This window comes from Homo sapiens, chromosome 17 (genome assembly GCF_000001405.40).
Source record: "Homo sapiens chromosome 17, GRCh38.p14 Primary Assembly".
In the NCBI taxonomy this organism is placed as follows: Eukaryota; Metazoa; Chordata; class Mammalia; order Primates; family Hominidae; genus Homo; species Homo sapiens.
In genome coordinates, this window is record NC_000017.11 from 34,732,948 (window position 1) to 34,976,740 (window position 243,793).

General features: G+C 45.7%; 2 protein-coding genes and 2 long non-coding RNA genes across 12 annotated transcripts, besides 14 other annotated features; 1 reads left to right on the forward strand and 3 right to left on the reverse strand.

Moving 5' to 3' along the window:
- Window positions 1-24,662: 24,662 nt before the first annotated feature.
- Window positions 24,663-26,364, reverse strand: LOC124903987 (uncharacterized). Its single transcript, XR_007065723.1, has 2 exons — window positions 26,325-26,364; window positions 24,663-25,046 (listed from the first exon to the last, which is right to left on the reverse strand). It is a non-coding gene; the product is annotated as an uncharacterized LOC124903987 (long non-coding RNA).
- Window positions 26,365-26,456: 92 nt separating this feature from the next.
- Window positions 26,457-190,450, reverse strand: LOC105371742 (uncharacterized). Of its 7 annotated transcripts, none has more exons than XR_934691.4 (5): window positions 190,349-190,450; window positions 183,323-183,387; window positions 94,709-94,894; window positions 29,198-29,410; window positions 26,457-27,892 (listed from the first exon to the last, which is right to left on the reverse strand). It is a non-coding gene; the product is annotated as an uncharacterized LOC105371742 (long non-coding RNA). The 7 variants fall into 7 exon arrangements; XR_001752844.3 differs by having other exon boundaries at window positions 26,457-29,000; XR_001752845.3 differs by having other exon boundaries at window positions 28,777-29,410.
- Window positions 64,850-65,050: a silencer, noted in NCBI's record as "peak2814 fragment used in MPRA reporter construct". NCBI's record gives its function as "represses an SCP1 promoter by STARR-seq MPRAs in K562 erythroleukemia cells {active_cell/tissue: K562}" and the evidence as "EXISTENCE:reporter gene assay evidence [ECO:0000049][PMID:32103011]".
- Window positions 65,560-66,259: an enhancer, noted in NCBI's record as "OCT4-NANOG hESC enhancer chr17:33125526-33126225 (GRCh37/hg19 assembly coordinates)". NCBI's record gives its function as "activates a minimal SCP1, AML or CMV promoter by ChIP-STARR-seq in naive and primed H9 embryonic stem cells {active_cell/tissue: H9 hESC(naive and primed)}" and the evidence as "EXISTENCE:reporter gene assay evidence [ECO:0000049][PMID:30033119]".
- Window positions 85,984-86,188: a silencer, noted in NCBI's record as "fragment chr17:33145950-33146154 (GRCh37/hg19 assembly coordinates)". NCBI's record gives its function as "represses an EF-1alpha promoter that drives an FKBP-Casp9 reporter gene in an ReSE screen in phorbol 12-myristate 13-acetate-treated (for megakaryocytic differentiation) K562 erythroleukemia cells {active_cell/tissue: K562(+PMA)}" and the evidence as "EXISTENCE:reporter gene assay evidence [ECO:0000049][PMID:32094911]".
- Window positions 87,465-88,074: an enhancer, noted in NCBI's record as "NANOG-H3K27ac hESC enhancer chr17:33147431-33148040 (GRCh37/hg19 assembly coordinates)". NCBI's record gives its function as "activates a minimal SCP1, AML or CMV promoter by ChIP-STARR-seq in naive H9 embryonic stem cells {active_cell/tissue: H9 hESC(naive)}" and the evidence as "EXISTENCE:reporter gene assay evidence [ECO:0000049][PMID:30033119]".
- Window positions 93,066-93,600: an enhancer, noted in NCBI's record as "H3K4me1 hESC enhancer chr17:33153032-33153566 (GRCh37/hg19 assembly coordinates)". NCBI's record gives its function as "activates a minimal SCP1, AML or CMV promoter by ChIP-STARR-seq in naive H9 embryonic stem cells {active_cell/tissue: H9 hESC(naive)}" and the evidence as "EXISTENCE:reporter gene assay evidence [ECO:0000049][PMID:30033119]".
- Window positions 93,601-94,135: an enhancer, noted in NCBI's record as "H3K4me1 hESC enhancer chr17:33153567-33154101 (GRCh37/hg19 assembly coordinates)". NCBI's record gives its function as "activates a minimal SCP1, AML or CMV promoter by ChIP-STARR-seq in naive H9 embryonic stem cells {active_cell/tissue: H9 hESC(naive)}" and the evidence as "EXISTENCE:reporter gene assay evidence [ECO:0000049][PMID:30033119]".
- Window positions 104,883-105,177: a silencer, noted in NCBI's record as "tiled region #1211; K562 Repressive non-DNase unmatched - State 22:ReprW". NCBI's record gives its function as "represses a minimal TATA promoter and a strong SV40 promoter by Sharpr-MPRA in K562 cells {active_cell/tissue: K562}" and the evidence as "EXISTENCE:reporter gene assay evidence [ECO:0000049][PMID:27701403]".
- Window positions 180,643-180,702: an enhancer, noted in NCBI's record as "active region_12046". NCBI's record gives its function as "activates an Ori minimal core promoter by ATAC-STARR-seq in GM12878 lymphoblastoid cells {active_cell/tissue: GM12878}" and the evidence as "EXISTENCE:reporter gene assay evidence [ECO:0000049][PMID:35858748]".
- Window positions 190,451-194,913: 4,463 nt separating the features above from the next.
- CCT6B (chaperonin containing TCP1 subunit 6B) lies at window positions 194,914-228,513 on the reverse strand. Of its 3 annotated transcripts, NM_006584.4 has the most exons (14): window positions 228,310-228,513; window positions 226,640-226,703; window positions 225,613-225,747; window positions 221,479-221,652; window positions 219,003-219,106; window positions 209,849-209,959; window positions 209,537-209,696; window positions 207,592-207,674; window positions 206,670-206,766; window positions 206,236-206,383; window positions 199,420-199,553; window positions 198,002-198,104; window positions 196,015-196,087; window positions 194,914-195,170 (listed from the first exon to the last, which is right to left on the reverse strand). In NM_006584.4, the coding sequence occupies exons 1-14, from the start codon at window positions 228,444-228,446 to the stop codon at window positions 195,101-195,103; spliced, it is 1,593 nt and encodes a 530-aa protein (NP_006575.2). In that variant the 5' UTR covers window positions 228,447-228,513; the 3' UTR covers window positions 194,914-195,100. The 3 variants fall into 3 exon arrangements, with proteins under 3 accessions (NP_006575.2, NP_001180459.1, NP_001180458.1); NM_001193530.2 differs by lacking the exon at window positions 225,613-225,747; NM_001193529.3 differs by lacking the exon at window positions 209,849-209,959.
- Window positions 228,043-228,337: a silencer, noted in NCBI's record as "tiled region #18; HepG2 Repressive non-DNase unmatched - State 1:Tss, and K562 Repressive non-DNase unmatched - State 1:Tss". NCBI's record gives its function as "represses a minimal TATA promoter and a strong SV40 promoter by Sharpr-MPRA in HepG2 and K562 cells {active_cell/tissue: HepG2 | K562}" and the evidence as "EXISTENCE:reporter gene assay evidence [ECO:0000049][PMID:27701403]".
- Window positions 228,043-228,426: a biological region, named in NCBI's record as "Sharpr-MPRA regulatory region 18".
- Window positions 228,057-228,106: an enhancer, noted in NCBI's record as "active region_12047". NCBI's record gives its function as "activates an Ori minimal core promoter by ATAC-STARR-seq in GM12878 lymphoblastoid cells {active_cell/tissue: GM12878}" and the evidence as "EXISTENCE:reporter gene assay evidence [ECO:0000049][PMID:35858748]".
- Window positions 228,207-228,426: an enhancer, noted in NCBI's record as "active region_12048". NCBI's record gives its function as "activates an Ori minimal core promoter by ATAC-STARR-seq in GM12878 lymphoblastoid cells {active_cell/tissue: GM12878}" and the evidence as "EXISTENCE:reporter gene assay evidence [ECO:0000049][PMID:35858748]".
- Window positions 228,477-228,556: an enhancer, noted in NCBI's record as "active region_12049". NCBI's record gives its function as "activates an Ori minimal core promoter by ATAC-STARR-seq in GM12878 lymphoblastoid cells {active_cell/tissue: GM12878}" and the evidence as "EXISTENCE:reporter gene assay evidence [ECO:0000049][PMID:35858748]".
- ZNF830 (zinc finger protein 830) lies at window positions 228,593-230,830 on the forward strand. Its single transcript, NM_052857.4, has one exon. It carries the CDS (start codon window positions 228,620-228,622, stop codon window positions 229,736-229,738), a length of 1,119 nt encoding a protein of 372 aa, NP_443089.3. The 5' UTR covers window positions 228,593-228,619; the 3' UTR covers window positions 229,739-230,830.
- Window positions 228,637-228,886: an enhancer, noted in NCBI's record as "active region_12050". NCBI's record gives its function as "activates an Ori minimal core promoter by ATAC-STARR-seq in GM12878 lymphoblastoid cells {active_cell/tissue: GM12878}" and the evidence as "EXISTENCE:reporter gene assay evidence [ECO:0000049][PMID:35858748]".

Below are 243,793 nucleotides of genomic sequence, written 5' to 3' on the forward strand. Positions count from 1 at the left end.
AAGAAGCTCGAACTTGTACAAGCCTCTGTGGGGCCAGCAATGCGAAAGAACAGCAGATGGATCCCCTTCGTGCCACCCTCACTTTAGGTGACGCTGGAAGAATCTGAGCTGCCAAAATCAGAGTTCAGGTCCCCTTTTCTCCCCCAACCTACCAGAGAGGACTCAAACTTGAGATGTGCAGAGTAAGGTGCAGGCAGAAACTGTAGCCAAGGCCTCAGGGACGGGGATGAGCACTCACTCTGCTTCTCCTTGGTGCTGGCCCTGGTCTCCTGGGCACAAATCTACTTGGACAGAAATAATCAGCCAAATTAATTTAGCTTTAAATAGCAGCACTGAGAATGTTTCCACAAAATTTTCTCCGAGGAGAGCTAAGCAGAATTAATGATGGCACAATATCAGAGAGAAATGTTATTTATTAAGGCCTAATCATTCCAGGGAGGGGGGAAGTCATCACACAAAATAAAGTGGAAATCAGCCAGCTCAGTCCAGCCCTGCTCAGCCCAGCAGCCAAGGAGGGGCCCTGGGAGGCTGTGACCAGGGGAGCCTCGTAGTCTGGTTTCCTGCAAAGCCAACAGCGCCTGCTGGGGTCTCCTTGGTACTTGAGGGCTGGGCTTCCCTGTTCCAACCACATTCCTCGCGGCTGTGTCCACACCAGCTCATTTGTTCCATGCTGATCCCCTCTAAAGGGAAACAGCCTCAACTGCACAAGACACCCTCAAGGAATAAAGTTCCCTAAGAGAAGAAATTGTCCCACCCCTCCGCACTTCCTGCTGCCCCCTCCTTAAAAGTTCCTTTGTTCATTTGTTCTTTCAACTAATATTTAGTGGCCAGGTACGGTGGCTCACGCCTGTAATCCCAGCACTTTGGGAGGCCAAGGCAGGTGGATCATTTGAGGTCAGGATTTTGAGACCAGCCTGGCCAACATGGTGAGACACCATCTTTACTAAAAATACAAAAATTAGCCAGGTATGGTGGCTTGCACCTGTAGTCCCAGCTACTTGAGAGACTGAGGCAGGAGAATCACTTGAGCCGGGTGGCGGAGGTTGCAGTGAGCCGAGATAGTGCCACTGCACTCCAGCCTGGGCATCAGAGTGAGAATCCATCTCAAAAAATAAAAATAGTGAGTGCCTACACCTAAGAGCCAAGCCCTGTTGTGGGTGCTGGGGATGCAACAATGGAGGACAGGCAAACAAGTAAATGAACAAGATGATGTCTGTATCAACAGTGTGATGAACACAATAAAGGGACGAGAGCAATGGGAGAGGGTGGGGATTTAGATGGCCTGATCAGGGAAGGCCACGGGGAGGAGACAATATGTGAGCCGAGATGTCAAGAAGGAGAAGGAGTTGGTTCTGTGAAGGTCTGAGTAGGGGCAGAACACCCAGGGAGAGGGCACAGCAATGGCAAAGGCCTGGAAGAGGAAAGAAGGCCAGAGGAGCTTCGGCCCAGTGGGCCAGGGAGATCATGGCAGAGGCTGGATTTGTTCTCTTCAGAGCAGTAATTATATTACAAAGAGGGCAGGGACTAGCCAAAGTTGGAGAACACTCAAAAGCAAGATGAAATCCAGGGGAGAAAGGGTGAGGGGCCACTTACTGGGCAACCCCTGTTCACCTTGAGGTCTTCTCCCATGATGCTATGGCCACCAACGTGGCCACAGATGTGACACTGTGTGTGTTACTGTGAGGACTGTTTGGTCCCTACCTAAAGGGGTTGCTGTCTACTAGAAAGGGCAAGACATTGGTTCCATTCACGAGACATTTATTAAGCAACTACTATGTTTCAGTTGCCATTTTCCTTAAGACATTGACACAGTAAAATAGGTCTGAAGGGAACTGGCTCCCATCTGCTGGGGGCGCACTGTATAGGGGCAGGCAGGGGCTCTGGGTCTGTCGTCCAAAATGCAGGTTCTGCAGTCATAGAGTCCTGGGTTTAAATTCTTACTAATTAACTATATTTCATGCTGGACCCCTCTTAACTTCAATAGAGATGGCACCAGGTTCAAGAGGCCAAAGAAAAGACCCAGAGCCAGCAAACAAGGCACAGTTGTGTTTTTGTTGTTGTTGTTGTTTTTGTTTCTTGTTTTTTGTTGCTGTTGTTGTTGTTTTTTGAGATGGAGTCTTGCTCTGTCGCCCAGGCTGGAGTGCAGTGGCGCAATCTCAGCTCACTGCAAGTTCCGCCTCCCAGGTTCATGCCATTCTCCTGCCTCAGCCTCCTGAGTAGCTGGGACTACAGGCGCCTGCCACCATGCCCGGCTAATTTTTTGTATTTTTAGTACAGATGGTGTTTCACCGTGTTAGCCAGGATGGTCTCTATCTCCTGACCTCGTGATCTGCCCACCTCGGCCTCCCAAAGTGCTGGGATTATAGGGGTGAGCCACCGTGCCCGGCCAATACACGGTTTTATTAGCAGGAAACTTACATACAGAGCAGCCCAGTGGTGGCAGGCTGGGCAGGAGAACTATAGCCACTTACAAGGAGCAGGCAGTTTATACAGCATTTTCATTTAGCATTCTCCTCCTGGCAATCTCTATCAGGCAACCTATATTTAACCCAAAACAAAGCACCTTGATCCCCCATACAAACCACATTTCAAAGGACAGGCTGGAGGTTCAGATGTTCCTCATAGATAAGAAATGAAACTCTAAGTTGGCCATTCCTGGGTTCCTTAGCTCGGAACACAGTCAGATGCATCTGCCATACAGGTCATTCTCGGGGTATGCTTAAGTTACTGCTGTCAGGTGCATCTGCCATATACCATACAACTGTAGGTAAGATGTAGAACTCCTCTGAGCTTCAGTTTCTTATGCTGTGAAATAGGTACTACTACCTACCTTGCAGAATTATTTGGAGTATTAAGTGGATGAGGATGGTCCTGTGGTACCTCATAAACTCTCCAGGATCACAGAGGTTGCCCTCAGTCAGAATCACAAGCCATCAATGGCTTGGGTCTGGAGTATGTGAGGAAGAGTAGACCAGACCTTGGATATGTTATATCAGTGGGTACAGGACTCAGTACCCATCCTGCTACAGGAAACAGGACTCAGTTTCTTCTCTATAAAGTAAGAATGGCAAGCCTTCCTTCAGATGGGTGCTTAGGATCACATGAGATGCTACTTGGGAAACACCTGGTCCAGGTAACTCAATTACTGCCACCCTCCCACTCTGTATTAGTCTGCTTAGGCTGTCATAATAAAATACCACAGACCAGGTGTCTTAAACAACAGAAATTTACCTTTTACAGTTATGGAGGCTGGAAGTCCAAAATCAGCATGCCGACATGGTAGGGTTGTGGTGAGGACTCTCTTCCTGGCTTGCAGAGGCCGCCTTCTCACTGTGTGCTTACAAGGCTGTGCACACTCATGGAGAAGGTGAGGAGGGAGAGGAGGAGGAGGGCGAGGAGGGAGAAGGAGATGAGGGAGAGGGAAAGGAGGAACAGGGAGAGGGACAGGAGGGAGAAGGAGAGGGAAAGGAGGGAGAGGGAAAGGAGGGAGAGGGAGAGGAGGGAGAGGAGGAAAAGCAGGAGAGGAAGAAGAGAGTCAGGGAGGAGAGGGAGAGGAGGAGAGGGAGAAGGGGAGGAGGGAGAGAGGGAGGTGGGAAGGGGGAGGGAGATGAGGGAGAGGGAGAAGAGGGAGAGGGCGTTCTCTGGTGTCTCTTCTTATAAGGATACTAATCCTATCAGATTAGGGTGCCGCCCTTATGACATCAGGTAACCTTAATTACCTCCTAAGGCCCTGTCTCCAAATACAGTCACACTGGTGGTCGGGGCTTCAACATATGAATTTCAGGGGGCACAACTCAGCCATATTGCGTCTTCCTCATGCTGCTCAGAGGCTGCCAACAACAGCTGCTCATGGCAACGGCAAGGGCTTTCCCTGGGCTGAGCGTCCCTGGGTCTGGAGGCCTTCAGTCAGCAGCTCGAGATGCTCCCCTCGGGCTTCTGAACCCCAGCTCCAGGTCCCTGTTAGACCTTATTGTTCTACCTGAGACCATTCCCTAGGAAGAAACTGAAGTCAGAAGCAAAATTAGAGATGAGAAACCTGATTCGCTTGTATTTCTTTACATCAGTTGCTCTAAACAGTGGATTCATCTCTTCCTTATTCATCTTGTTGTTCTAGATAGACTTGAAAATCCTTTCTAGTGTTAGATTTTTTTTTAACTTCAGAGAATTCTGGATGAAGACTTCCTGCTAGGCAGTTGTGGAAGTAAGTCTCCAGTCAGAATTCTTGGCCAGACATGAAGGTCTCTTAGCACTTTAAAAGGCTTCTGTTTTAGTCCATTTTCTGTTGCTTATAACAGAATACCTAAAACTGGGAAAATTTATTTAAAAAAAATTTTGTTTCTTACAGTTCCCAAAGGGGGATGTCCAAGGTTGAGGGAGTATACGTAGTGGGAGCCTTCTTGCTGGTAGGGACTGTGCAGAATCCTGAGGCAGCACAGGGCGTCACATGGCTAGGAGGCTGAACATGCTACCTCAAGTCCCTTTTCTTCTTCTTATAAAGCCACCAATCCTACTCCCATGATAACCCATTAGTCCATTAACTCATTAATCCATTAATCCATGAATGGATTAAGCCATTCATAAGGGCATAACCCTCATGACCCAATCACTTCTTTTTTTTTTTTAACATACACATGCACGAGTTTATTATTTGGAATAAAGGAAAGACATTATTTCCTTTCTTTTCAGGGTAAATTGGAAGCAATGTAACAGGAACAATTACAAATGCATACATTTATATGTATGTATATACTAAACACTTTTATTTTATTTTAAGTTCCAGGACACATGTGCAGAATGTGCAGGTTTGTTTCACAGGTAAACATGTGCCACGGTGGTTTGCTGCACCTGTCAACCCATCACCTAGGTATTAAGCCCGTATGCATTAGCTATTTATCCTGATGCTCTCCCTCCCCTTGCCCCCCAGGCAGGCCCCAGTGTGTGCGGTTCCCCTCCCTGTGTTCATGTGTTCTCGTTGTTCAGCTCCCACTTATAAGTGAGAACATGCAGTATTTGGTTTTCTGTTCCTGGTTAGTTTGCTGAGACTAATGGCTTCCAGCTCCATCCATGTCCCCACAAAGGACATGATCTTGTTCCTTTTTATGGCTGCATAGTATTCCATGGTGTATATGTACCTCATTTTCTTTATTCAGTCTATCATTGATGGGCATTTGGGTTGATTTCATGTCTTTGCTGACCCAATCACTCTTAAAGGCCCATCTCTCAGTACTGCCACATTGGGGATTAAATTTAAATATGAGTTTTGGAAGGGACAAATATTCAACCCATAGCAGCTTCCTTCTCTTAGATTCCAAAAGATTAAATTCAGTCATTTATAGTTGAAACAACATGGTAGACATGTATACAGCTCACATTTCAGAGGCAAAATCTCAGGCTGGCATTGGAATTCATTTCAGCCCCTGACCACTCTCACTGACTCCCAGGGCCATGAGGATTTCTCGCTAGGCCTCAGGAATGATCTTTGACATCCTGGCCTATCCTTCAACTACTCTGATGCATGGGAGGTGGACCTGCATGCCCTTTCTCCAGGTAAGAAGTTCTCTGTCAAAGCATGCTCTACTCCCTCCCTGCTACAGAGGATAAGTCTCCTGGATTACTCCTCATTAATCCTAAAAACATGTAGCCACATGGAGGCCTGTTGAGTGTGAAATGCTCCGTTTCTGTTGGGACCTTTCTGGAGCCTAAAACTAAACATAAATGAAGAAATCCTCCTATTTAGTCAGACTGGCTTATTAATTTTCCCTCTGAGTAAGCCATGGGGATTTCTGTGTCCTGAAACCTTCCCTCTGCTCTGTTCATGCCTAGGTCTCTTCTCTCTGCTGAAAAGGCCTCACTGCTACTCCACCAGACGGACATTTGGGATCATGTTTCTCTTACCGAATCAATCATCAATGCCTACATATTCTCCTTCCTAAGTATAGAATTATGCATTCCCTACCTTCCTGCAGTGAACATCTGTGGCTCTTGCCAGCCTAGCATCCATTCCTCCTTCTTCTGATAAGGCACCCTCATGTCGTTTGGAGAATGGCCCTCCCCAGCTCTCTGTCCATGTGGATTGATGGGGTGCTCTAGGTTGACCCCATAGCCCAGCTGCATGGGTAAGCATACGACCTAGACTCAGCCAATCAAGGTGGTCTACATCCCTGACCATAGTAATTGATTTGGGGATGGGCATTTGACCTAATCTAAGCCAATTAGAGTCAGATCCTGGACTTGTGTAGGATCTGTTGGGATTTGTGCAGGGCGCCTTAGCTGTTAAAGGTTAGGTGGACATGTTGATGGCCAACTTACCACCGTAAGGGCAATGATTATTTGAGAAGCAAGGCTGAGAGATGGGAAGAAGTGGTCTTGGAGTGTCAGTTAGCTTTTGTGGGTAATAACTGACCACGATACATCAGCTGCATACCACAATAAGCTTTTATTCTCATGGATGCGCAGGTCGGCTGCAGTTCAGTTGAACTAGGTCAGGCTCAGCCAGGCAGTCTGCTTCAGGCTGGGCTGGTTATGGTGGCTCTGCTCCACATGGTATTACCTACCTTGGGCCAGCAGGCTAGCTAGTTCTCATAAAAATGGCAGAGGGACAAGACAGCAAGCAGAAACACCTAAAGTCTCTCAAGGCCAGGACTCAGATCTGCCATTTCTGCTCCGTCCCATGGGCCAAAGCAAGTCACATGGCCCAGCCCAGCGTCAAAGGGAACTGAAATCCACTCTACTCCCTAGTGGAAGGAACTGAAATGTGCCATTACCAAAGGCATTCGTACAAAGAAGACTTAAGGCTTGGGGCCAGGAATGCAATCTACAACAGGTGGTCTCATTTGAGCCCTAGGTCTAGCTGAACCAGAGTCAGCTTCACCACTTGAGTCCAGTTGATCTCCTTCCCCAATCTTGCCCTGCTCATACCTTGACAGACTCTGTGTTTTGTTTAACCACAGAGGCAATTCTCTTCTAAAAGAAGAGCCCTAATTCGTATTGATTCCCCTATGTGATGAGCAATGTGCTAGGAGCTGTCATCCATTCTCACACTTGAATCTTCCAGTGGCTCTGTGAGGTGGCCGTGAACATCCCCATTTCACAAACAGGAAATAGGATCAGAGGGCTTGTGTAACTTGTCGGAAGTCTTATGGTGAGGAAGAGCTGAGTGGCCGGGGTTGCAAGTCCAGGTGGTCTACCTGAGAATGAAGCTCATGCTTTTTCCACTTTGTAATTGTGACTTTTTACCCTGAAAGTGGGTGGCACAGATCCTATGCCCCGTCCTACTCTCAGCCAGCCAAACTAATAATAATAACAGCTAATGTTTCCTGAGCCCCTGCTGTGTGCAAGATAATGTGCTAAGCATTTCAAATGCATTCACTTGGGCCATCTTTACAAAAGCCCTGAATGTAGGTATTAGTATCATTCCCATTTGACAGATAAGGAAACTGAGCCTCAGAAAGGTTAGAAACCACCCGGCTAGTATGTGGTGGGGCCAGGGCTCCAACCTCTCCTATGTGGCAGCAAAGCCTGGCTTCATGGCCTCTGTTCAGGCCAAAGGGAGGTTCCCTTAAAACCCCTTAAAATGCTGAGGGAGTGAAGGGGCAGAAAGGTCAAAGGCCTCTAATCTAAACCACCCTGCCTCTTCTCAGGAAACCAATCCTCCCACAGCTTTCCCAGCCCCCATGGGTTCTTGGGTCACTCCTCAATGCCTGGTCACCAGCCTCTGTGCCAATGAGCCAACCCTCCCTTTGGCTGCAGACGTGATAAATGGCTCCAATTATCCCCTCTGAGCTCTGATTTAATGTAATGTTTTATTAATGACAACTATCAGAGGAAAGCAAAGAGCCCACTGCATACCAGCCGCCTGCCTCCATGCAGAAGCATGCTCTCTGGGTACAGAAATGAAAGGGTGGGAGGGGAAAAGCACCACCCCCAACCCCAATCCCAAGGCAGGGAAACAGCTCACCACCCCTCCCCACGCAGGCCTCGGGCTGAATGAATGCCACTTTTTTGCCTGGCATATTCCACCCATTACTAATGCTTTGCCGCTTCCTTGACTGACAAATTAGGGGTTTGAACAAAATGTGGTGAGGGAGGGGGGAGATGGCAGCTGCCCACCCTGCAATTAAGAAGGGGGTGAGAGAAAAGGGGGGCCACCCTACAAACATTCCTTCATCTCTCCCAGCTTTGGCTGAGTGTTTCAGGAGTGGGTGTGAGTGACTCTGTGAACCACTGTGAGCTCTCCTCTCAGAACCTGCCTTCTAGGTCCTCCCACTGGTCCAAGGCTGACACTTGTCCCCCAGCCCTCAGATCTGTCACCTCAAAGCATCTGAGACAGACTGGACAGGTTTCATTTGTCCCATTGGACAGATGGGAAACTTGGGTCGAGAGAGAGGCAGTGTCTTCTCCCAGGTCACAGTGGGAACAAAGCCAGGACTGACAGTCAAGCCCCTGACTCAGGCTGGGATCCTCCTCCTACACAAAGCTACATTAAATGGCAGGGCACAGCTTTAGTGGAGAAGGGGCTGGATGTCTTCTCCCCTCTACCAAAGCAGAGTCTGAGTTATTAGGCACCGGCGAATTCTGCAAGGGCGTCTCTATGTGTGTGTATACGCTAAGACCCACCTGATACTGTGAAAGCTTCCTCGGTATTAAGGTGGTAGAAAGCAGCCTGACGTTATTCATTTAGCAACAGTTACTGAGTGCCCACCACAGGCACCTGCTTGGGAAATAATGAAGGACTTATTATTATTATTCCCAGACCTCACTTCAAAAACATTTTCAAAAGTTAATGAACCATCTCAATACCCTCAAAAAGTGCTGTAAAGGACACAGGCACAGAGGCCATGGGAGGCCCAGAAGGGGATACCTAAGCTATCCTTGGTGGGATGAGGTCAAGGAAAACTTCCCGGGGGGAGATGTCCAAGATGAGGCTGAAAAGAATAGGAATTAGCCAAGTGAAGGGGATGGAAGGTGATTTGGGCAAAGGGATAGGGGAGAGAACTTTCAAGGGGAAGAATGGATGGGGCTCAAATTTCTCGGAGAAGGAGGCATTGGCTAGAGAGCCCAAAAATGCAACAGAGTTTAGAGGGAGCCAGGTCCTACAGGGCCAGGGTAGGGAAGCTGTGCTCCCTTACCCTGCCCCGAGGAGCAATTACAGCTTCAAGCAGGGAAGCGAGGTCTGCACTTTAGCAAAAGCATCCCAGCCGCCTGTGGAGAAGGGACGGAGCCCAGCAGGACTGTGCTGGGTAATCAGCAAAAGGCTGTTACAGAGGTCCAGAGTAGGGAGCGGGAGGTCCAGGCTGTGGCTTGGGTTTGGGAAGGCGGCAAGGGAGATTCAAGATATGCTGAGGAACTTGTAGCCAACTGACCGAGGCAGGCAGGGTGGGGAAGAAAGCATCAAAATGCTGCTGCATGGTGGCTCACACCTGTAATCCCAGCACTTTGGGAGGCTGAGGCGGGCGGATCGTGAGGTCAGGAGTTTGAGACCAACATGGTGAAACCCCGTCTCTACTAAAAATACAAAAATTAGCCGGGTGTGGTGGTGGGTGCCTGTAATCCCAGCTACTCAGGAGGCTGAGGCAGGAGAATCGCTGAACCTGGGAGGCGGAGGTTGCAGTGAGCCAATATCGTGCCACTGCCCTCCAGCCTGGGCAACAGAGCGAGACTCCATCTCAAAAAAAAAAAAAAAATGCTGCTGCCTGGTTTCCCACGTGGGCAATTTGCTGGAGCAGCTAGAGAAGAGGTCTGTGAGGGGTTTAAGGAGACTTTAAATGCATAAAGTCAGATAAAGCTAGGCTTCCCGGGGCACTCAAGCTGAGTCAACTGAGATGGTGATAATGGGAATTGATGATCAAATGCCTCCTGGCAGTAAAACCTAGCACCTGCAGGACATGGCTCTGGAGGAGACCTCCTCCAGGTGAGGAGCCAGGCTGGACCTGTGATGTCACCTCCCTCTACAACTCTATTCCTTCCATCCCTGGGTTCTCCACCATGCTGGCCTGCTGGGCACTGCTGCTCTTTTAACTCTTTTTTTCTTTCCTTTTTCTTATTTGTTAACATAGTATAAAATTGACTCTTTTTTTGGTATATGGTTCTATAAGCTTTAACATGTATAGATTCATATTCTCCACTGCTACGGAATAGTTCTATCATCCCAGAAAACTCTCTCAAGCTGCCACTTTGTCGTGAAACCCTCCACCCCTCCTAACCCACAGCAATCACTAATCTGTTCTGCATTACTATTGTTTTGCCTTTTCCAGGATGCTATATAAGTGGAATCATGCAGTATGTGACCTTGGGATATCGGCCTTCTTCCACTCAGCACAATGCCTTTGAGACTCGTCTAAAATGTTGTGTGTATAAATCATTCCTTTTTGTTGCTGAGTATTTCATTACATGGATATACCACATTCACTCACCCACTGAAAGGCAAAGGTGTTGTTTCCAGGTTTTGGTGATTATGAATAGAGCTGCTATGAATATTCACCTACAGGTTTTTTGTGTGAACATGAGATTTTATTTCTCTGCAATAAATACCTACGAATATGATTGCTGTGTTGTACGATGTGCATGTTTAATAAGAAACTGCCAAACTGTTTTCTAGAGTAGCTGTACCAGTTGCATTCCCACCAGCAAAGTATGAGTTTCAGTTTCTACACATCTTCACCAGCAGCTATTATTGTCAACTTTTTTGTTTCAGCCATTCCAATAGGTGTGTAATGGTATTTATTAATATTTGTAGTTTTATTATTATTTATTTATTTTGAGATAGGGTCTCACTCTGTCACCCAGGCTGGAGTGCAGTAGTATGATCATAGCTCACTGCAGCCTTGAATGCCTGGGCTCAAGCAATCTTCCTGCCTCAGTCTCCAAGGTAGCTGGGACTACAGGTGGGTGTCACCATGCCCAGCTGTATTGTGGTCTTAATTTGTATTTCCCTAGTACCTAATAATGTTGAACATCTTTTCATGGCATCCATATATTCTCTTTGGTGAAGTGCTTGTTCAAGTCTTTTGCCCATTTTTAATTGAGTTATTTTCTCATTACTGAGATTTAAGAGTTCTTTATATATTCTGGATACAAGTCCTTTTGTCAGATGTCTGATTTGCAAATATTTTCTGCCAGTCTACAACTTGTCTTCCTATTCTCTTAGAAGTGTCTTTCACAGCCGGGTGTAGCAGCTCACGCCTGTAATCCCTCCCTTGGGAGGCCGAGGTAGGCAGATCACTTGAGGCCAGGAGTTCAAGACCAGCCTGACCAACATGACAAAACCTGGTCTCTACTAGAAATACAAAAATTATCTGGGTGTGGTGGCACACACCTGTAATCCCAGGTGCTTGGGTGGCTGAAGCACGAGAATCGCTTGAATCTGGGAGGCAGAGTTTGCAGTGAGCTGTGAATGCACCACTGCACTCCAGCCTTCTAGCCTGGGTGACAGAGCGAGACATTGTCTCAAAAGCAAAAAAAAAAAAAAAAAAAGAAATGTGTTTCATTTAGCAAGAGTTTTTCATTGTGATGAAGTCCAGTTTATCAAATTTTTGTTTTATGGGTAATGTTTTTGATGTCATATGTAAGAATTCATCTAGCTCCAAATCACTAAGGTTTTCTTCTATTATTTCTTCTAAAAGTTTTATGTTTTAAATTTAAGTCAATGATCCATTTCAAGTGAATTTCTACATAAGGTATAACGCTTAGGGTAAGGTTCGCTTTTGTGTATATGAATGCCCATCCACTTCAATATCATTTATTGAAAAGAAAAACTGTCCTTTCTCCATTGAATTGCCTTTGCAACTTTGTTAAAAGTTAAATGATCTTTTTTATAGTTGGCTGTTTCTGATCTTTCTATTACGTTCCATTGAGCTATCATTTTTCTCTCTGTATATGTGTCTTTATTTTTGCCAATATGACACTGCCTTAATTATTGTAGTTTTTTTTAAATTTTATTATTATACTTTAAGTTTTAGGGTACATGTGCACAACGTGCAGGTTTCTTACATATGTATACATGTGCCATGTTGGTGTGCTGCACCCATTAACTCGTCATTTAGCATTAGGTATATCTCCTAATGCTATCCCTCTCCCCTCCCCCGACCCCACAACAGTCCCCGGTGTGTGATGTTCCCTTCCCGTGTCCATGTGTTCTCATTGTTCAATTCCCACCTATGAGTGAGAACATGAGGTGTTTGGTTTTTTGTCCTTGCGATAGTTTGCTGAGAAATGATGATTTCCAATTTCATCCATGTCCCTACAAAGGACATGAACTCATCATTTTTTATGGCTGCATAGTATTCCATGGTGTATATGTGCCACATTTTCTTAATCTCGTCTATCATTGTTAGGACATTTGGGTTGGTTCCAAGTCTTTGCTATTGTGAATAGTGCCGCAATAAACATACATGTGCATGTGTCTTTATAGCAGCATGATTTATAATCCTTTGGGTATATACCCAGTAATGGGATGGCTGGGTCAAATGGTATTTCTAGTTCTAGATCCCTGATAATTATGGTAGCTTTATAGTAAGTCTTAAAGTTGGGTATGGTGAGTTCTCCAGCCTTATTCTTCTTTTGCAAAATTGGTTTGTCTATTCTAGTTCCTTTGCTTTTTCATAAAGTTTAGAATTAGCTTGTCTATATCTACAAAAAAATCCTGCTGGATTTTTATTGAAATTGCCTTAAATCTATAGATCTACAGAGAAAATAGGCATTTTTATTGTGTTAAATCTGCTAATGAATGCACATTATATGCCTCTCCATTTATTTAAGTCTTCTTTTATTTCTTTCACCAGCATTTTGTAGTTGCAGGATATAGAACTGCTACATGTTTTGTTAAATTTATATCTAAGTATTTCATATTTCTGGAGCTATTGCAAATGATACTGTTTCTAAATGTTGGTGTCCAATTATTCATTACTAGTATATAGAAATATGATGGATGTTTTTGTGTTGATTTTGTATCCTGCAACCTTGGTAAACTACATCTTGGTTGTAGTTTTTCTATTTGTAGATTTTTTGAAATTTTCTGTGTAGGCAAACATTTGGTCTGTGAATGGAAACAGTTGGATTTCTTACGTTCAGTCTGTATGCCTTTATTTATTTATTTCCTGATTGTACTAGCTGGAACTGCCAGTGGTGAGTGAAAATCCTTGACTTCTCCCAATCTTAGGAGGAAAAAAAACTCTGTGTTTCACATTAAGTATGATGTTAGTTGTAGGTTTTTTATAGATATCCTTTATCAGGTCAAGGTAGTTCCCTTCCATTTCCAGTTTTCTGAGAGTTATTATTACCAATCAATGTTGCATTTTGTTAGATGTGTTTTCTGCATTCGTTGATATGATTGTGTGGTTTTTCTACTGTAGATTGTTAATATAGTGGCTTACATTGATTAATTTTCAAATATTCAACCAGCTTGGCATTCTTGTGATAAACCCCACTTAGTCATGGTGAGTTGCTCTTTTTATATGTTTCTGGTATCAATTTGCTGATACTTTGTTAGGAAATATTGTGTCTATGTTCATAAGGGAAATTGATCTATAGTTTTCTTTGTCATGTGTTTTCTTTGTCTAGTTTTGCTGGCCTCATAAAATGATCTTGGAAGACTTTTCTCCTCTTCTATTTTCTGGAAGAGATTGTGTAGAATTGCGTTATTCTTCTTTAAATATTTGGAAGAATTTGCCAGAGAAACTAAGAGGCTTTTAAAAAAGAATTGTATCTACAAATTCAAATTATTTAACAATCATAGGACCATTTAGGTTATCTACTTTATCATGAATGAGTTTTGGTTGTTTGTGGTTGTCTTAGTTTGGCCTGGTATAATAATACCAAAGACCGTGTAGCTTAAACAACAAACATGTATTTCTCACAGTTTTGAAGGCTGGAAAGTCCAAGATCAGGGTGCCCGCAGACCTGGAGTCTGGTGAGGACACCCTTGGTTTTCAAATGGCCATCTTCTCCTTGTATCCTCACATGGCAGAGAGAACTCACCTCTCCTGTGTTTCTTCTTAATAAGATCACTAATCCCAATCATGAGGGCTTCACTCTGATGACCTAATTACCTCCTAAAGGCCCCATCTAATACCATTACAGTGGGGGTTAGGATTTCAACATGCAAATTTGGGGAAGACACAAACATTCAGTGCATAACAGTGGTTTTTGAGGAATTGGTCCATTTTATCTGTTGTCAAATTTATGTTCCTGGAGTTGTTTGTATTATTCCCTTATTATCATTTTAATGTTTGTAATGATATCCCCTCTTTCATTGCCGATATTGGTAATTTGTCTTCTCTCTCCCCTGCTTCTCTTTTCTTTATCAGTCTTGCTAGAGTTTGACCAATTTTCTTGACATTGCAAAAAATCAGCTTTTGATTTCATTGATTTTCTTTATTTTCTGTTTCCAATATCATTGATTTCTGTGCTCCATTTTTCTTCTCGCTTTGGACTTATTTTACTCTTCCTTTTCTAGTTTCTTAAGAAGGAATCTAACACTATTGAAACCTTTCTTCTGTTCTAATGCAAGTATTTAATGCTATAATTTTCCTCTAACTACTCCTTTAGCTGAATTTCACAAATTTTTATATGTTGCTTTCATTTTCATTTAGTTCCAAAATATTTTCTAATTTCCCTTGAGGCTTCCTCTTTTTCTCATGGGTGAGTTAAAAGTATGTTGTTGAATTCAATGCACCTGGGAGCTGCCAGGCATGGTGCCTCATGCACCCAGCACTTCAGGAGGCCAAGGCAGGAGGATCGCTCGAGCCCAGGAGTTCAAGACCAGCCTGGGCAACATAGTGAGACTTCGTTTCTACAAATAATACAAAAATCAGCTGGGCATAGTGGTGCGCACCTCTGGTCCCAGCTAATCAAGAGGGGGCTAAGGTGGGAGCATCGCTTGACCCCAGGTGGTCAAAGCTGCAGTGAGCCATGATCATAACGCTGCACTCCAGCCTAGGCAACAGAGCAAGACCCTGTCTCAAAAAAAAAAAAGTACCTGGGAGATTTTTCTGTTATCTTTCAATTATTAATATTTGGTTTAATTTCATTAAGGTCAGAGAACATACTTCATATGATTTTAATTTAAATTTATTAAGATTTGTTTTATGACCCATTATATCACCTATCTTAGTGAATGTTCCATGTGCACTTGGAAAGAATGTGTATTCTACTTTTATTGGGTTGAATGTTCTGCAAATGTCTGTTAGATCCAGTTGAGTTGATGGTGCTGTTCAATTCTATTTATTTTCTGTCTGCTAGGTCTATCAGCAACTGAGAAAAGAGTGTTGACGTTTCCAATTATAATTATGGATTTGTTTATTTCTCCTTTCAGGTCTGTCGGTTTTTGATTCAAGTATTTTAGAGCTCTGTTGTTAAGTGCATCTACATTTAGATTTTTATGTATTCTTTGTGAATTTACTGTTCCGTCATTATGTAACAACACATTTTATCCCTGGTGACTTTCCTTGCTCTGAAGTCTACTTTGTCTGATATTAACATAGCCACTCAGTTTTCTTTTGGTTAGTGTTTGCATGGTATATATCCTTCTATATTTTGACTTTTAACCTACCTATATCACTATATTTAATGTGAATGTCTCACAGGCAGCTTCTTTCTTTAATCCATTCTGATGACGTCTACATTGAAATTCGTATTAGACCATTTACATTTAATGTAATTATTGATATGTTTGGATTTAGATCTCCCATTTTATCAGTTCCTTATTTATTTTCTCTATTCACTTTTGTTTGTTTCTCTGTTTCCTCCTTTCCTGGCTTGTTTTAGGTTAGATGAACATGTTTGTATTTATTTTATCTATTGTATTCTTTACTATATCTCTCTGTATAGTTGGTTTTAAGTGGTTGCTCCAGGGATTATGATATACATAACTTTTTACAGTCTACTTAGAATTATTATGTTACCACTTCCAAGTGTAATATGGAATCTTGCCACTATAGAAGTTCCTTTAATCCTCACTCATTTATGTTATTCTTGTCTCATATATTATATCTATATATGTATTGATAACCTAATCAGGCAACTCTTTAGCATATTTAAAGAACCCAAGAGGAGAATAATCTATCATACTTGCCCAGATATTGGCCATTTCTGTTGCTCTTTCTTTATTCATGCTACTTTAAGTTACCCTCTGGTATAATTTCTCTTTTGCCTGAAGAACTTTCTTTAGCCATTCTTTTAGAGCAGATCTGATGATAATAAATTCTCTTGAGTTTTCTTCATCTGAGAATGTCTTTCTTTAATCTTCATTCCTGAAGGATATTTTCACAGAATATAGAATTCTGAGTTGACAGTTCTTTTCTTTCAGCACTCAAAAAATGTTGTGCTACTTCCTTCTGACCTTTGTGGTATTCAATAAGAAATTGTCTGTAACTCAAATCACTGTTCCCCAATAAGTAACGTCCCATTTTTCTCCAGCTGCTTCAATACTTGTCTTTGCCTTTAGTTTTCATCAGTTTGATATTTATATTTCTAAATGAATATTTTGGGGGTTAATCTTCTCATGGCTCAGTGAGTCTTGGATCTGTATGTTTATTTATCTGCCAGATTTAGGGAGTTTTCAGCTATTGTTTCTTCAAATACCTTTTCTGCACTGCACTCTTTCTCCTCTTTTTCTGGGATCCTATTGGCACAAGTATTTGGCCTTTTAGTATTGTCCCATAGGTCTTGAGGCTCTGTTTATTTATATTAAAACAATTTTTTCTCTGTTGTTCAGATTGATTCATTTCTGTTGACCCATCTTCAACTTCACTGACTCATCTGTCATTTCACGTCTGCTATTGAGACCATCTAGAGAGGTGTTTTTATTTTATTTGTCACATTTTTCAGTTCTAAAATTTTCATTTGGTTCTTCTTTATATTTTCTATTTATTTGTTGAGACTTTCTATCTTTTCATTTATTTCAAGACTCTTTGCCCTGATTCTTGAGGCATTTTTATAACAATTGTCTTAAAATCTTTGCCTAATAACTCCACCATCTGTGTTTTCTTGGTGTTAGCAACTGTTGATTGTCTTTTCTCGTGAGTGTTGACATTTTCCTGGTTCTTCATAGTCCAAGTCATTTTGGTTGTTATCCTGGACATTTTGAATACTATATTATGACTCAGAGTCTTATTTAAATTCTATAGGGAATGTTGATGTTTATGTTTTAATACAACCAACCCAGCTGGGTTCAGGTAAGTTTCAACCAGCCTCCTGTGGGTTGTGGTTCTAACAGCCATTCAGTTTTCAAAGCCTCTGCAGTGCTATTTAGATTCGTCCTGTGTGTGCACCACCCACTGGCAAGTCTGGGACCTGTGAGTTAGTCTGTTCTTTTCTTTAGTTCATTTCTCAAAGTCTTCAATACACTGCTTAGGACTGGACCTATTAGTGTTCATAAATAACTTTATAAGGTATCTTTCCCTAGCTCCTCCCTTTCCAAATTACCCTAGTACTTCCTAGTTTTCTGTGACTCTCCTTTTCAGTCCTTTAACCAGAGAGCTGAGATTTTAGTTACCCTAATCTGCCACTTATTTACCATGACTATGTCTGCATCTGGGGCCAGTTGGAACCACAGGTCCTCTCATCATAAGGGAAAGTTTTCCTCCCACAGAGATTTACATGATTGCAGGTCCCTACTACTACTGCTATTGCTGCTTCCATCCTACTGTCACAGGATTACCTGGGCTAGGTATAAGCAAAGGGAGAAAACAGGAGAAAAGACAATGGAGGGATTTTCCCCCACTTTCTATGAGTATCAGGAGTCCCCTTTCCCATTCCTCAGGCTTCTCCTGGTCTGCACCCTGTGCCCATTTCTGGATTTCAGGCTATCTTAAGTCAAGCCTAGGGCATACCAGAGAAAAAAATAAAACAGGAAACTCACCACAAGTCCAGAAGTACTTCAAATTCTGATCTTCTTTAATCTGCCTGCTATTATTTAATTTTCAGAGTCCTCAAGTAGCAGCATCAGGCATTCTATCCAGATTTTTTTCACTACATTCTGTGGGAGAGGGAGGGTAAAATGTGCTTGCTCGATCTTATCTGGAACTAGAACCTGCCCCTTAACTGTTTAGCCCTTTGGCCCAAATGAGGGCACAAACCCTTCCTATGTCTTGTCAGGTGGGACAAAACAGTCCTTTTCAGAGGAAAGTATGCATTCTAACATTTGATAATCCAGTAAGTTAGACAGCATTTGGATGTTAAGCTGGGATGAATCAAGGGACATAATGAGGATGGAAAGCAGGTAATAGAGAAAGGCCCTGGCAGAGGATCAGTTATAAATCCCTACTGCCATATACCATGTGCCATGCCCTGTTGTGAGCACTTTACATATATAATGTTGTTTTTCCCTCACAACATCTCTGAGGGAGGTAATATTGCCCTTATAAGGAGACTTAGGCTCAGAATGGTTAACCAACTTCAAGGTCACACAGTAAGTGAATAACAGTAAGTGAAAGCCAGGATCTCCCCCAGGCAATCTGGGGCCAAAGTCAGGAGCATAACTACTCCCTAAAAGAGCCCTCAGTTCTAATCTAGCTCAGTATGCAGCCCCATGGGCTGGGCTCACAGAAGAGTCCAGAGCTAGTTATAAAAAGCCTTGTTACCCAAAGACAAGAGGGTACTCCAGGTCAAGCCTATAGGGCTTCATCTACCAAGTTTTCAGCTGCTTTGAAGTAGGAAACAGCAAAGGTATAGGCCTGAAAATGATGCCCCAGGCTATAGGGTACCTCTTATCAACTGTTCCCTCATCAATAACAAATGAAAGTAAGCATCACTGAGCACTCATGGCCTTGCCCTTCAGGTCGGGGTTGTGGAGCAAATTTTAGGCTTGCTCATGGATGTAGGCCACCAGGAGCTCAGGTAGTGACCTCAGGATCAGAGGCAGGGACCCTATCTTAGTCCATCTGCACTGCTATAACAAAATACCATAAACAAGGTAGCTTATAAAAAACATAAATTTATTTCTCACAGTTCCAGTGGCTGGCACCAAGATCAAGGCGCCAGCAGATTCAGTGTCTGGGGACAGCCTGTTTCCCGGTTCACAGACAGTGTCTTCTCACTGCATCCTCTCAAAGTGGAGGGGAGAAGGCAGCTCTCTGGGGCCTCTCTTATAAGGACACTGTCTTAGTCTCCTTTAGTGTGGCTACAACAGAATGCCACAGAATTTATAAAGAAACATTCATTTCTCACAGTTCTGGAGGCTGGGAAGTTCAAGAGCATGGTGCCAGCATCTGGCAAGGTCCTTTGTGCTTCATCATCACAAGGTAGAAGGCAGAAAGGTAACTGAGTACGAGAGACAGAGAGAGAAAGGAGGCCAATCTCCCATGATAACAGCATTAATCCATTCATGAGGATGGAGCCCTCATTGCCTAATCACCTCTTAATGGTCCTGCCTATCAACACTGTTGCACTGGGAATTAAGTTTCTAACACATGAACTTTGGAGGACACATTTAAACCATAGCAGCTCCTAGTCCCATTAGTCCCATTCACAAGAGCAGAGCCCATATGAATTAATCACCTCCACAAAAGGCCACACCTTCAAATACCATCACCTTGGGGTTTAGGTCAATACATAAATTTGGGGGGTACAAACATTCAGACCACAGCAGAATCTAAGCTCCAAAGCCCTCCCACCCCAAGCCTGCCAGGCCTCCAGGGTCCTCAGCTATCTACCACCACCCTCTTCCTCCCTCTGAATTATCTCAGCCTCACTCTCCCTCTCTCTGGTCCAGCCTCTGCCCTCCTGCTAGATCTTTTCATTTATCTTTTGCATCTCCTCCCTTATTCCTCAATGCCTTTTCCTCATCTTTTCTCTCTTCTTCCTTCTTTCCCAACACTTCCTGTTCCTTCACTCTCCTCCTCTCACCCTACTCCTTCCCTCTCCTTCATGTCAGTTTCATTTAATCCTTCCTTCAACAGTCACCAAGTGCCATGTGCCCAGGGCTGGGATAAGTATGAACAATTTCAAAAGATGAGCATACTGCCTTGCCCCGGAGGAGCTCACAGTCCTAATAACAGATAAGTAAGAATGTCATTTGACAAGTTCTTAAAACATCTAGGCCCCTGGGCTGATTTGAAGAAGCTCCTGCCTCCTTCCCTCTTCGCTACCCTGAGTCTAAGCACACTTATTTCTTAGAGACAGCTTCTCAGCCTCTTCCAGGGACAAGAGCACCATTAACTCTTGTGAAACCTTTGTGCAAGCTAGAAAAATATATCCCTTTCTTTGGGAAAACAGGGCCGTATACCAGGATGCATGCTTTGCAGTGAAGTATAGGTTAGATTTCAGCTCCTGTTTCCCCTCTTGGCTAGAAGGCTTTGTGCAGTGTACAACATGCCCAACAGTTTATGCCAGCCCTGCTCTGGGGTCCATGCCTTAGCCAGTGAATGGCTCTGCTTCTCTGGACCTCCTTGGGCCTTTGAGCAGAGCTAGAAAAGTCTTTGCAAACTGAGTGGGGTACTTCTAACCAGATGAGGGAAGCTAACACAGTGTTCAACAGGAGCTGCCTGACTTCTCTGTCATCTTGGCTAGCTGCAGTTCTCCTCTTGCTTCTTTGGCTGAACCCCTCCTTCTCTGCTTCTCCTTCATCATCCAAGGCTGAGGAAGAGAATGCATCTCTTGCCTGTCATCTCTCTGAGCAGTTGGAATCGACAGGTCCTCAGGCAGAGGGACTGGCCCCTCCTGACAGCAAACTAGTTCTAGATAAATGAGTATTGGTTTTGCTCTGTTAGCTTTTCATTTGTAGCTATCCTTTGATTTTTCTTCCCCCTTGCAAAATTGGTTAAGCAATGATATTATGTGTCTGGTTCTGTGGTTGCATTGATTGGTCAGCTCCTGGAGTCTGGGTATTTGCTGGGTTTTCTGTTGTATTTAGGTTTCCACTCCACCTCCACCTCAACTACCTCCTCTATTTTTGTGGAAAAGGTAGGGAGGAAGGGAACTAACACATATGGAGCAGCTATTAATGCCAGGCACTATGTGGGTGACTTATGCCAATTGCTTCATTCTATCTTCCAAAAACGAAACAAGCCAATGTGGTGGGCATTATTTGTCCTATTTTGCAGATGAAGAAAATGGTGAGAGATTCGGAAACCCGTTCAAGGTTGCATGGCCAGAAAACAGCAGAGCCAGGTGTGGGTCCCCTGCTTCCCCACCAGACTCATGTTTTACGACTGGCCAGTTTACCAAGTGGCCCTCAGTAAGTGGTTCTGTCTAGACTCCAGGCTGCCACTCTGTGAAGTGGAGAGGCACTCAGACCAGCAATGTAATGGGGGGTTATTCCCCCAGATGAGGAAACCCTGAGATCATTAGAGAAAGGTCAAAAGCAAAAGGGCATGGTGACAGTGAAGGGGGAAAGGGGACATGGTGAGTAGAGGAGCTGGCAGAGGTGGAGAGGGCCCAGTGGGGAGGGACAAAGGAGCACGTTGGCATGCAAATGTGCTTGCTGAGTGGGCATGTTCCCAGCATCAGTCAGTCATGGTCTTCACAGCAGCAAATGGGTGGTCCAATTTGTTTTCTCTCCAGTCCTACCCCTTTCCTCTTGGTGGAGTCATCCAGTTGCTGGACATTACAGGAGCCCACCTTTAGGTCGACTTCAAGAACTCACAGCTAGAACAGTCTCTGTGGACTGGAGGAGCCCTTTGTGATTACATGGGGCTTAGAACTCAGCATGCCTACCACCCTTTGTTGGGATGGTTCTCTGTGGATTGGTCAAGCCTTTAGCTACATCTGATTGCTAGCAGGAGTAGAAGAGAGAGACGGGGAGGGGGGCCTCTGCGGGAAGCAGCAACAAGTTGAAATGGGAAGGTCACCGAAGTTTAAGCCCCTCCCATTCACACACCTCTTAGCTGTGTGACCTTGGATAAGTCACCACTTTTCTGAGCCTTAAAAATAACAAAAAGCTGCTATTTGAGTGCTTACCATCTTCCTGGCACTAATCTAAGCACTTTCCCCATATTACTCATTTAATCCTCAAGACAGCCCTAGGAAGAGTATTATCCTTATTTGACATCCATCAAATTGAGGTTTGTTGTAATGATCAAAGAGGTAAAAACAAGAAAGTAGTTTGTAAAGTGTGTGTGTGTGTGTGCATGTGTGTGAGATATTATTGCAGAAATCAGCACCGTCATAGCCCATCAGGGAGGAGCAGCTTTCTGGCCCCTGGCATCCCCTCAAAAAGATTCTGACAACCTCAGGAGTCACCAAGGAGGCTTCCTGGCCCTGGCCCTGACCCTGGCCTGACCACCTTCACTCTACCCACCATCCATTCACTCAAGCCACAAATATTTGAAGGCAGATCAGGGACCAGGCATTGTTCTGGGTTCTGGGACCAAAGAACAGACAGCATTTCTGCATCTGTGGAGCTTACATTTGAGGTAGAGAATCACACTACAATTTAATAAATGCACGGTCTGTAGCAAAATCTCATGCAGAGAAGTGCTCAGAGAAAAATAAAGCAGAGTTGGGGGTTTGACAGGGATGGTGAGGGAGGCCCTCTTGAGAAGATGACACGTACCCAGAGACCCGAATGAAGGGATGCAGGACCAGCAGGACAAGGCTCAGAGGTGGGTCCCAGCCCAGCTAGGCAGAGCAACCACAGGACACATGGCTGAGAAGAATGAGTGAGTGGAAAACTAAGTCAGAGCGTCAGCAGGGCCGCTGCCCACGCCTTTTGGGCTACATGAGGATGTAGGGTTTATTTTAAGCATAAGTATTTGCCTTGGAAGATTCTGGGTGACATTATCTTTTTTTTTTTTTTTTTTTAACAGAGTCTTGCTCTGTTGCCCAAGCTGGAGTGCAGTGGCACAATTTCCGCTCACTGCAACCTCCGCCTCCCAGGTTCAAGTGATTCTCCTGCCTCAGCCTCCCAAGTAGCTGGGATTACAGGCACCCGCCACCATGCCTGGCTAATTTTTGTATCTTTAGTGGAGACACGGTTTTGTCATGTTGGCCAGGCTGGTCTTGAATGCCTGACCTTATGATCTACCTGCCTCAGCCTCCCAAAGTGCTGGGATAACAGGCATAAGCCACCGCACCCAGCCTTATTATCTGATGATAGGGATGCAAAGGTGACCATATGCCCGACAGGTGATCTTTCTAAGACACTCATTTCAGCATCTCCACTCCTCACCCCTGGCCCTTCTCTAAAACCCCTTCGAGGTTCCTTATTGTGCTAATGTCTGGTATGGCCCTGCCCCCATGTCCTCTCGGTCACCCCTTCCCAAGCACCAGCCACGCCTCCAGGCTCACTGACCCCCGACCCGCTCTCTCCTCTAAGCCAGCTCGTTCTGCCTGGATACCCCTGCCCATCTAAGCCAGACACCCCCACACCCACATCCCTATCCTTGCAGCCTTTTTCTTTGGGAACTCTTTCCGGGCCACCTGGCCCATAGCAGTGGAGGGCCCTGCACTTTGCTCTCAGAGCCCCACACCGACAGCCATCAGACTGCATAGCACATGGAATAGCAATTATCTGCTCTCCCGTGAGTCTCCACCAGACCCTGCAAGCTCCTACGGCCTAGGCTGGAAATTACCCATCAGTGTGTCCCACCCCCCAGTGCTGAGCCTGACAGGCCATAGGAGGCGCTTAGCAAACACTGACTGCATTAATTACTATTAATTAATAATAGAGGATGGACCCAACCACAGCTGCCCACTCTGTCCTACTCCTACTCCATGAGGCCTCCTGGCTTTCAGGGTGGGAGTGGAGACCTGAGGAGATAATCCCCTTTGCCTGCCCCAGGGAGAGGCACAGCAGGCAGGGCCAGGCCAACCCTGAGGGGCCAGGAGCCAACTGCCAGGCTGACATGCAGAGGCAGCCAGCCGGCAGGGCTCATAAACGGCCCAGTTACATTTATAGCTGTGTTCTTATTAAGCACCAGGAGAGGAGAGATGAATCATACCCCCTCCTCCCACCCACAGCCTGGGGAGGTGGAGGCCACCAGCCGGCCTGGCCTTAAATCTCAGGAAACTTTAAAGTCACAAATGCTCAGGGCCAGCCCTGCATCACCAGGGACAGCAGAGAGGAATGCAGGCTGCTCCGGCATTCATGTCCCATGGGGTCCAGGCCAAGGGCAAGGCGTGGAGGAAGGCGGGGGCTCCCTGAGAGGTCCTGGGAACAGGATCCTCAATTCAGACGTGCACTCAACATTGTGTGACTTTGAGACAGTCAAATGACCCCTCTGGAACTTTGGGCAGCATGCTTTACCTTAATTAACAGAATCCAGGTGTTTCTGGGGGCACGCCCCTCAATCCTCCCATGTTACAGAAAGGCAAAGCAGAACCTGGAGGCGACCCTGGCCACCAGAACCCCAATAACTGTGCCCTGAAAGGTCAGTGGTGCAGCAGGCTGGCAGACTGTACATGGCCTTGAAAGGGAGGTCAGGGATGGCATTTATGGCCACGTCATCAGGGTGTTCTCACCCAACCCTGACTCAGGAGCCATGATGCCTGTCACCCTCCTATAGCAGGGTGTGCTGGGTGCTTGAAAAATGTCTGCCCCCACCACCATGCTCACTTCCCTGAATAGCAGAAAGGTGAGGAATGCTGTACCCATTTTACAGAGGGAGTAACTAGAATTCGAACTGTTGCCAAGACTAAAACGTGGATGGGGCCGCCTTCACACCTGGGGCCTCTTTAACTTTCTCTCTCTTTTTTCTTGTATGTGTAATTGATTTCAGTGAGATTTATTAGGATTTTTAAACCCTTTTTATTGTGAAATATAACACAAATACCAAAAATTGAATAACCCATAAATGTAGAGCTTAATAAGTTATACAAAGTGAACACCCAGGAAACCACCTCCCAGGTCCCAGGAAACAGGACTTTGCCAGTGTGCCAGAGCCACCCATGCAGCCTGTCCCGAGGCCAGTTCCTCCCTCCCTGCTCAGGGAACCACATCCCAGCCTTCATGGGAGGCTCCTACGGTAAGCCCAGGCTCCTGGAATTCAGGAGAATTGAGAGCACTGAATAGGAAGGCGAGAGTCACGGCTTCCAGGTCCACCTCCTCTCGGGGCCTCAGTTTCCTCTTCTGCAAAGTGAAGAATTGGACCTCTCCAGCCCAGTCTAGAATCCTAAACCAGCAAGAAGACAATTTGTCTGGGATGATGGGTACTGATCAGAGGGTGCCTGGATACCTGTTCATAGAATAACCAGCAAGAAGACAATTCGGCTGGGGTGATGGGTGGGGATCAGAGGGTGCCTGGATACCCCTTCATAGAATAACCGGCAAGAAGACAATTCGGCTGGGGTGATGGGTGGGGATCAGAGGGTGCCTGGACACCCCTTCATAGAATGCGCTTCCTTCCTCCTCATCCCTGGGAGGAGGTGGTGTTCTCTCACCACACCCAGAGGCTGTGACTAGGAGGAGCCTCTTTCTGCCTGCCACGGAGATGGAGTTTTGGGGTTTTCTGCTTGGAGATCTGTGGGGAGCCTGGGAGCTACTCAGTTCTTTGGGCTTATCCCCCACCCCCACCAGGGAGCCTAGTGTCTAGTTTTGAGTAATTCCCCAGAAGCCAAGCCGAGTTCATCCTTCCTGCTTCCCATCAAGACCTCTGATGTGACTTTGGGACCCCTGCCCGCCTGCACCTCTCCTGGGAGGGCTGAGCCAGCTGCACAGGGCTCTGCAGCCTGGGTGCTGGGAACTATATGCCTGTGGGGAGGAAGAGGAGAAAGAAGAAGGAGGAAGGGAGAGGGAGGGCAGGTTGGACCAGCATTCCCTGAGCCCCTACTGTGTGCCAAGCACCGCAGAGGCACTTGGCATTCATGATCTGGTTTCATCAGCCTCCTCATGTGGAAGAAATACTAATATCTTCGTCTTCCAAAGGAGGACACTGAGGCTGAGTTTAAGCATCTTGCCCAAAGTGGCACCTCTAGGAAAAGGCAGAGGCAGGCTTAGAAACAAGCCCCTCTGACTCCAGAGCTTTTCATTTTCACTCCACACCCAGCCCTGGCACAGAATCAAGAGAGGAAGTCAAGTGAGTCCTGAGGCCTCACTCCCTCCTTCCGTGGCTGTGAGCGCCATGGTGCTGATGAATGAAGGGGCTGGATAAATTAGCACAGGAAGTCAGTGATGATGAAGGTGAAATGAATTGGAAGGAAGAATGAGAGTTGGGGTGGGGTGAGGCAGGCGAGAGTTCAGAGAACAGAGCAGTTTCCAGCTGGGAGGACTAGGGAAATAGTGGAACCAAACTCCAAGACAGAGAAAAGCAGGTTAGGCCAGGCATGGTGGCTCACGCCACCTAGCACTTTGAGAGGCCAAGGTGGGAGGATTGCTTGAGCCCAGAGTGCAATATGGTGAGACCTCGTCTCTACAAATAATACAAAAATTAGCCAGGTGTGGTAATGCACACCTGTGGTCCCAGTTACTTGGGAGGCTGAGATGAGAGGATCACTTCTGCCTGGGAGATCAAGGTTGCAGTGGGCCATGTTTGTGCCACTGTATTCCAGCCTGGGTGACAGACCAACACCCTGTATCATAAAAAGAAAAGAAAAGAGAAGGTTTTGGGTGGCGGGTGTGCAGCAGGGGGTGCCAGGACTTGATTTGAAGACTTTCAACATCTTATTCACTTCTTTATCCCTTGCTAAGAACCTGCCTGAGAGGCCCTATTCACGTCGGATGGGCAGATGGGTAGGTGGAAGGTTGGTTGGAAGAGGGAGAGGTCAAGAAGTCAACATATTTATGGCCAAGGGACTCTAGGTTTTTCCTTGCATTCCAGGTGGAGAGAGAAACATACATTTGGAGTAAGTACCCTACAAGTAAGTCACATCACCCAGAGATGCTTAACTGGGGTCTTGTGGATCTCCATTCCTGGATCTCCTCCCCCAGTCCTCCTCCTTCTCCCACGCGTGCCCTCCCACCCTCAACCCCTATTTCCCGCCCCCCCCTTCCTCATTGCCCTCCAGAAACCAGAGGGGAACATGATTCTCAGAGACCAGGAACCATGGGTGTGAGCTCCAAACTCCTTTGCTCATACCAGCAACTTCAGCCTGGTGAACCTGGGGCTCAGAGAGTGCTGGCATCCTGGTTGAAGACCCCCAGCAAGACCTGCTGCCAAAGTGAGACCAGACTACCTGACCACTTAGCTTGTAGGGCTCGAGGCTGTGCTGGAGGAAAGGAGACCGCAGGGGCTTGCATTTTCTGTCTCTGGAAAACACTGAAACAAGCCAGCCTCCCAGCCACACTGAGCTCCTGCTGCCCAGCCTCAGTGAAGGCCATGGCTTCTCAGCAGCAAACTATGATTGCTCGTGTTGCCTTTCCTGCTGAATGATTTTAGTTTAATAATTTTGCATGATCTCGGCACAGCATGAAGAAAGAGTAGAGCCGAAGACACAGGGCTTATAGTGAGGGAAAAGGGGTAGAACCGGAATCTAAAGAGCTCCCTTCAATCTGACCTTGGCCAGTGACTGGAATTTCCAACCAACTGTTGCTGGTTACCACAAATGACAGCAGCCTCTCCCTCTGTGCATGGCTCTCAGTGGGTCCCCAAAAGGAAAAGGGCTCAGGGGTGGCTCACAGCCTCACGTGGTCATGGGTAGGTCCCACGTTGATCATCGTACCAGGCAGGCATTGCACTAGAATTATCTCACTGAATCTCCACCACCTCCCCACACCTACCGCCCCCCAACACCTACCGCCCCCCCCACCCAACACACACATACCCAGGAAACAGTCATTGTCATCCCCATGTGCAATGAGGAAATGCATGGCACAGACTTGCCTGAGACCCCCACCCAGTAAGGGCTCATAGAGCCAAGGTCAAGCTCAGATTGACAGACCTCAAACAGGATTGCCTTACACAGTTACACTTGGGTGTAAGTGAAGGCCTTACACCCAAACTGGGAGTGGAGAACTTTTTCCAAACTGGAAGGAGGCTCTAGGAGAGGAGCAGAGTCCAAGGGAGAAATTCAAGGTCTTTCCCTGGAAGAGGAAGAGTCAGAAAAGTAGGGCAGTTAGAAGATTTGGGAAAAAAGCTGAATCACAATTTAGAGCTGCCAGGACTCTCACAGGGCTTGAAATCATCCCCTTCACTTTGCAGATGAATTTCACCATAACCCCAGAGAAGTCAAGCACCTTGGCCAAGGTCACACAGCAGCAGATCTCTAACCACAGCCAAATGCTCCCAAATCCCATGACCTTACATGGGATTGGGCCTCCCCCACCCACAAAGCCAGCCCAGCTCTAGCTCCCACAAGGTTAGGTCAGGTTGGGCCAGAGGATGGATGGCAGGTGCCCAGGCCAGGTCCAGGCAGGGAGGGTGGTTTCTCCTGCTGTCTCACCCCGGCTCATTACTATTCCTGGCATCATCCCCCTCACACCCCTTCCCGTGGAAACCCAGTGATGCCAAGAGCTGGAATTTGGACGTTTTCCAAGCATTTGGGCTGTTAATTAAAACTAATAAATCTGCCACTTGGAGTTGAGTTGAAGAGGAGAAAGGGAGAGGTAGGGGAGGGAGACAGGGACTGGGGTGTAGGATCCCCACACACACCCCTACAAGGGTCTCTTCCTTTCAATCCTGCCTCCTGAACTATTTTCTCTGTTGGCCACTTATTCATTCCACACTTGATTCTCCCAGCTGTCAGACCCTAACCTCTGCCTGAGTAAGCTCTGGTTTCTTCTAAAGAGACACAAAAGACGTGCTTCCAAGTCAGGGGCGGGCCTGTCATTCCCTGCCACTCCATGGGACTGGGCAAAAAGCACGAGACCCAGGTGGGGCAGACCTGGGTTCAAATCCCAGAGTTGCCCTTTCTAGCCACGTGACCTCTGGGGAGCCACTTCACCTCTCCAGGTGTCCCCTTCCTCACCTTGAAAATGCAGACTGTTAATTCCTACTTGCAAAGATGTAGGTTCTTGCAAAGATGACATGAGAAAGTATGCAAAATAGCCTGTTGCTGACCATTCAGTGATCTCGCTCTGTGATCTGTTCTGATCTCCACTTCCTTTTTCTCATCTCCCCTGACTCTCAGAGGTTCCCATAAACGATTGCATGTTGTGAAATGATATGAATAGCAGTAATGTCACCTTATATCTGTAAAGCAAATTTCAAACTCTCCCATAGTTTAGAACTCTCTCTCTAAGCTATGGGGTGCCATGTCTACATCCATATAGCCCACGCACAAAGCCATGCACTATCCAGGCAATGACAGTGGTGTATTCATCTTTATTTTTTCAGTGCCCACCACAGTGCTAGACGCATAGGGATGGATGAAAGAAGTGCTTTCATACCTGGAGGGGACATCTGTTCCACTTGTCTGCCCAGTGCTCTGTCTCCTTCATCTAGTAACAAACAGCTCCCTTCTGCTTAGAGAACTGCTTCTCCTCTCTCGTACAGTGTGTTCCTTTTCTCTCCTGCTACACAGGTGGCCATGTGACCATGTTGGTCTAATCAGAGCCTTCTCTAGGATTTTTCTTCCTGAGACTGGTGAGGAGGCTTCTTTCCTGTTCAGACATGAGGACAGCGGGTAGGTGGAGCTGCCTGTGAGCATGCCTCCAGCCTTTCTCATGGCAAAGATGAAGTCATGCACAAAGAGACAGAGATGAGAGACAAAAAGCAGGTGCCTAGCTCCGCTGGCTTCAGCCCTCCTATGATCAAGTGATATGAGCCTATGAATTTCCTATTTCTTCATTAAACATAATTGAGCAGGGACTCTGCCATTCACAGCCTTTGACTCACACAATATCTATCATCTCATTTCATCTTCTCAATGACATCTCAAGCTGGGCCAGCAGAGATTGTTATTGCCATTTTACAGATGAGAAAGTCAAGTCTCAAGAAACTGAATTTATTTGCCAAGGCTGCAGAGCTGCTAATGATGGGATTAGAACTGATAACAAGTACTAATGTTTATTGAGAGTGGCAGGTGCTATGTTTAGGGGATACGCATTCTCCCACACCATCCTCTCAATAAGATGATGAAAGCACCAATATCAATATCTGCCTTTATACAGATGGGGCAACTGAGGTTGGAGCAGTTAAGTAAATTACCCAATGTCACAGCGAGTTATGGAGTCAGCCTAGGTCTATCTGCCCAGAATTGAGGCCACCAGCCACCCACCTTCACTGCCCCCACAGCTGCCTTTCTGGGAGAGGAGTATCTCTGGGCGGTGGAAGACTAAGAGCACAGAAATAATCAAATAACTGCTGCATGCACAGCTTTGTCCATGGGCTCAAGGATGCAGAAATGACCAGGCCAGGGACCCTACCCCAAAGGAACTCCCAGTCTAGAAGAGGGAACAAGGCATGTCCATAAATAGCCATGCTGTGAGGCTCAAGTACTTTGGGAACCCAGAGAACAGAGAGATGGCTCCAACTGGGGGAGAGGCAGGAGCAAGTGGCACTTAAACATGACCTTTCATATGGGCAGGATTTGGACCTGTGGACACGGTGTGGCCATGGCAGGGTGAACATCACAAGCAGAGGAAAATGCATAAGCAAACACCTCAGGTGTTTTGGTAGGAAATCCAATGATTTTGTTAGCAGGAGAAAATGATCCCATTTTTCTGAAGGGTAGTGTGCATGAATGGGAAAAGACAAACAAAAGACCAGAGAAATCAATTAAAGACAACAAGTTGAGTGCCTTGGATGCCAAGATTAAAAGTTTGGGCTTTATTTGGCAAGCAATGGGGAGCCATTAAAGGTTTTTGAGCAGGACAATGTCATAGTCAGACTGGAACAATAGTCTGGCAGCCACACATAAGACAGATTAGGAAAGGGCAAGGGCAGTTAGGAGGAGGCTATCAGGAAAGGCAGTAAAGGCAGAAGTAGGCCAGAACAAGGCATGGGGGAGGGAACAGAAAGATGAATCCAATGACACCACAGAGGCAGACCCATCAGAGAACAGTGTGGTGTGGTGGAAAGAGCTTATACTTGGGAATCAGGATGGACTTGAACCTGGACTGCCTGCCTCTAAGAGCTGATGTGCAGGGCACAGGGGACCATGAACAGGACAGCACATTGTGAACCGCAAGTGCACTCGCTGATTCATTGATGCTGCCCCAGGAGCTAGAAGTCAGCTGACACCTGGTAAGTGGTCAGTGAATGCCGAGGGCATGATGGGAGGATGGATGGACAAGTGACTGAGTGAGGAGATGAGTCAGAGAAGGCTCTGTGAATGAAGGAACAAATGAATGAATGAGTAAAAGCAGCAGGGAAGAGAGGGAGGGAAGAGAGAGAGGCACAGCAGCTTCCAGAGTGCTCCTGGAGAAGGACTTGGCTTCAGAAACCTTTCTTCCATCTCCTCCAAACCCAGTCCCAAAGCTGACACAGCCTGGGCTGAGCCACAGTTTCCACAGCTGCAGGGCCTTAGCGCAAGGAGGGATGGAGGAGGAGGGACGGAAGGCTTAAACACGATGAGCTGCTTGCATGGCTCTGGGGTCCCTCCTCCTTCTAAGAAACAGAATTACTTACTTAGAAGGAAATCTTACTTAAAACCTAGTCAGCACTGCTGTGATTTAAGCCCCACTATACCAGGTTCCCCTCCAGCCCTGCTGGTTTTGGGCAAGGATGGAGGCCACTCCCAGGGCTGTGACCTCAATCAAGCCAGGGACCCCTTGGAGCCAGCGCTTCCTCAGTGTGGTCCAGGCCCAGGGGAACAGTGGGTAGGTGAAGCTGCCTCTGAGCATGCCTCCATGGTGTCAGAGCCTGTGTGGGGCCTGGGAGCTCAGGTTGGCTGCCCCCAGGAAGCCTTCCTATTGGGACCACTCCTTCCATTTCAGACAAATCACTCACCTGCCAGTCAGTAATCAGCCCATAAATATTATTGGTACTGACATTGTATACACATTCTCTCACTCGGTCTTCACAAAAGCACCATGAGGTCTCTTCCCATTTCACAGATAAAGAAACCTAGACTCATGAACTAACATTCCCAACTTCACACAGTGGGTGGAGAATCTCATCCAACATGAGGCACAAACTGCTGATTGGTCACCTCCCAATGCCCTTCCCACATTTGTTCAACATAGGACTTGGAGGGGAGAACAAATGCAAATTAACATAACAATAAATCCCCCGCCATGAATGGAAAATGCCGTCCAGGCAGCAGGGCAAGCAGAGAGGTCCCCAAAACAATCATCACGATGACAGTTAACATCATTGAGGCTTTCTCTTTGCCAGGCCCTCCTGTGCACTTGAAGCAAATCAACTCATCTAACTCCTTGGTAACAACACTCAGTATGTCCCCTTTTAATGGTAGGTCTCCAGGAAGGTAAGTGACTGGCCCAGGGTCACATGGCCAGGATAGGGCAGAGCCTGGACTCAAATCCAAGCAGTTCCACTCCAGAGCTAGTGGCCTAAAAATCCCCAATCCCAAAATTACTCTGGGAGGACATCGTATCACTGCCCCTAAATTTTCTGGTTTGTTGAATGGCGATAGTGACAGTGCTTGCCACACGGTGTCTTTAGGGAAAGCTCATCAGGAATATGGCTGTGGGGTACCCCCATAAACTGCCATGTACTGTAGAGTGGATCTTACCGCTGTCCCTGGGGCTTAGGTGGCACTTTGGGAGGCATTTTTATTTTTAATTCAAAAGACAGGAGAGGAGTTGATGCAGGTGGATGGGAAGCCAAGTTGGGTGTATGAGACAAGAGAGGCAGAGACTCGGGAGGCAGCCGGACAGGAGGTGCTGTCAGAACTCAGTAGCCTGTGCTGATAAAGTGGTGAGTGGAGGCAAACAGAAGTTGCTTCAGAGCAGACTAAGCCTGGATTTCAGGAAACCTGCTGTGTTACCTTGCACAAGTCACTACCCCTCTCTGGTCCCGGTTTTCTCCTTTGGAAGTAAAGTGAGGCAAAGAGGTAGGGACAGCGAAGAGTGGTGTGAAGATTCTCTCTAAGGTCATGTTCCATGTCACTGCACTATTTCACTTTACCTGAGAGCTAGCCCTCAGCACAGTGGAATACAGGAAACAGATTTGGGGTGGGGGTATGATACAACAGCCAGCCCTCCACACGTTTTGCTTCTGGAGACCCAGAATCCAAGAAAAGGAAAATGCTCTGTTTCCACCCCACTCAGCTTGTACTCACCCCACCAACTCCCCAAGGTACCAAGAGGATGAGCATAGGAGAGATACCAGTTAAAGTCATGGATGTACTCACCCTCAGTTTCCTCACCTGAAAATGAAAATGACTATGGGGAGGGGGTGGTTTGGTTCTCTTCCAGCTCCACCAGCCTAGGGTTCTAGCATTCAAATGAAGCTGTTTTCCACTAGGTTATCTCTTTCTTTGGGGATAGATGTTGGGAGAGGGTGGGAGCAGTGCTAACTCAATTCTTCCTTGGGTAGAGCATCCTCTAGAGGGGGACAAGACTGGAGATGGGTGTGCTGTGGCTGCAGAGTACAGGATAAAGGAAGGGCTTTAATGTCTTCATGCAAATTGTGCATCAACTTGAGATAGAAATGCCACCTTCTCCAGGAAGCCCTCATGATTGTTCCCAGTACTGACTGTCTGAATGCATGTTCTCCCCTTCCTCCCATCTCAGCCCTCTCCTGTCTGGGTTCCCCCCTCACAAGTGTGTGTGCACGTGCACACACACATATACACACAGGCACCTCCACCCTGCAAGCCCATGTCCTCCACTGACTGACCACACGTTCCCACCAGGCCGGCCTCTGACCCTGGTCCAAGGCCTGCGGGAGAATCTGCAGAGTCAGGGCTCTGTCCTCTTTTCCAATTTCCTTCTGCTTTGATTTTGCAGGTTCTTTGATTGCCCATGGACTTTCAGGCTCAGGCAAAGGGCAGCTCTTTGCAAGGAAAAAAAATAATGGAAGAAAACCCTGGGAAATAAATGCAGACTCTGCTTCCTTCTCCAGCCCAACATTCTGACCAGGCTCAAAGAAAGATCCTGTGACCACGGGGTCCCTCAGAGGCCGCTTCTGATGTGCAAGGCTGCCAGTGTGTTAAAACAATGAAGATTTTGCCAAAATCAGCTTACAAAAAATTGTGCTATATATTACATCTTGAATATTAACAATTTAATGCTTTAACAAAAAAATTACAATGTAATATAATTGCTATGTTAACAAGATAATTACAGGTTTATTTTTAATTAATTCATAATATGCTACAGATGGTGTGGTCTGTTAATAGGACCAAGTTTAACATTATAGGATGAACTGTTTCTTTTACCCAACTGGGCAGCACTGAGACAGGAGAAATTACCTCATTTGAAGATAATGTCAAGAGTTGAACCTGAGACTGTGGCACCCAGACTGAAAGCTTCTCCTGTCCCTTCCGGCTCCCCAACTCCCTTCCCCCGTGACAAATCTCTGCTCCTGAACATGCCCACTCTCCCAGAGATACCTGAAACCACAGAGCCGGAAGGAAATTTCAGATGAACGGTTCAGACTCCTCCACTGTCCAGATGGGGAGATTAAGGCCCCATTCAGCAGTCTGGTGTCATAAGAGCTTATTTCCAAACACACCTCTTACACTTATTACGTACGTGGCCCTAAGAAAGTCAGGTCACCCCTCTGAGCCTCAGTTTGCTCAGTTATGAAATAGGCACAATAAAGCTTGCCTCTGGAGCTGGAGTGAAGTATTAAACAATACATACTGGTGACATGTATTTATGTCACCCTCATCTGACTCCTGTCCCATCAGGTGAGGGTGATGTGGATGGGACTGGCAGCAGGAAAGGCTCAAACGCAGGCCAGGACTCTGTGTCCCCTCGTCTCACCTGCCCCTCCTCCACTGAGCAGTAAGCAGGGTTGGAGCACAGAGCAGCCCCTAATTCCAAATCCAGGGGAGAAGCTGTGTCTCGTGGCACACATCATGCCCCCTGGATGACCTACGCCTTCACCCTCCACCATGAAATAAGGGGAGAGCTTGAGGTCAGAGAGGAACTGGCCATCTGAGAAGTGGAAGGCTGGAGCCCCCAACCCCCAGCACCATCGTATGCAACTCAAGCCATCTGCATCTGGCCTGTCTACGCGGGAGAGAAAGAGAGTCAGTCGAACTGAGTCCAGCCCTGGGGATTAAGTGACATAGGAGGTAGGTTGAGGCCTGGGCAGAAGGTAACCCCAGCAGGCCTGACTCTGGACCCCTGGCACCCAGAGACCTGCTCCCAAACAATCCCTCCCATTTCTCTTCCATCTTAAAACCAAAGAGACTGAGCCCCAGGATTCCAATAGTTGAAGAGGATCCCAGGCTTTTCAGCCCTTAATTGAGAGGTGAGGGAGGGAGGTGGGGAGCGAGACCATGGCTGGGTTAGGAACACAGGAGAACGTAGGCAGAGCAGCAACAGTCCAAGCCAGACCCCCTTCCTCACCACCTGCCCACTGAAACAACTTCTAGCAAGGTCACCAAGAACCAACACTTAGTAAAAGTCAGTTGTCTCTGCTCTCTCCTTCCCTTGTTTAGTCTCTTGGGAATGTCCAGCATGGTTGCCACTCCCACCCTCTTGAAACGATTGCTTCTCTTGCTTCCTTGGTAACATGTTCATCTAGTTTTCTTCCTCCTTCAGGGCCACTTCTCCAACTCCTTTCCAGGACTTCTCCTTTGCCTAAATTTTGGAGTGTCCCAGCTCCCTTATCCTCTGAATGAACCCTGTCTCTCCAGGGGACCTCACTCATTCATATTGCTTTCTATATCATCTGTGTGCTGATCACCTCTACATTTATATCTCCAGCTCTGGCCATGCCTTTGGCCTGCAGACTCATTTATCCAACTGCCCATTCAATATCGGAGGCATCTGAAACTCATTAAGTCCAAAAAGAGCCTTTGATTTCACCTACAAAGCCACTCCTCCCACTCCCTACAAGCCTTCCGCATCTCAGGAAGTAGCACCTCCATCCACCAGTGGCCCACATATCCAGAGTGATCCTTGCTTCCTTTTTACACACTGTACAGTGAGCCCTATTGGCTCCACCTCCTAAACATATCCCGAGTCTGAGCATTTATCAGCAACCCCATGCTGTGGTCCTACACTACCCTCTCACCTGCACCACCACACCTGTTCCCTGCTGGCCTTCCACTGCCAGCTGCTTATACAGCTGCTTTATACAGCAGCCAGAGCACCATGCCCCTGCTTACACTCTCCAACGGCTTCTCATCACAACCAGAATAAAACCAAATACCGTAATGTGCTGTCACAGCTCAGTTTCCCTGGAAAGATTGGAAAATGGTATGTAGGAAGTTAATTGGGATGTGCTCTCAGGATTACACCTGTGGGAAAGGAAGAAAGCAGAATTGGTAGGGGAAATGTTGAGCTACAATGCAGAAGCAACAGAGACCTCAGCCAATCCCACAGAAGCTCTAGAGCAGGGATGACCTTTCAGAGTTGTCCCAGAATAGGAAGTCAAGCCTTACACTCCTGCATCAACCTATCATAGATATGGGCTGCCTTCACCCAGGAATAGCGTGTGACCTCAATTGGACCAGGCAGCCCTCTTCAGCTGACAGCAATTCCTAGAGAGAACTCAGATGAGTGCTTTCAGCTGCTCGAGGAGGAGGGCAACCCACCACAGCATCTACTAGACAAGACAAACAAGACTTGGCATGATCTGACTCTCTCATCAATGCATCTCCCACCACCACCTGTTTTGTTTTGTTTTGTTTTTTGTTTTTTTAAGATGGAGTCTTGCTCTTGTTGCCCCGGCTGGAGTGCGATGGCATGATTCGGCTCACTGCAACCTCTGCCTCCCGGGTTCAAGCAATTATTTTTACTCAGCCTCCTGTGTAGCTGGGATTACAGGCTCCCGCCACCATGCCCAGCTAATTTTTGTATTTTTAGTAGAGACGGGTTTTCCCCATGTTAGCCAGGCTGGTCTCAGACTCCTGACCTCAGGTGATCCACCGGCCTTGGCCTCCCAAAGTGCCGGGATTATAGCCGTGAGCCACCAAGCCCGGCCCTCCCCCACGTTCACTGTGCTCCAGCCACAGTGACCTTCATTTGGCCTCCAAAACAAGCTCAAGAACTCTGCTCTTATTGCTTCTTCTGTGTCTCATCCTTCTTATGTGTAAAATGGAGAAAATCATACATCTGCTTCATAGCGTAGTTAAGAGGATTAAATGAGTCAATACATGTAAAGAGCAGTGCTTGGCATGGAAGGTGTTATATAATCAGAAGCAAATGATAGTGATGGTGATGATGATAATGATGGTGATGACAGTGATGATGATAACAATGGTTAAGATGATGATGGTGATGGTAATGATGGTGATGATGATAATGATGATGGTGAGGATGATGTTGATAATAATGATGGTAATGATGATGGTGATGGTGATGATGATGATGATGTTGTTGATGGTGATGGTGATGGAGAATGAAACTCCCTTCTCTTAAATCACTGTATGGCTACCGCTTCTCAACATTCAAGCATTTTCTCAAATGCCACCTCCTCAGAGAATCCCTCCCTGACCCAAGCCAGGCAGCACACTCCTAATCACTGTTCACCTTCCAACCCCGGTTTATCTTCTTCATGACACTTAACAGCACCTGATACTATCTTATTTGTTTGTTTACATCAGTGGTTCTCAACCAAGGGTGGCTTTTGCTCCCCAGGGAACACTTGGCAATATCTGGAGACACTTTTGGTTGTCACAACTGGGCAGGGGGAGTGCTACTACATCTAGTGAGTAGAGGCCAGGATATTGCTAAGCTTCCAAAGGGAAGCCCTACAACAAAGGTATCTGGCCCAAAATGTCAACAGTGTTGATAGTAAGAAATCTTGGTTTACTTTTTATTTTTTTTTCTCCTCCATGAGAAGGTCTGTCTTGTTCACCCTCATATCCACAATATTGACACCTTGTAGATCCTTACTCCATATATGCTGACTGTCAGTGCTTACAATAACGTTTCACATGGGGTAAGTGGTCTAAAACTGTTTGCTGAGGGAATATGTGCCAAGCCCTATGACTTAATAGCTGCGTGAGCTTGGTGAGTCACTTAACTTTCCTGAGCTTCTATTTGCAATTTGCTTATTTGTAAAATAGCATAAATATTCATTAATGAAACCGACAGTTACCAAGATCTCACTGAGTTCCTGTCCTGTCCACTCTTTAGAACCATTTTGGGGATTGCAGGAGGTCCATGGATTCATCCTGAGACTTGCTCAAATGTCACCTCCCCTGTGAAGCGCTCCCTGATCCTTGCCTTCCTCAGCTACCCACCATCACTAAGGCAAATAAGTCTCTCCTTTTCCAGGCTCCAAAAGCCCCTTGTTCACACCTATGTGGTAGTGAACCGTGCTATTGGCTTGAAATGCTTGATAAGTTCTCAGCCCTATCAGACTCTGTCCCTTTTATAACAAATAGTTTGTAATGGTTCCTTTACAATCCTGAAATGAAATTCATATACAGTATAACCTACCTAGACACATCACTGGAAAATAAATCAACATAATGCCCTAACTGTAAGATAAAAAAGTAAAATAAAGATAATTTATAATAAAATATGTATCTCAATATGTAAATGCTCAGGTTTGATGGCACTAGAAGACATAATGAAGTCGTCAGAGGTTTGTGTCTACACATTAGCTCACCCTGAGGGCCAGAGCCTCAAACACTCGGGAGGTTGTGTCTGGGACTCCACTGCCACAAAGAGCTTTGCCATTGGAAATGTGATTTTCCAGAAATGATGAATAACTCTTGGTAATGTTTCCAACGGAACAATCTTCCTTCAATTTACATGGTAGTTGTACTCCCAGAAAAATCAGTGTATATTAAATTCATGACACAAATACTTTATGTTTATATGTATAACATAGGTTCCAGGCTCAAATAATTATAAACAGGTTTTTTGTCTACTTGAATGTCGACCAAGATATTTGCAAGTCGCGTGGGATGTGGAGTGATGCTTCACTGAGCAGGATCATCCCTGCTTCGACGAGCGTTTAACATCCTTGGCCACTCCCACTAAATGCCAGTAGCATCCCCTATAGTGATTGTGAACATCGAAAATGTCCCCCTGCTTATTTACAAAACTGTCCCTCCACGATGGCACTGCCCTCATGGAGAATTTCTCTTCTAGTTTGTGTCTTTCACCTGCCTATGAGCTACCAGAGGACAGATGAACTTGTACATGACAGGTACTCAAGAAATTCTGATCGGCTGTAACACATGTGATCATACCCCATGCATATCCCCTCAGCCAGCCCTGGAGGTTGCCTGCAGAAAGACCTGCCAACGGTGACAGATGGGTGTCCTCCAGCCCCGGGAGTGTGCCAATCCATGTACTGATCAGGCCAAAAGCGCCAGGGAGCTAACAGCCCACAGACAACCCTCTGCCAAGGAGGGCTGGGGTTGGGGGATAAATTCCCCAACTTCCTCGCCCCTCCATGGGACCAAAATAAGGCACACTGGGAAGTATTCCAGAGAATCTGCCATGAGCCTGAGAGCCCCAGCTGCCCACAGACCCACAGAGATAACCCTCGTGAACACCCCATACCTGGCTCTCCTTCCTTCCTGTCTCATTTCCCCACTCCCTCAGAGCATTTCCTGGGATCACCTCCCAGATATACTCCTTGCACTCAGATTCTTGTGTCAGTGTGTTTCAGGCACTATTGTTACACAACAAACCACCCCAGAATCGCTTGAAACAGCAAGGATTTCTGATTTCCCCTGATTCGGCTGTTGGCTGGGCGGTTCCTCTGAGGTTTCACTGGGTCCCGCAGAGCCGGAGGGTCCCCTGAGCTGGAAGATCAAAGCTGGCCTCACCCACTGTTCGGCAGGTGGTGCAGGCTGTTGGCCGGGGAAGGCTCTGTCCTCCTCCTCCTCGAGGCTTCTCACCCTGCAGTAGCTGGACTTGCATGGCAGCCTCACAACAGTGCCCCAAGATGGCAAACGAGAAAGCAGCAAGCCTCTTGAGCCCACGCTCCAGATCACAAACAACATCCCTTTCTGTTACATTCCATAGGTCAAGGCAAGACACAAGATCAGCCCGGGTTCATGGTAGGTAGAGAAACAGATCTTGTCTCGGGATTGGAGTTGCAGCAAAGGCATGTGCATGCAGGGTGGGAGGAATTTATGATCATTAAAAAATCTGCCACTTGGGGTCTGCTGTGGGTAGGGGTAACCCCAAATTAAGACATCAGCCAAATCAAGCAATGACACGGGCAGACTAATGTCTGGCGGCATGACAGAGGGGAAGATGTGGATGTGTGAATGCACTTTGGAAACAGAGGCACAGCCCAAGTTGCTGGTGCTGACCAGGATGTGCAGCTCCTGGAAACACAGGCTGGGAGGAAGGCAAGACCATCTTAGCATCTCTAGTTCCACTGCTGAACTTGTGTTTTTCCACAAGACTGCATAATTCACCAAGGCACAATTACTTACGGAAGAACATAAACAGTGTGTGCCATGGGCCCGTGGGGGTTTGTAATTCAGACATGTCTCCAGGGATAATTAAAATCTCTCCTCGGAACAGGAAGTCTTGAAATAGTGCTACAGTGGTGTGCCCTGCTCCTGCTGAACCCAGGGTGGTGGCCAGGGACTCCTCAGGACAGGATGAGGAGCTGAGGGTGGGGAAGGAGAAGGTGGTCAGGACCTGCAATCCTGGGAGAACTCAGTGGACGCCCAACTGCAGCAGCAGGAGGGAGTTCAATGTCGGGGAGAACTTCTCTTATCACCAGGGCTCATTTTTAGACCATGGTAAGGGCTGTCCCCTTTGCCCGTGGATGGTAAGGACAGATGGAGGGAGGCCTGGTTTAGACAGAGCCATGGTACAGGTTAGATGGGCCCATCTAGTTGTGTTCTGTGTCTGAGTGAGGCTGATAATCAGGGATGGGATTCTTTCACGGATAAGGGAGAGGAAGGGAAGAGGAAGGGAACATTGAGTCTTAAAGACCTACTCCATGTCAGGCTCTATGCTAAGCACTTTACACCCCTTCTCATTCAACCTGTACCCATTTTCCAGTTCTGAAAGTGCTAAGCCCAAGAACATAAAGCCACTACGTGGCAGAGCAGGGACCCAGGCCTCTTGACTCCAAAGTCCACAGGAGTGTCTAGAGGAAGCCAGCAAATAAGGTGAAGTGTTGCACAGCAGACAGAAGAGAGGACACTCTCTAGAAGGGGACAAATGGCTCTGCCTTAAAGTCCTTGAAAGCCAGTAAGAAAAAGAGAGTTGAGCCTTATGGTGTGTATCTCCAAAGGCCAGGACCATGCCAGGAAATGGATGTGATCAGAAGACAGATTTCGGTTTGGTACAAGAAACAGCTTTTTAACAGGCAGAATCATCCCACTCTGGAATGAATGAGCCATATGGAGAGGTGGTGAGCTCCCCATCCCTAGACACATGTAAGCACAGGCTCAATGCCCTCCAGCAGTACTTCTGTAGAAAGGTTAGATCTGGTACCTCTGCAGTCTCTTGGACCCTAAGTTTCCAGGGATCTCTGGGAGGGGCTGAGTGCCTTGGGCGGGGTACCCTGATGGGCATAGGCAAAGTTGAGCCAGGAGAGAGTTCGTGACTAATGGAAGAGCTCTGGACCCTGCCTTCTCCCTTCCCTGCCCTCCCAGAGCCTCCAGGCTTCTCATTTGCTGCTCTCCTGGCAAAGCTACTGGCTGGTGGAGGGGAGGGATCAGGAGGTGCCCCCACCCCGCCTGCATGCTGAATGGCAACAAGTTAACCTGCTGACCCTTAATCAAAGTCTCCAAGCGCAGCAGCTGGATGGATGCACCATTTCTCCAGCTCCAATTACTCAGCAGGAAGTTCATCTGGTGGCAAGAAGCAGAAGGAGCTGAAGACGAAGAGAGCGAAGATGGAACGGTCCTGGGGGAGATCACAGCCATGGCCTCAGCCCAGGGCTGGGTCAGCTTCCAGCCCGGCCCAGGCCCACAGAGCTCCAGCCACCTGGAGAGGCCTGTGCTGAGGGGAGGGAGGGGAGAGGCTGGGGACCTTGGGACAGTCCAGGCTCTTCTGGTGTCAGGGAACTGGATCATAGAATCCTGAAAGATGCTGCTCCCCACACAGAGCCTTCCCATTTCAAAGGCTGCCAGCAGCACACAGGGGACATCTGAAGACTGTGGGGAGGCCTCTGTCAACCCTAGGTACCCCTTCTATCCCCCGTTCCACCCAACCTCAACACCCTGTGTTCCCTCTGGGACCAACCAGCCCTAAGAAGCCCAGAAAAGGCAGCATGGATAGAACAATTTCCCTGCAATCAACCCCCAGGCTCTGTCCCACCTCCAGAATTGAACTGGGATTGTTGCCATATATGGAGATATCCAGAACAGGGTCCTGCCAGCCCCCCTTCCTCTGTCCCCAGACATTCCTCCCCATTCAGGGGTACATGGACATGGAAAGGGGGTTCCAGGCCCTAAACCTACATGTTGAGAGGTATGAGAGGCTCCCCTCCGAGAAGCAGACACAGTCCCTGGGAGAGTGCAGTCTGATGGGGGAGACACAGACCCTATCCCGGCAGATCTGCCAGTATGATTTCTGAGTTCAAGAACTCCAGTCTGAGAGAGGAAGACAACACACAAAGATGGACTTGCAAATGCCCACCAGTGAGAAGGTCCCCTGACCTTCTGTCACACTCATGCATAAGCCACAGGCTGCAGAAGGAAGCGCTGGGGTCACCCCCGGGGGCTCCACTGAGGAGGGGTTCAGTTCTGAGGTGGCTTCACTTCCTCCAAACTCAGCCTCAGAAGGCGCTTCCTGGAGCACAGGGGCGCAGGTCTGTACCACTGTGGGAGCCAAGGAAGAGCAGCTTATTAATTTAATCCTTAAGCAAATTTACAAAATTGTCAGTGGATTTGCAGGAAGCCGAGGGAAGTGGCTTCCACGGAAGCTGGCAGCTGCTGTCCTGCCAGGGGGATTTGCCTTGCTGCGTGGGAGCGGGCAGGGATGGGGAGGCTTCATGCCTCAGAACCCCTTCCCCAGCACCTCCTGGCAGGGACCCTGCTTCTCCACATATCTCCTCTGTCAGTCTCTTCCCTAAAAACAGAACCTGAAAATTGGTCTGGGAGGACCTCAGCCACAACGGCCACTGATAGAAATAATTATAGATGCGGAGTAAGCACTTCCAGCGTGCCAATGCTGAACATATATGAATTCATCATCAGGAATGACACAGGTACTGTTATTGTCACTGTTTACAGATGGGAAAACTGAGGCACAGAAAGGCTAGGTTGCCCAAGGTCACACAGCTCATAAATGGCAGGGGCAGGATCCAAGCCAGGGCAACCATTCTCAACCTCTGTGCCCTTCTACACCCTTAGTCTCTTGCCTCTCTCTTTTGCTTTTGGCTTCTGTCAAAAGGAGACCCATCTTCCCACACCCATGGGGATGCTAAGCCAACTATTTCTCATGCTGTTCCTAAGGGCAGCCCCAAGTGTCATCCTGATCATTCCCCAGCCTCCAAATGCCCGAGCCACTCCATTCCTGGTAAATACCTCCATCTTCTACCTGCCCTGCCCTCTTTCAGCCACTTCTTCCGCCCCACGCCCCACGAGAATCGGTGCTTCCCTTCAAAATTGGAACCTCCCGAGAGCACGGACTTGGGTCCCAAGCCTTGGCACAGTCCATCTGGGTCCCTGAGTAAGGCATGGCTTCTTGAAGGGGTCCCAGGCCTTCAAGTCCTGCAGCAATTCTCCTGCCTCCTTGATAAGGCCTGTGCCCAACAGCCTTCGGGTTTGAGGAGAAGGCTGCTACGAGCCAGCGTGGCCCAGGCCCAGCTGACTGAATCTCCAATCTCCACAGAGACTGAGGCTGGTTAACCTGTTGGGAGAGTTCAATGATCACGTGCCGATAAGGAATTAGAAAAGCCCTGACCAGCTGGTGACCCTATCCAGCCACCGTCCCTGGTCCGGCTCCAGCACCCCTGTCCAGCAGATCTCTCATTAGCATCTTAATGTGAGGAACATATGCAATGAGGCATCTGAGAGAATCCCCAGCATTTAAATTCATTAACAGTCCCTGGAAGTCTTCAGTGCGGAGGTGGAATTATCGCTAAACTGCTTTTAACTTACCAGCTGTGCACTGAACGGCAGAGGAGCCTGGCTTTAGGGTTTGGGAGGGGAGTTGGAGGGGAGTTAGTTGGAGGGGCACTACTGTCTGGGGCCCAAAGCCCAAGCCCAGGGATGCTGAGGCTCCTGGCTGGAGGGCTGTTTTCCAGATTATGTTCAACACCCTAATGATGAGTGAAAAATTCAATCAATCAGCTGGCTTGTCCACTTAGAAACAAACAGCCGCCTCAACTGATATTGATGTGGCTGTGCGTTTCAGGTCAAGTTTCGTGACCCTGCCTCTCTCTGCTCAGTGTATGATGGATGATAGAGGAAATGTCTTTCCTCTCCCGGGAGTGGCCTTCCTCTGACTGGCCAGACCCTCCCTATGCTTCATAGCCCCATCAGGCGGCATTTCCTGACACTGTCCTCCTTTTCCCACCTGGTTTCTGTCCAGCATTTTCACCTCCCATCCCAGCACACAGCCCACAGTGCCATGACCTTACTAAGATCTGTCTCTTCCATGTGCCCAAGAATCCCGGAGAGCAGCATTGGGCCTGTGTGTATCCCAGAGTCCAGTCAGCCCCTGGCACAAAAGATACGCTCAACAGAGATTCACTGAATTAATTAATTGATTGATTAAATGCTCCTCTCTGCCTGCAGTGTCAATCACAGTGCCTGGCTCATTGTAGATTCTTAATAAATATTTGCTGAATAAATGTTGAATGACAGACAGATAAGTGGTAGATGCAAGGATGGTCTGGGGATAAGGAGGTTAAGATTTATGAATTCAATGCTTTATTCAACAAATATTGAATAACTAATCAGAATGATGGTTAATATTTATATTCGGCTTACTATCTGCAAAGCACATGTTAACCCATTTAATACTTATAACAACTCTGTAAGAGGATTCTAACACTGTCCTCATTTTACAGATGGGAAAACTGAGGCATCTAAGCAACTTACCCAAGGCTCTACAGTTAATGCTTCATGGAGCAGGGATTTGAATCTAGAGTCTAGCTCAAGGGCAGTGCCCTCCAATGGAAGTAAAGTGTGAGTGAGCCACATGTGTAATTCTAAATTTTCTAGCAACCCCATTCTAAAAAGTAAAAATAAATAAGAATAATTTCAATAAGATATTTTGTTTAACCAATATATTCAAAATATTTTCATTTCAACATATAATCAACATTTTTAAAAGTATTAATGAGATTTTTCACTTTCTTGTTTCCACACTAAGCTTTCAAAGTCTAGTGTATGTCAGGTGTGGTGGTGGCTCGTGCCTGTAATCCCAGCGCTTTGAGAGGCTGAGTCAGGAGGATCACTTGAGCCTAGGAGTTCGAGATCAGCCTAGGCAACATGGAGAAACCTGGTCTCTACAAAAAATACAAAAATTAGGCCAGCATGGTGCCAGGCACCTGTGGTCCCAGCTACTTCGGAGGCTGGTGTGGGAGGATTGCTTGAGCCCAGGAGGTCAAGGCTGCCGTGAGCTGTGATTGGGCCACTGCACTTCAGTCTGGGCAACAGAGCAAGACCCTGTCTCAGATTTTTAAAATCCAGTGAATATTTCACACTCACAGCATATCTGCTCAATGCCTGCATGTGGCACATGGCTGCTGGACTGAAGGATGCTGAGATGAAGCTGAATTCCTAACCACTGTTCCCTGCTACTTCCCACCTACCTGTGTCTGGATCTGTGCTAGACACTGAGGACACAAACAGGATCCAGCCACGGTCCCTTCAAGGAAGCTACAGTTTGTTGGGGTAGACACACGTGGCATAGCAACACATTATAGTAAATGCTGGTGACCTAAGATGTGATGAGATTATGATAAGAACGTAGTGTTGTATCACTGTACAGAAGGAGAATCTTGAGGGTAGGGGTCTTCAGGAAGCCAGAGAAAGCTTCCAGAAATCAGAGGCCTGCCTGAGGTTTGAATAGAAGTAAGCCAGGTAAGAGGTAGGGAATAGCACGTGCTAAGGTCCAGCAGTGGGGAGGTGGACAGCAAATCCCTGAGAATGCAGGCAGCTCATTTGGAAGGGCTGGAGTCAGGAGTCAGGAGGGGCAGGGTCTTGAAAGCCCAGGCTGCAGAGTGGAACGAACACATAAGCCTGCATTAAAAGGGTCTGGACTTGACCTAGAGGAACATAGGGAGACATAGGGAAGAAGGATTTTAAAGGAGAAAGTGATAGACTCAGATGTGCATCTGAGAAGCAAGGCTAGAGGGGCTAATACTGGTGGGATTGGTGGCCTTAGCAGGGACAGAGGAGGGGAGGAAATCAAGTCAACAAGACTTAGTAGCCATGCATGCTGGAGACTGAGCAGAAGATCTGACCCCTGGGTTTCTGGTGGGGCTAATGGCTGGACAGTGGGGCCACTGGCTGGACAGTGGGGCCATTTTTTGAGGAGAAGGAACTCAGAGGGATGGCAATAGGTTGAGGGAAGAGGAGGCTAAGTTTAGATTCCTGTGTAATGAGTTTTGTGGAAGCAGGGAAATGAGAGGCCTGGATGGATGCGCCTTAGGATAGCATGGAAGGCTGGCAGGGCTGGAGGTACAGATCAGCACTTCAGTGGATGAATGGTCACGTGGATGGGTGGCAGAACTCCTGGACCCTGCCATTTTTAGAAGACACACAGGATGTGGGCACAGTTCTCCTGTTGTTACATGTGGTTAGGTGGAAGGAAGGAAGTGCCCTAGGGACTTAGGGCCAAGGAGATCATATTAATAAGGGATCACAAATTGTCTATGTTCACTCAATTAATCTGTGTTAACAGAATTAGGGAGTAGACAATTGAGGCCCAGAGAGGTTAAGTGATTTGTCCTAAAGCACACAGCCAGGTAGTGGTCAAGCTGAGGCAAGAATCGAAGTCCTCTGACTCTAACTCCAGTGTCCATTCATCCATCCATCCATCCATCCATCCATCCATCCATCCATCCATTCAGCAGCTGCTTATTGAGCACTTACTACCTGCAATGCACTAGGTGCTGGGGATGCATAGTCAAGTAATGATGTTCTGTGTCCAGGATTAAAGGAAAAGGTAGGGCCTGGCAGTAGGGAGGGGTAAGTGTGTGAACAAGACCTGATGGCAGGAGCTACTGCACAAGGCACTGAGGAGGGGGCTTGAGTGAGCCGTGAATCCAGTCTGTGGGGCAGGCAGCAGTGAGCTTACTGTCCTGCACTGGCCTCATGGACCTAGATGCCTCATCTTTCCACACCATGCACAACTCCATCTGGCCTCTTATCCCAGCACACAGCCCACAGTGCTGTCACCTTGCTAAGATCTGTCTCCTCCATGTGCCCAAGAATCCCACAAGGCAGCATTGGGCCTGTGTGTATCCCAGAGACCAGCACAGACTCTCTGTATCTGTGATGGGAGATAACTCTGGGAAGATGGGTCTAGACCAGATAATAGATGGTCTTGAATGTTCAAGTAAGGAGTTTGGTCTTGACTTGGTAGGGACTAGGGAGCCGCCGAAAGTTCTTGAGCAGGGTAGTGAGGTGCCCAGATTTGCCTTTCTGCAATCTCCTGAATCAGGCTCCATTGCCTTTTCTCTGATCTCCCAAACTGTTCTCAGCTCAGTGCCTGTACCTAAGCCAGCAGAGGACCCAGGAGGGCATGAAGAAGCCCCATTGAAGTAACCAGGCCCTCTCATGCCCTGTTCTGCACAGCACCTCTCTCTGTGGCTTGCCCTGCTGTAGGATGAATGCGGGCAGAAACAAGGTCCAGCACTTGGAAGCAGGGGAGCTGGATTTGAGAACTCACACTGTGGCTTCACCTCCGTGTCCTCATCTGTGCAGCAAGGAGGCTAGACTGGAACTGCCCCTCCCCATCCCAGATGGGCCTTGGAGTCACCTCACAGCTTGTCAGTCACACAGATGCCTGAGCCCAGGCCTGGGGAACTGCTCCTTCCAGAAAAAGAGACTGGTCGGGCTTGGGAAGCAGGACCTTGTGTGACCTCAGAGGACACCAGGATCAGAAGAGGAGGGTGGGAGGCTGTCCAACCCAAACCTTAAAATCCATGGGCTTTCTCACCCTCCCACCTTGTCATTGGAATCCCTGTTTCATGCATAAGCAAGTTCAGGGGTGCACCGGTCCACATCCAGGGCAAGCCATCACCCTGGCAAGCCCATTTTCAAAGGACCATGTTGCCTTCCAGGTTTTCCAGACACAGAGAAATAAAACACAAGATGTCTGGCTAAATTAGAATTTCAGATAAACAGCTAATAATTTTTTTAGTAGAAGAATGTGTCATTTTACATGTTGGGTCCAACAATTAGATGTAAGGATCTCCTAAGCCTCTGGGCTTGGGGCCAAAAGAGAGGCCGTCCCCTGGAATTCTCGCTTACTGCCTGGGTGAGGTGAGCAGGGAGAGGCTGTTTCAGATTGAAACATGTGTAGATGGTTTTTGAACAAGGGTCTGGGTGTCAGCTTCAAGCAGCCTGCAGCACTGGCTTCTAGTAAGCCAGTCACTGACTCAGTCACCTCAAATCCCTTTATCACCCCAACTGCCAGCCCAGGCTCCAACAGCCCACAAGCCACAGAGCAGGGCTATTCAGAGAGGAAGGGCCTGGATGGGAAGACAAGCTCATTAGGACAAGGCTTTCGTGTTACCAACTGGAGGACCTGCCTCAGCTAGACCCAGGCCCAGAGCCCTGGACACAGGAGGAGGAGCCCCTCAGGGACCCCTGCAGCAGCTGGTTCCCACCCCCAGAATGATAGGCCATAGAGCAAGGCCCAGACCCAGTCCAGGTCAGGACTGAGAAGGAGTTCAAGATCAGTCATCAGCCGTAGGCGACTGAGTCATTCCCTCTCATCCCACATGCCATCCCTAAATACAGACATGCACACACGCATACATTCCCAGCACTGTGCAGCACATCCGGCCCCCTGCTCTCCCAAGCTAACAGGTGCCTCACTGCTTGGAGATTGAAAGCTGGTAAGCAGTGAGGCTGCCAGCCCCTCCCACATCCCCCACAGCCATCACCTTCGAGCCACACGGCTGCTGCCACAGCCACCAGCTAATTAGCTGCGGGGTAACGAGGGGCCCACGCTCCTGAAGGCAGGCACTGCGTTCTGGGACATTAGCTTCCTATTAGGAGCCACTTTCCACTGCAAACACAAACAGCCCCGGAGGAGGACTGGCAGGGTAGAGGCTGGCCTGGGGTGGGGAAGAAGCAGCATGCTTCAGGAAGCCTTTTATTAACTCTCTAATCCATTCCAGATGCTGCAGGGTGCCTGGCCTGGGAGCCCTGGAAAGGGGTAAAGGACGTAGGGAAAAGATATGAGATTCAAGAGAAAATCTTAGATTAGATAAATGTGAGTGCAAGAGAAACATCTGGGTTGTCCAGTTGGGGAAAATGAGGCCTAACGTCCAGATGTGGTGGGGATGGGACAGCTTCTGCTGATTTAGCTTCAGCTCAGACTGGGAGCCCTGATGATCCCTTATCTGGTTAATGGGTTTATCCTGGGAGGCGGGTGGGGCTGGCAGGAGCCGGGCAGGGCAGAAGGTACCCCCCTAGCTGGAATGGCTGTCTCATCTCAGGCAGAGACCAGAGAGGCTGGAAGGCAGGCTCCCCTAAAGTTGAACAATATTTCCTTCTCACTCGAGAGACTGAAGGCTACAAGAGGGAGTGCCTAGCAGCTGCTGACAACCCAGCCCCCAGGGCATGCCCAGATGTGGATGCACCACTGGAGGTGAATGTCTTCATAAGCACAGACACAGCAGCACGCATGGCTCTGCACACTCATGTCATGCACAGACACATGCCTACCACTCAGGAGACCATCAGCCTGACTCTCGCACACACACGCACACACACACTAACAGCAGTAGGGGTGGGGGGACCTGAAGCAGCAGCACTGCCCCCGGCAGCCCCCAGAACCACCACCTGGTCTCTGCCCCTGACCAAGCCAGGATGAGGCCCAGCCAGGAATTTTTCCAGCCTGGGGTTATTACCACTCCCTTTTATAACAAACATTTTGTAATGAAATTTATACAGTATATAACCTACCTCCATACATTATGTACCTGCATACATAATTTTGCCCAGTTATAATATCAAGGAGAAATAAACAGGGGTGAAAAGTTATGATAAAACACTATGTATTTCTGTATGTGAATGCTTGAGCACCACCACCCAAGAAGACACAGGAAAGAGTGAGAAGCTTGCACCTAAATGTTGGGGCACCTGAACACCCACAGATGATGATCGATCAGGTGGTTCTTTTAGGGACTGAGGCACCATGAGCAGGATTGCCATCCATGTAGTGGTTTTCCAACTGGTAAGCAATTCTTAGTAAAATGCTTATCAAAACCAAGTCCAGTCTTCCCTCAATTTACTGGTGGTTGCATTCCTGGAAAATTTTATATATATTAAATCATGCCAAAAAATAGTGAAACCTCCAGGCGCGGTGGCTCATGCCTGTAATCCCAGCATTTTGGGAGGCCGAGGCAGGCGGATCATGAGGTCAGGAGATTGAGACCATCCTGGCTAACATAGTGAAACCCTGTATCTACTAAAAATACAAAAAAATTAGCTGGGCGTGGTGGCGGGCGCCTGTATTCCCAGCTACTCGGGAGGCTGAGGAAGGAGAATGGCATGAACCCAGGAGGCGGAGGTTGCAGTGAGCCAAGATTGTGCCACTGCACTCCAGCCTGGGCGACAGAGCAAGACTCCGTCTCAAAAACAAAAAAAAACAAAAAAAAAAACAAAAAACAACAACAACAAAAAATAGTGAAACCTAAATAGCACAGCCTCAGCTTAGCATCTATACAGCCTGAGGTTCTCACCTCGGACAAACATTCACTGGTGTTTCACATATGTGACACCTGGCTGGACAGGTAACATTTTTTGTCCCGCCCACTAAAAGCCAGGGACACCCCCAAATCATGATGATGGCCCAAAATGCCCTCTGGGGATGGTACGACCCTCACTGAGATCAGATCTAAAGCCTCAGACCCTCTCTGAGTCTCATGTCCAGGGTCCTCATACCTCCCTCAGCAGGCAGAGACCAAGGACACGGGGGATAAAGGATGGAAACTGGTTTGCAAGCAGAAGAGCCCATTACCCAGGTGCGATGAGGTCATTACTGCTGAGAACGATGCTGGAGGCTATGGCTCAAGAATTGAGGGGGTGTAAAGGTCCAAGCACCCAAGCCAGGTACTTGGCACACGTTATCTGTGAGGCGGGCCTTGACATACTCTTTGCCAGGTAGGGAATGCAGGGGAATGAGGATCTGGCAGGTTAAGTAACTTGAGTCCAAGTTTATCTGGATCCAATCCCCTTCATCTTTCTAAGACCGCACTTGCCCTCAGGAAAGGTTCCAGCGAGGAGAGGGTATTTGCAACAAGATAAAGGACAAAGACCTTTCCAGTAGGTAGAGATGGAAGGAGAACAGCATCCCAGCTGAGGAAATAGTGTGAACAAAGGCATGGAAATTGTGTTCAAGTAGCATGACCTCTAGCTTTTCTGGGAGCATAGACTCCGTGTAGCTGTGATGGGAGATAACCCTGGGAAGATGGGTGTAGACCAGATAATAGATGGATGACCTTGAATGTTCATGTAAGGAGTTTGGTCTTGACTTGGTAGGGACTAGGAAGCCACTGGAAGTCCTTGAGGAGGGTAGTGAGGTGTCCAGATCTGCCTTTCTGCAGTTTCCTGAATCAGGCTCCACTGCCTTTTCTCTAATCTCCCAATCAGCTCACCACCTGCACCTAAGCCAGGCCTCTTTCTGGGGCTGGTGCTGTCGAGGAATTTCTCCCAGCCTCCCCAAGTAGTTTTCAAGCCATAATTAATTGCACAGTAACGAGGATCTAATTGCCTTCCCCCTGCCAGCACCCCAGAGATGACGGGCTGTACCTGGAAGAAGGTGTGTTCAGAAAAAAACAAGTTAATTAACACTGTGAACAAAGAGGCTGTTAATTGCATTGCTTCTAGGACTTGGGAAGACATTTTTCAGGAATGGGAGTCAACTGCCTTGGGCTCATTAGGGAAAACCACGGTTCTCTGTTGAAGAGGTCTGTCTCCCCTCCTCCCCCACAAATGAACTGCAATAACAGCCAAACTGACTGCAGAATGAAGGCCTCCACTTTTTTCTGGGAGAGCCAAGGACCCAGGAATCTTCTTGTCCTCATGTTATGGGTGGATAAAGTGAGACCAAAAAGGACACAAAGATCTGGTGGTTTGGCAGCTTGGACTCCCTTCCACGTTGCCCACGTCTACTGTCAATCTGACAAGGAAAGTGGAAAGGACAGGGCTGGACTAGGGCGGATTCTTCCCCAAAGTTCTGGCCACTTATGGAGGAGGAAGTGTTCAAAGAAGTGGGGAAGGACCCCGGCCCTCGGCCCCAAAAGAGAGTCAGAAAATCCTCCTGGGGGACCACCATCCTGGCCTGGGCTACAACCTTCTATTCTGGGGTCTGCATACCTCACTGGGAAGCCTGGCAGGCAACAGAAGGGTTTGGGCATCTGTGCTTGGGCAGCTGTCTCAGCCTGGCCGTTCTGGGAACATGTGGCTCTGAGACCACTCTCTTCACAGCCAACCTACAGCAAGTCCCTGAGCAGGAGCTGGGCTCCAATTGCTCCATCTAGACTCTAAAGAACCAGACAGAAAATATTTCACACTTGGCAGGCCTTACAATTTCTATACCAACTACTTACCTCTGCCGCTGTAGAGGGAATATTGCATCGGCCATATAGCAACAAATGGGCTGTGTTCCAATAAAACTTTATGGACAAAATAGGTGGTGGGCTGGACTTGCCCACAGGCTGGAGTTTTCCAATTCCTGGTTGAATGAAAACTCCCTGGAGGCAGCAACAGGACAATGCCTCCTATGAATCCTCCCATCCCTAGCACAGGGAAGCACTGGTGAAAAGTTTGCTCCATGAGAAAAGCAGACAGTAAAAGAAGGTCTGACAGCGAGCACGTGGGGAAGAGGGCGAGCACTTGAGTCTCTTGGATTGAAAGCCCTGAGCACCATGCCTCCTGTGTTCCTTTGGTTCCATCCACGGACTTAGCATCAATCCTGGCATTGGTGGCAAATCTTCCTCCTCCTTGACATTAGAACAGCATGGGAGGGCACTGCCCATATTGTTGGCTACTCCCCAAAGAGGCCTGTGAGGCCCAGCCCCAGAAGTCCCCACCCCACCACATTCACCTCCTGCAACACCTTCCATGGTTGACTGTCCAGAGGAAGGCTACCACCCTTTTGAAACCTGCTGGCCTAGAAGCTTCTGGGCCTGGAGCCCTGGCTTGATCTCCCCATGGGCAGGCTGCCTCTGGGAGGCTCTTCCACTGGTTTCTCTCCCCAGGCAGATGATCCCATGGCAAGGGAGGGTGGGCGAGAGGTCCTGGAAGGGCAGGCACTCTGGGGAAATCCACAGAGAGCGATGGATGAAGGGAAAGCCCAAGCAGCTGGACCCAGGAGAGCCTGGCTGCAGGCCTGCAGCCAAGGCAGGAGGGAGGGACAGGCACCGCTGGCAGGGGCTTGGCTCTGAGGAAGGGATCAGGGCTCTGCAGGAGCTGGAGAAAGTGTCCAGGGATCCCAATTCTAAAAGCGCGTATTTGCAGGAAAGGCTCCAGGACAAGGTGGAAGCATGAATGGAACACTGATCAAAGACTGGAATCAGAGCCAGAGGTGGGAGAGAATCCAACAGGCTGCCTTCATGCTAGGGATGGGCCCTGCTAGTCTCAGACTACTCCAACTGCCCCAGAGCCAAGAGGTTCTGCCAACAGGCCAGTGAGTATAGAGGGAAGGGAGGTCAAGAGAAGAGTGAGCAGATAGACAGAATCCAGAAGACATCAGGGTAGGGCTACTCCCAAGGAAGATAAGGCCTTTCCTGGACACCTTGGAGAACCCTGCCCCATTTATCCTCCTCAGAGGAGAGGAAACAGCAATAACTTGTGTTGTGAACATTCCATTTGAGAAGCATCACACCAGACTGGGAGAACACAAAGTTCTTGGAAAATGTTACTAATATTGAGTATTCTGGAGGGCCAGGCACTGCCATCATGTTTTACATGCATTATCTCATTTACACCTCTGGAATAACCTTATAAAGTGAGTGTTTTATTCCCATTTTACAGATGAGAAAACTGAGGTTCCAGGATATATTAAATCATCTTCTCGCATCCAACAAAGCCAACAAATAGCAAGGTTGGACTCAAACCCAGTTCTGTTCAACTCCCACATATTTCCTGCATGCCCAGGAATGAGATTCCAATCACTTAACAACCAGCATGGATGTCAACCAAGCAAAATGGATGCCACATGTAAACAATATGTACAGCTGAACTGAGAGGCCCCAGGCAACTCCCACATGGGATCGCCAGACGCTGCCTCCCCACAACCCCAAACCCCAAACATACAGCGCAACCCATCTAAAATACAAACAGCAAACCATCCTGACGTTGTCTCCACTGATGAGGAAAGGGACTCAAAACTCAATGAGTCTGAAACCCCAGTGTCCCCCAATCAAACAAGCTCACTATCGAGGGATCCCATCCCAGATCAGATCAGCAGAGACCTTTTAAGAGCATCTCGCCCAACTCCCTTACTTTACAGACAAGAAAACCTACGTCGAGAGGGGGGAAGTGACTGGCCCAAGGTCACACAGCAAACTGGTGGCTGATCCTAGTCCCAAGAAACAGAAACACTCATTCCCACCGCTCAGTTCCATCCGTGTGCACGCTGCTGGTAGTGCTACAACTTGAGTCTCTCCTTGCAAAAAGCAATCTGGCAATGTGGAATATGAGCTACAAAACTGTTTATACCCTTTGACCTGTTAATTCTCCTTTTGGGAATAAACCCTTGGGAATAATCCAAAGAAAAAGAAAAAAAAAAAGTAATTTGACAAAGATGTGCGTGGCAGCACTGTTTGCAAAATTGGAAATTTGGCCACCACCCAAATGCCCAACAATAGCAGTAAGCAAACAGTGGTTATATTAATGTGCTGTAGTTATTAAAAATGACAGCTCTGTAGACTAAGTGAGTACACTAGAAACATTCATGTAAGATACCGTTAAGTGGGAAAAGCAGAAAATGTCTTCACACGTTGGTTATAACGAAGCAAAACAAGTAAGTGTGTTAACAAAGGCTGGAAGAGATGAGGAGAGATGAAAATGGCTTATTGTTCAATTGGACAATTTTTTTTCCACTGAACGTTATTTAGTGTCAAAAATCATTAAAGATTTTAAAGTTATCCAACAGTGATGGAGAATTAGCAATCGGAGAACAATATTGCATTCAAATCCACCCAGCAGAGTCCTAAATCCCACCCATCTCCCTCCCATACTCCACAACTTCCCTGGAGACCTGCAGAGAGATCAGCATCTGTCTCCCTCGAACCATCTTTTCAGAAAGATGTCAACAAAATGCTTTGGTCATAAGTGGTGTTAGGAAGTTATTCTAGATGTCTAGCCATCTCCTTGAGACTTTAGCAGGAGTAAAAATAGGTTCCACTGAAGCATCTTGGCCATGGAGATGCAACCAAAGAAATGGAACCAAAAGTAAGAGAAAAGTGGAGAAATGAAGAGAAGGTGAGACAGAGAAACTGGGGAGGAGATGGTGAATATCAAGCTTCATCGAAGTGCAATTGAGAGAAATTAGATGCATAGTTGGTTCCAGGCCCAGGAGGAATTATGAAAATCCTTCTGAGCAGAGGGAGCCTACATATACATATAGCTACATATAAGCAGAGATATGTAGCCTACAAAGCCGAGCAGAGGTGCTGTATTTGCAGGAGAATTGGAAGACAGGCGACAGGCGCTGGTTAAGCTGAGTAAAGAACAAGGGGAATGCATTGGAGAAATCCTGAGAGAGGGACAGACCATCTCCTTGTAGCCCCCTCAATTCCTTCCTTCCAATGGAATCATACCAAAATTCATGGCTGTGAACCTGGTGCAACCCTATCATCCAAGGTCTTTTAGTCATTCCACCACTACCACCACATCAAACTCATGACAGCCAATGTCCTTAAGCAGAGGAGGGAACAGTTCTTTATTGAGCAATGCTGTGAGCCACTCACTCAGTCATACCTTGTGATGTCCATACTGTGATCCCCACTTTACAGATGGAAAAACTGAGGCTCAAGAAGATAATCAAGGTCACACTGGTAAATGACAGAGCCTGGATTCAAACTTGCCACTGCGTTTCTCACCGTACCACATTCTACGAAAAGAAATAACCCTACCAAGGGTAGGCAGGATTCCGGGAAAATCGTGATATGGCCCACTTCTTTAGGCCTTTGTGCCAGTCGAATCAAGGCTAACTATGGCCAGAATAACCATCAAGAGTTTCACCATTGGTAACAGCAGAAATTAGACAAGTTATAGGGGAAAGAAGCTTCTGGAGGGAGGGGGAGCTCTTAAAGTGGCCATCTGAACTCACCTCTGGTTATAGTTAAACTTAGGTCATCGTCATTCTTGGAAAAAGAGGAAGGCACCCACCATTGTGAATGTGGTTGTTGTACCCTGTTAGGCTGGGCCAGCTTTGGGGCTGACTGTTTAGAAAGAAGGGTGTGTGTACCTGCAACACAAGGCCCAACATCATAGACAAGCCAATGAAGGGACCACCATGCTTGCTGGCCATTGCACTAGGAGACCTGCACCACATGACCAGGTCACAGCTGACTGAACCAGGTGCAGGCTCCTTGGAGGTGGGCAAGCTGGGAAAGTCCTAACAGGGCTGGGCTAAGCTAGTCAGATTCTTTCTTTGCAGAATTTTAACTGGAAAATACACCAAGGAGGTAAAGAAGTGCAAGCCAAGGCCATGAGGCTGCCAGGGGCCACAAGGGACCAGGAGTGACTAGAAGTTAAAGGTAAATAGAAACGACAAGAACATTGAGAAGAAGAGAAAGCTGCTGATAGCAGGAGAAACAGACAGACCCAGAAAGGAGCCACCACCATGCAGGGCACAGCTGAGCCATATTCATGATGTCTCACTCAGCAGAGAGACACACAGCAAGGCTCAGTGCTGCTGGGGGAACAAGGAAACACCAAAGCCAATAGTCACCTTGGATCCTGACTTTTTTTCCTGGATCCCATGACCGATGCCTGAATCCTGTACTTCCCATGGGATTCCCACTTATCCTGCTGTTGGAGCCTTACAGTAAGGTCCATTTGTTGAGGAACTTGAGTGAACGTCTCTGTTTTTACAGTCTAAAGGTCTGAACACAGAACCGAGAATTGGGTTACATGCCCTTCCAAACATTCCCACAGCACTGCATACCTCCCCATCATAGGCCAGTATGACAATGCCTGCTTATCTGGTTGTCTCTCTCTCTAGACTCTAAGCTCCACGAGATGCTAGAGTCACCAACCACCATTTTATTCCCAGAATCTAACAGTATCTGGCGCGAAGGAAGGAAGGAAGGGAGGAAGGGAGGGAGGGAGGGAGGGGAGGGGAGGGGAGGAAAAAGTGACACATGAGTTTGTGTTGCTAACAGCCAGTCCCGCACATGGTCACATGGACCAAGAGCTGAAGTTGATCTTCATTCTCTTCAAACTAATCACTCCCTGAGCCAGAGCTAGCTATCCAAGCTGAGTTTCTCACTGGTCACCACTAGTATATTAGGGGAAATGGTTCTTCATCAGCTGGGATGTCCAGCACATTGCAGGATATTTAGCATCCCTGGTCCCCTCCTAATACCAGGAGTTCCCCCCAATCCCGGCCACTGTGAAAACTCAAAGCACCCCACGCATTTCTATTTCTGAATGCCCTTCTGGGCACTTCGTCTCTAGTTCCTTTGATCATGTCTTGCTCTCTTGGAAAATATTGCAATGGTGCTATGTTTTTTATAGAATAATTGTAATAATAATGGCTGACCAAGCAAGTGGCTCACACCTATAATCCCAGTACTTTATGAGGCTGAGGCAGGAGGATCACTTGAGCACATGAGTTGGAGACCAGCCTGGGCAATGTAGTGAGATGATGTCTCTCCAAAAACGTTTTTTTTTTAATTAGCCAGGCATGGTGGCACATTCCTGGCTAATTCCAACTATTCAGGAGTCTGAGGCCTGAGGATAGCTTGAGCCCAGGAGTTCAAGGTTACAGTGAACTACGATCACACCACTGCACACCAACCTGGTGAACAGAGTGAGACCCCCTCCCTCTAATAATAATAATAATGACTAACATCCATAGAGCACCTTCTCTATGCCAGGCACTATTCTAAACACTTTATATGCATTAATTCACTTGAACCTCATAGAAACCTTTATTATAAAGTGGATACTGCTGTTATCCCCATTTTACAGATGAGGAAACCAAGGCTCAGAAAAGTCAAGCAACATGCCCCAGAGCATAGTCCATAAGTGGCAGAGCTGGGATTCAAACCTATATGGTTCCAACTCTGGAGCCTATTATACTCTTCACACCCCCGAGGCTGCAGCTCCAAGCTGACATTGCCCACTTCCCCAGCCTTACCGTCTCTGCCTCTTTCCTCCTCGGTTATCCCACATGTGCATGCAGGCACATGTGCACACACATGGTACATCAGACCACTAGCTGTTCCCAAAATATCCTAGCTTCACTCATGCTGGCCCCTCCTCCTGAAATGTCCTTCCCTTGCCCACTTGCAGTTAGGTCTTTCCTGTCATCAGAAAGTCCTACTCAAGTAGTTCTTTCTCCATGAGACTTCCAAGCTTCCCCCAGGCACGATCAACTATTCCATTCCCAGAATCTCCCCCGGCCCTATGTCATGTCTCCATTAAGCATGCAATGCAGTCTTCCTGGGAACCCAGCTGCCTTGTGGATGTTTTGTCAATGGCTGAGCCAACTTGGAGCACCTAGAGTCTGCTCTCAGCATCTTCTGGTGGCCCAGCCCTCTTCTCCCCCAACCCTGCCCCCTGCCACCAGCTATCTTGGAGATCACTTCACAGTTCCAGCTCTCTAGGCCCTATGCCTTCTCCCAATTTGCCATTTCTAGCATAGCTTTGACCACCAACTCCCTCAGTCCCCAACCCTGTCACCCAAGATCCCAGAGCCACCACGAGGGGGATGTCAGTTAGCTGCAAGTCATCCTACCAGCCAAGTTCGTAAGGAGCAGACAGGACCTGAGGTTCCCTTACCCTTCCTCTGCCCTCCCCATGGGCTGCAGGTCCTGTCCCCAGCACAGATGGCCTCCACACCAGGCTAACGGCCCTTCCCCCTACTCGAGGTCCACTCCCAGCCATTAATAATAGCAGTACCATCGAGTGTTTCGTTACTTAGCAATTTGCAATCATTAATTAGTGGAAATTGCAGATTGGGGCCATGAAAGGAGGATGGTGAGATTAAGCTCGTTTTGAAATCAAGTTAATTGAGTGATGGAGAGGGATGGCTCTCTGCTCCGGAGCAAGAGCCCCTTCTGTACCTGCTGAGCCAGCCTCTGGCCTTGGACCAGGGCTCAGTTTCCCCATGAGTGAAACAGGAAGGTGATGAATGGAGATGCCTTGGGCTGGGTGAAACAGGAGCATCTAGAAAGATAGACATTGGCCAGGCACAGTGCTCATGCCTGGAATCCCAGCACTCTGGGAGGACAAGGCAGGCAGATTGCTCGAGCTCAGGAGTTCAAGACCAGCCTGGGCAACATGGTGAAACCCCATCTCTACCAAAAATACAAAAAAAATAGCCAGGCCTGGTGGTGCCCACCTGTAGTCCCAGCTACTCAAGAGGCTGAGGTGGGAGGATCGCTTGAGCCTGGGTTGGCAGAGGTTGCAGTGAGCTGAGACTGTGTCACTGCACTCCAGCCTGGGATACAGAGTGAAACTCTGTCTCAAAAAAAAAAAAAAAGGAAAAAGAACAAAAAAAGAAAGAAAGATAGATAGATAGACATTGGGATAGACATAAAAGACTAAAATGGACACCACAGCCACTTTCTTTTTCTTTTTTTTTTTTTTTTAAATGGAATCTCTCTCTGCCACCAGGCTGGAGTGCAGTAGTGCGATCTTGGCTCACTGTAACCTCCAATTCCCTGGTTCAAGCAATTCTTCTGCCTCAGCCTCCCGAGTAGCTGGGATTACAGGCACGCACCACCACACCCAGCTAATTTTTGTATTTTTAGTAGAGGCGGGGTTTCACCATGTTGGCCAGGATGGTCTTTATCTCCTGACCTCATGATCCACCCGCCTTGGCCTCCCAAAGTGCTGGGATTACAGGCGTGAGCCACCGCATCCGGCCACCACAGCCACTTTCTAAACTGATACTTGTTCCAACTTGCCTACAGGCCCCTTGAACTCCTATGGTTCTCCCACCTCCTCTGTGCCTTCCTAGCCCCAAGAACTTTTCCCCAGCCAACCTCTTTGAATTATTCCAAATTCCTTTTGCATAATTATGCATTATTAACCTCTGGGAATTGATTTTACAGACAGTGTTTAAGGGGAAAGGGTTAAACATTCTCCCCTACCCCACCCTACTCCGGAGGAAGATGCTGAGTAGACATCTCTTCTCCCAAAGCTGAAAGAAAGATGCTTCTGCCTGCACCCATATTTCTTCCCAAGGAGACACAATTATCTCCCCCACTTCCCTTCCCAGCGAGCAACAAGACAACACTGGCCCTGATATACGGGCGGCCGGCGGGCTCCCTGTGCTGGATGAGGACACATCTGAGAGCTGCCGTCCCTAAGTCATCTCCCCTCCCCCTCGCCTCTGGGGAGGAATCTCAATGAGGAAGGCAAAGCCAAGGAGGCTGGGAAATCCTGGACAGGTGCCCAGCTTCTCCATCCATCCAAACCTAGGACCCAGGGCTTGACAGTCCCTCCCCCAAAAAGTAGGATTAGGACCCAGAAGGACCTAATAGCTCCTGCCTGTTCCTACATGCTTGTTCCCTGATTCCCAGCTGTTCCTACCTCATTCCTGACCTTCCATTCCAGCCATAGTGAGCAGCTCAGCATCCCATCCATCCTCCATGCCTTTGCCCAGTCTGTGTTCTCTGCCTGGAATGCTGCTTAGTATCTTGGACATCTGTTCCTTCAACATGCACTAAGTAGCTATGTTAGCACTACTAATAAAACGCTGAATAAGACGAGATTAATAAGCCTCTGCCTGATGCAACAAGAGAAGACAGTCTCACCAAAAAGTAACTAAAATATAGTGTAGTGGCTGCTATGGTAGAGGGAGGGCTGCAAACGGCACCTGCAGCACAGGTTGGGTCCTGAAGTATACGTATAGAAGATTAGCAGGTGCATAAGAAGGCTGGAGGAAGGGTGTTTCAAGCAAAGGGAATAGCATGTGCAATGGCTCATAGTCATAAAGAACACACACGCATGGGGAGCTTGGAGGAGAGTGTAGACTGGGGGAATAATGCTGAGATGTGGAACCTCAGGGTCTGAGTGCCAAGGAGTATGCAGCAGGGCCACTGACAGCTGTGAGCAAATGCTTGCAGCTGAGCAAAGGATGGATAGGGGCAGGGAGTGGGGGTATGAGAGAGACAGAGTGATAAGCAAGTGTTAAGAGGCCACTGGAAACAAGGCAGGGTCTGTGAGCATAAAGAGAAGGGGTAGATTTGAGAGACATCCAAGAAGAATAGTCAACACATCCACTGAAATTCTACCCGGTCTTCAAGGCCCAATTCAAACACTCCCTCCTCCATGCAGCTTCCCCGATTTCCTCCACACCCGCAACAATTATGATCTCTTCCCTCTGTGATCCCAGACTGCTGAGCTCTCTATCAAACTGATCATCATGTTCTGCCTAATGTTACAGGAGTCTGCACAGGTCCCTATCCTCCCCAAATACTCCCTGAAGCAGGGATCATGTCTTATCTTCCCAGAGCCTAGCCTCTTGCCCTGCACAGAGTAGGCATTGATTTTGTTTGTTGAGTCTAATTTATTTGAAATATAGGGAGGCTGTAATCAGGATCGCTGCTAACCATGAGAGGTGTCCACACATGGAAAGGCTGGCCTGTGAGGGGGAAATTCCCAGCACTGGGAATGCAAGAGAGAGGACTGTTGCTCCCTCATTAGAGACCTTGCGGAGGGGAGTCTTGAACTGAGTGTGAGGTCAGGAGGCATGCTTACATCTGCTCCAACTCTCTGGATCTCTAGGTCCCCTCTAAGCCTACATATGTTATAGGGACTAGTCTTCCTTTCCACAGAGAGGGAGACTCCCTTACCTTGGGCTGCATAACAAGTCCCCCTAGGGATGGGGATGGGTACCTGGCCCAGGATTCTCCCCACAGTGGATTAAGACTGTGTCCAGGGATTTGGAGTCCCTTCTCTGAGGGCAGCATGGTGTCTGGCCACTACCCTTCCTCTGCTCGATCCCCAAGTGATGTGGCCTCAGCACACATTGTTGTGCATAGTAGCATGGGAGCTTTGCTGATCCTTAGATTGTAATCCTTCTTCCCTCAAGCTGGAAGAAGGGGAATAAAATCTGGAGAGAAACAGAGAGGCCAAGGTCTAGTGAACAGGGTGGATGACTTCAAGAGCTCAGATGCAATGACCTCTTCATGCATTGCCCAAACATTTATTGAGCACCTAATTCACACCATTCCCTGGAATTGTTTTTCCATCTCCACCCACTCATTGCAGCTGCACTGCCTCTATAGTGACACTGGAAACAAAAAAATAAGGATGGAGGAGAAACAAAACATACTGAGGCCCACTTACATTAAGCATTCTCTTGGGCGCTTTGTGAATTGGCATCTCTCAAACTTTAGAGTGCATAAGAGTCACTGGGATTTTGTTAAAACCAGATCCTGATTTGGTGGGTCTTAGTTGGGGCCTGACATTCTGCATTTCTCACAAGCTCTCAGATGACATTGAGGCTGCCTATCTGCAGACCATGTTTTGAGGAACAAGGTTGAATCCTTACCGAAAACAAAAAGAGAAAGAAAACCTGCAGAAGGATGTTGAGAGATTATTTTACAGGTTAGGAAGCTGAGGCTTAACAAGGTAAAGAATCAAAGAATGGAGTCCTCAGTCCAGAGACCCTGGTAGGGAGACAGAGCACATATTACACAGTCTGCTGGAGCAGGGGTATGCCCCATCTTCAGAGAGCCAAGTCCAAAGAGGGGGATATAACTTTATTCTGGGAATACACCCAACTGGATGACAGATATAAAGCCCTGCCCAGTGGGAACTGCCCAGTCTTGTAGGGGAGACATTGCTTTTGTCTCAGGGGACCCCTTGTCCTTCAGTAAAGGCACAGCCCCTACCCTTTGAGAGGTTGTTCTCAAAGTTGGCTCAGAGACCCAGAGAGAGGAGGAGAAAACAATACAACATCAGGGAGGCCTGTATTTCCAACATGGAGCCCCACTGCCTAGACCGGGGAGGAGATGTAAGGAACAGAGTGGGCTCATGGGGAGCCCCTTCTCAAGCCACTCAAAAACCTACCCCAGATGCACTGAGCTCCTGGCCCCAACATGGAGCTGGAAGGTGGCCCCCACGCAGGGGTGGGCCAGGCTATTTAACACTGTAAACACCACACTTTACTGCAGCCATTAGGTCCATAACAGCGGCCCATCTATCCTCACACTGGCCCTGCGACACCAAGCACTGATGGTGCAATTAGGTAGCAGAGAGCAGGCTGTAAATTGCTGGTACAGCCATCCCTCCACTGGGCACAGTGCGGATCCCCTGCCTGAACCTCCTGCAACCCAGGCTTCAGCGGCAAGTGGTAGTCTCCAGCCTCAGGACCCGCACAGGGACTACCCTCTGAGGCTGGGCCCCTGAGCACCAGAAAGCCTTTTGCCTGCTGGGGCCAGAAGGAACCATCAAATTCTTTGAATGGCTCCGCCCCACTGGCATTTTAGTGCCAGAAATTTCTGGGGTGCCACTTGTGCTTCCTTAGAGGTCCCTTGTACAATCTCTAACAACCATCGCACTGTGTCCTGGAAAGGATGGGACTGCTTGCCCATTAGACCATGTGCTTGCACAGGGCTGGGAACTTTTGAAAACATTTTTGTGTCCACTGGGCCTCACACATCATAGAAACTATAAGTTAGAGAATGTACATTTTACTTCATAATAATGTATGTTCCCTGACACCTTGGGCAAGTTTCACCCTCTCTATAGACCCCAGTTACCCCTCTAAAGTATAAGGACAATAGACCACAGAGGTTGCAAATCAGGGGCCCATTGACCCCACAGATGCACTTTGTATGGCTCACAAGAGGAGGGTTTGGGGTGTTGTTGTTGTTGTTTGAGACAGAGTCTTGCTCAAACTGGAGTGCAGTGGTATGATCATGGCTCACTGCCACTTCAATCTCCCCAGCTCAAGTGATCCTCCCAACTCAGCCTCCCAAGTTTCTGGGACTACAGCCATGCACCACAACACTCAGATAGTTTTTGTATTTTCTGTAGAGATGGGGTTTCACCATGTTCCCCAGGCTAGTCTTGAACCCCTGAGTTCAAGCAATCTTCCTACCTTGGCCTCCCAAAATGCTGGGATTACAGTCTGTGAGCCATAAGGAGGGTTTTTTTTTAATTATTCGATTGTTTTAAGATACACATACATCAGGAAATTTTACCTAAAAATCCAAATGTTCAGTGTCTCTTTAAAAATCAGAAGCCGTGACAGCACTGGGCCCACATCTCTCCATGGCAACAGTCATGTGTTGCTGCATAACTGTTGCCCCTCCAGTGTGCCCCAGACCTCACCTTTCCCTGTTGTGTATCCCTCAGTTTTCTTACGCCTGACCCACTTCACTCATTTCTGCTACCTTCCTGTGGGCCTTTAGGTTCCTATCTCATAACCTGGTCAGGAGGCTCCCTGTGTCCTACAATTCTGGATTCTTCAAATGAATGAGTGAAAAGATGAAGAAGATGGTTGACTAGAGAGTTTTGAGCCTTACCTTCTTTATGAGAAAATCACAAGGTTCTTCAGTTTTCTGACTTCCTAGGGCAGGGAATATCTTTCCTGCCCCTTGCTCCCTCAGAAGATGATGAAGAGAGTTTATAAAATATTCAGAATAATGACAATTGTCAGGGACACTGAAGTATCACGTTGCACAAAGGCCAAGGGGAGAGTGGTGTTTGTGGGGTTGAGGGAGAGGGACCCATTACCCACTTAATTCGAAGCCACAGCCAGGCTGAGATTCCCTCGCACAGTTCCCAAGGTCTGGCTGGTGGCTTAGTGGGCTCTCCTGATCAGCACCTAGGACAGCTCCACCCATCGCCCAGGATCCTCACTGCTCTATCCGGGCCCAGCCGCTTCTGTCCCACCTACCTCCCCAGCCTCCTCGCCTTTCCTTGTGCACCACGTGGGCTTTGTGTCCATTCCTCACTCTTGCCAAGCCCTTCCCCATCTCAGGCGCTTCTGATACCACCCCCTGGAAGTTTTATCCCACTTTTCACAGGGTTCCTGCTCGTTCTGAATATCTCAGCCTCAGCCTCACTTCCTCAGGGAGGGCTGCATCAAAACTGCAGTTCAAATTAAATCTCCATAGATGCTATCTCATTCCTTCATAGCACAGATTGTGGCTGTCATGATATATAGATATTTGTGTGATTACTAATGTCTCCTTCTGCATTAGAATAGGAACTCCAGGGGCAGGGTTCAGACCAGTTCCATTTACCATTTTATATCCGGGACCTAACATCAGACCTGGTTACACAGTTGTTGGATGAATAAATTAGTGAGCCCCTTCTGAATGCAGGAACTATGCTAAAATATAGTCCCTTTCATGGAATAACTTAGAGTTTCATTGGCTAGTTAAATTCCAGTTTAGCTGGAGTTAAAAATAATCTAATCCCACCCCCCCACCCCAATAAAGGAAGTCTTTATTCGACTTTATTCTGAAGCATCAAATCATTCTATGATTAGGTGATGGACCCAGGGATAGAATCCAGCTCCTCAGTTTTCCAGTCAAGCCCAGTCTCACTGTGGCTTCTTCCCCCTGTGGTTCTGTTAGTTTATCTGCCTGTTAATGGCCACACACATACCCCCTTCCATTATCCCATCAGCCCTGCTTGGGCATTGCTATTGATGGCATTTAACCCCCTGGGGTTTCTGTTTGCTCTGGCTCTACCCCATTGCTGCTTTCCCAGAGAGTCTGTCTGGGCCTCCTCAGCAGCTCTGAGTGTGGACAAGAAGGAAGATTTAATGTTACTGCTTTGGTCTTTTGTTTCTGCAAAGCAAACCCTTCCCCTGCTGGGAAACTCATCATCACCAAGCATCAAGCTCAAGCTGAGTTCCACTTAGCTGTTTGCAAATGGCAGTGGGGTGGGTGGAGGGTGAGCAGAAGGCTTGTAGTCCAAGGAGGGGGAACACAGTGTTTGTGAGAAAACACAATGGTAGGAGGACTGTTGGGGAGGAAGATGAGGTTTGTGATGAAGACTGGCTGACTGTGAGAAAAGAATACACCAGGGCACAGGTCTGCCTTGCCCACAATCAATCCCTGAATTGACCATCTTCTGATCACAAGCATGGACATTGGTCAGTACAGGCTTTGGCACAATTCCCATGGTACATCCTAGGCAGCTCTCAGCCTTCTATGAGTGGACTGATTATCTCACCAGCTGAGAGTCCCTGGGAATTCTTCTAATCTCTATGGGCTTCACTTTACTCATCCTGCAAATGGGAATGCTTGCAAAGTTGCTGTCAGTATATAACAAGATCATTCATACACACACTCAGGGAGGGCTTCACACATCATAGGATGCACAACAAACATGCTCTCCTCCCTGTAACAAGTATTTAGCCTCGCTTGCTCTCTACTTTGACCACAACTTGCCCAACAGCAGGGCTCACCCATTGTGGCTGGCCCAGGACTAGTGGAGAGGGATGGGGTAGGTGGCGGCCATGCTAGCACTCTGTGTCTTCATCTATCCCTGCACCTCCTCCAGCCCCATGCCTTCCTTCCTTGTTCATTCCAGTCATCAGTGTTCTCTGAACTGCAGGCAGAGTAATGTATTCCGTGGTCAGAACGTCTTCTGCTCCCTGCTGCTGCCATCTCTGTCTTGGTCTCCCTCCTCTCCACCCCATGAGCATGAAGACAAAATACCCATAGATGAGATGAAAAGGATAGAGGTAAAAAAGGACAGAGCAGAAGAAGGGGACCAAGTCCCCCCACCGTCTCAGCTTCCCTAATTGAATGACTCTCCTACCTGACTCTCCTGTCGGCTCCCATGTTCCTTCATTCTCCCTGATGGCCCTGAAATCATCTCCCCCATCTCATCAAATCTCTCCCCCTTCCTCCTGCTTGTTCTCTAAGCCGCAGATTACTTTTTCATAAAATTCAATTTCTAGCCATTCTCATTACTTACTCACTTAATGTGGCGGGGAGGGGGAGCAGAGGAAGACGAGGGAGGGAGATGGTGTCTGTGCAGCACTTATCCAGCCTAGTTACCAAGGCCCCTCGCTGAGGTGTATTAGAGTCTGATAAGACCAGATAATGGACTTCTGTCCCCACACAGGGAGCTGGCATTGGCGTATTCGGGTATTGCGGCATCATGTCGGAGGGTGGCAACACTTACAATTGTCATCCGTGACTCCTCTCTTGCTGGGAAGAGTCCACTGGGAAAGCTATTTGTTCAACAAATATTTTCAGAGAGAATTTTATTCACCTGTCACCCTACTAGGCACTGGGAGCACAGTCATAATAAAGAGGGGTCTCTCTCCCAGGCCCAGTGGTCAGGGAAGAATTCGGGAGGAAGAGGCATAGAAGAAGATCTGAATAGGAATTATATAAGCTCAAAGAAGAAAACAAGTATCTTAGTTTGGGTTCCCCTTTAAAAAGGAGCCTGAAACAAGGGCTTCGGGGCAGATAATTTACTTGGGAGATAATCCCAAGAAACCAGAGGGAGGGAGTCAAATGGGGAGTGAGACAGGGAAAAAGAGAAATCAGTAAAGATAGATTAAGTGAGTTACTTCTGTAGAAAACTCCAGACCCTCTGCATAACCACATTGAATATGCCACAGAATTATCCCTTAAGGAAGGAGGATAGGACATTATCCTCTGACTCCTGTCCCCATTGTTTGAGGGTTAGCCCCAGTGGTATTCATTTCCCTGCACTTTCATTATGCTTGTACAGGCTGAGCAGCCTTCTCAGACTTCTGAGAAAGCCCTGAGTCTGAAAAGCAGAGAGATACCACTTTGCATGCTTGGGATAAGATGCTGGCAGCATGCCCAGAATTGTCTACCACAGTTGCACTGAAATCAGATCAATGAAGGGAATGTGGTGTGGGGCACACAAAGTGTCTGCTACAGTCCACCCCTTGTAGAGCTCAGATCTGCCTGTGACCCAAAATAAGTTCACCTTGTTGCTGAATTTTCAAGAAAAGGCAGGCCTTAATCTCTATTTTCTAAAACGTTCTTCAGACAGGAAGGTTAATGTGTCAGGGTACAGTTCCAACAGCTACAGCAGGTCCTGAGAGATATCCATCCCCCATGCCCTTTACCACTTACTCTATATTTCCTTTACCCTCAGCCTACCTGATTCTGCCAGCCTGGGTCACTTGCTCAGTGAGGTACCCAGACCAACATCCATGAGACAGGTAAGGGGGGTGAGCCCCTGGTTGCCTCAGTCCCATTAGGCTGTTTTTGCTGCAATTACCTATTCACTATTATCATCAGGTATGGAAACATTAAGAGATGCGCCAGTGAACCCCCTGAGTTCCAGACAGAGTCTTCCCCATCCTGGTTAGGTAGCAGCAACCCCAGCTCTTTGTGAAAATCGTGGTCAATTACTCCGACCTTCTTTTTGCTAGTCCACTGACATGAAGGATTCAAAGTGACCAGGGATCACTCAGGGTCAGTCACAGTAGAACTCTACTGTGTCTCCCTGTAGAACCGGAACCTGGCCTCCACCAGAGCCTAGAGTTGGGGAGACAGAAAGCACATCTTCTTCTTGAAGGTTATTGGAAGTGATGATAGATGGACCCAACTTGCTTCCAACCCTTGTTTCCCAGATGTATATTCTAGCTCTCGGGGGACACAGCACCATGCATGAACCATTGGTTCAATGCATACCACATCCTGGAGGTCAGTACCACAACCCTGCAAGGTATTTTCCACAAACTGGTGTCTTCTCCAAGCCTTTAATAGGCTATTCCAGTATTCTATCAGGCCACCTGCTTCTAAGTGGTCTGGTGTATAATAGGACCAGTGAATTACATGTCTCATGACTATGTTGACCTCCTGCACCATGAAATAAATCTCTTGGTCTGAGATTATGTTTTTGTGGGATCCGATGCAGATAAATCAGTCACGTTTTGAGATCTCAGATAGTCATACTAGCAGAGGCACTGCAAACAGGAACAACAAATCAAATCGGATGAGGGTAAAGGCCAAAAAAGCGAATTGAGTAGAGATATGATGGAGACAACCACCCTGCATCTTTTACATCTTTCAGGGTGGCTCTAATCTCTGCAATTTCACCTGGATAGCTTTTGACTTTCTATTTTGGCTGGAGAGGGGAGCAGTTTCAAGAGATTCCATTTAGCTCTTCTTACCATAAAAACTCTTACTCCACAGGTGAGAGCACCAATGTGAGGGTCTGCCAACATCTAAATATATCCATCTCAATAATGCATACAAGGGTTAGGGAAGAATAGTCCAGGGACTATTAGAGGTACTGGAAAGTGAATGTAGGGTAGAACTCTACCACATTGCCTTCACAAACTCCCAATTTCACTGGGGAACTTTGATGGCATCACAGGCCAGGTCCCCTAGCATCAGTGATAGTCAGACCTTGTATTCAACAGTGCTCAAAAGGTCTGGGTGATCCCCTGTCTTTGGCAAATGGCCAAGGGTCCCTTTGTTGAATAAGAAAGGGAATATTTATTGTATACACTTTGGTAACATTTCAGGTTCTTCCTCAAGAGGACCTGGTTTTCCATCAGTGGATGGGCTCTGGGTCTGAGAACTAGCTCAGATCTGGACAGAGGACGAGGAATCATGATTTTCTATTGCAGTGGCTGATATCAGCCATTAGATAATCAGTTTGTTTTGTTTTAATTTTCTTGTGGTTATGCAAGTCATGGAATACCCTCGTTGGCCACCTATTATCTAGACCCTGGGAACACCATGGTGTGTTTTTCAGGACCAGAGCTCCTTGTATGTTAAGGCACACTGGTGGCCACTCTGGCCTTGCTTCCTACTACAGTAATTATGTCCACTTTGCCTCTGATTGTTAATGCCAACACCAGACCTCTACTAGTCCAGGTTCTTCTCTTCTCCATTGACACAGAGAACTCAACCCCATGGCTTCATCTCCTGTCTGCTCCAGCCTACAGAGGACAGCCACCACCAAGCCACTCATTGAGGCTGGAGCCTCCCTCACTAGTGCATTGCTTATCATTCTAATGGTGAGAGTGTCCTATTGCCCTTCTCTGGGTACATAGATTTACATGATAGGTTTTCTGGTTTTGTGTAATAAAATCCATTCTAATACACTCACTTCTCTAACAGTTCTGACATTTCCAAGGAGCTGTCCAAGCAGCATAAGAAGGCTCCAGGATTCCCTGCCAAAACATTAAATCCTGTCTTGGAAGAGTGTCCCCATGTCAATAAATGTCTTATTTCCAGTCTATATTCCACCCCACCCAAGTCCAACTTCTCGAATTCCATTCTTATACATATTTCCCAGTTTCAGCTGCCATGCAGTAGCCAGGTCCTCCTGCAACTCTTTCAGTGAATAAGCTATTTCCTCCCTTAACAGGGATTATACTCCCTCTCTTGAGCTATGCTAAGACCTGACCTGAGTTCTTTTTTGTTTTGTTTTGTTTTGTTTTGTTTTTTTGAGATGAAGTTTTGCTCTTGTCACCCAGGCTGGAGTGCAATGGCACGATCTTGGCTCACTGCAACCTCCGCCTCCTGGGTTCAAGCAATTCTCCTGCCTCAGCCTCCTGAGTAGCTGGGATTACAGGCGCCCACCACAATGCCCGGCTAATTTTTTTTTGTATTTTTAGTAGAGACAGGGTTTCACCATATTGGCCAGGCTGGTCTCGAACTCCTGACCTCAGATGATCTACCCACCTTGGCCTCCCAAAGTGCTGGGATTACAGGCATGAGCCACTGCATGTGGCCTGACCCAAGTTATTAATCTAGATATAGGTAGGGGCAGATCTTGAAGCTGGACAAGTATCATCTTGCAAGGCATCTACCACAAGAGAGGTTTCTGCATAAGAGAGGCAAGGAGAGGCTGATCTACTCTAACAAGGGGGAAGAGGCTGCTATTGTCAGCCAGGAGGGTTCAGGGGAAGCTGGAAGTTCAATGTTCTCAGATGTATCCACCCAAATATCCCCAGCTCATATCTCACAGTCCCACTCCTTCTCTAACAGGGATCTGACTTGAGCCTAAAAGACCTGTTAAAGCTGCATGTTAAACCCTCTTTGCAGCTTTGCCTTCCTTATCATTCACTCCTGGCCTTGGTTTTTAGCATTGCTGGTCCTGTACCACACCCAGTCCACCAAGTGAAAATCTCAAGAATTTAGATGCTCAGTAAATTAAAAGTTTCCACACACCACACTGGATGCCTGCAAAGGAGTCCTTATTGCCATCTGACTGGTTAATGATCCAGTTCCAGAATCCCATACTGAAGAGGAGCTTTTTAGGGTGACTTCTAGTATCAGCTGTCATAGTTGATCTCTCCCTAAAAGCAGAACCTGAAACAAGGTCAGAGATGCAGGTAGTTGACTTGGGAGATGATGCTAGGAAACTGGAGTAAGGGAGTAAGGACAGCAAGACAAGGAAGGAGAAAGACCAATAAAATGTATATGGTTGGTCTGGTTACACTGTGGGCTACTGGAGCTCAGTCCTGCTGCAGATCCTCTGAAGAACTACGTAGAACACACCTTAAAATTGTTTCTCCAGGAACAGAGGACAGAAACACTTGCTCACTAACTACTATCCCCCATTAGTTCCCCTGAGGATGTAAACTATCCTGCTCAGCAACTTTCCACCACTTTGGAGAAAGCCCTCCATCAGAAAAACAGAAAGACAATGTAGCCTGTGTTTCAGACGGGAATGCCTGGAAGTGTCCGCAATAGCTGTGCTGAAATCAGATGGGCTGAAAGGGTATGCCATGAAGCAAAAAAAAAAAAAAAAACAAAAGTGCTGCAAATAATGTTTCTGACAGCAGCAATAGCACATGCAAAAAAAAAAAAAAAAAGTGAGAGAGAAGATGGTTACAGCATAGGGGCTGGGGGTTAGGGACTTGAGGCAAAAGAGGATCATAAAGAATCTAGTAGGCCATATTAAGAGTTTGAATTTCACTCTGAAAGAATTTGAGAGCCATTGAAGTGTTTTAATCTGGAGAGTGAAATGACAATGAACTTTTTGTAGAGCTTTATTATACAAACCACTAATTGTCACCCAGTATCAACACTCCCTGTCTTCATCAGTGCCTCTCATCTTTCAATGGGCACAGGACTCCAGCCCAAGTCTCTCTTACATCTAGGAGTGGCCACAATGTTCAGTTTGGGCCAGTGGGATGTGAATGAAAGTAGTGGGTGCTATCCAAGAAGTATCCTTAATGGGAGTGTCCTCCTTCCTGCTGTGTGGACTGGGGATATAATAGCTAGAGCTGGAGCAGCCATCTTGGTCCATGAGGTGACAAGATAAAAAAGTCAGGGCATTAAAATAAAAAGGGGTTGCAGTGCCTGACAACACCATGGAGCAAATCCACCATGCCAGCCCTGAACTTCTCACCTGCAGACTTTTCATGTAATTTTGGGTCTCTGTTACTCATAGTTTAACCTAATTCTAACTGACACAGGGCTCTAGAGTGAATACCAACACATCAGTTAGAAAGTTATTACAGGTAAAGAATCTAGGCAAAGGGTAATTGTAGCTTGGACTGGGATGGTGGCAGTGAAAATTGAGCAAAGTGGGTGGATTGGAGGGATATTTTGGAGGTTAAATCTATGGCTTGGTGCTTGTGAGAGAGTATGAGGGGGTTAGAGATAAGGAGCCCTAGGGTTTCCCCGGTTCCAGACATGAGCAAAGGGATAGTGGTGGGACCTAGATTGGGTTTTTTGGTTAGGTGAACATATACTTGTTCCTTGTTTCCAAGTAGGGACTGAGATACCTGGTATGAGCCCCACAAAGGCCCCTGCTCCCATGCAGGAGACCCTGAACTAGCTTCCAAACACACTTCTAGATTTACCTCTTTGGTGAATCTTCTTGGATTATTCCTGCATCCCCACCCCAAAACCACTTGATTTATTCTATGCTCTTGATATGCCCAACATCTATTTTTCTTGTTTCATGTAGAACTCAGCAAATTTCACTGAGAACCAACCCTATGCTCTGTGTGTGACAGAGATGGCTTGATGGGAGCAGAGTTAACTCAGGAGCTGTGTTAGACACCAAGAATAAAAATGAAAATGAGCAATAAGCAACCACAGGTAGCTCACAGCAAAGAAGTTTGATTAGTAAACAAATATTGTCAGCACCATGGGATCCATCCAATGATAGTGTGCTCTGGGTGCTTCATTTTTCCAAGGAAAGTGGTTGTCCTTGGAACAACCTGCAGGGTTACAGAAGTCATCACAGATGACGGCGCATCTGGACCAGGCTTTGAAGCTAAGATGAGGGCAGACATTCCTGGGCAAAGGTACTCACCTATACAAGGACATTTAAGGAGGAATCCGTGTCATAATTTAAGAGAATTGTTAGCTGTTGGGTACTGTTGGAGTGAGAGTTTTCACAGTTTTTTGGCTTTTTTTGTTTGTTTGTTTTTATGGCAAAAGAATGGATTGGAAACTCAAGATGTGGGCAGGGTCCATGTCAGAGGGAACATTGTGAGCCACACTAAGTGGCTTGTACCATAGGCATGGGCAACAGAGGGGATGGGGATGAGGAATTTCAGTCAGGAGAGTGATAAGATATATAACAAAACAGAAATTCTGATTGCAATCATTGCTAACATTTACTGAGTGCTTTCTTATGTGCCGATACTGGTGCTAAGCAATTTACCAGATAACCTCATTTACTCTCCACCCAGTAAGATAAGTACTATTAGTATCCCCAGGTTCACAGTTGAGGAAACTTAGATCCAGGCAGATTATGTAACTAGCTCAAGGTCATACAGCTAATATGTGGTGAAGCCAGGATTCTAATCAGAGAGGTCCGCCCCAGAGCCCATGCCCTTAGCCATGATGCTAATGCTAAAATTCCCTCTCATTGCTTATGTAATGAGATGTGTAATGAGATACATTACTTTGCGACTATGCTTTAGAACATTCCATATGAGGAGGTAAGGAAGAGGGGGTTGCAGAGCGTTTTGTACAAAAGGAGTTTTCAATAAATACATCGGACCAAGGGAGAAATCGCATAATAAAGAAATATGGGATTTTAGATGGCTAAAATTAAAACACTTTAAAGAAAACATGCTCAACTCCCCATATTCCCAGGGAAGAAACTGAGGCTCAGAGAAAGGGTCACACAGAGAGTTGATGGCAGGGTCAACCTCTGGGGCCTGACTCTGATATTTTTCTTACACTATCAGGGCAATTTAGCAGTCTTCATAGTCTATTCCTACATAGCACTATCTTTCCGAGGTCCTGGCAAATTGTACTCGCTCTCTGGAAGGACAAGAACAACTTTGTTCTTTTTCTTTTTAAACAGCAGAGGTCCCAGAAACAAAGCCAGGATTGGCCCCGAGAAACTTGATGTGCACACTGCAAAGTCTGAGACAACAGAGAGTTAGTCGAAGGAAAAGCAAAAACTCTCCCCAAAGCCATCATTATGGGGAGGATTTTGACCACAAAAGAAGAAAAGAGTAACAGTTCAAATAAAGAACTCCAGTCCAAGTCCCCAAATCCCAAAGTGAGATCCAGTGAGTCTGCCCTGAACAGAAACTGCTTACCCTCCCTGGTCAAGGTAAAAGCCAAGGAGATAGGCACCCAGGCTTCCCATAGGGAAAACTGAGTTGGAACTCTGCACCCACCCAAGCCATGTCTCCATCACACACACACACACACACACACACATGCACGTCATCTTCCCTCATCACCCCACAGGGTGCCCAGGACTTTTCTAGTGTCTGCAAATGGAAACATATTAAAGGTGCAAGACATTTAGAATAATGCAAATGCCTAGAAAGGGCACACAATGTGGGCTTCTTTCTCCTCCCTTGACATATTGTGACTAAGTTGGTTAAATGTCTGCTCTGTGCTCTGTCTGAAAGGGTAGCCAGTGGTGTGGTGTAGAGGAAAGAGCACTGGATTGGGATCCATAAGGTTCTGATCCTCTTAGCATTTGCTGTGCTTCCTATTTCCACTTTCTGAGCCTCAGTTTGCTGATCTGAAAAAAACAAATAAACAAACCAAAAACAGTCTTTCCAGTTCTAGGAGCTGATTAAAATGGAGCAGCCTCTTCACTGCCCCCTCCCAACAAACACCTATTGCCCCCTGCCTTTGCTCCTACTGTTCCTCCTACTGGAAATGCCCTCCCACCTCCCCTCCACCAATTCAAATCAAAGCCCAGTTTTCTCCAAGAACCTTTCCCTAATTATCCCCACAACTATGTGTTTCTTACTTTGAAGCTCCTCAGCAAGTCTGTGCTATTTCTCACACACGTTGCCTTACGATCCTTCATGCATGAATGGATTATCCTTCTAATTGGACAGCAGTATGGTTTGGATCTGTGTCCCCACACAAATCTCATGTTCAGTTCCCAATGTTGGAGGGGGGGCTGGTGGGAAGAGATTGGATCATGGGGGCAGTTTCTTATGACTTGTTTAGCACCATCCTTCTTGGTCCTGTTGTCGCAGTAGTGCGTTCTCATGAGATCTGGTTGTTTAGAAGTGTATAGTAATTTTGGCCAGGCACAGTGGCTCATGCCTATAATCCCAGCACTTTGGGAGGCCAAGGAGGGCGGATTATCTGAGGTCAGGAGTTCAAGATCAGCCTGGCCTACATGGTAAAACCCTGTCTCTGCTAAAAATACAAAAATTAGCCGAGCGTGGTGGCGCGCACCTGTAATCCCAGCTACTAGGGAGGCTGAGGCAGGAGAATAGCTTGAACCCAGGAGGTGGAGGTTGCAGTGAGCCGAGATCATGTCATTACACTCCAGCTTGAGCAACGAGAGCAAAACTTCATTTCAAAAAATTTAAAAAAAAATGTATAGCTTTTTTTTTTTTTTTTTTTGAGACAGAGTCTCACTCTGTTGTCCAGACTGGAATGCCGTGGCACAATCTCTGCTCACTGCAAGCTCTGCCTCCCAGGTTCATGCCATTCTCCTGCCTCAGCCTCCCAAGTAGCTGGGACTACAGGCATGCGCCACCACGCCCGGCTAATTTTTTTTTTGTATTTTTAATAGAGATGGGGTTTCACCATGTTAGCCAGGATGGTCTCGATCTCCTGACCTTGTGATCTGCCCGCCTCGGCCTCCCAAAGTGCTGGGATTACAGGCGTGAGCCACCGCGCCCAGCCATGTATAGCACTTTTTAACAACCTGCTCCAGCCATGTTGGATGCCTTGCTTCCTCTTTGCCTTCTGCCATGATTGGAAGCTTCCTAAGGCCTTTCCAGAAGCAGAAGCCACAACGCTTCCTGTAGGGCCTGCAGAACCATGAGCCAATTAAACCTCTTTTCTTTATAAATTACCCAGTCTCAGGTATTTATTTATAACAGTGTGAGAACACACTAAAACAGACAGCGAGCTTCTCCAGGGCTATAACCCCATACCAGTGCCTTTTCCATTGTAGAACCTGTGCCCTGGGGTGTACCTGTACTTAGTAAGTGTCTGGATCATGCCACCCTCCCCCTCAACCCCCTCTGTTGGGTGAGGTTCAGGCTCCACGCTGTCTGCAGGATAGTGTCATTCATTTTCTCAGCAAATATTCACTGAACACTTACTATGTGCTAGATGGTGGTAGGTACGGGAGATGCAACAATGAATCAGTCACAGCCCCTGACTTCAAAGACCTCTCAGGCTGACATTCAAGGTCATTTACATTTGGTCCAGTCTCACCTCTCAGTATTCTCCTTCTCAAACCTCCTCTAGCTCAGGATGGTTCTTCTATCCCTCCTTGATTTTACTCATGCTAAATCCTTTGCTGGGAACCCCTCTCCACTCTTCACCATCCTCATAAATCCTAAAGTATGAAGAAGAGAAAGAAAAGAAAAGAGAGAGAGAAGAGGAAGTGGAAGAGGAGAAAGGATTATCAGAAAATATAAATCCAGCCCAACCTTCAAGGGTATAGAGAAACCCTGAAGTTTCCTATACCAAACTCTATCCTGTTGGTTAGTATCTAGATGCCTACTGTCTAGTGAGAAGGTCAGTGTTGGGGTCGCCTAAAGGTGAAGTCCAGGCAACTTCCCATTCATCCTGGAGATGACCCCCTGCCCTTACCATGCACACTCATCCTTCCTCCTGGTTCACCCTTCAGCCACTCAGGCTGCTAACTTACTCCTTGTGCCTTTCTGGAGGCAGTAAGCCAGAATGCCCAGGTGAATGGCTGGCTGAGCCAGTAAGTAACAGACAAACCTACCATACCTGGTATTTTTCCCTAATTGGATTAAGAACAAAATATAACTTCCCTTTGTTTCCTCCTAATGCACGCTACAGATCAGTGCTCCTAATAATTAGACCCCAGCACTTCCTATGCAGGAACACAGGGAGGCCAGTGGGCTGCATCTGGAGACACATCCCCTCTCTTTGGCCCAGCACTCAGCCCCTGTTCCTAACCACTGCCCAGCCCTGTATCTACGGCATGTTCTCATGAGAAGGTAAGAATGAAGGCTCAAACTGCAGGGGACAGAAGAGAGGCATCAGGCCTTTCTTTGTGGAGCATTCACTTCCCTTGACCTGCACTCACGTCCCTGAGCTCTTGGAAGGGAAGACATCGTGCTGGGGCATATAGACTCGAGTAGCTCTTGGCCATAGGGGTAGAGGATACCACCCACACTCCCTACAGATTAATCCTCCTCTCTCCCCTGATTCCCAGCCAAACTTCATCCATAGCCACCAATACACTCTGATGAGGGAGGTTGGATCTAAATCCTTCTCCGTTTGATTAGGAGTTCCTGATGGAAAAGAACGATGGCTCTGCAAATAACTGCAAGCCCCCGTAGGACCCAGGCCAAGACTCCTCATGTCTTCAGATTGGGGCTTCTGTGAGTGGAGGCCTTTATCCCTTTTTCGGGCTGGAGCACCCACACAACAGGGCACTTCCTCCCCCATCAGATTGGGAGTTCTGTCGGGAAAAGGTCTATTCTCCCTCACCGGCTGGAGGCTTCCCCAGAACAAGGCCTACTAGATTTGGTTAAACAGGTATTTGCTTAACTCCTACTGTGTGCTGATGTGCTGGATACTTCCCTGAACAAAGACTGAGACCTGGTCCTGGCCACAAGGAGGTGACAATGCAGAGGAGGAGACATGGCACCCTGCATAAGACCAGCAGCTGAGGTCGGGGCTCAGCTCTTCCCATCCTGACAGCCATCCGAAGGAAATAACTAAGAGATGGATGCATCCAGAACAGGGAAGCAGGGTCTGGCCCCTTTCTGCACTGGCTGGGCAAATCCTGTGACCTTAGTTTTTTAAACCATAAAATAGAAATGGCAGAGCCTGCTTCATAAGAGTCTTGTGAGGCTCCTGCAAAACAACAGGTAAAGCCAGGGGGTTGGGTGCTGACACAAGCTTGAGGGGCTGGGGAGGAGCCCTGGCTTGCAGCATGTGTCCATTTCCTTGATTTCAACACTCCCCTCAAGACTTGTTTCAAGATACAAATATGATGTCCCTGAAATGGGAGCAGGGAAGAGATGTGCCAAATTGGCTTTCAGGAGCTGGTGTGAGCCGGCCCCAGCACATCGCTCCTTAGAACATACTATATGCTCAGGAAATGGTGAGCTCCTATTAGTACCTGATCAGGCCATACCTAGCCCCCTATTTTTTCAAATGTCTGAGCATCTCCCTTAAATGGGATATGAACAAGCTGCAGCATTTTGGAGAAGGATGACCTAAGGATGGAACAGTAGACTGGCTATTCCCCAAACCGTGTCCCATTTCCTCTTGGGCACACCACCAGACTCTATTTGCAGCCTCTCTTGCAGGTAGGGCAGCCATGTGACTGAGCGCTGGCCAAAGGAATGTGGGCAAGTATGACGTGCGTCCCTTCCAGACACAACCCATAAAAACCTCCCAGGCAGCCTTCAGGTTCTCTCTTCCCCATGCACTGTCTAAATGGAGAGGAAAGAGCTCCAAGATGGAAGGAAACAGGGATGTGGGATTACTGCACAGAAGGTTGCCCACTGAATACCTGCACTGGACAAATACGTGAGTGACACATCAACTACTGGTAATTAAACCACTGAGATTTGCAGACAGGGTCTTTCTTACAGCAGTTGGCTTATCCCAACTAATACAGGTTAGCTCACAACCTCACCACATGACAAACAGCTGAGGAACTGTTGCCCTGTAGAGGAGGAGGTTCAGCAGAGAACATTGTACACTGTCCTTAAATACTTTATCCATCATCTTAGAGCAGAGTTGACCCAAGTGACATGAGACAGCAGCTCTAGGACCAGTGGCAGGAAATTCCCAGGGATGCAGATTACAGCTCCACACACAGGAAGGTAATGTTAACAGAGGCACAACAGGTGACCTTAAGAGACAGCAAGCTTCTACTCCTGGCTGTGCAAACAGGTGAGAATGTTGCAGAAGCCACATGAGCATCAGCTAGCAGCTTGACATCAGTGACATAACGCAAAAACATTCTCAAGACCTTAGATTCTGTGATCTTATGATCTGTCATCCCCAACTAGGATGCTGCCTCCTCCATCAGTCTAAGATCTCCCTAGGCCTGGGCTCGACACTCTCAGGAGACCAAAAACCCTCAGGACAAGAATGCTAACTCTTTTTCTTTTCTTTTCTTTTCCTTTCCTTCTTTTTTTTTTTTTTTTTTTTCTTTTCTTGAGACAGGATCTGGCTCTGTCTCCCAGGCTGGAGTGTGGTGGCACCATCTTGGCTCATTGCAACTTCTGCTTCCCGGGCTCAAGCCATCCTGCCACCTCAGCCTCCCAAGAAGCTGGGACTACAGGCACACATTATGATGTCCAGCTTATTTTTTTGTATCTTTTGTAGAGACAGGACTAACTTTTTTTCAGAATCTGCCCTAGCTGCCCCTGGCCTCAGCACCCGTTAAGAGCCCCATGTTCAAATGTGGGGGCCAGGCTTAGTGTTTAGGGAAGACATGGCTACTGGGGAAAGCTGGATTTGAGTCCCCAGATCCTACATTCCTGAGCAAGAATACACGGAGAAGTCTAAGTAGCAGAGAGGCAGAGGGAGGGGATTGATCTGAAAAATAATTTGTGGTGGAGGAGAGGAGGGCTGGCTGTTCCCATGTCCGGCAAAAGCAGTGATCTTCAGTTCTCTCAGCATTATCCAAGGATGAAGGCTCAGCAAGAGAGGCCTTGGCTCATCTCTCTGGAGGCCTTCTGACATGACAGTCTGGTCTGTGTTCTATCAACATAGGCACCTGTGCACATGCACGAACACACACGAACGCACACACACAAACCTTTTCACCTCTGTCCTGGCCTCCAGAGAGAGGCCTGCTATCTCCTCAAATATTTCCCAAAGCTAAGCTCCCAAAAGCACCCCGAGGTTTCCAGAAAATCTGGGGGCTGGGCCTGGGGAAGTGGCAGGGAAAATCCACAGAGAAGAAGGCTTCAGGGCATTTTCCTGTAAGAGTCATTAAGACATATTAAATTCTGACGCTTCCTCCCCCTGCCTATGCCAGCTTCACCTCCACGCAGGCCTCCCCATCGCCACGTACAGAACATTAGGGCTAAATTGAATTAGAATAATTAACTTTTGGTCACACTTTTAATTTGGTGCAGGAAATAAGAGAGCTAATGGAGATTAAGCAAGGCTCTGACTCCAGAGACCAGCCTGGAAGCTGCACGGGGAGGCCCTGGCTCTGGAGTGGGGGAAAATAAACAGCCAGAGAAAAGAGGCTGAGGCAGATGTGTGCTGTGTGAACTGGCAGGTATGTGCATGTTTGTTGATGCCTGTATTTGTGCTTGTGTGTGTGTGCCCTTATATATGAAAACATGCTCTGTAGCATGTAGGTAAACATGTGCATGTACACACGTGTCTGAAGGTTTGTACACATGAATGTCTCTTTGTACATGTGTGAGTAGGAGTGTGCGTGGGTGTACACACATTGCTTTAAACCCTGGGCAAGTAAAACTCCTTGATTTTTATAGAATCCTAGCAGCTCTGACTTAGAAGCCACCTTCATAAATATCTTCAAACCCAGTGTCTCCCCACCTGCAGCTAGAATCTCTTCTACAACATTTTCCCCAGGAGAGCACACAACATCTGCCCACACTCCTACACTGATGGGGCATTCACTACCATGGAAGACACCCTGTGGAGCTCTGATTGTTAGAAGCACTTCCTTCCTGCAACATTCACCCAGAGCCCTAGATCCAACTCCAGGATCACACAGAAGAAGCCCAATCTCTCCCCATGGCATCCCCTGAAGATGATGACTGTTCCCTTCTTCATAGTCTCTTCTCTGGGTTAGAACTCCCCCAATTGTCTTCTAGGACTTCACATGACATGTGACATTGGCACACAGCACCTAACACCCAATCACATGCCAAGCATGAAGAGTCCAGCTGGGATGGCACTCATGCCAGTGGGTGCTTAAGGATCATCTGCTCAGGCCATAGTCAACTCAAACTTCACATGCATCAGAACATCCGGTGTGATTTTTGAAAATGTAGATTCCAGCCAGGCGCGGTAGCTCACGCCTGTAATCCCAGCACTTTGGGAGGCCGAGGCGGGCGGATCACAAGGTCAAGAGATAGAGATTATCCTGGCTAACATGGTGAAACCTCATCTCTACTAAAAATACAAAAAAATTAGCCAGGTGTGGTGACAGGCACCTGTAGTCCCAGCTACTCAGGAGGCTGAGGCAGGAGAATGGCATGAACCCAGGAGGCGGAAGTTGCAGTGAGCCGAGATCACACCACTGCACTCCAGTCTGGGCGACAGAGCAAGACTCCGTCTCAAAAAAAAAAGTAGATACCCAGGCGCTTCTCCAGGAGCTCTGATTCCAAAGGTCTGTAAAGGGCACTGGTCCTCGACATTTTAAACAAGCAGCCAGATGGTTCTGATGCAGGAGCCTATGAACCATTATTTGCCATGGTCCCATGGTCTCATTTTACAGATAAGGAGACTGAGGCCCACAGAGAGGAAGAGATGTTCAGAGTAAGTTAGAACCTAAGCCAGAGCTGCATCCTGTCTTCTACTCCCTGGTGCTTGTTCCTAACACCAACCCCAGGATGGATAAACAGAGACTTCATCCCTGCAAGCCCACATTCCCCTGGGGGAGCCCATCCCCACCACCACCACAGAGACAGGCCCAGATCTAAAAGAGAAGCATCCTTCCGCAAACCCTACATTTCCATCTGGTCCCACAATTATCTCTGGCCAGGGTGTCAGGAAGAAAGAGACAGGGATCCGCAGCCCTGTGTCTGCTAAATAAAGTGTCCTGCACCCTGGAGGAGCTGAGATTCATGGAGGTCACTGCTACGTTGGAGGGAAATTCCCATCAGTATATCAGAAGCAGATTGGGGTCAGGACCCCAATGAGGATGCCAAGGTGTGGGGAAGGAGCCAGGTGAGAGAAGGCCAGTCTGGAGTTTCCAGTGCAAGAAGCCTAGACCTGCAGGGTCCGGTGTCAGCCAAGGCCTCATCCCCGCTGAATCCGTTACCTCCCAGAGGGCCTGGCCACATGCATTGGCCACACTGACCTGCTGCCATCCACCCAGGGGCCCTGATGACCTCTAGTCATAAATGGGGACTGAAGAGGAGAGGTGAGGCCTCAGATCACATAGCTTTTCAGTCCAGGCTCCCAGCTCCCAGTCTGTGTCCTTTACAGTGCACCACCCTCATGCCTTGTGCAAGAAGCCAGCACCAATGGGAATTGTCACAGGAGGCTAGACGATGAAGACAGACAAATAACAAGCCTAATGTCAGACCAGATCTGCTCCCAACAAAGTCAGGATAAAATCAAAGTCCCAGAGACCAGGACAGGAAAAACTGTGTTTCACCACCAGTGACCTTCCTCATTACCTGCAATCATTGTCTCCCTGTCCTGGTCCCCAAGGCTCCTCTCACTTTCTAGGATTAAGCGAGAGTAGGCAGGCATCTGCAAAATTCAGAGCCCTGTGGGTACTGAACACAGGAGAATAGAACAGAAGAAAAGGGAATTTTGCTTCTTTTGAGCTTGCTTCCTGATTTCATTCGACCTGAGGTCTGATTTCTCTTAAGCCAATGCATTCCATTTCCAAGGCTGTTTTGAAGGTGAGATTCCCCAGAGGGAAAGTGAGGCATCCCTGACTGCTTCTGGAGTCACTCGCTGTCATGATCACTCACCACCAACACCATTTTCTCCCCAGCCTTGGCCCCCCAGCCCTCTGCTTAAAATGTGTCTAGCGCTAGAGAGCTGGGAGCAGTGGGGCTCTGATGAAACAGTGAGCGAAGAGTGAAACGAGGGAGGGGACAGCAGGCTCCAGCCCCCTCCCCACCCCACTGCAACAGCAGGGGTAGAGGGCCGGGCTGGGTAGGTCTGTCTATCTCTCCAGCTGCTGGGAAGGGTGCAAGTGACGAGGGCAACGAGGGATCCCTGCCCCACCTATGGGAACCGGTTGGTGGCTTGGCGGGAGTGGGTCCAGGTGGGAAATGGGTGCTGGTGTTTCTGACCAAGTTCCACCCTCACTGAGTTCTTGGGAACAAACGGCTCATTTCTCAGGGTCTCACGTCCCTAGTTTTCTCCCCGGCCCTCTCTCTGGTGAATGTAGGGGAGGAAGATGAGAAGTGGACAAGAGACATCAAGGAATTGTAACTATCTTAAGGTCAGAAGGACAGGGTGCAGGCGCTGCCTGCAGCTCACTACGCACATGGCCCTGGACGGGTCCACTTGTCCTTGGAGCCAGTATTCCCTGTAGGTGTAGTGGTGGCTTATTGCTGACCCTTGCATGGCCTGATGCCTCACATTCTATTCCCCATCCACTGGCATCTTTCATTCCTTCCCTGCTTCCTGTCTTTGCCCCATGATGAACGTTGAAGTAAAATCCTGAGTGCTAGAAAAGGCATGTGCTCGGGACACTGACTTCTCCAGTGATCAGGGGAGGCCCCTGAGAAAGCAACTTGGTATCTGAAACCTGAAAGGTGAGTGGGCTTGCTCCAGAAAGAGGATTGCAGAGGAGTGTTCCAGGCGGAAGAAATAGCTTATTCAAAGCCTTGAGGCAGGAAATGGCTTGACTCATTTTCTCAAGCACTAAAGAGAGCCCCCAGGGTGGGGACTCTGCAGATGGGGCCAAAGGGTCAGGCCTCTGCCTGCTGGTGCAGGTCCTTGAATGTGGTAGTAAGGGTTTTGAATTTTATCCTGAGAGTGGCTGGAAGTGACTGAAGGGTTTCAAACAGGGAGAAACTGGAGAAGATTTGCATCTTTAATAGCCCACTCTAGCTGCAGCCTGAAGAACGCAGACACAGCAGACCTGTTAGGAGGCCGTGAGAGGGCTGGCTCGGTGGCTCGTGCCTATAATCCCAGCACTTTGGAAAGCCAAGGTGGGAGGATTGCTTGAAGCCAGGAGTTTCAGACCAGCCTGAACAACATGGCAAGACCCTGTCTCTACAAAAAAAAAAATTAAAACAATTTGCTGGGCATGGTGGTGCGTGCCTGTAGTCTCAGTAACCCAGGAGGCTGAGGTGAGATTCTCTCACCTTGAGACCAGCGGGGTGGAGGCTGCCATGAGCCATGTTCACGCCATTGCCCTCCAGCCTGGACAAGAGAGCAAGACCCTGTCTCAGAAAACAAAAGAAAAACAAAAACACAGAAAAGGAAGCCATGAGAACAGTCCTGGAGAGAGACAATGCCAGCTCAGACCCTGGTGGTGGTGGTGGAGGGAACAAAGAGGAATGGAGGGAACCAAGATGCTATATCCTTAGGAGGAACCAACAGGCCCTGGAATTTCCTAGATGCGGGAATAAGGAGAGGGTACCTGGGGAGACATCAGGCCCAGAAGCGCACATGGGGGTTGCACAAGCAGGCAGCGTCTGTTTGGACACCAAAGCTCCCACTTTCTGCATAAGCTCAGTCAAGCTCCTTAATTAACTACTGTGAGTCTCGGGGGCCTTGTCTATAAAAAGGGGAAAATGCCTTCTAAGCTGGTGTGATGATTTAAATTAAATTGTATTGGTATGAACAGTGCTCAGCACCTAATATGTATTTAACAAAATTGCTTTCCTTGCCCTCCCTCCTATGTCTAGCTCAGAAGCTTGCCTTGCAAGTTCAGCCCTTTCTTCCCTCTGGGGCGTACAGTGTGGCAGTGAAGGTCACCCATCCCCATGACCCCCTTACCTCCTACTAAATACAACTCTATGCCAGAGCAGGTACTGAGCTTTTTCATCTTGCCACCTCATGGAACCTCACTAATGTTGAAAAATGCATCTCCCTGCTCCGGTTCTTGCCCCCTTCACACTAGGCTCCACCCAGCCATCAGAGCCATGGTGTTAAGATGTAAGGTCATGGCACTGCTCTGCTCCAAACCCCCACAGCGGTCTCACTCAGGGTAAAAGCCAGAGTCAGAGCAATGGTCCACAGGGCCTTGCCTGCTGTGCTTCTTGTCTCTCTGTCCCTGTCACCTCCCACTCTCCCCTGCATCCTTTCTCCCCTAGCCACACCAGCCTCTCTGCTGTCCCTCACTCCTGCAGGCCTGCTCCTGCCTCAGGGACTTTGCACATGTACAGATACTCATATGGCTTCCTCCCCGCCTTCAGTTCTTTACTCAGACGTCATCTGCTAGGTAAGGCCTTCCCCAGCTGTCATCTTCAAATTGCACTGCAGATACCCCAACCCCTTTCTGTACTTTACTTCTTTCTCAACAACACTCATCCTCATTAATAATGCTGTATATCTTATTTATTTAGTTTTTTGTCTCTGCCCTCTAAAATGAAAAGTCCTTGAGAGCAGAGATTTTTATCCATTTGGTTCACTGTCATATTCCTCAATACTTAGTGCGGTTGCCTGACACATATTGAACATTTGAAAAATGAATAAGAGGGAGAGAGAAAGGGAGGGACGGAGAGAGGAAGTGTCTTCTTCTTAAAGTCCCTAGTTGCTATCAGAAGCACTGGGCATCTCATTTCATATAAGAGCAGGTGTCAGCCGGGCACAGTAGCTCACACCTGTAATCCCAGCGTTTTGGGAGGCCAAGACAGGAAGATTACTTGAGCCCAGGATTTCAAGACCAGCCTGGGAAACATGGTAAAACCCTATTTCTACAAAAAATACAAAAATTAGCCAGGTGTGGTGGCAGGCACCTGTAGTCCCAGCTACTGGGGGGCTGAGGTGGGAGAATCACTTGAGCCCAGGAGGTGGAAGTTGCAGTGAGCCAAGATTGCACCACTGCACTCCAGCCTGGGCAGCAGAGCAAGACTCTTGCAAAAAAAAAAAAGAGTAGGTATCCATTTGTGGTCAGGGTTTTAGGTGAACAAGAAGCACACAGTTAATTCTGAGCATTCAATGCTCAAAACTAACTGCAGTGAGCATTCTGACTCACAGAGTGGAGGAGGCAAGTTTCCAACCAGGGGCAAGATTTATACCGGGCTGGCATAAATCACAAATTTGCTGTACTTCCCGAGTGACCTCCACCGCCACCCCAGCATGAGAAGATATACTAGACACAGAATCCAGAGCATCTTAGCATGTCCCTGGCTCCTGGGGCCACTCAATGAAGGTGCTCAGTGCCATTAAGATGCACAGAGCAACGTCAACCTTGCTAGTGAGGCCAGTCCGGGTGCAAACACCATCCTGCCTTTGGCTGGCTCAGCGGGCTCTGGATTTTACTGTATCTCACTGACCTTCCACTTTCCTGCCTTTAAAATGTAGGTGATAATAGTCACTGTGCATTCTACCCCACAGTGTTTTGGCAAAGCTCAAGTGTGTATGAAAACATAAACTTCTACACAATTATTTTTCTAGTCCCCTTTAATCTCTAAATTTTGCTAAAGGAAAACACATCTTCTCTGGATCCCTTTGCTTGCTTTCTTGCTTTGTGTCTTTGCGTTTCTCTCTGTCTACTTTTTTTTTTTTTTTTTTTAGATGGAGTCTGGCTCTGTTACCCAGGCTGGAGTGCAGTGGTGCAATCTCGGCTCACTGCAACCTCTGCCTTCTGGGCTCAAGTGATTCTCCTGCCTCAGCCTCCCAAGTAGCTAGGATTACAGGCATCCACCACCACACCCAGCTAATTTTTGCATTTTAGTAGAGACGGGGTTTCACCATGTTGGCCAGGCTGGTCTCGAACTCCTGACCTCAGGTGATCCGCCCACCTCAGCCTCCCAAAGTGCTGGGATTACAGGTGTGATCCACTGCGCCTGGCTGCATCTCTTTTTAAGTCAATTGTTATGTCTGTCTAACTGAGCCTCCCTTTGTGTCTGTGTGTGTGTCCACAATTCTCCCTCCTCTGTCTCTGAGTGTCTCTGTTCCTGCTTTCCTCTCTCTCTGCCTCACTCTGTATATCTCTGTGTGTCCCTTTCTGCCTCGGATTTGCTGTTTGTCTTCTTTGTCTTCTCCCTCTTCTCAGTTTCTCTTTTGACTTCATCTCTCTGCCTCACTGTCTGTCTCTGTGTGATTATGTTTCTTCTGTCTGAGTCCTACCATCTCTCTCCCTCTCTGTCTCTGTCTCTCACTTTCTCTTTCTGTCTCTATCTGAATCTATGTGTGTATCTCTGTGTGCACTCTCTCTCTCTCGCCCTCTCGCTCTCTCACTCTCTCGCTCTCTCCCTACCTCACTCGCCTAATTGCTTCTTGTCTCTGCAGATCGCTGTGAGGATTTATGTAACACACAGACAGGGGTGGCAGTAGCCAATTTGAAAGGCTGCTGGCGGACATAAGAACTTAATGCTACACCAGTCTTCAGGAAAATGAGCTGCGATCCCCCCAAAGCCTCCTATGCTCAGCGCAGCCCAGACCATCTTCCTCCTGCTCCTGAAAAAGAGAGAGGCAACTCTTTAGACAGACCCCTCTTGTGCCCCTGCTGTGTTCAGAGAGCTTTGCATCACAGCATTTGAAAGGTCTGACCCTCCTAGGGAGTCAGATTCACAACAAAGCTCCACTTCTGACAGAGATAAAACTGGGCCTGTAGTCAAGATACCTGGGATCTCACCCCCACTTGATTGGAGGCCTCGGGTAGATCAGGACCCCATTCTGGGCCTCTGTTTCCCCATCTAGAAAATGGCTCCAGCACTCTAGGATTCTAAGAAACCTGGGACATCCTGCTGTAGGGGAATGAAGGGACCCTATATCACACCTGGCAAAACCGGTCAGTGCTTCAACAGACAGAGGCATTGGGGCTGATAGAATAACACAGACACAGAGAGAAGGTGCTGAGAGAATGACTCAGCAGCCAGAGGGGTGGAGAGTGGACTCCATGAGCAGAGACAACAAGGAAAGCCCTCTCCCTTCCCTGTGTCTGGGGCCTGCTTCCTGTTCCTACGCACATGGCATGTGCCAGTGCCACCCAGCTAACCAGGTTTGGTGTGGGTCATGAGTGCCTCTGGTCGTTTCTCAGACAGCAGCAGCCAGAGACAAAGTAGGAAGGGTGGGGAGTGCACGGGCACCTGAAGGAAGGCAGTGGGGAGAAATAAACATTGATTGAGCATCTGCTCTGTGGCTTGCTCTGAGCAAAGTGCCAGAACTGAGCCCTGCTCAGAGCAGTTAAATAACCTGGCTGAGATTGAAGCCCACGCCTGCTAGGCCCCCAAAAACTGTGCTTTTTCTGCAGCCATGAGGACTTTTAAAGAGAGAGAGAAACCTCCAAAAAGGAGAGAAGAGGCACCTTGCAAGCACACTTTGCCTACTGTACATGTCCCCAGCCATCATCCTCCATGAAGAAAGGCTGGGTAGGTGGAATTGCTTGGTCTGCAAAAGAGAATCTGGGAAGTATTTTCAGGGAAGCACTCAATTTCTGTTTGCAGGTGCTTGAAGGGTTTACATCAGGGAGGCAAAAAAAAAAGTGTCACCTAGTTCCACAAAATAGAGGCAATGGACTCAGACCAGCAAGAGAAACTTGGAGCAGTTTCAAGGAAGGATTACCTGCGTGTCAAAGAACTGGTACAGGCTTGAGTTCACCCTTGAAAGTTACCTAAGTAAAAGAGATCTTTTACTCTTGGTACTTTTTCAAAAGATCAAAATCCTCTGGAAAGGTGCTAACTTGTGTGGACACAGAGGATTGAGCCAAATGACATGTTGGAGGCTCCTACAATCTTGGGCATCTACTCTCAGTGTGTAGGCACCACACATATTCGCAGGCACACACACACTCAAAAGCTTGAACATCCATGTTTTTCCTGGATGAGGCTCTGCAGCCCACCTGCAGCTCGGCTTGCCAGTCCCCACCCTCAAATCCCTCTGCATGGACTGCCAGGGAGGGGCCCTCTGTAGGCTGATGGGCAGGGTGTCCCCACAGACAGGCAGGAAGCCAGAGCAGACATCACTATCTCCTCATCGCTCCAGGCAGCCACCTCCAAGCCCTCCTGCCTTTCAGGAAGCCAAATCAGGAAATTAACTGGGAGCCAAGACGCCTCCAGACACCTGCCTGGAAATTCAAACCAGGAGCAGGTGGGGGCTGGCTTGGGAGGAGGACAGAGTGGATAAGGGGGCTCCTTGTAGTGGGGCAGTGGGCCCATACAGGGAGTATGTGCCAACCCTTTTTAAGGGAGCCGGTGTCACAGATAACCAACATGAGCTGCCTGGGATGGGACCGTGAAGGACACAACCAGCTTATTCTGGGGAGTATACTCCACCCAATAGCAGGAGGACCCTGCGCCGGGAAGCCCTGGCAGCAACTTGGTGATTGGTTCTGCTGCTGCTCTACGTGAAATCCCCCAGGGGATGCAGACAGAGGGGACAGAATCAGGAGCTGAAAAGAGGCTGCACTATACCTCTATACCAAGGCAAGCACAGGCTTTAGAGCCAGACAAAAGTGGTTCAAACCCACCTTTTGTCACTTACAAGTCCCGTAACTTTATATCTCAGTTACCGTCAATTAAATGGACATAATCATAGCAACCTGCATTTGTCAAGGTAGGCCAACTGTTCCAACAAAAAATCCTAAAAATCTCAGTAGTTTAACATTATAACACCATATTTCTTCTTCTTACAGTCTAATATGGAGTTGGCAGCAGGGCTAACTCCACCTCTAGACCCAGGTTTCTCAGTCTCAGTACTGTTGACATCTGCTGGATAATTATTGTGGGGGCTGTCCTGTGCATGGTAGGATGCTTAGTGGCATCCCTGGCCTCTACCCACTAGACACCAGTAGCACTCCCCCAAGTTGTGACAACCGAAAATGTCTCTAGATGTTGCCAAATGTTGCCCCATAGGCAAAATCGCCCCCGGCTGAGAATCATTGCTCTAGATCCTTTGAGGGATCCTCTGCAGCTAGTCAGCAGAGGAAGGAGGAAAGGGTGCACAAGCCTCACACAGGAGGTCTCTGAGGGGCCAGCCTGCATGCCACAGCGTGCATTGCATCTGCCCATTTTTCACTGGCCAGATCTAGGTCACATGGCCCGAGCTGCAGGGAGGCTGGCAAGTGTAGTCCACTGTGTGTCTGGAAGAAAAAGGAACCTGGGTCTGGAGAGCACATAGTCACGTCTCTGCCCCACCACCTCTCAGGGTTGTCAGGATGATTTGACCAGCTGAGGAGTCTTGGTAAATAAAATGCATGCATGCCATAGCTCTCAGCACATCTAATGACTGATATTCTTTGAATGTTTGTCATGGCTCCATACTCTGATAGCACTTGGGATGCATTATCTCGCTGGATCTCCATTTGTTGGTGAGGAAATTAAGGTGCGGGGGTGGGAAGGATCACAGAGTTGGGTGCAGGGTCACAGAGCTGCCGGCTCCAGGATGCTGGCTCCAGCACCTGCATCTTGACCTCTGTGCTATACTCTGCTGATTGTTGCTCTCCTGGCCCAAATCCCACGTTTATGCTGTCACATGCAGCATGGTCACTCCGCAAATCATAGACTTACAAAACATTTATCTGCATAGAGGAGGAAACTCTGAGGGCCAGGAAGAAGTGATTGCCCAGGGTCGCTCCACTAGAAAGTGTCAGAGCCAGAACTAGAACCCAGATCTAGTGGTTGAAGACAAAGTACTCTCTCTGAGAAAGAGGCCACTTCTGTCCTCCAGCCAGGAGGTAGGGATACTGGCAGAAATCTCTGTTCTGTGCTCTCCCATCCCTGTGTAACTGGGTCTTCAGACACAAGTGAGAGATGGCTCCAGAAGGCAGGGAGCTAATTTTCCCAGACGACCACACTGGGGAGGAGTATGAAATACAAGTGGATAGCCCTGTCCCCCTTGGGTGCTTGGGGAGGGGACGGGAGCCTTGGAAGGGAATCAGGTGGCTCAGCTTGGAGCTCTGGCTTCGCCACTCATTTACTGGGTGGCCCTGAGCAATTCTTTTCCTCTCTGAGCTCCAGATTTCTCTTCTGGCATGGCATCTCAGGTGTAACAAGCACTTCTCAATCATATTCCTGTCTGTGGTCCCATTTAACCCCCTACCCCACAGGCTGTGTGGAAGGTGGGAATGTGGCCTCCATTCTGTACAGCACCCTGACCACACAGCCAGGAAGAGGCAGAGTTAGGGCTCAAACCCCGTCTTGTCTAGTACCAGACTCAGGGCTTCCCTTCAGGGGTCCCCCATTCCAGCGTTCTAGAATTCTGCCATTCTGTGGCCCAAGTCACCCCCAGCCAAGATCACCAACACTTGGCCCTCACCCCATGGAAAGTCTTTGAGGAAAGAGGCCCCCTCTGTTCCTGGGAAAGGTTTCACAAACTTGGGGCACTGGAGGCAAAAGACATTGACCTTGCTGTCATGAGGGAGTCCTCCTCTACTCTTTCTCCTTCACCTCCATGACCCATCGGACCCCAAGCTGCGTGGCCCAGTTTGGAAGGAGACAAAGGTGTGGTTAAAGGCATCCTCTAGCGAGGTGGCAGGCTGAAGGCCTGGCCCAGAGGAGGGTGAGAGGTGGCCACACACCCCTGCCTCTGCTCAGCAATGAGAACGATGTCATCCAACCTAGCGCTCCTGTCACAGGCCTCAACCTCCCTGGACCACTCCCACCTCCCATGATCCCCTGCTCAATGAACATCATGGCTTAGATGGCTCTGCATCCTCTCCCTCCCTCAGTCCCCACTGCCACACCCTTAGGTCAGTCCCTTGTTCTGTTAGGGCCTCCCCACTAGCCCCTAGACTTCACTTTACTCCCTCCAACACTTCCTCCACAATGCTGCCACAATGATCTGACAAACCTGGCCATGTCACTCTCCTGCTTGAAACCCTCCATGGCTCCCTGATCCTCTCAGAACAAAACCCAGACTTCTCGGTCAGGCCCACAAGACCCTGTTACCTCACCAACCCTCCAACTTCACTTCAGCCATGCTCTTCCTTGCCCTCAGTGCTGCAAGAACACCAGACTACTCATGGTTTCCCCCAAGCATGTCATTGTTTCAAGCCTCCTGTGACTTTGCCCAAGCTGTTTCCCCTACCTAAACTGTGTTCCTTAAAAGGTTCATAGCAAACTCCTATTCATCCTTCAAAACCCTGCTCAGATAGCACCTTTTCTCTGAAACCTTTCCTTACCACTTCCTTCCTCCAACAGCACTAAGTATAATACTTAACATTTATTTATACTTTACTAATTATAGTAAAACTTAACATTTAAGTATTACTTACTATAATACATTTGTTAACAACTATAATAATACTATACGCCAGGCATTGTCCTGGACCCTGCATATGTCTCCTTAATTAAATTATCCAAATCTATGAGGCAGAGTGACAGTTTTAAAACCATCCCTTCCGCGTAAACCTGGGCAGGCTTGTGACAGCCTAGACCAATAGGAGTGCAGTGGAAGGGATGCAATGTAGCATCTAAGGCTGGGCTATAAAAAGTCACATGGCTTCCACCATGGTCTCTCGAAATGCTCACCCTCCAGACATTTCCTCCCAGGATGTGCCTCCCAGAACCAGTGCACCACACTGGGAAAAGCCCAAGCCACACAGAGAGGCCACTCGTGGGTGCTCTCGTTGGCAGTCCCAGCTGAGTCCAGCCTTGGAGTCACATGTGAGTGAGAAGTCTCCAGATGATTCCAGCCACTCACATCCCCCTTAAATATTTGAGTCCTCCAGCTGAGGCCCCCCACATCGTGGAGCAGGGACAAACCACCTGCTGCCCTTCCTAAATTCCTGACCACAGGATCTGTCCAGGCATAGTAAAGTGGTCGTTTCTTTACATCTCTGAGTGTGAGGTATTTGTTACCCACCGATAATAGTCACAAAGAGCTTACAGTTCATCCCATTTCACAGATGCGAAAACTGAGGCAAGGAGAGGTTCAATAACGTGCACACTGTCCTAAAGCTAGGGGGAGGCTGAGCCAAGATTTAAACATAGGCAATCAAGTTCCAGAGCCAGCCCTCTCCTGTGCTTCTCTCATGATGAATATCACATGGTGGGTTGCCTGTGTAAGTATTCATCTCCACCATCAGACCCAGCTTCTTGAGGGCAGAGACTGCGGTCTCTCTCTATTCCCAGCACTAGCTCAGTTCCTGGCATGGAGCTGAGGCTGAGGCCAGGTTTGCTGAACTGACCTGAGCATCAAAGGGAAGCCTCTGCAGTGGGGTTGGGTGAGTGGGGTCAGGGCCACCAGAGCGGAGTTGAGCCTGTTTATGTCATGATCTCCCGACAGAGCTCCTCCAATGCTGCCCTGCTGACCCCCAGGCCCTTGCCCCACCCAAGCCTCTGACTCATCATCTGTGTAAATTGATGATTTTCTGCCCAGCCAGCTCCTTGTGCCCCGGGGGCCCAGCTGACAGCTTCATGAAAAACAGTTGCAGTCAGTACCTCTCAGTCCAGCAGAGCCTGTAGGCATGTGTCATAGCTGACCCCAAGCCCCCTGGCCACGACCCAACCCCTGCCACCCACAACACAGAGCACAGCCCAGCTTAGAGTCAAGCATTTGAATCTCCACTGGTTTTGACCATGGGTGCCCCCCTTCCTGGGTCTGGGGATCAAAGGGCAACCTCTTAAGTCTGATGCCCCCAAGTGGATGAATCCACCCTCAATGGATTCACTGCAGAGAAGAGTGAGATTAGGACCAGGAGTCAGTGGAGACAGGTGTATGCAGACCCTGGATCTCTGCTAGGGAAGTCACCCACCCCCTGACCTCTTCTGGGTCTGCCTTCCAGCTCCAAGAGGAAAATCTCCAAATGATTCTTCTGGAGTTGAACTTTCAGGGGCTGTGCAGGTCTCCCGGGGGCTGCTTTATAGAGAAAGAGACTTATCCTTCAGCCCCACTGTCCCCTGAACCCTGAAAACCCCCTAAACTCTCCCCTCGGTGACCTCACACAGGTCACTCAACTCTCCCAAGCCTCACCCTTCTCATAGGTTGGTGTAAGGCTGGACCTTTGTAAACACCATCAGCTGAGAGGTAAGACAGGCATGCAGCCAAGGCCAGCTCAGCTGAGGCAAAGAGGAAATAAGAAGGATAATAAAACAGCTGACATTTGTTGACATTTCTCTATATCCTAGACACTCTTCTAGGTTCTTTACCGGCATGAATTTATGTATTCATCCCAACAACCCTAATCAGTAAACACATTCATTTCCATTTTACAGATGAGGCAACTGAGCCACAGAAAGTCAAGTCACTTGGCCAAGTTCTCTCAGCTAGCAAGTGAAAGAGGCAGGAGCCAAATTCAGGCAGACCAGATCCGCAGTCCTGTCCACTTAACACTCACACCAACGTGAAGTACCCAGCACAGCATGTGGCATGCACTCTAGCAGGCCAAGGACCCTCAGCCCCTTCCCAGAGACGGGGAGAGTGGCTAGGACACATGGACCCCAGGGGCCATAGAGGGCCTCGCCCCCCTTCCTCCAGACCCTCCGTACCTGGGGGTGGGTAGCTGAGACCCACCCTGGCCCTGGCATTGGTGCAGGTGAAGAGGCCATCTCAGCATATCATCCTTTTGTCCTTTCACTTGTATGGGAAAGGGATCCAAGAGTTATTTACTGCAGAGATTTCATCGAGATGTTCTCACCCTTACTGTACATCCTTTAAAGGTGAAATAAAAATATCTAAAGGGGAAAAAAAGCATTTTATTCAGCATCGTAAAAGCCATTGGCAGACGTTCCCCTGGAAGGGGGAAAAACAGCATAAAATTCTGCAGTGACATTGTTCTGGATGAATCTTCATAGCCAGCCTGAGCAGGTGGAGGGGTGATGGGAGCTGGGGCTGTTAATAGGGGCTCCTCATGGCTTCAGGTGCCACTGGGTGGGTTCCTTGCTGCATCCCCAGAGCCTGCCACTGGGTCAGCACAGAGTGGGAGCTTAATAAATACTTGTTACATTCAAGAGTGAATAAAAGAATGGGCTCTAGAGTGAACCCCTTCCCAGTGGAAGGGGAGGGAGGCAGTGGGCCAGAGCATCGTGGCACTCGGGGCTGGACCACTGTCCCTGAGACCCACTCGTGGCACATCACTGATAGGTCACACTCTCTCTCACATTCATGTCTTTGCACTTGTGTTCCTCTGCCTGAAGGTGTTTTAACCCAGGCTGCTTGCCTCCACTTCCCTGTCCAATATCGACTCCACATCCAGCACTCCCAACCAGGACCACTAAAGGGCCTCCTCCTCCTCCAGCTCACACCCATCCTCCCCTCCCCTGTGCTCCTCCAGGCTCTCTGTGCAGCGTAGGGTACATGCCTGTCTCTGTCTCCAAGAGAAAGTGTGCTCCTCAGGATGGAGACCCTGCTCAGTAAGTGTTTCTCAGATGAATGAATGAATGATACTTGCATAAGCCTTGACGCTTTACAAAGCGTTTTCCCACAGACGGCTCTAGGAACTCTCAAAGCACCCACACGACGTGGTAGCCAGCTTTGACATCATAAGCCTCATTTTACAGGTAAGAAAGCAGCGATTCAGATAAGGCAAGAGCATTGCCTAAAAGTGTATGGGTAGTGTGGTCTGAATGTTCGTGTTCCCCCCAAAATTCATGTTGGAATTCTAACCCCCAAGGTGATGGCATTAGATGGTAAGGTCTTAGGCAGGGTGTGATGGCTCACGCCTGTAATCCCAGCACTTTAGGAGGCTGAGGTGGGCAGATCACAAGGTCAGGAGTTCAAGACCAGCCTGGCCAGCATGGTGAAACCCTGTCTCTGCTAAAAATAAAAAATAAGTTAGCCGGGCATGGTGGCACACATCTGTAATCCCAGCTACTCGGGAAGCTGAGGCAGGAGAATTGCCTGCAACCAGGAGGTGGAGATTGCAGTGAGCCGAGACTGCGCCACTGCACTCCAGCCTTGGCGACAAAGCAAGACTCCGTCTCAAAACAAAATAAAATAAAGAAGGTAAGGCCTTTTAGGAGGTGATCAGGTCATAGGGCCATAGCCCTCATGAATGGGATTAGTGTCCTTATAAAATAGGCCCTAGAGAGCTTGTCTGCCCCCTCCACTATGTGAGGACACAGAAAGCGCCATCTATGAACTGAGAAATGGGCCCTCAGCAGACATCAAATCTGCCCGTGCCTTGATCTTGGACTTCTCAGCCTCCAGGACTATAAGAAATAAACTTAAATTGTTTGTAAGTCTATGTATTTTCTTACAGCAGCTCGAGTGGCCTAAGAAAACAGGCATCCTTGAATCTAGGTCTAATTTAAATCCTTAGCTTTTCTTACTATGCCAAGTTGAAATTCACAAGCTGTAATTTTTGCTCCCTACCTCCCCACACACAAATACATTCACATGCATATGCAGATACATGTGCTCCGGATACACACATACATATATATGCACCCACATGGATGCATGTACATATCACATGCAGGTATGCATGCACACGTACCTGCATGCACATGAGCAGAAATGATAGGCATGAAGAGAAAAATAGGAGTTGAGAAGAGAGGGAAGGAGTTCCAAAGGCCTCCCTCAATGCCTACCATCCACTATCAGGCTTTGCCTTTGATTTTCTGCTTTTAATTTTCACATCATCAGTTACTACATCAAAGCAATTTTACTGCAGGTGCCCTGGACCCAGACTGTTTCTAGAAGCCCTGATTCCAAATTCCCCTTCCCACTGGGCCCTCGTCATCAATGGCATTTCACTTCTCATTAAATTCCATGTGGGGAGCATGGGGAAGCAGAGGAGACAGTAGTGAAATCACCTCTCACTTCTAACTCTTGTTCACTTGTGTTCAAATGCCGCTTAAGGATTTATGTTCCAATTTCTAGTTAAACACGGCAGATAAAACCTCCTACCCTGCCTGGACTACTGGGGTCTTGTGGAGACGCATGAGAGAATGGATGTGAATGGACTGTGTAAACTCAAAAGTGCTGTGCGCACATGAGGAAGGCATTCTCTAACTCTCTGCCTCCCAATCCCTCACTAAGTAACTGAAAGGGATTTCATTAAGAAGTAAAAGACAGAGAGAACAGAAAATGAGGCAACCCACAACAAAATGTTCAAGGCTGGGAAGCAGATGGATGAATAATAACTGATTTGGGAGCCCCAAGAAGGCTGAAACCTAAGTTAGCAGTGGGGGAAGCCCACGAACTAGCTAGTTCCTAGGGCAGGAGCCCAGAAAGTCTCACGTACTGGTGACTTCAGCTGCTTCTGAAAGAGGGGCTACAAATTCAGGCTGAAAACAGAAGCATTGCTGGGCACAATGGTGCACACCTGTAGTCCCAGCTACTCAGGAGGCTGATGGGGGTGGATCGTTTGAGCCCAGGAGTTTGAGGCCAGCTTAGGCAACATAGTGAGACCTCCATCTCTAAAAAAATTAAAAATAAAAACAGAAGCATTGATTGAAATTCTACATAAGAAGCAGTTAGATCCTCTAGAAACCACCCCACTCCCCCAGCACAAGAGAGAAGAGAAGTGAATCTGTAGGACTTTAAAATCCAGAACACAAATAAGATCTGGCTGAGGGTAAGATGCTGAATATCCTCCAGTTTCTACCATCCAATCTGGAGCTGGGGGGATTCCTCTCTGATGAAACAGTACAGCCTAGGGACAGATGGAGAGGGGCTGTCCCCTAATGACATCCTCCAGCCTGATCACCTTCCACCCCTATCCACCACACACCAGGCACATGCACAATGAGCTTCCAGGCAGCTGGAGCATCCAGCAGGAAAGATGGAGACCAAAAACAACCAAAACAAAACAAATGGGGCAAAGGGGGCTCAGAAGAAACAAAAGCAATGCAGGAAGCCGCGGAACATTTCAAAACCTTAAAGTTACCCTTGGAGAAATAAGAGAAGATACTGCATCTATGAAAAAAAGACAGGAAAAAAGGATGGATCCTATTTTTTTAAAATCAGGAGACAATGAAAAAGAACTTATAGAATTAAAAAGAGAAAATACTCCAATGGAAGGTTAATGAATAATGTTGAGGAGATCTCCTACAAATTACAACAAAAAGAATGAAAAAAAAACAGGAGAAAATTGATTAGAAATTCAGAAAATCTGTCCAGGTGATCCAACATCTAACAGAAGATCCAGAAAGAGAATGGAATCAGAGATAAGGCAATTATCACCGAAGTAACTTGAGAAAATGTCTTAGTACTGGAGGATGTGAGTTTCCAGATTAGTGGGCCTCCTGACACAAAGCCACTTAATTAGGAAATTTCAGAACACTGAGGATGAAGAAAAGACATTAAAGAAACCAGAAAGGAAAGAAAAAAATCTGGCTCAATACCAAGGATCAGGAAGCTGAATGGCATTAAACTTCTCATAAGCAGTCTCAGAAATGTTATCTCCCATGCTCCACCAGAATAAAAGCAAAAGCCAAGAAAAAAATGAAGGTGTGGGATCCAGGAAACATGGTGTCCAAACAGGAGAGAAGCTAAGGGGTTTCGCAGGGGGTGCTGAAGAAACCCCAGGATTGCAGCTACGCAGGTCAGTGCACGAGAGAGTGGAAGGATGGAGGGCTCCATGAGGGATGTTTTCAAGAAAAAAAAAAAAATGAAAGACCACATGATGCAGTTAAAAACAGGGGGAGTGGATGTGCACATCTGATACAGCGTTTGCAGCCTCCAGGCTCAGAAGAAGAGCTCTGACATGTCTTCTAAGAGACATAAGATGCAAAATTTCCTCACCTACCACCCCCTAACCAAAAGCAGTTTGTAGCTTATTGTAAATCTCAGCTGGTTGCTATGGAAATGATTATACGTATACACAGAACAAATACCTTAGGTGCTCGCTTCTTTCCAAAACTGGGCAGGGGAAGTTACTGAAGTAGTGCTTACTTGGGTAAGACGTGGGAGACATTAAATTAAGGTTTAGAGAAGATGTTTACTTATTTTTTCAGGATCCTCCACATCAGAGTAAGGTTACCTGGTAGAGCTGGGAGAAGGCTGTGCAAGAAGTTTAGGTGCAAAGCTTCACTTCTGGTGAAAAGAGAGAGGCCTGGAATTTAGAATGTTAAAAGAATTTCAACCATGAAATTGCAAAAAGTCCTAGACTCTGAGAGCAGGTGGGAAATGAGAAATTATGGAGTACAAGCCTTTCACTATACAGAAAGAGCTGACCAAGGTCACACAACAGGTTAGCAAGACGAGAACCTCTGCCAAGTGCTTCCAGAAACTTCTCTGTGGAGGTTTATCTCTGAGGTCTTGGGATAATCAGGAGAGTCTGATAGGAGAAAGGATTTGTTAACCCTTCCCCTAACCTGAGGTCTTGACTCCCCTGCTCTCTTAATTCTCCAACCTCCCAAGCCCACCCCCAACCACCCGGTCCCAGCCTGCAAGGTAATTATAATGAAGTTAAACCAAATTACACACGCAGGGTTTATTTTGTGTTTTTTTCTGCTGCTGCTGTTGCCAATTATGGTGCAATTAGACTGCCTTCATTAGCAAATGAGATTAGAATTAACATTGTTAATTACTCGTTCTGTTAAAAGGGGAAGCGGGGGTGGTGGGGAGGGCACTGGGTGGGTGGTGGGGGGAGACAGTCCACATGGCAGGGGGAGGTTTGGAGCCCCCAAGGGCTCCTAGGCCCATGGAAACTGAGGGAGGAAACTGATTTATAAAATGTCAAGGGACAGGTGGGTGAGATGAGATGGAATCTGCCAGGTCAGGAGCAGAGGGCTTTCCTCCTTATTATTATTATTCTTACTATTCTTACTATTATTTGTTGAGGACTTGGTCTGTGCAGCACTTTACATGCATTATTCACTTAAACCTTGCAACATTATCAGAAGTAGGTATTAGCATCCCCACTTGACAGAAGAGAAAAGTGACACTCAGGAAAGTTAAGTGACTTTCCCAAAGTCACACAGTGATAGCAAGTGGCAAAATCTAACATTTCATTCTTGAGCACCAGGACCTTTGGTTCTCATGGGAAAGGGCAGCCCACATATACATTGTATTTTATAGGGTGATAGTTTTATTTTTTTATTCTTTTATTTTTATTTTATTTTTGTTTTTTTGAGACAGAGTCTTGCTCTGTCACCCAGGCTAGAGTGCAGTGGCTCGATCTCGGCTCACTGCAAGCTCTGCCTCCCGGGTTCATGCCATTCTCCTGCCTCAGCCTCCCGAGTAGCTGGGACTGCAGGTGCCCGCCACCATGCCCGGCTAATTTTTTTGTATTTTTAGTAGAGACAGGGTTTCACTGTGTTAGCCAGGATGGTCTTGATCTCCTGACCTCGTGATCCACCCGCCTCAGCCTCCCAAAGTGCTGGGATTACAGGCGTGAGCCACTGCGCCCAGCCAGGTGATAGTTTTAAATCAGCTCATTTGATACTCAAATTTGCCCCATGAGGAAAACAAATTATTAGCCTCATTTTTCAGGTGAGGAAGCTGAGAGTTTAATCAGGGTTGGCAAACCATGACCTACAGCCTGAATCCAGTCTGCCCTCTATTTTTGTAAATAAAATTTTGTTAGAACACAGCTATGCCACTTATTTATGTGTTATAAATAAATATTTATGTTATTTGTGTGTTATATCTTGCTCTCAAACTAAAACGACAGAATTAAGTAGTTGCATTAGTGGCCGTATGGCTCATCAAACCTATCTGGCCCTTTGCGGAAGAAGTTTGTCAATCCCTGGTTTAAATCATTGATACAAAGTCATACAGTGCATGCAAAGAGGCCCTGACACTTGAACCTAGTCCTTTTGGCCCCAAAACCGGACTCTTCTTGCCTAGAAGGAAAGGGAACAGTTCCAGCTAAGCTCAGTTTCCAGTAAGCTCAAAAATGTCTTTATTACCCCCAAGGAAAGAATCACGGCAGACAGACGAATCTGAATTATTTTATCCTGACTTTGAAATTTGATCAGGTTGACTGTTTCCACAAGCAAACAACAGAAAGCCCAATTATGAATGGTTTTTAAAATAAGGCATTTATTATTTCACATAACAGGTCCAGCAGTAAGGCAATTCTGAATGTGGTTAATTCAGCTAGGTCCTCTTTATTCTCCTTTCCTTGGCATCTTATCTGCCCACCTCCCCACCGGCCCCGTAATCCTAATGCGGCTGCCACAACTCCAGACATCACATTCCCACCCAGCAACATCCAAAGGTGGCAGGGTGGGGCAACTACTTCTGGCAAGTCAGTTTTTTAGATCTCAGAAAGCTTTTCCTAGCAGGCACCACTTCCCCACAGCAAGCAAAATAGAATTATTACATTTGTTTTAGATAAATCAGGATTCATTCCTGGGGTAGAAAGAGTCCCAGACTCCCCTGAAAAATATGGCTGCTAGTATCTGAGTTCTGATACCAAGAAAGAATTGGGGGGTGGGTTGTTGGGAAGGCAATGGACAGAAATTTTAGGGTTGTTCCAGTTGTTCACATGTAGAGTCTGAGGTCTAGGGAGCAGAAATAACCCACATTCCCTTTTTTTTTTTTTTTTTTTGAGATGGAGTGTCACTCAGTCACCCAGGCTGGAGTGTAGTGGCGTAATCTCAGCTCACTGCAACCTCCACCTCCTGGGTTCAAGCGATTCTCCTGCCTCAGCCTCCCAAGTAGCTGGGACTACAGGTGCATGTCACCACGCCCAGCTAATTTTTGTATTTTTGGTAGAGACAGGTTTTCACCATGTTGGCCAGTCTGGTCTTGAACTCCTGGTCTCCAGTGATCTGCCCGCCTTGGCCTAACAAAGTGCTGGGATTACAGGCATGAGCCACCGCACCTGGCCCCCATTCCCCTTTTTTCAATGCCCTGTGCTTCTTCTGACTGTAGGGGCAGGGGAGAGGGAAGGGAAGATTCAAAGGGAAGGGTTAATCTCCCCAGCACCATGGCCTCTAATCTACCCATAATATAGGCACAAATTTCTCCCAAAGACCATTTGGCCTTTGGTCCTCTTTCCCGTAACTCACCTCCCAGACCAGAAAGGCAAAGGTTTCCTGGGCATTTTCCTTTGCAGCTTTGCCTCCTTAGTGCTTGTTATTTCACCCCAGTGTTCAGTGAACTCACAGCCATAAGCTGTGCACCAAGGCCCCAGGTGGTGGGCTAGACTGCCCAGGCTCCCCTTTCTGAGAGGTTCTGAGATCCCCTGCCCACCTGTGCCAAAGGCCAGCACCAAAGTGGCAGTGGCAATGGCCTGAACCCAGCCAGATGGGGCACGTTCCACGATATGAGGTCCCTCTCCCCTCCATCCTTGCCCAAACTAGCTGTTCATATCCTTTGCTTCCAGATTCCCACCAGACTCTCTCTCTCAATCTCTTTCTCTCTCTTTTCCTCTCTCTCTCTCTCTCTTTCTCTCACATATGCACACATGCACACTCACACTCTCACACTCACTTCATTTTAGACACTGGGTACCTGGGTTCATGCACCTTTACCAGGACTTCCTTCCTGCCACCTGGGCAGGATTTGTGAGGCAGAGAGGTCACTCAGGCATTTAAAGAAGATTCAAGGAGAAGGGTGTCAGGCAAGGTGGGTCCCATCTGGGTGCCACCTGTCATGCAAGGCTCAGGGGCAAATCCCACATGGCCGCATGGCCTGCCTTAATGAAGAAGAGTTATGGGAGGTGGGCTGTACATGGGGTCAGCAAGGGAAGGCCTGGGTCTCTTTCCTCTCATCCCCATGACAGTGTGCTGTGGCCTGGCCATGTGTTGATAGCCAGCATAGGTTTGCATTTCAGACAAGGTTGCTGACAAGCTCAGTCTTGAAGAGATCTCCATGGTGCAAGAGAGAGGAGGCATGTGCCTCCTACCTTGGGTCAGTTGGGCAAGTTATTCTTCAGTGGGAGCCCTGCGTTAACTACACACACCACACACAGGTGCGTGCTCACGTACACACACACACACACACACACAGTTCCTGCTGGCCCTTTGACTTGACTGGCTCCCCGGATGGCAGGGAACATTAACATTTCTGCCTCCAGCAAGTCCTCTAGTCTGGAGGTTTGGCCCAGAGGATCCTCATTTACTTTCCCTGTGCTGTCCCATCTCCATTGCTGCTGGGTTTTCTCAGAATGCCTCTGGGTGGTTTTGAAAGTATTAAGCTTCTCCAGCTGCTTCTCAGGGGGGTAGGGAGCTCTTCTCTTCCTTCCTCCTTGTTCTGTCTGAGTTGTTAGGACTCAAAAAAAAAAAAAGCCTTCAGATGATTAATGAGGCTCCTAAGATCCAAGCCCTCTCTTCTCCTGCCAACCCTAGCCATGGGTCACTTGTTCACTCTCCCAACAAAGACTACTCCTGTGAGATCCCAGGGAATTTACCCCAAATCTGGGTACCTTGCGGATGGTGACCCCAAAGGGAAAATCCGACTCACCCCTAAGGGGAAATGGCCAGCCCCATGGATTGAATGTAAACATGACAGATCCCAAAGAAAAGAAAAAGAAGAGGTTTAAATGACCTCATGCAAAGGCATAAGAATGACACAAAGGACTTCGGGGACTTGGGGGGAAGAGTGGGAGGGGACAAAGGATAAAAGACAACAAATATGGTGCAGTGTACACTGCTCAGGTGATGGGTGTGCCAGGTTCTCACAAATCTCCACTAAAGAACTTACTCATGTAACCAAATACCACCTGTACCCCAATAACTTATGGAAAAATAAAATTAAAAAAAAAAAGAAAAAATAAATGACCTCTCCCAGGTGCCTCCTTAGTGCCGTGGACAGCTTGCAGTCTCGTAAATGAGCTCCCTCTCTTCCTAGTTCATATCTGGAGAGGCCAGTTCCCCTGGTGAAAGGGTTTATATCCTTAAGTCTCCAGGGTTGGGGTTGGACTATGATGCAGGAATAGGATTGTTGGAAAGTAATTCTAGGTCCCCTTCTTCCCACAGGGTGGCTGCACTTAAGCTTAGCTTCCTAAAGTGCTCATCGTTCTCCCAGCCCATCTCTGACCTGCAGCTTCCCATGGGCCCCAAGGACCCCGAGATGCTGGGCAACCAACAGCTGGCAGTCAAATCCAGACTGCTTAGATTCAGTCTGTCCCCTGTAAAAACCGAGACAAGCCTGAGGTGGAGAGTCAGTATCTTCCTACAGGCATGCAAACTCACTCCAGTATCCAACACATAGCCTGGGCCGGAAGTCCTAGGATGATGGGACGGGGAGGGACCAAGCCTTCCCTTTTACTCATCCCTAGCTTTGTAAAAGTCCTCTTTCCCAAATGGAGCCTCACCCCAAATGCCTTCTGGTATTTGGAATTCCCAAGCCCTGGTGCAGGACAGGTAGCCACCCTGAAGATGTTCTACCAGGCCCAGCAGAGAGATTGAGGGAAATGAGGAAAAGTAGGAGACAGATCTTGCTTGAGCACCCAAAACATGCCAGGGCTTTTACATATGGGAGGCATGGGGTCTGAGTGGGCAGGGGTCTGACAGTTTGAGGATCTGTTTCCTCAATTACACAATGGAAAGAGTAATAAAAGTGTTGGAAGGCTGAGATGATGGAGTTTGGGAGTTATAACCACAGCTAAGGGGTATTGGAAAGGTCCCATTCAGAGAGGAATCAGCCCTCTGTATACCTGGAGAGAAGTAAGGGAGCCCGAAATGGTGCATTGGAGCCAAATCCCAGAGGGTTTTGAATACCAGATCAGGGACTCCTTATCTGATAGAAAATAGGGAGCCATTGAAGGTTTCTGAGCAAGGGAGTGACCTGTTAGAGCCATGACCCTAGCAGAGAAACAAAAGATGGGAAAGTTGGAAACATCCAAAAATAAAAATAAAAGCCAAGACTAAATGAAGTTTGTTATTTGCCATCTTACTGGAGAAACAATGCCAGTTCCAGGCAAATGAATTTAAATGACTAAAGACATTCCAAGGCGTGAGCGGAGTCAGAGCTGGGGCCGGATGATGTGGTGTCTCCCGACCACTGGCAAATCCATCTCCCATAGGTTGCCCGAATAAAATGTCAGCTCCGGGCCAGATCCCATCCACCTGACATTCCTGTTAATAACAAAGCCTAATTAGCATGGCTTTTAAGCATCCATTACATTAATTTAATGCGAAAATCTAATGGAGCTTTATTGGAATTTTTCTCGGCAAAATTAACCTTGCGGGTTTCTTACACATGTTTTCATTAGGGGCTGTGAGCAGTGGAGATACTCAGAGAATTAGAATGAGCCCTTGTGGTTTTCGCTGTAATCCAGTTCCTCTGTCTCTAAGCCCCCCAGTCTGTAGGTCTTTGTTTAGCAAAGCTCCTGTGCCCACACCACACGGTTCTCATAAAGACCATTGCCGTAATGAGAGATTCAAGCTCGAGGCTTGAGCGGGTGCCTGTCTGATTCAAACACACCCCATCTCAGCCCAAAAGATGCAATTCTGGGACCCTGAAGAATTTCAGGACGCCAGGACACGGTTCTCATAAAGACCATTGCCGTAATGAGAGATTCAAGCTCGAGGCTTGAGCGGGTGCCTGTCTGATTCAAACACACCCCATCTCAGCCCAAAAGATGCAATTCTGGGACCCTGAAGAATTTCAGGACGCCAGGACAGGATCCCTAGACATTCACCATCAGGGGGTTTGACCCAAACCTGTAATTCACTCCCCTTCTGGCTATCTTCCAGATGGGAGTGGCCACATCATTCATTCAGAACTACAAGCAATAGGAAGAAGCCTCTAAGGAGGGCATCCTTCCTTCAATTAAAAAAAAAACTAAACTAACTGGAAGAATGATCTCTGCCCATTCATCCTTTCTTCTTCTCCATGTGTGGAACATGGATGTAAGACATGGAGCAGTAGCAGCCATCTTATGCCACGAGGATAAAAGCCCCAGGTTAAGGGTGGCAGAAAGGAAACCCAGGAAGACTCTGAGCCCCAGATGCACCCTTGAGCTGCTAAGGTACCAATACTCATCAGTATATGCCTGGCTGCCTGTTGCGTGAAACAAATTTTACTTGCTTAAGCCTCTGTTAGTGAGTTTACTGTTACTTTTGCAGCCAAAAACAATCCTAATTGATCTACCTGGATTCTGGTCCTAGATTCTCTATGACTTTTGACAAGTCCCTGATGCTCTGTTTATCAGTTTCTTCACCTTCTAATTAGAAGGATGGAATAGAGCATGTTTTTAAAAATCTTTTTTTAGGCAATAAACCCTAACAACCCCACCCCCAATGAATTTGTGTCCCATGAGAAGTTAATAAAACTTAATCCAGGGTTGAGGTGGTGGCAGGTGGTGGGAGTTCTGGAGTTCTGGAGTTCTTCCTACTGGATTCGGCCCAACCCCACACCAGAGAAGCCATAAAGACATCTCTGAGAACCCCACTGCTCCAAAGGGCACAGTTTATGAAACCACCATCCTGAAGACCTCTAAGGCCCTTTTGATATCATGAGGTTCTGCCTCCTGTGGCTGGAATCTAGGAGCCAATGTGCTAGAAAGAGTTCTACAGTTCTCAACCTTTAATATGCTCTCGAATCTCCCAGGGGTCCTGATAAAATGCAGATCCTGATTGGAGTCTGGGTTGGAGCCTGATTTTCAGTAAGCTCCCAGGTGATGCCTACACTCCTGGTCCATGGATCACACTTTGAGTACCAACTATAATGTTGTCTCTGTCATCATTGTCATCACCTCCGGCCAGGCCACTGCTCTTGCCCCATAGCACATCCCCAAACAAGTGAACAGCCTGCAGCAGGGAGGGGAGCATGGTTTCAGAGATGGATAGATGGATTTAAAAGCTGACTCCATCACTTCACTGTGTGATTTGGACAAGTTTCTCAGCCTCTCTGAGCTTCAGTTTCTTTAGAAATGGTGAATACGGGCCAGTCGTGGTGGCTCATGCCTGTAATCCCAGCACTTTGGGAGGCCGAGGCGGGTGGGTCACGAGGTCAGGAGATTGAAACCATCCTGGCTAACACGGTGAAACCCCATCTCTACTAAATATACAAAAAAATTAGCCGGGCATAGTGGCGGGCACCTGTAGTCCCAGCTACTCGGGAGGCTGAGGCAGGAGAACGGCGTGAACCCAGGGGGCGGAGCTTGCAGTGAGCAGAGATCGCGCCACTGCACTCCAGCCCAGCGACAGAGTGAGACTCTGTCTCAAAAAAAAAAAAAATGGTGAATATGAGGGTCACACTGCACAGTTCCAGGCATATCATGGATCCTACAAACCTGAGTCTCACTCTAAAGCCAGGCAGGGGCTGCAGTTGAGGCCCAGCATGACCTTCCTGGAGAACTCAGTCATCCTTTTGGAACAAGGCAACTTGGCAAGACAAAGCCAGGGCTGACATTGGTCGGCAGCGGGGCATAGAAAGCAGGTAGTAGGAGAGGAAGTGGAACAGGGAGGTAGAAATTGGGGTGAGTATGTCAACATTTTGACAATTCAAAGAAAGTGCAAATTATAATCAAATGGCATTTCTCTCTAATGAGACTGTGATCAGATAAAGACACCTCTCCGTGAGGACGTCTCTCATCTCTGCAGCTTGAGAAGTGGGCCTGGCCCCTGGCTTCCTGCTGCCCTCCCAAATACCAGTCCTCAAGATGGGAAGAAAGTCATCACAGAACTTTAGCAACCATCCAATCCAGTCCTCTTCCTCCCATTTTGCAGGTGGAGAAACTGAGTCCCAGAGATGTTAAGCAACTTGCTCAAGATCACATAGCAAGTTGGTGGCCCTCCGGGCAGCACCCCAGGTCTCCTGTCCATGACTCTATATCAAATGGCAATAGAGAGTAGAAGGAGCACTAAAAAATCTAAGAAGGAGCCGGGCTGAAGGAGGAAGGAAGAGCATGACAAGATGCTGTCACTGGGCCAACTTACACAAAGCTCTTTTGTTAGGCTAAGCAGCCAAGACAGGAAATAAGGGTGTTGGGGCTCTTGCTCCCCAATTAGCGTCAGTGTTTTGCTTTTACCCAGTCCCCTGCAGGTGGCAAGTCTGGCTTCCCTTGGGGCCCCTGCTCCTCGCCAGCTCCTTGAGGGTTTTGGCAAGGCTAACAACTGCAGGGCTTGGGGATGGGGGTGGGACCCCACCTGCCACCTCTGCCTGCCTGCATGGTGTAGGGAAAAACACCTAGGCTTTGACATCACCTAAGCCCAGCTTCCAAAGCCCTCTCTGCCACATACTGGCTTGTGTGACTCTGGTCTTCAGGCTCCCTGGCCATAAAGTGGAAACAGAAATGGTACCACACCAGGAACATTCACCCCTCCTCCAAGGTACTATGTGCCTGACACAACAGGCCCTCAACATATGTGGCTTCCTGCCTGCTTCCCTGCCATCTGATGTTACAGACGCAGACCCTGCCCTCGGAGCGTTTCTAGTCTAATGGGGAGAGAAATTTAGTCTTTGAATAATTCAGAAGCCACTTACTCTTGGGGACCTGGGCTGATATCTTCCTAGCTCTAGCTGATTTCTTTTCTTTTTCTTAAACTGAGATTCAGCTTTACTTAAGCCAAGATCAAAATGTGTTTGCCTTTCTCAGCTCACAATGGAGGACAATTGAGGGGAGAGGAATGGCCAAAATTGAAGACTTAGAAATTACTAAGTGAAACTGGCCAGGAGTGGGCTCACTCCTGCCACCCCATGGGGCAGTGTAGGCAGTGGAAGAGCCTAGAAGAGGAGTGGAGGAGGCCACCCTGCAGGATATCAGAGCCTCCCTGGGCCTCACTGACCAAGGGCTATACAGCTGATCATCGGCCCAGGCCAGAGAGAAGGAGGGTCCTCCCACCCTGCTGTGAGCACAAGGGCCATCCCTAGCAAGGTGGGAGAAGAAGCTGAGGGTCCAATCAGTAGCTCCATGCCTCCTCGTCCCTTCCTGGGGTGGCCTGTTTCTGTGTCCTGCAGAGTGAGGCTGGGGGCTGGGAGCTCACCCTCCTCTTCACATGCACTACTCCGATTGCAGCCAAACTTCAAGGGTCTCTCAGGCCTCCAGGCCCACGGAGGCTGGGTCATTCTGCACTAGCTTTCTGAGCACTTCCTGCTCTGTCATTCCTCCCCTGAGCACAATAGGCTTAGAGGGTTGGGTCCACGTTTTCTCTTCTCTTATGTATGCCCCCTCCCCTAACCTTCCTCTCTTCCGTATACACACACTCCACCAGGTAAGTGTGGGGTCTGGCCATTCCACACTGACAGCTTCCCTTCCTCTCCACTCTCCCTCCTGACACCCTGGCACCCACCCTGCCTTTTGCCGGGAGACGGGAGTGTCTAAGTCACAGTGGCCCAAGACCCATCTAGAACAACCACAGTTGGGCATCTCCTGGGCATACCCAACAGGGAGAACAAAAGAGCCCTGCAGGGGAGTCAGAAGACCTGGTTCTCGCCCCAGTATTACTGCCACCAACTTGCTGTGTGACCTTGACCCCTTGCTGGCCCTCTCTGAGCCTTATCTGTAAAATGTAAGGATTACATGAGATGGTCCTAAGGTCCTTCTTTGCTCCAACATCCTGAGTCCCTCACCACCAAGGGAAGCTGAAAAGGAGAGAAGAGAGCTGGCCCAGACTGACCCCCGGGCATTGGCCACGCAGTGTGTGGGGTAATGTTGGGGAGGTGAGCAGAGCTGATATAGGCCTCTGCCTCTGCTCCAAGCCATCCAGGAAAGACATGGTCATGGGGGTAAGAAAGCAAAGCCTCACCCTGGTTTAATTGCACAGTTAATTGGAAATATAGGCCAAGGTTAACTTAAAGGAAAGAATGGTGCTTATTTGGGTGGTTATGCAAATTTATTGCTGCAAAGACTTCCAGGGAAACTGATTATCTGACTATGTGAAGAAACAAGATTAAGAATGAAAAGGGGGAAGACTCTATGTTCTGCAATTCTCAGGACCACCCCCTTAGAAACTGGATCCTCCATCCCTCTCCTAGCCCCACAGAGCAGAACAAGTTCTTCCCACAGCACAGAGATGGCAAACAGAGGCCTGAAGAGCATGGGCACACAGCCGGTTAGTGGCACAGCCATTTGAGACCTGCCCTGTCCCAGTGACCTAGGAAGCCCTGCCCTCCTTCTCCAAGGAGACAACTTTATCTCACCGTCCTGCTACGGGAGGTGAGGAGGACTTCTGTCTGCTCTTCCTTGGAAGGAGGGGTGTGGTGTCCAGCCTCCAAGACAGCCTGGCTGATCCTCATCTCCTGATATTCATGCCCTTGTGTGGTTCTCTCCCACAATGTGTAACCAAGGGGTTATCGCAAAATGACAGTGGGTGACATCCAAGGCCAGATCATTGCACTTCCACCTTGTTCTCTCTTACTGGCTCGGGAAAGCCAGCCGCCATGTTGTGAGGACACTCAAGCAGCTGTAGAGAGGTCCAAGTGGTGAAGGACTGAGGTCTTCTGACCATAGCACCACCTTGCCAGGCATTGAGTGAGCCATCTTGCAATGGAATGAATATCTTAGGGCAGATTCTCCAGCCTAAATCAAGCCCTCAGACAACTGCAGCCCTGGGCCAGCATCTTGACTGTAACTTCAGAAGAAACCCCAAGCTAGGCTGTTCCCAAATTTCTAACCCAAAGAAACTATGAGAGACAATAAGTATTTGTTGTTTTTTAAGCCACTTAGTTCTGGGGTAATCTGTTATGCATCAATAGGCAACTGATGCAAGGTGGTGTTTTAAAATGTGCATTTCATTATTTTTCAGGTGTGGTGAGGCTAACAGATTAGGAGTGGCTACCATTGAAAAGATGGTTTGTTACCGTTCCCAAGGGGAGGGGGTATGCCAAGCCATGCAGGGGCCACATGGGAAGCCAGGGCTGTTCGGCAGGCAGAGGGAGCAAGATGAAAACATGGGCAAATGCCTTTATTGTGGTCTTTACAGGAAGGGTGGGTGAGGCAGGGTAAGCAGGCTCAGGATTGGCTGGTTTGCATTATTTCAGCGAGTTCTGAGATGTAGGGGCCATCTCTAGTTGGGGTGATTAGGGCAGAGGAATATCAGCATAAGAGCATGATAAAGAAGGTGGTTGGGGTAGGGACTCTCTATGAGTTGGTTTGCATAGGAAATGCACCCTCTAGGAATTGGCTGGCAATGGGAGAGGCAGTCTCTCCAAGGTCAGCCAGGCCCCAGACCACAAAGCATCAGAAACACAGAAAATAAAAAGGGAGAATAGGCCAGAGCAGTAGGGACCCTCCTTCCCACAGCTTGGCTTCCTCTTCTTGGGAGTCCATGACTTCAAGAAGCTCAAGGGACTGGGATGGGGAGGTTGGGGGCAGGAGAAGTGGGGTGGGAGGCTGGGTTCTTATGGCCGGCTCCAGAGAGACAGCAGCAGCCCTGGACATGGGGTGATCTCCATTCCACTAGCTCCTCCTCAGCCACCTTCTAGGTCCTGTGGCCTGAAGATCAAGTCCATACATCCTAGTATAGCACACGAGGCTCACCCATAGCCTGTCTGGGGCCTGCCTCTGTGGTCTCATCCCTCTCCCACCAAGGATTCCAGCCCCAGCCCTCAACCCTGCCCCAGCCCATGACCCCTCCTGTCTTCTTCAATGGGCCTCTCATATTCCCTGAACAAGACAAGCCCTCCTGGCTCTCCCCAGCTCTACATATGTTATTCCCTCAGCCTGGCATGTGCTCCTCCCCTGTCACTTGGCAAATTCCTGATTGAAACCTCAGCTTGCAGGCAGTCCCTCCAGGAAGTCCCTATGGCCCCAGGTAGGCTAGGTCCCTCCACCTCAGCACCCACAGCACTTGGCGATGTATGGCTTCACCTCCTGCGTCTCTCCCTGTGGAATCCGAGTTCCTGACAGGAGGGACCGTGTCTTACTCATCCTTGGGTCTTCATCAACCTTGGGCCTTTATCATCCTTGGGCCTTTCTCACATGGCACTGGACCTGATATTCAGTCTGGCATTCCCAGTAAAGAACTTTGTTAAATGAATGAATGAATACATAAGCAAATGGGGCCTTGAGCAATTCACTCCTGCTCTCTGGGGCTCAGTGATTCACCTCTAAAATCAGAATCATCATCAACATCATCATGATCACCATCCCTTCCCTGCTCACCTCACAGCCTGTCATAGCAATGCAGTGAGACAAAGAAGGTACGTGAGCTATGTAAACTGTGAAGTGTGGTGCACCCATGAGGGGGGCTTTCCTTAACTCTCCTGGGACCTAGCATCACTGCACTCTGCATGGCTGCTCTCTCCCCTAGCCCAGGTTTCAGGGAACTTCCTAGGACCTTCTGGGAAGAAGGCAGAAAATTGCCTCCTCCGGTTCTCCCTCCCTCCCTGTTCTTGGAGCAAGTCTGCTTCTGCCCCTTCCCAGCTTCCTCAACAGCAAGTGGAGATCCCTGCAGCCACAGTCTCCCCTCTCCTTTCATTCTTCCCCTCTCTCTTTTCAACAAGCAAACTTGAGAAATGGTAACCATTTTCCCCATTATTCAAATGCATGGAAATTACCTACTTGGCATTCCTCTTTGACATGGAGCCTTTAATTAGCCACTGGCTCCCCAGTCCCCGGGTGTTTCTCTGGCTCTGCAGCTCCCTGGCTTCCTCACTCCCCTCCCTCCATTAGCATCCTAATCAGAGATGCCCAGGTTCCAGGGAAGACAGAGAAGCGACGGTAGTTTCCAGAAATAGCTCATCCATGGCTGGAGATGGAGAGCTGGGTTTGGGTCTCTGTTCCTGTCACCAACTCCTCAGTGACCTTAGACTTGTGTGGGGTCACCTACAAGTTGGGGTCAGAGCTGGACTCAGATCAGGGCTTTGGCCCCATTCCAGATCTCTACCCTCAATTCCACGAAGAATCATTGCCTCCACTTCAAAGACACCTCTCCCGGACCCCATCATCTTGGCTCCTGCCCTTCCTCTGCCCCCACCCTCTTCTGAGAGTTTAACTCCATTGCTCCCTTGGCCATGGCTTTGCAGTTCCCAAACCCTAGTGCCTCCAGGGATGTGGGAGTGGAACCCAATGGGCAGGGTCAGCTCTCAGCCTGGAAGGCCTCAGGCGGTGCCTTGTGGATGCCCAGTTCAAATCAACCAGGCTTGACTAGTCAGTGCCTGGTCCCAGCAGGTCATCCCTGTGGGGTGGATGAGAAGTGGCCAGTGCCCGCTGTCATGAGCCTACAGGAGTATGAGCAGCTATCCTGGCTCTCAACGAACTGGCAAACTGATTGAGAGGTCTAGACTGTCACATAAAATGCCACCAAGCATCAGAGAGGAGGCCCAGATGCTGGCCAAGCCACGCTACCTCTTGGGTGTGTTTGCTAAGATCACACTAGCTGCTACACAGATAAACCCTGAAATCCCAGGGCCTTCATTCAGTGCAAGCATGTGCCTTGACCACATAGAGTCCAAAATTGCACTGGGATGGGAGGAAGAGAGGGTGCCATTTACAGACCCAGGCTGCAAGAGGCTCTGCCATCTTCAACATGCAGCTTCCCAGATGGCCCAGGGCACAACGTTCAGCAGGCAGACAGCAGAAGAGAGGATGGAGAAGATACAGCCATGCCCTAACTCTTGGCCAGAGTAATAATACAACATCCTATCAGCTCACGTTCTATTGGTGAGAACCAGACTGGGAAAAGTCCAGTCCCTTTGGGGCAGCCGCTTCCCAACAGTAACTCTATACCACGGAAGGGGAGCACAGTCATTTGTCTCTGCCACCATAAGCCTCAGTTTTATTGTCTGTAAAACGAGGGCAGGGTGGACTGGACTGAATATCAGGACTGGAAGGAACCACAGAGTTCATGCAGTCCAACCTGCCATCCTCCCCCCTATTCTACTTGGGAACAAACCAAGGTCTGAAAAGTTAAATGTCTCACCCCGTGATCACAATGGCACACCCAAAATTCTAGATCTTTTGACTCTCAGCCAGCGATAAAAATAAGAGCTACCACTCATGGAGCACCGGCCTCACACAGGCCCTTTATGTATACTGTCTCCAACTGTCTCAACAATGGTGTGGAGTAGGTATCACTGTCCCTATTTTACAAATGAGGAAACTAAGGTTCAGAGAGAGCAACTTGCTTAAGGGCGCTGGACCAGCAGGAAGGTAGCAAGGCCAGGAGCTGACCCTGTCCCACACCGCCTCCCCCTTCACTACACCATTTTCTTCTCAAACAGCTAATTCTGAACTCCCCTTTGTGAAGGAACTGAGACCCCAGCCCTTCCCATGTTCTGTCCCCTTGGAGCTGAAATCTCCCTGCTGCCCAGTCACCCCTCCCGACTGCACAGGTCCAGCCAGCAGAGGTCCAGAGAGGCTGAGCCCCAGCAAGGAAGGGGCCACACGTGAGATGAAAATGAAATCTTAAGCTCCCAACCAATTGAATGAAGCCCTCTTGGCCAAGAAGATTCCAGAAAAACCTCAAAACCTAAGTTTTCCAGTAATGACAAGACAGGTCAATCCTGCTTCTTTATACCCTGTCCCTTGCTAACCACTAGTAGACTTTTCTTTTCTAAAAATTAAACAGAAACCAGCCCTGGAAACAAAGAACGGAAGACTCAGTCCTTCACTGACTTCAACCAACTGCCTGGCACCACTCCCTTTCCCTCTCACCAGCATTCCTTCCCTATAAGTGACTACCAACCCCAAGCTGGGTCTGGCAGTTCACAGAAGCTATGCCCAGGGTGCCTCTGTGTCCTCCTTGTGCCTTTTGACATATATAGCTTAATTTTACTACATTTTAATGTTGTCTCCACCCCACAGTAAACAAATAGAGGATGTATGTAACATATATGTTTGCTTTCCACACGAGTGTGACTTCCCCTCATGAATATTCGTATCTTCCTCCTATAACCTATTAAATATGTATGTCTAGCTAATCTACCAAGCAGAAAACTCCTGTAACATCTTCCCTCCCTCTAAGTGCCTGCTTTCCGTCCCTATGGGAGGCTATGCTTCCCAGCCTGCAGGTTGCAATCCTTTACAAGAAATAAAGTTCTCCTTTCCAAATTTATAGATTTTGTGATTGTAAGTTGGCATATATAAATCAGAATTGGGCTTAGCTGTCACATTCCAGATGAGAGCCCAGGGTTGTCAGGGTGCCTTCGGTGTCAGGGACTCAGCTCCACCCATTTTGTTGCTCCATAGCCTCTTCCCTAACCTCACCTCGTGGCCCACTCTGGCTGGTGCAGTGCTAATCATTACATCTGCATTGCAGCCAGCAGGGAGGAAAAAGCAGAAGAGAAGGTCCTCTCCTCCCTTTAATGACACTTCCTGGAAGTTGCAGAGACCATTTCTGGTTTCATTCCATTCTCCGGAATCTGGTCATATGGCCACACCTAGTTGTGAGGAAAGCTGGAAAAGGTAGTCTTTATTCAGAATGAAAATACCCCTTTTCAGCCGAGGGGGCCTATACAGGTACCTTAACCTGCCTGAGCCTTGATTTCCTCACCAGTAAGACTGAGTCATCATAACTGCCTCATGGGGTTGGGGTAAATATTGGATTCAATGATATCACACACATCAAAGTTCTGGCACATAGTGGGTGCTCAGTTAATCTTAGTTTCTCTTCCCTGCCCCTATGCCCTACCTAGAGTGAAGCCCAGTGAACTGGTAAGTGCAGGCCATGGCCATATCCTCAGGCAGTCAGTTATCTAGGGCCCATATATTCACAAGCAGGTAGCACAAAAGCACACAAAGGAACATGAAAATGACTTCCAACTACCCCTCCCACACCAACCCAGGGTTTATACACTTCTAGGAAAGCTCCTCTCCTTATTTTGCGCTTCAAGGCCATCATCCCATCTTACTCCTTGCTCACCTAGAAACATGGTAGGGTGGGTGTGGTTAGGGGCCACCATGCCTGTATCCTCAGCCCCATACACCACCCCTCCATCACAGTATAATGGTGCCATCCACCCCCTGGAGTTGATCAGAATTCCATCCCTCCACTTCCCAACACTGTCCCAGACCCTACATCCTATGGGTTAAGGAAGAATTGGGGTGAGAAGGAGGGAGGCCCTGTCAAGGTGTATTGGTGGGAGAGCTTTTGGCCTATCATGATGAAGACTGAGGGTGCTCTGAAGGCCCTTTAAAATGTTAAGACATTTCTGCCCCTCTCTGGAGAGAGCATCCAGGAGACAAGCTCTGGTCCTGCTTGTGTCACTACTGCAGAGAGGCCAAGGCCTCAACGCCTCATCTGCAACACAGGACCCTCCCTGTCCCTCCAACCTGACCATTCAGTGATGCAAGTGAGGACACCAGCGGCCACATCCCCTGCCTTTAAGCACCCAGCCTCCCTGTCACGAAGCCCCCCACTCTGTGTGCTGTGGGCAGGGTTGGAGGCTCACCCGTGGTAGAGCCTCCTGGCTGGGCTGCCCTGCTTCCTCTCCGGGCTTCCTGCTTTGTGGTAGCCCCCTCACTACACGCTGTCCCCAAGACTACCCTCCCAGCCTCGTTTTGATCTCGGGAGGACAAATAAACCTTAAATTGAATCCCCTTTTTGTGAAGTTACCCAGAATTGGTTTTCATTGCTGAAAGACAAATACCCCAACCAATACATAAGTCATTCCCGCCCCCTGGACACAGACATCCCCTTTCTTTAATGTGGGCTCTTGCCCTGCTGCCCATCCTTGGCTTTTTCCTTGCCCCTGCCCCCGTTTTTCATTATCAGCTAATTCCCTCTGGTCCCTCTTTTAAGGAAGAAAAAGGAGGGGGTAAATTCGGGATGAACAAAACTATTCAGATGTATAACCTTCAAGGTAGCTCCCATCCCTGCACCCCCACAACAACAACAACAACAACAAACTCATAGCCAACCAAACTGCATTGCTTTGAATTAGATTGTGTTTGTTGAGTGGCCCTTCCTGGAGCTGAGTGCCAGGCACTGTGCTAGGCACATGGGATGCCAATGAATAAAGACGAGCCTTCCCTGGAGCAGCTCACAGTCTAGCCTTCCCAAACTCATCAAAATCAAAGCCACTCGGCAGTAATAGCGTCCCCATGTTTTATGAGATTTTGCATTATGTGAATCTGACACTATGATATAAAGATATTAATAAAGTCTCACTTTATATTCAAAATTTGAAATAATATGTATCCCAAACATTTGCTTTTAAGCATGAAGAATGTTGAAGCTGGCAGGCCAGTGAATTGTAAACTTACTGTCTGCATGCTTACCGCACAGCAATGCCACTTTAACTGATAAACAGAAACACCTACCAACCTTTGTCAGGATTTGTTCTAAATTATGCAAGTTTCTAAATTACACAAGACCTTCTGGAGCATGTGTCTCAGACATGATGCAACGGGTCTGGTGTTCGGAGTTCTGGCTCTGGAATCAGAGTGCTGGGATTTCACTCCTGACTCCATCCACCGTGATCTTGGGCAAGGCATGGAGCCTTTCTGTGCCTCAGTTTCCACATATCTATGATCAAGATAATGGTGCTGATCTCTAGGGGGCTTTTGAAGATTAAATGAGTTCTTCCATGCAATCTGCTCAGAACAGCACCTGCAGCACTGCAGCAAGCGGGGGCTTGCAGCATCTCGCTGAGCTGTGGGTCGGCAGGAAGGGGACATCTGCTCATGCACTGTGGGGAACCTAAACCGCCATCCAGAGCTGGAGCACGTACAGCATTGCTTTGCATGTCCCTGGACCCTGAGGCCTAGTCAGTCGCACAGCTGCTGGAGACCCTCTTCACAAAGGCAGGCCTCCTCCTACTCCAGCGACGGCATTGCCCTTCCACGTGCGAGGGCATCAACCAGACACTTGACCCTGACGGTCTCTGTGCTCTCATTTCAGAGAATGTTCATAGACGCTCCAGACTCTTAAAGCTGACCCAGCCACATCTTCATCCAGAGTAGAAAACAGAGTTGGTGCCTCGGTGTCGCCAAACAAAGCCCCTGCTCACCACCCCAGTGTTCCAGAAGCCTATCTCTCCAAAATGCTCCATCACAATTCACTTTTTTAAGAGCCAATCTAATATGATAGATACCACCCTGGAGCTTACCCTGGGAAAGCACAAAGGGAAGCCCACTTAACGCAGCTTGGGGGTCTGGGGAGGATTTCCCAGAGGGAGAAGGAGTCACTGCACTTCACTTCCCAAAGAGCACCAAGGAGCCAGGTGATAGGGGGAGAGGTGGGGAGGGCAGCTGACCCAGCATGGGGAATAGGGGGAGGGGCGGGGAGGGCAGCTGACCCAACATGGGGAATAGGGGGAGGGGCGGGGAGGGCAGCTGACCCAGCATGGGGAATAGCTTGCACAAAGGTGTGGAAAAGAGAGAACTTGGCACATTCCAGGAATTGCCAGTAGCTCCATATAGAGTGGAAAGAGTGTGAACCAAGATCTAACTGACTCACTGCCAAATAACATGGTTTCTGGGGCACATGAGTGAGGCCCAGAGATACCCTCTAGGAGGTATTCATCATCTTCTTTGCACTGTGGCTGTCTTTGGTGAGCACACAGGATCCTTCTCAGAATTATGCCTTTAAAAGCATAAAATAAAATATATAGGATCAAAGTATCATCAAAATACTTTTTAAATGCAATCTGTAGTAACATATGTGCCTTTTTATCAATGTATTATATGACAAGATCTTGTGGTAGGAAGTAATTGATGAGCAAAAATTATTTTTCAAAGTATTAAAACATCTGTAATATAGTATGAAAACATCTATGATTCCTATTAGTGACAAATCCAAGGTGTGGCTAATTCTGCCATGGTTTGTTACCTGCTTTCATAATGAAAGGAAATGCTCAATTTCAGTTAAAGTTTAGTGAAAAGGAAGATGCAACTTTTTCCCATCCAAGGTCATGGACCCTCTGACTTTTCCCACACTCTCCTGCTTTACACAAAGACCCAGCTTTGTGCCTACAGCCCAGTGGTTAAGAGCATCCAAGCCAGACCTGTTTGCTCAGTTACTGCTGCAGTACTTGGGGCAAGACACTCAGCCTTCCAGTGCCTCTGTTTCTTCATAACTGTGAAGACCAAATGAGTTAATACACACAAAGCAGTTAGAATAATGCCTGCCACATAGTAGGTGCTCACTAAAGAAGGACAAGCTGTTTTCTTTCTTATTCTCAGCCCCAAATACAATGGAGAGAGAAGCCCACAGATGTGGGGCATTATTTACTAACCAGAGTCGTGCTAATAAGCTCACAAAGCACAATTAGCAGTCATTTCAATTCTGAGGTTTGCTTGACTATAAAAGCTTCACATTTCTTCCTCCCTGATTTCTCTGCTAATTACAACTGCCGCCGTCCATCGCAGCTGCCACACAACATGGGTGCTGACTGCCTCTAACGTAGTTGTTAAGGCGGCATAATGGGGCACAATGACTAATTGGCCATCATGCCCAGGATGAATGCGTCAGACAACAGCGGCTGGCCAGTTCCTGGCCTTGGGACCCCGAGCTGCACAGCCCCAGCACTCTCCCAGTGCACCCCTCCTCCACCTTCCCAAGCTGCCTGATGGGACCAGCCAATGAAAGGGTGCAGGGACAGGTGTGCAGAACTGGGAGGCTCTGGGGGCCCTCCCTGAGGCCAGCCCTGCCCCTAACTTGCTGTGTGACCATGAGTTAGCCACTGAGTGTCTCTGGGCTGCACTTTAATCATCTATAAAATGGAGGTAGGAGGAAGTAGGTCTAGATGCTTCCTACGGTCCTTCCAGCTCCCACTTACTCTACTTTGATTATTCCATGGGAGGTTCCCCTTCAAGTGCCTGCACAGCCACTCCCCAGCCACTAGGGCATCTCCACCTGCCTGAGGGTAAGAAAGGGCAGGTGGAGTTCAGCAGAAACAGCCATGCTCACCAAATATTCCATCTGGAACCCCACACTTCCCAGCCACCTTGCAGTTAGCTGAGGTCACGTGACAGCTCTGACCAATGGGCTGTGGGCAGAAGCAACAAGCACCATTTCCGGGCTGAAGCATGGAGAAGCAGAGAAGCATGTGATCTCCCCGCAGTCTCTTCCGGTCTTGCGACCCAGAAGGCCTTGTGGTGACATGGTGGAACTGAGCTGAGCTGGAAGCAGCCCAGGTTGCCAAATTGTCACTTGGAAGACACCCCTGGCAACCTTTGTAGAGGTACGAAAAGAACCTTATGCCATTAACATTTTCAGGCTATTGTCACCATGGCATAACCTGACCTATCTTGTCTAAATAGCTATTTTCCCAAAAGGACTCAAATAATGGGTGTTTTATATAAAGGATTTAGGAGGCAACTGCTTCATAGTGCAACTAAGTAAAGAGATCCATTAGAGCAAAAGAATGTGAACTTTCTAACAATGAGGCAGGATCAACAATGAAATGAGCAGTCATCCCAAGGCCCCCTCACTGTACTCCCCATAACTCTTCAAGTGAGAAGCTTAAAACCAAGTTTAATGAACCAGATATATATAAGAAGTCCGAAGGGCTGGTGACCAAGGTAGAGAATGAGATACGGGGTGTTCTCTGGCACCCAGGGGGGAATTTTCGCCTGGTGGTGAAAATGGGTCCAGTGAAAGAAGATTCATGGGGTAAATTTCAGGATTGAGAAGGAAATGTTTGGGGGTGGGTTTTACTCTAGGATTCCATCTATCAAGAGGATGTTAATGAAGAATTGAGCTCAATTTGGTTTTTCTCTTTCCCAGCAGCAAAATTTCACCCAAGGGGATCTCCCATTCCTCTTTCCTGGAAGAGACTCCAGGGTAAGCAAAAAATAGATCCCATCTCACCTCTACAGGGTGTGAGAATCCTACAGAACTCTTGGTGCATTTTGTAAAACCACAAACTTCTTGAGTTTGGAAAGAATTCTGGAGTCTTTCAGTCCTAAGTCACAGACCCCAGCATTGATTATGGAGTCTACAGCAGCACAGAATTCCAGAGTCACAGAAATCAAAGCTCCAGGACAGTCCTGGAAAGAAACAGGAGAGCGTGGCCACCCATCTGCCCAGCCACCAAGGCCTAACCCACCAGCGGGGCTATATTGGCTTCTTCTTGGGGACGCCCAGTACAGCAGGCCCCCTGGTCCTCCCTCCCCAGGCCTGTGTCTCACGTCCCCACAGTGGGATTGCAAGCAAGCTGTCCCCATGCAGCAGATAAATAAATAAATAAATAAAGAGCATGACTTTGTGTTTGAAGGACGAATGCCAAGTTTCCTCTCTGGGGCCCTCTCGCAAACCTCCATATATCACCTTCACATGACCAGGCTGGCAGGCCTGCCACCCCCAGCTCTGCTTGGCTGTGATAAACATAGAAGACAATGCATTGCCTACACCCTCAGGCCCTGAAATGAGGGAAGGGGTGGAAAAATCCATCGAAGCCATTCTAGATTTATGTTTGAAACATTCCAGATTTATGTTTTCCTTTGTCAGGGGAGAAAACAAGCAGATATTCCTAAAGGTGTACCTTATAAGCCAGCGCACGTGTGAAGGGGCATCGTGCTGTTTTTGGCAACCACGCTGAGTTCAGTTTTTGCACCAGGACCTGGACGTGCACACTGACAGGCCCTCATCCCATCACCTTTGGCTTCGCTGCATCCTTCCTTGCTTTGAATCACTTCCTCGACTCCTTCTCCAGGAATACTTCCCAGATTAGACTCATCTATTTCCCAGCCCTTCACCTCAAGCTCTGGGACTCTTCTCAGCCCCCAATGAGTATAGGTCATTCCATAATTGTTTGTTTCTTTTCATTCCATGAGTTCCTAGAGAATGTTGGCTGCCTTTCCCGCCCTCAGACCAGGAACTCCCCCAGGGAAGGGACATGCCTCCCATCAATCCAGGTACTCCTACGGACAGAATGACTGCCCTTCCACACTATCCTTTTGGTAGGTTAATTCACCCTGTATTAAAAAGAATGTGACTATACCGTCTAAACGGGTATTCCAAACAAGGAGAGACACTTGTGGAGCTTGAAAGTGCATGCAAAATGCTTGTCTATACTTACTGTTTTTTGGAAAGAGGACTATCGCTTTCAAGTGATTCCTAAATAGATCTGTTGAGAGCCAAAGTGAGACCTTAGGAAGCACCCAGCACTGAAAAGACTGTGGTGCTGCCCTACTAGCACCCACATAGGTAATTCAAGACAAAACGGCACTGAGCTGTGCAATGCCAAGCGCCCATGATGCCTAAGTTCATCAGAGCTAAACAGCTCATAATTTTGCTAATATTCTTAGTGCATGCTAAGTCCCCTTAGCATATAGGTGACTCCTGCCCTGGATTTGCCATGTAGAAAAGGTGAAAAAGCACAGTTTCTGGGGGAGGTTGAGAGCAAAGCTGGTGACTCCCAGGATGGAGATGGAGAACAGAACACGTCCCTCCCAGCCTCGGAGGTAGGCAAACAGGCAGGATATTAGTCTATATCTGCCACTGGAAACCTCTGTTTCCCCAATCGGGGGAGGAGCTAAGGAGGTGGAGTCATTTCTATGTTTTCCAAACTGGGATCAGACACAGAATGAAACTATAATATCAGCTGGGCTTTGCTGGGCTTGGAAACCACTGAGTTCTTACCTCCCCAAATATCCACGCCTACCCCTTCCCTGCCCTCCCTCTCTGAACCCAGGAAAGCATCTGAAATGCTCCAGTGAAGAAAGGACTTGAAGACCCTCATGAAATCCTCCACTGTCTTCAAAAAGCCATCAGCCCTGAATCTGGTCATCCTCATACACCCCAAACCCACTCTGCCATGGCCAAACCAAACACTCTACGCACAGCCCTGGAAGCCAAATCACCCAAGCCAAAGGATCAAGGTGAAGGCTGAGACCCTGCTTCTCAACTCTCTCAGGACTCAGAGACCATCAGGAGATGCACAGTGGATGTTGGATAATGTCTGGGGCTCCAGATTAGGAATTGGGAAAACCAGTTCCAGTTTCTGGCTCAGCCACTGCTGTGCTACTAGAAATTCTATCAACTGAAAATTACAATAGCACTTGACCCCCACACCCTGCCAACAACCCCAACCCCAGGAGAGCCTCAGAACTGAGGCCAGCCTCTGAACAGCAGCACCAATGGAGGGTTCAGAAAAGGATGAATGGCAAAGTGAGAAAGGGGAGCTGAAGAGAATAAAAACACAACCTAAGCCTGGAAGTGGGGCTGGGGCGGGGCGGGCAACAGGGCAATTGCCAACAGGTAGGAGGTGGAGAGGAGGTCGTCCTGCATACATGGGGGATGGGGAAGGTAATCTCTATCCTGTACCCCCAGCACCCTGAGAATTAAAACCACAATCCTGACCCATGCACACAACAGAACACTGCGGGGCCATAAACTACAATGTTGGGAGGATATTTATTGACGTGGAAAAATGCTTACATATATTTCAAGTGAAAAGGCAGGTTGCAAAATAATATGTACAGTATGATGCCATTCTTGTAAGGGGAAAAATATCTTTATACAAGTCTGGAAATATATACACCCAAAATTCCAACAGTGCTTATCTCCAGGTGGTAGATTGTGCATTTTTATCATCTTTACACTTACCTATATTTTCTAATTCTTTTATAATAATAGGCATTATCTGTGTAATTGGTTAAGGCTTTCTTAAAATAAGTAAATACATCAATAATTTTTGCAGGGTAGTATGGGCAGGAAAAGAACAGCCAGCCACCTGGATCCAGGGGGTGGGGAAAATGGGAGGTGGGAGGAAGGACTCACCTAGGAGGGGGGTGGGGGAGGACGGAGGGTGGGAGGATTCACCCAGGATGGGGGTTAGGGGAGGGTAGAGGGTGAGAGGACTCAGCCAGGAGGGGTTGGAGAGGATGGAGGGTGGGAGGACTCACCTAGGAGGAGGGTGGGGAGGATGGAGGATGGGAGGACTCACCCAGGAGGGGTTGGAGAGGATGGAGAGTGGGAGGATTCACCTAGGAAGGGGGTGCGGAGGATGGAGGGTGGAAGGACTCAGGATGGGGGTGCGGAGGATGGAGGGTGGAAGGACTCACTTAGGATGGGGGTGGGGAGGATGGAGGGTGGGAGGACTTACCCAAGATGGGGTGGGGGGAGGATGGAGGATGGGAGGACTCTCTTAGGATGGGAGTAGAGGAGGATGGAGAGTGGAAGGGCTCACCCAGGAGAAGGTGGGGGGAGGATGGAAGGTGGAAGGACTCACTTAGGATGGGTGGAGGGGAGGATGGAAGGTGAAAGGACTCACTTAAGATGGAGGTAGGGAAGGATGGAGGATAGGAGGACTCACTTAGGAGGGGGGTGGGGAGGAACGAGGGTGGAAGGACTCACCCAGGAGAAGGTGGATGGAGGGTGGAAGGACTCACTTAGGATGGAGGTGGGAGAGGATGCAGGGTGGGAGGACTCACCCAGGATGGAGGTAAAGTAGGAAGGAAGAAGATGCCTCCCTAATAGGACAAAGGCCTCGTTACAAAGACTAGATTGTGAGGCCCTGCCTCTTCCAACTTCTTTCCCTTCCCAAATCTCCACAGAGCCCAGAGGTCCTCCCACTCCTCAGAGGAGAGAAGTCTAGTCTGGAAGCCCACAGCTGCCCCATATAGGGCAGAGGCAAGGGATGCAGCAGCAGGAAATCCCAAGGAGAGATGCGGGCTTGTCAGGCTAAGCCTGGCGCATGTGAGACGAAGGCAGGCATCTGAGACAGTAGTGAGCTTGGGGAGGCTCCTGAGGAGGGATATCCCATAACGACCCCTCCAGGGCAGGCAGGTGGCCCAGGGTGACAGGAGAGGCAGCTTGGAGGGCCCTGAGAAGCAAATGACCCAGCAGTTAATCCAGGCCCCATTGGTTGGCAACTTTAGGGCTGGCTGGGCCGGGAGCTCTGTGGAGCTCTTGGCCTGGTGGGAAGAGGCAGGCAGGGAAGGTGAATAGCACTTCCCAGCCTTCTCCGATGGCAAGATAGGAAAGGCTGAGCAGACCCCGGTGGTCACTGCCTGTGTCACTTGGGTGTTTGTTATTCTCTTTGTTCCTGTCTATTTCCCCTCTGTCATTAGCAGTTGAAACCCTTAAAATGGCCAGGAGCCTTCTTGACTGGATAATAATCAGAGCTCCTAAAACATCCATGGACTGCCTTTATAGGTGGTGAGCTTCCTGTCCCCGGAGATATTCACACAGAAACTGGGCCACTATCCTGGTCAGCTCTCAAGGGTTATTGAGTCAGAAAGAGAGTCACACCTCTGAGGTCCATCCCATTCCTGAGATCCTCTGAGTCCATGAGAGTGCGTTTTAGGGGCAATGGCTGGGAAGAAGGCACCTGGCCTAAAAATTGAAATTGGTGAAGGCAGGCATTCCCCATCCTGTCCCCAGTCCTCATAGACCAGCATTTGAAGGACAAATGCATCTGCCTGCAGGACTGGCCCAGCAAGGACTCTGGTTCTGGAAGAGGTGCCTTTGCCCTGTATGACCACCTGCTTGGGCAGAAGTGGGGGTTTCTGGTCAGCCTTGCTAGATATCTGTACCAAGCAGGTTACATGCCTGGTATAAAGAGAAGCAGAAGCATTTCAGCTCCAGGTCATCTGGGGCAGTTTACAAGGTCACAGGGTTCCTTACACACTGAAATACTGGACCCATCATATTCATCTTTTAGCGAACACATCAATGTGAGAACACAAACCTTCCACAAGCATCCAGCAGCATGCGGAATCAGGGCAAACATCAGTATCATCGTCGTTCATAGAGGGGAATCAACAAACATAAAAAGAAAAAAGCTATGAAAACTTGCATTGGTCGTGCAAAACCTACAATTAGTAGTCAAACTGGATATTTCCCATTTCCCCCAAATGCAGCCTGGTAACCACTGTATTTGTTGTTAAATGGAGAGGATTTCTAGAAAAGCATACTTGGGCTTGCTCTAAGGGAGAGTTTCCCAGTAATGAGGGCTGCTGGACAGTGGGACCTGTTGCTCAGGGACGCTGTGCACTCCCTGTACCTGGAATGCTCGAGTGGAGACCAGCTGTGATGGAGGGCCGGCTGGGTCTCCTCCACTCCCCTCTCAGATCCACTCTGTCTTCACCCTGTTCCTGCCCAAGGAAGCTGACCAGCCTGGACCCCATCACAGGCCCTGACTCCTTCTGACTTCTGTCGGTCTGACCAGTGGGGAGCCATGGAAGGGGACCGAAGAGAAGAGAGGTGAACATTTCCCAGGCTGCTTCTCTGCAGGGCTTCCTTCCATAGAAGGTCACAGCTCCTCTCTGACCAGACTGCATCACACAGTCCCTGTGACATCTGGCTTGTGGTCATCACTCTCTGCTCTCACCAATCGCTGCCTAAGGAGGGTCACAGCCAGGTAATACTTGTTACTAACCCCAAGGGACTACACTAATCTGTGTGCTTTCTCTATACCCTGCCCACACCTTAATAAATTGTCACTGTACTGAAAACCCCCATGGAATTATCCTAATGTGAGTGTGCCATCTGTTTCCTGCCAAGATCCTGACTAATACACAGGATCCCTAATCAGACAAAAAAAGTAAACGATACAGTCTCTCTTCATTGTGCAGTTAAGTCAGTAGTTCCAGGAAATGTGAGTAAGATTCACTTGGTTGTCCGCTTCATTTCATTACGGTACTAAACTTGATGTTATCAGTTGTGGCTTGTGGCTCACAACTTCCCAAACCATTGCTCCCTATGCCCACTTGTTCTACAGATGGAGAAACTGAGTCCTAGAACCTTACCCAAGATCACAAGCAAACACAGAAGGCCAGGAACTCCAGGACCCCTCCCCAGGTGCCTTCTCCGAGCAGAGCAAGCCAAGGGGGCTCCGCCACCCTTCCCTGTCCCCCTCCCACAACTGAGACTGCCGCCTCTTCTCTCCCCAGTCCCCTTCCCTCCCCAGTCCCTGGTGGGGGAGGCCCTTGGGGAAAATGATGAGTTTTTTATAGCATTTCGTGGTAAGCACTTAATAACTCTCCAGGCTATAGATCTGTGCCTCGCATGGGCTGGGGATAATTCACAGTAAAATATGACTTTCCATTTATCACACTGACGTGTAATAAATACTTCTCAGTGAAGCTTGGGCTCAAAAGGGGGGTAGGGTGAGCAACCATCAGATGAGGCTCTGTGACTGAGTGTTGGGGTTCAGGCTCACGGCAGGCACACTCAGGGCCTGAGCAAACCTGAGCCTGAAGCTAGCAGAACCCTGGGTCAAGGGGCACTTCCAATGTAATGTGCCAAGGCTGCCCCTCAGTTCTCCACCAGCTTTGCCACCATTTCTGAGAAATCAAGTCCCCCGCTCCTGCAGCCAAACTCCTTGAGGACAGTGGGGCCTGTGTCCAAAAAGTCCAGGCAAATTTCCTCTTCCTCCCGTTCCCATCTGGCTCCCTCTGACTGGTCTCAAGGAGCTTCCTATTCCCCCAACCTTTCCAGCCCCACGGACACTGTGCTAATCATCGGACATTTGGGTTGTTTTCAAACTTTCTGCATATCCAATAACCACAACAGCTCCTATTCATTCAGCATTTGCCATGAATCAGAAACATTTGCTCAGTTAATTCTCAAAACCACCCAAGGCATTATCGCCATCCCCAGCTCTCAAGAGGGGGCACTGACACTCAGTGGGTTGAGTGACTTGCCTACAATCATATTGTGGTGATATGATGGGGTCAGACTCAAACCAACTACAAGACAGCCAGATTTGGATTAAGACTGATGCCACTGTCTTAATGACTATGTGTCTTAGGTCAGGCTCTCCCAGATACAGATCCTGAGACAGGATTTGAGTACAAGAAGTTTATTTATGAGGTGACTCCAGGAAGCACCAGAGGGAGAGGAGGGCTATGAGACAGGGAAGAGAAGGAAGTCAATAACCAGGTCAGTGACCAGGTTTCTATGGAGGACAACTGAGGAACTCAGGGACAGGAGAGAGCAGACTTCAGGGTTATCCACACAACAAGAAAGGAAGCTGGGGTACACAACCTCCAGCTCCTGTCAGTCAGGAGCAGAGGGCATGAGATGGCTGAGCAGGTTCCAGTAGCCAGAAAGGCCTTAGGGCAAAGAGTCTCAGGTTGCAAGCTGGCAGTTGGCAACCATATGGTCCTCATGCATGGAGATAGGGAGTGCCAAGGGGACATGGGCAAGGCACTGGTAGCATCTGCCTCTCTGCTCGGACCTCACCAGACTGCTGTTGTCACCTGCCTGGAATATGCTGTGGTCTCCTAGATGAGACCTGTCTTGGTCTTGCCCCATGTGGTACATCCTCCAGCTCCAAATAGGAAACACATTCCACTTTAGCCCACACAGCAAAGAATAGACTGGGAAAGTGCCCCCTCCACCAGGAAAGACACCTTACTGAAGCCTGCAGGTGCATCCCTGACCACACAAAGGCAGAGACCACCAGGCCTAGATTCTCTCTGAATCCTCACCCTGGGCCCAAGGAGTGTCTCATGCACAGTAAGTACTCAGTGACTCTTGCTGCATTTGAAATAAAACTCCCCAGGTACACTTTGTACTGAGGGGAGTGCTTCTTCCCAAGGAGCACCCTGCTCTATGGCCCCACCTTGCAGGGACAAGGGTGCTGAGTGTTAGGTGCTGGCCCAATCCCTTCAGCGTCTGAGCCTGCCCCTGTGAGCTCCCAGGGAGTGGAGAACCCTCACAACGCAGAGGACCTGAGTGGTGGGCAGTCTTATCTAGAAGAACTGGTGGAGGACAGGGACAATGGCAGGAGTGGCAAGAGCACTGTGCTGGGGGTTGGGAGGCCAGGGTGCTTGTCCCAGCCAAGCCACTTGCCCACAGTGTGAAGACTCAAGGGGTCTGTTTGCAATGAGCACTTAGGGATGAGGAGCATGTCCCACATGAAGAGCACTGCACATGGGATGGAGGGAAGAGTTTTGACCCCACAGTCCAATTCTGCAGTTAACTTAGAAGACGTGGCCACTTGGTCATGGTCCCCTCTACTTACACCTTCTTCATTAGGAATAATTACACTGTAATAATTCTAAGAAAATCCATATAGTATAATAACACTCAAGGCATCCTATATGACATGAAGGTCCCCTCCTCCAAGAAGCCTTCCCCGATATCCCCTCTCTACCACTTCTAATGAAGAATGGACCATGCCCTCCTCAGTAGCTTGCTCTGTCCACTGTATGCTGCCACCCCAGCCCCCAGTGTGTGGTTGCCTCCCCTAGTTAACTGTGAGATCCCTGGAGACTGAGTCTTAATCTTGTCTTATCATGTGCACATGCAGGCATATGCATGCATACACACACACTACCCAGAGCTGAGCCCGGAGCGTGACTCAGAATCAGGCTCACTACATGCTGGTCAAATGCATGTCTAAGTGATTGAATTAATGAATTGATTAATAAGTGGTGTCATAATCCTGACTCGAGAAATCCTTTGGACCAGCACCTACACAAGGTTGCTGAACAAAAGCAGATAAACTCAGCTAAGTAAAGTCCTCAGCCCAGCGACTGACCCACTTGTTTCTCTCTTCCCCCTTAGTGGCCTGATGAGCACAGCTACTTCCTACCATCTTGATCCAAAGACCCTGTACAGAGCTGATGCTCCCCTAAGCCCACGAAAGAAGAGACTTTGCAGGGTTGGGATGAATCCCTAGAAGAAGAGGCACATCCTCCTTCCCCCAAAACTCTTGAGACAAAGGAAATCTCCACTCACCCTCCTGTAGTTACCTACACCAGGGGTCCCCAAGCCCCAGGCCACAGACCAGTACCAGTCTGTTGCCTGTTAGGAACCAGGTCGCACACCAGGAGGTGAGCTGCTGGCAAGAGAGCAAAGAGTTTTTATCAACAGCCGCTCCACATGGCTCGAATTACTGCCTGAGCTCCGCCTCTTGTCAGATGAGCGGTGGCATTAGATTCTCATAGGAGTGTGGACCCTGTTGTGAACTGTGCATGTGAGGGATCTAGGTTGCAGTCTCCTTATGAGAATCTAATGCCTGATGATCTGTCACTGTCTCCCATCACCCCCAGAGGGGACCATCTAGTTGCAGGAAAACAAGTGCAGGACTCCCACTGATTCTACACTATGGTGAGTTGTGTAATTATTTCATTATCTATTACAATGTAATAATAATAGAAATAAAGTGCACAATAAATGTAATGGGCTCGAATCATCCTAAAACCATCCCCACCCCCACCCCAGTCCATGGAAAAATTATCTTCCTCAAAACCAGTCTCTGGTGCCAAAGAGGTTAGGGACTGCTTCTCTATACTCTCCCTCCCTGCCCGGCACCCAGGTCAGGAAATGGACCAGGTGAACCCCATCAGCAACATTATTCAACTCCATGATTGAGAAATTCTCTCAGGTCCTGAGTGAGCTCCACAACTCGCCATTCTTAGAGGGCAGGGTGTATGTGAACCCATTTCTCAGAAGGTGAAGCTGAAGCTCCAAGAGGGACAATAGCTCTCCAAAAGCCACTCAGCAGGTGGATGGGAGAGTGGGAACCTGGGTTCCCTAACACAGCCAGATAAGATGGGAGCATCTACGCCCAAATGTGAACAGGGATTTGCCTCCTGCAGCCAGAGGTGCTGCCCAACCCCTGCCTCCCACTCCAGATTTGAAGCAAAGAGCAATAAACAGTTTGTGGCATTTCTTGCCTGTCGGAGTGTATTTCTAGCTTACAGAGGATACATGGGTTTCTGAATAATTAAGTACGATGCTTGGCATCTAGGGCCCAAGACTCCAAAAACACAAAGAACTTGAGGCAGAAAATTCCCATCAGCAACCAAGTCAGAGAGAGTCCGTGACATTTGCTCCTCCCATCTGAGGACCAGGCAGACCTGGGCTCCACTTGGGAGCAAGAACCAGTCTGGAAGGGCCTTCCAAGATGATCTGGGCCCAGCACCTCATTTCTAAACAAGAGAACAGAGGGCCAGAGAGGAGATTCACCAAGGGTCACTGAGTCTCAAGGGTGAGTCTGAAGCCCTGGAACAATGGCGAAGGTTCCAGACATTGACCCAAATACCAAGGTGGATCCACTCTACTTCTTTCCAGCAGCGTTGCCATGGGCAAGTCACTTTATTCCCCTGAATCTCAGCTTTTCCCTTCTGTCAAATGGGAACAATAAAACCTTACACATGTTAATAACCCCATCTATTCTACAGATGCGGGGGGGAAAAGGATGATGAATGTGAAAGTTATTGGTGAATTTTAGGTAGATTTCCAAGGTGAGAAGCTAGGTCCTCTTCCTCTGGGGCCCACTATCATGCTCTCTTTTCTCTCTCCTCTGCCTTCCCCTCCTCTTCTTCCTTCTCATCTTCCTCTCACCCCTGCTGCCTCCAAGAAAGGACTGAAGGACACGTTCAAGAAGCAGCAGAAAAACAAGGTTAAATTAGAATTAAACAAAGTGCCAACTTTAGAGGAGCAACAGAACTCCACAGAGAGGCGCAGCTGGTAACACAGCCTACTGGGGAAAAACACAGGATTAAAGGTCAACAGACTTAAAGTTGGTCGCATCTCAGGACAGCGAATAAACATCATCACTAGCATTGACTCACTGCTAACTATGTCCCAGCACCATGCTGAGCTCCTTACATACTTTGTCACATTCAGTACTTACAACAATCCTATGAAATAAGGTAAAGTCTTCATTTTATAGAATGAGAAAACTGAGGCTGAGAGAGGTTAAGTAACTTAGCAAAGTCACACAGCTAGTAAGTGGTGGAGCCAGGATTCAAACCAAGAGGTCTGCCTCCAAGCCTGCACGCTGAAGCCCTCTACCTGCCTGTCTCCTTAGAGCATTACAGGAGGTCTCTCTGGACCTCAGGGTCTCCATGCAGCTCAGAGACAGCAGAGGGGCCTGTGTGAGTATCCAAAGGTATAATTTACTAGAGATGGTTAAAAAAAACAAAACAAAAAAAAAGAAAGAACCAAAAAATTCCTCCCATCTCTGCCCCTGTTGAGATACAGAAAAGGGCAAGGAAAGAAGAGGAAGAAATAAGTTGAGTAACTTTTGTTTTAGCCTTTCAGCTGCATAAATCATCCCGGGGCCAGAGAACTGAAATAATTCAGAGGGAAGATGAGCACGCATTTATCACGCCCTGCACATACTAAGTGTCCCCTATTGAAGTCCAGTCTCACCACCGGAGCTAGGATACACACTGTCCCACCACCTTCACCTTTGCTCTGGGAATAAGGCCTCCAGTCCAGAGGGCTTCTTTTTCTTCCCCAGACCCAAAACTCGCTGATAGACCCCCCAGAAAAATGGTAGTTAGATAGGAATTTCAGGGGCTAAGGCAGGACTCCCCTCGACTAGGGACTCAAGTCACAAAGGCCACCAGACCAGCTTCCCACAGCCTCTATTCCCACCCTCCATCCTCCCTCTGCGATCACTCCACTCTGGAGGTGGGGCTGCCTGGAAAGACCTCAGGAAGACAGAGAATCCAGCTCTCACTCAGAGGAGCCAGGTGGGAATGGCCTTAGCAATGTCCTCCTCCAACAACCCCATTTTACACAGAGACACTGAGCCCCAAAGCATGCAAAGCCTATCAGAGGTCCCAGGGCTCATTGGGAGCAAAGCCCAGAGGCTCCTGATCGAGTGCTCTCCTCTTTCACTAACCATCCCCCAGCCTCCAGTCATGGCTATGTCATTGTCCACCAGACCCTGCACTGTGTATGTGAGGCTGAGGTGCTACAGGGCCCACCAGATCCCTGCGGCTCCTCCACCCTGGGGCTGAACTGGGAAGGTGGAGAGAGGCAGCCTGGTGCAAAGGAACCCATCCAGAGTTTCCACGCCAGGCAGGCCTGGCTTCAAATCCCAGCTTGGCCATTGTATTCATTGTCCATTGCTGTGTAATCATTATTCCCAAAATTTAGCAGCTTAAAACAATACATCTATTATCTCACAGTGTCTGAGGGTCAAGAATTTGGGTGCAACTTAGCTGAGTCCTCTGCAAGCCATGGTTTCTCACAAGGCTGCAATCAAGGGGTTGGCCCAAGGTCTGCAATCTTATTTAATGGTTTGTGTAGGGAAGAATCTACTTCCAAGCTCATTCACATAGCTGTTGGCAGGATTCCGTTTCTTGCAGGCCGTCGCAATGAGGGCCTCCGTTCCTGACCGCATGGGCCTCCCCCTCATGGCAGCTTGCTTCATCAAAGCATGCAAGCCAAGAGGGCAATAAAGAGCCTGCTAGCAACACTGATGTCACAATCTTCTGTAACCTAATCAGAAAAGGGACATCCTACCACCTTTGCGACACTGTTGGTTAGAATCAAGTCACTAGGTCCAGCCCACACTCAGAGACAGGGAATTACTCAAGGGCATAGATACCAAGGGGCAGGAATTCTGGGGTTATTGGGGGACTATCTTATAAGTTTGCCACCCACAGCCATTTCCAGCTTTGTATCCCTGGCCACCTTCCTTAACCTCACTGAGTGTCCGTTTTTCCCTCTGTAACCATGGGGATGAAGACACTGTGTTCAGCATCAGGCATGTAAAAGGTGCTCAAGAAATGGTGGTTATTATGCTTCCAAGTGGTATCAGCAGCCTAGGAGGCTAGGATAGATGTGCTGGGCTTTCGAGCAGCCAGACACACACAGGGAGACAGAAGAACCTACACACTGTGCAGGGACGGAGGATGAGGTTCATGGGCCTCCCCAGTCTAGGGGGAGAAAGATTTGCTTAAGAAGCAGAGAATCATTTGCTTAGCGGGATTCCAGAGGCAGTGTCATAGGTAGCATTTGGGGAATAGAATAAGTGGGGAACTTGAAGATGCTGGCCCAGGAACCCTGAAAGTGAGCCACACAGAGCTCCCCTATACATCACAACTGCAGGAAAAGGCCTGGGACTGCCCCCCTCAGGAACAGGGATTTGAAGTCTCAAGGAGCTGGTCTCCTTCCACAGGGATCAGCTGCTGCGGAGCTGAGTCCAGCACACGCTAGCTGGCTGATCGTGCAGGACATTCCTAGGTCAGATGTTTGCAAGCCAGGTTTGCACCAAGCACTAGATGCTCACACCACCAGCCAGTGCTTGGTGAAAGATGGTACCTATGGAGAGCAAGAACTTTCCTGGAAAGCTCTGCTTCACCCTGTTAAAACAATGATCTGATTAAAACCATAGCCAGATGCTGTAGGCCATGATCCATGGAGAAGGAAAAGAACAGAATCCTTGAGTATCCAAGCTAGTATGACCTTAGAGGACTGCAGATGGGATGTCGAGGATCTGCGAGCCTCCTGAAATTATGTACAAAATTACATGTGTGTGGCTGCACATTTTCCAGAGGGAGAAAACCTGTCCACCACATACAAACAGATTAGGAACAAAAATCCAATTTGGCCCTCCCATTTTACAGAGGAAGAGACTGAGGCCCAGGGAGTACCAAGGACTCTCCCAGGCCATACAGTTGCCTTTCAAGGGAGCTAGAGAGAGAACCCGGGCCTCCAGACTGCAGGCCAGCCCATTCCACCTTTCTTGGGCAGACTTGAAGTCTACCCTTCACTAATAAAGCATTCTCCTAATAAAGCAGCCATGTCTCTGAACAATGTTTAATTATTTTGCAAGAGAATGACTGTAATGGGCCACATGAAACTTAAAGGATTTTTAATAAAATCTCACATGCTCTGAGGGCTCCAGCTCCCTCCATGTGCCCCCCTTTGTTATTTCTCCTGATCCCATGAAGATATAGCATTTGTCACTGTTTCATTAGGAGCCACGGTGCCCCATGTTATTTATGAGTTTGCTATTTATTGAAAATTGTATTTTTGAGGGGGATAAAGGGGGAGCTGAAGTTTATCACAAAGAAGCCTTGGCAAGAAAATTAGTGACATTTCAAAGTATCCAAATCTCTGCTCCTGTAAAGACTGAATGAGTTCACAGCCACCAGATTTCAAAGCATTACTGGAAGTCCTGTTCCAGGTGGGGGGCTGACTAGGGGCTCTTTGATGCCTTGATTGTCCTTAGGAAAAGATGATGGTTTTATAATCTCCTCCTAGATCTGGCCTGCATCCCTTTTTCTTTAAAAAAAAACAAAGTCTGTTTTTATTCAAAGTCATATATGCACAAGGTTAAAAACAGTTTCCTGTTAAAATACTTCTTACTCCCTGTTCTGTCCCCCCTAGACAGCCACATCTAACTTTTTTAAATGTCTTTTCTTATATTTACCTCCATTTTTCTAAATAATATGCTTCTACTGATATTTCTTGATTCATCAATTTTAGACACAATCTATTGACTTACTGCTAGAATAGACAAGGATTTATCTCACTCACACCACCTCCATCCCTCCTGCCATATCTCTATTTTTAGTTCTTCTATTGGTTACTTTTGTGATCTTCCATCCTCTACAGATGCACTTTTTAAAGAGAATTTGTACATTGTACAAAAAGAATATTTCTACCCCCATCCTTCCCTTCACCTCACCTCTCCCACTTCTACCTCCTAATGCTGTCTGTCATCTACACTTCTACTTTTACACTGTAAAAACTGATAATATCTACATCTACTCTGTAACCACAATAGTTCTTTCAGATTGATTCCAAGAGTTGAAAATCACTGAAAAGTATTTCTATTATTGTGCCTAGGTAAAGACTGTTCACTACAGAGCCAAGTAGTGTACTATAATCACAGTTTCATTTCAGATACAAATGTGTATGTGTGTGTTTATACGTTTTGAGTTGTCTTTCTTTATTCTTTAGTCCTAATTGTCTTTGTCACATTTCCAATTTTTTAAAAGTCTTTATAAAGCCCATTCTACCGAGTTCCCCTTTTATTTAGGGACCACCACCACCCCTGCCTGCTGGAGCACTCAGTTCTCTTGCTTCAATCTGGACTGGTTGTTCTTTATGCTTGTGCACAGCTCTTCTGATTTCTATGTATAGCTTTTTGCATTCCCAGTCTTCCCCTATTTTGTTTACTCCCTTACTTATTAAAAGACATCCTCAAGTTGCTTCCTTAAAAAGGATTTATGGGAGACAGTCTATGGGTTCTTGCAATTTGAATAATGGGTTGGTGGGATGTAGAAAGCTTAGGTTGAAAATCATTTCTTTCAGAATGTGAAAGTGTCTGATGTTGTTGATGACAGTCTGGTGCAGGTCTGATTCTTGTTCCTCTGAAAGTGACCTGGCTTCCTTCTTGGAAATCTTTAGAATATTCTCTTCTCCTGTGGCTCTTTTGACTCACAATGATGTGTGAATTGGTGTGGGCTCTTTTCATTTATTGTGTTGGATGCTTAAGGGGCCCTTTATTTCTTATTTTAAGCTGGAACTTACAGGTAGTTTTGTAGCTATTGTAACAAATTTTGTAACATATTATAAACTACACAAATACATATCAAGATATAAACATTTCCAGGACCCCAATGAGTCCCTTTATGTCTCCTCCTAGTTGATAACTTTCCAAGAGTAGCCATTGTTCTGACCTCTATGACCATAGATTAGTTTTTCCTTTTTTGAGTTTCATCTAAATGGACTTTTACAGTATGTATTCTTTTTTTGTTTGACTTCTTTTGCCTAACATTTCTCTGACATTCACCCATATTGTTCCATGTAGAGGTTTTTAGTTCTTTTTCATTACTGCATAATATTTTGTTGTGTGTACAATTTCTTTAAACAAAGTTGATGGACATTTGGAATTGTCCCAAGTTTTTTAAAAACTATGTTTAGGGGGTAAAATTGCAGGCCTCTTGCATACATATGTTATGTTGTGGTGAAGTTTGAGCTTTTTGTGTACCCATCACCCAAATAGTGAACATTGTACCCAATATGTAATTTTTCAACCCTCATCTCCCTCCCATCCTTTCACCTTCTATATTTTATCCAATGTCTGTTATGCCACCCTGTATGTCCACGTGTACCCATTGTTTAGTTCCCCCTTGTAAGTGAGAGCATGCAGTATTTGACTTTCTGTTTCTGAATTATTTCACTTAGTGAAATTGTCCCCAGTTTTGAGCTATTATAAACAGTGCTTCTACAACATTCTTGTACATGTCTTTTGGTGGAAATAAGTATTCATTTCACTTGAGTGTATATCTATAGATAGAATGGTTGGATCACAGGGTAAGCATATATTTAGCTTTTGTAGATCCTGCCAAACAGCTTTTCAAAGTGATTGTACAAACCTAAACTACCACCAACAATGTTTGAGAGTTTCAGTTGCTCCACATTCTTGCCAGTATTTTCAGACCTTTATTTTTGCAATTCTAGTAGGGATGTAATGGTATTTAATTGTGGTTTTAATTAGCATTTCCATGATGACTAATAATATTGAGCACTTTTTAATATGTTTATTGACCACTCTGTATTTCTTTTATTGACTTTCGTTGTAAAGTGCCTATTCAAATCCTTTGTTTATCTTAAAAGTAAAAATTTCTTCCTTTATGAATGAATTTATGTGGTTTCCTTATAGACTGTAGATACAATTCCTTTTTTGGATATATGTGAATAATATGTGTGTGTGTGTGTGTGTGTGTGTGTGTGTGTGTGTATACACATATACCTAAAAAAGGAATTTGATATATATCCTATATATATCAAATTCATAATACATATCAAGATATAAGCATTTCCAGGACCCCAGTGAGTCCCTTCATATCTCCTCCCAGTTGATAACTTTAAAAAAGTAGCCACTTGGGAAATTACCTCATATATATATATGTATATAAAATCAAATATTTTTCCATTTTTGGCTTGCCTTTTCACTATCTTAATATGGTCTCTTACTGAAGAGGAGTTCTTGATTTTAACAGGGTTGGCCGGGTGCGGTGGCTCATGCCTATAATCCCAGCACTTTGGGAGGCTGAGGCGGGTGGATCACTTGAGATCAGGAGTTCAAGACCAGCCTGGCCAACATGGTGAAACCCTGTCCTTACTAAAAATACACAAATTAGCAGGGCATAGTGGCACACGTCTGTAATCTCAGCTACTCAGGAGGCAAAAGAATCGCTTGAACCTGGGAGGCAGAGGTTGCAGTGAGCCAAGATCATGCCACTGCACTCCAGCCTGGGTGACAGGGCAACTCTGTCTCAAAACAAAACAAAACAAAACAAAAATTAATAGGGTCTTATTTAATGATATTTTCTTTTATAATTAATGGGTTTTCTAATTCTGTTTAAGAAGCCTTTGCCCATCTCAAAGACATGAAGCAATTCTTCTGGGGGGTGGGGCAGGTTTCCTTTGGAAACTTTATTGCTTTACTTTTTGCATTTATGTCTATGATCCATCCTGAATTAATTTTTGTGTATAGTATGATATCAGAACTAAGATTCATTTCTTTTTCACATGGATCTCCAATTGGCCCAGTCTTGACAGACCCTTTCAGTGTGTAGATTCAGGTTATTCCACGTAGGCAATTATTTGTATTGTTTTTTAATAATCTTTACCCCTTTGTTTTCTCTGTTTTGGAGTTCCTATTATTCTGATGTTAGAATTCTTGGAATATTCCTCTGGGTCTCTTTTCAACACACACACACATACACACACACACACATATTCTCTCTGTCTCTTTCTCTCTACCCTCTCCACACACACACACACACACACACACATATGCCCTGTGTGAAAACAGGACCCTGAAACTCCCTCTCTGTACTAGATACTACTATGGGGAAATAAAGGAATTGGTGCAGTGTTATTCCCTCATATCCATGACTCCCTCCTGCCATACCCACACTTACCACTGTAGCTGATAAATGAGATGGGGGGAAAATGGCTGGGGGAGAGGGAAGGTGAATGATAAGAAGGACAGGCCCAAGAGCTGTGTCCTGGACCAGAATTGTGGGATAGAGTTAAAACCAATAAAACTAGCATCTTTGCACCAAAGCCTCCCACCTCAACCCCCAGCTCAGCCCTGTGTCTTCTCAATGCCTCCTGGGAGCAAAATAATGTAAAATATCCTTCCAAGTAGCTAATCTGCACTACAAAGAGAAGTTGAGGGGAAAGACTTAGGCTACAGGGAAGGATTCAAATTGAAAATGCTCAGGGGGGCCCAATAATAAAGACAATAATTCAGCTCCTTACTGAGCAAACCCAGAACAAAGAGGAGAAATTGCCGAGCTCCTACCTGAGTGGGATGGAGGGACAGGGAGCAGTGAAACGGACAGGTTGGCAGACAGGACTTGAACCACAAATGCCCCTTTGAGTTTCTCTGGAGAAACTTAGAGGTCTGTAGTTTTAATAAACCCTGTTATGGGGCCAAAACCAAACTTTGCCCTGGCTGCTTAAGGCTCCCAAGTGGAGCTGTAAATATTCCTGCCACAGGGTAAGCTTGACCAGAGTCCTGGATTCAGTGGGAGTCTTCCTGCACCTCCAAGATTTGCCCGTCCAAAGAAAGGAGTGGGCACTAACGTTGGAATCAACAGTTACACGTCAGGAAGTATGCTAGCTACTCTGTTCCTTATTGCATACAATCTCCAATGGCCCAGTGATAATGGTAATAATAAAATAGTGAGCACTTACTGAGAGCTCATTATATACTAGAGGCTGTGCTTTATCTCATTGTCCCTCACAACAAAACTGAGAGGTAGAACCTATTAATAACCCCCACTTTTCCTTGGCAACAGCTTTGTGAAGATACAATTCACATACTGCAGAATTCGCCCAGTGAAGTGCACAATTTGATGGTTTTTATTCTATTCACAGAGTTGTGTGACTTATCGCCACAATTTTAGAACATTTACATCACGCCAAGAAAGAAACTCCTCTCCCCTTTAGTTATCATTTCACCCCAATCCTCTCATCCACCCAGCTCTAGACAACCACAAATCTACTTTCTATCTCAGTAGATTTTCCTATTCTGCACATTTCACGTAAGTGGAATTATACAATATGTGGTCTTTTGCAACTGGCTTCTTTCACTCAGCATTAAGTTTTCAGGGTTCAACCATGTTATAGTATATATTAGTACTTCATGCTTTTTATGGCCAAATAATATTCCATTGTATGGATATACCACATTTTGCTTACCCATTTCATAGCTGATGGACATTTGGGTTGTTTCTATCTTTTGACTATTGTGAATAAATGCTGCTGTGAATGTTTGTGTACACATTTTTGTGTAGATGTATGTTTTCATTATTTTGTGGGTATATTCGTAGGAGCAGAATTGCTGGGTCATATGGAAACTCTGCGTTTAACTTTTGAGGAACTTCCAGACAAAATGGCTCACCACTTTATATTCTCCTATAGTGCATGAGGGTTCCAATTGCTCCACATTCTCCTCAACACTTGTTATTATCTATCTTTTTTATATAGTCATCCCACCAGATATAAAGTGATAAAGTGGTATCTCATTGTGGTTTTGATTTGCATTTCCGTAAGGGGAATGATATTAAGCATCTTTTCATTTGCTTATTGGCCATCTGTGTGCCTTATTTGAAGAAGTGTCTATTAAGATTCTCTGCTCTTTTCTTTCTTCTTTTGAGACAAGGTCTCACTCTGTTGCCCAGGCTGGAGTGCAATAGCACAATATCGGCTCACTTCAACCTCCACCTACCAGGTTCAAGAGATTCTTCTGCCTCAGCCTGCCAAGTGGCTGAGATTACAGGCACGTGCCACTGTGCCTGGCTAATTTTTGTATTTTTAGTAGAGACAGGGTTTCACCATGTTGGCCAAGCTGGTCTTGAACTCCTGACCTCAGGTTATCTGCCTGCCTCGGCCTCCTAAAATGCTGGGATTACAGGTGTCAGCCACTATGCCCAGCCATTTGCCCATTTTTAAATTGAGTTATTTGTCCCTTTATTATTGAGTTGCAAGAGTTCTTTATATATTCTAAATACAAGTTCTTTATCAGATATATGATTTAAAATATTTTCTCCCATTCAGTGGGTTATTTTTTCACTTCCTTGCTAGTATCTTATGAAGCACAAAAGTTTTAATTTTGATGAAGTCCAATGTATCTATTTTTTCTTTTGTTATTTGTAATAACCCCATTTTATATATGAAAAAAGTGAGGCAGAGCAATTTAGCAACTTGCCTGAGAACATATAATAATAATGGACAGAGCCAAGATTCAAACCCAGGTCTGCAGACCCCAAAGCTTCCTTTGAGGGCATGGAGAAGTCCCCATGAGCAAGGACTGTGTTTCCTGTGATCACGACTGAACTTCTCCTTACTAGGAGCCCCAAGCCCTGGGGAAATGTCCACCACTGCCTGTGTGCATGGGGGTCAGGAATGGCCCCCATCAGGCCACAGCAATCAAATGGTGCTACCCTGTCCCAGAGGCAGTACTTTAACCACCGCTCAGAAAGGGCCACAAAGCACAACAAAGAAACTTTCCCTGGAAAGTTCTGTATAGTGTGGCCTAGGGTAGGTGAGCAGGTAAAAGAAATCTCTCCATCTGTGGCCCATCAACTCACCAGAGGCCAAAGGCTCACACAATAAATAATGTTGAGGTATTCTTACAAAGTCCTTCATGCTCCAGTTTAATATTTCCCATACATCACCTCATTTTTCTCAATAAATATTCATTCCTCAATAAATGTGTATCAGGTGCCCATTCAATGCAAAGCAGTAAGCTGAGAAACTGTGGAAGATAAAGTGTTTTTATCATAAGATTACCCTAGGAGAGCAGAGAAACTAATGTCTCTAGCCAAGAGATGAGGAAATGTAGGCACCAGAACATTTCATGACCTGACCAATGTGACAAAACCAGACAGTGGTGATCTAATAGAGCCTAGATCTCTGGCCTATAGATCCAGGCTCTGTCTACACCATGCTGAATGTCCAGTCAATGTAGTCAAAGGGGACCTGGAGCAGAGGACCATCTCAAGGTCATCCTTGCCTCTGTTTTCCCATCTCAGAATGGGACTCATCCATTAGAGAAATATCACTCAAGACCACAAAAGTGGAAGCAAGTGGGTCTCACAGCAGACATTCCTTCTGCCTGTTCTGCTGAGACAAAACGGTAGCTCCCCAGCTTCAGAAAGAAGCCACTGCCAGATGCTGACTCAGCAATCCAGCTTCCTGCCTTGGAAGATCAGGGCCAAAGCAATCTTTTGATTGTTATTATTTTATGACTAATTTTCCAGGCAAATCTTTTATTTGTGCAAAAGCCCATCCAGCCTTGAGCACATTCTTCTTGTCTTTGAATTTTATCTCTCTTTTTAATTAAAAAAAAAACACTCACATAAGGAGACACAAATTAGGTCACCATCAAAGACTGCTCTTCCCAAAGAGCATTTCCACAGATATTAACCCTGGCACTGCCACTTACTCAGGGGATGGCTGTTCACATCGCTTCACCTCTCTAGGCTCAGTGTTTTTGCTCTGTCCACCCCTCACATTCTAAGGTCCTGATTTATTGGCCTGAATCACAAAGACAAAACTCTATATACCTAGGATAGCATGACAGCCAAGTTGCCCAATGACCTTCAATGCAAACCAAAGGCACGCTTCCCCTGTTCTTGAGGATGACAGGCCCATTTGTTGAGCACCTGTAATGTGTCAGAAACCTCATCTTTAATCTTCGATCACCATTCGATCGGCCAAAAGAATTCTTTTTAAATATAAGTCAAAGCATATCATTTATCTGCTCAAAACCCTCCAAGGCTTCCTTTTCACTTGGAGTCAAAACCAAAATCCTAACAATGCCCCACAGAGCCCTACATGACCTGCCATCTTGCCAGCCCTCTCTTCTCCTGCTGACCCCTACTCACTGCACTGCAGCCATGCTGGGATCCTCACCGGACCATGGCACGCCAAGCATGTGCTCACCTGTGGGGCTCTGCTCTGGCTGTTCCCTCTACCTGGGATTCTCTTCCCCCAGACCAGTGGTTCTCAACCAGGGGACAGTGTTGCCCCCAAGGGACATTTGATGTTTTTGGTTGTCGCAACTGGAGAGAGGGTGCTACTGGCACCTAGTGGGTAGAGACCACGGATGCTGCTAAACATCCTAAAATGCACAGGACAGTCCACATCACAAAGAATTATCCAATCAAGAATGTCACTAGTACTAAGGTGGATAAACCTTGACCTAGATGGTCTCCTGGCTCACTTCTTTCAGGTGTCTACTCTGTCCACTTTGTGGAAAATAAAAAGCTGCCTAACTCAGCAGTCCCTGTCTCCTACTGCCTTATTTTTCTCCATAGAACTTAACACCCTCTGACTCCAGTCATTTCTCTTTTCCAGCTACCGTGTAAGCAGGGGCTTTGTTTTGTTTGCTGCCATATTCTCTAGCACCTGAAAGAGATTCTGAACAAATAAATCAATTCTCTCCATTTCATAAGTGGAAACTGAGTCCCCACTTGAGCTAAGCGCCTTGCTCAAGGTCACTGTGGTGGATACTGTGGTATGCTGCCAAGGTCTCCCCCTAAGGGCTGAGGCTCTCACTTTCCCAGCTGCCAGGTCTGCTGACAACTGAGGGCTCACAGCTGAGTCCCTCTTCAGGCATTGCCTTCAGTCAAAAGCTGCCTCACCCAAGCATATGCCCCTTCCCTGGAAAGCCCACCTCCAATGACTGTTCTACAAGAGTTACAAAGGTACAGCCTCCTTTTCCTCAGTCTGGGATAATGTTCAAGTGCTATTCTAGCCCCAGAACTCCCCCAGGGGGTTGGCTGAGGCCTCTGCTGCAACAGCAGCAGAGTGATTCAACTTCTCCCTCCACCCCATCCTGCTTCCCTCACTCCCTTACAGGTATTTTTCCTGAGTGCACACCCCTGTAAACCTTCTGCACACAAATTTAGTTCTCCAGAATCTGTTTGCAGGAGAAACTGACCTATGGCAGTCACAGAGCTTGAACACAGCGGAACTGGGATTCTAATTCAAATGGGATTGACTCGGACACCATTACTCTTTCTGTTCTTCCACAATGCCTCTGCCTTGCCTTTGATCAGTCATGGTGGGTTAGGGTCTGGGGATCCCCAGGTGAATATGACACAGGCCTTGTCTTTAGGATATCCTATTCCTCTGGAAGAAGCAGTTCCTCAGGAACAGGGTGCCAAGGGCAGAGCAGATGCTGGAGGAACCCATGGGCAGCCCCACTGGCATAGGCTATCTTGGGATCTAGACCACAGCAATGCCCCTGCCAAAGGTCAACAAGACAGGTCCTCTGCTCCAGGCTCAGAGCCTACAACCTCCAGAGAGGATCTCAGCCAGCAGGGCTTACAGCAGGCACTGCTACATGAGTCCCCTGCGGTAAACATGGACCAAAAGCCACCTAGGTGTCTGTTTTTTTGGAAAAGGATGTAGAATTCCCAGTCCCTGGCTGGGTCCCTGCAGGCTCAGCTTAATTCTCAGCTCCTTGAAGGCCTAATATCCTCTTAAATGTCCTTCTTCCAGCTTCTCCTGAGGTTTGGCGCTGCTCTGATGACCACCTTTATCTTTTCTGCAGTTTCTCTCCATTCTCTCCTGTGGCTCCGCCTGTTCCTGGGAGTCTCAAGAAACTCTCCAAACATACTCGCCCTGTCTCCTATGATTCCACTGCCCAGTGCCACTTCCCAGGCCTCTATCACGCCTCTCAGATGCTCAACAAGTATCAGAAAGGAGAAAGGGAGACAGGAAGGAAAGGAGGAAACAGAAAGGGAGGAAAAGGGAAGAGCAGTTGTTGAGGGAAATGTGAAGAAAGATCAAATGATAGGGATGCCCTATATTTATCTGTTTTAATGTCTCAGGCCTCCAAAGCATCATTTAGTGTTTCTCCAAACACTGTCATCCTCCAAGGCAGGTCCCTTGCCTTCAGTTCACAGCTGGAAACACTGGGCCTCAAGAAAAAGGGAGAAAGCTTTCCTGAGTACATTCCGAAGCAGCAGCAAGTGATTCAGATCTTGGGCATCCTAATTGCCTGGCAATGCTGAGACCCTGGGTGTGAAGTACTAATGGGCAGATTCCACCCACGTAATGATCAGAGAGTGGTGAACAGATGCTTGCAGGCAGATCAGAGCCACATCAGCAGGAGCGGGAGTCACTCCAGGCATTCTTCACATCCCCTGCTGGCTTCAGGTAAGGGCCGCTGGGCCTCAGGAGAGGCACAGTTTCTGGGGGAAACCACAGCCCTGGTGCCTTCAGGGAACAGAGAGTACATGCACTCTCTGCTATCCAGCGCTGGCTTCAGAGGCTAAAAGGCTGAGGCCTAGCTCCAGCTCGTCCTCCTATTTGCTATGTAGCCTTGGCCAAGTCTCTTTCCTATTCTGGCCTCCGTCTTCCTGCCTGTAAAATGTGAAGGGTGGATGCAGTGGTTTCTGAGGGACCTCCAGAAGGGAGACCTCCAGGATCCAGGGCCCACCAGGTGAGAGACACACGTGGACCAGCCCCACATTGAGGCTCACTCAGTCCCCTCATGGGGTTGAACACCAACCTCGAAAAACCAGAGGCAGCTGGAGCCCCTCAAGGTACCTGGCCTAGTCCCCCTCGATTTCCTCCAGGTCTGTGCATCTAGACTCCTGGTTCTGGGGCTGGGCCCTGAACCTCTCTTAGCTGTAGAAGAGGAGGAAGAGAAAGACTAACACTTGCTAAGCACCTCTTCTGGGCTGGGCACAGAACCATTGGCTTTTACACACATTTCTTGCTGGGATCCCCCCAGTGAGTGGTCTTATCCCCACCTGAAAAATCTAAGGTTCAGGGAAGTTAAGTAACTTGCTCAACATCACCCAGCTCTTGGTTGCCAAGGTCAGAATTCCAGCCTGGAGCAGTGCATGTTTACCTTTGCATTGTCAGAGAAGTCATTTGCCATCAGATCCCATCCCTTTCCTCTCCAAACCAAAGATCCCCTGTGCATTTTGGAAGAGGAAGACAGCATGTTGCCCTGAGAATCCAGGTTTCAGGGCTCATGTGAGAGGAGGTCAGACATAATGGAAGAAACCCAGGCTCTGGGGGCAGCAGCCTTGAGGTTGGGTCCTGACTCTGCTACCTGCTAACTAGGTAAACTTGAGCAAGTTATAACCTCAATTTTCTTATCTGTAATGAAAGGATATTAATATCTGCTGCATGGAGTTGTTGCAGTAATTGAGCCTGACAATGGATATAAAAATATCTGGCATAGAATATGTGTTGGATAAATACAACCCTCCTTCCATTTCTGCACAGCCCAGCTTCTCTTAGGCTCAAGTTCTGATTCTCTCTCATATTTTAAGCCCTGAGGGATGGGCTTGGATACATTTACTCTAGCAAAATGTCTCTATCATAAAGGCAAGCTCAAGAAAGTGGTTTTCTTCCTCTGCCCCCGGCCACAGAACCCCATCAAGGAGGCACAGTGCAGGCAGTGGCCTCGGAAGCAGAGCTGGCCATAGCAGGCGCTGCCTTCCTCCCCCAAGCCTCAGAGCTTGCCATCTCTATGCCTTCCCCTTCAAGCTGAAAGCTGGCACACAGGCACCACAAGCCAGATGTTTGAGTTTTGTTAAGAGCAGCTTAAATAAAGCTTTTAGAACAATAATTCTCAGCCATCAAAGGGACATTTCTCTTCTGGCTTCATCTCTGACACACAGGAGATTTTTAAAAGAAGAAACAGGGGAGGAAAACAACGCCTCTACAAAGCAGGAACATTTTTAAAAGCACAGCGATTTTGCCATCATGCTCTAGCCTTTCTGATATCTCCAATGAAAGAGGAAAGGAATTTCGTGGAAGAGCCAATTTTTCCCAGCTCTTGGCACACATCTGGAGCCCCAGAAGTGTCTGGGGGAAGCTGAACAGGTGGTGGCCATCTGACAAGCCCCCTAAGGCAGAGTTTAAAGAGACATACACTTGGATGACATTGCCAAGTTGGGAAGTTTGCCTCTCTCTCCCTTCTGACACCTCTTCTTCTCCCAATCAAGACTTTGCCAAGAGTGTGCTTTAGGAAGGGACAAAGCCCACCCCTCCAACTCCATGCAAGAGGGCACCTGGGAGAGGGACCTGAGGCTGGATGCCCCTTGTAGCCTAGAGTTCTCCTTCCCAAGGAAGGTGATAGTAAAGGGAACACAGAAGGTAACACCACCCAGAAGGTTGGCATACACATGGTTGCAAACGCTTCCAAGAGCCAGGTACAACACATCATTGTCATGGTATAAGTATCTACTGCTAGGAGTTGAAGACCAGATTCCTAGAGACTCTGCTAAGCCTGACGTAGCTTTAAAACAAACCCTGCCTGGTAAGAGCCATTGGAGGAATCACCTGCTCAAAAATGAAACAAGGCTTTCAATAATGATCAAATGGCTACCATCAGATCTGTCCTCCCTCAGATAACAACTATAAACTCTGGAAAAGATATTTTAAAGCTACTTAAAGGCACTGGTGAAACAAAAAGCAGGCAAAAATGGAAGGGAATTGACACTTGGAAGAATAGCAATGGGTGGACTTAATGTTTTTAAAGCTTTTCTCCTGAGGGCAGATCATAATCAGTGTCACATACTGTAGCTAAGTTTATAGGAAATCCACAGTCTTAGTTGCTTGAAGAATCAGAGAAAATGTGGGTGAACAAATCCAGTGGAAAGTGATTTGAGAAATCCTATAAGGGAGAGAGTCACAGAGATTAAACCCCAATTTCTATGTATAAACTGCCCAAATCTCTGGCTGATCCTTCAGCATACATACATAGGGAAGGCTCCAACCCAGCTAAGATTAAAAGAAATAAACTGAGGTTTTGGCTACTGTGCACCAGAGGTGAGACAGAGTTTGAATTCTGAGTTCAGCCAATTTTTTTTAAATCAACACTCTTCAGAGGAATACAATAGAACCCAGAGTCTCTCCAATATATCATTCACAATGTTCATGATACTATCCAAAATTACTAGACATATGAAGAAACAGGAAAATGTGACCATACTCAAGAGAAAAGGCAATCAATTGAGACCATGGTGACTTGACATTGTGGCTTCAATGGAACAGAAGTGGGCCTGGAATAAGAAATTGCTTTGCAGGGGAAGCTCTAACTATGAGGTCAGATAGGCCTGGGTTTGTGTCCCACCTCTAACACTCACAGCTATGTGACCTTGACAATTAGTTCCTTTACTTATCTGAGCCTCAGTTTTCTCATCTGCTAAAAGAAATCTGCCAAAAGAAAATAACACTGCCTTCCTTTCATGGTTATTATAGAATCAAATGAAATAATGAATATGAAGGTACCTGGAATGACATTTGGCATATAAGATAAGATCAATGACTATTTATTGGCTCAAAATAATGATTTTCAAATCAACAGTATATCCCTATCTTCTCTACCACAACAGTCTTTAAGTCCTCTGACATTCCATCTCCTTCACTTATTTCTTTTTTGTTTGTTTGTTTGTTTGTTTGTTTGAGACAGAGTCTCACTCTGTCACCCAGGCTGGAGTGCAGTGGTGCAATCTCGGCTCACTGCAATCTCTGCTTCCCAGATTCAAGCAATTCTCCTGTCTCAGTCTCCCAAGTAGCTGGGATTACAGGCGTGGGCCACCGCACCTGGCTCATTTTTGTATTTTTAGTAGAGATGGGGTTTCACCATGTTGGCCAGGCTGGTCTCAAACTCCTGACCTCAGGTGATGCACCCACCTCAGCCTCCCAAAGTGGTGGGATTACAGGCATGAGCCACCACACCCGGCCCATCTCCTTCATTTCTTAAAATGGAAATGTTTTGAATCAAATGTCCTGAGTTCTAGAGAAATCTCAATACAACCTAAGGGACAGCCCCTCCCATCTGTACTTGGTCATAATAATGCATGCATTCAAACACATCTTCAGGAGGACCCTAGAAGAGATTAAGAGAAGAGAAAGTAGCAAGGCCCCTACCTAGAAATCATTTTTGTTAAATGGTTGTCTGAACAAAGTCCTCCCTCCTCCAAACCCTAGAACCTGGAAGCCTCACCTGCAACTGGAAGCATGTTGATCAGGAACTGAGGGACCACGATAGTCATAGGATCAGATGTTACTCAGGGTAGAGGGAAACTGAGAGTTGACTTTGTCTAATCTCTTCCTTTCAGACATGGGGAAGCTAAAGCCCAGAAAGGAGCTGTCGTTGTGGCAGATGCCCGTGGAAAATTAGTAGAAGAATCCATCACCTTCATACAGCACCTTAGAGGATACCAAGCACATATCCATTTATAATTTTATTTCATACTACACTAATACTACAGCTTTATTAGCTATGAGGAAGGGCTGATGGAAGGGAATGCTCTTCCCATTTTTGAGATGAAGAAATTGAGATTCTAAAATGCGATAGCGATATGACTTGCTTCATGTCACCCTGACAAGCAATGGCTACTTGGAACTCATTCTAGGTCTCTCAATCCTTGATCCTCAGACATAGCCATTTCTATCAAACCATGTACCTGAGAATGCTCTTCTTGGAGTCCATCCCAAGCAGAGGAAATTGGACAGAAAGTAGGACAATCCCAGGAGGATCCACCTTGGGAGGGGGCAGGGACCAGCCTCTACTGGTTAGTTATGGGGGGCAAAGCCAGTCAGATTTGAACCCCACTTGTTCTAGGCCCATAAAGCTCTGGGGCTTTGATCTTGGGGACAGCCTTTGGGACATCTCTCTAGGCTTCTGGGGCTGGATTGCTGTAGGGGATCTCACCACCCTTAGACTGAAAGGACCCCCTGGGAGACTGCAAAAGTCTCAGAAGAAGCCTTTTGGACAACTGGGTCTCTCTCTCTCTCTCTCTCACACACACACACACACAAACACACATACACACACTCCTGAAGAAGGCTATGTTTGCTCTGGAAGGCCAGCCAAGCCCCTTGACGCTGGCCTAGTGCCCCCTTCCCTCTGCCCTCACCCTCTTCTCCTCAGTACCCAGCCCAGGCCTGGTCTACAGTCAGATTAGGGTTTGTGAGTAGCCCCTCCCTCTAATGCCTAAGGACAGTCCTTGCTTCCTCATTGGACCACGCTTGCCCCATCTGTCCAGGGCACAGACAACTTCCCCCAAGGCTCATAGTCTGGGGCTGAGGCCCAGGCCCCCTACACTCTCTCCAGCCCCACTCCCACCTCTGCCTCCCCGCACTGTGCCCCCGGCCCTCAGACCTGTCCTCCATCCCTTCCTCATCCCCACGTGCCACTATTCTGGGGTGCTCATAAATCGCCAAGTTTGACTCATTTTTCTTCATAAATCCAGAGCTTCTGGCCTCCTGTTTGATTTGTGTTCCTGAATTATCCATGAAATTTTCAATAGCTTAGCGAGCAATGGTTTCAATCTTCAGGAGCAGAGGTCCCCCTCAGCCCCTGAGAGATGCTGAGCTGGTGATGGTGGCGTCACCAAAGGGGGTAAAATCAGAAAAGAAACGGACTTAGCAGGGCACACAGTCTGCTCCTGGAACAACGACGCGTCCCCTCACATTTCTTTGAGCCCAGGATCATGAATCCCCAAAGCATGAAGTCTGGAAGGAAACTTCAGACTCACCTGATGTTTTAGAGGTTTCCTTTTTTATTGTGGTATAACATGCATACTGTAAAATTTACCATTTCCACCATTTCTAAGTGTACATTTGAGCAGCATTAAGTGCATTCACATTGTTGGGCAACCATCACCACCCTCCATCTCTAGCGCTTCCCTTGATTTTCCAGACTGAAAAGCCAATTGCAGAAAGACAAAAGCCACGCCTCAGGCTGCACAGCATGACCTAGCAGAGGCCAGCTTAGAATCTGTCCAGCCAAGGGTTGCCGAGAAGCCAGCCCCGGTGGGGACAGGGCTAAGTGTGTACTCCCAGAGAGAAAGGGCTTGTCCCTACAGTCTTCTCACCTGCCCCTTGCCTGGGGGCCCCACCTGACAGGGGACCCCCACCCCCAGCACCTACTCACCCCCTTCCTCCTCTAGGAACTTGAGAAATGGCCCCCAGCTGCAATGGAGCCAGCCTGCGGTGGGGATTGAGGCCCCCAGCTGCAATGGAGCCAGGCTGTGGCAGGGGCTGAGGCCCCCAGCAGGTTTATGGAAGCCATCCATCCCCAGCTGAGAGCTTAAACACATCTACATAATCAGCTCCTCTCTACCCGCTGCTCCCACCATTTCTCATGAAACCTCACTGAGGCACTAAGTCTTTTCCTTTTTTCTTTTTTGTTTTTTAATAGAAAACATCAATCGACAGAGAGCAGTCCGGAAACCTCCTGCCTCCACTGCCAACCCTTCCCCTCCCCTGACCAAGTGGCTGGGTAGGGGTGGGGCTCTGTGTAGACACAGGACTCTGGTGTGACACAGGCTAGATGCAACCCTGGGGTAGGAGGGGGACAGTGATAAAATGCATCTCCCCGGCACACACAGACACATGCTGTGCACAACAGGTGCACGTGAGTGTGAGCATTTAATTGCCGTGGGAAACCATTTCCTGACAATAAATGCCACCCCATCTCTGTCCCTCTCGGCTCTTGCCAGATGACTTTTGCTGAAATATTTGTCCCCATAATGAGCCCTCAGCCTCTATGTGAATAATTCATACCTGGGTAGAACTGGGTCTCATTGGGAGGTTTGGGATGAAGTGGAGGAACTGGGGAAAGCAGCTCCTGACAGAGATGGGGGCTTAGGCCAGTCCATCAGAAGTGGGAGGGAAGATCATTCCCTGAGAAGGTGACATTTAAGCTGACAGCTGAAAGTTTTAAAAGATCCAGTCATGGGAAACAGGGAGGGGAGAGCATTTCCAGGCAGAGGGACCACAGGTCTCCAGCCCTTGCCCGCCGACACCTTGTCCAGGTGTCTTCCAGGTAGGGAGTGTCCCTCTGCCCTGCTCACCACTACCTCCTATCCAGGAACACAGCCACCCTGTGTGATGGGACCAGGCAGACATTTTAGAGAGGAGGAAAGTGCAGCTTAGAGACATTGAGGGACTTGCTCAAGGCCCTGTGGACCAGGACAAGCCAGCCTTCCTACCTCTAGATCCTGTTCTATGTACTTCCCTGGAGGCCCCAAACAAACTGAATGGGACCGCTGAGGCCAGCACAGGTCCCAGCTCCTCCCCAGGGCCCCTTCATTCCACTGTGCAGCACAGAGAGATGCTGTCCTGCCGAGCAGCCTCCCAAGAAAGGTCCGGGCTCCAGAATCAGACCACCTGGCTGCGCATCCCACTCCCTGCAGCAAGCTCCCTTCACCTCTCAAGCCTCACTTTCCTCATCTGTAAAATGAGGTCAGTAATGTTCCCTACGTGATAAGGTTGCTCCATAGTGTCAGTGCTTACATAGTAAGCACTCGAAGAAAAAAAAAAAAAAACGTAAATCGGATTAGTACTACTCAGGTTCAGGCACCAGATAAGACTAAGTGTTTTCATTTGCCTTAAAAATGAAACACACGCAGTCCAACCCTCACATCCACAGTTTTTATGGAAACCAACACTTTCTCTATCCCATTCCCCCTATTTCCCACCCCCTACGAATGGCCAAAACTATTGATCATTGCCCCCATGGGAAGAAAACATCAGGTGGCTGTGATGGTCCATTAAGACACATGCAGAGTGGCTTTGCACACTGGAAGGGGCTGCACAAATGGTCTTTGCTGATTACCATGCTCTTGGAGTACCAACCTCATTATCTGATGCTCCTGGGCCCTGACACTCCCTCTACTTCTATTTTTTGTTTGTGAGCAAGCAGCCATACAGTTGCACCCTAAGTCATGAACAGACTTTTTGTGTTGTAATCCAATAAAACTTACCACAAAGCTAATCAGCCACACATGGGTGCTGTGCATTATGATTATTCTGCTTCTTGGAGATAAGCTCCCAATAGTAAGTAACGGCTCAGATAAAACGTAGGTTTGTGGCTTTTTCTTTGTTGGTTCTTTGGAATCTTTAAATGGTGCTGGTGTTAGATTTAAGCCATATCACAGACACATATGCTGAAATTCACTTTCAGGAAATTCCAGAGGCTCTGGATCCATCAGCCAGGGTTCCCTGATGACCCTGACAAATCCAGCCACACGCAGGATGAGGTTCCCTGGGCCCTGGAGTATGTCTCTTTCATTCCTCCCATCAGATGTCTGAAACACAAGCCTGTCCATCAGCCTCAGGGAGCTGTGCTAGTAAGATCATGGATGTTGTCTTACATTCAAATCCTGGCTCTGCCACTCACTAGCCACATGACCTGGTATAAGCACTTTTCTCTTCAAAACCTAGTTTCCAGCCAGGTGTGGTGGCTCACACCTGTAATTCCAGTGCTTTGGGAGGCCAAGGTAGGAGGATCACTTGAGCCCAGGAGTTCAAAACCAACTTGGGCAGCATAGAGAGATCATATCTCTGCATTTTTTTTTAAATTAGCCAAGCATGGTGGCACATGCCTGTAGTCCCAGCTATTTGAGAGGCTGAAGTGAGAGTATCCCTTTTGCCCAGGAGTTCAAGCCTACAGTGAGCTGTGATGGCACCACTGCACTCCAGCCTGGGAGACAGAGGAAGAACTTGTCTCTAAAAACTAAAAACACCTTGTTTCCCCCTCTATACATTATACATGGCGTCAATGTAAGGATAAAGGAAATCACATATGTTTTAACAGGGTGGCATATTGTACACTGTTTCAGTTCAAATACCAGCCCAGCTACTGGAAGGCTGTGTGGCCTTCGACAAGTCATTTGACTTCCCTCAGCTTCAGTCCTCATCTGTAAAATCAGAATAGGAATAGTACCCATCCCACAAGTGTTTGTGGGTATTCATAGTGATATTACATTTAAAGTGCATAGAAGAATACCTGACACATAGAGAGCCCAGAACAAATTATTGGAGTGGTTGTCAAGCATTGTTACTTGTCCTGTGCTTGGCACGTCTTAGGCACTCTTCTCAAACATGTCGGTTCCCCATGTTTGCTCCCCGCTGGAAGAGACAGCACAGGAGTCCTGGGCAATGGCAGCCTAGGCACCCACAGCCACCGCTGTGTAGCCAGGTAGGCAGCACTGATCCTGGGCTTAATTTGGAGTAAGGATGGGGATGGAGGGGGGTACAATCTGGACAGGGAAAGGGCAGGGAGGAGATCAGACTAGTGGGAGCCCAGAGCTTAGGCAAGGCAGGCTCCGGATCTCAGGGCTGTGACTTAACAGAGCTGATATACCCAAAAATGTGGGTCTTCACCCTTGGCAATTCTGAGAAGAGATGCCCAGCAGCCCTGACTTTGAAATGTGCTCCACTCAATTGTGAATGAATAATTTACAGTCTTTGATCTTATATTGCTGAGAAGGAGAGGGAGAAGACCATGAGGGCATCGGGTACAAGAAGATGAGAAAGTAAAAGAGGAAATAACTTAACCCTCTCTGGCCTATCTGAACTTTCAAGTCTCCCTGAGAGACGACTGGCAGAGTCTGGCACTGGAAAGCCTGCTGATTCCTTCCTGTCGGGGCCCGTGCACCCCGGGTAGCAAGAGCCACGTGAACACATTTGGGTTAGTGTGTCAATAAGATTAGCAGGAAAGAAAAAGGAGAAGTTGTCAGCATGTGAGACATAAAGGTGTAAAGCTTTTATCAGTATTGCCAAATGGCTTCAGTCTCCCCGACCTAGATCCCATCGCTCCTGCTGACAAACCACTCTTTTTCTTCATTCAGAAAACACTGATACAGCCCTTTTTCCACCAGCCTGTGGGTGTGAATGACATGAACAACACCCAAATATTGCAAGTTCCAAGCACCTATCTGCCAACTCAGGGGATCTCAATCCTTTGCAAACCCCTCTCCCACTCCTGGGAGCCCCAAGAGGCCTCTCACCACGGATTGGGCTGGGTTTCCACTCTCTAGTTTGCTCTGCATGTGGCTTTGTTCTCCCAAGACATCTGCAAATTGGCTATGACAAAAAACATTCACTAAATGAGCTTGTTAAAAGTCATAGTATTATTTTAACCAAATAGTTTTGAGCACCGACTTTGTAGCCGGCACTGGGCTAAGAGCTCAGCCTGCTCCTCCAAGGGAAAAAAAGTCACCCATGCCCTGTCCAGGGGCTGCAAGGAGGGTGCCCACCAGGGTGCTGCTTGGGCACCAAAGGCTTAGAGAGTTGATGAAATAATGTTTTGTCCACACACACAGCTTTTGCTCTCTGGAGACGCTTGGCACACCAAAGTCACTTGGTTTAGAGGGGTTCACACACCCATTCCCAGAATGACTGCCCCTCTGTTTCTCAGGCAGTCTGCAGCAGCCAGACCTCAAGGCTAGACCTTTTCAGCCCCCATGATGAATTCTCTCTCAGGGACCCCACTGTCCCCCAGCACCCTGGTCTCCACTGCCCCTCCCTCTTGTCCAGCAGACACAACTCTAAATATGTGTCACCCTATTTTGTGTCACCCTATTTGTAGACAGAATTCAGTGCTTGTCCCCCACAAAATCTTTTTCTTCCACGAATCCATGAATGCAAACAGGTCCTTGGGCTAAGAGGGGTCATTACCATACATGCCAGCTTCATCAGAATCTCCGCTCTGGCCTGGCCGACCCAGAGCCTGCTGCCTCCCTCAGCACCAGGAGCTCTGTCCTGATTGACAGGCCCTAGTGGGAAAAAGCCACTGGGGCTCAAGGCTAGGATGAAAGCCCACTTCAACGACATTGCCTCTCCTCCCAGAGCTGGGCCTGGTCTTTTCTGAGCCTTGCAGGAACTCTGTGTAGATGTGCCTGGGATGCAGGTGTCCCTGGCATGGCCACCTTAATCTGGTCCTTCCAGCTGGAACTCAAGGTGAGCAGGAAAATGTGTTGAGAGGGGATTGAAAGGTTGGAGGGGTGGTGGTAACCCATGGGCCAGCCCTATACTCCCCAGGCTGGATGACCTAGAGGTTCCAACTTTGACCTGGATCTGGGTTCCAACCAACGGTTTCTGTGGCCTCCTGCCTCCTTGTTGAGGCCAAGTCCCACTTGAGGCTCCCATTCTGATACCTGTGACCAAATCCTTGGGCCTGAGACCTTGCTTTAATAGCAACTGAATAGTAATTTAAAATTCAATAATAGCCTGTAATCCCAGCACATTGGGAGGCTGAGGAGGGTGGATCACTTGAGGTCAGGAGTTCGAGACCAGCCTGGCCAACATGGAGAAACCCCGTCTCTACCAAAAATACAAAAATTAGCTGGGTGCAGTGGTGCACGCTTGTAATCCCAGCTACTCGGGAGGCTGAGGTGGAAGATCGTTTGAACTCAGGAGGTGGAGGTTGGAGTGTGCCAAGATCGCGCCACTGCACTCCAGCCTAAATGACAGAGACTCCATTTCAAAAATAAATAAATAAATAAATGTCAATAATAATAGCTAGCATTATTAAGCACTCTGAGTATTCCTGAGCCAGATACTGTTATCTATAATTCATTTAATCTTCACACAACATTGTGAAGTATTATTATTAACCCCATTTTGCACATCTAAAAACTGAGGCATGTGCCTCAAGGGCTGATGGTCTTACCTAGTAACCCATCCACCTGCTAACAGACCTCTCCTCCCCTGATACCTCTCTCTCTGCATGACATTATCTAGGTCAGCTCAAGTCAAAGCTGAAGACAAGACTGCCAGACCTATGCTAGATGCCTCATGGATATCTTATTCCGTCCTTAAAACAGCTGTGGATGATGAGCATTACTCCCCCAGTTTGCAGATTCCAATACTGAGGCTCAGAGGCTTAAAGGACATGCCCAGGTTTGCACAGCTGGTAAGTGGCAAAGCTATAATAGTAAGCCCCTCCTCATGCTTCCTGCCACCCAGCATCTCTTCTACACAGACATCCAACATCCATAGCTGCAAGCAGGCACCCCAGGCTTACCTCTGCTCCCTCTCCCAGCTCTGATCCTGGAGTCTCTGTTCTAGGTGAGACAAGAGGCAAGGGGAGGGGGAGAAAGGCCCAGGTAAATGTTGCAGGGATGAAGATTTGGGGGAATTCTCTGGACAGGTGCACCCTTCTCCCTTCCACCCCTTTCTTCCCTAGGAAATCTTGGTGAAGAGAAATACTTGGAGATGGAGGCCTCTTGTAAAACTAATTAAAGGTCCTCCAAGCTCCACAAACAGGTTCTTCACTCCCCTGAATGCCAGGCTCCCAGGTTCAGGCTGGCAGGTGCCCCTCTCTCACCTGGGATGAGTGTCTCTTAACATCCTGCCCACCCTCATCTCCAGAGCCACAACCCCAACCAGAGGTGAGATATAGGTGATACCTGTTAGCCCTCACCCCCTGACCCAGCACAGGAGGGGAAGAGAGCACCAGTGGGTCTTGCCTTCCTCCTCTATCCCCACCATCCATTTTGTTTTGTTAAATAAACCTCCTTCTGCCAAACAGAAGTACCACTTCCCAAGCTCCCCAATCCTGTTGCCAGTCTTGTAAAACCTGGCCTCCCAATGCCTCTTACAGGAAGCCTTCCCTGAACAGCCCCACCCAGCTCTGCATCCCCCATACTGGAATGTGTCCCTTTGCTCTAGCTAGAGCCTTCCTAGCTAGAGTGTTCCTGTAAGAGTGGGGAAGCTATCTAGACTCTGCCTCCAGGCCTTTGTAAATGCTGTTTCGTCTGCAAAAAAAATCACTCCACCTCCCCTTCCCAAAAATCTTATGCTTCAATACTGAGTGCATATGTCACCTCCTCTGTGAAGCCATTTACAATCACCCCTCAGGGCCCATTATTCCCTCATCAGTGCCCACGACGATGTACCCCCTTTTATCATTCCCTGGGATATACTCATGGCCCCAGAGACTGAGCTCCTGGACAACAGAGCAGAGTCTTACTCAGCTTGGCATGCACAGGGTCAGTGCATAGTAGGTGCTCAAGAAAAGCTGAGTGGAGAAGCCCTTTCTCTGGAGTGGGAGCTCTCAGGCAGGGTGGCTGGGAATTTTTTGCAGATCGAGCACTGAAGTGGGGCCAAGGGCAGAAACTACCTGGAGCTGGACACCGCACGGGTCCTCAGAGCATGCCACAATCGGAGATGATGAGTAAAGCCAACATTTAACTGGCACTTACAAGGGTGCTGGGTGCTGTGCTAATTGTGTGTACTCTTCATAATAAGTGTCTCGTGGATACTATTAGCCCCCTTTTCAGATGGAGAAATGGAAGGTCAGAGGGATTAATTAAGCTGACCATGGTGACACAGGTATTAAGTGATGTGGCTGGAACTCAGATCCGCTCCGACTCTAGAAGGCAGGCAGAGAACACGCCCTGTACTGTCTACCTGTGCCTCTGGGATCCACACTACCCTCCATTGAGCAGTACCCCCTCTTGTTTGGGTTTGAGTTCATGGCCAAAAAGACCGGAGGCTGAGCTGAGTTAGAGAGGGCCGCTCCTGCCCCCTCCCCTGCCAGGATTCAAACTACCAGTGGACACCATCAAAGGTAAAATACCCTGGTCAATTAAAAAGTCAATTCTCCACTAAGGAGATAAGCCTCACCGTTAGTCAGATGGAAGTCCTTACCTGGGGCACCCACCACCTGCAAATGCTAATCAGAGAAAAGCCCATCTCAGAAGTGACTGAAACCCCCACTCAGCCCCTCAGGCTCAGGACCCCCCACCCTCCCCTTGCTCCAGCCACCCAGGCCCCCAGGTCCCTTCTGGAAACCTTGAACCTGCCTCCCCTGTTTCACCAAACCCCCATGCATGGTAGCCCTGCCCCTCAGCAACCTGGAGGAAGAGAAGCCATCTTCCCTCATCCAGCGCTAGAGTAAAGTGGGTACTCTGGGCCTGGATTACTGGAGGTACCAGGCTTGGGGCAAGCAGTGAGGTACTCAGGACCATGCATATGCTGAGAAGAAAGTAAGGGGCTGAGCGCAGTGGCTCACATCGGTAATCCCAGCACTTCGGGAGGCCAAGGTGGGAGGATCACTTTAGGCCGGGAGTTCAAGGCTGCTGTAAGCTATAATCACACATGCCAGCCTGGGTGACAGAGCAAGATCCTGTCTCTAAAGAATAAAAATAAGTAAAGAAAGAACTTAAGTGTCACTTTTTAAATAAGGGGAGGGTATGATCATGAGCAGTTTGCTTCATCTTCTGAGCCTCTGTGCGTTCATCTGTAAAATCGGTGGGACTCCTGGTGGACATGTCTCTGAGGCTGCTGTGGGAAATTCAAGCAGCTCACTTAGACGAAAGCATTGTAAGGAGCCCAGGATTGGGCAGAGGTAGGAGAATGTGGCAGTTATTGATAATGAGGTCAGGTGCAGTGGCTCATGCCTGTAATCCCAGTACTTTGGAAGGGCGAGGCAGGATCATCACTTAAGCCCAAGAGTTCCAGACCAGCCTGAACAACATAGCAAGACCCCATCTCTACAAAATAAAAAATTAGCCGGGTGTGGTGGCAGGCACCTATGGTCACAGCTACTCAGGGGGCTGAGGCAGGGGGAATCCCTCAAGCCTAGGATGTTGAGGCTGTAATGAGCCATGATTGCACCACTGCACTTCGGCTGGAGTGACGAACAGAACAAGACCCTGTCTCTAAAAAAATAAAAAACAAGTAAGTAAATAAATTTTCTTAAAAATTACAAAGGATATAGTGACAATGGTACACACTCTTACAGAGCCCTCGCATGGAGCAAGCACTGTTCTAAATGCTTTGTGTGTATTAACTCCTTTCACCCTCAGAAAAACCCTCTGAAGAGGGAATTATTATTACCCATTTCACAGAGAAAACAAGGTACAGGGAGCTTCGGTCAATTGCCTGGGGACACATAGAGGGTGTGTGCTGAGCCAGGCTTGTAAAGCCAAGCACTGTGGCTCCAGGCTGTGCGCTTACTGTGGGGCTTGCTGCCTTTCTAAAGCTGTAGCTTGAGAAAGTCCACTTCTCCGGACAAGGTGGCCAGAGGCAGCTGCCCCTAGATGGACACCTACTGTGTGCCAAGCACTTTCCTCACCTTTTCATTCAACACAGCAGCCTCAGGGGCCAGGCCTTCTCATCACCAGGAGACTGAGGGCCAGAAAGCCTAAGGCCTCCTTGCTGAAGCGATTTGAGTCAAGTCTTGATTCCCTTTTCCTATTACTTCCACTCCACCCCAGCCTTGTCTTCCTAAGCCCAAAGCCCTCACCACCCTCATGCATTTCTGGGCAACGGTGACCAGACATCCTTTGGGTGGGTGGTGAGGTGACCCCAGGGTGAGTCTGCACAAGGTCACACCCTGCCTGCACTGCACTTCCTGACACAGTGCCTCCCTCTCTTCCCGCCCAGGCAGCCATCTGCTTAGCTCCCCACCTCCCCACCCCACTCCCACCTCCACACTCCTGCCCAGAGCACCCCCAGGGCCCTGCTGAGGGGAGGCTTGTGTGACCACAGCCTGGCACTGGAGAGCTTCAGACATGGGTGAGGACCCTTCCCCTGCAGCAGCCTGAGTGGGGTCTCAGCACTCCTGGATGCCCACCGACATGCCCCGCACCCCAGCTGTACCCCGGGCCACCTTCAGGCCATGACATCTCCCTCCCCATGGGGCCAGGAGAGGAGAGGAGGGGCCCAGCCCTTCTCCCCCTTCCTTCTGGCTCCCCCACCTCACCCTCAGTGCAACTGGCCACCACCGGGCTCTGCAGAGGGTGCGTGGGGTAAGGCTGCCCCCAACAGGCAGCCTGAGGAGGAGGCTGCTGTGCTCGGAAAACATGAAATCCTTTTGCCAGAATGAGAGGGAGGAGGACCAAGGCTGGAAATATCAGAATCTCTTTGCTGGGAATCTCTGGGATCCTGAGCCCCACCCCCAAATGCTGAGGCTGGGAGAAATCCATTATTTAAAAGGCTGTCAGGAGCAGATTCAGAGCATGGGGTCAGGAAGGAGGGTGGAGGGGCTCATGGTCCAGCATTTGGATTTGTCAGGGGGTAGCAGAGATAACTCCTGAGTCAGAGCCCTCCCCTAGTGCAGGGTCAGAGGGCATGTGCCAGCCTCCACCACCTGCACCCCCTTCACTGTCCCTCCTGCTGACTCTGGGCCTTAAGAAATCCCCTCCCACCTCCATCCTCCACTTTCCCACAACCCCCCATTACCTAGAAGTACTTCCTGGGATCCAACCAGAATCCCTCCTGCCGCAACTGAAGATCAGGTCCCAATGCTCCAGTCCTGGTCAGTCCAGAGTAGAGGGATATGACTGAGTGGACACAGTGTCATGCCCTTAGGGCAGCCTGGAGGGGAGAAACTGGAAAGGAGCCAGTGGGGCGGGAGGAGCTTCAGGCCAAGGGCAGCAACGTGAAGAGCATGAGCATCTCCTTAACACAAATGTCTCTGCTTCCTTCAGCCCAAAGCCCCTTTTCCAGAAAGACCTTATGCCTACTGCTCTTTTTCTTAATTAGAAAGTGTCTGTAGCAAGGAGTGTGTGCCCACACCAACCAGGAAAACTGCTAACCAGCATTTAAAAGCTAGTTTGAGTGGGGACTGGAGTCCGCTCACTCCTTGCAAGCCAAGCCAGCCCAGGGGCTTGGCGAGGCAGTTTCTTCTCGGCTTTGCCCTGGGTTTGAATCCCAGCTCTACCACTTCCTCCCTGAGCCATCTCAGGGTCTCAGGGTTTCCTCATCTATAAAGGAAGGGAAATAATTCTTGCCTCATTTGGTGTTTGTAAAGATTGAAAGGGGACATCACTTCTGAAGGCTTTAACACAAAGCCAGGTACATACATATTCAAAAGCAAGTCCTTCTAGGGATGGACTTGACTGAGTTCCAAACTCATCTCAGCCAACTCATGCAGTGATTCTTGGATCGTGTATAAAGCTCCCGACACACAGTAGGTCTGTGCAGAGTAAGAATGATCAGTAACCAGATACCACCAATGAATTGTTAGCCAGCTGAGGGATTTCGTGCTGGGCCCTCCAATATTCAGGTTCCCCCATCCAACAGTCAAACTCTTCATAACTTAGAGCTCTGGATTCCAGGTCAAAGCTCCTGATCCTTCATTAGAAGAAGCAGCGAGAAGATGTCCCCACAGATTGATGATGGGGGTCACTGGTGCACACAGTGTAGTGTAAACAAGTCAGCTCTCTGCATCTCAGACGCCTCACCAGAGTGTTGGGCTCACTGCAGACTCCAGCTCTGGGACCCCTTGCATCAACCACGCTAAATCTGTCTGCTTGAGTCCAGGAACCACTAAACAGACGGGAAGCATGGACTTCTTCCTGGCTCTGTGGGGGACTCCAAGAGTTGGCCTGCCCTTGACTTGGAGCCCCCATATCTACAGGAGTCAGGCTATGCATGGGGGCCTGGACTCCTTTTTAGGAAGAACCACGGGGCTCAGTTCAACAGGGTCATTCACATTTAGGACAGAGAAGACAAGGGGCTGGCTAGGGTCAAAGAGTGAGTCACTAGGGACAAACTTGAAACCAGATTTCAAGCCTGCTGAGTCCTAGGCTGGGGTACTGTCCCTGCATGCAGCTTTGTCCTGAGGCCAGGAATGGTTTCACCAAGCCAGGGAACCCTTGACAGAACAGTACTTAGTGCTGAAGCATACAAGTAGACCTGAGTTCAAATCCCCAATCTCCCACTTCCAGGCTAAGGCGCCTCAGACAAACTGATTTATTCTCTGAGCCTGTTTGTTTTATCTGTAAAAGAGGGTATGATAGCTTACCTCCCAGGGTGGCTAGGAGGATTCAGAGAGCTATTGGAGATGAGTTATGTAAAACGATGTAGCAAGTTCCCGGCACGTGACAAGCATGCACTATGGAGAAACAGTCATCATGGCCACCCCTCTGTGAGCTATCTTCTTATACACACACACACACACACACAAACACACACACATGCACACACACACCCACTCACACACACAACACATACTGAAAATATTACTAAAAGGGAAGAAAATTAAAATCTCAAGACAACAATCTGGGACTTTGTTCCATCCCTGCATACTTCTGGTCTCTATGGCACTGGATGAGGGGAGAAGGGAAGGGGGAAGAGAAGAAGAACAGAACCCTTAAGGGCACAGGAATTCACCCAGAAGTGAACAAGAAAAGGGACTGGGTTTCCCACTGCAGTCCTGCTTCACCTCTTCCAACTGGCCCCTGCTGGTCACCTAGCAACAAGCATCTCTCCCGAATCCTTCATAAATCACCAAGAGTACCAGCTGCTCTCGCCTAGAGATCCACACCTCACACATCCCCCGGGGTCGTCTCCCAGGGCCAGAACCATGGACAGCACTGGTGAGAGCCTCAATCACAAGGTACTCAGGTGTTCAGATGACTGGGCATTCTGTGTGGAGAGGAGGGCCAGCGGGCTTGGGCTGGGCAGGACCAGGGCAAAGGAGTGGGGCCACAACTCTGCCCTGAGAAGCAAAAAGGGATAAAGGCCACTCTGAACCATCCAGACAGGGTTCAGAGTTGTCTGAGATCACTTTTCAGAAGGCACAGCTGTAAGAACCCAGAGTTCTTTAATCCCAGGGACTAATGGCTTGGGGAAAGCCAGGGTCAAGCAGAGAAAAGAATTGGAGAGGAATCAGTGGCTGATCCTGAACTGTGTGCTGAACATTTCATACATGTCATTTCAATCTTAAAACCCTGTAAGGTTTTCAGGACTGTGAGCCCCATTTTACCAACACAGCAGTTGAAACCCATGGAAGAGACGTCCTTTGCCCATGGTCAGAGAGAAATTGCAGCAGCCAGCCCTGGGATTGGACTTCAGATCTGACCCCAGCACACTGTAATTTCAGGGTTGGTGCCAGAAGTCCATAAGACAGAGCCTGCTCAAAGACAGGACTTAGCAGAGAGCCTGGCACCCAGAGGGCCATTGCCACATGAAAAACACCTCATGGACCAGCGCACACAGCAGTCGGCTCAGCTCCTTTCCATCCTCCTCCCAAGACTTCAGGATCTTGCCTCTGCTTCTCAGTAGCCCTGGGCTCTGGGCTGCCTGGTGAGTCATTGGGCCCCTCCAAGGGTGCCCCCAGGACCCAGGGTCTCTGACAGGCCATGAGACACACTCGGTCTACCCCATGAGGCCTCCATGCTGCTCTGGAAGCCCTGAGCTCCCTCTGAGTGCCATGGGCTCTTTATGACTGATCCAGTGCTCTTCCAAGTGGTGGGGCTCTGCACACAGCTGGCAGCGCAGCTGACAGCTCCACAGAAAGGCAGCGATGGGAACGGAAGTATTCCTTAAATTCCTGCCCCTTACCGAGGTGGCTAGCACAGCAGGATGGGTGCAGGACATGGGGTGGCCTACCAGCATGGAGGCTTCCTGCCCAAGACAGCTGGGACCTGGGTTGCAGGGTCTGCCCAAGCTCCCCCAATTTGCAGCCCTCATAGCTCTTCCTGCTTCATCTGTCCACTGCTTCACAGTCCCTGTGGTCTGGCTTGCAGCCCCCTAAACATGCCTGCCTCTTTCCCACCTTCATGTCATCCCTTGTCTTAGCTCTTATCCCCTTCCCCATCAACCTGGAATGCCTGCTCCACCTTTCTTCCTCTAATTCAGCAGCGCTCAGTGCTGGCTGCACAGCAGAATTACCAGCAGAGATTCCAATTTGATAGGTCTGGGTGGCCCCAGGCATCAGGTTTTTTGGAAGCCCCCAGGTGGATTCTACCAAACAAACTTGAGAACCTCTGGTGGAAGAGCTGCTTCTTATGATACCTCAGCTCAGAGGTCACCTCTTCTAGGAAGCTTTCACTAGCCATCATCTCATCACTTAGAAAACCAGCCTCAGCTATATGCCCTTCTTCTGGGCTCCCAGGGCCCCTAGTACCTCCAAACATCAAAGTCCTTATCACACCTTGTTACAAGTGTGTCTTGCAAAGACTGTGAGCAACTCCAGAGCCAGGACTGTGTTTGTTCATTTCTGTATCCCTAGCACCCAGCACAGGACCTGCTACGAAATAGCAAATTGATGAATGAATGAATGAAGGAACCAAGGTGCTAGTGTTCCGCCCACTGATGTCTCTTCTCCTTCCTCAAATAAGTCTCCAAGATTGCTAAGATGTCCAAAGTCCCTCATCACAGTCCGGCTTCCCAGCCTTTGCCTATGCAGGATCAGAGGCCTGGGGTGCCCCCAACATCAACCTGGGACCTCTCAGATTGCTCTAATTGCTCCAGCAAGCCCCCAAGATTAACCACACAGACCCCAACAATTCTCCTTGATTCAGAATCCCCTGGTCACTTTCCCTCCACACTTTCCCCTACACCTGGTCTTGGAGGATCAGACAGGACTGACCTCACAGGTTAGACTTAGGAGCAAACCTGGGTAAGAGCCTTGAGTTCCTGCACCAATTTCCTGTGTGATCACAGGCCAGTCACTTAACCTCTCTGTGCCTCAGAGTTTCCATGCACAAAACAGGGGAAATAATAGTACCCTCCTCACAGAGTTGTTGTAAGGGTCAAATGAGTTGATAGATCTAAAGCCCTAAAGTAGTGCCGGGTACAGAGTAAGAGCTATTACCGAAGTGTCTACTCCCTGCTCTTATCTACCAACTGGGAGAAGGTCAACCACTGGGCTTGAGCCTTTCCAGCCTGACACATTATTTTACTCCATCCTCTGGCCCAAGTCCCCACCCATGGGCAAGGCCCCCAGAAAGGGACAGTGACAGGCTCTGGGTCTGAGTCTGGTGATGTTTCTGTGAACACGGCCGTATGCCCAGGCCACCACCCAGCCATGACCAGGGCTGAAGGATAGTCCCAAAGGACAGATCTCAGAAGTCAGACCCTCCCCACCAGGACTGGGAGAGGAGCCTTTTTCAGCCCCTCAGTTGTTTTTCCCGCTCACTTTCAGCCCCTCTTTCCACTCAATGAAGCCCAGTTTGATTCCCTCCACTCTCTCCCCCCTCCCCTTAAACAGACAGGAGCATCAAAGCACAAAAAACACTGAAATTGCCAAATGCAGTTTCTCTCCAGAGACGACAAATTTGCTGCAATTTGTATTTCCAAACAGGAGCTGCAGCTCCTGAGCTGCTCCCAGGCAGGCTCCCCACCCCTCACCGACCATCTCCTCCTGAGCATGGCACTCCTCCTCCCCTCCTCTTCCCTCTACCGCTGCAGAAGAGGGGGCACTCACCCCATCTTCGCCTAGGGTCTGGGGTGCTACAGTGGGGAGGAATTAAAGCAAGGGTGGGAGAGAGAAAACAGAAACAGCCACATCTGTCTGCCAACATCAGGCAGAGCACCCATAAGGAGTCCTTGAACCAGCTTCCAAGCCTAGCTCTGCCTGTAATTAACAATAAAAAGAACAGAGCCCGCCTCACTTTGCAAGCTATGCCCATCTCATCATTTAGAACACCTCACTCCTTGCACCACCCTAAGATTTAGGTGGTCTTCCCCCCATTTTACCTGAGGGGGGATGTGGGACTGGATCAAAGTCATGCAGTTACTAGGATATGAGGTTGACCTCTAGCCTCCCTGACCCCCAAGCTCAGATTCTCCCCAATCCCACCCCATGACCTTGGGCACCTCTTCAGATCTCAGTTTTCTCATGTGCATGTGCAAATTGAAGAGATTGGACCAGTGTTCACTAATTTTTTTTTAATCTATGCCCCTTAAACAGGGTATGATGTTAATTTTATCTGTCAACTTGACTGAGCCACAGGGTCCCCATATACTTGATCAAATGTTATTCTGGGTGCTTTTGTGAGGGCATTTTTGGATGAGATTAACATTTAAACCAGTGGAATGGGTAAAGCGACTGCCCTCCCCTGTGTGAGTGGGCCTCATGCAATCTGTTGAAGGCCTGAATTGAACAGAAAGGCTGACCCTCACTGAAGTAAGGAGAGAGAATCCCTCCTGTCTGACTGCCTTTGAATCGGGACATGGGCTATTTTCTGCCTTCGGAATTCAGGGAAATATTGGCTCTTCCTGGGTCTCAAGCCTGCAGGTCTTTAGACAGGAACTACACCATTGGCTCTCCTGGTTCTCAGACCTTCAGACTTGTACTAGAATTCCACCTTTTGGCTCTCCCAGATCCTCAGTTTTCAAATTCACTCTGAAGATCATGGGACTTGCCTCCATAATTGTGTAGGCCAATTCCTTATAATAAATGTATACAAACACACACACACACGCACATCTGATTGGCTGTACTCCTCTGGAGAACCCTGACCAATACACAGGGACAACATCCAAATCTCATACCCCTTCTATGATCTGTATTATGAAAAACATACAGGGTTTTTGTTTATTTGTCTTCCAAAGGGAAGATTCCTTTCCAATCATTGTTAACATTGAATGTGCTTCGCCATGTGCTGAATCCTCCTTGCCGCAGGAGAGTCAGATGTGCCCCAGTGTCGGGGCAGGGTCTCCAGCGCTCAGCCCACCCCACCACACCTGTTGAGAAGCTCTGGGCTCAGTCTCCTGGGGGCTGTTGTTGCTCACATTCTGTGAAAGGCAGCAGAGCCTAGGAGCACTCCCTCCACAGCAAGAGCCTGGGCAAGGCACTTCTCTCCAAACCTCAATCTCAACCATGGGAATAATAATAGTTCCTGGTGGTGTTGTGAGGATTCAATGTGCAAATACCTGTAACACACTGAGGATGCTGCAGGAAGTGCTCAAGAAATGTTCGTTGTCATTATATTCTATGGAGTTTTAATCCCTTGAGGAGTCATCATTTGCCTGCCCCCTCCCAACCACACCCCCCACCCCCACTCATCCCAGGAAACTCCTGGAGCTACTGCCGTCCCCTTCGCTGGGTCCTGGGAAATCACTTTGTGGACATGTCTGATTACTGCAGCCTCTGAATGATAGGGATCATCCAGGATTATTGCAAATCCTATGATTTGTGTAAACCCAAATAAGTCACAGCCTCTGCAGACTTCCATTTCTTTGTATTTGAGGAAGTAGCCATCTGGGGAAAATGTTAAGTTAGATCTTTACCTCACTCCATACACCAAAATAAATTCCAGATGGATCTCAAATTTAAACATAAACAATGAAACCATAAATGTACTAGAAAAGAGAGATAAATCTTAAAGTGAACAAAACACCTTTTTAAGTAGGACACAAACTACAAAACCCAGAAACCATAAGAGAAAAGATGGGTAAATTTAGCCACATAAAAATGTTTTAACTTACCTGAAAAACAGTAGACATAAAGTGAAAAGACAAATGATGAGTTCAAGGAAAATACATTTAATTTGTATTTCAGAAAAAGGGCTAATTTCTTTAAGGTGAATGGAAAGTTAATGAGAAAACATCAAAGACCCAGTTTTAAAAAGGGATAAAGAACACAATCAGACAATTCACAGAAAGGGAAATGAAAATGGCTCTTGGACATATAAGATCTTCAATCTCATTAAGAAGGAAAACACACATGCAAAAGCTACAGCAGGATACCTGTGGCTTTTCATCACTTAGAATAATTCTGTTTGGTAATATTCCATTGTGGAAATGTTAGAGGCGTGTGAACCAGAGCAACTCCATCATGAATAGGAGATGGGTAAAATGAGGCTGAGACCTGAGACCTACTGGGCTGCATTCCCAGATGGTTAAGGCATTCTAAACACAGGATGAGATAGGAGGTTGGTACAAGATACAGGTCATAAAGACCTTGCTGATAAAACAGGCTGCAGGAAAGAAACCCACTAAAACCCACCAAAACCAAGATGGCATCAAGAGTGACCTCTAGTAGACCTCTGCAACACTCCTACTAGTACCATGACAGCTTACAAATGTCATGGCCATGTCAGGAAGTCAGCCTACATGGTCTAAAAAGGGGAGGCATGAATAATCACCCCTTGTTTGGCATATCATCAAGAAATAACCATAAAAATGGGCAATTAGTCCATTTTGGAGTAGCCATTCTTTTATTCCTTTAGAATGGGCATTCTTTTATTCTTATGGAGTAGCCATTCTTCTAATCCTTTACTTTCCTAATAAATTTGCTTTCACTTTACTCTGTGGACTTGCCCTGAATTCTTTCTTGTGAGAGATCCAAGAACCCTCTCTTGGGGTCTGGATCGGGACCCCTTTCTGATAACAGAAACAGGAAGTCTCATGTTTTGTTGGTAGGGATGAAAATTGATAAAATGTATATGGAAGGCAATTTAGCAAAATTTGACCTCAGCCCTTCCACTTCTAGGAAATTACCCAACAGGTATCTTTCCACCCATGCAATATGTACCAGGCTATCATTGCCGTACAACAAATCCCACACCAGTGGGCATAATTAACCAAATGTGGGACACTGGGCCAAGTTACTTACCTTCTCTGGAGCTCAGTTTCCTCATCTACAAAATGGAAATAACAACAGAACCTACTTCAGAGGTTGTTTTGTCACATATGTATGTAAACTCTTAGAATAGTGGCCTGGTGTGTAGTAAATGTTTGAAAAGTGTTACTGTTCATATCATTACTATGATTAATCTTACTTTCTGGGACCCAGCCAGAGACTGACCCTGACCATGTGAGCAAGGAGTTTGGGAACAGCCAAATCACTCATCATCCTCCTTTAAGGAGGAAACCTCCCGCAGCAAGACGAGATTGCAACTGTAACTGAGTAAGTAGAAACTTGTCATTGCATTGTGCCTGATGTCTACAGATATTTGGTCAGCAATGGAAACAGAAAGAATGGCTTTCCCAGAAGCAAATCTTGACGGCGCCTATCCTAGCTCTCTTACCCTGGAAGAGAGCATTTTGGCTAAGGAGATTGGACCATTCCTCCTTTCAAATCTCCTCAAGTGATGAGTGAAAGCCCTGCTTAATTAAGATCTTGCTTAATTGCTACTAATAATCACAGTAACAGCTAATCTTTTATCATGTGTTTTCTAACTGCCATCCAGCATTAAGCACTTGATATACCACAGTGCATTTTACCCAACAACAGCCCTATCAGGCAGGTATCATTTTTCTTCCCATTTCACAGAAGAGAAAATCGAGGCTCCAACTTACAGAAATTTGCACAACAGTTAAGAGTCAAAGCCCATATTTAGACCCGTACCTTTGTTGTGCCACCTGGCAAGGTGGGCATTCCATCCACCTGGCATTTCTCTGTGTAAACCACAGAGTAGCCTTCTGGCTTGTGTGCATCTGCTTCTTGTAGGTCTCTGTCAATGTGAATTGGCCTCAAAGGCACGACCTCTTGAGTGTAAGGACAAAATTTGGTTTCTGAGCCTAGCAAGTCATGGGCCAGGTCATGGGACCCAGCCAGCCCATGTGAGGCATGCATTTCTGTCCTTACCATATTTTGAGAGAGAGAAACAGAGGCTGTATGTGGCCCACCCAGCAACAGCAGAACCAAAGTTGCCTGTGTCCTTCCTACTGCATCTCCCCAGGCACCTCAATGTCTAGGAAACCTCAGCCAAGGCTGTGATGGCAGGGAGGGATTTAGGCAAAGCTGGACCCCAGGTGAAGTAGGTCTTCCTGCATGCTCCTACAATGACAAGCGGTTCCCAAGCAGAATCAGAATTCCCTTCAAGCCATTGAGCCCCATCTCCTCCCACACAAGGGCAGACACATGTGGACTGCCAGCTGTCCTGACTAATTATCTCCCAAACAAAGGAGAGGTCTGCACGGGTGGGTGGGTGGGTAGTCAGTGCCTGGCTTCCTGGAATCCTTGTAGTCCCTTTAACACAAGATAAATTGTTGCCTCTGATTCAATTTCTTCCTCCCTCTCCCCCACCCTGCTCAGTTTCCTAAAACAATAAGAAAACACATTTCTCATCCCTGCATTTAATCCTTCAGACAGGGAACAGGAGCTACACATCTGGTTCCCAGCATAAAATGAGGAGGGAGGGAGCCAGCCAGCCAGGGGCAGTGGGTGGGCCAGTGGACTCCAGGGAGGAACTCGGAAGGGAAGGCAGCTTGAGAAAAAATTCTTGGAAGAATAGGTCGCAGCTCTCTTTACTATGTCCTTAGTGAGTTAATTATTTGTTCATTCAACTAGTATCCATTGAGGCAGGCCTGCTCTACATCAGGGAGACAGAAATGAGAAAGATACAGTCCAAGGTTCCCCATGCAGTAGGGGAGCCATACCTACGAACCACTAGCTGGATTACAGCATCACACAAACTCTCAAGGGAGTGTTCTGGGTTCCAAGGGAAGAAGGATGTGGGAAGGCTTCACTCTGGCTATGAAAGGTTTTGCAGTAGATTAGGCATTTGTGCTAACCCTCAGAAATTTGTCAGGCAGATAACCTGGGGAGGAAAAATGTCATTTTAATAATGGCATTCTAACACTGCAATGGTTCATTTTAATAATGTCATTCTAACACTGCAATGGTCCTTATGGTGAACATGTATACAGAGCTTTACCATTTGCTAAGTGCTGTTGCACACTTCATCTTATTTACACTCACATCACCCTCATAAAGCGGGGGTTGTTCTGTCATACCCATTCTGCAGATGAGGAAACAGAAGCCCAGGAGGTGAAAATGGCTTGCCTAGGTCTCCCCAGCCAGGCAATGGCAGAGCTGGAATTCAAACACAGGTTTGTCTGGCTCTAACATCTGTGTTCCTTCTATGCCTCTAGAGATGCCAGTTTGTTTCCCAGGAGAAGGGTGCTGCAGGAGAGGCAGCGAGGGTAGAGTGGGCGCAAGGTGGGGTGAAGGAGAGAAGATGGACAGATGGTGCTGGCTCCCTGAAGCCAGCCAGCCGCCACCCCCGGAGACCCCATCCAACATACACACATTGCCAGCGTGATGTTCTCACCTAGCCAGCAGCCATGGTGGGTAGTGCATGTGGGTAGTTTTCTGAAAAAAAGGATGTCTGGTCTGTTGGCTTGGATTGGTTCTATAATTATGGAATTACAGATACGTATACAGACAGTCCTTCATTTACAATTTTTCTACTTTACGATCATGTGAAAGCAATACCCATTCAGTAGAAACCACACTTGGAATTTTGAATTTTGATCTTTTCCCAGGCTAGCGATATGCCGTACAATGTTCTCCAGCACTGCTGGGAACCATTCTGTTTTTCACTTTCAGTATAGTATTCAATAAATTACATGACATATTTGACACTTTATTATAAAATAAGCTTTGTGTTAGATGATTTTGCTTAACTATAGGCTACAGTAAGTGCTCTGAACATGTTTAAGGCAGGCTAGGCTTAGCTATGATGTTAGGTAGGTTAGGTGTATTAAATGCATTTTCCACTTAGGACACCTTCCATTTATGATGGGTTTATCAAAGCACAGCCCCATCAAAGTTGAGGAGCCATCTGTCTGCGTGTGTGTGCGTGTGTGTGCACGCGCATGTGCATGTGTGTGTGTGTAATCCACTGCTATGTTGAAAATGGATTGAAGGAACAAGAATATGACTTTTTGCAGCACTTACAAAGTGTCACAGGCCATGCTATGTTATCCATCTCATCAGTTGCTCTTGACAACCCTGTCCAGGGATATACTAACATACTACAATCTCCACCATACAGACAAGGAAACTGAGTGTCAGAAAGGAAAAGCTACTTGCCCCAAGTCTCTGACCTGCCCCTGAGCCAATGCTCTTTCCTCTGCACCATAAATGTCAGAAAAAAAGCAACCAAAGATCCTCAGGACCCCAGGAGTCTGAGGGCCACTGTGTAGCATCCTCCTTTGTCCCCAGGGGCCTCCAGAGAGTCCCCTCCCCTTCATTTTAAGACGATCAGTGTCAACAATGGTAATTATTAGTGCTAACATTTATTTATCAGAGCATGTCCCTAGGAATGCTGACCACAAAGTTAAACCAAACCCCAAGAGAGAACCAGATTTCCAAAGGATGCCATCTCTACATCTAGGGAAGTGTGACTCTAAGAAAGAGAAAGAATATAAACAGAATTGTAGTATGCCCTGAGAGCTGAAGTTTTTTGGAGCCTGGAAACAGAAGGATATTCAAATATCCCAAGAAGCCAACAAATGCAAAATCCATTCGTGTGCTGTGGTGGTCTAGGAGGGGGCTGCCAATCTCTGTGAGTTGACTAAAGAACTGAGAATATTGGGGCGTGGATTGTGCATGAACACCACCTTTTTTTTTTTATGGAGTCCCTGACAAAGAGCATCTAAAAAAGGAGCTTAGTGGCTTCCATAAATGCCACTGATAAGAATCCAGCCGACATTGTGGTCAATAATTCTGATTACTATGCAACTTCAATTGTCTGAGAAGGTGACCCCCAAAACTACTTGGGAAGGTATAATTATCTCCTTAGTGGTAAGGCTCTTTCATCCTTAAATATAGAAATATTTTAGATTCTCAAACCCACAGGATGAATATTTTTAGATGTGAAAGAGTCTGAGAGTATTTGGTACCTTAAGTGTGTATAATGTTTGAGAATTTGGCCTACTTGAATATTGGTCAGCCTTTAATTCCAATCTAAAATATAATTTTACAATTGAGTTAGATTTGTGATTTTTAGTTAAAAAATCATATTAACTTTATACATGCTTAAGTTTCTCTTAGATTTGTAAGAATTACTTGGAAAAAAAGTAGTCAGTTGGGTTAGTATAGTGTTTAAAAATGAAATATATTAAATTTATAAAATGATATTTTAAATATGTGAAGGTATTTTATTAAGTTTGTAAATGGAACAGACGCCATCCAAACGCCCCTTTAAAATTACTGCTAAAATTTAGTTAATCTTTTTTTTTTTTTTTTCAACAGGGTCTCACTTTGTCACCCAGGCTGGAGCACAGTAGTACGATCATGGCTCACTGCAGCCTCGCCCTCCAGGGCTCAAGCGATCCTCCCACATCAGCCTTCCAAGTAGCTGGGACCACACGTGCACACTACCATGTCTGGCTAATTTTTGCATTTTTTGTACAGATGAGGTTTCGCTATGTTGCCAAGGCCGATCTCAAACTCCTGGGCTCAAGCAATCCACCTGCCTCAGCCTCCCAAAGTGCTGGGAGTACAACCATGAGCCATTGCACCCAGCCCAAATTTGGTAAATCGAACTGGGTAAGGAAAAACTAGATTTTTATACAATGTATAACTTTAATAAATTAGACATTCCTTCCAAAAGCCAAAGCAACTTCTAAAATTTTTTTCTGTGCTTAAAAACTGTCTTTGAGGACTGAAAATACCTCACCCCGACACAGAGCACTTCCTACATGCTCAGAGCCAATGCTTTAAATGAATGATCTCATTTAATCCTTACATCAATGCTATAAAGTCGGTACTGCTATTATCTCCATCTTCTGGGGCTGAACACTGGAGCCAACGTTCTGAACTGAGACAGTAGGAATTTTAGAGTTATCTGTCTTAATCCCTGGTACACCATATAAGTACCCCTCGATGGGGCTGGCTTAGAACATTATTGAAACAGCCTGGTGGCTGGCCTCTTCTTCCTGTGTTCATTAGTGTTTGGGCCACAGCTCCTGTCCTCATCTCTGGACTTATCTCCACAGCTTTGCTACTCACTGTGTGGTCCAAGAACTCAAAACATGGGTGTCACCTGGGAGTTTATTAGAAATGCAGGGTCTGCCAGGCACAATGGCTCACATCTGTAATGCCAGCACTTTGGGAGGCCAAGATGGGCAGATCACTTGAGGTCAGGAGTCCAAGACCAGCTTGGCCAACATGGTGAAACCCCATCTCTATTAAAAACACAAACATTATCCGGGTGTGGTAGTGCATGCCTGTAATCCCAGCTAGTCAGGAGGCTGAGGCAAGAGAATCAATTGAACCTGGGAGGCAGAGGTTGCTGAGATCACACCATTGCACTCCAGCATGAGTGACAGAGCAAGACTCCTTCTCAAAACAAAAAACAAACAAAAAAAGAAATGCAGAGGCCAGGCGCAGTGGCTCATGCCTGTAATCCCAGTGCTTTGGGAGGCCAAGGTGGGTGGATCACCCAAGGTCAGGAGTTCGAGACTAGCTTGGTCAACAAGGTGAAACCCCGTTTCTACTAAAAATACAAAAATTAGCCAGGTCTGGTGGCTCACGCCTGTAGTCTCAGCTACTCAGGAGAATTGCTTGAACCTGGCAGGCAGAGGTTGCAGTGAGCCAAGATCGCACTACTGCACTCCAGCCTGGGCGATAGAGCGAGACTTCATCTCAAAAAAAAAAAAAAAAAAAAAAGAAATGCAGAGATGCAGAGTCTTGGCCCTACCCCAGCCTTTCTGAATGAGAATCTGCATTCACAGGAGGCCCAGGTGATGTGGCTGCCACCAGAGTGTGAGAAGCCCTGCTCTGCAGTGCTACTTTGGATCAATCTCACCTGACCAGGCAAAACAAGTTGCTGAACTGCTGCTCCAATGTCCCTCCTCCCAGAAGACCCCTGGCCTCCTGGGAGCAAATACAGTGTCAATAAGAGGGGTGGCAGACGCCCCGTCCGGGAGGGAGGTGGGGGGTCAGCCCCCGCCCAGCCGCTGCCCCATCCGGGAGGTGGGGGGCACCGCTGCCCGGCCGCCCCTTCTGGGAAGTGAGGAGCCCCTCTGCCCGGCCACCACCCCGTCTGGGAGGTGTACCCAACAGCTCATTGAGAACGGGCCATGATGACAATGGCGGTTTTGTGGAATAGAAAAGGGGGAAAGGTGGGGAAAAGATTGAGAAATCGGATGGTTGCTGTGTCTGTGTAGAAAGAAGTAGACATGGGAGACTTTTCATTTTGTTCTGTACTAAGAAAAATTCTTCTGCCTTGGGATCCTGTTGATCTATGACCTTACCCCCAACCCTGTGCTCTCTGAAACATGTGCTGTGTCCACTCAGGGTTAAATGGATTAAGGGTGGTGCAAGATGTGCTTTGTTAAACAGATGCTTGAAGGCAGCATGCTAGTTAAGAGTCATCACCACTCCCTAATCTCAAGTACCCAGGGACACAAACACTGCGGAAGGCCGCAGAGTCCTCTGCCTAGGAAAACCAGAGACCTTTGTTCACTTGTTTATCTGCTGACCTTCCCTCCACTATTGTCCTATGACCCTGCCAAATCCCCCTCTGCGAGAAACACCCAAGAATGATCAAGAAAAAAAAAAAAGAGGGGTGGCAGAGAACCACCTGGCCCAGCCCTTAGTATGAGGCTCCTCTACAATGAAGTTTTTCCAAAATCAGCTACTGGGAAAGGTAAATTTTGTTGAACTGCCCAAGGACACACTAATCTTTAATTATCCTGTTAATGTCTGTCTCCCCCCAGGTAGCCATTACACAGGCAGTTACCACGATGCCCTGGCTTTAAACAGCTTGCAGATTTCCTGACAGTATTAATGGAAGTTTTGCAAATTGATTTGGGGAGATTAGATGGAGGGAGGCTGCCATGACTTAACATGAAGCCCATTCTAATTGGCTCAGATCCTCCTGTCTTTGATCCCTGGCCAGGGCAAAAGGAAAGAACAGGAGTCAGGGGACCCAGGTTCCAGGCCTGGCTCTCCTGAAGGAAACTTGTGACCTTGGGCCTGCCACTTCTCACCGTGCCTCTTCCTTAAAATGACTGGGTTGGACTAATGTAGACTCATTAAGTGGTCTCTCCTTTCATGATTTCTCTGATTTCTATGAATTAGAGGCTGGCAGAATGGCTCACCTTAGAGGAACAAGCTTCCTTCCTTCCTTCTTTCCTTCATCCATTTATTCACTCACCTCTTCACTCCATACATATGATTGAGGATCTATATGAGGCTCTGCAGGAGGCACCAGGAACAGAGATGAATTAGCTGCTTCTGGCTGGCAATAAAGACATGCTCAGGAAAATCAAAGGCAAGCAGTGCCCACCATGGACTGGGCTAGGTTGGCATTCTGGGTTCAGGGTATACTGTCCCTGCCTCCACCATCGCCTCTGCTCCAAAAAGACCCAGAGGAGGGGAGAACCGGAAGAGAAGTGTGATGGGAGAATTGGCCTTGGTGCCAGAGGCCTGGATGCTGGAACCAGCTCTGGCTTGAATCGCTGTGTGATCTGGAGCCACCTTCTGTTTCTAACCATCAGTTTCCTTCCCTGAAAATGGGGAAGTGGGGATGATAATTCTTATTCTGCCTCACTGCAGGGTAGTCAAAAAGAGCGTAATTAGTGAGCCCCAGGGCCTTTTGTATATGGATTGGGGGAGAAGGGCTACCATCTTTTCCATTGCCAGGGAGCTGCCCTGTCTGTCTCCAAGGAATCCAGCCACGAGACAGAGTACCCACAGGCCAGGCCCTGGGCTGAAATTTCCACCACACCCAGCCCCCATCTCATAAGTGACAGTGACCTCAAACTTTTAAAATATTCCCAGGGAGACAGGCAGGACAAGAACAATGGGGAATGGTCCTAGAGCCGAGGAAAGCAGAGTGACAGCCAGGAGAAAGGCCCGGGGTCTGTCCTGCTCCCCACAGAGGGCCCTTGGTGGGGGGCCCGGACCCTCGAGCACATCCCCAACACTAAACCATCCCATTGCTGAGAGCCAGGGGCCCATCTGGACTCTAGTAACCCAGGGAGGTGAAGTAGCTCACTTGGGGAAGTGCCCCTGGTCCCACACCCAGTGGGGGCAGAGTTAGGATTCTCAGAGTTAGGGGCCCTCTGGCTCCCCCCATGCACAAGGTGTGCTCCTCTAAGCTGGGCCCTTCTATGTTTCTGTCCTTATCTTTCTAGCAGCCAGCATCTACGTCTCAGCTCCTCCCTCCCGCTATCCGCCAGAGGCTGGAGTGCCTTCACTCCAGCAAGCTGGCAAAACCACATGCCTCCTCCTAAATTCTGCCAACACCACGGTCCCCAACTCCAGAGCTTCTGCTGGCTCTGGGCTCATCATACTCACCTCTCCACCATCACTGCCAACAGCAGCAAGAAGGGTTTATGGGGCTGGGTTTTATTCGAAAAATATGTTTTCAATTAAAGTTGAGAAGTATGAGAGAATGCTGCCTTAGGCAGGCAGCCCCTCTCTGAGGCTTCCTTAAACAGACGGTTTGTAGCATTTTTAATTAATGAGAGGTGGTACAGATGGGGGCCCTTAATAGCCTGCAGCAAAATGTGGAGGCTGGGGAGGGGAGGGAGGTGACACTAAGCAGGCTCTGGGCCAGGGAGGGAGCCCAGCCCTTCAGCCCTGTCTCCTCCACACTGGCCTCCCTGGCGGCCTTGAGAAGAAGACCGCGCACCCTGGATTCTCTCTCCCCTGCACCCGCATGCGAGAAACGAGGGAGGTGGAAACATGCTGCTGTGCACAAATCAAACGGTCCTGAAGGGTGTTTGCAGACCTTGCTTTAAGAATCTCACACCCCTCTATCCCCAGATCTCTACCTTGAGCAAGCCTTAGTATCCTCGTGGGCAAGACAGGATTGGGGAATCCTAAACCTCCAGGCTTGAAAGGATTACAAAGTCCATGTAATTCAACCCAGGCACTTGCATAGCTACCAAAACTCTCCTGCCAAGAGGTGGCCTGGTCTCCGAGGCCAGGGTCCTCATTACTTCCCAGAGTCATTCCAAAGCCAGTGTTACCTGCGGTCAACTCTTGTTAGAAAACAAGGGGAACTCTGCCTCCCTGAGTTAATTATTATATTTGTGAAGATTAAGAGAAGACAATGTATATGGAGTTGCTTTGAACACTGACTGAAGCTATTTTTAATTATTGAAGCAGAGGATCTGGAGCCAAGAGAGGAGAATGTAGGAGTCCGCTAAGACAGGGGCTCCACACAGCATCCCAACCTTGGCTGTGGAAGCCCACTGCAACCAGCCTCCCCGACCCTATCCCACCCTAGAGTCTGTCCACACCTCCTGGAGTATTTGCTCATCCCTCAAAAAGAAAGCATGGCCAGAGATGGAGTACGTAGGTCAGCCTTAACCATTTACTCAATCAGTAAAATTCCCCAGACGTGCCAGGGAGAAATCCACTGGGAACAGAGAGCATATTCCAATCTGATTTGGGGGGAGATGAACAATGAACAAATCCAGGATTTTATTTAATAGTGATGACTGTTCCAAATAAAATAAAGCAGAAGATACAGAACATGGCAGGAGATGGAGCTGTTTTTTTAAAAAAGAAAGGGTAACTAAGTTGAGTTGGGGGAGTAAGCCCTGTGAGAGTCTGGGGAAAGAGTGTTCTTGGCTAAGAGAAAAGTTGGCTGGGCACGGTGGCTCATGCCTGTAATCCCAGCATTTTGGGAGGCCGAGGTAGGAGGATCACCTGAGGTCAGGAGTTCAAGACCAGCCTGGCCAACATGGTGAAACCCCCCCTCTCTACTACAAATACAAAAATTAGCTGGGCATGGTGGCACGCACCTGTAATCCCAGCTACTCAGGAGGCTGAGGTAGGAGAATTGCTTGAATCCCAGAGGCAGAGGTTGCAGTGTGCTGAGATCATACCACTAAGCTCCAGCCTGGGCGACAAGAGCAAAACTCCGTCTCTGAAAGAAAAAAAAAAAAGTCAGGGAAAGTTCCCAAGACAGAAACAAGCTTGACAGGAGGAACAGCAGGAGGGCCAGTGTGGCTGGAGAGAGTTGGGAGGGTAAGAGATGATGAGGCTGGAGAGGCAGGTGTGGGGCCTCTTAGGCCATTGTGATGGGTGGGAATGGGGATACGGGAGAGCCTTCCTGGCAGAAGCCTTCCTCCCATTCCTGCCACAGAAACACCCGCCTCCCAGGCCCATGCTCTGCTGCTGCTTAAGGTTTGGTGAGGACATGGAGGTGACAAATATTTGTCATCCACTGAGGCATCCCAGAAATGGGATGGTGAGGAAGGGCTCACTAGATGGCTGTGGCGAGGGAGAAAGAAGTGGTTCATTACTCATGGGAGACAAGAGAATATGGATTTCTGTGGAGAAGGGAAAAGATTGTAAAATTTAGACAAAGCAGACAGAGAGAAGGGAAGATGCCAAGTAACAATAATAATAGCAGCTAACACTATGCACCAGGCACTGCTCTTAAAACTTTATTTGAAGTCCCTTCATCTTCCCAACCCTGTGTGGTGGATACTGTTATAATCTCCATTTTATAGATGAGGAAGCTGAGGTACAGAGAAGTTAAGTGACTTACCCAAAGAGTCAACCAGTTAAGTGGCAGAGCTGGGATTTGAACCAGGTAGGCTGGCTTCAGAGTCTGTGTTCCTAATTATTAGGATGCACAGGACAGGAGCCTGGACAAAGATGGCTTGAAGAGAAGCAGATAGAGCAAGGGGTAGGTGAGAAGGCTCAGGGGACAAATGTTGCCTTTCATACTATTTTCTTTCCTTTTTTTCTTTTTCTTTCTTTCTTTTTTTTTTTTTTTTTTTTTTTTGAGACAGAATCTCACTGTGTTGCCTATGCTGGATGGAGTGCCAATGGTGCCACCTCAGCTCACCGCAACTTCTGCCTCCCAGGTTCAAGCGATTCTCCTGCCTAAGCCTCTCAAGTAGCTGGGATTACAGGGGCACGCCACCTCATCTGGCTCATTTTTATATTTTTAGTAGAGATGGGTTTCACCATGTTGGCCAGGTTGGTCTCAAACTCCTGACCTCAGGTGATCCACCTGCCTCAGCCTCCCAAAGTGCTGGGATACAGGGGTGAGCCACTGCGCCCAGCCTATTTTCTCCCCATAAAATTCAATGGTGATGCTATCCATTTGGTGCTTGGGAAGTTGACACAGTGCCTTTCTATCTGATCCTTTCAACGACTCTGTAGAGTAGGTATTATCATCATCAATTTATAGATGAGGACATTGAGATTCAAGAAGTTAAGTAACCTTACTAGGGATGGCAAAGACAAGATTCAAATACAAGGTTTGTCTGTCTCTCCTTCCCATGCTCTTTTATTCATTCAAAAGGCACTTATAGGTACCTGTTTAGTGGCAGGCAGTGAGCTAAAAGTATTTGAACATGGGAAAGACACTGCCCTTGGAAGGATCCCTTGGTGGTGCCCCTCTCACTTGCACCCTACACACAGACCCATAAGGAACAGTCATCTTACTCTTGGCTGAAGCACATGAGCAGGGGTGAGGTGGGTAGGGGCAAGGGAGCATTCATGAGATCCTACTGTGTGCTTGGCATTTTTCTTGCATTCCATCACTGACCCCTTCCATTAGCTCAGCAGGGTAGATGAGGCTGAGGCTGCTTTACCTGTCTGGCGTCCTTCTTCCTACCTTCTCAGCATGAGAACCCTGGTTTTTTTGCCAATGAGCCTAACTAAAGACTACATTTTAAAGCCTCTGTTGCAATTAGGTGTAGCCATAGGGCTAAGTTCTGGATAATGAAATGTCAGAGGAAGTCATTGTGTGAGACTTCTAGAAAAGCTTCTTAAAAGGAAGTGAAGGCCGGGTGTGGTGGCTTACGCCTGTAATCCCAGCACTTTGGGAGGCCTAGGTGGGCAGGATCACCTGAGGTCAGGAGTTCCAGACCAGCCTGACCAACAAGGTGAAACCCTGTCTCTTCTAAAAATACAAAAATTACCCGGGCGTGGTGGAGTGCACTTGTAATCTCAGGTACTCAGGAGGCTGAGGCGAATTGCTTTGAACCCAGGAGGTGGAGGTTTCAGTGAGCCAAGATCACGCCACTGCACTCCAGCCTGGGTGACAGAGCAAGATTCTGTCCCCCTGCAAAAAAAAAAAAAAAAAAAGGAAGTGAGACTGCTGAGGTGGGCCCTTTCTATTCTGTTATAATGGCTGAAGGTCCAACAGACATTGCAGATCATTAAGGCAACTCTGAGGATGAAAATTATGTGCCCGGAAGAGTGGAACAAAACAATTAGAAGCCTGGGCCTCAAATAATAGTGAGAAACCACTATACATAAATCCTGATTTCCCTGTCTCTGAACATGAGAGAAAAATAACCTTTTTTTTTTTTCGAGAAGAGTCTTGTTCTGGTCACCCCAGGCTGGAGTGCAGTGGCATGATCTCAGCTCACTGCAACCTCTGCCTCCCAGGTTCAAGCAATTCTTGTGCCTCAGCCTCCTGAGGAGCAGGGATTACAGGCACACATCACCATGCCTGGGTAATTTTTTATTACCCAGAGACAGGGTTTCACCAAGTTGGCCAGGCTGGTCTCGAACTCCTGACCTCAAGGGATCTGCCCACCTTGGCCTCCCAAAGTGCTGGGATTACACGCATGAGTCACCATGCCGGCCCCGAGAAAAATGAACTTCTGTGTTGCTTAAGTTAATATCATTCCTGATCTCAACTTCAGGCAGCCCAATGCATGTCTTGACTTATACAGTAGCTTTACCATCATTCCCATTTGGAAACAGGCTGACAGGTTGCCCAAAATCCAACAGTTAAGAAGTGTGATTCAAACTTGAATCTTTCTGGTTCCAAAAGCTATACTCCTCCAATCCTTCTGGTAACAGCCCTTGGGAAAATTCACTCTCTTTAACTCATGAGAAGGCACAAACACTACAGTAGAGTTTAGAACAGCTGAAAACCTTTACATCCCCTGCTCTTGTCTCAGAGATGCACATCAGAGCAGACTGTCTTACACCTTACCTATGCACTCTAGTAGGTAAGTTAACCATATACCAGACAGAAGGGAGATTTTTAATTTCCCAGTTAACATCTCCTCTGCCTCCAAATTCCAAGTTGCCAGACTCTTTCAGGGATCCCATAGAAAATGCTATAAACTCACTCTCATGCAAACTTGACAACATGCTCTTTTCTCAGGAATACTTATATTTATGAATTCCTTAGAATTTTCTAGACACTGGATCATGTTGTCTGAAAATAATTTCCCATTCTTGCCTAATGGCACTAGCTAAAACCTCTAGTACTATGTTGAAGAAGTAAGAGTGGGCAGCCTTCCTTTGTTCCTGATCTTAGGTAGAATGCATTCAGGCTTTCACCCTGAACTATGATGTTTTCTGTAGGTTTTTTGTAGATGCCTTTTATCAGGTTAAGGAAGTTTCCTTTATTCTAAGTTTGAGTTTTTATCATAGATTTTGTAAAGAATTTTTGTGTGTATATTGAGATAATTGTGTAGTTTTATCCTTTATTCTACTAATTTGGTATATTATATTAATTGATTTTTGGATATTAAACCAACCTTGCATCCCTGGGATAAATCCCACTTGGTCATATTATATAATCTTTTTTATATGATGCTGGATTTAGTTTGCTCATATTTCATTAAAGAATTTTGTTCACATATTGTTCTGTAGTGTTCTTTTCTTTGATATCAGGAATACTTGCTGTGTCAGAAGCCCACAAGACCACTTCTGGGTTCAGTGGATCAGAACTCAGCATGTAGTTATACTTATGGCCATAGTTTATTACAGAGAAATGATACAAAGCAAAATCAGCAAATTATCCCATCTGGCACATGGGATGAGTCCAGAGGAAAGTTAAGTGCAAATTTCCAAGGTCCTCTCTCGTGGAGTCAGGCAAGATGTTCTTAATTTTTCCAGCAACAAATTGACAATGTGTAAAATGTTGCCAACCAGGAAAGCACATTAGAAACCCAGAGTCCAGGATCTTTTTTAGAAGCTGATTATATAGGAACTACATGCCTACATACCCAAATGTACCCAAAATTCCAGACTTCCAAAAGGAAAGCAGGTATTCAGTATAAATAATACTGACAGTCTGAACATAGGGTAGTGAGAACACTCCCAAATCCAAATTCCCAGATATCAACCAAGGACCAACCTTGAAAGCAGGCCTTTCAAAGGATAAAACCTGGGCCTGCTATAACTCTTTTCTACATACTTGCTTTTAAAACAAAAACCCAGACCAAAAGAAATACTAATGTTGGAATTTTAGCCACAGGAGGTAGGAAGTTTGAATGTCGGGACATTCTTGGTACCTTCAAACTATAGTCCCTTAGCTTACCCCCATATGGGTGTAAGGTTAAGCCTGCATCTCTAGAAAGTTTAATGTGATAATAATAAAGCAACAGAAAAGGGATCTCACTTCATGTCACGCAGTGCTTAGGCAGAAATATTTTTCCTGAACTGTAGGAAAAATGGCTTTATAGGCCTTGTGGCCTTTTGGCAACATTAGGCCCCCCAAACTGCACATCTCATCAGTCACAGTTCTGGGGCAGAGATTGAAAGAATGCCAAAGGGGGAAACAGGAAAGCACACACGTATTTGGCAAACCCCTGTGGCACACTCACCAATCTGCCTCCAGGCAGCAGGATCCTGGTCCCACAGCCAAAGTAGTGTTGACACTTCTCCACTGCTAGAGGCAAAAGTTTGCAGAGTTATTGTCATTAGTTGATTTTGCTCTATTTATGTAACAAACTGCATGCCCAATGCATACTGATGCATAACTATTGATCATAATAAAAATAATGGTAGCTAAGCAGTCGTTAAGTACAAAGTATGGCTCAAGCACTATGTATAGCAATCAACACATACTGACTTATCCTCACAACAATCCTGTAAGATAGGTAAAATATTATAATCCATTTATAGATGAGAAAACTGAGGTTAGGTGACTAGCCCCATGTCAAACAGCTGATAGATGGTAGAGGTGGAATATGGTTCCACACACTATGGTTCCAGAGCTAACATTCTTCTTTTTAGTTGTTTTGTTTTGTTTTTGTTTTTGTTTTAGAGACAGGGTATTGCTCTGTCACCCAGGCTGGAGTGCAGTGGCACAATCAAAGCTCACTATGACCTTGAACTCCTGGGCTTAAGCGCTCCTCCCACCTCAGCCTCCCGAGTAGCTGGGACTATAGGTGCATGCTACCATGCCTGGCTAATTTTTTATTTTTTCTAGAGATGAGGTCTTGCCATGTTGCCCAGGCTGGTCTTGAACTCCTGGGCTCAAGCAGTCTTCCTGCCTCAGCTTCCCAAAGTGCTGGGATTACAGGCATGAGACACCAAGCCCAGCCTCAACATTTTTAATTGCCAACACAACCCTGTTTCACAAAGACAACTGCATGACAGAGGGGTTTCCAACATTGTCCTCCCCATAGGATAGTCCACCACGTTCTCCAACCTAGATTGGGGCATAGGGTAGAAAAGAGTACTTTTAAGACTAAGGTTTAGTGAAGACAAAGAACCAAGTAACCCAAACAATATACTAGTAGGTAGACTCCTGAACAGTTAAAGTTTTCTTCAGTGGTACCATCTTCCTGAGCACATCTGGAAACACAAGGTACGTCTGGCTGTCACAAAGAATGGAGGGTGGTACTGGCCTTTAGTGCCTGGATGCCAGGGGTGTGAAACATCCAACTATCTCTAGAAAGTTCTACAATTGATAGAACAGTCAAGCACAATGAATGGTGTGCCCCCACTAATACTGCATGACCAACTGGCCCTTGTATACAGCTCTAGGACTACAGAAGAAAGAAGCAATAGGAAAAATCATTTTAAGCTCACTGCTCTCAAAGCCTTTCCTTATGCATTTTGAGCTTTTGTGAAGCTCCTGCCAGGCAAGCATATGGCCCAAACCTGTTTCTCAACCTCTGCATCTAAATTTATCTCCAAGTTAAGGGCAGAAGCCAGATACAGGCCCACAGGATATTTGTCCAACAAGGCACTTGGCTTCATCCTGGCCCAGGCAGCAAACAGACACAGGGCTATGTCGGTGATTCTTGGACTAAGCAATTGAGAAATATTGAGAAAGTCTCAGAAGGAAGGAGACTGTAGTCATTGTTCATTGTGACCATCATTAGCTCAGTTCTTTAATGCCAAGAACTCTGCCAAGCATGGAGAAGATGGCAAGTCAGGCCCATGGGAAAACCATTCTTACCATCTGTGGGCTCTAGGGAAATACCTGCACCCCGGCACTTCCCTTCTCTCTCTGTCCTCAAACATAATATCCCTCAGTAAAGGCCCAACTCGGGTCCCCAAGTGTTCTCTTTAAAGAAGGGCTAATATTTATGAAGTAGCTAAAGAGCAGGGTAGTCAGGAATCCACAATTAATTCAATACTATAAGGCTATCTTTATAAAATGTTTAGCAGCATATGTTTTTGTTTTTGTTTTCACAAAAGCCAACCAAAAACACTGATCTTCCAGGTTCCCATCTCTGTCCCTTTCCTATTAGCCTAAACATCAGGCCAGAAAAAGTATGATTGAAGATTAAATCTAATTCTGGGGCACTTGATTCCCTCATTAAAGACTTCAATCTAGAATAGAATAAGGAAAGCAAGACTATTTACAGAGTCACTGGGGATGTCCTTAATGATTATATCCTTGTTCCCCTAGATCTCTTTGACAATTATATAGGCAGCTGTAAAGGAAGAGTGAATGGATTGTTACAAGGCCTTAATACCTAGAGATATTAAACTGAATTACGTTCAAGAGCCAAAACCCTGGGATGGCAGTGGTATTGTGGGAGGCTGGGAGGGTAGTAATGTATGACTATGAGACAGGATCAAAACATAAAGCAATAGTGATGGCACCAATAAAGTGATCGCAAAGAAATAGTTATTGTTACAGAAAGGACTGTAAAAAAAGATAGGTTAGAAACAAGCAGTCAGGAGAATGGCAGACAGGGGGATATCGATTCTTGGCTCATGATATTTTAACTGTAGCTGGGAGATTTATGAAACAATCTTAGGATAAAGTATTTTTTATTTTTAAGGGAACTGTCATGAATTTTTTATGTACTTAAAAGTTGGATATTCTCCAACAGACAGAAAAATTAGTTAAGTAATTTGCATTGATATGGTTTGGCTGTGCCCCCATCCAATCTCAACTTGAATTGTATTTCCCAGAATTCTCATGTTTTGTGGGAGGGACCCAGTGGGAGATAACTGAATCATGGGGGTCAGTCTTTTCCCTACTATTCTCATGATAGTGAGAATACTGATCTGATGGGCTACAAGATCTGATGGGTTTATCAAGGTTTCTGCTCTCCTTCTTCCTCGTTTTTCTCTTGCCATTGCCATGTAAGAAGTGCCTTTCACCTCCCGCCATGATTCTGAGGCCTCTCCAACTATGTGGAACTGTAAGTCCAATTAAGCCTCTTTTTATTCCCAGTCTTGGGTATGTCTTTATTAGCAGTGTGAAAATGGACTAATATAGTAAATTGGTACCAGTAGGGTAGGGCATTGCTGAAAAGATACCCAAAAATGTGGAAGCAACTTTGGAACTGTGTAATAGGCAGAGGTTGGAACAGTTTGGAGGGCTCAGAAGAAGACAGGAAAATGTGGGAAAGTTTGGAACTTCCTAGAGATTTGTTGAATGGCTTTGACCAAAATGCTGATAATAATATGAGCAATAAGGTCCAGGCTCAGGTGGTCTCAGATGGAGAGGAGGAACTTGTTGGGAATTGGATCAAAGGTGACTCTTTTTCTGTTTTAGCAAAGAGACTGGCAGCATTTTGTCCCTGCCCTAGAGATCTGTGGAACTTTGAACTTGAGATAGATGATTTAGGCTATCTGGTGGAAGAAATTTCTAAGTAGCAAAGCATTCAAGAGGTGACCTGGGTACTGTTAACAGCATTCAGCTTTAAATAGGAAACAGAGCATAAAAGTTCAGAAAATTTGCAGCCTGGCTATGTGATAGAAAAGAAAAAACCATTTTCTGGGGAGAAATTCAAGCCGGCTGCAGAAATTTGCCTAAGTAGCAAGGAGTCTAATGTTAATCCCCAAGACCATGGGGAAAATGTCCCCAGGCCATGTCAGAGACTTTCACAGCAGCCCCTGCTATCACAGGCCCAGAGGACCAGGAGGAAAATGTGGTTTCATGGGCCAGGCCCAGGGTCCCCATGTTGTGTGCAGTCTAGGGACTTGGTGCCTTGTGTCCCAGCTGCTCCAGACTTGGCTGAAAGGGGCCAACATAGAGCTCAGGTTGTGGCTTTAGAGGGTGGAAGCCCCAAGCCTTGGGAGCTTCCAAGTGGTAATGAGCCTGCAGGTACACAGAAGTCAAGAACTGAGGTTTGGGAACCTCCACCTAGATTTCAGAAGATGTATGGAAACGCCTGGATGCCCAAGCAGAAGTTTGCTGCAGGGGGCAGGGCCATCATGGAGAACCTCTGCTAGGATGGTGTGGAAGGGAAATGTGGGGTTGGAGCCCCCACACAGAATCCCTACTGGGGCACTGCCTAGTGGAGCTGTGAGAAGAGGGCCACCATCCTCTAGACCCCAGAATGGTAGAGCCACCAACAGCTTGCATCTGCACCCGGAAGAGCCGCAGACACTCAATGCCAGCCCAAGAAAGCAGCCAGGAGGGAGGCTGTACCCTGCAAAGCCACAGGGGTGGAACTGCCCAAGACCATGGGAACCCACCTCTTGCATCAGCATAACCTGGATGTGAGACCTGGAGTCAAAGGAGATCATTTTGGAGCTTTAAAATTTGACTGCCCCACTGGATTTTGGACTGGCTTGGGCCCTGTAACCCCTTTGTTTTGGCAAATTTCTCCCATTTGGAATGGCTATATTTACCCAATACCTGTATCCCCATTGTATCTAGGAAGTAACTAGCTTGTTTTTGATTTTACAGGCTCATAGGCGGAAGGGACTTGCCTTGTCTCAGATGAGACTCTGGACTGTGGACTTTTGAGTTAATGCTGAAATGAGTTAAGATTTTGGGGGACTGTTGGGAAGGCATGATTGGTTTTAAAATGTGAGGACATGAGATTTGGGAGGGGCCGTGGCAGAATGATATGGTTTGGCTGTGCTCTCACCCAAGTCTCAACTTGAATTGCATTTCCCAGAATTCCCATGTTTTGTGGGAGGGACCCAGTGAGAGGTAATTGAATCATGGGGGCTGGTCTTTCCCACGCTATTCTTGTGATAGCGAGTAAGTCTCACAAGATCTGATGGGTTTATGAAGAGTTTCTGCTTTTCCTTCTTCCTCATTTTTCTCTTGCCACCGCCATGTAAGTGTCTTTTGCCTCCCACCATAATTCTGGGGCATCCCCAAACATGCAGAACTGTAAGTCCAATTAAACCCCTTTTTCTTCCCAGTCTCAGGTATGTCTTTATCAGCAGTGTGAAAATGAACTAACACATGCATTAAAAATAGATAGATCTGGCAGTTCTAGCACATAGCAGTCTAGCTAATGTGGACCACCCTCCACCTCACCCCTAATTTACAAACATAAAAATGCTAGAGGAAATGTATGGCTTGCAATGAGATACCATTTCATACCCAATAGGATGGCTGTTATCAAAAAATAACAAATATTGGTGAAGATATAAATTAGTGCCCTTGTGTACTGCTGGTGAGTATAAAAATGTAAAGAAATTCCTCAAGAAATTAAAAATAGAATTACCATGTGATCCAGCAAATCCACTTATTTGTATATATTCAAAAGAACTGAAAGTAGGGACAAACATATTTGCACACCCATGTTCATAGCAGCATTATTCATAATAGCCAAAAGGTAGAAATAACCCAAGTGCCCATCAATGGATGAATAAATAAATAAAATGTGGTAGGTACATATATTGGAATATTATTCAGCCTTAGAAAGAAATTCTAACACACACTACAATATTAATGAACATAGACAACATTACGCTAAGTGAAATAAACCAGTCGCCAAAAGACTGTATGATCCCGTTCATATGAGGTACATAGAGTAGTCAAATTCATAGAGACGGAAAGCAGAATGTGATTAACAGGGGCCAGGGGGAGGGGGAAATGAGGAGTTATTGTTTAATGGGTACAGAGTTTTAGCTCTGCACGGAAAAGAAGTACTAGAGACGGATGGTAGAGATGGTTGCACAACAATGCACACATACTTAATCCCACTGAGCTATTACACTTAAAAGTGGTTAAAATGGTAAATTTCATGTTATATATATTTTACCATTAAAATAAATAAATAAGGAGCATACAAAACAGAAACAAAAACTATATGGCTGAGCTTAAAAAAGAGAAAGGGAAATTATCTTCCAAAGGAAGTCAAAGCAGAGTGACGAACTCTGAAGGTGAACTATAGAAGCCAGAGAAAATAAGAAACTAGATGTAAGATCTAGTCTAGATGTCAGGCTTTTAACACTCACACAGAAACAGGACCACACTTGCAGGAAGGAGTTGAAGCTAAGGCCCCTAAATGAAACAAGAGCCTTAAAAAGGCACATTTACGGAGGCCAATGCAGAGGCTGGATGCACTCCACCCACCTGCCAAGTGAAGTAATGGGAAAACTTGCTCTGCTCAGGATGCCTATGAGAAACTGAAGCTCTAGGCCTACACCATGCTCAGGTGTGGATTGTGAAATTATACCACCTGAGGGTTTCAAAAAAAAGGTAAAAATGGTCCCATGTTTATAACTTGCCAATGAGAGTGCAAACTGGTATAAACCCTATGGAAGGGAATTTGGAAATATGTGCCATAATAACAAAGCCTGTACAATAGCAGAAAACAATGAGATAATATTTTCAAAGTGCTGAGAGAAAACAATGGGTAACTTAGTAAATTATCATTCAATAGTAAGGAGCAATAAAGACCTTTTGAGGGCAGCAAAACTAAGAGAGTATTACTACCAGATGTACACTAGAAGGAGAAAGAATATATAGCAGTAAGAAAGAAAGTGAATCCAGAAGGAAGAAGACAGTTGCAAGAAAGAGTGGTGAACAAAGAAATGAATAAACATATGGAAAGTCTAAACAGAAACTGACTTTATAAAATAATAGTGATTCTCAGCCTGACCAACATGGTGAAACCCTGTCCCTACTAAAAATACAAAAATTAGCCAGGCGTGGTGGTGCACGCCTGTAATCCCAGCTACTTGGGAGGCTGAGACAGGAGAATCGCTTGGACCTGGGAGGCAGAGGTTGTGGTGAGCTGAGATTGCACCACTGCCCTCCAGCCTGGGCGACAGAGTGAGACTCCATCTCAAAATAATAATAATAATAATAGTGATTATTACTATAACTAATTTAAGAGATTTAAAAACAAGAAGGAACTAAAATATTGAATGAGAACACATGTAAACACAGGAGGAATTACTGTATTTAAAATGTTTTAAGGACTTTGTATTGTTAGGGAGGAGCAGAGTTACTATGTTAAGTATGCAAGTTAAAATTTTTAAATTAACCCTACAGTAATAAAAATAGAATATATCATTTCCAAACCATCAAAGAGAAAAAAATGGGAAGTAGACAAAATTGAATCAATCTAATTGAAGGTAGTAAAAAGAGAAAGCATTTTTTAAAAAGAAGAGTAAACAAAAAGTATCAAAATTATATAGTAGAAATAAATCTATCACTAATCATCAAAAATAACTAAACTCACCAGTTAAAAGATACTGCCCAATTACTCCTGCAATCTCAGCACTTTGGGAGGCCAAGGCAGGAGGATCGGTCCAGCTCAGGAGTTCCAGACCAGCCTGGGCAACATAGCGAAACCCCATCTCCACTAAAAATAAAATAAAATAAAAAATAAATGAGCCGGATGTGGTGGTGCTCACCTGTAGTCTCAACTACTTGGGAAGCTAAAGTAGAAGAATCCCTTGAGCCCAGGAGATCGAGGTTGCAATGAGTTATTAAATTAATAAAATCTAGCAATAATGTGTTTTTAGAGACACATTTAATACCTGAAAACAAAGAAATTTCATAAAAGGATGGGAAAACATACTAGAAAAATAATATCCTTTCCCTATCCCCTGCACCAAAATAGAGCTGGCATTGCTAGATGAATATAAAACAAAATAAGACTTTAAGGGAAAAAGTATCATTTTATAAAGCATTTCTATAAAAATATAAATTATCAAAACAGCCTCGAAAGGAAATAGAAAACATGAGACCTAAAATAATAAAGAAAATTGAATCAGTAGTCAAAAATCTATCCTTCCCATCTAAAAAACTACTAGACTCAGACCAAACTGTCAAGAAATAGATAACCCTCCATTTTACCAATCAAACTTCCACAGAAAACAAAGAGTAATAATTCCTCAACTCATTTTATGAGGCTAATATGTCACTGATGTAAAAATTAGAAGAGGAAAGTAGAACAAGTAAAATTATAGGCCAACAGTGCTTATGAACACATGTAAAAACCTAAATAAATATTAGCATTGAGTCCAGCAGTATATAAATAGTACCATATTTCATTGAATCTAAAATGTCACTCATTATAAGATGCACCCATTACTTCATAGACTAAAAGAAAATGCTATCACTTCAACCATGACATAATACTTTATCATTCATACATTTTTTATATTTACTGTAAGAGCTTTTTAAACTTACATATACAATTTTTTATCATATATCGTTCCTATGCATTAATAACATAGGCAAAATAATAAGGTAAGATACTCTTAAGACTTCATAATCAAGAGTCCAACTCTTCTAAATCACTTTTCAACTTAGAGTCTCTGACACTCATTCTCACCATCAAGAAGTGGTAATGCAACATTTCATGAAAAAGTCTCTACTACTATCTCTGGCATTTTCTTCTAAGCCATTGACACATATTCTGAAAATTTTGATGTTGAAGTTTTTTTCTTTAACTTCCTGGAACATGACATTGTAGTACAGAAACATACTGAAAGCCAGGTGGGGTGGCCCCCACCTGTAATCCCAACACTTGGGGAGGCTGAGGTGGGAGGATCACTTGAGGCCAGGTGTTCAAGACCAGCCTGGGCAACACAGTGAGGCCCTGTCTCTACATACATACATACATACATACATACATACATACATACATACATACATACATACAAGAAATATACTGGAATATGCCCTGCTTAGATTTTAAAAGTATAAGCATAGATTGCAAATCCCACTTGATGTAAACAAAACTTTTAAAACACATTTTATATATATATAACTTATTATATGAGTCCAGATTCAGAAACTTGGGGTAAGGCAGTTCCAGATAGTTTCATTTCACCTGTAAACTGTGTCACTTTGGCTGATATTGTAATTTGTAAATGTATCATATGTTTACAGATGTGGCCTGCATTAATGTTCCTATTTTGGTTTTTGTTGAATCTCCTGTCTGCTTGCCAAAACCTAGGATGCTTCAGGCCCATGTACAATCAAAAGCAGAGGCATCCTTGAGCGTTAAAGCATTGAACTAACTGGAAAATGCAATATACCATATAACTGAAGTGAAAAAAGGCTGTATTTTTGTGTTTTTTTAAATAAAAGTTTGTGTAACTTTTTTTAAAAAAAGAAATACACTGGAATACTCCAAAACTGCTAAAATGAGTGAATGGATAAGTCTCAAAACCATTAAGTGAGAAATAAAAGCACAAAAGTATATCTACAGAGCGATACAATTTATACATTTTAAAAACCCAAGAAAAGGCTCGGTACTCAATAATCCCACCACTTTGAGAGGCCAAGGCAGGGGGACTGCTTGAGGCCAGGAGTTCAAGAACGGCCTGGGCAACATAACAAGACCCCATCTCCACAAAAAAAAAACAAAAAACAAAAAACAAAAAAAAAAAAGAAAGAAAGAATGGAAAAAAAGAAAAAAAAAGAAAAATTCACCAGTTAGCTAGGTGTGGTGTCATGTGCCTATAGTCCTAGCTACTCAGGAGGCTGAGGTGAGAGGATTGCTTGAGCCCAGAAGTTTGAGGCTGCAGTGAGCTGATTGTGCCACTGCACTCCAGCCTGGGTGACACAGTGACACCCTGTCTCTAAATAAACTAAATAAATAAATACCCCAAACAAAATTTTTATGTTGTCACAGGTATGCAAAAGAATAAAGAGTGGCTGGGCGCAGTGGCTCACAACTGTAATCCCAGCACTTTGGGAGGCCGAGGTGGGTGGATCATCTGAGGTCAGGAGTTCAAGACCAGTATGGCAAACATGGTGAAACTCTGTCTCTACTAAAAATACAAAAGATCAGCCAAGCGTGATGGCAGGTGCCTGTAATCCCAGCTACTAGGGAGGCTGAAGCAGGAGAATCACTTGAACCTAGGAGGTGGAGGTTGCAATGAGCCGCGATCGTACCACTGTACTCCAGCCTGAGCAGCAAAACTGTCTCAAAAAAAAAAAGAATAAAGAGTGGGAAAAATAAAAGTGAATAGGCAATAAAGATCACCTCTAGGGAAGAAGGGTGGAAAAAGCATGATGGGGAGTGGGTGGGGGAAGTGGCATCTTAACATTTTGTATTTTGGTATTTCTTTAAAGAAAATCTGGCTGGGTACAGTGGCTTATGCCTGTAATCCCAAAACTTTGGGAGGCCGAGGCAGGCAGATCACTTGAGGTCACGAGTTTGAGACCAGCCTGGCCAACATGGCGAAACGCCATCTCTGCCAAAAATACAAAATTAGCCAGGCGGTGGCAGGCTCCTGTAATTCCAGCTACTTGGGAAGCTGAGGTAGGAGAATCGCTTGAATCCAGAAGGTGGAGGTTGCAGTGAGCCAACATGGTGCCACTGCACTCCAGCCTGGGTGACAGGAGGGAGACTCTGCCTCAAAAAAAAAAAAAAAAGAAAAAGAAAAGAAAAGAAAATCTGAAACAAATATGGCAAAATGTTACTATTTGTTAAAGCTAGGTGGAGGGTACAAATGTGTTTATTATATTACTTTCTGTCTTTTTGGTATATTTTAAATATTTCAAAATTTAAACAATGTTACACAGAAAAGATCTGGCCATATGCATGGTAAGCCCATTTTAAAAGGCCTATCCTATAGAATAAAGACAAGTTTAAAAAGGAGATCTTTCTTTATAACAGCAAAAAAAAAATTGAAAACAGAATTAGTAAAATAAATTGTGGTATAACCATACAATGCAATGCTATGTAACCATAAATAAGTGATGGTTCAGAAGTCTGAATACTAGGCCAGGTGTGCTGGCTCATGCCTGTAACCTGAGTACTTTGGGAGGCCAAGGCAGGCAGATCACCGAAAGTCAGGAGATTGAGATCTGCCTAGTCAACATAGTGAAACCCCTTCTCAACTAAAAATACAAAAATTAGTCAGGCGTGGTGGTGTGCACCTGTAATCTCAGCTACTAAGGAGGATAAGGCAGGAGAGTCACTTGAGCCTGGGAGGCAAAGGTTGCAATGAGCCGAGATCATGACTGCACTCCAGCCTGGGTGAAGAGTGAGACTCCATCTCAAAAAAAAAAAAAAAAAAAAAAAGAAGAAGAAGAAGTCTGGATACTGCCTTAGAAAGATGCTGACAGCATATTAAGTGGAAAAAACAGGCTATAAAATTATAGGGTTAAAGGAACCTTCTCCTATATGCACAAACAGGCCAAAGTTCCATTAATGCACCTGCCATATTTTAGTCTCTTATCAACTACCATCCACGGAAAGAAGTTAACCACAAGAACTCTAATAAAAATAAAAAGCATAATAGATTAATTCTAGAGTTTCAAACAAGAAAGATATTGCTATAATATCTATACTGAACAGTTGTATTATAAGCCAAAAATAATTATTTCCCACCATTGGTGTCAATAATTCTCTTTCCAGATGAGACCTGTTCTATCTCACCATCTAGACAGAGAGCTACCAGAGCTAGCACAGTGGCATAAATTGTTGATCATACATACAAAAACAGCCAGATAAAATATAATAAATGATATACAAAATAAATTGAGTCAGATATTATAAACAATGCAACCCAAAGCTACACGCCATATTTATAAGAGGAAAGAGTGGCAGCAAAAAGTCACTGAAAGAATTTTGAGAGAAAATGAAACATTCTGTCCTACTATATTTATACCCTCTGATAAATTGGAAATTTACTTGGGTGTACTAAAACCTCTATTTTGTTAATTAAAACTTGTCAAAAGGTCTAAGTATCATAAAGATCCTATGCTATAAAAACTGCAATAGCATATAACAAAGAGTGGGGAGTTAGGACTCTTGGGGAAATATTTAAATATTATTCCTTTACTGTAAAAGTATTTATTGTGTTCTTTATACCTTGATGAAATATTTTTGAGACTATTAAGACCCAAAAGACATAAACTGCATTTATTGTGTAGAAATTCAGAATGGCTCAGGCTACACAATAGTAGTCAGATGTAAAGTGTACTAAATTTCATCTTCTAGAAGGGTTGATTTTGAATTCAATCATCATTTGAGAGAAGACATCCCAGCTCGCATAATTTCATCAACCAGGAGAATGTTGGTGGCAATCACTGTGCTAAGGAAAAAGATGAGAGGGTGAGTAAAGCCTACTAACCCACTCTTAGCTTTTTTCCCCAGCAATCTTTACCTATGTAGGGTACTTTGTTCTTTAATGATGTTAGTATGATGTTTTATGAGACAAGGCTATTATAAATACAAATACAAATGTCACCTTTTTTTTTTTTCCCAAGATGGAGTTTCACTCTTGTTGCCCAGGCTGAAGTGCAATGGCAAGACCTCAGCTTACTGCAACTTCTGCCTCCCAGGTTCAAGCAATTCTCCCGCCTCAGCCTCCCGAGTAGCTGGGATAACAGGCACCCACCAACACGCCTGGCTAATTTTTGTATTTTTAGTAGAGACAGGGTTTCACCATGTTTGCCAGGCTGGTCTCGAACTCCTGACCTTAGGTGATTCACCCGCCTCGGCCTCCCAAAGTGCTGGGATTACGGGTGTGAGCCACCGCACTGGCCCAAATGTCACCCTTTGTATTATAATTTAAACTCCTTTGCTGATAAAGTGCATTCCTGATTTATATTTCAGCAAAATTGAGCTTATTTTTACAATATCATTTGATTTTCTCCATCATGCATGTGCTATTATTTCAGTAAATTTCCCCTTTTCTTTCCCCCTCAAATAGTAAGGTTAATTTTTCTTAGAACTTAACACTGCTAGATCTAAAATATAAAAGGGACTATGGACTATAAAATGACAGAAGCTAGTTCTAATAACTGAATACCACACCTTTCATACACTTGACAATTTTTCCACTGTACAGGGACAAAAATAATAGAAAAAATTTCATCTTAATATTATCAATTATAACTCTACAGGTCTTTCACTTTATGTTCATATGAACTTACCAAGAGTGAAGAAGTTGTTTTTTTACACAATAATTATCCCAAACTCCTGCATCTGCTGCTACCATTGGCTCACCTGAAAAGTAAAAACAATTTTCATACCAAAATCTTAGTATTTGCTATTAATATTAATTGATATCTTCTAAAAATATTTAATACATTACCAAAACTACTTTTGTCAAGGTCATCAATGACCTCCATATTGTTAAATCCAATGGTTGATTCTCAGACCTCATCTACCAGTATTTAACACAGTTGATCACATTCTGCCGCCTACTCTATGTTATCTTCCAGGATACCACACTCTTCTGGTTTTCTTTCTTTTGCATTAGTGGCTCCTTTTCTGATTACTTTGCTGCTTCTTCCTCTTCCTCCCTGACCTCTTAACGTTGGAGTACCCAAAAGTTCAGTCCCAGCCTCTTTTCTCTCTACCCTTAATCCCTAGGTGATCTCATCCAGACTTTTAGATTTAAACCATACACATCTGATGACTCTCAAGGTTTTTTGGGTGTTTTTGTTTTTTGTTTTCTTTCTTTTTTTTTTTTTTTTTGGTGTTTTTTGTTTTTGTTTTTGAGACAGAGATCTTGCTCTGTCACTCAGGCTGGAGTGCAGTGGTGCCATCTCGGCTCCCTGCAACCTCCACCTCCTGGGTTCAAGCAATTCTCCTGACTCAGCCTCCCAAGTAGCTGGGATTATAGGGGCCTGCCACCATCCCCGGCTAATTTTTGCATTTTTAGTAGAGATGGGGTTTCACCATGTTGGCCAGGCTGGTCTTGAACCCTTGACCTTTAGTGATTCACCTACCTTGGCCTCCCAGAGTGCTGGGATTACAGGCGTGAGCCACTGCGCCTGGCCTGACTCTCAGGTTTTAATCTCCAACCCAGACCTCTTCCTTGAACTCCAGACCCATATATCCAACTTTTTTAATTAAAAGATTACAGATGCTTCAACTTTGACTCTGCCAAAACTGAATGCTGATGTCCTCTCACCCACAACCTGCTCCAGCCAGTATTCTCCACCACAGTTGATTGCAACTCCAACCTTCTACTTGTTCAGTTGACTTCTCTACAAAGTGGAGAGTGGCCAGAGTGATTCTCTTAAACATAATTAGGCCACATGCCTGGCCAACATGGTGAAACCCTGTCTCTACTAAAAATACAAAAATTAGCCGGGCGTGGCAGCAGACACCTATATTCCCAGCTACTCCGGAGGCTGAGGCAGGAGAATTGCTTGAACCTGGGAGGCAGAGGTTGCAGTGAGCCAAGATCGTGCCACTGCACTCCACAGCATGGGTGATAGAACGAGACTGTCTCATAAATTAATTAATTAGGCCATGTCACACCTCTGCTCAAAATTGCTCCCTGCTCCTCTAAAGTAAAAGCCAAAGTCCTGAGACTGGTCCAAATGCCCCTGCATGATCTGACCTTCTGTCACCTCTCTCACCTCCTTCCTCAGAAACATCAGACACTGGCTTTTCCACTGGCTGTTCTCTTTCCCTAGAACACTTAACCCCAGTTGCCTACATGGCTAATTTCCTCACTTCCTTCCACTTTTTTTCAACAGACATCTAGATGATGCCTACCCTGACCAACCCTTTAAGCTGTCATTCTCTCTCCACCCTCCTGTACTAGCATTCATGATCATTATTATAGCACTCTTTTTTCCATATAATTCATTACTTTTTCTAAAATGCTGAAGGAGTTTATTTATTAAAGTTATTATTTACTGCCTACCTTCTCCCACTACAACATAAGCTCCCAGGGGCAGATATTTTTGTCTGTTTTGTTCTGTGTGAAGCCCAAGAGGAAAACAAGCACTCAATAACTATTTCTTAAATGAATGAACATTTTTTAAGAAGCTCAAAAATAAACTAAAGGCATCCAAAATTTAAATATTAAAGTTACCCAAACCTCTACTCCTTTACCATAAGATCTGGGTAACTAAAGAATAACCTCTTTATTAAGCAGCTAATTTTCCTTCACTTTCTTACCTGTATTCAAATCTACGCCCACAAGTTGTTTTGACTCGACATGCTCAGCCTGAACTTTTACTAATGTTTCCTGTGGGTCATAACCAGCATTCTGAGCAAGAACCTTTAGGAATAAAAATAATAATATATATTATATATATATGCATAATACCTTCACATATATCAAATATAAAAATACTCTTTACTCTTGTAAAAACACATCCATAACATGGCAATCATCTCCTTTTGAAGAATTCCACTTTTAATCTAAATCAAATTATTATTTCATCTATCTAGTAGTTTTTATATTTACTTAAACATTTCCCCTATGCACGTCACACTAAATTCTGAGGACATCAGAGTTCCCCCATTTTTACCCTACTACATTAATTTCCCTCCTTGCAAAAGGTTTGTTTTGTTTTGTTTTGTTTTTAGTATGGAAGGAAGTAGAATGATATTCTTGTTTCCTCTAGTGCCGCTAGCCACATGCCCTCCAGTTCTTCATAGGCACTTGCTAAGGAAACCAGAATATTTGCAGCACCTTTGTGCCCCTCATCTTCATGAGGAGAGTCACGACCTGTGGTAACAGGGTTGGAGATACCTGCACTCCAAACCAGGCTCACTTCCAAGTGGCCCCAAATCACCAGCTGATGAGGAAAAAGGTACCACCAATGTAATGTGTACTGGGGTTACCAATTTCTGTCAGCAGCAGGATCATACTGACTTTGCTGCTCTGGGGAAAGAAAAAATAGCAAATCTAATTCACAAAGATTTCACAAATTATGAAAAATTTTAATAAAAATTAGCAAAGAGATTTTGCTAACATTGTTAATAATGTTTTAATTCATGGTAATAGCATCTTTGAAGTAGTTTTACTATATTTCTAAGGTGGTTTGAAACCAATTAAGGCAAAGACAAAGGAATGGTCGCTTTCTGTCCTTAGGTTGCCACATGGAAAAATTCTGTTTTCTCTTTTTCTAGGAATTATAATGATGATGACAAATGTAAGGTTGTATCTAGGAGTGCTAAAGAGCCTCAAGCCCTCCCTCTCCACAATTTAAATTGATTACATTTGGATACCACTAACAAAACAAAGATGTACCACAAAATCTAACTAAATTTTAAATTCTAAACTTTTTCATTATGATTAGTTAATCATGAGTCATTTCTGAAGGAAATTTTTGGAGCTGCTTTAATTTTTGGAACTCAGAGAAAGAAGCAAGGGGGTAAGTTGGCTATTTCATGAGATCGTGCAAGGATCCTGGGCTGTTATCGCAAAAGTTTCCCTGCTTTAGTTGTAAAATATCTAAGAGAAAACTGTGTAAGGAAATGCACATAAATACCTGTCTACTCCATTAACTATCAGATAATATGGGCAATTTGTAATTAAACACCTTTATGTCTAAGCAGTTGTTATTTGGCCGAAAGGGTAGTTGTACCTTGGGAATAATGAGTAAGGCATCAGCAAAAGCTTGGACTCCAAGACGAGCTCTTCCTTTTATACTGTTCTTATATGTAACAAGAGCTTCAGCCATTGCCACTTCAATTGCACCAGCTCCAGGAACCATACAACCTATTGGAGAGAAAAAATATGATTGGCAAGACATGCCATAAAGACCAAAAGAGAGAGAGAGACAGAAAAGCAATTCACTATTTAAGTATGTTCTATTATCTACAGAAACCAAATAAATTGCACAGCTTAGTAATTACTCAGTTATCTTATGAAACATCCTGAAGTTATATGTCATTAAATAAATAGGCATAGTACAGATAACTGGCTGCAAACAGCTTATTTTGCTCCTTACCCTCTGGTAAACAAGAATAATTTATTTTTACCTTCATCTTACTCTTTTATAACTACTTTTTTTTTCTGAGATGGAGTTTTACTCCATCACCCAGGCTGTACTGTAGTGGCATGATCTTGACTCACTCCAACCTCTGCCTTCCAGGTTCAAGTGATCCTCCTACCTCAGCCTTCTAAGTAGCTGGAATTACAGGCGTGCACCACCACACCCAGCTAATTTTTGTATTTTTAATAGAGATGGGGTTTCACCACGTTGGCCAGGCTGGTCTTGAACTCCTGACTTCAAGTGATCCACCCACCTCCGTCTCCCAAAATGCTGGGATTACAGGTGTGAGCCACCACACCCGGCCTTATGACTACTTTTAAGAGGTATTTATAATTTATATTGACAGGTAACTGATTACAATATCTGACATGAAAATTCTTTAGACCAAGATCATTTGTCTAGTTTTTGATAGGGAATTCTTGGAACTCAATGAAGTATTTGTTTTTTGTACTGCAGCAGAACTCAAACTGCTATCTAAGAAAAAATTTAAGTGGTATTATTCTAAAGCAAGAGTTTTGGTTAAACACATCAAATTTCACATCAGGATATCACTTTTATATCTGCTACTTGTATGGTTTCATAAAGTTTATGACTCTTATTTAAATCAGAAAACTTGCTTTAAAACAAAACAATACGAAAACAATCTCCCCTTTTATCTCACATCATTTTAAAATTACTACCCCCTTTCACTGCTTCACTTCACAACATAACCGCTCAAAGAGTTGTTTACCCACCAGATGATTACATCATTACCTCCCATTCACATTTTTTAAAAGTTCCTTGTTAAATACAGAATATACTCAAAAGAATATTTATATGTATGATATAAAGAATAAATGCACAAATAAACAAATGTATCCATGTACCTACCACCCAGCTTAAGAAAGAGATTACTAGAACCTTTGAAAACTTCCCTGATCCCATTCTCTGTGAAAACACAACATATCAAAATTTTAGCATCCCTAAAGCAGTACTTAAAGAGAAATTTATATCACGAAACACCTATATTAGGAACGAAGAAAGTTCTCAAACTAATGACCCCAGCTTCCACCTTAAGAAACTAGAAAAGGACAGGGTCTGGTGGCTCGCTCCTATAATCCCAGCACTTTGGGAGGCCAAGGCAGGTAGATCACTTGAGCCCGGAAATTCAAGACCAGCCTGGGCAACACAGTGAGACCCCATCTCTACAAAAAACACAACAATTAGCCAGGTTTGGTGGCACACACCTGTAATCCCAGCTACTTAGGAGGCTAAGGTGGGAGGACTGCCTGAGCCTGGGAAGTCAAGGCTGCAGTGAGCCGTGACCATGCCACTGCACTCCAGCCTAGGTGACAGATCGAGACTCTGTTTCAAAAAGAAAAAAAAAAAAAAAAAACTAAAAAAGGAAGCACAAATGAAACCTAATATAAGCAAAAGAAAGGAAATAATTAGGATGAAAGTGGAAATTAGTCAAATGACAAATGTCAGAAATGAGAAAATTTATATCACTACAGATTCTACAGATATTAAAAAGAATAACAAATGAATATTATGATCGACTTTATGACAATAAAGTTGAAACTGTTGATCAGAAGTTAGTAAACTTTCTGCAAAAGGCCAGTTAATATTTTTCAGGCCATACCATTTCTTTTCCAACTATTCAACTCTGCCACTGTAACACAAAAATAGCCACAGACAATATATAGACAAATGAGTATGGCCACATTCCAACAAAACTTTATTTACCAAAACAGGCAGCAAATCAGATTTAGCTCATAGATAGTAGTTGATGATCCTAACTTAGATGAAGTGGACAAATTCTTGAAAGACTACAAACCACTAAAGCTCACTCAAAAAAAACAAAACCTTTATAGCCCTACGTCTATTAAAAAAATTGAATGTGTCATTAAAAGCTTTCCCACAAAGAAAACTCCAGGCTCAGATGGCTTTATTGACAGTCTACCAACATTTAAGAAAGAAATAATACAAATAATACCAATTCTCCACAACAACTTTACACTTTCAGAAATTTGAACAAGAAGAAAAACTTTCCAATTCACTCTATGAGTACAGCATTGTTCTAACACCAAAAAAGATAAAAGCATTACAAGAAAAAATATACACAGACCAATACCCCTTATGAATACATATGTAAAAATTCTTAACAAAATTTTAGCCAATTAAATCAAATAATACATAAAAAGGAGAATACACATAGTACCATTATTCACAATAGCCAAAAGGTAAATGCAACACGTTTCCAATAATAGACAAATAAAATGTGGTATATACATACAATAGAATATTATTCAATGGTAAAAAGGAAGGAAATTCTGGCACATGCTACAACATGAATGAGCCTTGATGACACTATGCAAAGTGAAATAAGCCAGACAAAGGACAAAAACTGTATGATTCCAATTATATGAGATACATAGAGTAAACTCATAGAGACAGAAAGTAGAATGGTGGTTACCCAGGGCTGGGGAGGTGGGTAGGGAATGGAGAGATATTGTTTAATGGGTTCAGAGTTTCAGTTTTGCAAGGAAAAAAAGTTCTGGAGATGGGTGGTGATAATGGTTAGACAACATTGTGAATGCACTTACTAACACTGAACTGTACACTTAAAAATTGTTAAACTGTAAATTTTATGTTATGTATATTTATCACAATTTAAAAAATAATTTTAAAAAAATGTAATCCATTAATTTTTTAAAAAGTAAAATGCATTATAACTAAGTATGGTTTATCCCAAGAATGTAAGGTTTGACATTTGAATCAATCAATGTAATTTACTGTACGAGAAAACTAAACGAGGGCTGGGTGCAGTGGCTCAGGCTTGTAATCCCAGACCTTTGGGAGGCCAAGGCAAGCAGATCACCTGAGGTCAGGAGTTCGAGACCAGCCAGGCCAACATGGTGAAACTCCATCTCTACTGAAACATACCAAAATTACCCTGGCATGGTGGTGCATGCCTGTAATCCCACCTACTCAGGAGGCTGATGTAGGAGATTCGCTTGAACCTGGGAAGCAGAGGTTGCAGTGAGCCAGGATTGCGCCATGGCACTCCAGCCTGGGCAACGAAGTGAGACTTCATCTCAAAAGAAAAAAAAAAAAATCATATGATCATCTCAATAGATGCACAAGAAGCATTTGGCATTTATTCTCGTGTGTGTGTGTGTGTGTGTGTGTTTTGACAAAAAACAACAACAACAAGAAGTTTTACTCTTGTCGCCCAGGCTAAAGTCCAGTGGCACGATCTCGGCTCACTACAACCTCCACCTCCCAGGTTCAAGCAATTCTCCTGCCTCAGCCTCACGAGAAGCTGAGATTGCAGGTGCCTGCCACCATGCCCAGCTAATTTTTTTATTTTTAGTAGAGACAGTTTCACCATGTTGGCCAAGCTGGTCTTGAACTCCTGACCTCAGGTGACCCATGCACGTCAGCCTCCCAAAATGCTGGAATTACAGGTGTGAGCCACCACGACCAGCCTGGCATTTATTCTTGATTAAAAACTGTCAGCAAACTAGGTGCAGAAGGGAGAACTTCCTCAACCTGATAAAAACCTATAGCTAACATCATACATAATGGAGAAAGATTGAATGCTTTCCCCCTAAGATCAGCGATGAGGAAAGGATGTCCATTCTCATTATTTCTAGTCAACATTATACTGGAGGTTCTGGCCCATGAAATAAGGGAGAAAATTTTAAAATATCCATATTGGAGAGCAAAAAGTATAACTGTATAGCAGACAATGTAATCACTTATATAGATAATTCAATGAAGCCTATAAGAAAGCTAATTGTGATTTAGCAAGGTTGCAGAATTCAAGATCAATGTACAAAAATAAAATATATTTCTATATATTAGCAACTAACAATCAGAAATGGAAATTTTAAAAATAGCATATACAATAGCAACAAAATACATAAAATATATAGAGATAAATATGGAAAAAAGTATGTGAGGCTCATATACTAAGATCTATGAAATATTGCTGAGATAAATTCAAGAAGACTCAAATAGATAAGATGATATTCATGAGTTAGAAGGCTCATTATTAAAATATCAACTATCTCCAAATTGGTCTACAGATTTAATAAAATTCCAATCAAGCAGGGTGTAATGGCTCACACCTGTAATCCACGCACTTTGGGAGGCCAAGGCGGGAGGATCGCTTGAGCCCAGGAGTTTGAGACCAGCCTGGGTAACAACATAATGAGACGTTGTCTCTACAGAAAATAAAAAAAAATTAACCAGGCATGGTAGTGCATGCTTGTGGTTCCAGCTACTTGGGAAGCTAAGGTGGGAGAGTCACTTGAGCTCAGCAGGTCAAGTCTGCAGTGAGCCATGATCACACCACTGCACTCCAGCCTGAGTGACAGAGTAAGATCCTTTCTAAAAAAAAAAGTTCTGATCAAAATCCCAGCAGCAGTCTTTTTGGTAGAAATTGACAAGCTGATTCTAAAATTCATATGGAAGTCATATGGAAATGCCAAAGACTTAGAATGACCAAAATAACTTAAAAAAAAAATGAGAGTTAACAATACTGATTTCAAGATTTATTATAAAGCTACAGTCGTCAGGACAGTATGATATTAACATTAAAATAGACAAATGCATCAGTAGGACAGAAAAAAGAGCACAGAAATAGAACCACACAAATATGAAAAACTGATTTTTTATACACGAGAAAAGGCAATTCGGTGGTGAAAGTAAAGTCTTTTCAGCAAATAAGACTAAAACAATCTGATACCTTTATATGAAAAAAATGAACTTGTATCCATACTTGCACCATATACAAAATTTAACTTAAAATGAATCACAGACCTAAATGTAAAACATAAGACTGTAACACTTTTAGAGGAAAATCTTTATGACCCTAGGTTAGGTAAAGATTTTTCAGATACCACACCAAAAGCATAATCCATGACAGAATAAAAATAATAAATTAGACTTCATCAAAATTAAGAACTTCTCTTTGAAAGGCACTGTTAATAATAAAATAAGCCACAGAGGAGAAAAATTTGCCAATTATATATCTGAAAAAGCACTTGTACCCAAATTATATACAAAGAACTCTCAAACTCAACAATAGTATACTAACACAAATTTTTTTCTTTTCTTTTCTTCTCTTTTTTTTTTTTCTGGAAACAGGGTCTCACTCTGACGCCCAGGCTGGAGTGCAGTGGTGTGATCATAGCTCACTGTAACCTCAGACTCTTGGGACTCAAGTGATATTCCTGCCTCAGCCTCCTAAGTAGCTGGAACTACAGGTACAGGCCACCACGCCTGGCTATTTGTGTGTGTGTGTGTAGAGGCATGGTCTTGCTATGTTGCCCAGGCTGGTTTCCAACTCCTGGGCTCAAGCAATCCTCCCATCTTGGCCTCCCAAAGTGCTGGAATTACAGGTGAGAGCCACTGTGCATGGCCAACAATCCAATTATTTAAAAGGGCAAAAGATTTAAACAGAAAATTCACCAGATATACAAAGGGCAAATAAACACATTAAAAGATGCTCAACATGGGCTGAATGTGGTGGCTCGTGCCTACAAATCCCAGCACTCTGGGAGGCTGAAGGGGGAAAACTGCTTGAGGCCAGGAGTTCAAGACCAGCCTGGGCAACATAGACAGAACTCATCTCTACAAAAAAAAATTAAAAATTAGCCAGGTGTGGTGGCATGCACCTATCGTCCAGCTGAGGTGGGAGGATCACTTGAGCACAGGGGTTTGAGGCTGCAGTGAGCCATGATTGTGCCACTGCACTCTAGCCTGGGTGACAGAGCAAGACCCTGTCTTGAGAAAAATATATATATGTGAGGTTTGCAGCCAGGCGCAGTGGCTCATGCCAGTAATCCTAGCACTTTGGGAGGCCAAGACAAGTGGATCCCTTGAGCCCAGGAGTTCAGGACCAACCTTGGCAACATGGTGAAACCTCATCTCTACCAAAAATACAAAAATTAGCCAGTTTCAAAACCTGGTCTCAAAAGAAATAAATAGATTAAATAGATTAATAATAAAAATAAAATTTAAAAAGACTTAAAGGCCAGGCATGGTGGCTCACACGTGTAATTTCAGCTCTTTGGGAGGCCAACAAGGGCAGATCGCTTGAGCCCAGGAGTTCGAGACCAGCCTGGCCAACATGGCGAAACCCCATCTCTACTAAAAATACAAAAAATTAGCCAAGTGTGGTGGTGTGTGCCTGTAATCCCAGCTACTTGGGAGGCTGAGGCAGAAGAATCACTTGAACCTGGGAGGCAGAGGTTGCAGTGGGCTGAGATCGCACCACTGCACTAAAGCCTGGGCAACAGAGGAAGACTCTGTCTAAAAATATACATATATACATACATAGGTGTGTGTGTATATATATATACATATATACACACATATACATGAGGTTCATATCAATCACAAGAAAGAGCTTACCATCTTCAATGGCATTTTTGATAGCACGAAGTCCATCTCTTATGGCATCCTTGACTTGTGTGAGAGTATGCTTATTTGGTCCTTTAACCAACAAGGTAACAGAGCAAGGGTTAACACACTCCTCAATAAAAGTGAACTTTTCTTCACCCTAAAGGGTGGCACAAAAATATATAACTTTAATATTTGATGTCATTATAAAATCAACAATTTATACTAGAATACAATCTTCATTTGAATTTTTCTTATCAAGCATAACTAAGGGAGTTAAGTTATATCTGAACTCTTAACAAACATTTAGGTAAATAAACTGTAAAATCTGTTCTGTGAATTAGATCTCAAAACACAAAACATGAAATAAAAGGTCAAGTAGTATTTTTCTTTAAAAAAGGGGGCTTAGTATTCACTTTATAACCACTGTTCATAGAAATACTCACTAATGTATACTCATACACAAGACCAGCATGTCCCAAGCAATCTACAGTGAGATCTTCAAAAGAATTCACGGCCATTCCACCACAAGCAAGAGAGAGTCTGAAATTACATATATGTCACCATAGCTTGATTATGGAGAACATTAATACTAATTTCTCAGAGAGAAGATATCTAATGCAGAAGACTGTATTGTTACTGTATTGTATTGTTTTGGGTTTTTAATTGTCTAATAAAATTGTCTATATTTATCGAGTACAACATGATGATGTTTTTAAATATGTATACACTGTGGAATGGCTAAATTGAGCTAATTAACATACATATTGCCTATGTGAGGCTTGATTTAGCCATTTGTGTGATAAGAACACTTAAAATCTACTCTCAGCATTTTTCAAGAATCCAACACATTGTGCATTCTCGGGTGGGTTTGCAAAAGATTTTTAAAAAGAACAATATATTGTTATTAACTACAGTTGCCATGTTGGACAATAGATCTCTTGAATTTATTCCTCCTAACTAACTGAAATTTTGTATCCTTTGACCCACATATTCCCAGTGCCCCTCCCCTCCCACTGCCCCAGCCCCTGGTAACCGCCATTCTACTATCTACTTCTATGAGTTCAACTTTTTTAGATTCCATATATAAAAGTGAGATCATGCTGTATTATGTTGTATTGTTTTGTTTTTAAAATCTGTTTTAAAAAGATAAAAACTTTCCTTATACTTCAACAAAGTTCTGCAGTAGGTTAACAACCTTGCTTTTTGACAGTTCAATTATTTACTGAAACTAAAAACAAAATTTGGATTTTTTTATGCCACTGTTTTGTTCAACAACATTTACACATAAGCTAAAAGGAAAACACATGGGATAGTTTCCATTTACTCTGTTAAAAACTTAGGATATATAATTATCTGCAAGCTTACCTTTCCATATTTCTTCTTTTTGCTCTGCGAAGAGCTACTATTCCATGTTTTGCAAGAGAATCTAAGGAAAATGGATCAATTCCCTATAATCAAATTAACATAAAAATTATAAACATGTTTTAAACCAGTATTTCTCAAACCTTTTGGTCTCAGCACCACTTTACTCTCTTAAAAATGATTAAGCACCCAAAAAGCTTTTGTTTATGTAAGCTCTATCTATAATATTTGTATTATAAAAACTGAGAAATTTTTAAAATATTTATTAATTCATTTAAATAATAAGCCCATTTTATGTTAATACACATAACATTTTAAATGAAAATTTACTACACTTTTGAAAACAAAAATATATATAGTGAGCTAGCAGTGGCATTACTTTACATTTTTGCAAATCTCTTCAATGTTTATCTTCATAGAAAACAAATGGATTCTCATATCTCATTCAGTATTCAATTTGGAATGATATGTTATTTTGGTTCAAGTTTATGAAGAAAATCTGGCCCCACACAGATAAATATTGTAAAGGGAGTAATATTTTAATAGGCTTTTCAGATAATTATGGAAATTCTTCTTTGATACTATACCAAAACTCAGTAAGTAATAGTTTCTCAAAGGTTAGTTTCACTATGGAACCATAGCAATGAACTTTTCATACTATCTCACATTAAAACACATTGCTGTAACTTGCACACTGAATGGATTATTTATCCATGTATGATTTTATAAAAATCATGCATTTTTAGTCATGTAGATAGCATCAGTTCACTGAGTTAGGCAAAGTTTCCACATGTTGACACATTTCATATATAAAATGTTGTGTTATACATGTAGAAACTGTGTCATGTTATGCATGTGGAAACTTTGCCTATCTCAGTGAACAAAAACTCACATTTGTTAATATCACTACTATTATCAGGAAAGTCTTTTAAGTATTGGAAAGCTGTCAAGTTCACATGGCAGATACAAGTTTTCTGAAATTCTAATTTTTTAAAAAAGTTCAAATGTTATTGACAACAAATACTGTCAGTTGTTTTAAGTCACAGAATTTCCTCATTCATTTTTGAGAGAAATCTACCAAATACCCATATCTAGATAACCACAGTTTGTCTGTCAGTCATTCTTCCAGGTAAAAGTGGCATTCCATGAAAAAGTGGCTAGTTTACCTTGCAATTTAAACAATTACACAAGTGCTCTCCTTCAAGACAACCATCATATTTTGGTATGCAATAGAAGAGCTTTGAAGTTCCCAGCCCCATAATCCCAACACTTTGGGAGGCCAAGCCAAGAGGATCACTTGAGACCAGCCTGCACAACATGGCAATACCCAGCCTCTACGAAAAAACTTAAAAATTAGCCAGGCATGGTGATGCACACCTGTAGTCCTGGCTACTTGGGAAGCTGAGGTGGAAAGATCACTTGGGCCCAGGAGGTCAACGCTGTAGTGAGCTATGATGGTGCCACCCAAGCACTCCAGCTTGGATGACAGAACAAGACCCTGTCTCAAAAGAAAAAAAAAAAACAGTGCTTTGTGCATACTTCATATTTTGTCACACATAATAATAAAAGGATGCATATTTCAGAATCAAAATTTAATAAATTAATAAGTTTTACCACTTCATCAAGACACTCTTAAATGATACTGCCTTTTTTTTTTTTCACTGTAAGTTTGCAGTGGTATAGCAATAAAGAATGCGATGACTACTAGTATAGTTTGGTGCTACTTCTTTGACTTGTACTAAGGTGCCAGCAGTTTTACAGATTGCTTTTGCAGCATCATTGCAAATGTCAACACAATGTAAAAGGTGTAATTATTATTATGAAAATAGTTTTTGACCTCACAGACTCTCTGAAAAAGTCTTAGGGATTCTTAGGGGTCCACAGACCACACTTCAAGAAATGCTTAAGAACATTTACAAATAACTAAAATCTAAACTTTCTTTCTCACCTTTTGATTAATGACGACAAATCCTTTATTTGACTGAGCACAGACTTTGTCCTTCAGGTCTATTATTTTTTGTACTCTATCTTCAATAAATTTTCTTTCAGCTTTTACCAATTTCTCTTTCTCTTCTGCAGTCTTATAAAAGAAACCAGAGTTCACCTCTCTAAAAGATTAATAAAAACCAGCTAGTAAAGGCAGGAGGAAAAAGGAAAAAAGATAGAAGTAGTCTACACCAAACATCTGGAAGGAAAAAGAGATTTTAAAACACCTTTAGAAAAAAAAATTCAAAAGTTATAAAGAGAAAGTAACACGCACGTTTTTTCATATTCCAGTGAAACGTTGCAAATAAGGATAAATGCATCTTCTACTCGCTTCTTCATATCTGGATGACGGGCACCATGATCCAAAACTAATCCTTGGATCAACCTATTAAAAATATTAATGTTTCTTACTTTGAATATATACTCTAAAATTTGGTATAAAATTATCATTGTACTATTAAAGTTACATCAATACTTCCAGGACACACATTGTTTCCTTGTACCAATTTTAACAGTTTTTGGTGTTTTTGTTTTTTGTTTTCAGAGATGGGGGTCTTGCTATGATGTCCAGGCTGGCCACGAACTCCTGGGCTCAAGCAATCCTCCTGCCTCAGCCTCCCAAGTAGCTGGGACTAAAGGAGTGCACCACCTCACCCACCTCCTTGCATTGACTTTAAACCTAACATATAATTAGTAAAATTAGGAAAGAGAATCTACTTTAACACAGTGTGACTATGAAGTCACAATAAAAAGTCAAGCCAGAATTATTTTCTAAGTTATGTGATTCAAAAATATGACACAGCTTATCAAGTAATGAAAGGTACGTATACAATGAGTTTCTTAGGAACATTTATTCAAAATGATTATATGGAACAACTAAAAATTGTTAACCTAAATGTCCAACAATAGGGTATTATTCAGCAAATAATGACCCAACTATTTGATGGTTATAAAAAGTATGTAATAACATGGAAAAATATTTATAGGGCTAGCTGATAAGCATAGAATGACAAATTGCATATGAAGCATGCCTATAACTGTTCTTTTTAACAACAGACAAGGAAGGGGAACATCACACACCGGGGCCTGTTGTGGGGTGGGGGAAGCGGGGAGGGATAGCATTAGGAGATATACCTAATGTTAAATGATGAGTTAATGGGTGCAGCACACCAACATGGCACAAGTATACATATGTAACAAACCTGCACGTTGTGCACATGTACTCTAAAACTTAAAGTATAATAAAAAATATAAATAAATAAATAAATTTAAAAAAAAAAACAACTTGGCATTAAAAAGAAAAAAAATGGGAGGGACCTAAGAGTAGGGGTTATGCCTGGGTAGTAGGAATATAGATGATTTGGAAAGGAGGTGTTTCTTCCTGTTTTCCAAATAATCTTTCAAGAGTCAATATTTTTATAACTTTATAAAATTCATTTACAAAACATTCAGGGGATGGAATTTCTACTTATGAATCCTTTATAACTAATTTTTGTTATATATTTTTAAACTATTTTAGTTCAACATAATTATAAGGAAGTTTTCAAAATTTTACTTTAACTAGATTACTCCACCTCTTAACAGAATGTAAACATATCTAGAAACAATAACACTATGTTCAACATTCCTCACTCTTCAAGCCTCCTTCACTTTCCTCCCTCCCTACTGTCAGCAAATGACATTGTTTCTTTGAGAAAATAGAAACATTGTCCCATTACTACCTCTACCAATCCACTTGCACTTGACCCTGAACCTCCTACTACTATGAATGAGCTGTCCATGTTCCTCTCTATGGGTAGCCTCTCTACTTGTGTACTGGATTCCATTTCCCTCTCTGTTCTTGCACTGTCCCCTAGTCCCCTATATCAATTCTCACCTAAAGAACCATCCTTACCAGCATACAAACTTGCAGTAACAATTCCTATCATTAATACAAAAAATCCTTCTCCCTCAGCCCCATTCCCATATTCCCTTCTAGCTACTGCCCCATTTCTCTGTTCTCCTTCATAACTACACTTCTCTCAGTTACCATTCTCTCTTGAGCCACCTTCAATCTGACTTTTATTTCCACCTCTTTATTCAATCAGCTCTCATTAAAGCCACTAAAAAAGTAAATGTTTTCCAGCCAGGCGCGGCGGCTCACGCCTGTAATCCCAGCACTTTGGGAGGCCGAGGCAGGCGGATCATGAGGTCAGGAGATCGAGACCATCCTGGCTAACACGGTGAAACCCCATCTCTACTAAAAATACAAAAAATTAGTCGGGCCTGGTGGCAGGCACCTGTAGTCCCAGCTACTTGGGAGGCTGAGGCAGGAGAATGGCGTAAGCCCAGAAGGCAGAGCTTGCAGTGAGCCGCGATCGCGCCACTGGACTCCAGCCTGGGCGACAGAGCGAGACTCCGTCTCAAAAAAGAAAAAAAAAGTAAATGTTTTCCAAATATAACAATCAACTCTCAGTTCACGGCAATGTACTCAAACTTTCAGCAGCATATGACACAGCTGATTATTGTCTCCTTGAAAGACTTTCTTCCTTTGGCTTCTGGGACACCACTCTCCCTTGGCTTTAATGCCTCCTTGACTGCCCCCTTCTCACTCCCTTTTGCTGAATCCACCTCATCTTTTCAAACTCTAAACATCCAAGTTCCTAGGGATCATGCTTTAAACTTCCTTTACTATATTCACTTCCCAGATGGTCTCATTAACTCATGGCTTTAAGTCATTTATACACTAATGATTCTCAAATACATACTTCTAGTGCAGACCTCTATTCTGAATTCGAGACACATCTCTCCAAATTCCTAATCAACATCTCCATATGGATGCCTAATAGGCATCTCAAACATAACATTCCCAAACTGAACTCTTGATTTATCTCCCCAAATCTGCTCCTCCTAGTCTTCTCCATCTCAAGAAACAGCACCTCCACTTTTCCTGCTGATCATGAAAAAGCCCAAGAGATATCTCTGACCGCTCTATTTCTGTCATGTCCTATGTTGAACCCTCAACAAATCCTATTGCCCTTTCCTTCTAAGTACATCCTAATCCAAACCATTTTCATTTCTCACTTGTAGTATACCAACATTCCTAACTGGTCTCTGGTTTCTGCCTTTGGCCCTCTTTTATCTCCCAATCAGCCGTTTTGTGTGTATTCCCCACACAAAAACCACAGATAACCTTCTGAAGTATAAATCAAGAACTTGTTATCCTCAGCAATAGTAGGCTAACTGAGATCAGTCCTACTATCAAAAACAACTAAACATGCTGGCTTAAAAGCAAAAAAACCTTAGCAACATTGAAGAGCTATAAGATAGTATATAATCACAAGGCCAAAACTGAAATAAAACAGAAACTCCAACAGGTAAGTAGAGAACTGCAGGATCAGTAGGTTCTTTTATCTTAAAGTCATTTGACAATCCAGGCAAATCTGAACTTCGGTTTCAATGTCTTCACAATGAGAAGAAAACAGAATGAAAAGCACAGAGCTCATCCAAGGTGGAGTGTTTACAGGAGACCCTCTTCACATTAAGTTGGAACCACAAAGGGCTACATACTCAGGATTATCCAGAAGGAAGAGCTAGAAATAATCAGCCCTCACATGGACTTACAATCGGAATTCATATCAAATGGATATTCCCAAAAACCTAAGCTGTGAATTTAATTTAAATTAGTCCCTAGGGAGGCAACAAATGCAAATCCTCTCTGCAGAAAGGCAGCTTCATTCTAGGTCTCAAATTATTTCTACCAATACGTTTTTCAAGCACAATGAATGGCACATATGAACACAAAGCATGATGAGTGAGAACCAGTAAAATATAATAAACACCAGAAAGGGACAAGTCAAAACTTTAGATATTATAATTATCAAACATGAACATATTAAACATATGTTTAAAGAAAGAAAAAAGGGCAAGTTTGGAAAGATTTGCAAGGAATAGAACACCATAAAAGGTAACGTGGCAGATTTAAGAAAGAACCAAATAGAACTTCTATAAATAGTAAATAAGGATATCCACACATATACACACAGATATAAAAAATTCAAGAAAACAACAGACATAAATCCATATGTCTAATAAAAGAATATTACAATGTTTATAGCAGCACTATTAATAATGGGCAAAAAATGCAAACTACCTAAATGCCAATGAACAGCAGAATGAATAAACTGTGGTATATTAACACAAGAAAATACTAAATAGCAAAGAGAATGACCAATCTACTAATCACACAAAAATACAAATGAGTCTCACAAACAATGCTAAATGAAAAAGGTCAGAAACAAAGAGTACCTACCTTATGATTCCTTATACAAGTACAAAACATATAACAATCTATGCCGCAGAAATTCAGACTACTCTAGAAGAAATATGGCTGAAAGGAAGCAAAAGAGGGGCTTTTAAGGTACTAGTAGTTCTGTTTCTTGTGAGAGTGCTGATTACACAGATACATTTGGAAAATTAATCAAGTCATATTGCTATGATAGTTGCATTTTTCAGTGTGTGTTACACTTCATTAGAAAGTTTATTTTTAAATCAAGGGACTGGTTTTAAAGTAGAGTAGACATTGTTTAAGAGAAAATTAGCAAACAACAAAATATATCACTAGAAATTATCCAGAATGCAACACGAAAGACAGCAAGACAAAAAGTACATAAAAAACTAAATTAAGAACATCAAGCATACATTTAACTGGAGAAGGAGAAGAAGGGATGAACAAAAGAAATGTTTAAACAGATAATGGATGGAAATTTTCCAGAATCAGATAAACGATAGCACTCAAAAAGCCAGAAAATGCCAACCAGAATAAACAAAAAGAAATCCATACCTAGCTACATCATAGTAAAAGTATACAACACCAAAGACAAAGAGAAATATCTTAACATCACCTAGGTAAATAAAGGACTCATGGCTATAAAGGACTCATGGCTAATTTCTGTACAGCAATAATGAAAGCTAGAAAGCAACAGAACAATATCTTCAATCAGCTGAAAGAAACTAACTGCCAACCTAGTAAACACACAATGAAAGTATCAAAGAATAAAGATAAAGGCATTTTCAGGCAAAGAAAAACTGAAAGTATGCCTCCAACAAACTATCACTAAGGAAAATCTACAGGATGAACTTTAGGCAGAAGAAAAGGAATCCCAAATGGAAGGCTGAGATGCAAAAAGCTACACAGATGGCTGGGCGCGGTGGCTCACACCTGTAATCCCAGCACTTTGGGAGGCCAAGGTAGGTGGATTGCTTGATGTCAGGAGTTCAAAACCAGCCTGGCCAACATGGTGAAACCACGTCTCTACTAAAATACAAAAAATTAGATGGGTGTGGTGGTGCACGCCTGTAGTCCCAGCTACTCGGAAGGCTGAGGGAATCACTTGAACCTGGCAAGCGGAAGTTGCAGTGAGCCGAGATCAAGCCACTGCACTCCAGCCTGGTGACAGAGTGACACTCCGTCTCAAAAAAAAAAAAAAAAGAAAAAGAAGTAAGGCTAAGTAGAAAGTATAAAACAAGATGGCAAACTTTTTAATTTGCTTTTTTTATTGTAATAGCTTTTTGGGGAACAGGTGGTGTTTGGTTACATGACTAAGTTCTTTAGTGGTGATTTCTTAGATTTCGGTGCACCCATCACCCAAGCAGTGTACACTCTACCCAATGTGTAGTCTTTTATCCCTCATCCTTCTCCCACCCTTCCCCCCGGGGTCCCCAAAGTCCACTGTTAAGATGTTAAATTTTAAATCAAATATATCCATAACTGTATTAAATATAAAGGATTAAATGCTCCTGTTAATAAAGAGTATCAGATTTAATATTTTAATCTACCTATATGACACAAAAAATCATGTAAAGAGAGAAAGACTGAAAGTAAAAACATACACAAAGATATGACAGGCAAATACTAATTAAAAGAAAACTGGGCCGGGCACAGTGGCTCATGCCTGTAATCCCAGCACTTTGGGAGGCCGAGGAGGGTGGATCACTTGAGGTCAGGAGTTTGAGACCAGCCTGACCAACATGGTGAAACTCCATCTCTACTAAAAATACAAAATTAGCTGAATGTTTTGGCACATGCCCGCAATACCAGCTACTTGGGAGGCTAAGGCAGGGGAATCACTTGAACCCAGGAGGCAGAGATTGCAGTGAGCCAAGATCACGCCATTGCACTCCAGCCTGGGTAACAAGAGTGAAACTCCATCTAAAAAAAAAAAAAAAAACAAAACAAAACTGGATGGACCTGGCATGGTGGCTCATTCTGTTCTGTAATCACAGCACTTTGGGAGGCCAAGCAGGTGGATCCCTCCAGCTCAGGAATTTGAGACCAGCCTGGGCAACATGGCAAAACCCTGTCTTGACAAAAAAAATATAAAAATTAGCCAGACATGGTGGCGCATATCTGTAGTCCCAGCTACTCAAGAGGCTAAGGTGGGAGGATCACTTGAGCCCAGGTGGTCAAGGCTGCAGTGAGCTGTAATTGTGCCACTGCCCTCTAGCCTGGGTGACAGAGCAAGACCCTGTCTCAGAAAAAAAAGAAAGGAACGGAAAGGAAGGGAAGGGGGAGGGGAGGGGAGGGGAGGGGAGGGAAAAGAAAAGAGAAAAGAAAAGAAAAGGAGAAAAGCATAGAAAAGAAAAGGAGAAAATCATAGAAAAGAAAAGAAAAGGCCGAGCACGGTGGCTCATGCCTACAATCCCAGCACTTTGGGAGGCAGAGGTGGGCGGATCGCCTGAGGTCGGGAGTTCAAGACCAGCCGGACCAACATGGAGAAACCCCATCTCTACTAAAAAAAAAATACAAAATTAGCTGGGCACGATGGCGCATGCCTATAATCCCAGCTACTAGGGAGGCCGAGGCAGAAGAATTGCTTGAACCTGGGAGGCAGAGGTTGCGGTGAGTCGAGATCACACCATTGCACTACAGCCTAGGCAACAAGAGAGAAACACCATCTCAAAAAAAAAAAAAGAAAGGAAAGGAAAGGGAGGGAGGGAAGAAGGAAGGAGGGAGGGAGGGAGGGAAAGGAAGGAAGGAAGGCAGGAAGGAAGGAAGCTAGCTAGCTGGTACAACAGCTTTTAACATGTAAAGATTTTTTAAATATAATTATCAATATCAGATAAATTATACTTTTAAAGACATTACTAGAAAAAAGTCACTTCATATCAGTACAAAAGTTCAATGCACCAGAAAATATGTAACAGTTTAAAAACTATGCATCTAAAAAGATTGTCTCAAGATATATAAAGCAAAACTCTCAAAACTAAAGTAAAATATAAACAGGTACAAAATAATATTGAAAGATATTTATACATTTCACTCAGTAATTGACAGAATAAGCAGTCAAAACATCAATAAGGATATAGAAGTTCTGAACAACAGGATTAACAGGATACCTTGATCTTAATGGACATGTATATAAAATTGTACCTACCAACTGCAGCATACATTCTTTTCAAGTACATGAAACATTAACATAACAAAAGCTGACTATACACTGAGCCATAAAGCAAGTGTCAACAAATTTCAAAGGAGCAAAAATCTCATAGAGCATATTCTCTGACCACAATGTAATTAAGCTAGGTATCAGTAATAAGATAACTAAAATTTCCCCATGTTAAGAAACACACTTCTAGTTGAAATTAGAAAATATTTTAAACTGAATAAAAATCATAAGATTACATATCAAAACTTGAAGGATGCAGCTGAATAGTACTTTGAGAAAAATTTAAGGTCTTAAGTACTGTATTCAAAAGCAGGAGACTGAAAATTAATAACCTAAGTAGCTATCACAATAAAACAGAAGCAGCAAAAAAGTCCCCACAAAATTCCAAAAAAGTAAATTAAATAATAAAGAGAAAGACACTGTGAAATGAAAACAAACCTCTGGGAAAAAATTATCACAACAAGGAAAGAAAGGCATAAATAACACCAGAAATAAATGGTGATACCACTACAGATCCTGCAAACAGGATCCTTATAAAAATTTTATGCCAGTAAGGATATTTATGAACACTTTATACCAAAAATTTCAGAGTTAAACAAAATGGACAAATTTCTAAGAAAACATTACTTACCAAAATGATTCAAAAAATAAGTAGAAAACCTAATTAGTCCTATAGCCATTAAGAAAATTGCATGAGTGGGGCCGGGCGTGGTGGCTCACGCCTTTAATCCCAGCACTTTGGAAGGCCGAGGCGGGTGGATCACAAGGTGAGGAGTTCGAGACCAGCCTGGCCAACATGGTGAAACCCCGTCTCTACTAAAATACAAAAAATTAGGCAGGCGTGGTGCCACACACCTGTAGTCCCAGCTACTCAGAAGGCTGAGGCAGGGGAATCACTTGAACCCAGTAGGCGGAGGTTGCAGTGAGCCAAGATCACGCCATTGCACTCCAGCCTGGGGGACAGAGTGAGACTCCATCTCAAAAAAAAAAAAAAGAAGAAGAAGAAGAAGAAAATTGCATGAGTAATCAAAAATCTTCCCACAAAAACTCTTCAAGACAAATAATCAGACTTTTCCAAAATAATTATCAAGGTGAAAAACAATGAGAGGAAGAAAGAACCTACAAATTAACAAATTAACAGAGACTAAAAGAGATATCACCTAAGTGCACTATACAGACTGTGCGTAGATCTTAATCCAAACAAAACTGAAAAAAATCTGAGACAACTGTTAGACAAATTAGACTATAAACTGGAAATGTGATAGTATTAATGAGTTATTCATTTTTAAGGTGTTATAATGTTTTGTGGATATATTAGGTAAAAGCAGGGGGTTTATGTTTTATGGATTATATGATATTTACAGGTGGTATATGATGTCTGGATTTGCTTCAAAATAATCCTAGGTGGGAGGGGGAAAGAGGGAAGGGTATGCTTCATATGTTAGAAATTGATAAAGATAGCTAACAGTTATGTGGAAATTCCCTATTCTGTTCTCTCTATATATGTTCACAGTTTTCTATAATACAAAGTTTTAAAAGAGTAAATCCAAAATCAACATGGTACTCCATAATCTGGTCCCTTTTGCCTCACCTCCTCTCCCTGTGCTCCAGGCACACTGTAACAACCTAGTCACACTTCTGCCTCAGGACCCTTTCAGAGGTCATTCCTTCTGCTTAGAACCCTCTTATTCCAGATGTGCACATGGCTAGCTCCCTTGTTTCTTCAGAGACCTCTTAGCTCTCCAGGTTCTTATCAGAGTAGTCTTCCCTGTCCACTATAAAATCACACACATGATTTTTTTTCTATTTCAATTAGAAACATAAACTTCTTGGGGAAAGAAATTCTGTTCTGTTTACTCTCATTCCCATTACCTAGAGCAGTGACTTAATATATGGTGAATGAATATATTTATGTTGAATAAAAGTAAGTAATGAATTTAATAAAAGAATATCTTTAAAAAATTCTAGAACCCATATGTTGTCAAAGCTTATGTAATTTACTTTGTATCTGTTCCTAATTTATGCTTCATCTCCATTATTTCTACCATGAAGAGATCAATAGGGTAACCTGGTCTTCTAACAGCCAAAACAGAATCCACCACAACCTGAAAGAGAAATGAATGAGAACAGTTAAGTTATTTGGACTACTAAAATAAACCAAGGGCCCAAACAATCTATCACCAGACTAAGGAGATAAAAGCCTTCAGGATTCAAAACCTAGGGCAAGACCAATATGTGCCACTTTACTATGGATGCTAACAATAGCCAATGCCAACAGACACTTTAGAGTCTAAAGAAACTTCAGAGATCATTAGGTCCAAACCTTTTATTTTACAGATAAGGCAACTGAGATAAGACCTTAAGAAGTCACAGTTTTTAAATAAGATCTAACAGCTAGTAACAGGGCCGGGACTAGAATTCAGGGCTCCCTAACTGCCCAGCGACTACTCTTTCTATCATACCAAGACTATCCAAACTTTTCCACCAAAGGACACCTTAATGGAAAAGAAGGAAAGGTAATCTAAGGTAATAGCTCCAATTTGCTGGCTGTAATAACAGGAAACGTTAAAGTCTCATGTTTTATCGTGAAAAGTTTCCATGTCATCCCATAATATGTTTATCTCAATGTAAAAATAATGTTTTCCCCCAAAATTGTAAAGTAAAATTGACACTCCAGAAAGCTACGTCTCATTTATTCTGTCACATATGACCAGGGATATACAATTTAAGAAGCATAGCACAACACGTCTTATTGCTTAGCTCAGAAAATGATATAAAAATAATAAATAACTGCAGAAATTAAGGGCTAAGTTATAACTACCCTAAAATATACATAAAGCAGAAAAAACTGTATCTTAGAAAACTTTGCCTGAGGTGACATAATATTTTATTTTAGAGGCAAATAAGAAATAGGACAAAGGCCATTGGATAGTGAGAATATCACTGTTTCTGTAACTCTAAAACAGAATGGGTGCCCTAGCAGCATGAAGATTTGGGGCCATTCAAGTACTCTAACAGCAGAAAACACAGCAGAGCCTTTCTTCTGACTCTGCTCATCAAGAAATTGTCTGATCTTAATCTGATTTCCCAAGTTGTTTTTTTTTAACGGTAAGGAGAATCGATCAGAAACAACTCAAGTATTCCAGTACATTTGGCATTTGTAGTTCTCAAAGTAAATTATTAAGGTAGTATTCTGCTTTGTATGTCAATGTCTTGTGAATTTGTTTCCTAAGAATTTATCATTCTTCCTGGTAAACAAATATATTCAAGTTTCAGAAATTACAAAGCTGAAAAACAATAATGATATCAAATCATTGCCACCTGATAAAAGCCTTCCCAAAATATCCAGCCAATCTTGTCTTTATATAAAATATATATATATATATATATATATTTTTTTGAGACAAAGTTTCACTCTGTCACCCAGGCTAGAGTGCAATGGCATGATGTCAGCTCACTGCAACCTCCCCCTCCCTCCCAGAGTGATTCTCCTGCCTTAGCCTCCCAAGTAGCTGGGATTACAGGTGCCTGCTAACATGCCCAGCTAATTTTTGTATTTTGAGTACAGACAGGATTTCACCATGTTGGCCAGGCTGGTCTCAAACTCCTGACCTCAGGTCGTCTCCCCACCTCGGCCTCCTAAAGTGCTGGGATTACAAGCATGAGCCACCATGCCCAGCCTATATAACATATATTCTACCTTTAGAAATAAACAAAACACTGGCCAGATGTGGTGACTTCATGCCTGTAATCCCAGCACTTTGGAAGCCCGAGGTGGGTGTATCATTTGAGGTCAGGAGTTCAAGACAAGCTTTGGTAACATAGTGAGACCCCATCTCTACTAAAAATACAGAAATTAGCCAGGCGTGGTGGCACGCGCCTGTAATCCCAGCTACTCGGGAGGCTGATGTAGGAGAATCGTTTGAACCTGGGAGACGGGGGTTGCAGTGAGCTGAGATCATGACACTGCACTCCAGCCTGAGTGACAGAGTAAGACTCTGTCTCAAATAAATTAATAAAAGAAATAAACTAAACAAACATACATTTCCAATATGTGAATATTAATATATTAATATATCATATCACATTTCATTATATTGGTAACCTTATCTACAAGGTACACTGCTAAAACAACTATCTTGTGTGTCACCTCACATAATAAAATATGGACTGCTAGATTTAAAAAGACCAGTATACTATTCAAGAGCTTCCACAGGAGATGATCTGCAGGCAGCCAAACCTCTCCCACCTTTCAAGTCACGTTTAAAAAAAGGCCTAGTATGATACTTCTGAAAATTACAAATACTGTTCTGACCAGTCAAATCTAATCTACAGTTAGGCCTATACAATAATTGTCTGTCTTCCATATTTTATGCCCAAAAAACCACATGAAATACTTGATTATCTTACAGAAAAAGAAAAATATCACCATGCATTAGGCTATATTTGTTCTGAATGCAAAAGTTTAATAACATACCTCTGTTAAGACATCAGCCAGTTCAGCATGAACTTTAGTTTGTAATGATGTTCTAGCTACATCTAAGAGGATTTTTCTTTTCATCTCCTTTGTCACTTTAACTTCCTCCAAAACTTCAAGTGCTTTTATCTTTGCAGCTTCAAATCCTTCAGCTATTATTCTAGGGTGCAGGCCCTGTTACATCAACATAAAATTATAAATTATAAAATAAGTCACCCAATGTAAAAGTAACCAACCTGTCTGATTATTATGTTCAAAAAAAGTTACTCACATTAATGCCATGAAATATAAGTGTACATAATTTATAAAAGTCATTTTAGTGCTTCATACTTGAAATAATCTCAACCTTAACAGTAAGGCTTCAAGTCTAGTATTAAAAATTACAGAAGTCCTTTTTATTTCCAAAAATTATGACTACATTGTTGTTATGTGGTGCCCTTCTGAATGGGCACACATAAAAAGATTCCTTTCAATGCAGAGGAAAAGAACCACCACTGAATTGGGGAAAAGTGGCAGATAGAACACTGTGGTGTCTACCACTTCACCAAGTGATCAAAGTTAACATCACAATAATGAGACAGACAGGCATCACATGCCTGCTGACATGATGCATTCAGTAGAACACAACAGTTCTATGGTATTTTGGCCAACAATCTGTAACCTAAGTTTAATTGAGGAAATAGGCAAATCCACACTGAGGGACTTTCTACAAAATAAATGGCTTAAAAGTAGCAATATCATGAAGCATAAAAGGCAGCTCAGGAACTAGTCTAGCTTAAAGGATACTAAAGGAACACGACAACTGAGTGCAATGCATGAACTTAGATCTTTTTTTTCTATAAAGAGCACTATTAATATAAGTGGTGAAGTTTGAATAGAATGCAGATTAGATAACAGTAATGTATCAATGTGTTAATGTTATTATTAATTTCCTGGTTTTTATAACTATACTGCAATTATATAATTCCCTGGTTTTAAGAAATATACACTGAAATATTTAGATCATGTCTGCAACATACAGTTTAGAAAAGAATAAGTACACTGATACTAAGGAAGAGAACAGGGCAAGCAGGCAATGAGAGAAATGAAAATGCTTGAAGAATCTGGGTAAAAAGTATACAGGAATTCTTTGTAGTATGTTTGCAACTTTTCTATAGGTCTAAAATTATGAAAAAATATTTTAATAGTATTTTTTGTTCCATAAAATAATACACAAACTTTGTGAAAGCTAGCACTTGGTCTAATTCATTCCCTTACTACTTTTCTTTACATCAATCCTTAATAATCTTTAAAAGTTGACATTGAGTATTTGTGCTGGACATGACTAAGAGTTTTACACAAGTTATTTAATTCTCTAGCCACATCATGAAGTGGGTATTATTATTATTATTTTTCCTATTTCACAGATGAGAAGACCGAGGCTTAAAGGGATAATGTAATTTGCCTTAGATCACCAAGATAATAAGAAGTGAAACCAGGTTGTTTAAACCCATGAGACCTGACTTTAGAGCCTATGTTATTAACCATTTTCAAAAATGTCTTCAAGCTAGGACCCCACAATCTCTCATCCAGACTATCATGAAAACCTCTGGTCTAGACTCCCTTAAAACCATCCCCCAAATACTTAAAATGCCAACCTGACCATATCAGTCATTAGTATGTTTCTATGTTTGGTCTGTAATACCACTGGATGAAATCTAAGCTTCTTGGTTAGCATACTACATGCCCTCTGATCTGGCTCCCACTTCCCTCTCCAGCCTCTTCTCCACTACTGTTCACATCACCTGAAATTCCAGCAACACCAAAATGCTTGTAGCTTCATACAACACCATGTTGCTTGTCTTCTCTGTGACTTTGCTTATGTTGTTCCTTCTGCCTGGAAAGCCATTCTCCTCACCCCTTGCTCTTTTGTCTGGTTCACTCCTCCTCATCCTGAAGATTTAGGCCAGGCCTTACTTCCTCCAGAGAGTTCTTCCTGACTACTTCAGGCTAGTTTAGGACGTCCCTCCAGCCTCAGTGATTCCATCATATACTGTGCCCGGCTCTATCACTGCACCACCACAGAGTTTCATAATGTCTGTTAGCATCTCACCCTTGCCAAACTCCTTTCTTCCTAACCCAACCCTAATTCAGTTTGGGTTTCCCTCTCCCACTTGTGCTTTGGAGAAAGCTGATCTTATCCCCAGCTCAAGGAGTGGATCCTGATTAGTCTAAGTCAATTCCCATAAAAACTGTTACTGGCTTGGGATGGACATAATACTAAAGTTGGCCCAATCATACTAAAGAAAAGCCTCCTGAATGGCTTTATCTTGCCCTCTGCCTAATTTCCTCTGACAGTCTTTCTTCGCTCTCCTCTGTCCTCTCTCTCCTCTCTCCTCTCTTCTCTCTCTCTCTTTCTTTTAGAGACTGGGTCTCACTCTGTCACCCAGGCTGGAGTACACTGGTGCAATCATGGCTTACTGCGGCCTCCACCTCCTGGGTTCAGGCAATCCTCCTGCCTCAGCCTCCCAAGTAGCCAGGACCACATGCAGCATGCCACCAAGCCTAATTTTTTTTTATTATTTCTAAAGACAGGGTCTCACTATGTTGCCCAGGCTGGTCTCAAATTCCTGGGCTCAAGTGATCCTCCTGCCTCAGCCTCCCAAAGTGCTGGGATTACAAGCATGAGCCACTGTGCCCAGCCAGTCTTACTTTCTTTTTCTTTCCTTTTTCTTTCCATTTTTTTTTTTTTTTTTTGAGATGGAGTTTCACTCTTGTTGCCCAGGCTAGAGTATGATGGCACAATCTTGGCTCACTGCAATCTCCACCTCCTGGGTTCAAGCAATTCTCCTGCCTCAGCCTCCTGAGTAGCTGGGATCACAGGCGTGCACCAACACGCCTGGCTAATTTTGTATTTTTAGCAGAGACAGGGTTTCTCCACGTTGGTCAGGCTGGTCTCGAACTCCCGACCTCAGGTGATCCACCTGCCTCGGCCTCCCAAAGTGCTGGGATTACAGGTGTGAGCCACCGCACCTGGCCTCTTACTTTCAAGATGGAAATACTCTTAGGATGAAACAGCACTGTGAGTGGAAGAGGTAAGAGACAAAGAACCTGTGTACTTGATGACTGAATTTTGTTATCACACAACCTGACAGTCTCCCTTATCTCTCAATTTTCTATTATGGGAGATAATCATTTCCTTATTGTTCAAGTGAGTTTTAGTCAAGTTGTTTACAGCCAAAAGCATCCTAAGTTGCAAGTACTGAATTAATAGAAAATTCCCAATACTAAACGAAACACAGAGAATCATTTTGACTAGGTTACTCTTTGCTGAAATGGTCCCTGAAAGAGAGAAAACATTCAGATATGGAGAAAAGAGATACTTAATTAGAGAAAGGTAAAAATGTACATGATGTTTTCAGAGGCCAGTGAACGGAGGAGTCTGGCTGAAGTAGATGATTTATAAAGAAAATGAAACTAGAAAGGAAGGTAAATTCACAATAAGTAAAACCTTCAATAATTTTTCTCCAGTGGTTTTATAAAGGTGCATAATTTGGTTTCAACTTTATCTATGGTGTTTTCTTTCTTAATTACCCATGGATACATGGGTAATTTTTTACTTTTTTAGGTCCGTTAAATATTTCATTTTTAAAAGAGGTATATAATTCCAACGAAAGGCATTATTTTGGCCAACAAAGTTCATTATTATTTCCATTTATAATTGTCCAAGAATATCTTAATTAAAATTAACTGTCTAGACCAGGCACGGTGGCTCATGCCTGTAATCCCAGCACTCTGGGAGGCCCAGGCAGGTGGATCACCTGAGGTCAGGAGCTCAAGACCAGGCTGGCCATGATGGTGAAACCCTGTCTCTAAAAAAAATACAAACATTAGCCAGGCATGATGGCGCATGCCTGTAATCCCAGCTACTCGGGAAGCTGAAGCAGGAGAATTGATTGAACCTGGGAGGCGGAGGTTGCAGTGAGCCAAGATTCTGCCACTGCACTCCAGCCTGGGCGACACAGTGAGACTCCATCTCAAAATTAATTAATTAATTAATTAAAACAAAATTAACTGTCTAAAACTCAACCATTTTACTAGTTAAAAAAATAATTTGCCATTCAAAATAACATATAAACTGTGAAATTCTAATACCTCAGAAATGTACAGGTCAGCTTGTTTTAATAACTCTCCAATAATTAGAACATTTGAAGTAGTACCATCTCCTGTGACGTCATCCTGAGCTGTTGCTACTTTTGCTATCAAGGAAGCTGTTGGATGTTGAATTTGCTGGAAAAAGCAAGCAACAGATTTAAAAAGACAGGATGAGATAAGGAAGTAGGTCACCAAAAGCAAGATAACCTAGGGGTCAGTAGCAAAATTAAAAAATGAAATAAGCTTCATTCTACAAGTTTACAAGTTTTGTATTATCAATACCTAAATGTCAAGTCCAAAATTTTAAAAGTGACAGGTAATGAGGCCTGAACATTTCATAAAAGTCTTTGCTTCAGAATGCAATGACATTTCTAAAATAAGATTAAATCATTCAATCTCAAAATGAATACATGTATTAAACTTGCAAAGGATATTTTTATTTTTCCATAATTACAAAGAACATAAGGCAGTGCCCTTAAAAGATATTATTGATTTATAAGTATGCCTAAGTATACAAAGTATGTATAAGTATACAAAGACTTGGAAACAGCCAAAAAAAAAAACTTTTTTTTTTTTTTTTTTTGAGACAGGGTTTCACTCTGCCACTCAGGCTGGAGTGCAATGGCACAATCTCATTCACTGCAGCCTTGGCCTCCTGGGCTCAAGTGATCCTCTCACCTCAGCCTCCAGAGTAGCTGGGACTATAGGCGTATGTCACCACACTGAGCAAAATTTTTTTTTTTTTTTTTTTTTGTAGAGACGGTTTTCACCATGTTGCCCAGCCTGGTCTTGAACTCCTGGGCTCAAGCAATTTGGCCACCTCAGCCTCCCAAAGTGTTGGGATTACAGGAGTGAGCTACCACACCCGGCCAAAAAAATTTTTTTATTGAGGTCTAATTCAACAGTCTTCAGCATATCTCAAGACTGCAGTATTTAGCTCACAGCCTTGGCTTAAAGATACACAAGTTCTACTATGCTTCTAATTAAGGCTTATTAAGGTTTATTAAAGTCAGCAGCATCAGCTCACCATCTCATCGAGCAGCACATTGCCATCTTTGGTGAGTTTGATGTCACCTGCACCAGAAACAAGCCTGTTCAGAGAAGAATGATATTAACTTCATGTGGTAGGAAGACATTCCCAGTGCTTGCCACTCCATTATCCTTAATAGAGGGAACTGGGCTCGGAAAACTTCCACTGTACCATGGGAATATGCCATGGTAATTACCACCATTTGCAGCTCACAGAATCATTTCTCCCCAGATGGACAGATTATGGAGATTTCATTCCAAATGGACTATTTACAGGTTTAAAGATAAAAGCACTTGATGAGTTACGAACTGTGGTTTGGTCAAAGAATACTTGGAAGTCTACAAAGCACAAATTCGCAAATTTCCTGCAGGTTTTAATTTTGGTGAATGTTTTCATTCATTCAGTCACTCAACTTAGTTTCCCTCATCCCTGCATTTATTAGATCACCAAGTTCTATCAATTCTACTACCTAAATATCTCTTGAATCTGCCACCTTCTCTCCATCTCCACTGTTATCATCTCTACTTTGGATGGCATCCGGATATCTCCAAACTTAAATATACCCTCCACACATTTTTCTTTCTAAAAGGCAACGTGATTCAGTCAGTTCCCTGATCAAAAGTCCTCCAATGATTTTTATGTTTTCCATCATTTTCAAGTTAAAATCCAAACACAGCAATGACATACTTGACCTTTCCCAATATCTTCCCTGCCTCATCTACTTTTCCACAAGCAAATCTTCTGGTTCCCTTAATATACCATGTTTTGTTTCGTTTCTGTTGGATTTGCACCATTGGTCTTTCTTATTCCTGAAATTACTTTGCCCAGGCCTTTACTCCCTCTTCCAACTAGTGAAGTCTTATTCTTCTTTCAAGACTGATCAAACATGTTACTTAAGATGCTTTTCCTTCTGCCATCAGTCCCTTTCTTCAGCATAATTATATGCATCTATATATAATTAGCACATCCTACTCTACCACATCCGTCTCTACCACATCTCCTTAAGAACAGAAACCGTTATCTTGATCATTTCTGTGTCCCAACAACTGGTACCTAAGTGACTTATTTTACCATTAATATTATTTTGTTCATTACTATGAGGATGTGTCTCTCCTCTTATACCCTTTTGCCCTCACTGGTCTCTTTTCCTCACTCTTGTCTATAGAAAAGGGTGCTTAATATATACTGAAAAGATGAATAGATCTGAACAACCATAGACACGGGGTATTCAAGTAGAACTTGGATTTGACCCCATGCCTTCCTGGCTCCAAAGCCTGTGTCCTCTCCACTACAATACATTGCCATACAAAAAACAAAACTACTTGTTGAATTTATGGACCAAGGGTATACAGTCTTAAGGAGCAGAGGAGTTAAATGCTTTGTTTCCAATGAGACACTAAATTAACTGACTTTCTAACTGCATATGAACCTTGACGACAAGTCGGGGGTCGGGGAAGCGCCACAGCTTCACTCCCGGGGCCCTCTACTAGGGGAGGCTTTTCTCCTCCACCTGCACCAGGCGAGAAATACCCCCAGAGCAGGGATGAGAATGAGGGAAATCAAGCTCGCAAGAACATCCACAGCGCTACGCGGACGCCTGCCTCAGAGGGCGACAGGACACCAACGGGCCCCTAGCCGCGTAATGGCCGCTCCAACCGCTGTCTCACATTTTCATGGTGCCTTTAGGACCCAAGTTGGTCCGCAGCACATCCTGCAGCCCTCGGGCGGCGCATATATTGACAGCCAAAGCTGCCCGGGCCCGCGCCACCTCAGCCTTGGAGTTGACGGCCTTTATCGCAGCCATAGCCTAACCGTTCAGAGGGAGAAAAAAAAAAAGCCTTAGTCGCGATTCTGAGCAAAAACGGCAATGCGACGCCACGCTCTCTTGAGCCTCGGCCAATCATCGCCCTTACAGGAAGTGACGTTATCATGCCTCGCCCGACGGAAACCAGAATCGTTTTGGGTCTGGTCGCCAAGATGGCGTCCTCCGCCTCCGCCCGGACTCCGGCAGGGAAGCGAGTGATAAATCAGGAAGAATTGCGGCGGTTAATGAAGGAGAAGCAGCGTCTGAGCACCAGTCGGAAACGGATAGAATCTCCATTCGCGAAGTACAACCGTTTGGGGCAGCTGAGTTGTGCCCTGTGTAACACTCCGGTTAAGAGCGAGCTCCTGTGGCAGACTCACGTCCTGGGAAAGCAGCACCGAGAGAAAGTGGCCGAGCTGAAAGGCGCGAAGGAAGCCAGCCAGGGTTCGTCCGCCAGTTCAGCGCCTCATTCCGTCAAGAGGAAAGCGCCGGACGCAGACGACCAAGATGTCAAGAGAGCGAAGGCCACCTTGGTGCCTCAGGTACAGCCCTCCACATCTGCGTGGACCACCAACTTTGACAAAATAGGAAAGGAGTTCATTAGAGCGACTCCCAGTAAGCCTTCAGGACTCAGTTTACTCCCCGATTATGAAGATGAGGAGGAGGAGGAAGAGGAGGAGGAAGGAGATGGAGAAAGAAAAAGGGGGGACGCCAGCAAGCCGCTCTCCGACGCACAGGGCAAGGAGCACTCAGTTTCCTCTTCACGGGAGGTAACAAGTAGTGTGCTGCCAAACGATTTCTTTAGTACTAATCCTCCCAAGGCCCCCATAATTCCTCATTCAGGGTCAATTGAGAAAGCAGAAATACATGAAAAAGTGGTGGAAAGGAGAGAAAACACCGCGGAAGCGTTACCGGAAGGTTTTTTTGACGACCCTGAGGTAGATGCAAGAGTACGAAAGGTTGATGCTCCAAAAGATCAGATGGACAAAGAGTGGGACGAATTCCAAAAAGCCATGAGGCAGGTCAACACTATTTCCGAAGCCATAGTTGCCGAAGAGGATGAGGAGGGACGGTTGGACCGCCAGATTGGGGAGATCGATGAGCAGATAGAGTGTTACCGACGGGTGGAAAAGCTACGGAATCGCCAGGATGAAATAAAAAATAAACTTAAAGAAATCCTGACCATAAAAGAACTGCAGAAAAAGGAAGAAGAGAATGCTGACAGCGATGATGAGGGGGAACTACAGGATTTGTTGTCTCAGGATTGGAGGGTGAAAGGGGCATTGTTATAGGGTTTTAAAGACCCAAGGTTTCTAACAGCCTCTGCTGTTGTATAAAAAGTGCTGTCTCTCAGTAGTATAGCGGTTACTTCATGCCTCAAGATTTGGGTACCTGGATTGCTAAACTGGATTGTTGAGATAAAATGAGCCAGTGAGCTACAGCACTTTGGAAAATTTGTGTAACATGTTTTTGAGGTAAAGTTGTTTTTGAAATTTCTGAAGTGTTATATACCAAAATGCCAACATTTCCACGACAGACTTAACTGTATAATTTCGTTGTAAAATCTGTAAGTTGTAAATATTGTACATAGTTAAATCTGTATTCTGTTTTGAATTTTTTTAATTAATAGAAAGACCAACCGGCAAACTTTCAGATGAATGCTTACTGTGGTATTTGGAATGTATGTATCTTCTGAACCCTACATCAAGTTGAAAAGGTTTGTTTTCTTGTTTCTTTGGTTTTTGTATGGTTTTTTAGAACACTTCATAAACACATAAGTCATTGTAGGTTAATCAGTTCTCTTAGTGTGCTTTATTTTAAAAACATAAGAAAACTATATGCCAAACATGACCAAACCAATGATGGTCAGATGTGGTTGCACATGAGAGTCACCTATGAAGCATTAAAATAATTAAAGTGTCTGAGGCCTTCCCCTTCAATAAATCTGGGATTGGGCCCAGGCAACTGTGTTTTTTAAGCACCCAGGTTATTCTAATATATGCCAGGGTTAGAGAGTAACTGCCCTAAATCCAGAACCCATTTATGTTTTTCAGGTTTTTTCTTTTTCTTTAAATAACACATTCCATAAATTTGCTGTTTCTTGAATGAAGGAAAAAATATTATCTTTTATTTATTTCATCCAGCCTTAAATTTTGTTATTTGGTGGTAAATTAGGGTTCCTTGTTTGCAGGTCCTATCTATTGTAGAAAGAATATTTAAGTTGTCTTTCCAGCAGTAACAATTGGCTCTTGCTGGTCATTGATAGTTTAAATCACTCCTTCCTTTAGAGATTGAGGTACTCAAATAGGAAAAGGGAATTAGCAGTGTTCTGGAGTTGAAATGCATACAGCATATTCAAATAAAAGTGAGCAATAATAATAATAGCTAAGACCTATATATTTCTTAGTATGGGCCAGGCATGGTTCTAAGTGCTTTACATATATTAACTCAATCTAGTTTCCCTAAAGTCTTTTTTTATGGAGAGGAGTACCAAGAGACAAGGTTTGAAAAGCCTTGAATGCTAAGTGAAAATTTTTGATGAAGTTCATATGAAAATGGAGGTTTTGAGCAAAGAATTACATCTGCAAAGAAGTATCATGGGACATTATTAACAGTATATAGAATGGAATGAACACGGAGGGTAGAAGGAAGCTAGGAGCTATTTGAAAACTATATTTTCAAAAGCAAGGTGACAAGACTGATTAGCTGAGGATTGGGAGAAAAGGAATAGAAGTGAAAGCATGTCATAGGAATAGCTAAATTCTTTTGTTGTTTGTTTTTTTTGTTTGTTTGTTTTGAGACGGAGTCTCGGTCTGTCGCCCAGTCTGGAGTGCAGTGGCGGAAACTCGGCTCACTGCAAGCTCCACCTCCCAGGTTCACGCCGTTCTCCTGCTTCAGCCTCGCGAGTAGCCGGGACTACAGGCACCCGCCACCACGCCAAGCTAATTTTTTGTATTTTTTAGTAGAGACGGGGTTTCACCGTGTTAGCCAGGATGGTCTCAATCTCCCGACCTCGTGATCTGCCCACCTCGGCCTCCCAAAGTGCTGGGATTACAGGCGTGAGCCACCACGCCCGGCCAGAATAGCTAAATTTTAGTGACTAGAAGTGGAAGAAGAAAAACAGGAGGGATAAGTATGGGATTCAAGATTTTGTTTGTATTTAGTGTCACTGCCTAAAAGGAGTTATCTAACACTTACTGAACAGTTGCTGTGTACCACAAATTATTATTAATAATTGTCCTGCTGCCTTTGGCAGTCTTCCTCCTTGAGCTGCTAGCTGATCAGTGATAGCAGCTTCTATTTGATGAGACACGGCTTGCTTGCCTCAAATGTGTGAACCCAGTGTTACTCAGAATTTTCCCTTCATTCATCACTATTACTCTAGCAAGAAAGTACAAATATGGGTTTGAATGGTGGGCCCAGTACTGCCTTGGCCAACAATCTAGTGGAGTACTGTCCACTAAAGATAAAATGCGACTGGGTGTGGTGGCTCATGCCTGTAATCCTAGCACTTTGGGAATCCGAGGCAGGTGGATCACTTGAGCTCAGAAGTTCAAGACCAGCCTGGGCAACATGGCAAAACCCCATCTCTACAAAAAATATAAACAAATAATCCAGGTGTGGCATTCACCTGTAGTCCCAGCTGCTTGGGATGCTGAGGTGGGAGGATCACCTGTGCCAGGGAAGGTGGCGGTTGCAGTGAGCTGTGATTGTGCCACTGCACTCCCTCATGGGTGACAGTGTGACCCTGTCTCAAAAAGTAAAAAAATAAAATATAATGCAAGCCATAGATAAATTTTACATTTTCTAGTAGCCAAAGTAAAAAGAAGTGAAAGTAGTTTTAATGTGTTTTATTTCATCTATGTCCAGAATATTAATGTTCCAATATGTAATATTTAAAGATTGATTATTTTTACTACATTTTTGAAATCTAGGTGTATCTAACAGCACATCTCAGTTTAGACTGGCCACACTTCAAGTACTCGATAGCCATATGTGACTAGTGGCTACTATAAAGAACAGCGTAGATCTAAAGAGTAAGGTATCCAGGTGAAAAGATAAACATGCTCAGGAGGTAGTGAGCATCCAATTTAACTAGAGCAGAGGGTTCAGTCCTGGCAACAGTGGGAATTATGATTGAAAAGGTAGATTAGGAACATGTGGAGGAGCTTGAATGCCAAGCTCTAAGGAATTTGAACTTTCTAAGTTAACAATTTATCCTTGTAAATTGAGTCCTTAATTGTAACACAGTCAAAGAAGTGCTTAAGAAGTGCCAGGTGTGTGTTACTACTCACGTGAACCCCCGTTGGGCTTTTAGGACGGCCAAAAAGCCCTCAAAATCTGATTCTCAATGCTCTGTATTCCGGAGCAGTAGAAATGGGGCCCTGACCATAATCAGTGCTCAAATGAATCCTTGTTGAATTTGAGGTCAGCGTAAGCAGCTATAGTAGCTAGTGCATCTTTCCTGATCCACTTATACATTGGAAAGCTCCATTATTATACTTTCTCTGAGCTAAGTCAAATAGGTTTCGGCATTTGACTGAATACCATCATTGTTCCTAAATTGTAAGAATTGGTCCCAAGGACTCCCTCCAGTCACTTCTCTTTTTAGAATGCCCCCTAATTCAGCCGTCATCACAATATAGAAGTGTAAAGGCTATAAAGGTATCCTCTCACCCAACTTCACTTATCGATTTAAATCAATACCCCTAACTTGAAAGAAGAAAAAAAAATGCTGATCCAACTAGCCTTCAAATATATATGTGTCCAGTGCCTTACAATTTTCATTTATTGATGGAAGTAATGACTGCTTTTTACACACCAGGGGACAAAATAGGCTATGAAATTAAAATTGCAGGAGAAAATGTAATTTAGGCCTAAGATCTTTAATAGTAACAATCACTAGATTAGTGTGTAGTAATGCAAAGAACCATGGAACAGAAGACTTGCATTCAAGTTTCCACTCTACTTTTTAATGGTTAATGAGCTTGGCCAAGTCACGTCTCTGAGCCTCAGTTTGCTCCACTATAAAATGAAGATATGTAATTCCTCACAGGGGTATGGTGAGAGTCCAGCAAGACATGGACTCATTCTGATGAACACAGAATGGAAGGTCTTAATGGAAATAGTGTATTTCCTGTCAAGCACCAATTGGCTAGCTGTTTGGCTAGATGTTGTGCCGGGGGTTTGAGTAAGTATTCATAGGAATGATGACTAGATAGATAACCTTAGACTGCTTTTTCAAACTAATAGTCTATTAGCCTGCATAATACCAGGAGTATAGAAGATTTAAATTTGAACAAGGGCCGGGCTGGGTGGCTCACGCCTATAATCCCAGCACTTTGGGAGACCGAGGCAGGCGGATCACCTGAGGTCAGGAGTTTGAGACCAGCCTGGCCAACATATAGTGAAACCCCATCTCTACTAAAAATAAGTAAATAAATGAATACAAAAATTAGGTGGGCATGGCAGTGCACGCCTGTAGTCCCAGCTACTTGGGAAGCTGAGGTGGGAGAATCGCTTGAACCCAGGAGTCAGAGGTTGCAGTGAGCTGAGATCGCACCAGTGTACCCCAGCCTGGGCGACAAAGCAAGACTCTGTCTCTCAAAAGAAAAAACAAAGTTTGAACAGGGAAAAAAAAATCTCAGAACTCCTCGCATTCAATTTTATATCTACATTTCCTTCCTCAGTGATCTGATCCCTTCCTATGGGTTTTAATATCACCTATGTAGTGAAGATTCCCAATTTATACCTCCAACCTTGGCCTTCCACCTAAGCTTCTGGCTTGGCTCAGTACCTACCTAACATTCCACTTCAAGGTTTAATAGGTGTCCAAAATATAATAACTCTCAAACAGAGCTTTGATTTTCTTCTCAAACCTGTTCTCAGGTTTACTGAGAACTTGTCTCAGTAAACTTTACTGAGTAAATTTTACTGAGACTTGTCTCAGTAAATGGCACCACTAGCCACCCAGACGCTCAAGACAAACCCTGGGGGCCATCATTCATTCTCTTTCCTTTCCCTCAAATCTAATGCACTAGTTAAGTCCTGTCCATTCCACCTCTAAAATATGCCTAAAATCTGTCCACTTCTTTCTCCACTGGCCCTAGCCACCAACATCTCATTCATTGTTGCCTGTCCCCCTACCCTCATCACAATCTATTCTGACAGAGTAGTCAGAATGATCTTAAAATTTTAGATCAAGTCACTCTATCATTTAAAACCATTCATTATATGCTTCCATCACACTGGGGGGCGGGGTGGTAGGCAAGAAATCCAAGCCCTTATTAAGCCCACATGGTACTCAGGGATTGCTAATTCAAATGTCTACTACTTACAAACTGATGACAGTAAGCTCCATTAAAGTGGCGTGGAAGGGGACAGGAGAGCATAACTGCTCTATGTTGAAAGCAATTGTTATTCAGGAATAATGGCCTGGCATAGTGACATGGCCAATTTGTTTTTTGTGGGTTTTTTTTTTTGACGGAGTCTCGTTCTGTTGTGCAGTGGCACAATCTCGGCTCACTGCAACCTCCGCCTCCCGGGTTCACGCCATTCTGCCTCAGCCTCCTGAGTAGCTGGGACTACAGGCGCCTGCCACCACGCCTGGCTAATTTTTTTGTATTTTTAGTAGAGACAGGGTTTCACCATGTTAACCAGGATGGTCTCATCTCCTGACCTTGTGATCCACTTGCCTCGGACTCCCTAAGTGCTGGGATTACAGGCGTGAGCCACCACACCCGGCCCAAATTTTTTTTTTAACTTAAGAGAAATTGCAAGTCAGGATTGTTTTTTAGTGAAATATCAAAAACACTGTGGGCTGAGTGTGATCTGTGGGCCCCCACCTTGTGACATACCTCTCTGACTTCATCTACTACACATTTCCCCTTAATTCTCTATGTCCCAGTTCACTGGCTAGCTTTCTAGCCATCAGATGTGACATCTCAGGGCTTGTGCACTTGTGGTTTTCTCTGCTTGGAATGTGACTTCAGATAGCATGGCAGTCTTCTCAGTCATTCAGTTCTCAGCTCTAAAGTCCCTTTCTCAGATGGCATAAACAGCCACCCGTCACTCACAATACTTTATGAATTCACTAAACTTATCACTATCTTAAGTTAGCTTGTTTATTTGTATCTAAGTTAACATCTCTCCCCAATAGAATGTAAACTCCATGAGAGCAGGGATTTTGTCTGTCTTAGTTGCAACCTAAAATAATGTCAGACACATAATAGAGCTCGGTAAAGACCTGTTGAATGAATACCACCCACATAGCTGGAAGTTGCTTGGGAAAGTGGCAGAAAGATCAAGCTGACTACAGAAATCAGAACCAGCATAAAAGCCAGTTAGCAGCTTGAACAGAGGGCTGAGGTACTTTTTTCCAACTATGTGTCTTCCTTACTTCTCTGGCACATGAAGCCTTTACCTATTCTGAGCACACAACAGGGCAAGGAGGTATACACAACAGCCTCTAGGGTGCAATGGGCCACCTTCACAGTTAGCTGACAAGAATTCCTCATGGCACCAAATAGGCAAAGAGGGACCTCCATATGTCAGTGGGAGCTCTTGGGCAGCCTTGATACCAGAAGGAGGAAAGTTACCCAGTGGCAGGGCAAGATCACAAAGCCAACAAGCACTCACTAACCCCCAGCCATGCTCAGCCCTCACCATTTCATTTGGCTCACCCCTTGTCTCTTGGCAGTCAAAACCTTTCAGAGTGCATCTATGCACTCAGCCATCCTTCACTGTAAGTACCCCCAGTCTCTCAGAGGAGGAAACCAGGTCCATCTGGCTGCACCTCCATTTTGCTAGCAGCATTTGTTGAGCTTCAAGCACACTGGGAAGCCAAGAGTCATCTTTAGGGGAATGAGGAGGACCACACGAAGTGGTTGATGATGGTAGTGTTTGTTGTTTTCATTGTTGTGTATTGTTTGTTTGCTTGTTGTTTTGCCAAGTGTAGTTACAAGGTAGTATCAATCAAGCCAGCTGATCGGGTTATTAATAATAGCTACCATTGACTGGATACCTACCATATGGGTGGCACTATGCTAGGGTTTGGTATACACCATGTCACATCCTCACAACCCTGTAAAGTATATGAAATCTTCATTTTACAGATGAGGAAGCTGAGGCTCTGAAGTGAAACAACTTACTCAAGACAACAATCCCAAAGCCCTTGTTCTTCCCACTATTACACTGCATCATTATTATTTAATATTAATATATACTTGCATAGAGTATTTTTTACTCACCAACTGATATGGTTTGGCTGTGTCCCCACCCAAATCTCATCTTGAATTCCCACGTGTTGTGGGAGGCACCCAGTGGGAGGTAACTGAATCAAGGGGGCAAGTCTTTCCTGTGCTATTCTCGTGATACTGAATAAGTCTCAGGAGATCTGATGGTTTTAAAGAGAGGAGTTCCTCTACACAAGTTCTGTCTCTTTGCCTGCTGCTGTTTACATAAGACATGACTTGCTCCTCCTTGTCTTCCACCATGATTGCGAGGCCTCCCCAGCCATGTGGAACTGTAAGTCCGTTAAACCTCTTTCTTTCGTAAATTGCCCAGTCTCGGGTATGTTTTTATCGGTAGCATGAGATTGGTTTTTTTTTTATCTCACCACCCCCCACCAAAAGTGAAACAACTATTATCACTTCATTTTAGATGTCTAATGACTTGTCCAAGGTCACTCAGTAAGTTAATCACTAAGACTAGATGTAACTTGATTTCCTAGTCCAATATATTTTCTATATTTAATAATAAAATGTGCAAAACATGACAGGATCCCCAAAATAGCAAGAATTAAGATGAGGGAAGTTTGCTGTCAAGGTTAAAGCAGTCCAGTGCTTTTCACAATCCCTTGCTAGGCTGGGAAGTCCTCTTTGTTGCAGGGTGTTATCCTCAGATTTTCTCCACACACTCCCACAATACTCTGCCTTACCCTATTTCGCCAGCAATAAAGTGTGTACTCCTTAGTGGTCTCTGATGGGGGGAAGAATGATGATTTCAGTTCTCAGAAATCCCAATGGGAAACAACAGTTACAAAGTGCCCTGTGATCCACCGCTTTTTGACAAGGTGACCTTGGGCAAGTCACTTCACTCTTAGTTTCCTCAACTATTAATATAATCCAAGGAGAGTAATAGTTCCTGTCTCCTAAGATTAAATGAGTTAAACGCATGTCAATGCTTTTAGTATAGCACCTGAGCCATACAGTAAGCACTCACTAAGTGTTGCCTGTTATTATTGTACTGTATGGTTTCCGTATTCTAGGAGACTGCCCTTCCTCCATGTGACCATCCGCAGAGGGTATCTGAGGGAAAATGCTTTTGCTCTTTTGGGGATAATTTAGAAGTAGAAGAGGCACTGGATTAAGTAGAGTTATTTCCCAAGGTGGCTTAGACCCACTTGCTTCCATTCACTCCCTCTCATTTGTATATGTGACATTTATTGAGAACCTACTCTATGAGAGTTCCTAGGGATTCAAAGATGAATAAAATGTGGCCCTGAACAAAGGGATCTCAGTCTAGATCAGGGCTTTTCAACCCCATCACTATTTTTGTTTGGTTGGTTGGTTGGTGGGTTGTTTTTCCGAGACAAGGTCTCGCTCTGACGCCCAGGCTGGAGTGCAGTGGTGTGATCATAGCTCATCTCAGCCTTGAACTCCCAGGCTCAAGTGATCCTCCTGCCTTAGCTTCCTGAGTAGCTAGGACTATAGGCACGAGCCACCACACTCAGCTATTTTTCCCCCTTTTTTTGGTAGGGACAGTGTCTCCCTGTTACCACGGCTGGTCTTGAACTTCTGTACTCAAGTGATCCTCCTGTCTCAGCCTCCCAAAGTGCTGGGATTACAGGCATGAGCCACCGTACCAGGCTTCCCTCTACACTATTGACATTTGGGACTGGATAATTATTTGGGCTGGGGTCTGTCCCGTGCATCATAGGATGTTTGGCAGCATCCCTGACCTCTATCCACTAAATGCCAGTGGCACTGTCACAACCCCACCACCTCATCGTGTTAGCTAAGAGTAGCCCCCAGTTGAGATCTACTGGTCTGTTTACAACTAACTATAATATAATATGATAAAATATGTTTGTGCAAAGTGTTGAGTGGGCAGTGTGTTGGAGGAGCAACTGACTGCAGGGAGGAGGGTTCAGAAAGGCTTCTGAGGAGGCAAAATTTGCACTCAGCATTGAAGGATGAGAAAGACTGTGCCAAGCAGTGAAGGAGGGAATGAGTATTGTGGACTAAGGTAACAGTGGCACAGAGACATGGAAAGTATGCAGTGCTGGGGAAACTGTCGCCTCAAGTACATGGAAGGATGTGGTGGAAATAGGACAGGAAGTCCACTGGGACTAGATTTACAAAGAACCTTGCATGTGAGCCTAAGCAATTTAGACTCCAGCCTGAAAGCAGAAATCCAGCGTGGGAAGGAAGAGAAAAAAGCACATTCGTTTCTTGGAAAGACTTACCATCCTCAACTGGGAAAAGATAGAGACGATGGACAAAAATGAGTAATTCCTTCTTTTAATCTGGATTTTCTTTCCAGTTATGGATTGGCTCTTCAGCCCACAGCTTCTATACTCCTCGAAATAAGAGGGAAGAAAAACTAGAGAAGCCCTCCTATTTTAGAACACAAGATTCACTCAAGAAAAAGACTCAATTTTACTCCTCCAAATAGTCCTTGAAGCTACTTGAAAACCTCTCATAGCAGAAACTGATATATTCTTTTGGTTGATGTCTTTTTATTTTAATTTTCAAAAAGTTTAGGAAATAGAAGCACACAGGGAAGTACAGAAAATAATATAACAAACATCCTGTACCCATTACCCAAAAATTTCTTTAAGAAATAGAAAAGTACAGAACACAGCTAAAACCCAAGTTAAAGAGAGTTTAGGTTTTAGATAGATACTTGGGCAGGAGGACACCTGGCTAACATTTGCAGCATCAGACATCAGTGTGCAGGTTCTGGATGAAGGGCTGTCCCACCTAGTCTGTCCAAATGGGCCCATTTCAAAGACAATGGTTCCCTAACCCAACTATATCCAATGCCCTATGCTGACCTACTCAAGGAGATTCTAGGTCAGTGGGTCTAGGTTGGGGCATCGGAAACAGTATGTTAAACAAGTTCTTCACGTAGTTCTGCAGTGGCAAAAACCAATGCTTGAAGCAATAACATAACCTGTCAACCTATTCATCTGTTGATAACAGATCCTGCCTCACAAGTTTACTGTGAAGATTAAATACATACACACAAATTGCTTAGCACTGGCTTATAAGAAGCCCTCAATAATACTTATTAACAATAATCAATGTTCACTGAGTACTTCTTTAGTGTACACTACGGTACAAGGGTCTGCAAGAAATTCAAAGGTATATATCAACCTCTCCCTGAAGGCAGAGTCTGAGTTTATCTTACTCACTCAATGCCCTGCACAAAGCAGACACTCAAACAATACTTATTGAATAAATGAGTGAAAAAGTGGCCCTGATCTTCAAGGAAATTACAATCTGGTTGTGTTATAAATAGTATATAAGAAACTGGGCAGGGGCCAGGTGCAGTGGTTCACGCCTGTAATGTCAGCACTTTGGGAGGCTGAGGTGGGAGAATCACTTGAAGCCAGGAGTTCAAGACCAGCCTGGGCAACATGGCGAGATGCCATCTCTACATAAAAATTAGCCGGGTGTGGTGGTGCACTCCCAGCACTTTGAGAGGCTGAAGCAGATGGATCACCTGAGCTCAGGAGTTCCAAACCAGCCAAGGCAATATGGTGAAACCGCATCTCTACCAAAAATATAAAAAAGTCAGTTTTGGTGGCATGCACCTGTGGGTCCCAGGTACTTGGGAGACTGAGGTGGGAGGATCGCTTGAGCCTGGGAAGTGGTGGTTGCAGTGAGTCGAGATGGCACCACTGCACTCCAGCAAGACCGCAACTCCAAAAAAAAAAAAGAAAAAAAAGAAAAGAAATTGGGCAGGACCAAAATATTAAACTACTGGTTATACGCAGTGTAAAGAGGGCTAATCAAAAGTCTAGGGTCTGAGTCCCACTTTGCCACCAATTAGCTGTGATATCTACCTGGTCAGTTTACTCCCTGAGCCTTAGTTTTATCCTCTTGGAGTATTAGGCTATGTCTGGGTACTAAGGACCCTCCCAAGAGGATCCATCACCAAGATCAAGACAGGAGCTGTAGGCAGGGGAGGTGGCAGCATGGGTGGTCAGGAATGCTTCAAGAGGGCTAAAGTGGCACATCTAGAGAAGGAAAGAAAAGGGGTAGAGGCTCTCCCAATATACAGGAATGGCAGGAGGAACAAGAGAGGTAAAGTGTTCAGCCCAGTCTTCAACCTCTGCCACTGCACCAAAGCTAAAAAACCAACTATCATCAAAACTACCTTATCAACCAGGCCAGAGCCCAGTAAAGGAGAACTTTAAACTCCCAGTAAAGGGAGTTTACCTCCCAAATAGGCTCATCTCTTCATAAAATATATTTTCCTTTGAAAATTATTAACTTGTCTCCTGAAAAACATAACCACCAGGACTTCACGCTAGAAAACCCAACCCAGGAGCTCAAGGAAGATGGTGGCAACTTTGAGTTTTCCTCACACCACATCTGTGACCTCAACCCTCTTCTTAACCCTGTCCCAGAACCTCTCTGTCATGGATCAGCTACTCCCAAAGGCAAGTATGACTTCTCTCAGCTCTGCCCTTTCTCAACCTGACAGCTGTAGCACAACATATTCAAAGGAGAGGCCAAGAAACCCCCCTGGTTAAGAACCAACCTCCGCAGCCTTTATTGAGAATGAAGAACGATGAGCTGATTTGAATTATTATATCTTTCTACAGCTATTCCCTTTTAAATATTTATCCTGGCAAATACCAGCACCGTTTTTTACAACTTATTTGAATTGTGTGACTATTAAGCAAACCAACCCATAAAATCAGCTCTTGCTGCTGGGGTTTATGTGATTCATAGACCACAGCTTATTAAAAAAGGGAACCCACTGAGAACAGACTAGCCTCACAAGTGCCCCTCACTATCTCTAGGACAGTGTCAAGCCTTTTCCCAATTCTTGCCTGTGGCTCCCAAACTACCACAGTTAGTAGCATAGAACATGAACAGAATCTACCCATTTCCTTATGGCTCTTTTTCTTTGTAACAATTCTGATGAGTCTTAACTGGAAGTCAGGGTTAGAACAGACTTAAAGGAGACAGTCAAAACTCTTAAGAGGCTCACAAACAGGATAGATGCCGTAGAGGATTTACAGTCAACATCTGTGGAAAGAACTTAATTGAGGACTTTGAATAGCTAGGAACAAGCATGAGATATCCTGATTATTCACCACCAGCTTAGTTCTTGTTTGGATCATAAAACTGCTTTGAGACTCCATAAAAGCTCTTCACCAAAAATGCCCATGCACACAAATGTTTATATAAAATTTCAGGAAATTCAAGGACACCCCTGAGCCCATCCACAGTTCCCCTAGGGGTCTATAAGCCTCAGTTATTTCTTACTATCACTGTTACCACCCAAGCTGCCTTCATCTCTCCCCTAGATTATTAACATAGCTACCTGACTCATCTCCCAACTTCTCTACACAACAACCAGAGTGATAGTGATCCTGTTAAAGCTTAAGTTAGATCACATGACTTCTCGGCTCAATACAATCCACTAGCTTCCCTTCTCACCTGGAATAAAAGCCAATGTCTTTGCAATGTCTTACAAGACCCTACAGGATCTGTCTCCTTGCTCTTCTCAACCTTAACTCCAGCTGCTCTAGCCACATGGATCTCCTTGCTATTGTCCTAAATGACAGTCACATTTTTGGCCTCCAAGCCTTTATCTAATGCTCCATCTACCCTCAATCTGCATGAGGCTGACTCATTTCTTCAAATCTTTTCTCAGTTGTTACTTGTCAGTGAGGCCTTTCTGACCTCTATTTAAAACTGCCACCCTGCCCCTACCCCGCATGTCCCACCCTCCTCTGCTTTCTTCTTCTCCATGGCACCCACTGACTTCTTACACCTTATACATTTTACTTCCCTGTTTGTTATTGATCTCCCACACTAGTTTGCTCCATGAGGGCTGGATTTTTGTCTGCTTTGTTTCGCTACTGTATTACACTCCTGGAATTGTGCCTGATGCAGAGTAGGCACTCAATAAATACTTGACTGACCAATCAATGACTGAGTGATTACACTCTGTAGTGGTATGAATGTATCCAGGCTGGGTGGTGCAGGAGAATGTACATTTATTGAAATGCCTCTAAGTGCCAAGCAGTTTGCAAGCTGACATCAGTCATCTCATTTAATTGGCACCTACAATCCCAAGAGTTATTTTTATCCTCATTTCACCACCAACCCAAAAATGAAATACTTAAGCATAAATCTAATACAATATGTACAAGAGGTGTATGAGGAAAACTACAAAACTCTAATAAAAGAAATCAAAGACAAACTAATCAATAAATATTCCATCTTCATGGATACAAATACTCAATATTGTCAAGATGTCAGTTCTTTCCAATGTAATCTGTATATTCAATACAATCCCAATCAAAATTCCAGTAACTTAGTTTGTGGATATTGGCTTTAGAAACTGATTCTAAAGTTTATGTGAAAAAGCAAAAGATTCAGAATAGCCAACACAATATTGGAGGAAGAGAACAAAGTTGGAGGACTGACATTATCTAAGTTGAGACTTGCTATAAAGCTACAGGAATCAAGACAGTGTGGTACTGGTCAAAGAACACACAAATAGACCAATGGACCAGAATACACAGCCCACAGACAGATTCACATAAATATAGTCAATGATCTTTGACAAATGACCAAAAGCAATACAAATGAGAAAACAGTCTTTTCAGAAATGGTGTTAGATCAACAAGGGATCCATATGGCAAAAATTGAATCTAGATAGATCTTACACCCTTCACAGAAATAAACTCAAAATTGATCCGGGACCTAAATGTAAAACTATCCCCATTTCACGGTGAAAACTGAGACCCGGAAAGTTAAGAAAATAGATGAAAGTTACAGACAGCTGGTAGTGGAACATAATTCAAACCTGTCTGTGCAAATCCAAAGCCCTGCTCTTCCTACCACACTTTGCCTCATTCTCCTTGGTAGAGTAGTTCCCACTTTTCTTTTTTTTTTTTGAGACAGAGTCTCGCTCTGTCTCCCAGGCTGGAGTGCAGTGGCGCGATCTCGGCTCATTGCAACCTCTGCCTCCCAGGTACAAGCGATTCTTCTGCCTCAGCCTCCTGAGTAGCTAGGATTACAGGTGCACGCCACCACCTGGCTGATTTTTGTATTTTTAGTAGAGATGGGCTTTCACCATGTTGGTCAGACTGG

What these genes read in the sequence shown, in the direction of transcription:
- ZNF830 (NM_052857.4), top strand. Translation starts at nt 228,620, where the DNA reads ATGGCGTCCTCCGCCTCCGCCCGGACTCCGGCAGGGAAGCGAGTGATA.
- CCT6B (NM_006584.4), bottom strand. Translation starts at nt 228,446, where the DNA reads ATGGCTGCGATAAAGGCCGTCAACTCCAAGGCTGAGGTGGCGCGGGCC. An exon ending in AAATTAGGAACAGATACAAA is followed by an intron (nt 209,960 to 219,002) that starts GTAAATTACATA and finishes TATTTTTAATAG; the next exon opens with GTTGATCCAAGGATTAGTTT. An exon ending in CAAAAATGCCATTGAAGATG is followed by an intron (nt 199,554 to 206,235) that starts GTAAGCTCTTTC and finishes TCTCTCCAATAG; the next exon opens with GTTGTATGGTTCCTGGAGCT.